Here is a 288,358-nt window from a genome sequence, read left to right as displayed (position 1 = left end):
CCCTCTTTGACTGATGGTTCTTGTTGCCTGTCCCCTCTGTTGTCATTTTACAGAACTTTTTGGACTGCTGAAAGGGGTTGTGTTCCGAACGCTGGTTGGTGGAGACATTTTGACTATATTCTTGACCTACGTTGTCGCGTAATGCGTTATATGACACGCCGCGTTAGCGCACCCGGAAGTGATCCGGGGCGCTCCGCGCAGCGCGTAACGTAAGCATAACAGGTCATGTGACTTGTTAATAAAACTTTTTATTCGTTCATTTTACTTTTGTTATTTTAATAATGAAAAGCTTGGTCATATGACCTAAAAAATACGCTTTTTATTGATTTCGAACTTTTTTTTATAACATATATGTTATAATATTCCAGGCTAATGTACTTTCCCAGAAAAATTTCAACTGTCCTGCAAGTAAAATATATTCCTTTTTCGAGAAAAAGGGCGTTTCTTCGTTCCATGACGGAGCCGTTGAGTAAAAGAGACTCGGCCAGCTGTCTTAGTCGCCGATACGCCTGATTATCAGATTCTTATCGATCACTTTATGTTGCAGGAGTGGAAAACACAACTGCCCTTGACCATTTATCTTTACTGCGTTCCTACATATTATACCTTTTATCCGTCATGTAATTGGACTGCTTTATTTCACTTGCCTTTTACTGATTCGAAAACAGTGACTAAAAGTAAAAACTTTACCAATGTAAATACTACTACCATGTTTTGTTTTAAAAACCTTTATTGTGAAAATGTCAGTATACAAATACGGGCCTATAACCACGTGGGCCGGCCACGGAGCAAACTGAAATCGTATATGATGAGGAGACATTTACATTATAGAGGAACGTAACGAACGAGCCATTAGGTTGCAAGAACTAAGGTGTCTAACAGTTGCGGAATCGGTGGACGTACATTTTGTAATTAAAATACGACAGGGCCACTTACAAAAAAGTTATCTAGATATACATTTGCGTGCAAGTACCATGGGTGACGTTAATTCGAACTTTCAATAGTACAGTAATCAATAACACATCAGAACTTAATATCAATAGGGATGTCGAAATATTCAATCAATTCTCGTCCCCGCCCGCCATGAGTATCAAAACTGCATTCATATCTCGTGATATCAAGGTTGTTCAACCAGTACACAACAAGGAGTTACGAGTCCCATTTATACCGGCGCCATTTTGGGCGAGGCCGGGCAGGTCCAAGATATAGTCAAAATGTGTCCACCAACCATCGGCCAGACCAGAACCCCTTTCGGCCCTTTATGCTACAAGATGGTGTCTTCCATTCAGAAAATATTGTTGGCAGCATTTTGAAAGGAAAGATAAACAGCCGTTCTCCTAGTGAGTCTCACATTGTTACATTTAGGAAGAATGTTGAAGAGTAATATGTGGAAAATCTGAAGCCATTTTTCTACAAACTCTCAATCAGCCTTGGATGGAAAAATAAATCCTGAAGAATGTACAAACTGAAAACCAATTTTTGTCTGTATAGCATCAACAGCAACGCTTGAGTCAGCTTTGTGTCAAGCCGCCATTTTCATTCAATCAATAGCGTCCCCCTGCACACATTCAGGGACCTGGTCGTGTCTTCAGGTGAAACGGATTGTGGGACAAGAAGCAGAAAGGAAAAGGAAAAAAGTTCCGCCGGACCTCGGGAGCTGGCCGCCTATGTCATGGGCGATCTTTGGCCACACCAGGGCAATAGTGAAGCTGCAGCAGGTGCAAATAAGCTTCAGACAGTCTTACAAGCACTGCTCAGAACTCTCAACGATGGCACTCAACATCCAGGACTTGCCATCCGGATCTTGGCGCCTTGTGCTGGTTCCGACCTATTCACACATCGGTCCACTACTGACATCACCTCATAAGCCAACGGGGCACCCCACACCGACTTTCGGCGCAGCATTGTAGGATGGCCACACCAGTGCGGCAACTTGCTGGAAACAACCTCGGTGCCATCCGGATCTCGGCGCGTTCGAGTCACTGTACTGCAAGAGTGACCGGAACTCAGCTGAACACGCCGTCTTTCGGCGCAGCATTGTAGGATGGCCACACCAGTGCGGCAATTTGCTGGACACCACCTCGGGCAATAGTGAAGCTGCAGCAGGTGCAAATAAGCTTCAGATAGTCTTACAAGCACTGCTCAGAACTCTCAACTATGGCACTCAACATCCAGGACTTGCCATTCGGATCTTGGCGCCTTGTGCTGGTTCCGACCTATTCACACATCGGTCCACTACTGACATCACCTCATAAGCCAACGGGGCACCCCACGCCGACTTTCGGCGCAGCATTGTAGGATGGCCACACCAGTGCGGCAACTTGCTGGACACAACCTCAGTGCCATCCGGATCTCGGCGCGTTCGAGTCACTGTACCGCAAGAGTGACCGAAACTCAGCTGGACACGCCGTCTTTCGGCGCAGCATTGTAGGATGGCCACACCAGTACGGCAATTTGCTGGACACCACCTCGGTGCCATCCAGATCTCGGCGCGTTGTGCTGCCTTCGGCCTATTCGCACATCGGTCCGCTACTGACGCCGCCTCACATGCCAACGGATTTTCTACGCTTTTTGTAGCCCTATGCCGCATAACAGGTCATGTGACTTGTTTATAAAACTTTTCATTGGTTCATTTTACTTTTGGTTTCCTAAAGATGGAAGGCTTGGTCATATGACCTAAAAATAACACTTTTCATTGGTTTAGAACATTTTTTTTTCCCAAACAATGAAAGCCCCACCTTGTTTCTGGATGATTCAGACTGAAGCTGGCGTCAGCATGAGAGCACCACCATCTCGTGGCTCCGTCGTGGTCATTCCGCGAGCAATCATGGCAGCCGCTCCCCACCGGAAGCCTGCAGGAGTCGAGGGCCCCCAAGACTTTTGTAGAATCTTCACGGCTGAGGGGACGCTTTCGAGAATGGAGCCCAAGCCCTAGCAGGCAAGCGTCCGAGTTCCAAGGTGTCCCAGGGCCATTTTAGTGGACCAGGCCCAAAACCGAAGAGCCGGCCGCCATTTTAAGAGTCCTGTGGCAGCCGCCTATCGCTGCACTGCAAGAGTGGGAGCAACTCAACTACATGGTGAGCGAGACGCTGTAGCCGCAGGAGCGGGCGCAACTCAGCTGGATGGCCGCCACCTGGGGAGGCCCATTCACGCCGCCTCCCCCCCCCCCCCCCGGGCCGCCCCACGCCAATTTTTGGAGCTGCATTGTAGGATACCAAAACCAGTGCGGCAGTTTACTGGACATCACCTGGGTGCCATCCACATCTCAGCGCGTTCTGCTGCCTTGGGACTATTCGCACAACAGACCGCTACTGACGAGGCCTCCCCCCGCACCACCCGGGACGCCCCACGCTATTTTTCTGAGCTGCATTGTAGGATCCCAAAAACCAGTGCGGCACCCAGGTGACATCACCTGGGTGCCGTCCAGAACTCAGCACGTTGTGCTGCCTTGGGACTATTCGCACAAAAGACAGCTTCTGACCATTGTTGCTTTTTTTTGTCAAAAATGTTTAAATGTTTGTTACAGTTTTTGTTCCGTTCGTTATATTTAAAAGTTAATAAAGTTTTATAATCCTACTTTGTTGGAGTGCTATATATTTTTAAAAAATCGGGTGAATGGGGCCTTGAATCGGGTTATTGTCATGTGTGGGCTTTGCAAGTGTACTGCTACAGGATCGGACATTTCAAACTCAAATGCACGTTCTTTTTCTTACCTTTCCGAAGCATGGAGCGCAATAGCAGGCAGAGAAAGGGTGATGCAAGTGTTGAACACTGCCTAGCCTGGCAAGTTGCTGGCAGTGCCCCCCCCCCGCCCGCTCCTGAAAGAGGACACACACACACCGCCGCCCGAGTACTTCACAGATCTTTAAAAGACCATGCGCTTGTTCATGAGGCTTAAATGGTTTATCACCCCTTCTAGAACCCCTGCATCGACCCTCTGACGTTTCCTGGAAGAATTACCACGTAACACAATACCAAGCCTTGTCAGCTGAAACCCCCGAGGAATCGTGGGGCATATTATCAAGGGGGTTTATCTCCGCTTTTTTGGCTTTAAAAGCCAAGAAAGCGGAGATAAAATTATCTCCCTATTACCAAGCTGTCGCTAACACCAGTTAGTGACAGCTAAAAGGAGATAGCGACCATCTTGGGCCCCGCTTTGCATGTCAGTGATATTTATCACTAATGACATGCAAAGTGGGCGTGCCAAGATGTTAGCGACTGGAAACAGTCCCTAACATCGCTATCTCCTATTACCAACTTTTGGAGATATTCGCGCTAAGCGCGAATATCTCAAAAAGCTAACACCTGCCCTGAGCAGTTCTTAGCCATGTTATCCAATGGGAGGTGGATAACATGGGTAAGAGCATTTGCTCGATAATGCATGAATATCGCTGACTTTTCAGCGATATTCATGCATTGCGGCCGTTTTTTATCGCATTTGCGATAAACCTTGCTAATAGCAAGGTTTATCTGCGATAAAAATCGCCGATGTGCGGCGATAATTTTTGTCTCTAAACAAGTTAGAGACAAAAATTATCGCTAGTTGTTGGTAATATGCCCCCGGGTTTTTGCTTGCAGAAATCGGGAGGCGGGAGACTAGCACTGAAATCAGTAGTCTCACGCCTGAATCGGGAGGGTTGGCATGTCTGGATTCTCTACAGCTGGGGCCATAAACTACATCCGCAGGGCTAGGTGATAGCCTGGGACCGGCCTGGCATCTAAAATGGCTGCCATGCACGACAAAATTGTGGCATTGGAAAAAAGGCAAGATGGCGCAGGCAATGTTTATCAATAAGGATTCATTTATAACAAAATTTTTTATCGCGCTGACAAATTGGCGGTCAACACTTCCTGATTTCCATCGAATCGAACGTTAACAGACGTCACGAAGCAAAAAAAAAAAAAGCTCACGCACAGCCGCTGGAAGACATGTATCAACATATATGAGCCTCCTCAGCCACCCTCAGAAAACATAAGGGATCAGGATACGCCTCCCGCACCCCCTTATACCTAGTAATTTAATTAAAACGAAGCACAAAATGGCGAATTCCCATTTCGCTACCAGTTTGCGGCCCAGTTTTTTTATTTTCCCCACGGGACCCTTTAATAACCCCAACAACATTCCTAGGGGGTCAAGAGGGGTATACCTTGCCCCCTTTCATTAAATTCCCCCTTCGTTTTTCACCTCTTCTTCTCTCTCGATCCTACCGAGAGATAAGATGGCGGCCGCTCAGGACTGTTTAGAATGTTGACAGACACCGGGGAGCCAATCAGCTTCGCATCGCAAAGTTCCGCTCGCGAAAAGTAAGCGGACCGGAGCGCAGCCCGGAGCGCTGTTACAGATATATATCTTGTTTTGAACGTTAATTTCTCAAAATACACTGGAGCACATATATTGAGACCTAGCAAAGGCACATCAGGCTAACAGTCCCTACAATTTTGCCAAGTTTCGTGCAAATCCATTCAGCCGTTCGAGCTAAAAGTGAGGCCAAAGGCCCTATGGAAATTAACATGGGAAAAACGCGTTTTGGGACCCCCTTTTTTCTCGGCCCCCCCTTGACGAAACCCCCCCAAATTTTCAGGGGCTGCTCAGCAACAAAATGTGCCATTTTCCTGAAAATTTCAGCCGATTCCGTCCAGAAACGCCAAAGTTATTAGACATAGAATTTACAAAAGTCCCATAGACAAAGAATCCTAACTATATATACCTACTGGCGAGACGCCAGTAGGTAATATATATATATATATATCTATATATATATATATATATATATATATATATATATATATATATATATATATATATATATCTATATATATATATATATATATATATATAGATATACATATAGATATACACATATATATATATATATATACACATATTATTAACAAAACATATACAATATTTTTTCCGTAGGATAACGAGAGGGTTAAATTTACTATTCACACTCCAGAGAGTGCAACAGTAGGGAAAGCGTTGGATAGCGTAGGGGTAAAAATTACTATTCCCCCTCCAGAGAGCGCAACAGTAGGGAAAGCGTTGGATAGCGTAGGGGTAAAAATTACTATTCCAACTCCAGAGAGTGCAACAGTAGGGCAAGCGTTGGATAGTGAGAGGGTTAAAATTACTATTACCACTCCAGAGAGAGCAACAGTAGGGAAAGCGTTGGATAGCGTAGGGGTAAAAATTACTATTCCAACTCCAGAGAGCGCAACAGTAGGAAAAGCATTGGATGGCGTAGGGGTAAAAATAACTATTCCCACTCCAGAGAGTGCAACAGTAGGGAAAGCGTTGGATAGCGTAGGGATAAAAATGACTATTCCTACTCCAGTGTGTGCAACAGTAGGGAAAGCGTTGGATAGCGTAGGGGTAAAAATTACTATTCCAAATCCAGAGAGTGCATCAGTAGGGAAAGTGTTGGATAGCGTAGGGGTAAAAATTACTATTCCCACTCCAGTGAGTGCAACAGTAGGTAAAGTGTTGGATAGCGTAGGAGTAAAAATTACTATTCCCACTCCAGTGAGTGCAACAGTAGGGAAAGCGTTGGATAGCGTAGGGATAAAAGTTACTATTCCTACTCCAGAGAGTGCAACAATAGGAAAAGCGTTGGATAGCGTAGGGATAAAAATTCCTATTCCCACTCCAGTGAGTGCAACAGTAGGGAACACGTTGGATAGCGTAGGGGTAAAAACTACTATTCCCACTCCAGTGAGTGCAACAGTAGGGAAAACATTGGATAGCATAGGGGTAAAAATTACTATTCCTACTCCAGAGAGTGCAACAGTAGGGAAAGTGTTGGATAGCGTAGGGGAAAAAATTACTATTCCAACTCCAGAGAGTGCAACAGTAGGGAAAGCGTTGGATAGCGTAAGGTTAAACATTACTATTCCCACTCCAGTGAGCGCAACAGTAGGGAAAGCGTTGGATAGCATAGGGGTAAAAATTACTATTCCCACGCCAGTGAGTGCAACAGTAGGGAAAGCGTTGGATAGCGTAGGGGTAAAAATTACTATTCCAACTCCAGAGAGTGCAACAGTAGGGCAAGCGTTGGATAGTGAGAGGGTTGAAATTACTATTACCACTCCAGAGAGAGCAACAGTAGGGAAAGCGTTGGATAGCGTAGGGATAAAAATGACTATTCCTACTCCAGTGTGTGCAACAGTAGGGAAAGCGTTGGATAGCGTAGGGGTAAAAATTACTATTCCAAATCCAGAGAGTGCATCAGTAGGGAAAGTTTTGGATAGCGTAGGGGTCAAAATTACTATTCCCACTCCAGTGAGTGCAACAGTAGGTAAAGTGTTGGATAGCGTAGGAGTAAAAATTACTATTCCCACTCCAGTGAGTGCAACAGTAGGGAAAGCGTTGGATAGCGTAGGGATAAAAGTTACTATTCCTACTCCAGAGAGTGCAACAATAGGAAAAGCGTTGGATAGCGTAGGGATAAAAATTCCTATTCCCACTCCAGTGAGTGCAACAGTAGGGAACACGTTGGATAGCGTAGGGGTAAAAACTACTATTCCCACTCCAGTGAGTGCAACAGTAGGGAAAGCATTGGATAGCATAGGGGTAAAAATTACTATTCCTACTCCAGAGAGTGCAACAGTAGGGAAAGTGTTGGATAGCGTAGGGGAAAAAATTACTATTCCAACTCCAGAGAGTGCAACAGTAGGGAAAGCGTTGGATAGCGTAAGGTTAAACATTACTATTCCCACTCCAGTGAGCGCAACAGTAGGGAAAGCGTTGGATAGCGTAGGGGTAAAAATTACTATTCCCACGCCAGTGAGTGCAACAGTAGGGAAAGCGTTGGATAGCGTAGGGGTAAAAATTACTATTCCAACTCCAGAGAGTGCAACAGTAGGGCAAGCGTTGGATAGTGAGAGTGTTAAAATTACTATTACCACTCCAGAGAGAGCAACAGTAGGGAAAGCGTTGGATAGCGTAGGGGTAAAAATTACTATTCCAACTCCAGAGAGCGCAACAGTAGGAAAAGCATTGGATGGCGTAGGGGTAAAAATAACTATTCCCACTCCAGAGAGTGCAACAGTAGGGAAAGCGTTGGATAGCGTAGGGATAAAAATTACTATTCCTACTCCAGTGTGTGCAACTGCAACAGTAGGGAAAGCGTTGGATAGCGTAGGGGTAAAAATTACTATTCCAAATCCAGAGAGTGCATCAGTAGGGAAAGTGTTGGATAGCGTAGGGGTAAAAATTACTATTCCCACTCCAGTGAGTGCAACAGTAGGTAAAGTGTTGGATAGCGTAGGAGTAAAAATTACTATTCCCACTCCAGTGAGTGCAACAGTAGGGAAAGCGTTGGATAGCGTAGGGATAAAAGTTACTATTCCTACTCCAGAGAGTGCAACAATAGGGAAAGCGTTGGATAGCGTAGGGATAAAAATTCCTATTCCCACTCCAGTGAGTGCAACAGTAGGGAAAGCGTTGGATAGCGTAGGGGTAAAAATTACTATTCCAAATCCAGAGAGTGCATCAGTAGGGAAAGTGTTGGATAGCGTAGGGGTAAAAATTACTATTCCCACTCCAGTGAGTGCAACAGTAGGTAAAGTGTTGGATAGCGTAGGAGTAAAAATTACTATTCCCACTCCAGTGAGTGCAACAGTAGGGAAAGCGTTGGATAGCGTAGGGATAAAAGTTACTATTCCTACTCCAGAGAGTGCAACAATAGGGAAAGCGTTGGATAGCGTAGGGATAAAAATTCCTATTCCCACTCCAGTGAGTGCAACAGTAGGGAACACGTTGGATAGCGTAGGGGTAAAAACTACTATTCCCACTCCAGTGAGTGCAACAGTAGGGAAAGCATTGGATAGCATAGGGGTAAAAATTACTATTCCTACTCCAGAGAGTGCAACAGTAGGGAAAGTGTTGGATAGCGTAGGGGAAAAAATTACTATTCCAACTCCAGAGAGTGCAACAGTAGGGAAAGCTTTGGATAGCGTAGGGATAAAATTTACTATTCCCACTCCAGTGAGTGCAACAGTAGGGAAAGTGTTGGATAGCGTAGGGGTAAACATTACTATTCCCACTCCAGTGAGTGCAATAGTAGGGAAAGTAAATACTTCATATATAAATATAAATAACATAAATATTAATACCAATTACAAATTAATTAAAATATTTTACAATTGTATAAAACATATTAATTAATCAATTAAAATTACAAATTAAAATTAACTAATAATAAAAATTACCTACTAATACTAATTATTTACCAATTACCAATACATTAATTTACAATATCAAAATAAATAAAAATTAGACACTAAAATATTTAAAAATGTAATTAGTTACAATTAAATTACTTCCCAAGCTATTCCCCTATAAACACACAACCCACTACAGAAAATAATATAATAAAAGTAACATATTTATCAATTAATCAATTACAATGAATTACAAATTATATTTTAATTAATTACCAATTAATAATTAACAATTAATTCTAAATAAATAACAATAAATAAAAAAACATATTTAATTAATTATAACTAAATTACTTCCCACCCTATTCCCCTATAAACCCAAAACCCGCTACAGAAAATAAATTACTAAAATTAACATATTAATCAATTAATCAATTAAAATTAATTACCAATTATATTTTAATTATTTACAAAGTAATAAATATTTCATAAATAATTCTAAATAAATACAAATGAATAAAATAACATATTTAATTATTTATAATTAAATTACTTCCCACCCTATTCCCCTATAAACCCACAACCGGCTACAGAAAATAAATTATTAAATTAACATATGTATCAATTAATCAGATAAAATTAATTACCAATTATATTTTAATTAATTACCAAATATTAATTAAATAACAATTATTCTAAATAAATACAAATAAATAAAATAACATATTTAATTATTTATAATCAAATTACTTCCCACCCTATTTCCCTATAAACCCACAACCCGCTACAGAAAATAAATTACTAAAATTAACATATTTATCAATTAATCAATTAAAATGAATTACCAATTATATTTTAATTATTTACCAATTAATAATTAATTTACAATTAATTCTAAATAAATACAAATAAATAAAATAACATATTTAATTATTTATAATTAAATTACTTCCCACCCTATTCCCCTATAAACCCACAACCTGCTACAGAAAATAAATTACTAAAATTAACATATTTATTAATTAATCAATTAAAATTAATTACCAATTATATTTTAAATAATTACCAATTAATAATTAATTAACAAATAATTCTCAATAAATACCAATAAATAAAATAACATATTTAATTAATTATAATTAAATTACTTCCCACCCTATTCCCCTATAAACCCACAACCCGCTACAGAATTATTTTAAACAAAAAATAAAAATTAATATTGACTGCTCTGCGCAGAAACGGCTGCTCCCCCCACCTCCCTCTCCTGTTGGTATTGTAAAACCTACTGCTACTGCTTATCAACTTGCCGCACTGTTCATTTCTTGTATCAGCTTTGTGCAGCGCTTTCATTACTGCTAATTAACTTGCCGCACTGTTTCATTTCTTTTATCAGCCTTGTGCAGCGCTCGTGACCCACGCGCTTGTTTAAAATCATTAGCATTGTGTTCATCTGTTCAGCCTTGTGCAGCGCTCGTGACCCACGCGCCTGTTTAAAATTATTAGCATTGTGTTCATCTGTTCAGCCTTGTGCAGCGCTCATGACCCACGCGCCTGTTTAAAATCATTAGCATTGTGTTCATCTATTCAGCCTTGTGCAGCGCTCGTGTTGTTGAACAACTTACTTTGGAAATAAGTAACTCTGGGTGCAGCGCTCGATAACGCTACTTGGCATACACTAATCACCACTAGCGCTTTCACTGCGGTGCACACTGAGGCTTGTAGCGCTCAGGATAATTTACCTTCGTACATTTGTTTACCCTGCAGCCATTTTGCTTTGACCCCTTGGCCCGTCCCAGACCCTTCCTGCACCTAGACCCCGCCTCCCAGCTGACCCTCCCACCCACAGAGGTAGAGCCTACGCTTGCCCTCGTGGAGAGCTGTAGCCATCCTGCTCTGCGCAGAAACGGCTGTTCCCCTCACCTCCCTCTCCTGTTGGTATTGTAAAACCTACTGCTACTGCTTATCAACTTGCCGCACTGTTCATTTCTTGTATCAGCTTTGTGCAGCGCTTTCATTACTGCTAATTAACTTGCTGCAGTGTTTCATTTCTTTTATCAGCCTTGTGCAGCGCTCGTGACCCACGCGCTTGTTTAAAATCATTAGCATTGTGTTCATCTGTTCAGCCTTGTGCAGCGCTCGTGACCCACGCGCCTGTTTAAAATCATTAGCATTGTGTTCATCTGTTCAGCCTTGTGCAGCGCTCGTGACCCACGCGCCTGTTTAAAATCATTAGCATTGTGTTCATCTATTCAGCCTTGTGCAGCGCTCGTGTTGTTGAACAACTTACTTTGGAAATAAGTAACTCTGGGTGCAGCGCTCGATAACGCTACTTGGCATACACTAATCACCACTAGCGCTTTCACTGCGGTGCACACTGAGGCTTGTAGCGCTCGGGATAATTTACCTTCGTACATTTGTTTACCCTGCAGCCATTTTGCTTTGACCCCTTGGCCCGTCCCAGACCCTCCCTGCACCTAGACCCCGCCTCCCAGCTGACCCTCCCACGCTCCGCCCCCTCCACCATCCATTTATGGCCAATGCCTCCACGCGCAGCGTCCACGCGCTACGGCCGCGCCGAAGGTGCGCCAAAGGTAAGCCCGTCTACGCCCGTCCGCGCCTGGACCGCGCCAACGCCAGAGCCCCTGGTCCTCGCACTGTCCACCCCTCCCGCATTACTTACGACGCCACCACCCTCCTTGCCCTTAACCCCGTCCGCTCCCCCAACTGCGTCCAAGCCGCTCCTGGACACACCCATGGACCCTTTTCCTGCAACTCCTGCAAGTTCGACGGCACCAAGAACAACTCCTCAACTACGAACACACAACAGATATCCAACCCCAACCACCTACAATGCATCCTGCTCAACACCCGCTTGGTCCACAGGCACGCCATTGACCTCTGGAATCTACTAGAAACCATCTCTTCGGACGTCGCCTTCCTAACAGAAACATGGATGAACGCCACATCAGCCCCAGACATCACCATTGCCATCCCGGAAGGCTATAAGATCATTCACAAGGACCGTACCGGCCACACAGGAGGAGGCATCGCTATCGTCCATAAGAAATCCATCCGCATCTCAACCAGCTCAGACGTCAATCTCGCCAACTCTGAACACCTTCACTTCCAGATCCACATCGACCCCAAGACCACACTCAGAGGCACCCTCCTTTACAGGCCACCAGGACCCCGCGCACAATTTAGTGAAGACATCACGGACTTCATCACTCCACACGCGCTCCCCTCCAAGGAATACATCCTTTTGGGAGACCTCAACTTTCACCTTGAAAAGAACAACGACCGCAACACCACCACCCTCTTGGACAACCTCGTAAACCTCGGACTTAAACAACTTGTCACCACCTCCACCCACATCGCAGGTCACACACTCGACCCTATCTTCACCTCCAGCAAACATGTCTCCTTCAGCCACACCACAGCTCTCCTTTGGACGGACCACAGCTGCGTTCACTTCACCTACAACAAGCCCACATCCAACAACCTCCCCCAACCCACTCTGCAAAGAAACTGGAACAAAATTACCATCGACCAGATCTCCTCGTCGCTTCTTCAAAACCCCCCCACCCACTCCTCAAACCCAGACCAAGCAGCCACCAACCTTACCCAATGGTTATCCAACAGCGCCGACATTCTAGCACCACTGAAAAAACGACAAATCAAACTAGGCAGCAATAAGGCCTCCTGGTTCAACGATGATCTTAAGAAATCCAAGAAACTTTGTCGCTCCCTCGAGAAAGCCTGGAAAAAAGACCCAACCACCAGCACCAAGGACGCCTTCAAAAACGCCACCCGCACACACCACCAACTAATCCGAAATGCCAAGAAAGCCGCTTTCAAGGACCGCCTAGATAACAACGCCCACAACAGTAAGGAACTATTCAACATTGTCAAGGAATTTACCAACCCCTCAGCCAACTCCAACGACATCACCCCCTCTCAAGCCCTCTGCGACTCCCTAGCCTCATTCTTCCACAACAAAATTGCAGACATCCACAACAGCTTCGACAACCAACCCGGAGACCAACCCACCCAATCCCCTGCAGGACCCCCACCCCCGTGAACATCCTCAAGGACTGGAAGCCAATCTCCACTGAGGACACCATCCGTCTGATGAACTCTATCCACTCAGGATCCCCCACAGACCCTTGCCCTCACCACATCTTTAACAAAGCAGACTTCATTATTGCACCGCACCTCCGAGACGTCATCAACTGCTCCCTCAACACCGCAACCTTCCCGGAAAGCTGGAAACATGCCGAACTCAGCGCCCTCCTGAAGAAACCCACAGCTGACCCCACCGAACTCAAAAACTATCGCCCTATCTCACTCCTTCCATTCCCGGCCAAAGTCATCGAGAAAGCGGTCAACAACCAGCTTGCCGCATTCCTCGAAACCAACAAATCCCTCGACTCCTCACAGTCCGGCTTCCGAGCCAAGCACAGCACTGAAACCGCCCTCATCGCAGCAACAGACGACATTCGAACTCTACTGGACAATGGAGACACAGTCGCCCTCATCCTCCTTGACCTCTCTGCAGCCTTCGACACGGTCTGTCATAGCACCCTTCTACAACGCCTCAGAAACGTCGGAATCCAAGGAAAAGCACTGGATTGGATCACCTCGTTCCTCTCCGGAACAACCCAGAGAGTCCGCCTTCCACCATTCAAGTCAGGGGCCACTGAAGTCATCTGCGGCGTACCACAAGGATCTTCACTCAGCCCCACCCTCTTCAACGTTTACATGAGCCCCCTCGCGGTCATCGCACGCCAACACAACCTCAACATCATCTCCTACGCCGACGATACTCAACTGATCCTATCACTCACCAGAGACCCTAACACTGCCAAAACAAACCTGCATGAAGGAATGAAAGAAGTTGCAGAATGGATGAAGCACAGCCGTCTGAAACTGAACTCAGACAAAACAGAAGTCCTCATCCTAGGCACCTCCCCCTCCGCCTGGGACGACTCTTGGTGGCCAGAGGCCCTTGGAAAAGCACCCATCCCGACGGACCATGCACGGAACCTGGGCGTCATCCTGGATTCCTCACTCTCGATGAACAGACAAGTCAACGCCGTTTCTTCATCTTGCTTTAACATTCTTCGCATGCTCAAAAAAACATTTCGCTGGATCCCTACCGAAACTAGAAAAACAGTCGCCCACGCTCTGGTCACGAGCCGACTAGACTACGGAAACACACTCTACGCCGGCACCACCGCAAAACTCCAGAAAAAACTACAACGCATCCAGAACGCCTCAGCCAGGCTCATATTAGACATCCCGCGTAAAGAACACATCTCTGGTCACCTGAAAAACCTCCACTGGCTCCCCGTCAATAAGAGGATTACTTTCCGACTCCTAACCCACGCACACAAAGCACTCTACGAAATCGGACCCGAATGCCTCAACACACGACTATCCTTCTACACCCCCTCCCGCCAGCTACGATCCTCCAACCAATCCCTCGCCACTGTACCTCGCATCAACAAAACCACCATGGGAGGTAGATCCTTCACCTACCTAGCAGCTAAAACTTGGAACTCACTTCCCACTCACCTTCGCCTTACTCAGAACCACCTAGCATTCAGAAAGCAACTCAAAACGTGGATATTTGACAAGTAATTCCCCACCCTTCTTCAAGCGCCTTGAGACCCTCTGGGTATGTAGCGCGCTATATAAATCTATTGACTTGACTGACTTGACTTGACTTACCTTAAATTCGATATTTTTGTTTTCTATATTATGTCTAGTCGATATTATGTCCATTCTATATTTTTGATTCGATATTATGTCCATTCTATCCGATATTAAAATTTTCTAGTCGATATTTTGGTAGTCTATATTATGTCTAGTCAATATTATGTTTATTCTATATTTTTTACTCGATATTATGTCTAGTCGATAATAAAAACTCGATATTTTGACCCAGACAGACTGGTGGGCTGAATTTTTTGCCAAAATGTTCTGAGTAGTTTTGGACAATGGGAGGTTCCCAGATAGCTGGAAAGGGGCAATATTAAGGCCCATACATAAGAAAGGTGATATGCACACCCCAAAAAATTACAGATTAATCAACCTGATAGACATTGGGGAGAAAATATTCACAAAAATAGTGCTAGGAAAACTAAAAAATTGGGTAGAAGCGAATTCAATTGTCCCAGTAGAACATGGGGGTTTTAAAGAAGGGCGCTCTACAGTGGACCACTGCTATGCTCTATGGGCACTTGCCTGGAAGTCTATAGACAAAAGGGGAAAATGTTCTGCTGCTTTGTCGACTTCCGGGCAGCCTTTGATTTGGTGGATCGTAGGAGGTTATGGGAGTGCTTGATTAAATATGAGATCCCAGCAGGCCTACTTGCAATTCTAAAAGAACTGCATAGAGGAAACTGGGCCCAAGTGATTAAAGATACTCAAGGGGCATTGACAAAGAAAATAACCATAGGGAACGGGCTAAGACAGGGCTGAGTCCTGGCCCCTCTCCTCTTTTCAATTTTCTTAGCTGACCTACCAGCGGCACTGGAAGTGGAAAGAAGTGTGAGCCCCAGAATGAGCGTTAGGAAGGTAGAAAAACCAAAGGAAATGTAGGAAGGTAGCCAGCCTGCTGTACTCAGATGATCTTGTGATCGTTGATCAGACGGGGCTAGGGCTACAGAGAAAACTAAATGCTGTTAGGGAATACCGTAAGGCTAAACTTTTAGTGGTAAATATGGACAAAACGAAGATTCTGACTTTTGGTAAAAATTCTAAAAGCTTTAGCTGGTTCGTAGGTCAAACGAAACTCAAATCTGTAAAGGAATATAAATACCTAGGTTCGAAAGCTCCTTAAAATGGGGGACACATTTGGATGCCCAAAAAGCGAAAGCATCTGTGGCCTGAAAAAATGCAATAAAGATTATGGAGCCATGTCACACAAACCTTTGCTAAAAGCTTACGAAGCTATAATCCCGCCCCAAGTACTGTATGGAGCAGAAGTTCTACTTCTCAGTGGTAAAGGAGAGTGGGATCGGGTGGAAGGCAAGGCACTAAAAATGCTACTGTCCCTACCAAAGGCAGCCATGATACATGCAATTAGAATAGAGACAGTAACAATAGCATGGAACATCCATGCCCAAATGTCTCTAGCAAGATTCTGGAAACGCCAATCCCAAGGGGGCGCACAGAAGGTTTCATATTGGTGCAGTGAGGAAATCAGGCATAGCAGCCTTAAATTGACAATAGAAACGAGAAGGAAAATTAAGGAGATTTAGGAGTCTAACTGTGAGAGCAAACCAGAATCCTTTAGACGTTGCCTTTTCCAAGAGTCTACTTAGAGCACAAGGCATGGAGCAATCAAGGACCCAGGACCTAGAATACCTAAGAAAGAAAAGGTTGGTCCAATGCTTGATAAAAGTGTGGGAAAAGATGCATGGTATCCATATCTAGAAACCTTGCCTAACTACGGACTAAGATATGAAATTTTGAAAATACGAATTGGCACCAACCCATGGCTAATGGAGGGGAGATTAAAAGCAGAAATGCTATACCCCGATGGGCTATGCAAATGTGGGCTGGGGACAAAGTGCGATATATTGCATATATTAGTAGATTGCCTTATGACGGTAGAAGCAAGAAAACTATTTTTACGGCCACTATTTATAAAATATGGAACAAGGTCTCGAGAACAAGCCATTGCATTATTGATAGAAATGGAAAATCTGGATGCTGCAATTGCATTAGGAAATTATATGAGAGGGGTAAATCGTTTTCTTAGGGAAAAACTTAAGCAATGTTAGTGATGAACTTAAATTATAAACACCCCCCACTCAGTAGTCGAAGGCGTATGACCAAAGAAATTTTATTCCAATTGTCTGATCTGTTGCTGCTAATGAAGAATGATAAATGTAAAGAACTTTTTTAACTTTAGGAGATTTGATACTTCTGTTTTATAAAGGTTTTATGAGGCTTTTATCTTCTTAATTGATTTTATAAAAAAAAAAAAATAATAATAATTAGAATTTTAGAGGTTGGAAGGGGTGACGGTATCCACTGTTCTATTATAGATGTACTAAGCAGAGCAGTCTGGAAAGTAACTGTGTGATTTTAAAACGTTATTTGCGTATTCGTTTGATACCAATAAGTATGTATAGGGGTCGATTCCGATTCGGGAAAAAAAACGTCCGTACGATTTGTATCCGGAGCTCTCTCCGTACGAATCGTTCCTGTCCGTCCGAGTCGCGAAGTACGATCCGTATTCCGTGAATCCGTCCGAATCGTCGCGATCCGTACGTATTGCAAGGCTGAAACCGTGAACCGTACGACTCATACACATACCGTACGACTCGTATACATGCCGTTCGACCCGACGAGTACGATCCGGACCGGGGTATGAGGACGCAATTCGTACGGTCCACGTCAGGTAAGGGCGAGTCGTACAGAAAAGCACACAAACACATACAAACCGTACGGTCCGTACACCCCATGATCGCAGGGGTACGCACCGTACCCCTGCGATCATGGAGAGTACGAGCCGTACCCGCATTGTACGATTGGTGTACGATCGGTGTACGAGCCGTACCCCATTGTATGATCGGTGTACGAGCCGTACCCCATGTACGATCGGTGTACGAGCCGCACCCCCATTGTACGATCGGTGTACGAGCCGTACCCCATGTACGATCGGTGTACGAGCCGTACCCCCATTGTATGATCGGTGTACAAGCCGTACCCCCATCGTACATGGGGTACGGCTCGTACACCGATCGTACAATGGGGGTACGGCTCATACACCAATCGTACAATGGGTGTACGCTCGTACACCGATCGTACATGGGGTACGGCTCGTACACCGATAGTACAATGGGGGTACGGCTCGTACACCGATCGTACAATGGGGGTACGCTCGTACACCAATCGTACATGGGGTACGGCTCGTACACCGATCGTACAATGGGGGTACGGCTCGTACACCGATCGTACAATGGGGGTACGCTCGTACACCGATCGTACGATGGGGGTACGGCTCGTACACCGATCGTACAATGGGGGTACGGCTCGTACACCCCATGATCGCAGGGGTACGGTGCGTACCCCTGCGATCATGGGGGGTACGCACCGTCCCCGTGGGGGGGCCGTTCCGTACCTGTTTGGCACGAACTCTGCTTTTACGGCTGTTTTCAGCTCCCGTAGAAAAAGGGTCGTACGGTGCGTACCCGTACAGACGTCGCGTACAGCAGGTTCCGAGGGAGAATCGTACGGAGATTAGAGTCGTATGGTGTCTTGTACAACTCGTACAGAGTACGGCTCCTGGTACGAATCGTACTTTGTCATACGTACGGGGGACGTTGCAGGGTACGATTCGTACGGGAAAAACGCTCCGAACGGCTATTCGGAGCGGTTTTCCCCGAATCGGAATCGACCCCATAGTGTTTTTTGTTTAAAGACTATGGTCTAAATAAACAGAGTTTTCTCTCTCTCTCTCTCACAGTTGAGTTCTGAAGTCACATTGCCTGCTGTCAGTCAGCAGCTAGAACCTTTATGCATGTTTCTGCACATTCCAAGCTACTGAAGCATTTTTTTTTGTTAAATAAACACTGACTTATATTGAACTGTGTGCAATAAATATCTAACTCGTTTTTGATGTGTTTAATTTTGCACCAGGAGATTTATTTTTATTCTTCATATATGCAAACATGTTCACTCTTTCATATGGAAGAGCTACACACCAAGGTTTTAAGTGGTTTGTGGGAAAGGTGATGTGTGCCTGCTAAGCTTAGTGTGCAGATAACTACACACTTTTTACGATGCGCACTACAAAATGGCCCCCAGGGGTTTGGTCATTTTAATGCAAAAGTTTGTAATTTAAACAACATTAAATAATTTGCACCAAATCAATATATATTTTGTATTCATTGTTTGTTCATATTCAAGCATATAAACAATTGTATGCATCAACATAGCTTCATGGTTTCGAAGTTACAAATCTGCAAAACTACACAATTTACAGAAAGCGGATAATAAAGCGTTACAATACATATTTTTCATTGTGGTGCCCCCAATGCATTTCGGGAAACCAAAACCCTTCTTCAGGGGAACAGTCCATAGAAGAAGTGAAACAAATAGCAGCCACCTGCAGGAACAAATACAAAGATTCAATCAGGTACACATTATGAGATGCTTCAATATGCAAAGCATTACAAAGTCGAGGTCCAATTGCCTGCCAACATCGGAGAGCACCAATGAGAGCTGATGTTATAAGAAAACAAGGAATCAAGCCAAGTTGCACAAATCCAAGTGGTGCTACTATTAGCCAAAACCGGAACTGTATGAGAAATTTAGTCGTTTTTGAATATTTTCCACGTTATGCTGAATTACATCAAGTGATTTTCAAGGGCACAAGGAAATACACTGGGAAATACACAGATATAGTATTCTTCAAGTTTACAAATAATTCTACGAGACATCTATTGCATCATATTTACTAGTTTTACCAATTTGTTCCCCAAGAATTTGAGTTACTTCTTTTATCCATTTTGATCTGCTTGAGCCAAGCTACCATGGATAAGCCAAATGGTGCTTTGGTACTTTCAGAAGTCAGGTTAACTTAATAGGTGAGACTCTTTGGCCCCTTTGATATCTCACTCACAGCTCCCATGAAGAATGGGACCTTTTTCCGCCACAGCTTGGCATTATGATTCAGGTTCTCTAAACAGGAATGTTTGCCTTTACAGATTCCTCTCTTTCTAAGGTTGTTATATTTTTTCATCAGACTAGTCTAATAAATATAGTGGGTGCATTTTGTTCGAATCCAGAAATGTATCCTTTGAATGATATGGAGGTATTACAGCGGATCAAATACATCTATTAGATGTATGGCTGAGATCGTTTGCTCGTTTTTCAGTTTGCTTTATTTACATTAACAATCAAGTCACAGCATAAAACTTAAATTTACAGAGCAACACATGTTCATTATTCGACTTAGGAAGTGACCGGAGCAAGGCTTTGATTGGCAAATGTTGGCACTAAAGACTGGGGATTTTCAGTAAAAGCAAACCTTAGAATTAATGTTGAACTGTGAGAAACATTAGACTTTAAAATAATGATACAATAAGTAGTTGGGTCCAACTAAAATAATTTCTTAACGAACCTGAAATGCATGCAGATGTAAATGTCTTTCAGACAGTTTAGCTTGAATGTCTTGGATGTTTTTCCCCTTTAAATGAGCACAAGGGTTTTCTTGCAAGCCTATTGTGTCTTTCACAAGGTGTCGATGTTTGTGTATAATCTGTCTGACATTGTTGCTTGCAGTAGTGAATGCACTAACAAATTTAGGCTCAGATGCATCAAGCTAAAATCCGCTCGCAAAGGGGCAGACTTTGCGACCGGTATTTTTGCATTTGGGATGCATCATCCCAAATGCAAAAATCGCAATCTAAGAAATCGGAAAATTGCGATTACTTAAATTGCTATTGCATTTAAGGAATCTCAAATTGAGATTACTTAAATGCAATGCATTAAAGTTAAAAAGTTAGCGATTTCGCTAATAGGCGGCGCAAATTACCATGAAGTTGAACTTCATGGTAATTTGCAAAAACTTTGAAAAATGCACTAAAGTGCTTTTTTCAAAGTTCCATTTTACACACAGACCTGCTCTTAGTGCATGTGTGTGTGCAAAATGTACCCATATGCAGATTTCAGGGGCGCAACAGGGTGTCCTTTTGACACCCTGGCACCCTTGAAATTTCAATATCAATTTGCGATTCTCTAATTGAGAAACGCAAAGTAATATTGTCTTCCCATTCATTCCTATGGGCCTCTAGGCCCATAGGAATGAATGGGGAGGTATTCCTTAATTGCAACTCGCAATTTGCGAGTCGCAATTAAGGAATTTTAAGAAATCGCTATTTTGTAAGCGAGTTCTTCATGCATGGCATTTTGCTATTCCTTATTAGCAAATCCTTATTTTTCGCTAATAATGGATGCTTGATGCATCTGGGCGATAATGCTTTTCTTAGAGGCCAAGTCGTACACAGTAGGGTTAACCCTACCTGCTGCCTGGCTTGTTTAAGTAGCCTCATTGGATAACCTCTTTCTGACAGTCGTTGGATCAGTAAATCTGACTCAGTGAATTAAATCCAAATGGAGGCTGTCTTGCAGACCCGTTGGGTGTTGACTGGAGTATATTAGTAAAGAATTCTGTCTGTTCTGTAGATTTTCTAAATAAGGTGGTACAAAGCATATTCTTACCAATCATTACCATTAGTTCCAGAAAAGAGATGCTATAGATGTCGAAGGCTCCCTCAGGTGCCCCTTCTTATGAAAATAAAACATTCAGAAACTGGAAATATCGGGAGAAGCAAGTTGCGGGAGGACTGCTGCTGGTGTTATGCTAGTTTGAGGTGTGAATTACAGCACCCAACATCCTTTGCTCTTTGGTGTGCATAAAAGGCAGCGCCGACCCACAGGAAGCGCCCGGGATGCGCCTGTGCCAAGAGCGGGCCCATCCACGCCCGGAGGAGCCCGGAGCAGGCTGGGCTGGGCCCCCCCTCTAAAGACCTTTCAACAGAAGGTAAAGTGCCTAGTTTTGTCATTACCACCTCATCACCATTCCGATTTCTTCTCTCTGCATGTAGTTCCTGTGTTTTTCACTCAGGATGAGTAAGCGTGAAGGTTTGAACGCCCAGCTGGGTGGAAGTATTGTGGGGATACTGGACTTCTTTTTAACCAGGGCAACTTCATTCCTATCACATGAGATTGAACTGACGGAACGCCGCCTATCTCTGGAGCCTATCCTCCAAAAAAGATCCTCTTTGGGGGGCCCAACATCTCACACTGCCCCAAACCAACCTCTTCAATTTGATAAGGAAGCAGAAACATTTCCGGGATCCATACCCCAACACACAATATCGACCAGCACTATTAAAAGAGCATCTACGTGGGCTGCAGTAGCGAAAAAGCACCTGGGAAGCGCCCCTGAGCCCGCAGTAAAGAGGAAAAGGGGCGGGTCCCACAGAGACAGAAACCAGCAAAAGCCCTGAGAGCAACTAAAATAGGACGGAGTGATGAAATAGAAAAAATACAATGTGGATTAAGCCTCCCGGAAACCCTAGCCTCAAGTCCCTGCTCCATGATGAATGAGGCCACGTGGCAGAGACTAGAAACTCTAGTCTCAACCATGCTGAATCCAATCTCATTAAAGCTAAACCAGATTGAAGAGAAAGTGGCTGGCTTAGAAGCCCAGGCCAAACATAATTTTCGTACAGTGGAGGCATTATTGGTAAGGACAGAATCAAGTAATAATTCTAACATCCATGCTGGCTCAATCCCTGGTACAAATGCTAGCACAATTGGCAAAACTGCTCGCAGTCATACGGGTCAGTCTAGTGTAGCGGGGGACTTAACAAACCAGCAAAGGGATCACCCCAACACAGCTTCTACACGCTTGGTTGAAGCCCTGCTTGAGGGAGGCAGCTAAGCGGAGTACCGGAGGGAAGAGTAATCGTTTTTTGGTCCATTGATAACTGGAATTCAGATCCTACATCTCCCCCCAGCAGCCGCTCGTCCGGTACTGGTGCTGGGTAACGCAACATCATTGAGGGAGGGCCAGATAGAATCAACAGCCCAACTGATGGCCAAGGCTCTCCAATGGATGACGCAAAATTTGAATGAGGTGGGGGCAGAGGAAGGCGCCTCCAAAATCAAATGATTATGGCTAGAAGAGTACCCTGGGTAGGCCCCGCTGTGAAAGAAATGCCGGGTGACTGTGTGGTTTTACATTTTAAAAATGAATTTGTTGTCAGATTCCTTTTGGAGCAATTAGGCAATGGCCTTCCCAGAAGTTCCCATTTAACTGTGTTACCATTGGGATATTTCTATAGACCGTCTTTCCCACTGACATCAGGGGGCAATTTACAGCATCAGGAGGGACAAATATGGGGGTTCTCAGGGAGAAACTTCAGGGCACCAGACTTGCGGCTTGTGAATAGATTTGCAACCCTAGCTGATCTCGAAGAATGTGACTGATTACGTTCAGCGAAGAGCCAGTCCATGCCGATCCCTGTTACGAGGGAGAGCCCCCAGCCACCCAAATTACTCCTGGGGGTAAATAAAACAGTTCTTAAAATAACCTTGTGGAATGTGGCGGGTATCACCCCAAATTGGGTGACAATGACTGGATAAAAATCTGGCAAGACCATGATATTGCATGCTTCCAGGAGACCTGGGCGAAGGAGCTAGTGTTTACAAATGGATACCGCTCCTTTCAGACTTTAGCTAAACCCTCCGTCTCGGAGAGGTCAAAGGGGGGAATCTTGACTTTAATCCAAAATAACATATCTGTTAAAATAACAAAGTGTGAACTTTCAAATCCAAACTTCCATATCCTCATGATGGAGGTACAACAGCAAGGGACATGGCTACTAATAAACTTTTATAACAATAGGTTTGGCCCAAACATGCTTTCTATTGGGGGAGAGGTTGACAAGGCAATAGATAACATCACACATAATATTATTAATGAGAATGGCAATGTCATCTGGTTGGGTGACTTTAATTTACATCCATGTAAGCACAATTCACTCCCTGTTTGTGGTTTAGAGGATACGGGGGGTGGGGGTAATCCAATATATCATTGTTCTCACAATGAGTATGGCTACTGTCTAATTAGATTACTAGCCTCCTTAAACCTGGAAGTAATTAGCGATACAGATCCACCAATAGGTGATGCAGTAGGAACTTTTCTTCATAAAGGGGTTAACTCAATGATTGATGATATACTACTTACAAACCCCCTTATTACAAGGGCAACCAAGGAAGAAAATTCCTTTTCAATTTTCAGTGACCACGCCATTTTATCTCTGGAGCTAAAGGTATTCATATGTGATTCACCCAACAATCAGTCCATTGGAACAACAATCTTGGCAAGAAAAAAAGGTGTCCAACTAAAATGGGCCCATATTGACAAAATAAGCACGATCCACGATATTATGTTAATTTCACAGGATAACATATTATGATGCCTCGAACCAGATGCTGATCTGGGGGAAATCGTGTCTACTTTTGGCGGCATCTCAGAGAAAGTAAAATTGGCCCTCACACGCATAAAAGCGCCAAACAAAGCAAAATGTAGGAGTTGGTTTGACTCCCCCTGCACAAAAGCAAGAAAGGTACTGATGCAAGCATTAAACAAACAGAAACCGAATTACAGATCAAATAAAAACATTGTGGGCATCATGTAAACTGGCACATATAAATAGAGAAGAAGGTATTAAGGAGAGCTATGGGCGGAACTCGATAAGGCAGCAAGAATGGGAAACAGTCCTGACTTCTGGCTGCTAGTTAACACACCACATTTAAAAAATCCTAGCGACCCTACAACAGACTCAAATGTAGATGAGGAGGCATGGGTATCTCATTTTGAGAACATCTTTGCCCCAAGTCCTAACTCCCCAAACCTCTCCTTGTCCTCAAAGGCAAACTCTGATGCTCCTCTTTCTTTTTCACTTATTGAAGTTAAAATATGGTTGGAATAATGTAGTTCGGGAAAGGCCCCAGGACCAGACGGCGTCCCTATTGACTTCTTTCAGGATAACCCAGACTTATGGGTACCTGTCTTAACAAATGTCCTCAACAGTATAGCTCTGGCTGCCCCCCCCTCTTCATGGTCAACGGGTATCATTGTCCCAATTTATAAAAAAGGAGACGGGGCTAACCAAAAGAATTATAGACCGAATTATGGACACAACATCAAAGCTCATGGGCCGCCTCCTCCTTTAGAGGGGTGGGCCAAGGAGAAAAATATCTTAATCCAGGTCCAATATGGATTCCAGCAGGGAAGGGGCACTGTGGATCAGTGCTTGAATTTAGAACTGACCATAGAAAAGTACACAAGAATGAAGGATGAAAAGATCTACTTGGCATTCATGGACCAGTCAGCTGCGTTCGACTGTGTGGTTCATGCTAAGCTATGGAACATCAAATGCCGCGGCATCGGTACGCTATACAAAAAATTGAGAATGCACTCGTCTATTCAAAATTGCCAGGGGAGTAAGGCAGGGCTGCGTTCTAGCCCCATTCCTCTTCTCCATACACACAAATGGAGTCGAGTAAGCACTCACAGTGACCACCCGAGACGTCCCTACTTTCGATTCCCAACTGCTACCAATACTGGCCTATGCGGATGACTCATTGTTAATTGCCAGAATAGGGCCTGGTTTGCATCGCCTGATAACCGTGTATGTTTCCTTTCTGGATTCAATACAGTTGAAGGTAAACCAAACTAAGTCCTTTGTAATCATAGCCGGAGCAAGAAAAAGAGACAAAACCCTGTATCTACATGCGGACACCGAAAGAATAGAGGTGGTGGACTCCTTCCCCTATGTAGGGGTTATTTTTGATAAGGGCCTATCATGGCCAAAGCTGGTGGAAGGAATGAAGCTGGTAAGGGAGAGAGGTACCTCGGCTGTTAAATCTTTCGCGGAAAAACTGGGCGCAAGACCTTTCCTATCAATAAAAAACATCTACCAGGCCAAAGCAAAGGCTGCAGTAACGTAAGGGGTTGGTTTTTGGGGTGTGGTAGTGCCAACCTTATTGCAAACCACAGAGAATAACTTCTTTAAATCCATAATGGGCCTCCCTCTCTCTTCTTCAAACAATATCTTACATTTGGAATTGAACTTGCTCTATATTGCAGATTCAATACAATTAGCCCCAATTCTCTTGTGGCATTCAGTCTGGCGGAGGGAGACAGTGCCATTTACACAAACAATAATAAAGAAGTGTTTAAGTATGTACAAATGGAGAAGGTCCAGGTGGCTTAGCTATGTGGAGTCAGTACTGAAGGAGATCGGTCTCCCGGAACTGTTTAAGGATCCACTGGCCTGTATAACGGTTTCTAAACAAAAATTCACCAATATGATCTTTCTGATAGCAGAATATAAGAGAAAGGAATACCACAGAGAAAAACAAGCAGTTTGTATTTATCTCCAAAACCCACCACTGACAGAGGGGGGTACTCCTATTTAGTATATGTCACCAGGTCGCAACATAGATTTATATTACTGAGGTTCCGTATGAATATTATCCCACTGATGTTAGGTTATCCAGAAAAAACCTATAATCACGTGGATTTAAGCGTGTGCCCATGTGATAACAATTCACCTCATACTCAATTACCCTTAGTTATCTTCTGCAGGCTCTATGAAAGAGAAACCACTACCTTAAACCAATTTTAAAGAAAGGGAATTTTAATCGGTGCCGAGTGGCACTTTATTATTTTTAATCGTTATCTGAGCCCCTGGTTTGTTAAACTGTAGCTACGTTCTTATGGGCCAGCATGAGAAAGACGAAGGGGCGGAAGCCAAGAGACCTGAGCCTGCTATGCGGTAACTCTCAACATATGAATTGATCTTGTAGTAACAGTGTCTTCTTTATTTTAAGATCAATGATGAATTATTTGCAGATTATAATGTTTTATTGTAATGCATTTTATCTGTGCGTTTATGATCATTTTATTTTGATCGAATAAAGATTGATTTGATATGATTTGAAATCATTCTGAAACTGGAAATAGTTGTTGTTCCATGCGATTTCAGTGAGTGCAACCAAAGTGGGGACAAGGACAGAATGTTCCCTGTCTCTAAGGTATGGGAGATTATTTGTCAAGCTTTATACTGTGGGATATTGGTATAAAGTGAGGTGGCATGTTGAGCAAAAGAACAATGGGTTGGATTGCTACCCAAACTATTTCCAGTGGTTATACTTATTGCAGGCAGCCTCCCATCACCTTTTGTGTGTTTCATGTACCGCTCTAAGTGGCATGGGCATGTCAGGATGTCGGTCCCCTGATCCCTGAGTCACTGGAACCAGGCTGTACTCGGCTGATGAGCACATAACTAGAGCAAGAGAGACACCATGGCCATCAGTGGTGGCTCCTCCGCCACTGCGGAGGAGCGCCACCCCACTGCTTTTAAGCAGTGCAAATAAAGGAAATATAATATCATAACTTTGAGATATTATAATTTTGTTTCAGTGCTGCTTTGCGTCTTGGCAGGACTGCTCTGCTCTCGGAGCAGGGCAGGACAGGGGAGGAGTAGTTTACCCACTCCTAAGTGCACATGACTGTATGACCGGCCCTTTGGGACTGGCCAAACAGGCATTCATACTTTACCAGTTCTCCACCCAGGGTACATTACAGCCTGCGTGGAGAACATGCCCAGGCCCCCATTCCCCATCAAACCACAACACTCAAACCAATCACAACGCAGCATTGCAGCATTGTGATTGGTCAGGGGAGCCTGGGTGCTCACCAATCATAATGCTGCATTGCAGCATTGCGATAGATCAGGGGGGGGGCCTGGTTGTGCTTCCTGTTCCTGAAGTCCAATGGTGGAGAGCAGGAGCAGAGACACAGGACCCGGTGGCAAGGTGTTTATTTTAATAACAAAAATTTACATCACACCCCGGCACCCCTTCCCAGTGCCTATCCCGCCACCCGCAAGCCATGCCAGCCACCATTGATGGTCACAGGGTCATACTCACCTAGGTACCCAAGGAGGAGGTTCCAGGCATTCCAGCAGTTGCAGCTCTTATCTTCGACCTGAAATAGTGAGACACTTCTGGACGGAGGTTTCCGCAAGGATGGAAGCTACTCAAGTGCACTGAAATGCTGTGAGGTTCTTGTCCTTTAAGACATCAAGATGACCTGATTGATGTTTAGGCGGTCAGAGCTGCATCAGATGAGATCAGATTGACTACCTGTATGCTTTTCCTGTTTGTTTTTCTTTGAAGTGATTTTGACACGTTTGCTTTGAACAATGCCGCAAGTACTTCAAGAGAAAAATGACTCTGCACCTCTGAAAGTTTTGGCCATAAGTGCCTTAACTCAGCCTCAGAAGAGATGGGTGTATGTCTCGTCTCCATTTTTAGTGAATATATTCAGAGCGCTGACATGATCACCTGGCTAAATCAGTTTTGCATTGTTTTACATGTTAATGTTATGTTAATGTTATGGGGGATTTATAAAGTGCACGGCTACTCCATGGAGTGTCCCGGCGCTGAAAGGGCCCCCTTGAAAGAGAGAAGGTATGCAATCTAGTCCTAAGGTCTACATTTACTGATTAAACAACCAGGTCTTAAGTTGGCGCCTGAAACTAAGAAGCTCCTTGTCTAAGGGCGAGGGGGAGAGAGTTCCATAGTCTTCCCACTACCACCTGGAAAGATCGGCCCCCCCTTCCTAGACCGAAACAATTTCAGTAGCAGGTGTTGTGTGGATGACCTCAGAGTCCTAGCAGGAATATAAGGTGTAATCCTCTTTCTAATGTACTGAGCCCCACTATTATGTAAGGCCTTAAAGGCCAACACCAGAGACTTAAAATGTATCTTATTCTTCACTGGAAGCCAGTGCAGAGCTTTTAGATGAATCGCCATATGGGCCCTTCGCCCTACCAGAGAAATAGCTCTGGCATGTTGAACAACCTGTAAGCGGCTCATTAGATAGTTAGGAATTCACAGGTCAAGAGTATTCACATAATCTAGCCTGGACATAATCAGGGCTTGGACCACAGTTTTCCTATGGGACAAAGGGAGCATAGGTAAAAAGTTTCTCATCATTCTTAGAAGTCCAAAGCAAGTGCCAGCCACAGATTGCACCTGCGACTTCATGGAAAGATCTGAATCAAGCAAGACTCCCAGATTTTTAATGGTGGTAACTGGACAAGCAGGGGGCGATTGATTCTGAGGCCACCAATTCCGCCATTCATCACCTGGGGTATGTCCAAAAATGATTATTTCAGTTTTTGCGGAATTACACGATAATTGATTTTGTCGAAACCAGTCAAATATCTTAGTCAAACATAAATGGATAGAATTTTCATTAAACGGCTCATCCTTCTCATACGTGAACAACAATTGAGAGTCGTCAGCAGAGGTTATAACTTTTGCCCTATATTGTTCTGCAAGGGGTGCCAATGGTGCCATATAGATATTAAATAAGGTTGGGCTCAAAACTGAGCCCTGAGGCACTCCCATATTCATCGGAGGAATATCTGCAGAAAAAGGAGGGACCACACAGTTTGTTGACGCTCTTCCAAGAAAGAGGAGAACCACCTGAAAACCGTGCCCCCGATACCACATTCCCTCAGTCTCTGTAAGAGTCGACCATGGGGCACGGTATCGCCGAGAGGTCCAGTAGTATCAAAACTGCCTTGCCTCCTCTGTCAAGGGTGGCTTTAATAGTTTCGTAACCTCCAGTAAGGTCGTTTCGGTACTGTAATTAGCTCTAAAACCCAATTGACTGGGATAAACAGCATTGGAGGTCTCGATAAAATCAGAGATGACCACTTTCACATACTTTTCCAATGCCTTGGCAAAAAAAGGAAGCAGTGTTATGGGCCTATAATTGCTTTGGGTTTTCCTATAATTGCTTACCACTGTAGAGTCCGCTGAGAGTTTCTTCAAAAGAGGGAGAATTTTGCCCTGTTTCCACCTCACTGGGACCCTACCTTCTGACAGGGACAGATTAAGAACTTGATTCATAGCAGGATTCAAAACCTCAGCTACAGATGCCACTATTTTCGCAGGACATGGGTCTGATGGCAACCCGGACTTAAGCGCCTTCATGATGGCAAGTGAAGTATCCAATGTCATAGAGGGGAAATCCAAAAGTATTTCTTCCCTAGAATGACCTTCCAAGTCTTACACCGCATACTGACTCATACAGGTAGGTGTGACAAAGGAATCATGTATGGAGTTAATTTTATCGAAGAATAATTTTGCAACCTGATTCGTCCATTCAAGAGTGGGCGTACAAGGGCTCTTGGTAACATTGGGGGAAGAAAAATCCATCACAATTTTAAAGAATTCTCAACTTCTATTTCTGGCTTGATCAATTTTATTGGCCAGAAAGCTTTTTCTCTCATCCCGGAATTTAGCATAATGCTTTTTGAGTGCCTGTTTATATGTGTGTTTACTTATAGGGTCGACATTTTTTCTCCATAAATGTTCAAGGGATTTACACACCCTTTTACTTTTTCTTAAAGCCTCCATAAACCAGGGAGCCGAAGTTTTCCCCTGTACGGAGAAACACATCTCAGGTGGGGCAAGATGGAGCACCCAGCTCTGGAGCCAGCTTTCCAAAGCGTGCGTCCCCTCATCTGGGGAGCCCTTCACAGGAATAGGATGGCGGTTCAGTATTTCCGTCAAAGAGTCAGGCGTTATCTGCTTAAAGGATCTATATTCTTTATCTTGTGGTATGCAATGAGACTGTACCCTATTCAGATCCTTTTTAAGCCTTAAAGTGAGCAAAAAGTGGTCTGACCACACAATTGGGAGGGGTTTACCTAGTACAATATTACAGGTTGAAAAGATCTGGTCTAAAATGTGACCCTTTTCATGAGTGGGAGACATCACATACAGAGTCAAGCTGAAGATATCCAAGGCCAGAGTGAGAGATGCTGATGGAGTAAAGACTGGCTATTTTAAAGCCTTAGTGACTTTAAAAAGAGACCAGCCACTGAGGAACCTAGGCATACACCAATTGCTATTAGACTGGGAGGAGCCATAGGCACTGTCTTCTATGGCGGTCAGCCATAGAGATGCAAAAAATAAAATTTGGAGGGCCACTCGACTAAAGATTGTAATGCATCTTTTTACACAGAGTATAGAAATGCTGACCATGAAGCAGAGGATGTTGTGGCTCAGAAAGTGTCTGAACTTTGTGATTCAACTGAACATGTTTTTAAAGCTGACCCTATTCCTTTGTCTTTAAAATTAAAGCTGAATTTATGGAGGAACCTGTCCCTCCAAACCAGAGCAGAGGGAGGTCAAGGGAAGACGTTGAAGTGGAAGAGGAAGAATTCATCAGACTTAGTTTGAAGAAGGAGAGATTTGATTTCCAAACTGGTTTATCTCTGTCTGATAAAAAGGTGAATATCACTCTGGAACAAGAAGCATCAGGATTATAAACATCCTTTGTGGAGGGAAAGAAAGCAGTTGTTGTTAATGAGGCTGGAAAGTGCATGGAATCCAATAAGGGTGTTTCACCAGGTACTCCTGAATAAAAAATCAAGACTCCCATGCCTGGTTTGAATTTGACTGTCTAATCAGAGCAAACACTTTCCAAGGCCACTAGGGGTAGTGTTGAAAAACACCAACTGTGTTTAGCTGAAAGGAATGAAGTAGGTAATGCTGGAGGCTCTTCCCCAGCCAATGAAACTTCCACAATATGAACTGGTGCTGAAAGACACTGGTAAGGATGACAATTTGTATACTACTACAAAGATATTTTTTACTTTAAGCCAACAAACAGTATAAACAGCTTCATCTGAAATTGTAAATGCTATTGATAACAAGGAGTAAGTGTCTACAGTTTCTTCAAAAGACTCTTGTACTGGGAAAGACTATGCCTATAAAGCCCTGGAACAGTCATCTTTCTCTGACAGTGCAATTTGTGGCATGGCCATTGTATGGGGCAAGAATGACAATACTATTGAGGAAGAGATTGAAGCAGCCATGGATATTTCAACCTAATTAAAAAGGAAGGAGAAAGAGGGTGATGATGCTGAAGAAACTGAATTAGAGAGCAATGGTCCAAGAGACTTGTGTGCACAGGACGAAAAAGGTAAATTTCAAGAGAGAAAAGCAAAGATGCTTTCACCCCTGATACAAAGAAAGACCAAGAAAAGAAATAAGAAATTGGACTAGAAGTAATCGTATCAACATTTCTGTATTATTTGAATGTTTATTGATGCTACTCTTGGAATTAATAATGTTAGATGTTTGAGCAATGAGGCGAAATGTTCGGCAGTATTTGATTTTATGAAACAGCAAAAATTGGATTTAAGTTTTTTTACAGGAAGGTGCAATTCCAGTACTTTCAAAGGACAAATAATTGCGGCGAATATGGGACTGTGGCCCTTCGAACTGGTCAGGCTGCAATTCTGACTGAAAAACAGGAATAGGCATTTTATTTTTCATTTCATATTCTTTTTAAAAGGATTTAACATGTGGTTAAAGGGAGACTACTATGTTTAGATGGCATATGTTTGGACACGAAATTAACCTCATTAATGTGTATTGCCCTACCTCATTAGCATGCAGGAAAAAATGTTTCGAGCTTACTACCACAGCTTCTTTTATGCAGCAGGACTGTTTTTTGGGGAGGTGACTTTAGCTGTTTATTGGATGTTAAAGACAGAGGGGCTTATTTACAAGCCCCTTGCACTGCTGGTGCGTCACTTTTTCCTATGTTATAAGTGGCGCACCGGCAGCGCAAGGGGCTTGTAAATAAGCCTCAGAGCGTCTTGTTCTACAGAGTATCTTGACAGTGACTCCAAATCACTGCTGAATATCATTTTGATTTTCATTTACAGAATGCTTACAAAGTGTTACACCCTACTGATCCAAGAAACACTTGGAGTACTACTAATACTTCCATTGAGACCCACATAGATTTTACACAAACACAACATCATTACAGTTGGTGTCCATAACTAAGATTCCTCTTTGAGGGAAAGGACTTTGCAAACTAAACACTACTCCACTCAAAAACAAGGCCAACTGTGAAGAGTTTAGGTATCATTACCAGAACTGGCAATCCCTGAAAATTATTTGTCCCTCAAAAAGTGAGAGGTGGGAGAATATTAAGATTTGTTTATGGTCCTTCTTCATTCATAAATGAACTAGATTGGTTCAGAATGGGAATTATCCCAAGATGACGCCACTGCTACGCCGGCCGCAGTGGCCATTTTTAAACATACTACGCAGTCTAGTGCCTTGATACAGCATGACAAGGCATAGTTCGGAACTGGCTTTTTATATGGAAGCGGGCCATGCAACCATTAGTATGCAGTCTACAGGGAGAGAAGAAGGTTACTCAACCAAAGGTGAAGTAAGTGGTGGGGGGTCCTTTTTCACTTCAGATGGAGAACGCTACCCACGTATTAAGCAACATCAGGAGCATCTCATAAACAGACATTTTTCTCCCATTTTTAGAGTGTGGCTTACAAGCCCTACTACCCCTGGTTTTGACCATGATGCAAAAACTATAGCCTTAACAGAAGTACGTCACATGGATTACTTCTTCTAAGTTTCATCTTGTACTGTCACGTGACTTCTTATCTCACAAGTGTTATTTTATTTTTTAAGTGTTGTCAACTATTTACAGTGTGTGGCATGTTCATGACTAACTATGCGAGCACCTAGGATAGATCATATGAGCACCCACAATATATGGGTGCGATATATTCATATATCCTATAGTTGCATTCATAATTAAGCTAATATGACCTGCCTGCCCGGCTGACAGGTTATTGTTTTTAATATATCTTTTTGCTTTCTAATTATAGAAGCAGATTAATCACTAGAACCGTATGTATACAGTGCATGCACATTAAGTGTGCATGTTTTGTGTCCCTTTTATAAGATTCACTAACAGAGGTACATACAGGGCTGGACCCCATGGAGTCCTGATGAAGAGCTATAGGGGAACAGCTCAAAACATGTTGACTAAAACACATTACTGAGATAACCAGACTCATTAAGGTCAGGTTTCTCCTCAGTAACGACCCCTGATTTTTAACCATACCAACGAGGGGCGGGAATAAAAGAGTTTAGGTATTTTTAGATTCTCTTTCCCTTTTCACTCCGCTCCACATCACTGCACTACACATAGTCTACAAAAAAGTGCTCCTTCATAATTTGCAAGTTGCAGCATGCCTCAATCCATAGAGGTTTGAGAGGAACCGCAATGATGAAGCATGCAACCTAGGGGCAACCCTGGTGGGTGAGGGGTCTCTAGAAAAAAGTTTTTTTTCTAGACAAGTGATTACAACGGACTCTCGTTGTATCTAGGACAGGTTTTCTTCGAATTACATTCTGACAAGTTAATTTTAGACCTACTCTGTTTTTAGTATGTGACTGCTTGCAGATTCTTTTATCTCTTTTAGTAGTAAGTATTAGGCACTTGCGGAAATGTTATTATCATCTCTGCCGCCTATCTAGGTGGACACAGTTTTATTGTTTTTGTTATTTATGCTATCATAACATCATGGACGCTTACTGTGGACGCTGATATTTATAGTTATAGATTTTTTCAAGTCATAGAGGCAGGGACTATATCAAATATGATGGAGTTTCTACCACAAGTCAGGAGAAAAATATTTGAGGCACAATTTAAAGAATGTCCACAAAGGAGACTTGTAAACTTTTGTTTTGGTGGCCAGATTCAATACTTCAGTAGTTTTTATTGGTTTGAAGGAGGTGAAGGAAGTCTGCAGTAGAGACTTGAAATATGGGTGAGGACAACTTCTGGGGATTTTGGGAACCATGGCCTCAAAACCCTCTGAGAGGGTATCAGAATGCTAATGGGAAGAACTGGAATCTCTTTTTAGAGTCTCTGGGATTCTCAGTTTCCTGAAAGATATTAAATAAACTCTTGGTCTGATTTGGTGCATTTAGCAAAGTATGCATTTTTGGATCTCTTGATTGAAGGGACATTTAGCCAAAGGAAATCTTAACCTTACAAGAAATGGAGCTGTTGATAGCCAGGCTCTTTAAACTTTGGGGCATATTTACAAGCCACTATCGCCTCAGGAATTACACTTTTTATAACGTTCCTTTGGCGATAAACTCTTCCTGCACATAAACGATCATTTAACAAAATGACGATTTGCAACTTCTATGTGTGCTGCACAATGCAGCACATATAGAACTTACAATTCGCCATTCTGAATTGTTTATGTGCAGGAAGGGACACCTGGTTGAAGACCTGTGCCGGTATGATGACAGGCAAATTGACAAAGTGATAATATAGACATTTGGCTAGAGATAGTCGGACTGCAACTGATGGGGAAATGTAGCCCAGAAGCCAATTTGCGTTTTTAGTGATGTAGTTGTTTTTAAGAGGTTACCATCCAGTAAGTATTTCACATCCCAATATATTATTTGTATGCCTAAATAATGGAAAGTATGGGGTTGACTAACTAAAGTTGCCTGTGAAGGAAAATGCGTAGGATTTATTGTAGCTGATCCGGAGGCCGGACAAATCTCCAAATGAGGAGAGTAGAGTGCATATTGACAACATATCTGCATGAAGATTGTGGGCACACAATATCATGTCATCTGCATACATTGATATTGTATGCATCTGTGGACTTGAGGAATTCCCCATTCCTATGCAGTCTGGCGAATATTTTGTGCCATAGGCTCTAATGCCAGCACAAATACGAGTGGCAAGAGCATGCATCCCTGTCTGGGGCCACAGGATATGGATACGGGGGGGGGGGTTAGTGTATAGTTATTTAACCCAACTTATGAAGGTAGGATGAATGTTGAAATGTGCGAGGGCCACAAACATGAAATTCCACCCCAACATATCAAAGGTCTGTTGTAGGAATAGTGAGAGACAGGTGGACAATGGAGACTGACTGCAAGCGACATTGAGGATCTGATAAAAATGGCATATATTGAGGGAATTGTTATGGTGCAGGACAAAGAAACATTGGCCTGTGTGTATTAAATGTGAAACTTGTGGGACTAAACGTCTAGCGAGCACCTTTCCTAAGATCTTGTATTCGGTATCTTGCAGGGACAAGGGCCTGTCAGAGGACATATCGTCCTGGGCCCTGCCCGGTTTCAATAATGAAATGACCAGCGTCTGGATTGTGGTAGAGGGTAGTGATCCCTCTGTCAGGGACCTGTTATACAGACACTCCTGCTGCGTGTTGCAAATGGGGTGTAAAATTCTATAGGAGGTCCATCCGATCCTGAAGTTTTGTTACAAGTTAGATCATTGATGGCCTGCCATATTTCCCCGTGACTGAATGAGACACCCAGCGCTTCCCTGTCAGTGGCTAGGTAACTGCAAACCGTCCAGGAATTAACTAATAGCAGCTGAGCCAGGGTGGTGAGGGACATGATAAAGACTAGCGTAGAAATCATGAAAAGCCTCATTGATTTCAAATTTGGTTGTTAAGCTAGTGTGCTGAGGAGTCGACAGTGATAAGATAGGTGTGGGTGACGGCCTCAGGGTAATCAACCGTGCCAGCAATGCACTACATTTGTTAGCATCTGTGTTTGTTTTCAGTGTATAAGCTGTATAATCAATAACTCACGGTCGCTCGAGGTTTTCAGCATAACTAATTTGCGATTCTGACAAACTGAGCTGCATGGGCGTCGTCTTGTGCTGCAGCCCGTTCTAGTTCGTCTTGGTTTTCTTGATGTGAGTGTGGTCTTGGAGGACAGTTTTACAAGGCCCTACAGTGGTACTGATGGGCACAACCCTCTCCACCACCTTAAATGACTCCCGTCCCACCAGTGTCAAAGAGGCTGTACCCATATTTTCAGCAATGTTTATATCAATCGTAGAACCCATGGTGTCTTTAAATGCTATGGGCCAGATGTAGGAAGGCCATTACCAGTCGGTAACGGCCGAAATCAGCCATTACTGACCGGTAATAGGCTTTTCCTATGTAGGTGGCAAATTTACCAATTCAGTAAATACCGAAGCGGTAAATGAAATGTAGGAAGCACTTTGAAGAGTGCTTCTTTGATTATAGGATTCGTTATGTTCGTAAATAACGAATACCTCTGTAAATGCAGATCTGTGCATTTACACCTGTGCCATGTGACAGACATACATGCCCTTAGGGCATGTATGTGTGCCACATGTGCACACAAGCACTATTCAGGGGTGCAACAGGGTGTCAAAGTGCCACCCTGCCACCCTTGACTCTTTCCCTATTTTACCGAATCGGTAATTACCGATTCGGTAATTGACATTCATTCCTATGGGCCTCCAGGCCCATAGTAATGATCAAATCTTAACGATTCGGTAATTTTTACCGAATTATTACCTACATAGCATTCTAAAATACAGAATCAGTAAAATTGGGTATTTTAGAATCGGTAAATCCTATTTACCAACATCTAGCCCTATGTCTTTAAAAATTTGGGGTTGCTTGCACCAAGTAGGTATGGGAGCAGGAACCTGACCCCAGGATATGGTGTGTTTGAGATGGTTGTCATCAGATAATGTCTTACCCAGATATGTTGCGTGGATGACATTTGTTTGAGGGAGATAGAACAAAAAATGCTTTCAATGCACATATGTAGTTCATGCGGGTGTGAATAAAGAGGTATTTGCTTATTCTGGTATTTCTACTGCGCCAAACGTCAGAGAGTGACCACCCTATGACCCACTGTTGTAAGGGTTTGGCCTTGTGAACTGAGCAAGTGCTGGGAAGGGGAGGAACAATCCAGATTGATATCTAGAAAGGCATTAAAGTCCCCGCACAGTACACAGAGCAATCAGACATGACAGTAGACAAGTGTGCTAAAAAGACATCCTGCTGCACATTAGGGGCAAAGACGCTGCCGAGCACCATGTGTTTCCCATCCAGTGTGCCCTAGACAAGGATATAATGGCTATTTATGTCAACCCGGGTGTCTAAGACTGCAAAGGGGACTCCTGCATGCAAACCAAATTGCTGCACCCCATGCAAAGGCTAAGTAGGATGCATAGAACAATTGTCCACTCCATCTCTTCCGCAATTTTACTACTTCCGTGTCAGAGAGATGCGTCTCTTGCAAGTAGACTATGTGTGCTTTACGGCTGCTGAGCTGCGCTAGAATCCTATATAATTTCTGGACTGATACCATGCCCCTGATGTTCCAAGTTATGATGTTATATTTATTTTTGAACCCAGGTACGAGAAGAAGCAAAAGTCAGCATATATCAATGTGCCACCCATTAACAACAAAAACGTAAACATACCCAGTAGTTAATGATGACAGCAAAATTTCAACAGTACCCCAATACAAGGTCCAGTTATGAATGTTTCGACCAAAACTGTGAGAAAGACATTGGAACAAATAGCTGTGTGTGCAATAGCTATAGGGGCATGTAGAATAGGACTTACCACTTATTCAGAAGGGGAAGGTCTGCTGAAGTAATAGACCCACAACTACAAACAGGGTATTTTATCAAAATTAACAGCTTCAATCAGTGAGGAAAATATGGACATTGGCGGCAACTATGGACATTATAAACTGCAAATGAGGTCATGTCCCTGTTAGGGGTACACACAGGTGAGCCCAAGGTCAACGTGGAGACAGCTTGGCTTCACAACTAATCAATGTCGTTGTGAGGTGCATGACTCGCAAGGGACAACAGTGCTATAAAAGGGTATCGGCTCTGTCAGTTCCAGAAGAAGAAGGATGTTCCCTGCTTTTAGCTATTGTCTATAGCATTTGTCAAAGGAAGTCATCAGCTGTTTGCTGCATGACTGATGGGAACAACACCATGCTGCCACTGGAGTTGAAATCAGAGGCATAAACCATCAAGGAGTAGCTAAAGCTAGAGCAAACATGCTGACGCTGGTCTCTGATAGAAGTTGCTGATGCCAGTGCATCCTTCCTACTCTCCAAGGCCTGTTGTGGGGAAGGATCTTCCCGGGTCAGGTTGCAGGGGACAGTTCTTTGGTGGCACCTCTGGGGAGGGACGTTGAGCTTTAGGTGCCAGTGGGTCCAACATCCCAGTTCTCAGGGAATCAGGGAAGTGTTGCTCTAGCCAATCCCAAGCAGACTCTGGTGTATCGAAGAAGATTGGTTGTGTATGAATTTTAATCTGGCATGGAATATGAGGGTATATATCAGGCCTTTCTCCTTTAATTGTTTTTTGACTGCCCGATTGGAGGAGCACTGGTCCTGGACCTCCAGTGTGTAGCCCGGGAACAACAACACATGTACATTTTCCACAGTGATGGGGCATTCTTCCTAGCACTTCGGAGAAGGACATCTTGATCCTTGAAGTTTAGTATGCGGGCCATGATCGGGCGCAGCGGTGCTCCCGGAGGCAGCCAACAAACTAGGACCCTGTGTGCTCTTTCAACCATGAACAATTCAAAGAGTCCATTTTGCACCATTGCATTATGCAGCCAGGGTACCACATACTGTGTGGCATTGAGGTACTCCACATTTTCAGGCATGCCAATGATGCAACAATTATTCCGGTGTGCACGACCCTCTGCATCTTCTGAGCGTTCATGCAGTGCCATGACTTGTTTACAGAGTTGATAAATGACTGAAGTCTGCTCTATTTACAAGGGTGTCTGAGCGGATGGGGACGTTTCAGTGGCTTTAATCCTCTCTGCCAGTTTGCGGTGATCATCCTTGAGGAGATTTAAGTCAGTAGTGATCGTTCCAAGCCTTTGTGAGCTGCCAATGACAAGTATTTCGATGCCAGACAAAAAGGGCCAATCAAGGCTCCAACGCTGTTGGAATTTCAACATGGCAGCCTCAGAATTGATTAGACAGTCATCTTCAAGCAATGCAGTTTTTTTGTGGCTACAGAGACAGTGCAGGAGGGATGAAAAAGAGGAGGGCATGGGTCCATGGTCAACTGGTGTGCAGGGAGACTTGTTGGAGGGACAAGTTGTGAACTTGCAAATGCTATTAGTGCATTGCAGGCACCCACCACTTGGACAGGCACTTAAAGTTCGAAAGACAGCATCCAATTAGTGAATCAAGAGTCAGTTGTCAGAAACAGTTACTATGCATGTGAAAGACCCATCCTGAAGCAGTAAGTAAGAGTTATGGGGATGTAGACCACCAGTTACTCGTCATGGTCATCCAGATTCACTCACTCCGCCGGTGGCAGCAGGGGGCCTGCATTTTCATAATTGTATCTGGCATACCACTCTACTGTGCTGTGTTCATACAGCACTCACCACTGCCCCGACCATGATGGGGCTTCTCACGAACTCACATGATTCATTCATCTAACACCATATCCACCTCTGCCTTGGGTGCACAGCCAGCACAAAGACAGGACCTACGCTCCCTGCAGGCCCTGAAGATGCTGTGGAGAAGAGGCTGGGACAGTGATGCAGGGCCACTTTCAAATGGTGCTGTCCACATCAGTCGCACAACTCTGATCGCGGCTCCTACATTAACAGTTCCAGGGGTCAACACTTTACATTGGTGCCCCATGCTGCAGGATTCCAAGATGCAGCGGGTGATTCCAGGCTCAGGCCAGGAGCTCTAAAAGAGTATTTCCTCCATCTTCTGCCATGCCCCCTATGTCAACTTCAACTTGCTCAGATTTATGTGGCATGAGTGCTTACAAAAACTGCCACATAATCACAAATGTCACTAGTACTATGGTCTGTACTCTGTGTTCCCATTCGATCTCAGCTAGTCTTTAATACCCCAACAATTTCCCATAAAGTCCTACTGCTCAGGTCACCATTCTTTCTAGCCAATACACTTTACCTTCTATCAACCTGCCACACCAATTCTTGCTTGACATCATTAGGACCAGAACAGTGGCTTGAGGAGGCCTTGCTTTCTGTTCAACAGTGGCCAAACTATGGAACTCTCTCTCCTTGTGTTTGGGGGCATAAACAAATGTACTCTGTTTTAGACTCAAGCTGAGAACCATTTGTGTATGAGTACTCGACAAATTAATACCAACCACATTATCGTCATATCACTTGCGGATATATTGTCAGGAGGGAGCTTTCAGTGTTGATCAGTTATGCGAAGAGTGGATAGGCAAAGCATGCTGAAGGAAAACAGTAATGTTATGTAAGTATGACTGGTAAGACACAGGAAATCCTTCCACTCTCCCTCCCACTCACACACACGTTTTGCAGCCAGTGCTTTTCTCTGCATGGATTTATAATGTCTGCCCACCTGTATCAGGGTTTAGAGATTGACCTGAAATAATGTTGTGTCCATAAGATCTGCTACAAACATATTGTGAAAGAAAGTCTTTGTGAAGTTATGAACAATAAATCTACACTTCCCTGTGCATACTTACCTTAAAAATATGTCCTTTCTTTTTATGTGTAGAGCCTCCACAGTCATAAATATACTACTAGTACCATACCTTTGTGAATAGCCAGCAATTGTAAACTTACATAAAAGTTTAAGTTTACATTTGTGAATCAGGCCCTCTGGTTTCACTTCCCTCACTCGCTGATGCTCCAATCTTTTCTCCCCTTCCTGCTCCTCGTGTTTAAATTGTTTTACATTATGATGTTATTTTTAGGTCTCACCTATGCAGCGCGCATGCGCTGATTAGGAAAAAGACCTCTTGTAACCGATTCCGCTTTGCAGTCAAAAACGTGCATGCCTTGCATTGCTTTGAATAGCAACGCGTACACGTTTGGCAATTCCCTTGCGGGAGCGAGCTTACAGATGGTTCCTGCTCGCTCCCACAAGGGAAACAGGTGCAGGACCCCTCCTCTCTTCCTTCCCCCGCTACCTCCTCCTCTCCTCGTTAGTGCGAGGCGCACACTTGTTTTTTAAGCAAAATCTCCCAAACTAGAAATAACACAAGCGTGCTAGCGCGCGCTCTGGAGTAAAAAAAGCACCAGGGCTCCTCTCCTGAGCTCCCGTATCTTTAGGTGCAGTCTGTGTGACCCCATGGGGAGGGCACGAGGAGGCGGCAAATGTCAGGCCCTCTTGTGCCGTACTGTGGGAATACGAGCCTGTACTGTAGTGCCGGTCCACAGCCAGCCCTCTGCTGCGTGCACAGGTTTGGTCTCTGGAGGAGTGCTGTGCTATGTATGCTCACATACCGCAGAGTGTGAAGGACTAGTTTCTGAGGAAGTTCCGTGCCCAGAGTCTGCAGGTCGGCCTCTGAATCAGAGCTGTGCAGAAGTACTCGATCAGTCTGAGATAATTCTGTCTCTGGAAAAGAGCTGCGCGTCACTCTCAAGCTGCGGGTTGGACAGTACTTTTCCTGACTGCATGATGGCGGAACTGCACTCACAGACTCCAGCTTGCACAGGGTGAGGACACTCAGGAAAGGGTTGTACGCAAAGTCTGTGAGCAAAGGACTGGTCTATGGAGAAAATTTCTACTTGTCTCAGGGGCAGCAGTGTGCGCAGAACTGTCTCTGGTGGAGAGCTGCATTGTATCCCAGACTGAAGCGTTCACCGGACCTCTCTCTCACCAGACCAGTGCAGCACACAGCAGTGTGAACGAGACCTGTCCGGGGGAAAAATAAGCAGCATGCAGCAGCGTGCACAGGAGCTGTACAGCAGGCAGTAGAGTGCACAGGATGTGTTTCAGGGGAGAGCTATGCAGAAGGCTGCAGCATGCACGAGAGCTATCCTTGGGAAGAGCTGAGCATTAGACAGCAGCATGCACTGGAGCTGTACAGCAGGCAGTAGAGTGCACGGGATCTGTTTCAGGGGAGAGATGTGCAGCAGGTGAGGCAGCGTGCACAGGAGCTATCCTGACGGAAAGCTGCGCATCAGGCAGCAGCGTGCTCTGAACCTGTCCGGGGAAGAGCTGTGAAGTAGAGAGCATGGAACCAGTCCCGGCGGAGAGCTGTACGGCAAAGCAGTGGCTGGTTCAACTTAGCCTACTGCTGGCCATGGACAAGGCTGCGCCGCCAAGCTTGGACTGACGGTAAGGGTACTGAGCCAGTGGCCGCTTTGAAAGTTGTCTCTGTGCCTGGCCCGCTTCTTGGTGTCGCTGTCCACTGGTCTTTTTGTTCCTGTTCCTCCTCCCAGCATTTCTTTGTTTGTTGTTTCCTGTTATTGAAAATGACACCTGCACGGACTGCAGCAAACTTGCTTGTTGGCTATTAGTAGGAGTTATGTTTTGGAACATGTGTTGTGTACAGTTTCTGTGAGGGGAAACAGTTGCGCTGTTCGAACCTGCAAAGTGGTATTGTTTAATGTTATCTAACTCAAGAAAATCATTTTATCGACCTCGGTAGGATGAGAGGCAGGTTTTCCCTCAGGGTTTCAAACATGTGCCTGTGCGAGTGAAACATCAATTCCTAAAGTGAATGCATTGATACAGAGAGCCTCCTGTCACTGGTTTTGTGTGTTTGTGATCTCTTTACACATCCAAAAATGTGGACAGTAAGATTACGCAATGTCTTTCTGGAAGCTAGGCCTCTAGAAAACTGGTGATAAAAATCCAAGTTCAAGTCCTTAAATGTGTGCACCATCCTGCCTACGGAAGCCTCATTATCTATCTAAGCGTGCTCGGGGGCGTGGCTACCGTTGGTGCAGCACGTGCAGTGGCACCAGGGCCCAAAGCCCCGAGGGGCCCTTTGAAGCCTGATAATTGCTGTATTTTGGAACGCGAACAGCAGTCAAAGAGGGCCATGTTCCTGGCTTGCACCGGGGGCGTGGCTTAGCAAGCCACAATTACGGCTGTGTCCTGCTGAGGCTCCGCGATCGGGCTAGCATCCTGCCCAGTTCCTGAGATCGCCGGGAGCCTCATTCCTCGACAAAATCACCTGTGATGCCCCCCCCGCTTTGAGGCATCCCCCAGGTGAGCCGCAAGGACTGTTGGCGAGCGGCACACGCCGAAACGTCTCTCACCGGAGCCGGGCGCTGAATCCCAAAATGGCGGGCACGGCTCCGGTCCACGGATTCCTGCACCGCCGGGGACCAGCTACATGAGCGGAGGTCCTAGGAGACGCGGCCAGTCGGCGACAACGAGAGATCCCCAGGGAACTGTGAGACCGGCACACGGGGGTGTGCCTCGCACCGGACTTTCACCCACGGCCGCACTCCGGCACGCAAGATGGTGGCCGTCACCCCGGAGCTCCACTGCACCAGTGCTCAGGACCAGACGGGAGCCTGATCCGACCTCAACACCAGCCTAGCCTGCCACCGCAGCTCGTGGGCATCCGAGAGTAACGCGGCGCCCTCCGGACATCTGTGACCTCTGCTTGGGGCAGTGAGTGCCTGCCTTCCCCCCCTCCCCCCTCCGGGGACCCCAACATCGGCACCCCGGCGCTCCTCTACCCCCTCTGGGACCCACAAGAGGACACCCACCACATCGTCCCCCGGCCAGAGGAGCTGTGACAATTCTGCAGACCCGAGTGCCTGACCCCAAAATGGCGCCCACGGAGACCCGGGCGCCGTAATCACTGCGGATCTCACTCGAGGAGCAGAAGTGCTCCCCCACATTTACGGCGGCCACGCGCCACACCAGTGACGACCTGCCACTACCCCAGACCCCCAGGTCCCTACTACCTGACCCCGACCCCAACTACCGGCATAGAGACTACATCGTATGCCGAAGGGGGTGGGGGCAGGACTCGGCCACCCTCGGGGTGCCCCCTTTTCTTGCAGAGCTCGGACAGTGGGGGAGGACCCCTCCGGTGGTGCACACCCATGGACACTCGTGCGGCCTTTAGCCGTGCCACTGAAATCACCGGCGGCTGCTGGCCACCTGCACGCTCCGGACCTGTGGGGCCCCTGGATGAACCCGTAATTGCCTCAGGAACGAGTACTGAGTGACCAGCCCACATTGGGCTACCACCTACCCCGGTGAACGGAGAAGCGGCGGTCCGCCGATCCCGAAATCTGCAAGAGAGCGGTGCCCTCTTACCAAGGCCCATGGGGAAACCGAGGGGCTCGCAGGTGACGGCTGTCCCTGAAACGACCATCGAGAAGATGCCACACACAAGGACCTGGACACAAGCCAACACGCCGCATACTGACCCCACACTATCGGCGAAACTGGACCAGGTGTTGGCAGCAATTGAACTGTCCCGACTCTCAATGGAGGAACAATTGGGCGTCCTGACGACGGACATCAGTCTGATTCGCGACGACCATCGTAAGCTGGCGGACAGAGTGAAGGAGGGGGAACGGATCGTGGCCACACTGCAACCCGCGGTGAAAACGCAGGAGGCAGACATGAAGGAGGTCCTGCGTCGCGTGGCGGCCCTCGAAGAACGCACGGTGGATTTGGAGGGACGCTCGAGACGGTGTAACATCCGCGTCCTGGGTCTACTGGAGGGGATTGAAAACTCGGACCCTCTGACCTACATGGAATCATGGAGCAGAACATTCACCCCCGAGTCGGAACGCTCAGCATTCTTCTCCATTGAAAGAGCCCACAGGGTCCCTGCCCGGAAACACAAGCCAGGCCTTCCTCCGCGTCCCATGCTGGCTAAATTCCTGCACTTCCGAGACCGCGATGCGGTACTCCGTGCGGCCCGGACGGCGGGCCCTCTACAAGTGGAAGACCAACACGTCATGGTCTTCCCGGATTATGCCCGAGAAGTCCAGCAGCAATGATCTACCTTTCTGGAAGTTAAAAGGCGCCTCCGCGCAAATGATCTTCAGTACTCCTTGTTGTTCCCGGCCCGCCTCAAAGTGCTCCACAAAGGGAAGGCCATATTCTTCAACACAGCGGAGGAGGCGCAGGATTGGACTGAGTTTCATTGCCCGCTAATCCCTAAACCCGGACCCCAGAGGACACGCAACAACGACTCAAGACGATCCAGAAGACGAGGCACGAACCGTACCCAGACAGGCCCCCCCAAAAGCCAAGCATCCTGCCCCACGGGATCACCCGACCTCACGCAAATCATGCAAGAGAGGCGTGACGCCCTACGAGCGGTGACTGAACTGCACACATCACCCCCTGCATCAGATCTGGAATGTCAACCGCACCTGTTCACCCCTGAGAAAGACCGGGACAGTGATGGCACAATGTCGGGGTTTGGCCCACTCTCTTCCCCCCTCGTTGCAGCACACACATTGGATGCTACCCTAGCCAGCCAACCTAACGCCTCTTCGTGATGGATGGACAGTCAACTGCTATATCCTTCTCATGGTTGCCTAATATACTGCGCGATGTCTAGATTACATAACCAGATAACCGTATGCGCTAGCGTGCAATATACATCTCTCCTACAAGAGCCCGACCCGCGCACAAGCCTGGCAGTGACACATGCTGCCCCCCCCGCAGAATCCTGTTGTATTTCTCCCCTAGTGGGACACTAGTTTGGATATGCCGCCCCCGGTGATATATCCTCAGTATTGGGACTGTTACCCATCCAAGGTTCTACCTGTTGTTAACCCCATCAGTTCCTCCCCCACACTTGTGGAAGCATGGCGCGCAGGAGCACACACGAAACACAAGACCCGGTGGCCCTCGGGAACTGCAGTGGGGCCCCTTCCCCAAACATGACATCTTAGTAATGGCGGTCCCACAGTCGGATGTTAACGTCCTTATACTGAATGTATGGGGCCTACACACACCCAGCAAACGCTACTCTGTTTACTCCTACATTAAGCGTATGTCAGCTAGTATTGCACTTCTGCAAGAGACGCACACTAACGCTACCGAACTAAGCCGATTACAGGCCAAGTGGCGAGGGACCTTTTGTGCCACGCAATACTCAGCATTTGCGCGCGGCGCCTTAATTTGGGTTAGACCGGGCACTCCCTTCCGAGTGCTCCGACGGGTGGTGGACAGAGAGCGCAGATATGCACTTCTGGAGGGAATATTAGAAGGAAAAGGGATTCTCCTGGGCAGCATTTACGCCCCTAATACAGAGCAGGACAAATTCTGGAACCACCTCACAGGAATCTTAGCCCAGTTCACTACAGTTACATGGGTGTTAGGAGGTGACTATAACTGCACGGTAGACCCCACTCTGGACCGATCACCCCCCCCCCGCACATTCCCCAGTCCCTCGACAAGCGGAACTCTTTAGGGCTTGGACCACACACTGGGCGCTCACAGACGCATGGCGGCACTTGCATCCACTTTCTTGCATTTACTCATTCCACTCGATTCCACACAACCTTCGGGTCTGCCTAGACAGATTCTTATGCTCTGTACCAATCCTCCCTAAGATAACGTCTTCGGATTACCTAGGTCGGATCCTCTCGGATCATGACGCCCACATCTTGCGCTTGACCTGGCGCCCCCCACACCCGCCAGTCCCCACTTGGCGTCTCCCTAGAGATTGCCTATCAGACCTGGTCTTTAGAGACACACACAAAACCAGCATACAAGATTACTTCTCACACAACACGAACACGGCATCGTCGACACTGGTGGAGTGGGATGTATTTAAAGTAGTGGCAAGGGGGGAATGCATCAAACAGATAGCAGGGGTTCGCCGCACATTTGAACAGACACTCCTAACCTCAGAACGGCGTTTGGCTGCACTCACTAAACAGCCCGATGACTCGGAGGAACACGCCGTGCTCACGGCCGAGGCTAAGACAATATATCAGACTGCCTGTGCTGATCTCCGAAAATACAATTTCAGGGCCTATACCTCTAGAGTTCATAAAGACAGAGACAAAACGGGTGCACTGCTAGCCTGGATGGCGAGGCAGGACACCGAAATCAAACCGATCATGGATATTACCAACCCGGATGGTGTGCTGGTGCGATCGCAAGTCGAGATCCTCCTGGCGTTCCAACGCTATTATGCACAGGTATACGGAGCCCCGACCCGGTACTCCCCATCTTCTGTGGATCGCTTCTTAGATCCACTGACGTTACCCACGATATCGGATGCTGATAAACGCACGCTTGACGCCAAGATAGCACCCTCAGATATCACCCAAGCGATACGTACCATGTCTCGGAATAAAGCACCGGGACTAGACGGCTTCCCACTAGAATACTACTTGACGTTTTCTCCCCTGGTGGTCCCCCGATTGACTCGGATGTTCGGGGCGTCCCTTCATCTGGGGAAGCTACCCCAGTCACTGCGAGAATCCGTGATTGTCACCTTTCCCAAACCCCACAGGGATCCACTCCACATGGGATCGTACCGCCCCATCACGCTCCTGTCGGCTGACTGTAAGATTCTTGGGAAAATCCTCGCTGACAGATATGCACAGGTCATACGCCCGCTAATCCACCCTGACCAATGTGGCTTCGTTCCGGGAAGGAACACCTCACAGAACCTCCGCCGAGTCTTCCATGTCCAAGATCAGGTACGGGACAGATTCCCCCGCGCCGCCTGCCTCATTATAGACCTGGAGAAGGCGTTCAACACCCTCACCTGGCCATTTCTCTTCTCAGTCCTGCGTCGCCTCAACATCGGCCCGACGCTCATGGCATACACAGCCTTCGGTACACCGATCTGACAACGCGTGTACGTATCGGGAAACACATCTCATCTGCGTTTGAAGTTCAGCGAGGCACGAGACAGCGGTACCCCCTGTCACCTCTCTTATTCGCCCTGGCCGTCGAACCGCTGGCGGTTCGACTACGCCAGGAGGGTATGCACTGGGGCATCCCGCTCGCGGACGGTACGCATTGCGTCTCTATGTACGCAGACGACCTCCTCATATACGTCCGAGACATCGAGACTGACCTGACCCCCATAGGGGTAACGCTGGCTGAATTTGCAGATGCCTTAGGACTCCAGGTGAACTGGGACAAGTCCACAGTCTACCCCTTCCACCAGAGCCTACCCCCCGGGACGTTGAGCTCGGACCCCATAAACTCTCATGGTCCGCGGAAGCCCCCCGGTACCTCGGTGTCCGCCTGTACCACTCTCCGGCAGACATCTTTGAGGGTAACCACCGTAAAACACTCGCTGGCCTACGCCCGACTGTTGCCTTCTGGAATAAGCTGCCACTAGCCCCAATAGGACGGATAGCCCTGGCTAAAATGGTGATGCTTCCCCGACTCCTCTACCACTTCACCAATTTACCGGTAGTGCCACCTAGGTCCTTCTTTCGGGACCTCGACTCCCTCCTAGGTACCCTTATTTGGGGCGCAGGCCGACACTGGGTTGCCCTGAAAACCCTCCAACTTCCCACAACACAAACTTAAGCTGAATCGCACTTGTGCTAATAATTTTTTGGTGTACTTTGATACGCTGGTTGGATTATAAAATTGTTGAAAGTATGTCAAAAAATGTTTACCACACAGACATTTTCTCTGTAGAGCAGACGGGTTAACAAATGAGCGTTCTCTTGATTGTCTTTCATTCATGGTAGACTTTGATGCCAGTCACCTTCTCCTTTTTTAATTGAGGCTTGAACTATTTAGATTTGTCTATCTTTTTTACTGTAAAGTCAGAAGAGTGTTGTGAGTCCTACTTTGGTTTCACATACTACTCTGATATGTGCTATGATTAACCCTGGGCGAAGTTCATGTAGTCGCGCTACACGTAGCTACGCGAAGTGCACTTCGCACTACACAAGCTACTCGAACTGCGTAGTGCTGTAGGGAAAATGCTGTTCGCACTGATTGCACAGTGCCGGATGCTGATCCGCACTGTGCATTCATTGCAAATGGCATCTTCCACAGTGCAAGAGGTTGTTTTCTGCTGCTCGAGTAGATTTGTACTCGAGTGGCAGTTTTCTCAACACGGACTGGTAGATTTTCATTGCGAGCGGCCGCGAGCATACTCGGCCACTCGCAAGGAGAAACCTGACCTCCCGCGTTGAGAATCTCGCCGGGAGGTTTATTTTCCATGCTCGCGATCGGCAACTTGATGTTGCTGATCGCGATCGAGGAAAAAGTCTCGCAGGGATGTCATTTTGCTCGCTCGCGGTCACCAACTTGTCGTTGAGGACCGCGAGCAAGCAAAAAATGCCCGCTATGCGTTTTTGCACTGTGCTACGTGCAATTGCGTAGCGTGTAGTTGTGCAAACTACGCAAGCGTAGCGTAGTCCTACGCCCCGTGTTAGCTATGATCATCCTCCTATCTCCGAGCATTTTTGGATGACTCCTGAAAGGGATGAGAGAAACATGTATCAGTATCCTAAAAAATATCAGGCGTTTAAATAGCCTTGTGGTCATGCAAATTATAGCATTTTTCAGTGGACTCCAATTTAGTCTTTTCTGTATTTTTCAAATTATCCCACTTCTTAGAATGCTCTGGTTCCTGCTTTGAGTCATCCTTTTCAGAATAACCCTTCATTTTTGGTTTGCTAGGTATGGCTCCCAAATGATCTCTACCTATTGAGGCATAGGTTACCTCAATAATTCTAGGCATTTCAAGTTCACATGTGTGAGTTGATAGTGTACAGTCAACGCTGCTGCTTCCCTTTTAATGTGGCAAAGTTAATCATCAGTTTCATCCAAAATCCAGAGCAGGAGCGGCCCGTACTCATTTTAGATCTGTTTAAGCGTTTCTGGAAAAGCAGCTAATGAGGTTGTACTGAGTGTTTTTGTTAAAAATTGGGTTTCTGGTTGACTAGGGTATGCACCTTAGCCAGGCAGAACCCACCACTCTAGTCAGGGTCAGGGAGTTACAACCCCAAGATAACCCCTGCTCACCCCTTTGGTAGCATGGCAGAGTAGTCAGGCTTATCCCAGAGGCAGTGTGTAATGCATTTGCATTATACATAAAACACATTAGACCCCAATTACATAAATCACTTTCCCAGCCAGGCAATTGTCATGACATCACATAAGTCATAAATCACTTTGCCAACAAGGCAATTGTCATATCATCACAGTTAGTGCATACATTAAATACTTCTAGGTTGCACACATCATAATAATAACACCATACACTATCACTGTACATAATATGCAGACTTTGCAATAATACTTGTTACCCTGTAACCACATGGCAGAAAACGACACATCCCACAACAACAGGGCATAGAATGCAGGTTGGATTAAGAGAAGCCCACATAAATAATAACACATGCAGCCCGCCGAACATAAAACACCTCATCACCAAGATTGATCAGAAAAACATAAGTCAATACCTAATCACCCAGCCACCTAGGATGCAGTGCATCTGTGTTCCCATCACCATCCCTACGGTAATCAGTACACCATGTAGGACGCAGAAGCCACTGGGCACCTCCTACATGAATAACGATAGTCTCCTCAGCTTCACAATCTGCAGCTGATTACCACCATCTTGAGGGCCTCCATCGAGGTTCCAGCCCACAATGTCCCCACACAAAATAAGTGCCCCCAGTTATGTGTCATGGGTGTTGAGGCCCAAACAATGCTGATTTTGGGTGGGGAGATCAATCTTTGTCCCCCGTGTACATGGGTGCACAAGGCAGCTGCCCAAGAAAGCATGGTGCAGCCACTGCCCCCAATGCAGCCTTCCGAGCTGCAAGCCGCTCTTCTGTGGCAGTGTGTCCAGGACCCTCTGAAACCTTTCACACCGCTGTTGCTAAAGCTTAAAAGCAGAGCTGTCCATGTCCCGTAGACCAAACTGGGCGGCATTGCATCATCTGCACTTCAGGCACCTATGACACACTGCTGCCATCGTGCTGACTCCCCTGTCTCCACTCAGCCCTACTGGTTGCTCCAGCAACTTGAGGGTGAGGTGGGAAGCCAAACAAGCAGGGGATGTTGTTGGAGGGCGTGTACCTCGTCCATGGCAATCAGCAGGGCACTGCGAGCCTGGGCCACAACAACCAGCACATCCTGCATGCTGTTACAGGTACCACAGAGAATTGTTGTGTTTCGATTCAGATGTCCATATATAGGTTTTCCTGAATCATGTCCTTATATAGGCACAATTCGCATTGCCCTTATATAGGCATAAGATCCCAGTCCTTATTTAGGCATTAGCCATGCTATCCAAATACAGGCATGGTCACCTACATCCATCCACCTCAACGTCTCAACGAGTTCTTAGAAACCAGACCCTTAAGCTGTCGGGAGTTTCCCTAGCCCATGATTATTGATTTCTCCAAGAACTCATTTATTATGCAAGAACCGCTATACCCTAAGGGTTCATTCCTGATGTCTTCCTCTTCCCGAGTTTACGCCAATGCAAACATTCCTAAGCCCCTTCCAGGTATAAATATACCTTCCCCAGCCATGGCAAACAGCGCATGGCTGCACGGCTCGATTTAGCTGCACTCGCCACGCAAGTAAGGTGGAGACCTTGACTTAGAGGAGCCTGTGTCGCGGCCTGACGCACTGACAAAACACTGTCATCCCTGCTGGCAGAGAATCCAGCTTCCAGTGTTCTGACTCCCTTCGCGGGGTGTTAGAGTTCGAGACCCGGAAAGAGATTTCAACCTGTCTCATTCTCAAGGTATGGAGGTGACTAGAACCTAGAGGGACTCTTGGCATACAAACTTAGCATACAAACTATAGCTTCCCATACTATAGAATACAGCACCTACTTATTACCTTGTACTACATTTAGGTTAGGTACACTGGGGTATAACTAGTTAGAGAACCCATCGTATGAGTACTCGCATTTTAGCCTGTGTTATTTATGTATATGTATATGAATGTGTCATGGCTAAAAGACAATGCTATTGCAGTATTATTTCTTTCCACTGCTTATGCTGTATATAATATATCTCACATACTGTCTTATGATTATAACAGCACATATCTCTTACACTAGAAATAAGACTGTTCAATGAATCCTTATTATTGAAACTCCTGTCTACTCATTCTGTGTAACTCTGCAGAAACTAAGCATGCACGATTAGCTGAGTCAAACATTCTGAAAGCGTTCCGATTCTAAAGGGAAACAAAGTTGTCATGTTTATGCAGTTGCCAAAAACTACTCCGTTCTTGTTTACAAGGAGTTTCTAGTGGCCTCTGAGATAGCTGGCACACAAAGTAATTAAGTTTAATATACTCGATAGGGGCATATTGACCTCAGTCCTATGCCAAAACTATAGTGTATATTATTCCAATACGCAGAGCCTATTAGTGAAAAAGGAACTACACTATATGGTGCGCAGTGGTTTGGTAAAGCAGCAATTTAAAGCTAGATACTGAAGTTACTTAGGCGTGCTTTTCTCAGAGACCCCTACTCACATACTCCATAAGACGTCTGGAGTGGGTAGGGTTAAGTATCCGCCATAGATGAGTAGGACAAAAATCCTATGTATTGGCTGTTTGGTTTATTCAAGGTTGAAAGATACAGTGTTCCAAAATATTGTGCACCTTATTTTTGTGTCCTTGAATCTTGTTCTACTTTTTTCATAAAACAATGTCCAATTTCGGGGATAATGCTGAGGCTGCTCCAGTTGACGAAGCATGACATGTCGCTGTAAATACTACCGGTTTTAATGAAACCGATTAGGATGCGATTCCTATCCGTCCAAACTTAAGGAAAGCCATTACTCTAAAACTTATAAAACACGGCCTAACACCTAGAGGTGGTAGAGCAGTTTTTGTGATAGAGGCGCACAAATCATTTCAGACAGAAGTATTCTATTCATGGATTGTATTCCCAGAATCAAATCCAATAAAAAACGTGTTTCACTTCTTTAAAGAACATGATCCACGTGAGGAATATATTCCTTTCGAGGATATTGAATTTCTACTCACATTCTAGGAGCATGATCTCTGGTTTAAAGGTGCCCTAAAACATCACAAAAACATTACCAGTCTCAGTCCACTAGGTAGACCAGGTGCAACATGGCCAATTTTAGCCGGCTACATACCTCATCCTGACATCGAAGAGATGTCAGTCGATGAATTACTTACTCAACTAAATGAGTTAATAAAATAACACAGTTAAGACACAACTGTCTGAAGGTCCTATAAAGGACTCTATTAAACAAAATCCTACATCTTCTAAAAAGAAGTGGGAAACTAATAAACAAAGTTCAAAACAGAAACGTTCTGAATCCTGAGGTAGGTCTCCTCAAAAGGAACCCTCTGAAAGGAGGTATAACCTCAGGAATAGGGATAATATAAGACAACCTGACAGGTGTCCGGATACTGACTCACGTTCCTCCTGTACCTTATATATATCATCACCGACATCCGAAACAAGAGGACGGTCAGATCACAAAGAAGAAAGTCCAAAGACGATCAACACGTTCAGAAAAACAAATCAAAACCTCAATTCACCAAGAAGAAGGTAGAAGGTCTGAAGATCAGACTTGCTGAAAATACTGAGAACACAACTCCAGAACGGAGAATGGGCTCAGACAATGCTAGACAGTGCAGCAGAAGTAACAATAGCTCACCAGAACCTGAAGGAACTTCTGGAGATAGTGGACTTGAATGAGTACATAAAAGTAGTGACTGTAGACACCAGGGTTGGTGCTCCACAAAAGTTATATGAAATAACACTCCGGAGGGAGGGAGACATACCAAGAAAAGTGAAAGCACTCTTTTGGGAGAACTTTCAAGGGTTTATGATATACTTCTAGCAGAACAGGTCTGGCGACCAGAATTTGTCAGGGAGTGCCCACATGGCGAGGACATCATTATGCCAGCCTTCTCCAACCACCTAAAATATACTATGCTAGGAAATGGGCAGTTGCCCAGGCCCCAGCATTATACAAAAATCATGTAGGATGGGATGAGGACTCACCACACCACAAAATACAGTTAAAAAATCAACCAACTGCACAATTAAGCAAGAAGCTAAAAAACAGGTCAGGGAGATCTTAGATCAACTTGAACACCAAGGGGTGAATGAAACATGCACCTCCTCCATAAACAATCCTTTGTTTCCTGCATTCAAACCAGACATACATATCGTCTAGTTTTGGATTATAGACATTTGAACACTTGTTCCAAAACATTCGCATTGCAAAATGCACATAGTACAGCATTACGGAATAACATTGTGTGTAAAAAATATAGAACCACATTAGACATTTCAAATGGTTTCTTTTGTCAAAACATAGCACCTGAAAGCAGGTACTTAACAGCTTTCTAAATAATGGGAACCCAGCGTCACTTCTGTCAACTCCCACAAGGGTTCAAGAACAGCCTGGGGTTATTCTCTTCAAGAGTAACAGAGTTACCACAAATGTATGATGATGAGGCATTGGCATATGTCGATGACATCTATCTGACAGACGATGACCTGGATAGGCACTTGAACAGGATGAGTACCATTATACTGGGCTTTGCCTCTGAGGGCTATAAATTCAACTTTAAAAAATCAAGAATTGCTCACCTCAATGTTCTTTTTCTAGGATATGAGCTTTCAAGTGAAGGCAAAAACCTGGCAGCTAACTTTTTAGAAAAGTTTGCGCTGCTCCAACCTCCAAAAACGCTGAAAAATTTACAGTTGATTCTAGGTTTCCTAAATTTTGGAAGAACTTACATTCTAAATTAAGCAGAAAGGATTAAACCTCTCTATGAATTATTCAAACCTGATTTTTCAATCAAAAATTGGACACAAGAACACACAGAAATATTATGTTCACTCCAAGCTAACATGTTAGAAACAAATCACTTACAAACACGCGTAAAGACACGCAATTTAGTGATCCAAATAATTTTGGGTCAATGCGGATTCACCTATTTAACATTTAATGAGGGTGAAAAAGTACCAATTGCATACAAATCACATTTGTATACTCAAGCAGAAATGTGCTTCACTTCAACAAAAAAAATTCCCGCAGCAGTTCAAACTGCTGTAGAAAAAGAAAGAGGTCTAGCTCCGGGGAAATGCATTATTGTCATGACTCCAGTACCAGCTTTAGAGGCAGTTACAAAAGCGACCATTCCACATGCAAAAGCTTTACATCCAAGATGGATACAATGGGTTAATTCTCTTGCTGCAACACATGTTGAATATGTTTTTGATCCTGATTTAAAAACACAAACATTTCTGCAATGTGAACATGAATGTCCTCTGCCTGCAAAAATTATGCCTCTTGATCAGTACAATTGTATAATTTATACTGACGGATCAGCACAACCCGCTATAGGGAGTAAGCAATCTTAGAGTGCAGCGTGCGCAATAATTAAAGGTCGCACGCGATGGTATCTTCCGAATTATGGTCACTAAAACTCAATCTTTAGGAGATTGTACAGCTTAGCGAGCTGAACTACAAGCATTCAAATTGGCACTTGAAAATACAAATCGCAAATTCCCCAAACTAATAGTGTGCAATTCCTTTTACTGTGTTCAGTCATATAATGAATATTTACAGAATTGGCTTCAAAACGGATTCACAGATGCAAAAGGTGGCTCAATAAAGTATAAAATGCATTGGGAACAAGTAGTTCAGATGCGAGGCGCACTACAAAAAACTCACGCGATACACATGATGAGTCATCAACGTGATGGTGTTCACGTTGCAGGGAATTCATTGGCCGATGGAGCTGCAAAGGGGGCTGTACAGACGCCTTCCGTAGCTGCAATCACTCGTTCAAAAACGAGAATAGACAGTGAGATATTGTTGGCTGTCAATGTTTCAAGCAAAGGCAGTGGTGCAGCGTTACCGAAAAAGTTTCCACTCAAGTACTCTTATGTAATTGATGCGAACAACGTTCCTTTTGCTCGAATCCCTGGAGTGGGAGAGAGGGTGATTCCAAACATGGAATGTAGAGCAGCTTTGATTTATGAAGCACATCTTGGGGAGGGTCTGTCACATCAGGTGAACTCTAAAACAATATTAACATTAAAAGAGATGTACTGGTGGCCTGGTATGAATACACTGATTCATATTTTCATAAATAACTGCAAGTACTGCAATATACAGAGTAGTGCAGAGGATGCCATCAGACACCAGACCACGAAGTAGCCTGCCCAGTACAGACACAATTGTTAGATAGTATTAGACTATCTACGCGCAGGAGTCATTTTGGACAAATGCGTTCCCCTATGCACTAAGTCAAGGTTCCTATGGATGTGGCCTCAGCGCTCGGCTGACGCTCAAACTGTTGTAAAACATTTGTGAGTGTTTATCGGCACATACGCAATTGGCACACTACATTCTGACCAGGGTCCTGCGTTTAGCTCTCAGGCTTACAAAGAGGCCATGGCCAGTTTGGGCGTAGCATTGCGGTACTCCTCTCCTTTCCATCCTGAGGGAAATTCCATTGTGGAAAGGAAAAACCAGGACATAAAGGAGTCTATAACAGCTAGAGTATTAGGTTTGGATGATGGGTGGGTCAAACATCTTTATGGGGACTAACGCTCATTAAATAATTAGCTAAGAAGTTCTCTGGGGGGAGTCACTCCATATGAGGTCCTATTTGGGACAAGAATGTGGGTTCCTGATCTCGAATGTAAAGGTACAGTGGTGGAAAATAAACCTCTTGATATCAGAGATCGTTTGGCTGTTTTACAGGATCTAAATTAACTGAAATCGAAACAAAGCAACGTGTTCCTGAAGCCAACCACCACTGGGGAAAAACCAGCCATCCCAGCAAGGCCTGTCTGGATCCCAAAAGTTGAGGATCTAGTCAGAGAGAAAATTGTGTACAAGAAGTAATTTGGGCCTTCTTACAGACAACCAGTACCTCTCCTAAGCCATCCACGGAACAAGAACAGTTCTTCTGCCGCCCCTTGCTGGAAGAAAGGAGAAAATATTTGTGTCATTCGACCACATCAAACCACACTTTGTGGACAATACTAAATAGTAGGCCTAGTGGACTCCGACCTAGTAGCAAAGTCCCTCCTCTCCCTACTATCCAAGAGGTTCAGACTGAAAGACTCATCACCATCGAGAATTCAGCAGAAACAGATGAAGGACTTAGCAACCATGCTATGGAACTCATCCCTCTTGAAACCCATATAACAGTTCGTCCAGATACACCTGTCACACCAATGTAACACGTGATCAACTGGTTCCAGTGATTTCAACGAATCCTGATGCAATTTCAACAATTGACCTAACTTTGATTTTCTGAGGATCCAAGGGAGCCTGAAATGACGCCCGCCCAAAAAACTTTCAAAGAACAAGTACAAGACTTTTTTCATTTTCTGAAAGAGACTTATCTGGTTTCACCATGGATTGAACTATGGATTATTTCCGGAATATTTTTCTTTCTGCTTTGGCTAGCTTTAGTAATGACTCTTACAGGGCTTGTGAAAGGCAGATATATTAATTTGAACACTGAAAGTAAAAATGTGAACCTACTTTTGAAACCATATAAATCATCCCATAGAGAAGCAAGAGACTTGTCAGCAGTGAACATCACAGCATTCCTATACAAGATGGTATAGTTCGGGACAAAACTGATTATGATATATGCGGTCCGTCTGAACTTTTGAAGATTCCACATTTATTTCAAATTTCATTAAGTGACTTTATTACCTCTAGTGCCTATTCTGATGATTGGGACATTGAGACTGTTAATAACATGATGACTGACCTAGAAAAGTCTGATGCGTTCTCTAACAATGAAAACTTAGAGGGTTCATCAGACTACGAACAGCTTTATTGTTGTAACCACTATGGTCATCATTTCTTGCATAAATCTGCAACACCAAGGAATGTATTTATGTTTAACCAATGCGAACATTGTCCTACACCACCAAAGGGTAGTTCAAAAATGTTTGCAAATAAGTTTCCATATTTTTCAGGATACAATACACCTGAACCAGAAAACTTTTACTATAAGAATGTAAACAAAACAGGACAGAAAAGTATGTTAACTAATACAAAACAGATTTATTCTGCAGCCTTTATTGCCCAACTTTCTAGACAAGGGTTTGACTTTTGGAAAACACAATCAACACAAAATCTGTCTGGGGTTCTATAGATTGGCAAGTACAGGGGATAGAAGCTTTGTTTAGAGCCTGTATCATCCCACAGCAAATAATGTTTTTGAATGACACTGTCCAACAAACATCTTTCCTTGGATTAGCCAAGATCAAAGACATGAACACACCTTCTGTACCAATACCTGCAGGTAATAGCAGTACACAGGGAGTGGTGACAGTAGACACAATACTACAAAACAACAGATCAGATCCTGATTGGGAAAAAAGGTTGCTCTGGCCCACAGACACAAGCATCTGTCAAGAAAGATTCCTGAATAGAATACAGGGCTTTACTATCAATAGGCCGGATCCGCGTTATGTTCAACAACAGCATCCAGGGGTAGTAACAACATACAGTGTAGGAAAATTATGCTTTGATTGGCTACAAACATCTACACTCGAGGATGTGAAACAACACTTATCTTTACCTAAAGAAGGCGCAGACCTTAGGGATTCCTTGCTAGGACCAAGAAAACTGCGTCAAAAACGTTTCATATATGTCGGCATCTATGCTGCTTATAGGAATATGGAAGGTAACACAAACAGATGCTGCAGAAAGAATACGAGAAAATGATCGTATTAATTGAGAGAAATCTCTTGCTGTGGTCGACAATGGGTTAACAACTCTGTCATCCAGAATATATTCACTAGGCAACATTGTATCCTTTGCTATCGACATACTGGAACAAGATTTAACTATGTTACAACGAAGCCAGTCTCAAATACATTCTATTATGTTATTAGGCTGGACGCTGCAATCATTACGTGCAGCCTATGTGCCTTGGCGTTTCATCAACACGTCGTCTCTGTTTACAGAATACAGCCTCACTGATAAACAGATCAAATTGACACAAAGGGGAGCAAAGTATACAGTAATGAGCATTGAAAAACTGGAACAATAGCAGAAAAACCAGCAACAGAATGGATCGTTCATGGCAAAATAACTCTGCCTGTTACAACTTTCCATTTTCAGTATTGCCTCAAACAAATGCAAGCAGGCAAATATGAAAGGTTGGGTAAAGAATACATTAAGACCTTCTGGGATTTACCTTACACACACAGATGTTGGAGTGGGGGTCGTGAAGTGTTTCTAAGAAGTACACACTGTGAAAATGCACTGAGCGGTTCACTCATATGTCGCGATATTAGTTTACAGGGGGCTTGTAGCGGTTCTGTAGCAAACCTATCCTGCCACCTGCAAGGTTCTCTAGCTGCTGTGATTAATCCAACATTTGTCCAACTTTCAAATGGAAGTTACCTCATGTTGAATGATCAGGGTTGCTGTGGCATGTTGCCAGGAATCCCAAATCTGGTAACGGTTACTTCCAGGGCCACTTGCTGTATGCAAGTATTGTTCCCCCAAATAGACACAGTCAAGGTGTCGCCTTTATGGCATTCGTTGAATGTCTCTTCTATACGATTTGATTCTTTAAGCAGAATGAAAGCCATGCTTTTAAGACAAACCAAGCCTTTGACCTCGGCCAAAGAAACCTATGATCTACAATTTGCAAGGACTTCAGCTGAGATATAGGCTTTAATAAGTACAACCTGCCCTATACATTTCGCATAAATGATGGGACGTATCTTAAACATGTCTGTTACGAGCAAAATTGTAAATGTACCTATGTTCAGGACTGTTAACACCTTTTCAGGCAGTCCTCGGAATGATTACAAACTTTGTGCATTCGTGTTTGGTGGTCTACCACTAATTCTAGCACTTGTTTCAGGAATCCTATTTTGATTCCAACTACTACTCTATGGCAAGCCAATCCACCAGCGTCACTCTGAGCAACTTGGAGAAAGCTCTCCTAGAATGGAAGTGTTGTGAGTGCCTAGTGCAACTTTTGGGCTTACCTCGTCTATGGGAATTAAATACCACATGGTTTCTGTCATTCAGACCAATCTGGCAAGATTGCATCTTACCTGTTCTACGTTGCCTGCTTTGCGGTGAAGAATGCATGCTAGATATCTGTCTAACACGTCCATCAGTCATGCCAACTGATATTGATACTCTGCTGGACCCGATAACGGCCCATGCTCTGTGTTGTCCCCAGAAGCTACTAATCCTGATGACGGCATTCGTTGAGATCTCACAGACGCAACATGCTACTTCTGAGGTACGAGATGGATCAACGGGCACACAGGTAACATCGGAAATAAACATTGCTACTGGCAATGATTCACATCTATATGCAGTTAGTCTTTTAAACAAGGTATTCCAACTGTCACCGACATTGGTAGACAAACTTTATTCTACAGGAATGGAGGATTTCATGTTTTCACCAGACCCATACACTGACTTTCATTTGGCTCACAGTGTACCGGGACAGCTATGAATTTGCCCTTCACTTCTTTCAAAACAAAGACAAACCTTGGAACTTTTCCTAAAAATTGTTTTTTTTTTTTACTCCAAATTTGAATTTTTCTTTTTATGGCAAAGTAATCTGCTTACAGTAGAACTAGTCATAGAGAACAGACTTCTTTGAACACTTCCAGGGACCCATTGTCACCCTATTTACAACAATTTAATTTAGTACCATGTTATGTAATAGCTTTGGGTTTTGAGAACTTGTCAATCATTTAGTCATATGTACATGTTTTTATTCATTCGTATTGCATTTATTTCCAATATAGGCTTAGAATGAAACAAACTGCTTTAAAATGTACAGTAGCTTTGCATTACATGTTTAGAAAAAGTTTGTTTTAACTTATTTCAGTATGCTTTTACGAATGTTTTTAGCAACATGTGGTACTCAATTTTATATGTTTAGCATTTAATGTTAGCATTTAGTACTATCGTTCATTCGTTAGTGGAGTGGGTGTTGTGTTTCGATTTAGATGTTTGTATATAGGTTTTCCTGAATCATATCCTTATATAGGCACCATTCGCATTGCCCTTGTATAGGCATAAGATCCCAGTCCTTATTTAGGCATTAGCCATGCTATCCAGATACAGGCATGGTCACCTACATCTGTCCACCCCAAAGTCACAACGAGTTCTCAGAAACCAGACATGTAACCCGTTGGGAGTTTCCTTAGCCCAGGATAATTGATTTCTCCAACAACTCATTTATTATGCATGAACCGCTATACCCTAAGGGTTCATTCCTGACGTCTTCGTCTGCCTGACTTTACGTCAATGCAAACATTCCTAAGCCCCTTCCTGGTATAAATATACCTTCCCTTGCCATGTCAAACGACCGCTCGGCTGCACGGCTCGATTTGCCTGCACCCCCTGCGGCAAGTAAGGAGGAGACCCCGTGTCCCAGCCTGATGCACTGACGAGACGCTGTCATCCCTGCTCGCAGAGAATCCACCTTCCAGTGTTCTGACTCCCTTCGCGGGGGGTGTTAGAGTTCGAGACCCGGAAAGAGATTCCAACCTCTCTCATTCTCAAGGTATGGAGCTGACTAAACCTAGAGGGACTCTTGGCATACAAACTATAGCTTACCATACTATAGAATACAGCACCTACTTCTTACCTTGTACTACCCTTAGGTTAGGTACACTGGGGTAGAACTAGTTAGAGAACGCATCGTATGAGTACTCGCATTTTAGCCTGTGTTATTTATGTATATGTATATGAATATGTGTTATAGCTAAAAGAAATTGCTATTGCAGTATTATTTATTTCTTCTGCTTACGCTGTACTTAATATATCTCGCACACTGTCTTGTGATTGTAACAGTACATATCTCTTACAAGTGAAATAAGACTGTTCAATAAATCCTTTTTATTAATACACCCGTCTACTCTTTCTTTGTAACTCTGCAGAAACTAAGCATGCACGATTAGCTGAGTAAAACTGTTATCTATTGTTTCCACAATTCTGAGAGTGTTCTGATTCTAAAGAGAAACAAAGTTGTCATGTTTATGCGGTTGCCAGAAACGACTCCCTTCTTGTTTACAAGGAGTTTCTAGTGGCCTCTGAGTTAGCTGGCACACAAAGTAATTAAGTTTAATATACTCAATAGGGGCATAATGACCTCGGTCATATGCTAAAACTATAGTGTATATTATTCCAATGCGTAGAGCTTATTAGGGAAATAGGAACTACACTACAGAATGACACATGCAGCTCAGCCCAGCAAAGACCCGGGTCTCCCCAAGCAAAGTAAAACGACAAGCGCTTCCACGCACGCTGTCAGTAACCAGGGGGTAGCGTGCACCAGTGCTGCTTGAGCAAGTGTAGTATAGCTGGATTCATAAATCCCACAGCAGGGGGCAATATTAGGGCTTCCTTCAGACAGAAACCTCCATGACAACAGTGGAGAGGGAGAGAAAATCCCATGAACCCCTGGTGACACTGTGGGCACCAAAACAGTAATGTAGTAAGCAGGCCTGCACACATGGTCCTTGTAGAGTGGCAGGCAGTCCCTTCTGCAGCCAGCAGGCCATAGGGCAGCACAGCAAACAAACAGGGTCCAATGGTGGCTCTTCCTGGCAGCACAACACTTCCTTCTGGCCAGGTGCAGTCTGTAGAGCCTGTGGCATCTGGCTACAAGATCCTTGCACTGTCTAAAAACATGGGGTCATAGCCCCTTACTTATACTACCAAAGTATTTGTTCTGGGGCACTTCAAACAACTTTAGAAGTGCACAACGCCCCCATTCAATCCCAAGCCCTGGCTCCGGAAACTCTACAGGAGGGTGGAGACAGCATTGTGAAAGGCAGGCGCAGTCCTATTCAGGTGCAGGTGACAACTCCTCCCATCACTCGAAATGCAGACCAGACATATTCAGCCCAACTATGAGTCACCCAGAAAAGGCAGGACACACCTCAACCGCCCTTGCGACTGTCTACTGTGCATGCACAGCCCCAGATTCTGTCAGTCTACTCTAAACCAGATGTTTATTACACAACCAGGCAGGGCACAAAGAGTCATAAGCACACAGAAATGCCCACTTCTAAAATTGGCATTTCTAAAATAGTAATAAAAAATCCGCTTTCACTAATAGGCAGGATTTATCACCACTATTCCAAACATAGCCACGCTACCTCTTTCATATCTAAAATTTCCACTAAAACAAATATCAGGGAATGTAACCCATGAATTAGCAAAATGTATTGCCAGTTTAAACTAATGCTTGTTCCTATTTTGTTGTTGTTAATCTTTATCTGCATACAATACATGCTTATATTTGCCATGCTTCTGTGACTTTTCTGTATATTACATTAATTGGAAATTAGATATTTATTACTCAGAAGGTGTGTCCATTGATGTGCTTTTTGCAAAAATTGTATTTTGCTTTTTTTTTGCATTCCTTATTTGTGAGTGTAGTGAAGTATTGTGCACAGCAGTGTTATGTTCAGTCTGCTCCTGTGATGGCCTATTTACCATTGTATTTGCCTGTTATTGTGTTTATTTTGTAATAGGCTCCTCGACATGCTTTCTCAGTATGATAAAAATATAGGTATTGTTTTAATTTCATTATTCTAATTTTTTAATCAATTTCATAGTGCACATTTTGCTGGTTATGCCATTGCTTCATTAAAACCTGGGTAGATGCATCATTGTTTCCATTTGCGATTTCTAAATTGCGAAAATTAAGGAATCGCAATTTAGAAATCGCAAATGGCAATGCATGAAAATTTCGCACTTTTTTTTGCGATTCAGTATTTTTCCTTAATTGCGATTCACAATTTGCGAATCGCAATTAAGGAAACCCTTCCCATTGATTCCTATGGGCCAAAAGGCCCATAGGAATGAATGGGAAGGCAATCACATTTTGCGACTTCCATTTTGCGAATCGCAAAATGTGAATGCAATTTCAAGGGTGCAGGGGGGGGTCCAAAGAACCCCTCCCTGCACCCCTGAAACTTAACTTTAAGATCCATTTACACACACACATGCCCTTGGGGCATGTGTGTGTGTAAATTTAAACTTTCAAAAATGCAATTTGTGCATATTTGAAAGTTTTCAGTAATTTAGCATGAAGTTCAACTTCATGCTATTTTACCCATTCCAAATTGCGAATTCGCAATTTTTAAATAATCATGCATAGCATTTAAGAAATCTCAAATTGCGATTTCTTAAATGCAATCGCAATTTTAGAAATCGCAACATGGTTGCGATTCCTAAAATTGCGAAATGCATGATGCATTCCAAATTAGTGAATTGCATTCGCAAACGGCCGAAAAATGCGATTCGCACCGTTTGCGAATGCAATTCAGTTTGATGCATCTAGGCAATAGAGCCTTTTGCTTTACAAGTCCACTTTGCTTAGATTTATCAGCTGTAACTCAGCCACACTAATGTCTTTATTAAGAGCAATTACACGTAAATTAATGCAATTTTCATTTTTCCATGTAGTACATATGAGATTTGTGCCATCTGCCCACAATGAGGTTTGAGTGTTGATCCTGAAGGCACCGTTTCGGATACATTTCCGGACTCCCGGTCATGTAAATTCAAGGGGTTATTCGTAGAGCAATTGAACATCACATATGATGGCTACTGCATTCTTTAGCAGGTTCTCTGTCACAGAAGCTATAGCACTGGAATGCAAGGTGATGTCATAGGTGATAGCCGTTTGTGTATCATTGAGGTGTGTTTGCCCCTACCTGCTCTCTGAATGGTTGATAAATAGTGTGAGTGCTGGATGTGATTGACATGTTTATGTATATGTGTGCTATGCGAGATATAGCTCACACAAAAGATAGCCTTCCTAAAGAGAAGAGTTGTGTTTGTGTCTTGCTTTCTGGCTTCTTTAATGAGTGGATGACAAAGTCTTGCACACTGGGTGAAAATGAATGAGACCTGTTGTAATATATATTTTAGTATTGGCTGGAAGAAAAGTTAGACTTAAAGGCACACCTAAAAAAAGACACGAGATTCAAACTGTTGATGCTGGCATCAGATTAGAGGATAGCTAGTCTTAGTAGAATACAGGGTGTACTTTCTGGTCCGGCGGACCTGTGATTGGCTGGAGGAAAAGTTAGACTTAAAGACACACATAAAAAGACAATGGAGATTCAAATTGTTGATACTGGCATCGGATTGGAGGATAATTCATCTTAGTAGAACACAGGGTGTCCTCTCTAGTCTGGCGGACATGCTATTGGCTGTAAGAAGAGTCAGAGATCATGTGACAGGATATCCTACGTAGGGCTCCTCCTTTACGTGACTTAAAGACACGCACAATAAAAGACACTTAAGGATCACATTGTTGATGTCGGCATCTGATTGGAGGATAGCTAGTCCTAGTATAATGCAGTATTTCCTCTCTGGTTCGGTGTGGAAGTGATGGGCCAGAATGAGGGTCTGAGCACAAATATGGGTGGTCGACACTCTTTAATATATGCAGGGATTTTGGCTTCAATTAAACAAGTGATGTGATTGGTACAGTCATATAATGGTCCAGAGAGGGAACAGGTTTCTCAGAAGGTCGAGATTGGTTGAGAAACTGGTATAAATAAGGTGGCTTAGATAACCTGTAAGCTAGGCATGAACTCATAGGACATTCGATCCAAGAAGCAGAAAGGATGAAGGTCAGTACTGGGAAGGATATTGCCCTGGGTAGATTGCCTAGACTATTGACTGGAGGATACTTTAGTGGTGTTCTTAAACCCATGGTTTGGTGGAAGTGAGGCCCAATAGTGCTTGGAGCTCAATTGTAATGTGGCTACTAGCTTACTCTTTTTGGAAATAAATTTATGTAATAGACTAATGGAAATTGATGTCCTTTTTGTTACATATTTTTTTCTGTAATTGAGGGTTGGTTAGAAAGCCCAAGGTCGCCTGTGGTCAAATGGGGCACTTATTCCAATGGGGCTACTACAAAACAATCCCAAAAGAGCTATGATATTATATAGGAATACTATAGAAAAAAAACCCTGGCATCACAAAGTTATGTAATTTTTCCAGAAAGCACTCTGCATTAGAGTTTGTGTCCATATGTATCGATGGTGCAGACTCATAATTCTGATCACAAACAATTGAAACGTTAGTGGTAGCTCATTTGCATAATGGAAGTTGTTCCCTGTGGACCTTTTCCTCTTTGTGAATTAAAAAAAACGTGTCTGGGAAAGTAGGCAATTTCCAAGGGGGCCAATGTCATTTATCAAAGAACCTTCTTGAAAAAGAAACTTTTCCATTTTAAAAGTAGCATCATTTCTTTAAGGAAAACGGGCAGCTTTAAAAACAAAATACCATTTCTTTATTAACTCCTTGCGTGCGTCGGCCGGCCGCTGGCCGTCCGACGTCACGATGGGCGTGTGTGGAGGACGGCCGGGGGCCATCCGAACCACGCCATAAATCACCCGCACCGCGGCGTCCGCCGCCGCGGTTAAAAGGTTAACGGACAAACACCAACACAGTTGTCTGCTAAGCCTTGGAGGTCACTGTCCCTGTCATTGCCACCAAATAGAGTCAAAAGTACTCAACCTCTTCGGGAATATTAATGTAGTAGATCGGATTGGAACCCACTCTGCATTGGAATTGTATGAAATGATGTATTAGTACATAGGTTAGTTTGTATAATTCTAAACTGAATGAACGCAAAAATATTGGTGACAATTCTGACCAGTTTTTGCTACTTGTTCAATGATCCATCTGGCGCCCTATATTATTTAATGAACATATCAATTTGGTATAGCAGGACAAGGAACGGAGGCGCCCATTTGTTAGTCTTGGGATAGTGCATTTAGCTGACAATGGGAACTAACATAAAAGAGGAAGTGATGGAACTCATGTCTTAATATAAGCCGCATGGAACATAGGTAACTGGGGTCAAATATCAAGTTATTAGTAGTAGTAATAATCTTTATTTGGTTTAAAAAATACAATAAAGATCCACATTCATACAGTTTATATATATTCCATGTTGGTCGAGTTGGCGTATATTCACCAAACTCACACGTATAACAAGTTTAAGCTGTGTTTCAATCAATAAAGTTTACCCTAAAATCTTTGTACAAAAATACAAAAAATTAAAAAATGCCCTCAAATATGACCAATGTTGTCATGGCCATACTCTAACATTAAAAAAATAGACATAAATGAAATAATGAAAATACTATACACATTAAAATACAGTTGTAGTGCAAAAAGTCAAAATATTCATGAATTTCCATGACTTGGTATAAGATTCACAAAAGGTGTGTACTATATAAAGAAAACTTTGTATGCGCGAAACTCGCTACCATTGTCATGTTTACTAAAAGTCCATTCTTTCCTTGAGTATGGTGCAATCAGGGGCCTATCCATCTATGAGGTCAGGTAACTGTATACAAAACAAGCTGATCAATTAAACGATAGCTGGTGGGATTACGAAAATAGCAAATAATTAACTTCCCATCAGCTTCCGTAAGCTAACAGGACATAAGATATGCGTATAAACAGTGTGGCAGGCAATATCTGTTTGTAATAGCTGTAAATATAATAGCGCAGGTCTGCATTGATTGATTTGCAACAACCTCAGAAGTGGGACTAACAACTTCTTCCTAATCCTTTTGTATAGCTCACAGAAAAGTAAAAAGTGGACCTGCGATTGAACAGAAACCAAATCACAGGGAGATCCTGGTCACATCTAGCTGTTGAGGGATAAGCAACCTTTGTGACAATCCAAGGTGGAATCTGACTAGGTAGTAACAGTGGAAAATAGGGATAGTAAGCAAATATGGCTCCATAAGTCTAGTTGTTATTAACATTCTGCATGCATTGACTGAGCGTTTGCTAAACGCCGACTCCTCTCTCGTTCTCGTCGTATATTCCATCCACTCTTTCTTAACCAGGGTTTTCGTGGCCCCAGTAATACTTGTCGCGTAGTTAAAAAGATCATACCTCCCTATCATTGTCAGTTGTGTTTTAACATATTTCAACCATTCAATACTGTCTGCCTTGTCTAACTTCAGACAGTCCTTGATTACGACCTTAGTTAGTGCCGCTTCAGGGCGAGACCAGACTGATATCCATAGCATTAAAGGAGCTAACAAAACAAGCAGCTAGATTCATCAAGCTAAATTGCGCTCGCAAAGGGCCAGATTCTAAGAATCTGGCCCTTTGCGAGTGCAATTTTTGCATTTGGGATTCATCATCCAAAATGCAAAAATCGCTATTTGCGAAATCGCATATTTGCGAGGAATTGGATTTAAGGAATCTCTATTAGAGATTCCTTAAATGCAATTCATTAACCAATTTGAAATTGCGAATTTGCAATATATGGTCGCTATTTACCACGAAGTCTGACTTCGTGGTAAATAGCGAAAAAATAGAAAAAGCACTTTAGTGCATTTTTCTCTGTTGCATGTTACACACATGCGCAACTCCTGTGTAAATTTGCTTTTCAGGGGTGCTACAGGGTGTCCTTTGGACACCCCTGGCACCCTTGAAATCGCTATCTTATTTGCGATTAGCTAATTGCTAATCGCAAATAAGGAATACTCCCCATTCATTCCTATGGGCCTTTAGGCCCATAGGAATGAATGGAGAGTTATTCCTTATTTGCGATTAGCAATTTGCTAATCGCAAATAAGGAATGTGTAGGAATCGCAATTTATTTTGAGATTCCTACATGAATCCCGTTTTGCGAGTCTGTAATAGCGATTCCTTATGAATCGCTATTAAAGACTCGCAAAACGGGTCTTTGATGAATCCAGCTGAAGGTCTCTTTCATTGTCAAGGCATAGGTCTTCGTGACAAGTGGTTGCTGGTACAGACCTAGGTAAGCGTAAGAGATTACGTGCAAATTTATTTTCTGCAACTTGCAGTAGGGAAGGCTTATGTATTTCCCATATCCCTGCTCCATAGGTGGCTGCTGAGACACATCTGGCCGTGTATATGTTGAGCAGCGCACCCATTGGGGAAGTTCCTAGTTTCTTAAAGAACTTGTTAATTGCTCCCACATTTTGTTCAAACTGAGAGCACCTTACCCGGGCCAAATGATTCCAATTGCATGCCTTATCAAATGGTATCCCTAAATACGTAAATGTATTCACTGTTTCCAATCTAGTGCTCTGGATAAAAAAATGTCTCATATTCTTATTGTAAGGGCCATAAATCATAGTAAAGGGCTCTTTTTGTTGGTTTGTAGCCCTAGGGATCCCATATATACCACAAATCCCTTCAGCAACCTTTGAAGGATAATAGCCGTTCTCGACATAAGGACACAGTCATCTGCGTACATTAATACGGGGATGGCTCTGATTCCTGCTCTTGGAGGATCTGCCACAATTTCTCCTAGATGTTTCTCCAGATCATTAATATATATTCTGAATAGGAAAGGGGGTAGGACATACCCTTGACGTACTCCCTTACTGATTGTAAAAAAGGAGGTGCACTTGACATTAATGCCATAACTAACACAGCTCTAAACATCCTCATGTAGCTTGCTTAGAAGGTGCACCAGCCATGCCTCCATGCCCAAGTCCAACAATTCGACCCAGAGTTTACCTCTGTCTACATTGTCAAATGCTGAGCTTAGGTCCATGAAGGTGAGGTCTAGCGGTTCTTTCTTAGCCCGTACATATTTGCCGTGAATGAGGGCAAGGTTAAGGAACTGGTCAATTGTTCCAAATCCTCTCCTGAACCCGAACTGGACTGGAGTCAGGATCTCGTTATCGTTTGCCCATGTCTCCAGATGCTCCAAGATTACCCGCCCAGCACTTTCGCTGAGCTGTCAATAAGCGAAATTTGGCGATAACATTTGGGGTCCCCCCGGCACCTTTTTTGAAAATTGGGATTATAATGGCACTAGACCAGGACTTGGGGGGCCCACACAGGATAGCACTATTTATAGTGTTAACTAAAATTGGGTGCTCATAGCTCAATATTTTTTTTGAACTCATCAACTGGCACCTCATCCAGCCTGTGCGCTTTATTAGTTGGGAATCTTGCAAGAGCTAGAGTAACTTCTTCTAACCCTAGAAGTAACTGATAATTCCTTAACCCCCTATCCTCATTATGAACGGTCGACAATTGCACATGATTTTGTTGACAAGAGTCATGGAAAGCCTGGCAAAAATGAGTCACCCAGGTTTGAGCTAAAATTGGTAAATCTGTATTGCAATTGCGATTGTGTGCAAAATACGGGTAATTGACCACTTTCCAGAAGGTCTTTGAATCTTTCTTGAGGCAGGCCCTCTACAACTGCTCCCATGCCTCCATCCTTAAGCTCGCTTTCCTAAAGGCAAGTGCAGCCTTACAGGTGCATCTTGATGAACGAATTGTCTCCATGTCCCTAGGTGAGGCTTTCAGTGCTTCTTTAAGTTGCATATGCTCCCTAGTGCAGTGTCCATCGAACCATTTCTTGGCCTTATACGTGCGTTTAGATGGTTTTATTGTTAGCAGCTCCGATATACGCCCACACATTTCTAAATATGCCTCAATAACTCTTGTTGGGGGGGTATCAAAACCTAGGTAAATATCAATTTCACTCTCACAGCTTCCCATCAACTATTTTAGGAGCTCCCCTGAGTCTAGCTCCACCCAGCCGCGGTCAGTAGTGGGATGACCTGCAGGGCGGTGACGTGGGGAGGGGGAGGGGCAGGGTGGGGGGTAGTAATGGATGGATTACGGATTTTACAGGTAAGTAAACATATAAATACATAAAACGAATTTCGTTGCGTGCACTGCATCACCAAATGCGATGCAGTGCGCGCAACGAAATTCATTTTATTTATTTATATGTTTACTTACCTGTAAAACTCCGTAATCCATACATTACTACCCCCCACCCTGCCCCTCCCCAAGTCACCGCACTGCAGGTCATTCCACTAGGGACCACGGCTGGCTCCACCCACCTACGCCTAAACCCCTGAGGGCAGATTTACAATAACTGGCGCATCCCCAGGGATGCACCAGTTCTTGTGCGCCGCAGCTCCGCCACCCATGGTGCACCACATTTACAATGCGGCGCACCATGGGGCAAAAACTGCACAGATGCGTGACGCATCTGTGCGGTAAAGGCGGCGCATTGCTGGAGTTACGTCGCAAGCGCGACGCAGCTCCAGCAATGCTCTGGGGAGCCCTATCTGTCCAATGCTGCGTCAAGCCTTACGTCTGCTTCAAGCAGGCGCAGGGTTTTGACGCAGCATTGGCCTAAAAGTGACTGAGTGAAATCTTGTAGATTTCACTCAGCCACTTTTAGGAGGCGTTCCTGCGCAGGAACACCCCGCCACCCCCTGCGCCGGCACGCCTCCTTATGGCGCATGGCTTTACAACGTGTCGCATCTCCCAGATGCGTCACGTTGTAAATACCCCGCACCATGGCGCATCTTTTGCGCCACCACTGCGTCACAAAAGTGACGCAACGGCGGTGTATAAGAGGCGCAAAGGGCTTGTAAATCTGCCCCTTGATTTTTAGAATAATCAGCACCAGGTACAAGCTGTGTAGTGACACAAGATGTTAGGCCCATTTTAAAATAAATTACTTGTGGGTTGTGATCGCTCATTTTGGTGGGTAGGATGACATAATCTATGATGCTGTCTCTTTTTTATGATGAGATAGAAATAAAATCTATTAAGCTCCCCTAGCCTCTCCCCGTAAAAGAAACCTGTCTGTCGCTCGAGCCACTCAGCAAATCAACAGTTAACAATAGATTGTGTGTTCACAAAACAGTATTTAAGGCAGAGCCACATGGACTATGAGTAAAATGTGTGAAGTCAGAAAAATCAGTGTCTCAAGACCACAAACAAGATTGCTAGTATGTTGTCACAACCTCAAATTAAAATCGCCTCCCACAACATATTAAAGTCACCTGAAATACTTCAATGACTAAATTAAGAGCAGCGCCCATCGAAACTATAAAATAGTGCAGTTGTTTGCCTCAAAGTTGTTGTGAAAAAAATTGATCAAAATGATCGTGGAAATTCAACCCTAGCTTAATACATATAGGGCCCGATGTAGGTAAACGCGATTTTCCGATTTCAAAATACCGAGGCGGGCCGAATCGGTATTCTGAAATCGGAAAACGAGATGTAGGGGAAAAAAACCGAATGAATACCGATTCGGTCGGCATCGGTAATGAGATTCGGTACGTTCCGATTCTGCTCGGTCCGAATCGGAAAGTACCGAATCGGCCAACAACGATTCGGAAATCACCGAATCGGCTACCACCGAATCGGATTTTCCCGATTCGGCGAATACCGATTCGGTAAAAGCCGAATCGGTAAAATCCGAATCGGCAATCATAGACCCATGGCGAAAAAGCCCATAGGAATGCATTGAAAGAACCGATTCGGCTTTTACCGAATCGGATAATACCGAATCGGATTTTACCGAATCGGATTTTACCGAATCGGATTTTACCGAATCGGTAAAAGCCGATTCGGCAATAGGCGATTCAGCCAATGAGGTGGCTCCCCCTCCCCCACCCAAACAGGGAGTGGCAACCCTGGCAGGTGCAGCTAATTAAGAAGTTTCTGGAAATATCTGGAAAGCCTGCCTGAGCCCAACACACACAGTTAGCAGCAGTGGGAGAAGGAGGTTGCAAACTGAACAGGAGAAAATGGCAGATCAGGCAGGCAGCCAGAAGTCCTCCCAAAAGAGGAAGCCCAAGTTCACCACCACCGAACTTCAGGTGCTGGTTGAGGAGGTGGTGAGGGTGCACCGCCAGCTGTTTGGCAAGCTGTCCCTCAACGTGCCAGACAGCACCAAGAGGAGAATGTGGGCCGACATCGCCCAGAAGGTCAATGCTGCTGGTGTCACCCCCAGGTCCATAGAGGAACTGAAGAAAAGGTTTTACGACCTCCGCAGCCTCACGAAGAGGAAGCTGGCTGACATTCAAAGGCAGGCTGGACTCACTGGAGGAGGCAACAACCCGGCGCCACCCCTCACCGAGCTGGAGGAGATTGTCTCCAGCACCATCGAGAGGGAGAGCATCGTAGGAATCGGGACCCTGGACAGCTCTGCCAGAGCCACAGCTACAGGTAAGAAGCATGCGCATCATGACACACCCTACCAGACACCTCCCCATTAGACACAATGCATAGGCAAACACCAGCACTGTACTGTCACCAACATACAAGAGACAAGCATCATGGTACATGTAGTCAGCAGAAGTTAGCCAAATATGTCAGTGCAGAATCACAAGACAGGAAACAGTGTGACACGGTGTAAGGAGATGCAAGGACATGTGGAATGCCATAATTGTACTGACTGTAATACATCGGCACTCAGTTTACAAATGCTTCTTTGTACCTAGGGGCACCATCAGGCGGCACAACTGTGACAGCAGAGGGAGCAGCAACGTCCAACACTGCAGTCGCAGGGCCGAGCACCAGCCAGGCTGGCCAGGAGGAGGAGGAGGATGAGGAAGGAGACACCCCAGGGCTAGGAATGGAGGGAGTCCTGGTCATTGACTTCCAAGCAGTGCACTCCCCAGTACTGCCCAGCACACCCCCCTTGCAATTCTCACCAGACAACTCCCCTACAAGGCAGACCATTCCGCCTACACCAGCTCCTGCCACAATCGTGGCCTTGCCACCTGTCCAACCAGTCCTGGGAGCAGGGGCTCAGGGACCGGCCAGCACCACACCCCCACCAGTGGCACCCCAGCCGACTCAGCAGGCCGGAAGCAGCAGTGCCCGACGCCGTGCCACCACCACCACCACTGCTGCACCAGCACGGGAGGGCAGTGTGTTCCTGGGCCTGGAGGGACAGATGGTTAAAATCCAGCGCCAACAGGCCAGATCCACCATGGCCTGCCAACGCCAGCTCCTGCAGCACAACATGCAGATGGGGGAGTTGGTGAAGGGTTTCCAGGCTGTTGTGGACAGCAACAAGGAGGTGGCAGCAGGGTTAGGCAGGCTGACCACTGCCATCACCCACTCATCTGCCAGACAGGAGGAGCATGAGGTTGCGCGCAGGAGGGATGCCCGGGTGCTCAACCGGGCCATGGCCCGCCTTGCAGCGGCGACCGCACAACTGTGCCATCGCAGCTCCAATCAAGAATCTGTGCTCAGTCAGCATACAGCTGAGCTGACTAGGGGGATGGCCAGGATCACCACGGCCATGGAGGCCATGATAATATCAAACACCGCCTCCAATCCTGCCCTGGACCTGGGTGATGCTGGAGACAGCAGCAGCCGCAGCAGCCCGGCCAGCGCTGCATCAGAGCCACGGAGGAGCACCAGGCGATCCGCTGATGCTGCTGGGCATTCGGAGGGGGCCGAGGGACACCCCAGTGGGTCTGGCAAGCGGGCCAAAAAATAGCCTGGCAAGGGGGGATGAGCAAACCAGAACCCTGGACTTTATTTGTGTTTACAATCTCCATTTTTTGATGCACATCAGTGCTGTAACTGTGGTGCATCACTATTAAAAATTTGTTTTTTCCAAGCAACATTTAGCTGTCTTTGCATCTGTACTCAGTCAGAAATAGTTCTCAGTGATCTCCTCACGTCTGTATCTGCCATCACTTGGCGTACACACCCCAGCTGGCTGTGTCAGTGGCACAGCTTCGTCGTCGTCATAGTCCTCGTAGTCAGACAACTCCACCTCAGTGCCCTTCTTGACCGCAAGGTTGTGTAACATTGCACATACAGCTATGATCTTGCAGCAGGTGATGGGGGTATACTGCCTTGCACCTCCACTCTTGTGCAGGCATCTGAATCTACTTTTCCAGATGCCAAAGGTCCGTTCAACAACATTCCTGGTGTGTATGTGGGCCCGGTTATACCTCCTTTGGCTGGGTGTGGAGGGGTTGAGGTAGGGGGTGAGTATGAATGAGCGGAGGGCATATGCACTGTCGCCTGGAAGAGAAAGGGGTCACATTAGACACATGCATACATGTATTACACCTACCTACTATGTGTTATGGGGGTCTGATGATGTGGCTCACCTAGGAGGTATCCTTCTCCAAAATCGCCAGCCATCAGCCGTGCATATATGCCGCTCTGTTGGAATATATAGGAGTCATGGGTACTTCCTGGAAATTTTGCTACCAGGTCTGTGATGGTGCACTTGGCATTGCAGATCACCTGCACGTTGATGGTGTGTGTAGATTTCCGATTGCGGTATATGTATTCGGTGTCCGCTGGTGGGCAAATCGGAATATGCGTGCCATCTATGCAACCGATGATTTGGGGAAATTGTGCCATCTGGTAGAAGTCAGCTTTGGTTTGTAGCAGTTCTGCGTGGGTTGCAGGGAATGAGATGTATTGGTCCATCCTGTCTATCATGGCGTCAAGGAATATGTGGAAGAACCTTGACAGGCTGCTCTGGCTCACCCCTCCTGCTGCTGCTACTCCACTTTGATAGCTGCCAGACGCTACCAGGTGTAGGCTGCATAGCACCTGGACGTGCGCAGGGATGGCGTGTGCCCTTGGGGTGTGGTGGTCCAAGTATGGCTTAAGGTCCCTGATGAGCTCAAGTATGGTGTCAGAGTCCAGCCTGTATCTCTGTAGGATCTCAGCCTCAGTGAGCATGAACAGGGTTATCCTCTGTCTGTAGACCTGTTCATTTCTTAGCCATTCCCTCTGTCCTTCCTGCTGTAGCCGTAGCCGCCTCGCAATGACATAGAAAGCTGCCATCCTGCAAGTTGCAATGCATTTTGGGACTGTTTATATGGGTTGGAGTTGGTTACCACCTGATTGCAATCCATGGTAAATACCGAGTGAATTCTACCGATTTTGAGCCGATTTCGGTGTTTCTGTGCCTCCCTACATCTCCCCAACTGTCGGAATCGGGGAATTTCCCGATCGGAGATTCATACGAATCGGCATGTTTTCCGATTCGGCTCATGTCCGATTCGGTATTTTTTCCGATTCGGTACATGGACCGAATCGGTGATTTTCCGAATCGGTGTCACTAACGATTCGGTACTTGGACCGAATCGGTGATTTTCCGATTCGGTGTCACTAACGATTCGGTACTTGGACCGATTCGGTGATTTTCCGATTCGGTGTCACTAACGATTCGGTACTTGGACCGAATCGGTGATTTTCCGATTCGGTGTCACTAACGATTCGGTACATGGACCGATTCGGTCTTTGTAACCGATTCGGTGTTTTTCCGATTCGTTACATATCCGATTTTCGGTATGTACGTATCGGATTCTTTCCCATTCGGTACTCATTCCGAATCGGTTTTCTATCCGATTCGTTCTGTTTTTGGTTCCCTACATCTCGATGGCTGTTTACCGATCGGTAAGGGCCAAAAATCGGTATTTTCGGCCGATACCGATCGGTAAAGCCCTACCTACATCGGGCCCATAATCTGGAAAAAGGGTGATTTGGTAACCGTATCCATTATTTTACATCGAAGAGTTGTACTCATTTAAGTCAGTAAACCTCCACTATAATGGCCATGTGAGACCGGGACTGCAGGAGTTGAAATTGTATGAAAACTGTTCAGAAATATATGCTCGCGAGCCCAAGTCTTTTGTAAACAGATAATGGCTAGCCATTCAGAGTCTTGCAGTTTATGTGTAATCCTTGCTGTATTCCAAAATAGGGCCTGTAGGTCCCAACCTTTATTTATTGTTTCCGTTGTTAAATTGGTTGTGTACTGGGATTTATGGGCACTATAAGTATACAAAGCAGGCACTGTAGACGAGGACTCCTAGGCCCTAGATGTAAGCAATGCATCAGTAAATCGAGGGGCATATTATCAAGGGGGTTTATCTCCGCTTTTTTGGCTTTAAAAGCCAAGAAAGCGGAGATAAAATTATCTCCCTATTACCTAGCTGCAGCTAACACCAGTTAGCGACAGCTAGTAGGAGAAAGCGACCATCTTGGGCCCCGCTTTGCATGTCAGTGATATTTATCACTAATGGCATGCAAAGTGGGCGTGCCAAGATGTTAGCGACTGGAAACAGTCGCTAACATCGCTATCTCCTATTACCAACTTTTGGAGATATTCGCTCTAAGCTTGAATATCTCCAAAAGCTAACACCTGCCCTGAGCAGTTCTTAGCCATGTTATCCAATGGGAGGTGGATAACATGGCTAAGAGCATTAGCTCGGTAATGCATGAATATCGCTGACTTTTCAGCGATATTCATGCATTGCGGCGATTTTTATCGCATTTGCGATAAACCTTGGTAATACCAAGGTTTATTTGCGGTAAAAATCGCCGCAGCTCAGCGGTCAATTTTTCACGCTAACCAAGCAATAGCGATAATTATCGCTATTGCTTGGTAATATGCCCCCGAGTTATTAATTTAGTCGTAACGTGACTAACTCTTACTCTTGGAAGTAGCGAGAGCTGATAAGTGGGCTTATCAGGCGTTGCTTTTACACGTCGTATCGAATTAAGGATCTTCGTCCGAAGAGAGGGGCATATTATCAAGGGGGTTTATCTCCGCTTTTTTGGCTTTAAAAGCCAAGAGAGCGGAGATAAAATTATCTCCCTATTACCAAGCTGTCGCTAACACCAGTTAGTGACAGCTAATAGGAGATAGCGACCATCTTGGGCCCCGCTTTGCATGTCAGTGATATTTATCACTAATGACATGCAAAGTGGGCGTGCCAAGATGTTAGCGACTGGAAACAGTCCCTAACATCGCTATCTCCTATTACCAACTTTTGGAGATATTCGCGCTAAGCGCGAATATCTCCAAAAGCTAACACCTGCCCTGAGCAGTTCTTAGCCATGTTATCCAATAGGAGGTGGATAACATGGCTAAGAGCATTTGCTCGATAATGCATGAATATCGCTGACTTTTCAGCGATATTCATGCATTGCGGCCGTTTTTTATCGCATTTGCGATAAACCTTGCTAATAGCAAGGTTTATCTGCGATAAAAATCGCCGATGTGCGGCGATAATTTTTGTCTCTAAATAAGTTAGAGACAAAAATTATCGCTAGTTGTTGGTAATATGCCCCTAAATGTTCAGAAATCGGCTGAAGAGTCTTAAAAAGATTGACTTGTATGTCTGGTATTTGTTTTTAAGACAAATCAATTTGTACAGTCCTTGTTTTTTTTAGTAACATTCTTTTGCATAAGACTGAAAACAATAAACTATTTCCATAAAAAATGTAAGGCTTCAGAAACAATACATTTCCAACGAAAATGTAATCTAGTTTTCTTCTCTTAATGTGGTCGCCCTTTACTCCTTCAATCGCCAAAACAAGATTAAGGGTATTAGGTAGCCAGTTATGCTTACTACAGACATTTTTATTATTATTAAAAGGGTATTAGCACCTAAATTAACCGAACAGATACTTATGTACGCACAGTGCTCTCAAGTTCTGAGGGTTGCATCCCATATGTTTGCGTAAAAACATTACAAGGTAATTATAAAAATGAACCTGAAAAAAGATAATCGCCGTGCACGAGAATAAAATATCTATATACCAATGGTAAACAGAAGTCCACTCTGCTTCGATTTATTTTGTGAAAAGACACAAGCTATGACTATTTAATCAAGTCTCCAGTCAAACAGAAGAAGCAATGTTTTGATGTTTGTTTGACAGATTTTCTACTTGTTTAAATGGTGATCCGCTTTTGCAGTCCCATAGGCTGACATACACAACTAAACAAACGATATTTCAAACCCAAATAAAGGTGTTTAAAAAGAGAAAAAAACAAATGGACCTTAGTTTGAAAGGAATGTGTCCGGGTAAAGTTCGTGGCATTAATAAACACTGTGACGTTTAGTTCACGCGTGTGTGGAATATACAAGTGTGAACTGAATATCCAGTTTCTCGAATAGAAATAGCTGCAGCCATAGAATGCCAGCAAACAACTGCCTCGAGCAAAAGCGAAATAGGAGCAACCACAGAAACCCGCGCTGTTTTATGCACCAGGATAATTCAATCCCGACTGTGTTGTAACAATTTTCGAATTGAGTGCAACAGAGATGATACCTTTGCTTTATCCGTGAACATATCCTGAAAAAAGCAGCACAAGTATGAGCATTTACAGGATGTTGAATATTATCCAGAAAATATTTGCTTGACAGAACCCAAAAAGAAGACATTGAATAAACTAGAATGCCGTGCTTATTATTATTATTATTATTAATAATAATAAAATCATCATTATTCTAATCAACTTCACTAGCAACAATTAGCAAGTTTTATAGGGTACTCATTCACCCCAGAAGGATTATTGGTGCACACCAGACTTGAAAGCTAGCAAATACCCTATTATAACCCAAACATAATTGTAACAGCCAGAAATAAGCTCTGGCAAAGCCATTGAGTTTAAAGTTTTTACTCGTGGGCTGAAAACAGCATTAAAATACTTACTACAGTGAAAAATAAATAATAGGTTTGGAGCAGCGTAATTTTATCTTCACTCTTACAGGTCACAGAATCCTATTTTACTTGTGTGCATTTGCCATACATTATGCTCTGTGTGCCCTAATGTTAATAATGAAAATGGAGTATTCAACTGTACTTCTGAAATGCTTCATTGTAGAGTGCTAGAGATTGATAAAAGTGGGCACATTAATGTTTAGGGTAACACAGAAAACTTTTTTCTCATATATGTTACACATATGTTTTGAGGTATGCAACATTTATTTGAAATTGCATTACATGTGTAGCCCTGCTAGTACCTAAGTGACCTTGACATATTTGCATTGATTTTGTGACTGTTTGTGCATATAAATCTAAATGTTGGGTACCCATTTTGTTTTACTAAAGTTAGCTGGACCAAAGGCCTAAAGCTTTTGAGCTTCAGTGTTTAACCTTCAATGAGAACATTTTGCTCGCTTTTCATGTTGTGGGAGAGGTGTGGAGCAGCGGACAGGGTGACTGACGCTGGACACTGGGGATCACGGTTCAATGCCCGGCTCCATCGGCAGGGGTCTACCCAGCACCATGTGACTCTGGGCAATAGCTTGCTTAATCTTCCAAATGGCCCCCAGCATCTTGGCACCTTCGTTCGTGCTTTTCAAATTCTGGACATTTACATGTTCTCTTCTCTGCAAGTGCAGTCTCAAGGCATCGTTACTTAGTGAAAGGTATGTTGTAGAGATAGGGAGGTATGGGAGAAAACGTTTGGAAAAAAGGAGGTGTGTTAACGAAGTAGGAGGTTAACTGCCACAGCTGAAAAGGACGCTCAAGGTTGCCCTGATGTTCTAACTGGAAGGTGGGGCCGAAATGGAGGATGTAGCCAATTTCTGCAGTGAGAAGATGGAATTGTACTGGAAACAATGACGTAGATTTGAATGTGTTAATTATCCTCATGTACAGACATGAGGATCGAAATCTGCAATTTAACCATCAGATTTTCGACCTCATCTTTTGCATCGCCGCTACTGAATTTCTTGTAAGCTTCTTATTAGTGAGGCTTAATTTTATCCAACGATTCGATTTCCAATGGTGATTCTGTGTTTCTTCAATATATTTCTGCAACTCAAGTCAAGTTTCAATACTTTATTCAACAGCATTGTCATAAAAGCATTTTTTCCCTATTCTAAACAGAAATAAATACTATGCTAAATTTAAGATCGACATAAAATACACATTAAATACAATCAAATACAGTAATGCTGGCGAATTCTTTCAGCTTAAAAAATTCATACATAAGAAATCAGAGTCACAGTACCTAGTTCATGATAAATGAGATTGATCTTAAAATTAGATATTGTCCATCATGTATAATCAATTGTAGTTAAAGTGCACGTGCGAATTATCCAGGCCCATCCCAAGTATTTGGCTAACGCGATTGCAAGACTGGGAGCACAGTTTGATCTTAATATTCTTAGTGCTTCTAGGTAGTTCCTTATTCCCAAATTCTTGCAAACCGGTTTTAGCCATCTGCTTCTTGGGGCAGCATATGTAAATGTAAATGTGCTTCGATTTATATAGCGCGCTTTAACCTAGGGGTCTCAAGGCGCTTGCTTAGGGAACCCGTCCTGGTATTCCCCTGTGAGATACCCCGGCCGGGTATCCACAAGGTGAAAGCCAGGCATCCCGCCGCAAGGGGCCGTAGTGGAGATTAAGCAAGCTACTGCCCAGAGTCACAGAGTGTGACCCCGTGAGTCAAGTAGGCACCGGATCGAGAATTGTCGACACCATGGAATTTTGAGCCCGAGACCCGCCAAGGCGGGGAATCGAACCCTGGTCCACGGCCGATCTCAGCTTCCGGGTCTTCCGCCTCTAACCACTGAGCCACGCTTCTCCACATAGTGGGCAAGCGAACAAAAAGTGTGGGATGTCCTCAACGTGTACCTTGCAGTAACAGCATGTATTTACATTGCCTGGAGACCATTTAAGAGTAAAAGCATTTAAAGGTAGGGAGCCAACTCTGAACTGGAAATACAACTTTCTATCCACGGGTTTTGTGATCAAATCCCAATACTGTTCACATTTGGCGATTATTTTAAACTCCAAGTACTGGGATGCCAACATAGACGGTTGATTGGAAATTAAGACAGAATGATGTACCATGTCCCAATACATTTTTTTCAGTGACGCCTTAGATGGAAAGGCGGAGGGGTCAATGGTAGTCCATAGGTGGTCTAGGTGCAATTTTTGAAGCAGGTTCCTAATTTCTTTAAGCCAGGTTATTTTATGGAACCGATCAGAGCTAATAATGTCCTTAAGAGCAGATGCATAATGACCCAGTTCAGGAGTGGTCTTTATGCGCCTCCAATATAAGAGTGGGCGCAATCGCGCCATGTCCTCGATCTTTTTCCTCCCAAGGTCATATTGGAGTGGAATCGATGGAGTACTCTGCGCGGGACGCCAACCAACCGGTGAATAAATATGTTTTCTGCAGTTGCCAAGACGCTCAGATTGGTGAAGCCCCATAGCTCTGATCCATAGAGACAGGCACCCAGCACCTTCATACTATAAATCTCCTTTATGGGCTGAATAGGTTTTGTTAATGAGGATTTATGTTATTGTGCTATGGCCCCGGCCAACTGATGGAACTTTAAGACCACAGAGTCCATATGAGATTTCCAGTTCATACTACCCTGCAAAGAAATACCAAGGTAGGTGAAAGCGTTCACTTCTTCCAAAAAAGACCCATTAAAATGTATTTTTCCCTTGAATTGCTTAACAGGATTCAAATTCATCAACTTGGTCTTTGTGGTATTTATCTCCAATCCCCAAATCCGGCAGAAATCTCCAAATGCATCAATTGTCTTTTGTAGTCCACTTGGGGTCCGTGAGACCAGTGAGTGTCATCAGCAAACATTAATACTGGAACCCGCTCCCCATCTAGCATTGGAGCATCTGTTGGGGATTTCTTTAGAAAATCTACTACGCCGTTAATGTAAAGGGAGAATAAGGCGGGGGCCAGGACGCATCCCTGTCTTACCCCACTCTCCACGGGGAAAGAATCTGTGACGTCCCCCTGTGCACCCCACCTAATCCTAGCATAGTTATCTTCGTGCATACGCACGAGCAAGGCCAATAACTCTGGGCTAATTCCAAGTTCACTTAAAACAATCCATAGTTTTTGTCGGGGTACTAAGTCAAATGCTGACTTCAAGTCAACAAAAACAGCATATAATGGGCCATTTGTCAAGGCCACGTTTTTCCAGTAAAGAGTTAAAAAATGGAATACCTGGTCGACTGAGCTGGTTAGGGGTCGGAAGCCAGCTTGGTACGGGGAAAGGATATCCTTATCATCTATCCAGGCTTGTATTTTATTTTGTATCATTCTACCCATCAGTTCTTGAGCTGAATCGATAAGGCTGATGGGCCTATAATTACTTGGTAAAGCCTTATCCCCTTTTTTAAAAACTGGGATGATCTCCGCACCCTTCCATGATGCTGGTATCGTTGCTCCTTGTGCGATAGAATTCGCAAGCCATACAAAATATTGACACCAGCTAACCCGGTCAGATAAAAATACATCTGCCGGTATTCCATCAATTCCTGGCGCCCTACCTCTAGTCACCCCGTCCAATGCTACATTTACATCTTTCAATGAGAATATTCCATGGCTAAAAAATACCATTTTGGGGAACGAATGGGATAGCGAGGTCGAATTGTCAGCATATTGTGGTTTAAAAAAATCCACCCATGCTTCCTTTGCTACATGATTTTTTGGACTCTCAGCAATTCCCGCCCTACCCCATTTTAAAATGGCCCAAAACTCTTTCTGCTGTTTAGCTGCACAGGCTTTTTTAAGATCTAACCATTGGTTTTCGTCCCATAACCTTTTTGCCCTAGCTTGAGCTTTTCTATAATCATCCCTGGCCTTCAACACTCCTTCTTTAGACCTTAACTCTAGGCTGGGGTTCTGCCGTGCCTTTCTACAAGAATGATCATACCACCCTCGCTTTATCTGGGGGCCAGCACCCTTCCCCTGCTGTGCTTTTTTTTTAAGAAAAACCCCTGTAAATTAACAAAAAACTTGGGCTGTGACTCTTCAATTAATTTGTTAAAATTTGATTCATTGCAATGAGCCTGCAATCTGCTGACCTCTTTACTGACAACTTCCAATAAGTCCTGCATATCCCCAGGCTTATCCATCAGTGATGCCCATTTAATACGGCGAAGGTTGTTAGTTGGAATGACATCTAACGTCATAACGCCCCTTTCCTGGTTAGGTATACTATCTCATTGGTCCTGCTTAAAGAGCAAACACAATGGGTTGTGGTCGCTCTCTAATCTAGATGTCACTTTCATGTCTGTTATCTTGTGCCAGTCTCTAACATCTACAAGAATGTAGTCTATCCGACTACTTGATCTGCAACTCAATTATAGCAGTCTGGCTTTGAGTTCATAATAAACCATTTTACTCCTATTCATCAGATTGGACCCTCATTGTGCGGTTAAATAATTAAATTGTGACTCAAAATTTGATTTGATGTTAACTCCCTTCTACCTCTCAAGCAACTACAGCGGTCTATTGACCGGAGAGTTATGGTAAGAACGGCCCAGTACCCTGTCAGGTATATAGTGCATGCTGGAGAAATTAATTAAATGTGCAATGACACAGTGTGCTTTCATGTGTAAAATATATCCTGATGCATTTTGAATTGAGATGGAAGGATACTCTCAAACAGCCAATAGCAAGAAGGCAAGACTACAATGTTTCTGTGGGCTGATGCAAGAAGTGATAGGTGGGGTGATGTCTTAAGGAATGGCTTAAGGTTCCTGAGCCAAAAAAGCCAATTCTTAGAAGGTGTTTGTTTGTTATGGTAAATATGTTAATTAAATGTATATGTACTCAAACTCATCCCCAACAGGAATATCCTTACGTGAACTAGCAAATGATGAGAAAATACAGTGCAAGTTGGTATCAGCAATATTAGACCCGGAAGAGCCATGTTTTAAGAGCCTTTCTGAAAATTAGTAGCTTAGAGAAGAGAAATAAATTAAATGAAAGGCTATTCCCGTGCTTTGATACGAGGTGGGTAAAGGAACCCCATACGGCTCTAACTCAATACATTTGGTGCGGCACAATGAGGCCCTGTTCACTGAACTCAGGGTCTTGGCAAGCAGATTGTAAGTGATCCTGTTTCTCAGGTAGCCTTGGCCAGAGAAATAAAAGCTTGCTGAATGTGGCAAAATAGGTTGAAGATTTCCATCTTAGCCAATGTAGTGATTTCAGTGGTGTGGATGTCAGTGTTCTGTAAGGTAGATTGCAATTCAGCCTAGCCACAAAGTTTTCAATGTTTTGTTGACTGGAAAGCATGAGAAAACCTTGAATCTGACGTGTTTCCAATTAAAACAATATTGGGCAAAATCAGTGTGGTTTGCCTTTAATATATGGGCCCTAGAATAGTGGCTTTGCCGATGCTTGTTTGCTGTGGTCTACTATGTAATGTCTACTGTATAGCCACAAGAAGTCAGAGATGGCCATATGTATGTACTTTTGCATGTGTACAGCTGCACAGGTGGTCATCTTTGGACTTTTGTAGTAAAAGTATATAAAATGTTGCAAAGGTTGAGCACACATGCACACACACTACTGGCCTCCTTAAAGATTTTTTTTTATAGTTTGACAATAACCATTTCAAGAGGGCCATCTGTGTGTCCAAATTCATGAGCATGCACAAACACACCCTTTCCATTTGTGTCCTGTCTACTTCCAGTTCCTACTTTCCCGCATAAGTTGTCAGTGATTACTTCTTGCTGTCCACTGACAGTGAAGTATTTTGCACTTCTTCAAGGCTTAGGGCCTGATTTAGATCTTGGTGGATGACATACTCCATAAGAATGGAGACAGAAATCACTTCCGCCGAAATATAAATCCCATAGGATATAATGGGATTTATATTTTGCGGTTGTGATGGAATTACCTGCCTGCCAAGATCTAAATCAGGCCCTTAATCACCGTCAAAAGGTAGGCCTGGCTGAACTACATTAATTAATGCTAGAACGTCCCCGAAGGATGAACTAGATTATGAATTATTAAACATCATAGAAGATGACTGCTGGTGTGTGTGCACATGCGCAGTGGGCATTTTGCAATTATTTTATGTTATACTTTATTTTTAATTTACAGTTCATAGACAACAAAGTATATTAAGAAATAAAGTAGGAGGTGCCAGAGTCCCTGTCTCCAAGATAGCTCCACTGGTGTACAGCTCCATGTGCAGGGACTGAACTGTGACCGAATGCCAAAAAACATCACCCTGCTCGGGATAACCTATGCAGCAGACTATGCAGCGGTGTGAACCAAAAAGTCTGGGCACTGAGATGTGGATAAAATCTTGGAGTGGCCCTACACTTGTGGGTGGCCCAAAATAAATAAAATTGTAAATTGATACTTGTATAGCGCACTACTCACCCGCAAGGGTCTCAAGGTGCTTGTACGAATACCGCTGTGGAACCGATCCTGGCTTTCCCCGTGAGGCGTCCACTCCTGGGCACCCCCAAGGTGGAGGCCAGGCATACTTAGCGTTGTGGGGGCCGTTGTGGAGATTAAGCAAGCTATTGCCCAGAGTTGCAGAGTGGGACTCCATGATTGGAATAGGCACAGAGGCAAGAATTATCAGGTCCGTGGAATTTTGAGCACAAGACCCGCCGAGGCAGGGAATTGAACCCTGGTCCCTGGCTAGACCTCTGCATCAGGGTCTGCCGCTCTAATCATTGAGCCACACTTCTCCACTTCTCCAAAATGGTAGCCTTGTTCAGCTGTAGAGGGAGATGAGGGACTGAGTGGATAGGGTTCCTCCATTGACTAACCTAAAAGATGGTAGCAGTATTTTTGCATGTTCTAATTAACCCTGGGCGTAGTTGGCGTAGCGGGACTACACAGAGGTCCACGGAGTTGTGAACAAACACTGTGAAACTCCGCCCCACTCTACCACCCGCCTCCACCCCCCACCATTAACGATGAATTAGACTTTAATGAAAAGTAAAATAAAACCACTTACCTGTGCTGCGGTGTCCCCGGGTTGCCCTCCTCTTCTTCGCCATCTCTGGGTAATCCTTGTAAAAACTGCACATGCACGCGCGCCCAATCATGCAAATTTCTTGTGAGAAATGCTCATGCGTGTGAGTGTGTGCATGCACTATTTTTGCACAGATTACCCAGAGACGGCGAGGAAGAGGGCATCCTGGGGACGCCGCAGTACAGGTAAGCGGTTTTTATTTAAAATTTCATTAAAGTCTAATTCATTGTTAATAGGGGGTGGAGGCGGGGGCTTGCCAACTCCGCTCCACTGCTGAGTGTACGGGGATTTGCCTACTCAGCGTTCTCCACGGAACGTGCAGTAGGCAAATCTCTGTGCACTCCGTGGGCGGGGAGGAGTTCTCCGCCTATGGTTAGTTCTAATAGTGAAATATTGTGTATTTCATTTTCACTGTTGAAAGGCAATCTCTGCCATTGGCTAACATGGGAGCTGCTTGGTAACACCTCACCAATGTAGCTTACCAGGAGAAATTGATAGAAAAATTGAGTTTAGTATGCCTGAACTCAGGATTCAAAAATGCATCTTTTAGTAAAAATGATTTTTATATTGTGTGTTTGAAAATAGCACTTTTAGAAAATGGGCACTTTATTGCTTAACCATCCTGTGTGCCTCTGCCTTTTGTGTATGCCCTGTCTGGGGTTACAGTGACAGGAGCAGGAGATGTACATTCACTCTAGACCACGGGTACTCATAGTATGGCCTGCGGGCCTCCAGCGGCCCAGCAAGCCTTTCGTGGCGGCCCGCAGACCCTCGAGACATCGCACCTGTGTTTTACATTTTTTTTAAGAGTGTCTGCAGCACAGCGAGAGAGAGTCTCTGTCGCACTGCTGCTCTGTGGGGGCCGGGTGATCCTAGCGATGGCCAGAGTAAAGCTACAGGGGCCTAAGAAGAGGTGAAAAACATCAGAGCCTCATTAACATGCAAATGGTCTTTTAAAGACCTGTGAAGTGCTCGGGTGCGGCTGTGATTGTGTGTGCGCCAGGCTTGCACAAAGGCAGGGTGAGATGACAGAGGGTAACAGAGGGAGTGGGAGGGAAAGGGAGGGGGACGGAGAGGGAGTGAGAGAGAGGGAAAGGGAGGGGGAGTGTGAGGTACTGGGTTTTCTCGGAACCGATACTATTGCAATAACCCAGCGGTGTCAGGGCAACACCCAAAGACCCCGGATTCCCCTGTCTTGGCAAACAGAGACATGGGATACTTCTCGATGACGTCAAAGACCAAATTTTATTGGTTGCAACCAGGGACAGAGGTCTACGAAGTACACACGGGTAGTTCGACAGAGACTGCACCACCTCAATGAACGAAACTCGGTCTTTTATGCCGAAAATTACGCTTCTGGCAACATCACAATTTGCATTCGGTGCATACAAAACGAACCAATGAACAAGTAGCATTTCAAAAAGTATCGAATCATGACAGTCAAAGTTAATCCCACTTTCCGTTGTCCAGCCCACAAAAACGATCGCACACATGTTAGTTTCCTGTTCGATCAGGCCGGACAAACCCATCATAAAACCTTCAACCCAGATCGATGAACATGTCGTAAAGGAAAGGCAGAAACAGATGGAAAGGAGATAGAGGAGTGGGAACGGTGGGCCATAAAATCGAACCACGTCCTGTTCTTTGATCTTTATCAGTGCAGCTGCTGGACAAGGAACTGGCTCAGCAGGATTCGCCCCAGGCGAGGAGTCAGTTCGGCCAGGTCAACCAGGAGTCAGCTAAGGCGTACGTGTCAAGGACTCGTTCGGCCACGATCATAGGGCCTATGTTAGGGCAACCATACAAGATGGCTGCCACATACAAAATGGAATCCGAAGGTTCAACCTAAATCCTCAAATGCAGAGTGTTCTCCTATATCGATTCATAGGAAAACACTCAGACACGTTACACTCGTCATTTGCGATCTGCTGTTACCAAAATCGTCCATTTCTGACGATCTTCATAAATCGGGTTTCAACACTATCGAACCCAATTCGGACTCACGGAACCACAGACCCTCCTTTTGCCCTATCATAGGCAATAAACTCAGACCCATTTTAATCTGAATCCGGATCTATATTCATCAGGTCATGGATATGCTGTTGTAGCATCGTCTTATTACTATGCATCTCTCTCCGGACAGGCTTCCGTACGCACAAAGTAGCACAAAGGCCACAAATAGCCAGAACGCACTGTACACAGAGACGAAACACAAACAGAATCGCCAAAACCCCACCAATGACCATCAGAATCTTCCAACCCCAAGTGGATATCAATCCCCATAACCATCCCATCAAGGACCAATCCCCTTTGTCCAGATGGACAGAATCAGAGATTTTGTGCAATTTAGAAATGGCTTGGAAGACTGATGGAGCGTTATCTGGAATAAAAACGCAGCAGCTCGATTGAATCAATCTACAAACTCCCCCTCGATCTGCCAGAATAACGTCTAGGGCAACTCTATTCTGAAGTGTCATAAGTCTATCCGACTGGAGCTCAGCAGTCAAGTTACCAAGGGCACCGGCAGTCTCAACTATGGTGGACTCAACCACTCTCGTAAGCTGACGAATATTCCTACTGCTAGCCATGGGTCCCCAGAACAGCAGAAAACTCTTCAAGAAATCACCCAATTCTTGTCCTGCAGTGTCTTCTTGGCTAAAGACACCTCTAGCAATTCTCATTTTATGATAATCTGCCGCAGCTGTAAAAGTGGGGGGTAACAGAAAGGAAACAAAACATGTGCCCGAAAAGTCATGGGGCAACCATGTGTATGCTTTGTCTTAGTAAACAAAGTAAGTACCCTTAGCAGCTAAGAACGCTGGGGAAGACTGAGACGGAAACACATAAGTCTCAGCGCAGACGCTCTTCCCTAACTGAGCTTTCCGATTCTTACCGTTGCCCTGCAAGCAATAGTAGCCCTTATGGGGCACTATCCAGATCGGTAGAGGACTTTTCGCACGCTGGTTAATACTCAGACTTACTCCATATCCAGTAACGTTCCAACCACTATATGGCTGCCTCTCATCTTTCGGAATAGTCTCTACTGCATTAGTCCCTTTAATCATGTCGACTATGCCTCTAGCTATAGGACTATTCTTCGGATAATCTCTCGGTGAACGTAAGGGGTCAACACTGTGGGCATATATGAACATGGTTCTATAAGCTCGGATCGAACCATTCAGACTAAAAGGCAAAACCAAATAAGGAATTCCTTTATCAGTTGTATGAGGCATCAAACCACAAATCCAGCAGTTCGTTGTATTGATCACTAACTGGTGCTGGTGCAAAAGCTGTATGAAAGAATTATTGGAGAATTCCTTACGTCTGACTACCTCATATTCGGGCAAAGGGTGGAAAGAATGAGAGGAAATAGTAGGTGAAGGTGTAGGTTGCACAGTAGAATTGGACGTCATTTTAAAAACAAATGCTACATAACCAACTATGAAAATTACAAAACTCAGTAATAAAAGTATGCATGGTATCAAAAAACATTTCTTCGACATTATTTTGCAAATGCGTTTTCTAAAAGTCAGTGTCTGCACAGGTCTCTCCAACTCAAAGAAATCCATCCTAAACTAAGGGTGCTGCCCGCGGTGGTTAGTTGATTCTGCTTGAGAGGGCCTCTGCTGAACCCAGGAAGACTGCCGTGGATCAACAGAACCCAAGACCTAGTGTCTCAGGCTTGCACTCCCAAGACTGGTAGCAACCGCGACCCTAGCAGCAAGAACCGGATGGCAGTTCAGAAAAACCAAAATACGTAGATCCTTGGTGGAGAGTTAACCTGCAAACAGTAAAAAAAATCAACTTTATTAAGCTTTTATTTGTCCTTAATTCTCGATCTCAAATTGTATCTGTCTCTTCCAGGTAATTCTTGATCGGTGAACAAAAGATGAGGCTCGGTAGTGTCCAACCGCTTTGCAGGAGGTATTGATGCTTGCAAAAGACGATCACTCTCCTGTTCTGAGTTAGTCCCAATCAAACGAGCATCACTAAACATTTCAAACTTCGGGATTATCTCAGTTTCAGAATCTGCAAGACCGTCTTGAACCCACTTATCATAAGGCAAAGGTAAGGGTGCTTTCTTCGTGTGGGAGCCGTGTATCCAGTGGCGTTTCCCACGTACTCGCACCGCAGATCTCGTCGATAGTAGGACCTGGAAGGGTCCAGTCCAACGGGGCTGATTGTTCTTCGTACGTTGGAAATTCCTAATGAAAACCCACGAGCCAGGTTCTAAGGCGTGGCCTGGATCCTCCGTAGCTTGTGGGAGAGAGTCGTGTACCTGTTGGCGTAAAACACTCATTTTAGTTGTCAATTCACGCAAGTAATCAAGCAAAACAGGGTATTCAAGGTCACTAAACCTCGTCGGTCTTGGTACGCCTCAAATATTCGCCGGGCGACCAAACACGACCTCATACGGATTCAAACCCATTCTCGAATGCACAGTCATTCGGGTGGACAAAAGTGCTAATGGCAAAGCATCTGGCCATTGTAAACCAGTGCTCTCTTGAATTTTGGCTAATTTGAGTTTCAGAGTGCCATTATAGCACTCGACTAAACCAGATGATTGGGGATGATTTGCAGCATGGAATTTTTGCCTAATTCCAAGACCGTCACACACTTTCTTCATCACTTGACCCACAAACTCACTTCCGTTATCACTCCAAATGATTCTCGGCAATCCAAACCTGGGGAAGAATTCTTTTATCAAAGCTTTAGCAGTAGACAAAGCAGTGTTGTCCTTAAGGTGGTAAGCTTCTACCCATCTAGAAAAAGAGCAAACAACCACGAACACATACGTTAAGTTGTTGCATCTTTCCATATGGATAAAATCTAGCTGCAAAGCCTCAAACGGATACGTAGGAGGAGCAAAATGACCAGCTGGTGTTGGGGTTCCCTTGCCAGGATTATGCATCAAACACACCATACAATTCTTGACCAAATTCTCTGCACATCTGGGTATTCCCACATTCTGCCAAACCGGAGCCAACAACTTGCAAATACCTTTTACACTAATGTGTGCCAATCCATGCGCCATTGTAACAACTGGAAGCACATACGCATTTGGCAAAAACCATCTTTGATGTTCAGATAAATCAGTCCAACAACCATTCGAATCCAACCTACCCTTACTCTCTCTCCATTCATCCAACTCTTTCTCCGAAGCCTCACTCTGCATAATCTTCACACTTTCAATAGTGTCTTCGCACATGCCCTTCTCTGGAACCAATCTCACTGGACCCACAACATACATTCGACTTGCTACATTCCTAGCAGTTTCTTTTGCAACCTCATCCGCAAACGCATTACCACGACCAACATCATCCGTGATCTTTCTATGGGCACTGCATTTTACGATCGCTATTTGCAAAGGTAACGTAAGAGATTCAAGAAGTGCATTCACCAGCTGCCCATGCTGGATCTTCGTCCCATGCGATGTCAAAAATCCACGTTCACGCCACAATCGTCCAAAGCTGTGAGCCACTCCAAATGCATACTGACTATCAGTATACACATTCACTCTTTTCCCTTTCGCCAACACACATGCTCTCGTAAGTGCGATCAATTCCACCGCTTGAGCAGAATTATGCGCGATACGTGCAGCTTCGACAACTGTATGTAAAGTCGTCACGGCATATGCTGCAGTGGTATCGCCATTCGGTAATTTAAAACACGAGCCGTCAACCCACAAGACATCATTACAATCAGGGAGAGGAGTATCTCTCAGATCTATCCTCCCTTTCGTCTCTTCTTCAGTTCTCAAGAAACAATTGTGTTGCTCTTCGCTATCATCGTCTGTCTCAAGCAAAATCGGCAACAACGTAGCCGGATTTAGGGTATTGCACCTCTTAATGTGCACATGGCTCGCTAACAACGTAAGCTCATACCCTGACAACCGAGCACTAGTCAAGTGCTGTGTCTTCAGAGCTTGACTGTAAATTGATGGACTCTCACAATAGCCTTGAGGAGCGCGCTTAAAGCGGAAACTGCGTCCTCCTAAAGAGAATCCAAAGATATCTCTACTCTCTATGGCAATCGGGATGCTGAAGAAAGCCTTCTTCAAGTCAATCAACGAAAACCAAGTGGCAGAAGCTGGAATCAATGTCAGTAACGCAGTAATGTCGGGTACAACAGGGAATTGCGGAACAACAGTTTTGTTCACTTCACGAAGATCGATAACAAACCTATATACAGGAGGCTGTGAAGAATCAGTTCTCTTTAGAACAGGCAAAACCGGACTATTGCACACATTACCTCGATCTCTTCAATAACATCCTTGTCAATCAGATCATAAATGATCGCTAAAAGCGCTCGTTCACCATAGCTCGAAATACGATATTGCGGAATGCGTGGTAACTGAGCATTCATTTTCAACGTCACAACGTATGGAGGAATGTCTAACAGGCCCACATCATTTGAACCCGTAGCCCATAATGAATCTGGTAATGAAGACAGTTCAGGTAGCAGACAATCTTTTGACACATATATCGGAGAAATCACATTCTCACCTAACGTAAGATGTACTCCTGACGGAGAACAGTACAAAGTCGCATACAATCTCTTCCACAAGTCAAGGCCTAGTAAGTTCTCATTACAACCTGTAGTCAAAAGAAGGGGTGCTTCAAACCTACGAGGACCAACTGAAAGAGGCAATGGAACGGAAATCGGATTCATAACGGGGGCGCCAGAAAAACCTATAGAAACATTATTAAAGCCAGACAAAGGTGCGCCAGGGAGTTTAGAATGCATAATAGAACTCTTCGTAGCACCAGTGTCTAGCAGAAAAGGTTCTGACACACCTGATGCAATCACTTCCACGTAAGGTCCACTCTGATCTACTGGAACTGAAACAACTCCCTCTCTTTGTCCATGGCTGTCCTAACAATCATTACCTTGCTCTCCATCGCCCTCAACATAATAATCATCTACATAGTACTGCGTAGACCTACCAGAAGAATTCTGCTGTTGATCAAAGCTATTCATTGAATTCTGCGGAGGCAAAGGGCGCACGTTCTGTCCGCGACCTCTACCTCTAGGCACTTGTTGAGCACCTCTACCTCTAACACCAGGAGCACTATTTGCACGTTGCAACAGAACCGGACAACTATTCTTATAATGACCCTCTTCTCTACAATATGCACACTGATTAGGCCCATACGGAATACGCTGTTGTTGAGGAGTCTCGTCTCTTTGCGAGTTCCTTGAATACTGTTGAGGCTGCTGATAGTCACGCTGATTATTAACACGAGGTGGATAAGCTTGTTGTAGAAGAACTTTAGTCTTCAATTCCTTAGTCTTCTTATCCGCTCTCTCTAACTCATCCTTACGCCTATTCTCGTAGTACTGAGCCGTAGCAAGAATTTGCGCCGAAGTAGAAACAGGCCAAGCACTCTCGGAATCTTTCAACTTAGAACACAACTCAGGAAGAAGATTGTGCACGAATTTATCAACGAACAATCTCTGGCCACCTTCAGTAGCCATATCCTGCCCACTATGATCAACAAAAGTTTCCTCGAAACGCGAGAAAAAGTCTGAAACGGACTCTTCTTTCTTCTGCTTACAAGCTTACAATTTGTCCCAATTAACACGGACTTCAGGCATTAAAGTCTTCATGAAAGTGATAATCCTACCAGGAAGTTCAGTAATAACATCTTCAGGCTTAGCACCTCCAACTTGTCTGTCATTCGCTGCAACAAGATTCACCCATGAATCGCCCAATTCATTATCATGATCTGTATGTCGAATGACATTCCAGATGGGCTGTGGAACAACATTCCCAAACAGCATATCTATATCCGCCAAATTCATGACACACAAACTCACAGTTTGCGCAAGTTCTTTATAATATCCTGCCGGATTCTTCCGCGGATCTGGTAAAGTCTGCTTAAGCGCTAGAACTTCTGCACGCTTCCATGGTACATGAACCCACACTCGCTGAAAGTGTGCTAAAACCGGTGGATTAACAGTAGCATCAGCAGGTCTCCATACTGGAGGAACCTCTTGCATCGGATATTGACGCGCTTGTCTCCTAACTGACGAATCTGGCTCAAACAGCTGTTCAGTAGGAACTTCGCTACGGAGCAACAGTAACGACGATACCGCTTTCTCAACATCGGGTAGACTCACAATCGTTCCTTTGTCAAACTCCGAACGCAATCGAGACAATTCTACAGGAACCCTACCCAATTCGTACATCCATTGTTCATGGAGGAACGCACACATAAGCTCGAAAACATAACGCTGCTTTGGTGCTTCCCATTGTCGGAAAACATCCATAATACCTTCTAGGTCATACTGGGACCTATACATCACCCATCTACGTGCCATATGGTCCAAAACCACTCGCTCATCTGTATCAGGCAATTGACTACGCGATTGTCTACGCTCACTCACAGGAGACATACCCATTTGTCCCAAAATAGGAGTTAGGAAATTAGAAAAGGCAGCGGTCATCCGCTGTCTAGGAGAAGGAACAGTCGGAAGAACAAGAGGAGACGAAACAGAAGTAGTAGTAAGATCCATAGTCGGAACAGACATTAGAAACAGTAGTAGCAGGAGGAGGCAAAGTTGGCAACCCTTGAGAAGGCTGCGCATCAGGAACAACAACCAACGAAGAAGCTGGCTGTGGAGGAATAACAGGAGGCAGAGCAATAGGAGCTTGCGCGGCCACAACAGGTTGTGGTGGCGCCGTAGCATTCTGCACATAAGGTGGTGGTGAATTTAGCAAATGTGACATCAAAGCGTCTTTCACAAGATCCTTTTTGTCTTTCCGCTCTTTAACCGGCAAGACTGGGTAGCATCTGTCTACCGCTAACTTCCTCACTCTAAGCATCTGCTCACTGTCTTTCTCTTCTTCATTATCTCTGTATGCAACGGCGGCTTGCACCATTGACATACCCTTTCTATTCTTTTTCACTAACTTAATTTCTTTCTGTTTGGCTTCCTTGCGCCATATGCGAAAAGAGTCAAACATTGCCGGCCGGGCTTTCTTCTTGAACAATTTCACTTCAAGGTTATCTAAAACTTCTGTCTCGAAACTACCCTAACGGGGCCACTGTAGGACACCGTCATTCTTTGTGTATTTTATCCAAATTTCATTATAGCTAATAGGACCTACTCCATGCTTCACATACAACTCGTATGTAGGAGTTCCGATCGGAGGAACCGGACACAAATCCTCTAACCGGGAATCCCTCGACGTACCACAACTGAACAAATTCCTAAGACTGCTAAAACCAGGCATCTTGCTCACTAGTCTAGCTTCAAACAACAAGTGTAATCTAAAATCGATAAGCTCGTGAATACACAAATCCCTTGGCTTTGGGGCCTGCAGGTACCAAATCAAAGCTATCCACTAAAGGATACAAACCAAACTAAGAACTAGGAGACGCTCCCTTTTATACTTAACTGAATTGTCGATGGCGTCACCAGAAGACCCGTCAATCGTCTCGCTCTACAAACGTCTAAGGCTCCAAAACAGGGCGACAGTCAGGGCAGCAGTCCTTCGTAGCCGTCGGGACGCGGGAAGCCTCGCAGCAAAGACCTTTGGAACCACGTCGACATACAGGGGTCGCTGAAGTGGCTGGCCAACCTCTGGAATTTTCACACGACGCTCCTCACGAACCTCTGGCTTGGACCGGTACCGCTGAAGGCCCAACGTTGGGCGCCAAATGAGGTACTGGGTTTTCTCGAAACCGATACTATTGCAATAACCCAGCGGTGTCAGGGCAACACCCAAAGACCCCAGATTCCCCTGTCTTGGCAAACAGAGACACGGGATACTTCTCGATGACGTCAAAGACCAAAGTTTATTGGTTGCAACCAGGGACAGAGGTCTACGAAGTACACACGGGTAGTTCGACAGAGACTGCACCACCTCAATAAACGAAACTCGGTCTTTTATGCCGAAAATTACGCTTCTGGAAACATCACAATTTGCATTCGGTGCATACAAAACGAACCAATGAACAAGTAGCATTTCAAAAAGTATCGAATCATGACAGTCAAAGTTAATCCCACTTTCCGTTGTCCAACCCACAAAAACGATCGCACACATGTTAGTTTCCTGTTCGATCAGGCCGGACAAACCCATCATAAAACCTTCAACCCAGATCGATGAACATGTCGTAAAGGAAAGGCAGAAACAGATGGAAAGGAGATAGAGGAGTGGGAACGGTGGGCCATAAAATGGGACCACGTCCTGTTCTTTGATCTTTATCAGTGCAGCTGCTGGACAAGGAACTGGCTCAGCAGGATTCGCCCCAGGCGAGGAGTCAGTTCGGCCAGGTCAACCAGGAGTCAGCTAAGACGTACGTGTCAAGGACTCGTTCGGCCAAGATCATAGGGCCTATGTTAGGGCAACCATACAAGATGGCTGCCACATACAATATGGAACCCGAAGGTCCAACCTAAATCCTCAAATGCAGAGTGTTCTCCTATATCGATTCATACGAAAACACTCAGACACGATACACTCGTCATTTGCGATCTGCTGACACCAAAATCGTCCATTTCCGACGATCTTCATAAATCGGGTTTCAGCACTATCGAACCCAATTCGGACTCACGGAACCACAAGTGAGAGGGAGGGAAAGGGAGGAAGACGGAGAGGTAGTGAGAGGGAGGGAGAGAGAGGGAGTGATAGGGAGTGAGAGAGAGTGAGGGAGAGTGAGAGAGAGTGAGACGGTCAGAGTGAGTGAGGCAGAGGGAGACAGGAGAGAGGGATGGAGAGAGAGAGCTAGAGAGAGGGAGGGAGACTGAGAGAGAAAGAGAGAGAGAGACGTGTGTATGCCGGGTCTGGTGGCTCAGTGGACAAAGGCCTCCGCTGCAGGGACCTGTGATCAACCTCATGGTCAGTTTTTTTTGTTGTTCTAGCCCCGCCCCCTCCCCCACTGACCCTGCCTCCACCGGTGTGGCCCTTGGACACAAACCAAACTGTAGATTTGGCCCCGAGAGAAATTTTGTGAGTACCCATGCTCTAGACAGACACAAGGTGGGGTTGAAGTGTTCCCTGCCTTTCCTGGGTGATTCGTAGCCAGGCTGAATAGACCTGGCTGCATTTAGAGTAGTGGGAGGATTTGACACTCGCATCTGAGTGGACTGTGGCTGCCTTCCACAAAGCTGTCTCTCCCTCATGGAGTGAACAAAGCCTGAGCCAGGCTGAACTGGTTTATGGATGCCAGTGGAACTTTGTTTGTGCCAACTTCAAAGGAAAATGTGGTATAAATATTGGGGCCATGACCCCAGAATTTTAGAACTCTTTTGGATCAAGGAACCTGCCAAGAAGAAGAGCTGGAGAAGCCATGAGGAGAGAGCAGTAGCCTCTTGTGTCTTGGGCAGAGAAAGGACTGGACTGATTTTTCTGCAACTTCTTTCTGAGTGTCTCCAAGGGCTTGAAGTAGAGCTTCACCCCTGTTCAAGAAGTCTCAGGAACAACAAAGACTTCCAAATCCTCTGGGTACCAGCATCTGAAGCTGGTGGTTTCAGTTTCCATGGAGGAAAAATTACCCTGACGTTGTCCCTGACGCAGCAGCCGGCGCCGTGACCTGAACACACCATAGAGAGCACCGCCGAACTTTGCACCGTAACCCTGGTCTCACCGATGACACTGCTCAACACCGCCACAGAGCCGCTGCTTGCTCTGTGACCTGTGGGCACTGCACTATGCACTGCTTCACTTCACACCGCTACCCTAGTATCCCCGATGATGACTCAACGCCAACACTGACAGCATTGCATGCACGTGACCTGTTGGCAAATCCCGTGGGGGACACGGAGCACTGTCCTGCTTTGCACTGCAGCCCTGTCTCACCAACGGCGCTACTCCAAGCTGACCTAGATGCCACTGCCTGCACCGTGGTTTAAGGACACCGGTTGTAAGGTACAAGAAGCACAGCCCTGTCCCACACCGCAGACTTAGCCCACAGACATTGACGCCATCGACTCCAGCTTGACAACCCGTGACAGTGCTTCAGCACCACTGACACCATTGCCTGCACCCTGACTTGATAGCATTGCAATGATCACCGCCCCAATTTGCACCACAGCCCTGGTCTCACTGACACAGCTGGATGCTGTCACCGAACAGCTGCCTGAACTGCATCCTGAGGGCACTGCACACTGCACCGCTGCAACGCTGCACTTCTCACTGGAGCCCCAATGCCCGCCGATCGTCCCTACTTCAACTGCACGGAGTTCGACCTGCAATGCGTGTGACTTCAAGGGCATGACGACACCTACACGGACCTCTGGAACCAAGGCCGGCTCAGACCTATCGACCTAAAGCAACTGTTTTTAAAGTCTATTTTTGCTTTAGGAGTATTTCCAATAATTGTATGGTGGATTCTTATAGTTTTGGTCTTGTTTTACACAAATAAATATTGGTTATTTTTCTAAAACTGGTGCAGCTTCCGTTTGTAATTTTTTCACTGTATTACTCTCTGTTATGTGCAAATGCTTTGCACACTGCCTCTGAGACAAACCTGACTGCTTGTGCCAAGCTACCAAGGGGGTGAGCAGGGGTTATTTCAGAAGTGTAACTCCCCTTACACTGACTAGGAAGATGGGACCCTACTTGGACAGCTAGAGAACCCCATTTCTAACAGTCACTGCTAGGCAAGCAACATATCAAACTGTGTCCACTAGTTGAGAAAATCAAGTCTTGCTTATGCCCTGCTTGAGAGCTCTATCTGCGGTCAGAACCTGATTGATGTTCTGTTCACCGTGGGACAAGTGCATGAAAGTCACAGCACTGCATATAACGGTGGGTAGAATTGTCTAAGAGTACCCCGTGGAGCAAAACCTAAAGCCCTTAATAGTTTTTGAAGTGCTTTTAGGGAACATAGTACAGTCTTCTCCAGCATGTTTACCCTAGTTTCAAAGCTAGCTATGAACCTATCACTTCTGGAAGTGCTAAAATCGACTGGTGTAAGTTTGTACTTCAGTAGTGCATGGAGTCTGTAGGAACAATATAATCCCTCACATTTTTGAGAATTGAGCACCCTGTTGTGTCTTGGATGGAGTAAATGTCACTGTTGTTCCAACAGATCAGGAAGGACCTCAAAACCTGGATTTTCAACCAATAGGAGCAAGCAGCGTGATCCCGCAGCAGGACCCCAGAGTGCCTCAAGACCCTCACAGGTGAAGGAGCCATGCTATTCAAATCCTGATTGATTGATCTACTTACTTTCGACAATGTCCAGCAAACTCAAACCTTCCCTACATGGTAAAGATCATGCATTTTCCTTATAATTATGAGGTAAAGTTGTTGACTCTCTGGTGATCCACAAGTTTCAAATCACCTAGCATACCCACATGTACCCAGATAAAAATAGCATGCCACTTGTGTGGGATGGCCTAGCACCCCAAAACACAACTTGGGAAATCTATTTTTCCCACTCAAAACCAATGTTTCTTTGTAGTTCAGATACTTTTGGGCATGGCATCAGCTCCCACCAGAGAAACCTACCAACCCCTCCCTTTTCTGAAAACTAGACACCCAGGGGAGTCCAGCGAGACATTACTTGTGCGGATCTCACAAGGATTTCTTACCCAGAGGTCCTTGCAAATCTCAAACTTCGGTTAAAATCACACATTTTCCTTACATTACTGGGAGGAAAAGTTAAGAAATCTGTGGAGAGCCACAACATTCCTACCACCCAGAATTCCCACCTGTTTCCCAATAACAACAGTTGGTCAACTGCCACCCAGAGAAACCTACCAAAAACAGGCCTTTTTAAAAACTGGCAGGGTATTCCAGGGTGGTGTGTCTTGTGTGGATCCAACAATGTTTTCTTACCCACAAGCCCTGCAAATCTAAAATTTTGCCTAAAGAACATATTTTTCTTACATTTCTGTGATGGAAGCGTTTGGAATCTTCAGGGATCCACGCAATTTCTATCAATCAGCGTTCGCCCACTAGTCCCGATAAAAACGCTGCCCCACTTGTGTGGCTGGGTATAGTGCCTGCAACAGGAACGGATCAGACCAGAGCTAAATTGACAGGAACAGATCATATAGGATCCCATTTAGGATGCAGTAAGCCTATTTTCTTAATGTGTAGTCTGAAGTCTATGCAAGTATCGATGACTCTGTCTTTGCAACCTCCGGCAATCTGACTTATGCCGCAGGAGGGTATTATTGTCAAATCCTGTACAAACTCTAAAATGTTACGAATGACTGAAAACACAAACACTGTCCACAGCAAATGTGTAATGTTTCTATTAATAGTATGTGCTTTGCCGTGCTTAATTCGAGCTGGTGGTTTATGATGCTCAGCACCAGCACTTAATTGTCAACACCTGCACTTATGACAGTCTATCACATAGTGGCGCTGTTTGTCTAATTTAGAGATGAGCTCAACAACAGTCCTTTATTATTCAATATACATTAAAAATAACTAATACTTCCTGCCCAAGCCATTCTTATCGCCGTGGATGCCGGGAATAGACTGAATCATCACACTTGTAGGAGTGTGTTGATTAGTACTTGCATTGGTGCTGTCATTGGCAGCGCTGGCATGGTCACTCAGTGGTGCAAGCTGTGGCTGCCTCCTGATGAGGGCCCTGCCAATTATTTTTTTAAACATTAAGCACTGTTTTGCTTCAAGTAGAAATTGTAGTTTGTGAAATAAATACTTGGCACAGGACAGATTAAATTCAGCATTCATTTCTTCTCTTCTTTATATTATTTCATGACTGAGCTAAAGTTTAATAACTCACTGGGAAATGAAGAATTTGCTGTTTTAGTGAAAGTAAGAGAATGGAGTCATGCCTATATAGTTTGTTTTAGAATAGAACCATACATTGTCCATTCTATTTCAGTTATTCACATTCCTACAAAATTGAAATTTGCATCCCCAAAACAGTCCAATAAATTAGAGCACTCATGTTGATAAAACAAGAAGGTTGATAATGTGAATGTTTGCGATGGCGCATTGCATAGTTGTGTGCCTGTTTTTAAGACATTGCGCTGTCTAACGTGTATATTGTAAACACAAGGAGATGATGGATGGAGCACTGAAACTTTCCAGACATTCACCCCCAGTCACAGATCTGGGTTGAAGCCATCATCGTTCTTTAGCTCACTTCGCCACCCCAGTTCAGATCCAGCCATATGCAAATCAGTCTTGACCCTGTTCCTCATGGGAGCAGTCCAGCCAAACTGTAAAGCCAGGTCTTCCCTGGACCGGAAACAAGCACCATGGGACCGGTTTCTCATCATCGTTCTTTAACTTGCTTTGCCACCCCAGTTCAGATCCAGCCATATGCAAATCAGTCTTGACCATGTTCCTCATGGGGAACAGGCCAGCCTGAACTGCCAAGCCCAGTCTTCCCTGGACAGGAAACAAGCATCCTGGGACCGGTTTCTCATCATCGTCCTTTAGCTCACTTCGCCACCCCAGATCAGACCCAGCCATATGCAAATCAGTTGGGACCGTGTTCCTCATGGGAAACAGTCCAGCCCGAACTGCAAAGCCAGATCTTCCCTGGACCGGAACGAAGTATCCAGGGACCGGTTTCGTGAATACTGTAACTCTGAGCTTCTCCAGGGACCAGTACCATGATCACATTATTTTCACTGCACCAATGCAGAAGGGGTCTTCTTTTTGTCTAAAATGCAGATATGAACTCAAAAAAATTCAAAGTTAGAGCATGTGTTTCTGACAGCAGAACTCGGAGGCATTTACTGCCTGATTTCCCGATCTGTTCTGTCTTTAGCCAATACGGCAACTCGAATACATTTCATGTATGCATTAAAGGTGGAGAAAAAGAAATGCACAGAGTCCTCCTGCATCAGCGCAGCACAGAGAATGGTATCATTCAGCCCTAGGATAGATAGATCATGAGCTGCATGCAGACAGTACAACTTGGTAACAAGGGCCAGTGCACCATCTTTCAGAGATACAAGGTCAACTATGCCTTCTTAGGCTGCGTTCTGAAATAAAATGACTATAGGCTATCGCCTTTTCAAATTAGCACATGGAAAAACTGACATACCAACGTAGTTAAAAGTGACTGTTGAATTATAATGCACTTCTTTAAGCTATACATCTGACACTTTCTGCACCTGTATCTACTCTGAGCAGAATCTCATCTTCCACACACAGTGGTACTTCTACGGTTTCTTTGACAGCTGCACAATCATTTACCACGCCACCTTCACATTTTAAGGTAACTGTGATCAGACTGACACTGGACGTAACACAACTCTTCCCCTAAGGGTCTTGTAAAGCAATAGGAAAAACGCCCCCATTGTCGGACTTCCTCTCTTAAATCACAATGTTATGGTTCAAAAGGGCTTCTGAGAGTGTGGATTTCACTGCCATTAAACAGAACTGCTGTCAGATAGGTGCTTTCAGTGATTTATGTGTTTCCCCTTTTCAGAAAAAATATATGATCATACCCTCGAGGATATGGTAGACATCAAAACTGCAGGAAAGTCAAGAGACTATAAACATAACCTCACTTGGCACATACACATGTGCAGAACCTGTTGCTAAAGAATGTCAGCGATGATGATGTCAGAAGGTCTAGATGTGTTTGTCTAAGTTTTGAGTAATTAGGCAGCGTTAATTACAGGACTTCAAGGAGACATTTTTCAGAAGGAGTTTTTTTTTAATTTAAAAACAAATATAAAACTAGAAATACATTGATTAACCCCATGTTTCCCCCCCCCCTGAGCTACAAACACCCCAAACATTACATTATTTGCAACATATGACTGTCAGTTCGTTCTTTTGCCAGCTGAGTCAAAGCATGCCATCACTCCCTGTGCTCACCCCAATCCTCAAATAAGGATGCTGCAAACGTCTGATTACCACATAATACATCTGGACATGGGATAATAAAATAGTAATGCATATATAGATGGTGAATCGTTTCCTAAATCTTCCATGCATCATGTAAATGCAAGACAATTTTGAGTGAGCTCTTATTTCCTGTGCACATAGAGAAAGCATGACTCATGAGTGCTGCCTCGTCTGCTTATGTGAACAGTTAACCAGAAGCGTTAATAATGTGTACTAATGAAATCATGCATGGAGTCCACGCGCCAAGGTCGGTGGTAGGTAGGTATCTAAACTGCACTCTAAGATGTTTAATAAGTCAGTAACTTCTCTAATGATGCATAGTTATTTCACAGTTGTAGGAACAGATTACCAACGCTTATTTGAATGTGTATATTGAGTTGCTATGGGCAATGGCCTTTTCTAAATGTTTAAAACCACTTTAGGCAATCACAAGAGTGGCTTTACACATGGGAAATGTTTTAGGACCGATTTTGAATTTGGTAGGTATGTTACTCCATCACAAGTATGAAGGATATTCTGTGCGCTTTATTATAAGTGCATTACACCCTATGGCTGTAGTTCTTAACCTACGGTCCGGGGACCCATGGGGGTTCATGAAACCTACTCAGGAGGTCCATGACCGCTTAAAAAAAGAAATAATGGGGGCGTGGCCAAGATGGCGGAGTAGGGAGACGCTTCTATCCGGAGCTCCCGACCCCGTCTTGTTCCTGGGCCTTTAAAATCGCCTGTTCTCCCCCCTTTTGGCGCTCGATAGCGTGGGGAAAGTGGCGGAAGCAACTGAGCCGCATCCAGGCTTGTGACCGACCCGGAATTTGGTCGGCCGGCAGTGGATCGGGTGCGGAGCAGTCAGGCTCCGGGACCGGGGGCGGCGGCGGCCTACAGCAGAGACGCGGCCTGGGGCGAGGCGGACCCGGGCCGCGGAGGGAGCCGGCGGAGGCACCGCACGGTGAAGCGGTAAGGCAGCTTGGGGACCGCGGTGGAGATCGGGAGCGGAGCACAAGTTACTGAACAGACAGCCGAGTGACCACGCCCCTGGAGCGGGCAGCACCCTAATCGAGGCCGAGGCTGAGGCCTACATCGCGGAGGCCCCGACGGAGCGGTCGGCGAAGAGACCCCGGGGACTACTGGCAGGATAGGGGAGTGCTACGAACGGACCTGAGGCCAGTGCTTCTCTGGGGGCTGAATCGGAGGCGTCTCCCCGGGTGCGGCGCTCGATGGGCCCGGTCTTCAGGAGCAGGGAAGGTCCGGAACCGTGTGGAGGCCAGAGGCGGCGAAGGGGCTTTGTTGCGGTGCTGAGCCCGGCCCTGACGCCCGGGAAGGTGAGGAGGACGCCGGCGGGACCCGGGATTGTTCTGGGGCCCTAGAGACTACTTGGCAGGCCTGCAGGGCACGCCGCCTAGAGGGTCGGGAGGCCACCTAAAGAGAGACCGTGGTTGCGGCCTACAGTGGACAGGACCAGCAGGGGGGGAAGGCTTGCCCGGGAGAGGTTGGATCAAGTGGCTCATGAATAGCGGCTGAATCTCCTTTGCCCAGATCTACGGTGCCGGAGTGAGGAGAGGGCCCGTACAGCAGAGGGCACTACTCGAGGCCGTGAAGCCTCGCAATTGAGACACCCAGTTGTGGGACATAGTGGAGGAAGCTGTGCTGGGGGCCGTTGGCGCCTAAACCCCCCCCGGGGATACAGACTGTGTGTTCGTGTGCGGTTCCCCCCCGGAGTGTGCATTGGGGGGGTCGAGCGGGCTGCCTGAGACGGAGAGGCCTGCAGGCAACGAGTAGGGGCGCAAGCCAGTGTGGACAACCCTGAGGTGAAGCTTCGGTGCACCCACGCGCTGGCCGGACCAGGTGATTGCGGGTGAGACGGTCCTCGTTAGGCCGTATCAGGAAGAGTGAAGGTCGCAGACAGCCCCCGCGCCACCGGACGGTTGCTGGTGTTATCGTCACTGACAGGGGCAGGACTGAGGTGGCAGATTGGCCGAGCGGAATTAAATCTGGTGGGCGCACACGGAAGGCGCCAACCTCTGCCGGGAAGCGGACGGCAGGGCAGGCACCCTGCGGACTGCCTTAGCAAAGGGGTACGAGAACGGAGTGAAGGGCCTTTGGGCAAGATGGCGGGACAAAACGGTGGTAAAAAGAATGACCGCACGCTCCCTGAGATGCTCGGCAGGACCCAAGCCAGGGGAGATAGGAGTCAGCCATCGCCGGGCTCTGCAGGAGGCTCGCACTCAGCGGGGGGCGGTGAACCTCCGGTCACCAGATCCTTTTTGGAATCCCTATTTGGCACATTGCGAGACGATTTCCAAATGCTGAAACAAGAAGTGGCGGGAGAGGTGCGCGAAGTACGGAGAGAAGTGGACGGCCTGGGGGAGAGAGTGGCCACGGTGGAGACGTCCACGCAGCGGCAAGACGAAGAAATTGCGCAACTACAGCAAGAAGTGCTCCGCCTTAGAGACCAACACTTGGACCTTCAGGCACACAATGAGGATTTGGAAAACAGGTCTCGACGGAACAACATAAGGGTTCGAGGAATACCATCAAAAGAAGAGGGCATGGATGTGGCAGGATATCTACAGGACCTCTTCAGGGAAGTACTAGGGGAATCCGCGGATTTCCCTGTCCGTATCGACAGGGCGCACAGAGTGGTGCCCCCGAGGCGCGCATCGGCCCCACCGCCAGACATACTAGCCTTTCTCCCGGACTTCCCTCTGAAGGAACGGATCATGGCGGAGGCACGAAAGAAGCAAGCGCTGACTTTTCGCGGTCATCCTGTGGCTCTGTATCAGGATCTATCCGCTACCACGTTACAAAAACGTAAGGCGTTTAAAATAGCGACGGACTTTCTGAAACAGCACGAAACGGCCTACTCGTGGGGACATCCTTTCCGCCTTATTTTCCAATGGAATGGGGAAATGCATCAACTGCGGTCCCTGCAGGACACGTGTGAAGTACTGGGAATCACCGCGGAGGAGGAGGAATCCGCCACGCCGAGATGGAGGCGCACCACCGGGGATGGATGGCGCAGGGTATCGAGGCGCAGACCGCCGGCTGCGGCTCAGAGGCCAGGATCACCCACTATCAGAGCGGACATGGCAAGCGCCATCCAAGCGGCATCCAGAGATTCGGCCGTTGCCGGTGGTGTCGCGCTGACAGTGTAAGATTGCTCCGGGGGGAGAACGGCATAGCATTGCTGTTGCTGCAGGCTCGGGATGCGAGGGGGGGAGGGAGCGGTGGAGGGTGAGGTGTGTTGCTGGACGTCCACCTAGATACCATACCACGGACCTGTCCGTCAGGGACATGACTAGGACAATTTGTTCAGAGGTTCTGGGGGGTTGGGAGAGGGGGGGGGAGGGTGGAGTTGGGGCTGGGAGTTGGTAGGGAGAAGGGGGGGTTGAGGGGTTGTGGGACAAGGGGGTTGGGTGTTGGTTTTGGGGAGGAGGGGGGGTCCATCCAGTCCGTTCGATGCCTTAGCACTGCCCCAAGGGGGCACCTGTGTCCGTTTTGCCCACAGCCTGACATCTTCTAGCTCTGTTCACTTGCTTCTATCACACTGGACTCATCACTCATGGCGACTCTAAAAGTAGTAACACTTAATGTCAAGGGGCTTAACAATCCAACTAAGCGGAGGGCAGTCCTGTCTTTACTGGAGGATATGCAAGCGGATGTTTGTCTCCTACAGGAGACTCACCTGCTGGCGCGTGATTGCCATAGACTGCGCTCACGTAAATTTCCCACGCAGTTCTTTTCCTCGAATACCACTAAAACAGCTGAAGTGGCTATCCTGGTGTCTAGGTACTTCAGGGGAGAGATTCTACACAAATTTGCAGAACAGAAAGGGCGGCTTTTGGCGTATAGGCTTAAACTGGGTGCCCTGACGTTTACTATTGGGACACTATACAGTCCAAACGAGCATCAAGAACGCTTCCTTCATTCTGCACTGGTGGACATAACAGCGTCCCCGGACAGACACATCATACTGGGAGGAGATTTGAATGTGGTCTTCGACTCTTCTATAGATAGGTCCGCTCAACGCCACTCACAAACGGGGGAATTGTCACAGGCGGGAAGGACCCAACTCGCAGATTTGGATCTTCACGATCTTTGGCGCCGACTACACCCCACTGATAGGGATTACTCCTACTACTCACATGCACACAAGACATACGCACGACTAGACCATCTTCTAGTTACCGGACCGGTTCGGGATTTAGCCACGGTATCCGAGATTGGGGTCCTTTCTCTGTCAGACCATGCGCCGGTCTCAGGGACGTTCGCTTGGCCGGCGGGTCGGACTCCACGTGAGGTGTGGCGACTCAGGGACACTCTCCTACACAAAAAGACAGTGATAAAACACATCGCAGAGGCGATTGATGAATACCAATCACACAATAACAACGCCGACACCTCGTTGGCGACCCAGTGGGCAGCACTCAAGGCAGTATTAAGGGGAGAATTCATTGCGATTTCTTCTGCAGAAAATAGAGACCGGCGCCAAAAACGTGATGAACTCACGCAGAAGGTCCGGGAGCTGGAGCAGGTACATCACCGTACGGGGGCCCCCAGGATATGGAGGCAGCTGAGGGCAGTGAGGAAACTCATGTCGGCCTTAGACATGGACAGGACGGAATATGCGGCGCTGCGCCTGAAACACGCGTACTATACAGGAGGAGATCGATGTGGCCGCCTTTTAACAAACAAACTCAGGTTGGCACATCAGTGTCACCGGGTGAAGGAGATCGTGGCTGGTGATGGCACAAAAGTCACCGAGGATGGCCAGATAGCTGAGGCCTTCCGTAGATTCTATGCTGAGCTTTACACGGGGGAACGAATGTCGTCACTGGAGATGGAAGACTATCTAGACACAGTTGCCCTATCATCGCTGGCGCCGATACAGGCAGAGTATTTAGAACAAGAGATTCGGGTCGAGGAGGTGTTGGCAGCCATCTCCAGACTTAAGCATGGGAAGGCCCCGGGTCCACAGGGCTACACCACACTCTTTTATAGGACATTCAGTACCACGTTGGCACCCATCCTCGCTAAGCTTTTTAACTCCTTCTCCATCCCGGGGGCTATCCCGTCTGATCTCTTATCAGCCACGGTGTCGGTCATACCCAAACCGGGGAAGGACCGGACCCAATGCAGTTCGTATCGACCGATATCACTCCTGAATGTCGACCTCAAACTGTACACCGGGATTCTTGCGGCGAGACTGGCACTCCATCTGCCGGGACTGGTGGAGCCGGACCAGGCGGGCTTTGTACCCGGGAGACAGACGGTGGATAACACCAAGAGAGTGGTGCATATTTTGGAAAAGGCTTCTCGAGTCCCTGGGGAGAGAATGCTGTTGTCGGTCGACGCTGAGAAAGCGTTCGACCGGGTGCACTGGCCTTATCTAGAACGGGTGATGGAGAAAATGGGATTTGGCGAGAAATTCCACTCCTTGGTGTTCAATTGCTACAAATTCCCGTCAGCGACGGTGAGGGTGAACGGTTGTAGTTCCCAGGGGTTCGCCATTAAGCGTGGCACCAGGCAGGGGTGCCCGCTGTCCCCCCTCCTCTTTGCTCTGTACATGGAGCCATTAGCCCAGAGAATACGCCAGAACCCAGATGCGATTGGAGTAAAGATGGGAGGATATACCCATACCATCAGCCTCTACGCTGACAATGTGATTTTGACTTTGGAGGACCCGAGGCGTGCCCTCCCAGCATGCGTCGGCGAGTTGGAGGCCTTCTCGAGGGTGGCGGGATTCAGAATGACCATGGGGAAATCGGTAGCGCTGGACATCTCCCTGGCGGCTACCACAAGGTCGGCGCTACAGGAGCGCTTCCCCATGCACTGGTCATCGCACCAAGTACAGTACTTGGGTATCCAGCTGGCTCCCACGTTGCCAGCAATGGTGACCGCTAACTACGCGGCTCTGAGTAAGAAGATTAAGGAGGAATTGGGGAGATGGGGTAAGGGCATGATATCCTGGCTTGGCAGGGTGGCGGCGGTCAAAATGACAGTCCTGCCCCAGATCCTGTACCTGTTCCGGGCGCTGCCTCTCCAGCCGCCCAAGGGATGGCTCCAGCAGACACAGGCGGACTTATCCCGCTTCGTCTGGCAGGGCCGCAAACCCCGGATGAAGAGGGCACTCTCCACACTGGCACCTGAGTCGGGGGGACTGGGTATTCCAGACCTACGCAAGTATTTTCAAGCAGCGCAACTAAGTTACCTGATGGAATGGAGCAGGTGGGAGTCAGACAAACACTGGTTATTCCCAGACCAGGCGGTCGCGGGCCGCCCATTACAGGAAATACCCTTCCTGCGTAGGGCACATCGCCCTCCTAACCTCTACGCGTCCTTCGTCACACGGGTCCCGTTGAGGGTATGGGACGCTACCAATATGATCCACGACCTCACCACGTTCCCCTCTCTGTTCACCCCACTGGTGGATAACCCGGACTTCACCCCAGGAATGGAACCGGGGGCCTTAGCGCACTGGCGAACAGCTGGATGCAGGGCACTCTTCCAATTGTATGACGCGGGCGGGATTCTTCCATTTCAGAGTCTCAAAGAGGACTTTCAACTGTCCAAAACGGACAGGATGCGCTACTGGCAGGTGAGGCACTGGGCTCTGCAGCCACAGGTGAGAGAGACGGCAGACAGGAAACTGCTGCCGTACGAGAAATGGTTGGTGACACGCACCTCGGATGCGAAACTCATTTCGGATCTTTACAAGATGCTACAACCTCCTCCCTTCCACCTTCATAACCCCGGTAGGGAACGATGGAACAAGGAGCCGGGTAGGACACTGAGTCATAAAGAATAGGAACAAATCTCGTACCGCGCACGGCACTCGGCTTATCACATAGGACTCACTGAAACATTTACTAAGGTGTCCACATATTGGTATCACACCCCGGAACGGCTGCACGAGATGAATAGACATGTAGAGAACACCTGTTGGCGGGAGTGTGGACGAATCGGTACACTCACACATGTCCTGTGGGACTGCCCTCTGTTACATTCTTATTGGAAAGAAGTGATTGACGAGATCGATGCTCACTTCGAAATAGAGTTGCCCCGCCTCCCAGCGTACGTCCTGTTGGGTCTCCCTAACGGTTTAATGTACCCACTGAAATCTCGCAGGGGGAGGCAAATTGCCATTGCACTGGGCTCGGCAGTTCAAAACATCCTCATACACTGGCGCACAACCACAGTCCCATCCACCACCGGTTGGCTACACAGATTGTGGCATGTATTGGGTATGGAAAAATGATAGCCGGGGAAGTGGAACAATTTGAGGAGCTATGGCAACCATTTCATACACTACTGGCCGCGGAGTTCAGGGAACTCACCTGACCAAAGTACCTGAGACTACTGAGAATCACACCACCGATTGATCACTCTGCTGAAAGTCTAGCTGACCAGACTGAGTTGATTAGGGGGGGCTGGAACAATGACACAAGCACTAAGTCGGGCTAGGCACTGGATGGGGGGGAGGGGATGAGGGAGAGGTGGGGTGGGTGTGGGAGTTGGGGGGTAGTTCTAGTAAAATAGAAGGGGTACAAAGGGTTTGCTTCCATTGTTGTATTTTGCTTTCAGATTGGGCGTCTGGGTGCGGAATGGAAGGGGCCCTAGCCATAAGGCTTGAGGAGACTATGCATCGCTTTAAGATAGGCCCCTTGGCACATAGCATTGAAACTATTGCTTGAATGTCTTTCTCTCTTTGTACTCTTTCAATAAAATACTTTAAACATAAAAAAAGAAATAATAACAACTAGATTAATGAAGTGTATGTAATTAAAGAAGCAAAATAGAAAATTGAAAATTTTAAGATGTTATGTAAATATGAAGGAAATTGAAATAGGAGGCTACAAATTATGTTACTATCCTCGCATTGATTTGTGGGAGCAGGGTAAGTGCATAATCCAGAATATATTATAGGCGGTAAGAGGCCTCAGTTTAATTTAGAAAAGCTCCAACCTTTCCCTTAAAATAAACATTTTTATTTTTTTCAATTTTTTCTGAATTCTGTAAAATATTTCATCACTTGCGTACTTGTTAGAAGAATGCTTGTTTCTATTTTTTTATGTTCCGTGGTTCAGATAATCAAAAAATCTTAGGATGGAGTCCTGGCTTCCATTGTGGGTCCTTGGATTCCAATGTTGATTCACTGGGGGTCCCTGGGCTCCAGCAATGATTTAGTGGCGATCCACAGAAGTCAAATGGTTAGGAATCACTGCTCTATGGCACTTGTAATAAGAAGTACAGGATATCTGTGACATTTTTGTTGGAGTAAGCTGTACATCAAACTCTAAATCAGGCCCTAACTCACCTAAAGCTGTTTGTGTGAGTAAATATCTACTCTCAAAAACAGAAACTCGGCTTTCTAGATACAAATATCCACAAATTAAAATCTTTGTGGGTATTAACAAAATGTTTCGCAACCCATTTCCTCTATAAAATTGGCAGAGATTTACTTCTGTTAAGGGCAAGATAAAATCCATTTCAGTAAGGTGGCTATGTTTAATGCTCAGTAAGTTGCTGCTGTGAAGGACATGAATAAATCCAGAAATATGCAGGGAACATTCCCAAAATTGGCAGGAGTGCATTAACAGGAGTTTCTCCATCGGGACAAGGGGAAAATATATTCCCTTCATAGAATGAGATTTACTAATTGGTGAGAAGGGTTCCAATGCCAACTGAATAAATATTATGGTTTGGACAAAACCCAGTTCTCAGACAATCTCTTCTCAACTCCTGGTAGTTATGGCACAAGCAGCAGACAATCCCCAAATAAATCTGTGTTATGCTCAAGCAAAAGGAAAAATAAAAAAATGTAAACAAAAGAAAGCATTACAATAGAATTCCCAAACCAACATAGAAAACTAGAGAAAATGAATGAGTATAAAGACATCAAGACCATGAAATAAAGCATGATTCAGACTGACCGCAATTAAGCAGAGGTTGGATTCGCCAAGCTGGTCTTAACTATCAAACATTTTACTTCAGAGTTAGTGTTTTGTTTGCAACTCGTAATGTTCTGGGGGCAAGGCCAAAGTTTGTGGCCATTGAGGGTCCCTAGAAGTCAAAGACATCATAGTCAAGCTCAATTTTAAGGCCTTGGTTACGGTGCTAAAAGCTCCATGAGGGACACATTTGTATTTCATAGCCGCAAAGTCATTTTGCTGAATGGTCAGATTAAGAGTTTGTGAAATTCGCATAATTTGCTTTCCAGTAATTATACACAATTTTGAAAAAATTGCACAAAATAACTCATTATGCAAAATTAAAATCTATCATTTAGGTCCGTATCTAAGTGCAAAATGTATCATCATGGCCATTTTGGATGAGAGGATTAAACCCTAAATAAATAGCATGAAAAACAGAAGTACCGCACACCACAACTGCTTGAATTCTGATAGATTGCATTCCTGTGCTTCCAAGCTATGATTTTTCTGCAAATGTGGAGTAATTACCCAACATGGCATTATTTCAGAAATGTCACGTTCTAAGTGTCATATGAAATTATGTGAATTATGCCAACATAATAACATTTTTGCCAGGGCTTAAGTTAGATTTGCGCACTCACCCACCCCTCTTTGGACTTTGCCACTTTTTTGGAAATCCTCCAGTTGGGCAAGATAGTAAGCTGTAGCCTTAAATATGGTCTTCCACCACACACTCATCACAAGGCTGCACAACATAGGCATCCAAGATGGATCACCTCTTTCCTCACCAGAAGAACACAAAAAATCGGCCTTTCCCCCTTGGCCTCCGACCCCAAGGAATTCATTGGTGTAGTTCCCCAAGGATCCTCGTTCAACCCCACCTCTTCACCACTTATATGACACCTCTGGTCAGCATCACCAAAACCCATGGAGTCCACATCATATCCTACACTGACAACACAAAACTCATCCTCTCCCTCTCCAAAGACATCAGCAACACCAAGACCAGCTTCCACAACTGCATGACAGATGTTGCCAACCATATGAAGGGCAATTGCCTGAAGTTCTACACAGACAAGGCAAATTTACTGATTTTCAGAAACAAAAGGTCCCCATGGGATGCATCATGGTGGCCTTCAGAACTTGGACCTACTCCTACCATTAATGACCAAGCTAAGAACCTAAGCATCATTCTGGACAACAAGCTAACCATGATGACTCAGGTCAACTACATCTCCTCCTCCTGCTTCTTCATCCTTCATATGCTTCATAAAATATTCAAATGGCTACACCAAAGCTCAAGACACACCTTCCGCCAGGCCCTCATCTCCAGCCGAATAGACTACAGTAATGCTCTCTATGCAGGGACCGCAGATCACCTCCTCCTCATCCATCTATAGGCCATACAGAACGCTGCAGTCAGACATATTCTGGATCTCCCAAGGCAAACCCATATCACCCCTACCACAAGGAACTCCACAGGCTTCCTGTACAGAAAATATAACAGTTCAAGTTTCTGAACAATGCATGCTTTGCCCTACACAACTTTGGACTAGCCTACTTAAACCACCCAAAATTACAAATCTAGAAAATGGGAAAGCAAGCAGAGTCTCAAAGTATCTTTTAATTTGCAAGAACAAATGACAAAGATCCAAAACTTCATGGTCAGGAGTCATTCAATAGAATAGTTTGTTGTACAAAATATAATGTCCAGGCACAGGAACCTTTTAACTAATTTATTCATATCTTCCAATTTCTCCAAACTGTGTACTGAAACAATGGCCCAGCCAACGTGTTTCGTCCCACCATTGAGACTTCATCAGGGCAGTGCTTAAAGTCGAATCTGAATAGTAGCACAAAACTCCAAGCAATTCTGTGGGGTCAGTTCATAGTAAAACACATTTGCAAAGAGAGAGTGTGTACCTTTTTTGTGGCAAGGTGGATAGAAGCTTCTGTATGTTTCGCGTTCAATTGCTTTAGTAACACAGCCGTTCTGTGGCTTCAGAGTAACTTCTGGGTGGTAAAAGAATCACAGACTTAAGTGACCAACTGAACTTCCATTAGATCACCAGACACCTCAGCCTCTTGTCCCTTTCTCTAACCCTCACCCCTAGCATCCGATATAGCAGATGCGGAGGTCGCTCCTTCTTCTACCTGGCAGAGAAGATGTGGAACTCTTTCATCTACGAGCAATTTCAGACCCTGGGTGCCAGCAGGAGTTGGGAGGCCTTAAGTCCTTGTATGTGTTCTTTTTTCCAATAGATGGAGTTTTCTTCTAGCATAGCCTACTTCTTCAGATGGGGTCTCCTTAAGTCCATCAATGATCTGAGGATGTGGTGGTGCAGGAGCCAAAAAAATCCTATGCACTGGCTTTTTTTGCAGCACTTCCTCTTCGCCTTACTGTAAAAGTACCTAGGATCCCCTGTTTCAAGATGGAAAAAACTAGTTGCCACCAGGCAGGCCTGTTTTCAGCTCATATGCCACTCCCCTATTCAGATGAGGTCTCATATTACAAAACAAAACTGTTCTTTCCTCCTACTGTGACTGGGACTTGGCTGTCCGGGAGAGTCTCGGGAATGAATAGGACAAATCCTCCTTGACATCTCAAAGTAAAAGAGGTTGTATTAAAGATGCCATTTGTTGTGCTAACTGCTCCTGTTCAACGCCAGAGAGCTTATCCCTGCTACATGGTCAGCAGTTAACACACATTGGCCCTTACTAGGCTCAAAGACAGGCAACTTCTCCCAGTCAGGGATATGTATTGCATCTTTGGAGGTTTTAAGAAAGTTGTGGCTCAGAAAGCCTAAAGTACATATGTATGAAGTTATTCTTCCGCATATGTTATCAAAAGCTCGATTTCAACATTAACTCAGATTTTAAAAACCTGATAGCTGTGAAGCATTTTCTAGCCTTTTTATAAGCAGTAATAGGGAATTAATCTTTCAATCCTATTTAAATGTACTTACGGAAAATCCGAGCAAAACATTCATAGTGAAATAGCTTTTGCCTCGAACTTCACTATGAGGGTACATTAACCCCAATATGAATGGTGTTCTCCTTGTACATATTTGCACCCAGCTCTGTGTGGTTTACAGGGGACACTTTAGTGGTGACATGAAAATATAAAAATAGGCATTTCCTAAATGGCAAATGCATTTTCCCTACTGTGCATCACTGCACTGCATTTATACTACAGCCCTGCCAGAGAACAATGGGGGCCTGGTACATATATATTTGTGTCATATATGTAGGTGGTGTAAAACACATTGGAGCACATATATGACTTTTATAACTTTCCATGTCATTGGTGTGGTTTAGGCACGATTTACAAAGGACTTGCAGGAGATGTTAAATAGGCCATCTACAGAGTTTCAATCTACAGCATATATTTAAGAGGGTAAATACATACCCTTTACTACTGTTTAGCAATAAAAAAAATATTTACAGCATCCTAAAGCCAGCAAAAGAGGGTCCAAAAAATGGCAAATAAATCTGGGGTTACCATTGAGAAAATGCAGATTTGCAGCAGTTCCTTTTGACTTGTTGGGTAAGTGTTGCATAAGCAAAAATGCACATTTATATTGGCTTATGTCAATATTTAGTTCACAAACAGATTTTTTCATGAGCAATCCTGGAGGAAAACTATTTCAACTGCAGCTTTCCTAGAGGTATTCCAGTGAATTGCAAAAAATTGGAAGTGACAGGAAACTGGCACAATTAGATTTACCATTTTGATTGTAAATCTGGATTGTCTTGCACAAGTCAACTTTCGCTTAGTAAATTCAAGTCACCCGGTAGCAACTAACAAGTGACTGAATTACTATGCATGCATGACCTAAACACACTTTAACATTATCCTATATTTTTCTCAGTTGGCCTTTTGGATAGGTTGCCCATTAATAAAGAGTTAAGTAAGGGTGTGCTCAGATTTCAGCGCCGTACAGTAGTTACCTTCTCCATAAGTAAAGATTTTTGTTTCTCCAAACGAAAGCTCAGGTCACCTAGATTTTTCCAAAAATCGAGCTTACCATTATCATATAAAAAGTGAATATAGATGCCCTTAAAGGATTGCCACACACAAAAGAAAATTCTAAACAGAGAGCATTAGTGAACAGAAGCAGCAGAAACAGATAATGGAAAAAACGCAATAATTAAGTCATGGCAGGCACAATTCTTTTGGCTTTGTATTCATAAATATCTTGCCACTGGATAGTTATAGTTATGAACGTGTTTCCATATGAAAATCATTTTTGTTTTTCTTATAACTTTGATGCCATTTGATGGATAGTCACCAAACATTCCCAAAAATGTTTTCTTCCACCTCAACTCTTTCCTAAAAAGTTTCAGGGTGCCAAGAAAAAGAGGATCCAAAAACATCTTTCACCCCATTTATTTCTCTGTAGAAAATGTTGACACAGCTAAAGCCCAAACAGAGGAATACACTTACAACACAATTAGTAGAAAGCTAGATCTTAGTGCAGAACGCTTGCTTTTGTGAGGTGGTGTAAATTCATTCAGTAGTTCTTGAGAAATTAAGGTTAAGAAACTTTGTATATTTCAATGGATCCTTAATCTCAACTATACGTTGTGATTGGCTGACCGCTACGTGAAGGAGAAGTTGCAGCCTCCTTCTTAGGTCACGCGGACTAGGACCCTTAGTCCTAAAAAAGTAACAGAAAACTAGTTAAATGGATAGCAGGGTAGCAGCACCCTAACCCCCTGGGTCTCGTGGGAGGTTGCATAGGGACCGGCAGTGGGGTCACATTTAAAAAAAAATTGTCGGGGGTTCTGTAGATCTGTGAATCCACTGAGAGAGCCTACGTTATACCTCTAGTGTTATAGATAGGAAATAGAATTAAAAAATCTTAGAAATTCACTGAAAAAAACAAAGATTACAAGGACGTTATAGTTAGGCTCATTTTCACTCGTACAAAACCAGTGAAATTCATCAGTTATAGTTCCTTGAGATAAGTATAACCTACGCCCCCCACAATGCACTGCTTATGACCTTATATACTACATCACTCATGACATGGTCAGTGACACTGATGTTACGTCAAATGATATCACTGATGACATCAATGATTAAATTATCCACAGAACCACCCACACACCTATTCACAACCCAAACAACCTCTTGTATGGACACTCACACACCTGCACAACCACTCACGTACCCATTCACTCACCCAAACAACCACTCATCCAACCACTCACCCCTAAAGCCAGTCACATAACTACAAACTCACCCATACAGCTACTCACACACCCACTTATTTACCTAAAAAGTCATTAACACACCCTCTCACTCATTCAATCAGACTCTCAACACAGTCACTCACTCATCCATACAAGCCCTCACACACTCACATAACCACTTGCATACCCATTCACAATCCATACAAGCACTCACACATCCCCTTTCTCACCCATACAGGCATTCACACTCTACAATACAGCTATTCACTCACCAATTCAATTAAGCAAACACACCCTCAAACAGCCACTCACCCACATAGCTACTCACACACCCTCTTAAACACTTACACAGCCACTCACATACCCATATGCACAAGGATACATGAGCCACTCAGCCACTCACATGATATATATTAGAAGTAGTTTCACACCAGGAGACACATTTGCAGAGTGGTAGATTAAGATGGCAGGGCCTACAACCAGCCCTCAGCAAGCCTGCTGTGTGGGACTTACTGGAGGTAACAGGAGTGCATGTTGGCCCCCAGGACCCTCTAGAGCCAAGGGGACTTCATCCCCAACCAGCAGTGTGCCAGGAGGCGTGTTTGCAGAGTGGTGGAGAAAGGGGGCATGGCCTCTGTAGTCCTCTCAGCAATCACACTGTGTGGTACTTATTGGAGGTAACAGAAGGTCTTGTTGGCTCCCAAGGACCCTCAGCAGCCAAGGGGAATTCATCCCCAAACCGGCAGTGCACCAGGAGTCACGTTTTCAAAGTGGTGGAGAAATGGGGGGTGGCCTCCACAGTCCTCTCAGCAATCCGACTGTGTGGGAATTACTGGAGGTAACAGGAGGGCTTGTTGTCCCCCATGGACCCTCTACAGCCAAGGGGACTTCATCCCCTCAACCAGTTATGCACCACGAGGCATGTTTGCAGAGTGGTAGTGAAAGTGGACGGGCCTCCAGCAAGTTTCAGGTCTTTTCTCTTTATTTTAAAATGTATTTATGGAGGGGGTCTGCATGGCCCCCATTCCCTAGGTCATGTTTGTCCCCAGAGACCCCATCCCCTGGAGCCCAGCCTTTTTGTTGTTATTTTGTTTTATACAATAAAGGTATAGGGGCCAAGCGATCCCCTTCCCTGACCTTTTTTGGCTTTGAGGACCCATCCCCTGGGGCCCGGCCTTTTTTCAATGGGGCCCCATGACCCCTCCCTCTAGGCTGATCTTTTTTTGTAATTGTAGTGTGTGACCCCACCCCCATTTGTAACTTTAAAGCTCCCTTGAGCAGCGGGCTGACGAGCCTGGGATCCTGCACCTATGCGCCTTAGTGGTACTATACCTGGCAGATATTGGCAGCCATCGGCAACCCCAGTACACGGCCTATCCCTGCTGATGAGGGGTAATACCCCGAAACACGTGTCCAGGGATGGCGAAGATAGCGAAGATAGCAGAAGATCGAAAGATGATGCATCGCGAACACTTTACTACATTGACCAGAGTCCTTAGGGGCGACACCGCCGGTGTGTGAGTAGTGTGCGACCCCACCCCCATTTGAAACTTTAAAGCTCCCTTGAGCAGCGGGCTAACGAGCCTGGGATCCCGCACCTACGCGCCTGAGTGGTACTATACCTGGAAGATATTGGCAGCCATCGGCAACCCCAGTACACGGCCTATCCCTGCTGATGAGGGGTAATACCCCGAAACACGTGTCCAGGGATGGCGAAGACAGCGAAGATAGCAGAAGATTGAAAGATGATGCATCGCGAACACTTTACTACATTGACCAGAGTCCTTAGGGGCGACACCACCGGTGTGTGAGTAGTGTGCAACCCCACCCCCATTTGTGACTTGTTGGCCCCCAAGGACCCTCAGCAGCCAAGGGGAATTCATCCCCAAACCCGCAGTGCACCCGGAGCCACGTTTTTAAAGTGGTGGAGAAATGGGGGGTGGCCTCCACAGTCCTCTCAGCAATCCGACTGTGTGGGAATTACTGGAGGTAACAGGAGGGCTTGTTGTCCCCCATGGACCCTCTACAGCCAAGGGGACTTCATCCCCTCAACCAGTTATGCACCACGAGGCATGTTTGCAGAGTGGTAGTGAAAGTGGACGGGCCTCCAGCAAGTTTCAGGCCTTTTCTCTTTATTTTAAAATGTATTTATGGAGGGGGTCTGCATGCCCCCCCTTCCCTGGGTCATGTTTGTCCCCAGGGACCCCATCCCCTGGAGCCCAGCCTTTTTGTTGTTATTTTGTTTTATACAATAAAGGGATAGGGGCCAAGCGATCCCCTTCCCTGACCATTTTTGGCTTTGAGGACCCCATCCCCTGGGGCCCGGCCTTTTTTCAATGGGGCCCCATGACTCCTCCCTCTAGGCTGATCTTTTTTTGTAATTTTTGTATACATTAAAGAAGGGTGTCGGAGCAACCCCCTCCCGGGGCAATTTCGGACACGAGCACCCTATCCCCCAGGACAATGCCTTTTTTCAATGAGAGAGGGGGACCACGTGAATGAACGGCCCCACTCAAGGTAAATTTCAGCCGTGGGGACCCCATCGCCGGGCCTGGCCTTTAATAAAATAATAATAATAATAATGGAAGGGGGCTGCATGGGCCGCCTCCAGGGTTGATTTCAGCACCGGGGACCCCATCCCCCTGGGCCTGGTCTGTAGTGTGGGTGCCCTGGTCCCACCCAGGATGCCCACGTTGTACAGTTTGGGACCGTGTGGGGAGGCTGAAGACCCCCAAGTCCCTGCCAGCTCCCTTCATCGTGTGGGACCCGGCATTGCTTTTAGACAGAGGTAGCTGCTGCACATGCAGCTCCCTCTGTCCAAAAAAAGTTCTGCTCAACTTCTAGCAAGCCAGAGCATTTTCAATGCTCTGCCTTGCTAGAAGTGGAGAAGAGTTTTCCTTGGCTTGGCGGAGTGGCAATGCTTTCACCAAGCCATAGCAAACTGCAAAGTACCTGGGGTGTAACCTTAAGGCCACTGCTGGAGCCAGCCATGAAGAGGGGTCCCCAGGGCCGTCCATTGCTCCAGGAGGGGGCCACATAATTTTCTCCAGGGAGGTGGTGGTCCCAGGGGCTGCAGGGGGGCCACACGCCCCATATTCAAATTTGCAAAAGCCCTGGGTAGGTGGTGGACCCCGGGGAAGAGGGTCCACACGGGATGCCCATTCATTAAATTTACAGCCTTGGGGAGGTGGCAGACCCTGGATTTGTGGGGGTCTGCATACCCAGTAATTTATTCAGATTAAGCCCCAGGGAGGTGGCCCTCGCAGGCAGCTACCCACAGGCTGTGGCCATGCACAGCAGGGGTTGGCTACAGCACCTGGCCTGTGGCTGGGCCCCCACGGCCAGCCTCCACAGGCAGCCAAACCTCCCCTTCATCCCTCCACACCCAACAACCAGCATATATATATCAAGACACATAGTGTGTCGAAACGCGTAGCGTGTAAACATTAAATAAACCTTCCATGCTGAAATTGGATTCCTGAGTGCGCAACTTATTGCTTTGAAGCAAATTCTGGCTTTATATATATATATATATATATATATATATATATATATATATATATATATATATATATATATATATATATATATATATATATATATATATATATATATATATGTATATATATCACCAAAGTTGCGCCGGTAACTGAGCCACATGCACTTCAGGGGGGGCCAGTGTAACGGGACCGGTGCCCCCCGTTAATGCTCCAACAACACCCCACTTGCCTTACAAGTAGGAACATCGACACCAGGCTGAAGGTTAAAGGAAAATGCTTTTATTCGTGATGAAAGGCTGGCAAGTAGGTGAAAATAAGGGAGGACTGTGCAACGTGAGAAAGATACTAGGTGAATAAGTAGATTGAAAAACGAACTTGGCATTTTTAAACACACCCCACTTAAAGAACTAAAGGCAGCATGTTTGCTTTAATAAGGAACAATAAAGTTGCAACATGCTGTTTCTCTTCGTGGATAAAAAAATGGACACACCTGTTTAAAAGTGCACTCTGGGAGAACACTGAACCTTCCGGAAAAGCGTGAGGCGAGGTGAAAGCAGAGACTGTGCCCGTGATCAAGCCTCTTTGGGAGGAGAAACGCGTTGGGTTTATTTTCACCTACTTGCCAGCCTTTCATCACGGAATAAAAGCATTTTCCTTTAACCTTCAGCCTGGTGTCGGTGTTCCTACTTGTAAGGCAAGTGGGGTGTTGTTGGAATATATATATATATATATATATATATATTCACTGAAAAAACCATAGGTTTCACACCAGTTATAGTTAGCTGGAAATTTTACTGATATAAAACCATTGAAATTCCCACGTTATAGTTAGTTGGACTCACTATAACTTGCGCGTGCAATGCACTGCTGATGACATCACATATTACATCACTCATGACATGGTCAGTGACATCACTCATGACATCACTGATGACACCATCCTTGTAACACAGTGACAGACCTCCTTTCACTGTAAAGTAACCTTTGAAACACATATTCAAAAATAGAAACTAACATTAACAAAAAAGTGGATATACCCATACCAGTTACAACAACCAATTCAGTAATTTCACCATCTATATACAAATTCACACATTCACCAACAGTTTTATGTATTCACTCATACATATACTCACTCATCATATGTAGTGATACCCCTATTCATTCTGTTACACACTGACAGTCATCAAAAACTTACTCATACATATACTCACACATGCAAATAAACTAATAAACATCCATTTATTTGCATATACAACTATACACACATTAGCACATTACTTCTAAGGAAACTTACACATACTTACTCTCTTAAACAATCACTTATAGAAACACATACTTATTTAAACAGGAACTCTTTCAATCTCTCACTCTCACATATACTTACTTATATACATCAATTCTCATATATACAAGATTTAAACATATGTAGTTACTCATAAAGACACTAGTGAGAGAGGCATTCACTCTCTAACACACACATATACACACTCATCCACCCATACAATCCTACACAAATGCTGTCTTCAAAACACATACAAACAGTGAGTCAGTCATTGATGCATCTATGTGCTAAGTAACAGCCCCACCAAACCATACAGACACTCATACTGATACTAAAAAAACATGTCATGAGTGATGTAATATGTGATGTCATCAGCAGTGCTTTGCACGCGCAAGTTATAGTGAGTCCAACTAACTATAACGTGGGAATTTCAATGGTTTTATATCAGTAAAATTTCCAGCTAACTATAACTGGTGTGAAACCTATGGTTTTTTCAGTGAATTTAATAGGTTTTTTAAATGCTAATTCCTAACTATAACCGGTCTGAAACCTATGGTTTTTTCAGTGAATTTCATAGGTTTTTTAAATGCTAATTCCTAACTATAACTGGTGTGAAACCTATGGTTTTTTCAGTGAATTTCATAGTTTTTTTTATTGCTAATTCCTAACTATAAGTCTCACTTTATAAATAAGACTGTTAGCACTCTAGTTGTTCTTTAGAACACTCTGGTACATTCTGTCATTGGGCTACAGTTGGGCTACATCTAGTTGAAATTTGGGCTACATTTACATTTTTTGTTCTCTGGTGGCCATCTTTGGGCTACATTGGGCTACATTGGACTACTTTTGGGTTACATTTTGGCATTTTGGCATATATATATAGCCCAATGTAGCACAATATATATTTTATCAAAGTTAATTTTCGTAAAAACCACTTAAGAATAGGGCTACCAGTCCCTACAATTTTTCCCATTTTTATTTTTTGCTTTGGAGCGCTCCTGGTGCGCTTCCCGGGGAGCGCCCCGAAAAGCGTACTTTTATAAAGCGCCCCCGGGCGTGCTCCGAGGAGCGTCCCGTAAGCTCCAATATCGCGAACGAAAACATGATCATGACGTATCGCGTAGCCGCGTCCGCGTGATACGCACGGCGTAAGCGCACCCGGAAGTACTCGAGCGAATACGATCGCGCAACGTAAACATCCGACGCGCTTACGCTACGCGACCCGAAGCGCCCCCGGGCGCGCCCGGGGGCGCGTAGCGTAAGCGCGTCGGGTCATGTGACCTGAAAATAACACTTTTCATTGGTTCATAACAGTTTTAGTTTCATAATGATGAAGCCCCTGGTCTTGTGACCTGAAAATAACACTTCTCATTGGTTCAGGACAGTTTTTTTTCTAAATGATGAAAGACCCCACCTTTTTTCCTTATTCTGACTTTGTCCTTTGACTGAGGAAGACCTGTTTGTACATCTCTGTACCTTTTTGATATTAATAATGGCTTCAGTAGCAGCAGCAGCTGGTGCATCTGCCCCACCACCACCACCACAACCACCAAGAGGACCACCTCAAGATTATATTGGTGGTCAAGAACAGGAGGAGGAGGAAGAGGAAGAGGAGGAGGGGAGGAGAAGATGGCTGCCTGAAGAAAATACCCCATACAAACCCAAGCCACACATTGTATGGGAGTTTTTTTCAATCCCAGAGGGCAAGAAAAAAGTGAATGCGCCCAAGGTAACTTGCCTAATCTGCAATGAGGAACTTTCACGGGGCAACCCAAACAAAAAATATTCATTTGGTAACTATACCATGATTCGTCATATGACCAGAAAGCACCCAAACAACTACTCTCGTGCTGAGTTCAGGGAACTGGCCAGTAACCTCCCCCAGTCGTCAAGGACCACCTCCCAAACAAACCAACCCACTTCATCGGGACCAGAAACATCCAAGATGATGCCTTGCATTCAGCCAAGATTTGCTGATTTTAAAATCACTTGTTCTGCATGTGGCAAGCTTATCGCCTATGGTGAAAAAAGCGTTAAGCTCATCGTCCTTGCAGGTGATAATCACAAGTGCCCCAAAAAGAAGTAATTTTTGGGTTTTTTTATTTTTTTGCTCCAGTTGAGCCAATTTCAATTCCCTTTTTTTGTTCCTCCCCCTAAAAAAATACAAAAAAAATATAAAACTGTTTTGAAAAGCCAAAAAAAGTTCAAAAAGTTCAAAAAACACAAAAAAAATATAAAACAACAAAAAGAAGAAAAAAAAAGTTCTTTTTAGAACTACCTCCAATTTCTAAATAAAAACTTCATTTTTTAAAAACTCTGTCATCTTTTTCCCTCATTTTACGCTCCCCGGTGCGCTACCTGGTGCGCGTACCGGGCGCTTCCCCCGCGCAAAACGAAAAAAAAAAATATTTTAAATGCCCCGCGGGGCCCTTTTATAGCCCCCTCATCAAACCTAGGGGGTCAAGGGGGGGTCTACCCTGCCCCCTTATGGTCATTTCCCTCTTTGTTTTGCCCACCTCTCGTGTCTCGATCCTACAGAGACACAAGATGGCGGCCGCTCCGGACTGTTTAGAATGTTTACAGACAACTGAGAGCCAATCAGCTTTCTGCGCGCAAGTCGCGTGGCGCGCCTGGAGCGCACTCCGGTGCGCGCACCGGAGAGCGCCTATAGATATATATATTTTTTTGAACCTAAATTACTCAAAATCCACTGCAGCACATATCTTGAGACATAGCAAAGGCACATCGGGCTACCAGACCCTACAATTTTGCCAAGTTTGGTGGAAATCCATTCAGCCGTTCGGGCTAAAAGTGAAATCGACCGCCCTATGGAAATTAACATGGGAAAAACGCGTTTTGGGACCCCCCTTTTATCTCGGCCCCCGCTTGACGTATCCCCCCCAAACTTTCAAGGAAGGACCGGAGCTCGACGAGGCCATTTTCAGGAAATTTTCAGGCAGATTCGTCAACCGGTGCCAAAGTTATTCCAAATAGAATTTTGAGATTTAACATTGAAAAAAATCCTAACTATAACTACCTACTGGCGACCGCCAGTAGGTAATATATATATATATATAAATATATATATATATATAACCTACTGGCGGTCGCCAGTAGGTAGTTATAGTTAGGATCTACTTTCCATAGGAAATCCGTAACATTCTATTGGGAATAACTTTGGCGCCGGTGGACGAATCTTCGCGAATTTCTCAAAATAGGTGGCCCGCTCCGCTCCTTCCCTGAAAATGTGGGGGGGGATTCGTCAAGCGGGGGCCGAGATAAAAAGGGGGTCCCAAAACGTGTTTTCTCCATGTTAATTTCCATAGGGCGGTCGAACTCACTTTTAGCCTGAACGGCTAAATGGATTTCCACGAAACTTGGCAAAATTGTAGGGACTGGTAGCCCGATGTGCCTTTGCTATGTCTCAAGATATGTGCTCCAGTGGATTTTGAGTAATTTAGGTTAAAAAAAAAATATATCTATGGCCGCGCCCCGGTATGCGCTCCGGGGAGCGCAGCCGGCACGACACGCGAGGTGCGCACGGAAAGCTGATTGGCTCTCGGGTGTCTGTAAATATTCGAAACAGTCCGGACCGGCCACCATCTTGTGTCTCAGTAGGATAGAGACACAAGAGGTGGAAAAAAAAGGGGGAAATGACCATAAGGGGGCAGGGTAGACCCCCCCCCTGACCCCCTAGGTTTGATGTGGGGGCTATAAAAGGGCCCCGCGGTGCAAAATAATTTTTTTTTTGTTTTTTGATTTGCGCGGGGGGAGCGCCCGGTACGCGCACCGGGGAGCGGACCGGGGAGCGTACCATGGGGAAAAAAGAATGACAGAGTTTTTAAAAAATGTAGCCTTTTTTTATAAATTGGAGCTAGTTCTAAAAAGAACTGTTTTTTTTTCTTCTTTTTGTTGTTTTATATTTTTTTAATGTTTTTTGAACATTTTGTACTTTTTTGGGCTTTTATGAACTATTTTATATTTTTTTGTTATTTTTATGGGGAGAATCGAAAAAACAGGGAATTGAAAATGGCTCAACTGGAGCAAAAAAAAAGGAAAAAATTAGGGGTTTTTGGGGCAATTGTGGTTGTCACCAGCAAGGAGGATGAGATTGATGCTCTGTTCACCATAGGAGATGGTCTTACCACAAAATATACATGTAATTCTGTATTCCCCAAACCGTGGTTGTGTGCAAGGGATCGTCTCCCTTGTCTCTGGTCCCGATGGAGTGGGTTGCTTTCTTTTGGAGGTGGTGGTTGAAGATTGGGGAGGGTTACTGGCCAGTTCTCTCATCTCTGCAGCAGAATAGTTGTTCGGATGCTTGCGCTGCATGTGTCTAATCATGGTATTATTACCAAAAGAATATTTTTTGTTCTGGTTCCCCCTTGAAAGTTCCATGCCACAGATTAGGCAAGTCACCTTGGGCGCATTGACTTTCTTTTTACCCTCTAGGATACAAAAAATTCCCATACAATGTGCGGCCTTGGCTTGTATGGGGTATTGTCTTCTGGCAGCCACCTTCTCCCCTCCTCCTACTCCTCTTCCTCCTCCTCCTCTTCTTGACCACCAATGTAATGTTGTGGTGGTCCTCTTGGTGGTGGTGGTGGTGGTGCAGATGCTCCAGCTGCTGCTGCTACTGTAGCCATTTTAAAGTACAAAATATTTCTCAAAGATGTTGAAACAGGTCTTCCTCAGTCAAAGGACAAAGTCAGAATAAGGAAAAAAGGTGGGGTCTTTCATCATTTAGAAAAAAAACTGTCCTGAACCAATGAAAAGTGTTATTTTAGGTCACATGACCCGGGCTGATGTCACTGGCCATGTCATGAGTGATGTAATATGTGACGTCATCAGCAGTGCATTGCACGTGCAAGTTATAGTGAGTCCAACTAACTATAACGTGGGAATTTCAATGGATTTATGCGAGTAAAACTTCCTGCTAACTATAACTCTATAACTGGTGTGAAACCTATGGTTTTTTCAGTGAATTTAATGGGTTTTTTAAATGCTAATTCCTAACTATAACTGGTGTGAAACCTATGGTTTTTTCAGTGAATATATATATATATATATATATATATATATATATATATATATATATATATATATATATATATATATATATATATATATATATATATATATATATTACCTACTGGCGGTCGCCAGTAGGTATATATAGTTAGGATTTTTTCCCTATGGGATTTCTGAAAATTCTATGTCTAATAACTTTGGCGTTTGTGGACGGAATTGGCTGAAATTTTCTGGAAAATGGCACATTTTGTTTCTGAGCAGCTCCTGGAAATTTGGGGGGGTTTCGGCAAGGGGGGGCTGAGATAAAAGGGGGGGCCCAAAACGCGTTTTTCCCATGTAATTTCCATAGGGCGGTTGGCCTCACTTTTAGCCCGAACGGCTGAATGGATTTCCACGAAACTTGGGAAAATTGTAGGGACTGTTAGCCCGATGTGCCTTTGCTAGGTCTCAATATATGTGCTTCAGTGGATTTTGAGAAATTAACGTTTAAAACAAGATATATATCTGTAACAGCGCTCCGGGCAGCGCTCCGGTTCGCGAACTTTTCGCGTATCGGAACTTTGCGAAGCAAAGCTGATTGGCTCTCCGGTGTCTGTCAACATTCTAAACAGTCCGGAGCGGCCGCCATCTTGTCTCTCGGTAGGATCGAGAGACAAGAGGAGGCCAAAACAAAGGGGGAAATTACCATAAGGGGGCATAGTAGATCCTCGTTGACCCCCTAGGTTTTATGTGGAGGTTTTAAAAGGGCCCAGGAGGGTAAAAAAAAAACAATTTTTTTTTTTTTTGCGTGGTGAGCGCCAGGTTCGCGAACCGGAAAGCGTTCTGGGCAGCGTACTATAAGGATAAAAGAATGATAGACTTTTCTAATACTGTATGTTAATTGTTTGTTGTTTTTGTTGGTTTTTTTTTGTTTTCTTTATTTTAAAAGTATTTTTTTTTTTTTTGATTGTGTGTCATAATTCATTAAACTTTTAACATTCAATAAACATATAAAAATAAATCATGTGTCAAACAATTTTTGAATTAAGAAATTAAAATTTATTTTTCATTTTGTTTTTCAAAATTTAAAAGAAAATCTAAAAAATCGTGATCATTTTTTTCTTCATTTTTTAGTAGAAAATCTACTGCATCTACGCATTGCACAAGTTCATTATTTATTGTGTCGTCGTAGAAATCCATGTCATCTTGTGTCTCAATTTTTTCTTCTGTTTCAGTTTTCATGTTGTTTTGTTGTTCTTCCATTTTCAATTCTGAAAAATGAATTTTTAAAAAATATATCAGTACAGAAAGGGCATTGTTGGGTTTCAGTACAGATTGGCAGTTTGGTTATTTATATAGTGTTTTTTTCACAAAGAAAGGTGTCGCCTGCAATTAAGGTCTATTGCAGGGGGCCCCCTCCTTGGGCCTCCCATGGATGGTGTCAGGAGGTATAGGGGAGGGAGAAGGATACGCTCCCTCAATTGCAAGGAGACCATTCACAGGCACTGAGGGGGCCCATTGTCCAGCATTTTTGCGCCCCCACTGTTTTAACTTTTAGACCACAATCAATTCTCACACCTATGAAGGTGTGAGATATGCGTGTGGATTTAAAGTTAAAACTGTGGGGGCGTCAAAATGCTGGACAATGGGGCCCCCTCAGTGCCTGTGAATGGTCTCCTTGCAAGGGGCCACTTATGTAAATTGGAGGGGGCTTCGCGCACGTTCCTTTTTAGCCTATGGTCTTGCAAATTCTTGGAATGGCTCTGCCATAACTAAAACAGAGTAGTCTATTTTTTTCTATAAGTATTACAGAGTGATAGAATATAATTCTCAGAAAATGTTTTTCTAATTAGGTTTCAGTACAGAACATACTTAAGTTTTATAAATAATATCTTACCTTTTAAATATAAGTTGAAGTTATCAGTTGATTTTTTGTTGTGCACTTCACGAAGTAGCAGTCAAAATGGCTGTGTTTCCTTCTCTTCCTTTATATATATTCAGGTATATAACCAATCAAATGTCAGGTAATAAAAGTTGAAAATGAAAGTAACATTTTCATTGGTTGTCAATTCCAACACTTTAGATGTGTTTTGTGAAGTAATTTACCTCACGGTACTTAGAGAGGTCTACAGGCTAAATGGCTAAATGAAATTTCAATCAAATTTGTGAAAATGAAAGGGATTGTTATGTAGTATGAGCTAATCTATATTTGGTGAGAGTGTCTCTAGTCGTTTTTCTGTAAATTACTTTCCCACCTTTTTTTAGGACCGCTTCCCGGAAAGCGGCTCGGTTCGCGAACCTTAAGCGTCACGGGAGTCCACCATTTTGTGTTTCTGTCGCATTAAGATACAAGATGGAGGGCAAATAATGTTTAGAATGGGTAGAAGGGGTCATGGTAGACTTATCTTGACCCCCTAGGTTTTCTGAGGGTGGCTGAGGAGGCTTATATGTGCGGAAAAAAAACATTTTTAAAAAAAATTCCGCGAGGTTAGCTTTCGGTTCGCGAACCGGGTAGCGCCCCGGGGAGCGTATTTTGTAGAAAATTAGTGAAAAAAGTTAGAAAGAAATAATAATTGTGAGTGATCAGATGAAGGGTAGCTCTGAGAAGAGCTTTTGGGTTTATGGTACATTTAGGTACTTATAAGTAGGTACCAATGCACAGTCTTAAATTCAGAATGAAAATTCTGTTGCCCTCATCTGAGAAGTGAACTCCATCTCCTCTGTAGATATCTTGCATGTAGTAACGCAAGTTATTGTTGTACAAGGAGCCCATTCCATGGTCTCTCATGAAAGCTGAACCAGATTTGTTTACATGCTTCCTCGCTTTCTCAATTTGTGGACAAAATTGGTTGGACCACCTTCATTTCTGTCTTTGGCATATATTGGAATATACCAAGGCAGTTTGAGGAAAAAGTGCCATTAATTGCTCAAAGGTGTCCTTTAAAAGCATTTCCAGACCTACCCCAGTCAAAGTGCCCAAATCATTACCTCCACAGTGCACAATTAACAGGTCAGGTTTTGGCAAATGCATAAAGGTTTTCACCAATGGTATCAATTGGTGACATTTTAATCCTCTTTGGCCCAACCACTTAATTTCCACATCTTGTAAATTGAGGTTAGGTAAATTTCTGTTCTCAGCATACCTTTGAGCCCAGTGGATGTAACTATGTCCAACAATCCAGACATTAAACATGGTGGGAGAAGTTTGTGCTGCAGTCAGATGAAGTGTGGTAATGAAAGGGCAGTTGAAACAGTAGGAGTTTGTAAAGACAAAAAACTGTGGATTTCCAATGCTAATGATTCATGAGCAGTGATTGGTGCATTTCCATTTCTGAAAACAGAAAGTTAGGGTGCATGGATGTGTTCTTTGAAAGATGTAATTTGAATGGTCAAGGAAGAAACATTTAATGAAAGATTGCACTGGATACGCAGGTGCACTGAGAGTTCAGAGTTCAATTGAAACATTGTTGTGTGAATTTGCAAACATGAGAGGTCTTCCAGGAGGTGGTTGCTATGGAAAAAAAGGCAGAGAGGGCAGAGGGGGGAAGGGTTTTGATTTGAAAAAAGTGGGGGAAGAGTTATGATTGGCTAATATGAGAGATATGTGAAATGAATATCTGTATTTCTGTGCTTTCAATAGCTGCAGCCTCTGGAGTGCATCCTTTTTCTTCTGCTGAAGACAATTTGGTGTATTTCTGAGACTGTTTTCAAAACTCAAAAAGTATTTGCTAAGGTGAGAAAAGATGTATTTAATTTAGATAGAGAATAGTATGATTTAAGGAGAAAATGATGAAGAAAGCTGTGTTTTTAAAATGTGGCTTTGTCTCTAGTGATATACAAATAGATTTTGTTTCTTTGAGAAATTGTAATTGCATATTCGGTGTAGCATTCTGGCATGCAGTAACACAAGTTATTGTTGTACATGGAGCCCATTCCATGGTCTCTTATGTAAGCTGAAACAGATATGTTGTTTTTAAAAACGATTTTTGAAATCAATTACATTTCTGGATATGTACTGCTAGAGCTTCATAGGTTGTTTTGGGTCATATTTATAAGGCATTTGAGTGTCTTTGATGTTATTTTTTCCTTTTTAAATGGAAAGCATTCCTCATGGGGCAAGTGTCTTGTAAATACGCTCCCACCTGTGCTTGGCAAATTTAGATTTTGATTATGGGAGTTACATAGCCATGTTAATAATGTCCAAAAAATGGTGCTAGGGCATTCCAGAAAACGCTTTCATGTGTCTCAAGGACATTTTCAGTCATTTCCTCTTGAATGCAGGTATACAATTGATTTATATGCTGTGTTTAAAAACGATTTTTTGAAATCAATTACATTTCTGGATATGTACTGCTAGAGCTTCATAGGTTGTTTTGGGTCATATTTATAAGGCATATGAGTGTCTATGATGTTATTTTTCCTTTTTAAATGGAAAGCGTTCTTCATGGTGCAAGTTTCTTGTAAATACGCTCCCACTTGCAGTTGGCAAATTTAGATTTTGATTATGGGAGTTACATAGCCATGTTAATAATGTCCAAAAAATGGTGTTAGGGCATTCCAAAAAACGCTTTCATGTGTCTCAAGGACATTTTCAGTCATTTCCTCTTGAATGCAGGTATACAATTGATTTATATGCTGTGTTTAAAAACGATTTTTTGAAATCAATTACATTTCTGGATATGTCCTGCTAGAGCTTCATAGGTTGTTTTGGGTCATATTTATAAGGCATTTGAGTGTCTATTATGTTATTTTACCCTTTTTAAATGGAAAGCGTACCTCATGGGGCAAGTTTCTTGTAAATACGCTCCCACTTGCGGTTGGCAAATTTAGATTTTGATTATGGGAGTTACATAGGCATGTTAATAATGTCCCAAAAATGGTGTAAGGGCATAATCAAAATCTAAATTTGCCAACCGCAGGTGGGAGCGTATTTACAAGAAACTTGCCCCATGAGGTACGCTTTCCATTTAAAAAGGGTAAAATAACATAATAGACACTCAAATGCCTTATAAATATGACCCAAAACAACCTATGAAGCTCTAGCAGTACATATCCAGAAATGTAATTGATTTCAAATAATCGTTTTTAAACACAGCATATAAATCAATTGTATACCTGCATTCAAGAGGAAATGACTGAAAATGTCCTTGAGACACATGAAAGCGTTTTTTGGAATGCCCTAACACCATTGTTTGGACATTATTAACATGGCTATGTAACTCCCATAATCAAAATCTAAATTTGCCAAACGCAAGTGGGAGCGTATTTACAAGAAACTTGCACCATGAAGAACGCTTTCCATTTAAAAAGGAAAAATAACATCATAGACACTCATATGCCTTATAAATATGACCCAAAACAACCTATGAAGCTCTAGCAGTACATATCCAGAAATGTAATTGATTTCAAAAAATCGTTTTTAAACACAGCATATAAATCAATTGTATACCTGCATTCAAGAGGAAATGACTGAAAATGTCCTTGAGACACATGAAAGCGTTTTTTGGAATGCCCTAGCACCATTGTTTGGACATTATTAACATGGCTATGTAACTCCCATAATCAAAATCTAAATTTGCCAAGCGCAAGTGGGAGCGTATTTACAAGAAACTTGCACCATGAAGAACGCTTTCCATTTGAAAAGGAAAAATAACATCATAGACACTCATATGCCTTATAAATATGACCCAAAACAACCTATGAAGCTCTAGCAGTACATATCCAGAAATGTAATTGATTTCAAATAATGACTTACTTCATTGGTAGGCCTTCACATGTATTATCTCCTTTGTTTTCTTCAGTGAAAATCTTATCTGCAACCATGTGTTGGCCTCACCTCAAACAAACAAAACAGGTGATGGACCGAATGTGGATCAATGACACACATTCACCCCAGTCCAAAGATCTGGGCCTAAACAAACCTTTAGATAGGCCACACCTTATCGTCATCCTGAATTAATCATTTAAAATATTAGGGAGAGATTTATGATTGTTGTATGCCTGTTTTGTACCACTGTGTGTCATTTTTGTGATGCAGTGCTGGTGCAAAAGATTTGCTATGTTAAATAATAAGTAGGGCATTAAGTTTTTGATGACTGTTATTCATTTACTGTTTGGTAATAGTGGTTAATAACATTTTTTATTATATTTTTCCACAGATTCAACTGCAGATCTTTTCTTAATTTGAAAAATGCCAACGAAAAATCGAATTAGAAAGGCTAGAAAACGTCAAAGACAGCAGGATGATCTTTTATTGCAGCAGTCCTCTTCCCCAAATACTTTTCAAAACACCAAGAAAGCTCCGGGTAAGAGCACAAAATCATTCTTAAGAAATATTTTTAGTAAAAAAAGTATTTATCCAAAAAATGTTTCAGTTCAGAAAAAGAAAAGCAATTTAAATGGAAAGGAAAGACCCATCAAAAATGTTACTGGTAGAGGAAGAGATAACTCTGTGCATGATAGTAGAAGGAAACAACAGTTTAGGGGCATTCGAAAACGAATGTTCCGTAACAGGATAATAGTAAATTTATTAAAAAATATTAAGAAAGGCCAACAGAAAGTGGCATTTTATAAGAAGAAGAAAAATGTAGAGAAAATTATTGATCATGCTTTTGAAATTAAGCGAAAGTTGTTTATTTTGGTAATCAATAGAATTAGGAAACTAAGCAAGGTAATTTCTGATTTCAAAACAAAAAGTAGATGGAAGAGAGTAGTAAATCGTAGTAACTTTTGTGAAGTTTTTTCCGGAGAATGGATGCATAGTTCAAGTTGTGAGGCATTTTTTAATGAGGAGAGTTATTTTCAGGATAATGATTTGGTGTTTGCAGTTGACACCAGTGGTCGAGCTTATGAAGTGAAGGATGGTTGTCCAGTTGAAAAAGAAAAACTTGTGACAACAGAGACAGAAGAGGCGCTAAGTGATGAGGTTTTAGGAAGACGTCCTAAGGGTCCTGTGTACATTTGGAAGTGTAGTTCTATTTGCAGTGTGCGACAGGTTTCCATCAATTTGCTTTGTGATTTTATACGGACATTTAATAAGAAAAGTTTGAAGCAGAAAATGAAGTTGTTGCAAGATTTAGATCCTTGCAGAGTGAGACAAATGACAGGTTTGCGTGGTCATTCACTGGCTTGTCTTTCCAGGAGAGTATGCCAGAGTGTTTTTCATCATTTCAGGATGCTAGCAGTGCATCATAATAAAGTGAGAAAATTAGTGAGAATGTTGTATTATGCTAAGAGTCCAGCAATTATGCTTAAACATTTATGTGCTGATCTTTTGCATGGTTCTGAAATAGATGTGAAGAATATTTGTGAAGAAATTGAGTTTTGTTACTTTGGTAGTAAAGATGAGAATGTTCAAATTGACCCAGAAGTAGAGGGTAATGTTGAAGATAATGTACAGGTTTCCAGTACAGATAATTTTCAGAAGGAAATTGCCACGTTTCAGATGAAATCAAGTGAGAGGCCTAATTTCACTTGTGTATGTTGTCGACGCACTTATTATAAGAATCAGACTAAGTTAGTGGATTTATATGCAAAAAGTGAAAGGGAAAATAATAGTGAATGGAAGGATTTTGCCACATACTTGATGGTAGAAAATTATTTTGATTTGGGATCGGATCAACGTGTGTGTACTTATTGTTGTAATAAATTAAACCAAAACCAGATGCCTGCTAGGGCAGTTCATAATAATCTGGAATTGGTTGAGATTCCTTCTGAATTGAAGGATTTAAATACTTATGAATCTATTTTGATTCAAAGTATCCATCCCTTTCAGGCTATTGTAAGAATGGAGCCAAAGACAGGGAAGTTGCCTCCAGCAGATTTACAGAGAGGATTAAAGGGAAGAGTTGTTTATTTGCCCCTAGATTTGAACAAAAACATTAACACAATTGGAGTAGAAAAAGTGGAAGAGGAACCTCTGGTTATCTTGGTTAATGGGGTTCCGACAAAGAATAAGAAAATATGGCAAGATTTAGTGGATGTTAGGAAAGTCAAAAAGGCAACATTGTATTTGAAGAAAAATAATAAGTACTATAAGAATGTATATGTTGCAGAAGAGGAAGTAAGTGATGAAGAGGATAGCGATTTGTGTGCTGGCCAAATTGAGAAAGTAGAGGCCTCTAAAAGTGAAGAAATATATGAACATTATAGTGTTCATCCTTTGCATTCCAAGGAAGTCATGGGGAATGCTATTGAGTTGTTTCAAATGAAACAAGCCAAAGGGAGTCCCATTAGTGTTTGGGAGGAAAGTTTGGAAGCTCGGTGTTTCCCACAGCTATTTCCCACAGGTCGAGGAGGAAGATATGATGAGCGACCTCATCAAATTCCTGCGTCTGAATACCGGACTTTACGATTGTATGCAGAAGATCCTCGGTTTCGTCAATGCATTCCCTATTTGTTTCATCTCCTGTTTGAAAGCGATCTGTCTGGACTGTCATATGCAGTGAACCACATCTTAAAAAGTGGTATACAGATGCGAAACATCTCGGCAAGTGATTTTATGCATAAAGTCAATGTCCAAGACAGTATTTTGGATTCTCACTTAATTAATCTCATGGCGTGTCAGCGTGGTACTAATGAGTACTGGTACCGTCGTCATGGTGATTTAAAATGTATGCTGAGGAACTTAGGAACTCCGACATGGTTCCTCACTCTGAGCTGTGCCGAGTATGGCTGGGAAGACTTACTTGAATTTCTACGAGAGGCAAATGGAAATATTGAAAACATTGAATTCAAGACACCTGGAGAACTGTGTTCTTTGGATCCAGTGAATGTATGCTGGTACTTCAATCATAGATTTGAAGCTATGATGTCTTTCATCACAAATAAGAAGAATCCACCTCTTGGAGAGGTGTTGGATTTCTTCTGGAGAAAGGAGTACCAAGCAAGAGGTGCTCCTCATATACATATGTTGTTGTGGATCAAGGATGCACCTAAATTTGGAACAGATCCGGATGACTTAGTGATGAATTTCATAGAACAGTATTCTACGTGTGCTGTTCCAAACGCAACGGAGAAGAAAAGCCTAAGAGAACAAGTTCTACGTTTCCAAAGCCATCGTTGTGGAAAGTACTGTCGTCGTAAATTCAGAAACAAGGACAAGTTCTACACCAAATGTCGTTTCAACTTTCCACGACCGGTGACTTCTAAAGGAAGAGTGAACAGTTTGATGTCTTCACTGCGACATAATGTGACGAGGAAATCACCCAAAAATACATACAATTTGAAAAGGAACGAAGAGTCCAAGTACATCAACGACTACAACCCAGTGATTTTGTCCATGTGGAATGCTAACATGGATATACAGTTTGTGGCTGACAACTGTATGGCTGTGGCTCGGTATGTGACATCTTACATCACCAAAAAAGAAAAGACAGAACTGAAGGATATGTGGGAGGACATTTCCCATGAAAAGAGCCTCAGCAAGAAGTTGTACAGTTTCAGTCTGAAGATGTTGTCGCATCGAGAAATCGGAGCTTACGAATGTTCTGATCGATTGTCTTCAGCAAGTCTCTATGCCAAATCCAGGAGTATCGTTTGGGCGAGTCTTGGTCTTGCTGCAACGCGAAATCGAGTTCTAAAACCTGTCCGGGAAATTGAGTATTTGGCAGAAAAGGAACCAAACAGTACCGACATTTTGAAGACCAACATGTTGGATACATATTATCCAAATCGAAGCAGTCACCTTGAGAATGTTTGTCTATATGAGGTTCTACAAAATTATATATTCAAGAGGAACATCAAAGAAGATATTGAGAAAGGAGTGTATGCTGTAATTGGAAGTGAGGGATGCCTGGTCAAGCAAAGAAAATGCCAATTAGTAAACCATCGAAAATTGAGTGGCGAATCTCCAGAAAAAAAGGAGTTTTTCTATTTAGCACTTTTGCAACTTTTCAAGCCTTGGCGTGCAGAAGAGGAACTGCTTGGAGATTTCCTCTGTTACGAAGACTCTTTCACTGCTGCTAAGGAGACCATAGAATTTCCTGCTTTTCCCAAATATCAAGAAATGCTAACTTTGGAAATTGAGCAGGAAGCAACGATTGCAGCCGAGATTGCCAGAGACAGTTCTCAGGACAGTCAGAGTTCTGTTTCATTGAGTCAAGATCCACTTGGAGGACCTATTATCGAAAATGAAGCTGCCACTGCTATGAATGAAGTGGAAAGAGCCATGGCACATGCTCAGGAGGATTCAGTTAACTTAGAAGACTTGGAAAAACAACTCAACGTTGAGCAGAGGAAAATATATGATGAAGTTACCAAGCAAATTGAGCATGGATTAAGTCATGAGAAGAAAGAGTGCTCATGTACATCGTTGAAGCCTGTCCGACTGTACGTGAGTGGAGAAGCGGGAACTGGAAAAAGTTTCCTCATTAAAGCAATTTCTTGTTATTTGCAGGAAAGGACTGAGTCATCGCTGTCTTGTGTTGTCACCGCTCCTACTGGACTGGCAGCACATAACATTAAAGGTATTACTTTGCATCGTCTACTGATGCTGCCAGTGGAGCATGACAACAAATTACAATACCACAAGTTATCTGGGGATGCTTGCTGTGAAGTTTCAAGAGTCTTGAGGAAAATGAAACTACTTATCATTGACGAAGTAAGCATGGTTTCCAATGTCATGCTTGCCTTTGTGCATTTGAGAATGCAAGAAGTACTTAAAACTGAATATGATGTGTTATTTGGTGGCAAACACATCATTGTTTTCGGAGATCTTCTGCAGCTGACACCAGTAAAAGGTCAACCTGTGTTCAAAATACTCACGCATGAAGATACCAGGAAGTGCCTAGGGAGCATTGGCAACGTCAATATATGGTTAAACTTCAATTATGCTGAACTGCATGAAAATATGCGTCAGGCGAAGGATGAAGATTACAAGAATATTCTACAAGATATTAGAATTGGAAAAGTGACCGAGCATGGAAAAGAAGCTTTAAATGCACGATTACTTTCAAATTTATATCCCGAACAAGAGATTGTGCCTGAGAATATTTTTCAAAAAATTACTGAGAAGAAATCCGGAATATGTTTGAAGCCAACTCTTGCAGAATGTGCCATCTTCAACAACAAAATGTTGAATTTAGAAAAGCAAGAGATTGTGAAACTTGAAGCTATTGACAAAATAGAGCATATGGGATCAACAATTATTTTGTCAGAGAATTTTAAATCAAAATTGGATTCATTAGAGAAGACTATATCTAAAACAGCGGGTTTTGAAAAGACTTTGAATGTGTGTTTAAATTGCCGAATCATTTTGAGAAGGAATTTACATGTTGAAAGAGGTCTGGTAAATGGATCAATGGGTAATGTTGTTGATTTTGAGAAATACAGAAATAGAGATGGAATAGAATTTTTTAAATTAAATTTGATGGCATTGAGGAAGTACAGCTAATTGGTCGTTGTTCTGCTAGGTTTTTGCTTGTTAAAGACTTATATGTTCGCCGTAAACAGTTTCCTGTTTGCTTGGCATATGCGGTGACAATCCATAAATCGCAAGGTTTAAGTGTAGATAGTGCATTGGTGAATATTGGCAGTTCTGTGTTCAAGGAGGGTATGGCATATGTGGCATTGTCACGAGTTAGAACTTTATCGGGATTGTACTTGATTGACTGTGATGTCACAAACATTTGTGCGGATCTAGATTGTGTTAAGGAATACAATAGGTTAAGAAGAGAGTATGCGCCACATTTGCCTCAATATCCTTTGTTTGAGAAACGTGTGGTAGGCCGGAAACGTAGAAATATCAGTAATAGTAGGGAGGTTGTAGCAAAAAGACCAAAAGTAAATGAACCGAAAATTGTTAGCAGAAAGAAAGTGGATTCTGTTGAAGATGTTGTCGGTTTTCAATTTGAAAACAGTTCTGGTGTGAACTGCTATGCAAATATAGTGGTTAATGTTCTCTTTTCACTAGAGAGTTTAAAAGAACAGATTCTGTTGAATTCAGAACAAATTTTATGCTGTTTGTTGAATTCTGTTTTCGAGAAATGTAGCACTGATCGAACAAAAGTAGAAAGTGTGTCTGAAGTTCGTTATCTGTTAGATGAATGTTCAGGTCAAACAGACTTCTCTGAAAATAATCAGCAAGATTGTCAGGAGTTTTTAATGTATATGCTTGATGTATTGCAAGATGAGGGTGTAGATGTAGATCACCTGTTTGGGCTTTCTTATCAATGGCAGCATGACTGCGAGAACTGTATGGTATCAAGTACTACTAGTGTAGACTCAGAAAGATTTATACATTTAACTTTGCCAGACAGTAAATCAGTCTCCTTTAATAAGCTAGTAAATGCAGCGGATCACAACATGGAGTGTAGCCAATGTAAATCTGAAATGATGTCAACATTATTTATACGTAGATATGGCCAGTATGTCATTTTAATGATCCAACGATGTAGGCCTGATGGATCAAAATTGTCAACTTTAATAAAAAAAAATTGTGGCTTCTCAGCTGTCAATATCAGGAAGGACTTTTGTAACTGTAGCAATTATCTATCACGATGGTCCTTCAACAACATCAGGACATTATACAGCTTATTTAAAGTCTCGAAACGGCTGGTCATTCTGCAATGATTCCGTTGTAACTTTAAAAAAAAAAATGCCGTTTGACCTTAAAAATTTTTACCTGGTGTTTTTAAAACCAAAATTTTAAAGAAAAAATCTCGGGATTTCCTGTGAGGAATTGCAAAAGGTTCATCAAGTAGAGGGAATGTAAGTCTGCAATGCTGTCTAGATTATTGGTCCAAAACTTTTAATTATAATGTCAATTTAAAAATCCAACTATATAAACCTGATGCAAGTAAGTCTGCTTCATAGTAAGCAGTATCAGTGTCATAGGAAAAGGAGAACATGAGTGACAAAGAAGGGTAAGATATTAGTAGTCCAGGATTGTGAAAATAATCTTAAATGTTTTCTTTTTGAAAGTTGCGAAAATAGAAAATGACGGGATTTGATTGGAAGAATTACAAGAGTTGTGAATCGCTGCAACATGATTTGGCCTAGTGGAAACATGTGGTAGAATGTGAGAAGTCTTTTCTGGTATGTAACATATTTTTCAAAACGATGGAGGTTTTCTTTCAGAAAGTGGCGGGCTGAAAATATTTATAGCACAACAGAGTGGACGCTGTTCATAGGACATCCTTCGACGTCATTGAAAGTAAGTTAATTTTAAGGAGTTTTGAATTCAGATTTCTTAGGTTGTATGGGTTTTTTAAACACAATCATTTTGATTGTGTTTTTTTTTCCCCGCTGTTACATGATGAATACCTTCAAGTCACTGATTTAAGTGAAATTTGATACATTCTGAGAACAGCAAAAATAAACCATTTAACATGTATAATTAATGTTCTGCTTTTTATACTTATGATATACATTTAGAAATGTGAGGTAGATATGGAGAAACTGAGTCTTCTGTAAGTGTCAATTTTAATGCTTACAGTGCTGTACTTCTGGGTACTGTTTTTTTTAAAAAAAAGGAATAGGCCTCACCTCAAAGAAAGCTCTTGAAAGCACACATCTTATTTGGATCCTGAAACAATCATTTAAAATGTTAGACACAATTTTATGATGGCGTTACATCTTTTTTGCGCTGCTATTGCATCACTATTGTGAGACATCAGCAGTGCAAAAGAAGCACCATGTTCCAAAATAGGCCTCAGTTCATCAGCATGAAGATACTGTTTGTTTAAAATATATATCTTTAGAATTGTGTAGGGGACGTAGAGAAGCAGAGGCTTCTGTAAATGTCAAAGTTGTTGAAAAACTGTTTCTTCTTGAACCTTTTCCCTTTTCTTTTCTAATTTTTAAATACATGTTTTAATATTTTTGGAAATGTTTGTTCTCTCTTTTACAGATTGAAAGTATGAAAAAATATTTTAAAAAGTTAACAAGAATTATAAGGTAAATGTTTTCTACTCTTTTTACCCGCAATGCACTGCTGATGATGTCACTGACCATGTCATGAATGATGTAATAAGAGGACATGACTTACTTCATTGGTAGGCCTTCACATGCATTATCTGCTCTGTATTCTTCAACAAGTGTAAAATTGATCTGTAACCCTGAGTAGGTCTCACCTTAAACAAACCTCAGGAGAGATCACACCTTATTGTCATCCTGAATTAATAAATAGATCTATTAAACAGTATCTCTGGTTTACTCCCTATAGCTGTCTTTCTTTTAACATTACTCTCTGTTTACTTCCCTTATACTAACTCTTCTTTTTTTAAAAAAAATATTTTTTTGGTTCGCTTCAAGTTCGCGAACCGGGCAGCGAACCGGAAAGCGAACCAAAAGAAATAGAGCTTGCCAGAGTGCTAAACATTCTAGCAATTTTATTTGAAAGGGGAGGTAGTTCTGAAAAGAACTTTTTTTTAATGTTTTTGTTGTTTTATTTTATTTATTTTTTTTCTGAACATTTTTTGTTTTTTTTGTATTTTTAGAACAGTTTTATGTTTTTTTTGTGTTTTTCATGGAGGGGAAACAACAAAAAACAGGCATTGAAAAGGGCTCAACAGGAGCAAAAAAAAAATTACTGTTTGGGTGGGTTAGGGCAATTGTGGTTTTCGTACGCAATGTTGATTAATTTCACGCTCATGTTCCCACATGAGAGCAGAGCACCACAATATAAGCAGGTTAGCTTCATGTGTTTGAAGTTTTGCTGTATGTTTGGCACGGTTTCCTGTGCCTCTCCTCCTGTCAAAGAGATATTTGACGTTGACCTGGCCACAGGAGTTGTTGGGGGATTATCTTGGAGGTCACGCAACTCTGCCCGGCTGTAGTTTAGTGGATGCCACCTGGCCATATGGCGATGCATAGTATAGTTTCCCATACTATACTTTTTTTCAGTGCCTCTAGATAATCTGTATTTGCAAATGAGGCAGGTGGCATACTTCGCATTGACCTTCTTCTCCCCTCGAGGGATTGAAAAAAACTGCCATATGAAACTTGTTTTCCGTCGGGAAACACGGGGCAACTCCTGTATAAACTGTGGTTTATCTGTCTCCTCTTCCTCTAGGTCATCCTCTTCCTCCTCTCTGTTGGAGATGAATTGAGATGGTGGTCCTCTCTTCTCATGAGGAGGTGGAGGTGGTGGTGGGGGTCCACCAGCTGAAGCAAGGATAGAAGCCATTGCTGAACTACTGGAAAATGGTCTTTCTCTCACCAAGATGAAAGTCAGAGTGAGGAAAGAAGGAGGGGTTTTCATGATTTGGGAAAAGCAAAAGTTCTGAACCAATGAAAAGTGTTATTTTTAGGTCACATGACCTAGTCATACATCATTTGGAAACCAAAAGTGAAATGAACCAATGAAAAGTTTGATAAACAAGTCACATGACCTGTTCCGCTTACGTTACGCGGTGCGCGCCGCGTCCCGGATCGTTTCCGGTTCGCGGTCCGGAACACTTCCGGGAGCGCTAACGCGGCGCGTCATAAGACGCATTACGCGACAATGATACGTCGCGCTTCCGCGACGCGTCACAGTTGCGCTAACGAAACGTTTACCGGTTCGCGGACTAGGTCACGGCATCAAGATGAGCTAACGGAAAGCTTCCCGGTTCGCTTACCGGAAGCGAAGAAAAAAAATATTTAAAAAAAAATTATCAATAAACATCTAAAATATATTTTGGGATTTAAAGAAGAATACATTTTACAGCTACAGATGTTAGCTTTTAAAAAACCAATGAAATTCACAGAAAAAACCATAGGTTATAGACCATATATAGTTAGGGATTAGCATTTACAAAACCTTATTTTACTCGCATAAAACCATTGAAATTTCATATATAGTTAGTTGCGCTAACTATATATCGCGCACCCGCAATCCACTGCTGATGATGTCACATATTACATCATTCATGACATGGTCAGTGACATCACTGATGACATCACTGATGACATCTCAAATGACATCACTGATGACATCACTGATGACAACATCCAGTGACTGTATGTTTCTGCAAAGTTAAAATATGTCTTACATATTGAAGAATGAGTGGATGTATAAGTGTCTGGATGAAGGATTTAGTAGGTGCATGACTGCTTGTATGAGTGAGTGATTACATGTGTCTCACTGAGTGCATGGGTTAGTGACTAAACTGTCTTAATTTGTGCATCATTATGTCTGTTGTTCTGTAAACTGTTGCATGTGTTGATAAGTAGCTATATGAGTAACTATATGGGTTATTGATTGGTTGCCCAAGTATTTGTATGGGAGACTGAGTGTGTGTTTGGGTGGCTGGGAGGTGTATGACTCTGTGCATAGATGTGTGAGCAGTTGATTCACTAGATGTATGGTTTCAAAAGTGCATGTGGAAACAGCTGTATGGGCGGTTGACTGTGTGCATGAGTGTATTGGTGAGTGAATGGATATCTCAGTGCTACATGCCAAAGTAAGTACATATGTAAAACACAGTACATGTGAGAGTTGACATATATAAATAACTGTGCATAAGAGCCAGTGAATGTGTGAGTGGCTGTATGGATCATTGTGAACTTGTATCAGGGATTGTATAAGAGAGTAAATATGTGTTAGTATATGTTTGAATAAGTAAAGTGTGTATAACTGTATAGTTGAGGAAATGGAGGTGTGATTGATTCTTTGCATGACTGACTAGGTGTGTGAGTAACTCCATGGATGAGTGACAGTCTGTGAGTGTCTGTTTACACTGATTGTATCTAAGGTTATATTAGAGTCTGAAGAGGTTCATCGTATTATCACATGAATGATATCATCAGTGATGTGATCAGTAATGTCAAATGAGATGTCATCAGTGATGTCATCAGTGATGTCATTTGAGATGTCATCAGTGATGTCATTTGAGATGTCATCAGTGATGTCATCAGTGATGTCACTGACCATGTCATGAATGATGTAATATGTGACATCATCAGCAGTGGATTGCGGATGCGCGATATATAGTTAGCGCAACTAACTATATATGAAATTTCAATGGTTTTGTGCGAGTAAAATAAGGTTTTGTAAATGCTAATCCCTAACTATATATGGTCTATAACCTATGGTTTTTTTTGTGAATATATATATATATATATATATATATATATATATATATATATATATATATATATATATATATATATATATATATACATATATATATATATATATATATATATATATATATACATATATATATTACCTACTGGCGGTCGCCAGTAGGTATATATAGTTAGGATTTTTTCTCTATGGGATTTTTGAAAATTCTATGTCTAATAACTTTGGCGTTTGTGGACGGAATTGGCTGAAATGTTCAGGAAAATGGAACATTTTGTTTCTGAGCAGCCCCTGACAATTTGGGGGGGTTTCATCAAGGGGGGGCCGAGAAAAAAGGGGGGTCCCAAAACGCGTTTTTCCCATGTTAATTTCCATAGGGCGGTTGGCCTCACTTTTAGCTCGAACGGCTGAATGGATTTGCACGAAACTTGGCAAAATTGTAGGGACTGTTAGCCCGATGTGCCTTTGCTAGGTCTCAATATATGTGCTCCAGTGGATTTTGAGTAATTTAGGTTCAAAAAAAGATATATATCTGGGCGGAGCCTAACCACACATCTGATCTGATTGGCTGTCAGCACTTCATCCAAGAAGTGTTGGCAGCCATCTTGGGACCAATATACATGATAGCACCTCATTAAAAAGCATTGTAGTTAATAGAGGGTTTTAGGACTTTAGTTACATTATAAATCATTTGTTGATGGTACCATACTCGTTTTAGGAATTGTGGTGGGTTCTAAGGTGATTTTACCATGTGAAAAAACCTTCTGCTGTGATATCATGAATATTGTTTGAAAGAAAACTAATATCTCATGATTTTCCCACAGTGGTTTGGAAGGGGATCTATAAGCTAAACTGAAAGCATATTTTCTGTAAATTCACATTATCTTTCTCAGTCATGTGAAAATGAAGTCTGACATTCTCAGTAAAACATGTACATCCAACAAGGACAGAGACTGTCAGTTGATTCCTTTGTGTTCTACTGCAGCCTCCTAGAGTGTTCTAAAGAACAACTAGAGCGCTAACAGTCCTACTTATTACAAAGGTATGGCACACCTGAAGCCATCTTGATTGGAATAAAGAGGTAACTCTTAAAACATTTAATTTAAAAAGAAACACCATGAGGGGGTATATTTTGCCATAGAAAGTATGATTAGTGCTGCAGAATGAAAAATTAGGGCACATTTTGAGTGACTTCTCAAATCCTTTTCTATTTCATTAAAACATTCTGACATGCAGTCTCCCAAAATGGCCACCAGAGACAAAAGAGCCCAAATGTAGCCCAAATATCACCCAGATGTAGCCCAAGTATAGCCCAATGACAGAATGTCCCAGAGTGTTCTAAAGAACAACTAGAGCGCTAACAGTCCTACTTATTACAAAGGTATGGCACACCTGAAGCCATCTTGATTGGAATAAAGTGGTAACTCTTAAAACATTTAATTTAAAAAGGAACAAAATGAGGGGGTATATTTTGCCATATGAATTATGATTAGTGCTGCAGAAAGAAAAATTAGGGCACATTTTGAGTGACTTCTCAAACCCTCTTCAATTTCATTAAAAAATTCTGACATACAGTCTCCCAAGATGGCCACCAGAGACAAAAGAGCCTAAATGTAGCCCAAATATCACCCAGATATACCCCAAGTATAGCCCAATGACAGAATGTCCCTAAGTGTTCTAAAGAACAACTAGAGCGCTAACAGTCTTACTTATGACAAAAGTATGGCACACCAGAAGCCATCTTGATTGGAATGAAGTGGTAAGTCTGAAAACACTCAATTTAAAAAGGAACAACATGAGGGGGTTAATTTTGCCATAGAAAGTATGATTAGTGCTTCAGAAAGAAAAATTAGGGATCATTTTGAGTGACTTCTCAAATCCTCTTCTATTTCATTAAAAAAATTCTGACATGCAGACTGAAACATGCACTTTGAATACCAGCAGCAGATGTCCCTGGTGAGCAGTAGCTTTACTACAGTGATCTAATGTGCAACTAGAGTGCTAACATTCAGAATTTATGGCAAATGTGTGACACATCTGAATGCCTTCTTGATGGAACCAAAGTAAACAAGCATTGAAAATGCAATAGATCTCGCCCTTGTTTAAGTTAAAGCCATTCTGTATGTAATGAGGTGGCTTTTTAGCTTTGCTTTTATTAGTGTTTTTTCAACTTTCATGTAAATAACATGCATCTGTATGCATATAAGTATATGTATGCATGCATTTATGTTTGTATTTATATAGATATACAGATGATATATGTTTATATATGTATGTATATATATATATTCACTGAAAAAACCATAGGCTATAGACCATATATAGTTAGGAATTAGCATTTACAAAACCTTGAAAATTCACTGAAAAAAACATAGGTTATAGACCATATATAGTTAGGAATTCGCATTTACAAAACCTTATTTTACTCACACAAAACCATTGAAATTCCATATATAGTTAGTTGCACTAACTATATATCGCGCACCCGCAATCCACTGCTGATGATGTCACATATTACATCATTCATGACATGGTCAGTGACATCACTGATGACATCACTGATGACATCTCAAATGACATCACTGATGACATCTCAAATGACATCACTGATGACATCACTGATGACATCTCATTTGACATTACTGATCACATCACTGATGATATCATTCATGTGATAATACGATGAACCTCTTCAGACTCTAATATAACCTTAGATACTATCAGTGTAAACAGACACTCACAGACTGTCACTCATCCATGGAGTTACTCACACACCTAGTCAGTCATGCAAATAATCAATCACACCTCCATTTCTTCAACTATACAGTTATACAAACTTTACTTATTCAAACATATACTAACACATATTTACTCTCTTATACAATCCCTGATACAAGTTCACAATGATCCATACAGCCACTCACACATTCACTGGCTCTTATGCACAGTTATTTATATATGTCAACTCTCACATGTACTGTGTTTTACATATGTACTTACTTTGACATGTAGCACTGAGATATCCATTTACTCACCAATACACTCATGCACACAGTCAACCGCCCATACAGCTGTTTCCACATGCACTTTTGAAACCATACATCTAGTGAATCAACTGCTCACACATCTATGCACAGAGTCATACACCTCCCAGCCACCCACACACACACTCAGTCTCCCATACAAATACTTGGGCAACCAATCAATAACCCATATAGTTACTCATATAGCTACTTATCAACACATGCAACAGTTTACAGAACAACAGACATAATGATGCACAAATTAAGACAGTTTAGTCACTAACCCATGCACTCAGTGAGACACATTTAATCACTCACTCATACAGTCAGTCATGCACCTACTAAATCCTTCATCCAGACACTTATACATCCACTCATTCTTCAATATGTAAGACATATTTTAACTTTACAGAAACATACAGTCACTGGATGTTGTCATCAGTGATGTCATCAGTGATGTCATTTGAGATGTCATCAGTGATGTCATCAGTGATGTCACTGACCATGTCATGAATGATGTAATATGTGACATCATCAGCAGTGGATTGCGGGTGCGCGATATATAGTTAGTGCAACTAACTATATATGGAATTTCAATGGTTTTGTGTGAGTAAAATAAGGTTTTGTAAATGCGAATTCCTAACTATATATGGTCTATAACCTATGGTTTTTTCAGTGAATATATATATATATATATATATATATATATATATATATATATATACATACATATATATATATATATATATATATATATATATATATATATATATATATATATATATATATATATATATATATATATATATATATATATATATATATATATATATGAATCCTCCACTAGTGCTAGTAGCGTGATCAAGCCTTAGTGGCGAAAAGCGTCGTGGAGACTTTTTCGTCTGTCAGAATAAATTCCTGAACAGAAGCTCTGGGTGTCCTGTGTTCTTCTTGATAGAGAAGATTTTTGGAGTGAATATATACATATATATATATATATATATATATATATATATATATATATATATATATATATATATATATATATATATATATATATATATATATATATATTAAGGGATTCCAACATCTTTCTCCAAAACAATTAATGTAATCACATTTATATTTCAATAATGACGTAATCACATTTATATTTCAATAATGACGTAAACATTTTTTAATGTAGTTTTATTGAATTACATGTCTGTGATTCTTTCTTTTTACATAGTTTTCATTATTACATATTGGGGTAGAAAATGTGAAAATAAATCGTCAGAGCTATATTATGTTTCCTTTAAGAAAGAAATTAAAACTTAAAACAAATGGGTCTCTGTTTTACTTTTTTCACACTTTACACCCCAGAAAATGCAATGGTAGTAATAATCAAATAAAAGGTTTGTATTTTGTGTGATATAACTTTAACACATAAAATTTAACTGGCCCCTAGGTGGCACGACAACTCCAGCTGTAGAGCAAGAGCTCAAGCTTGGGCAATGCCTTAGGAAAATATAATACATTCTCCTGGGATAACATTTTGATGACCCAGGAGACCTATGCTTTTTTCTAGTATTGCTGGGGGGGCTGCAGATCTCCCTTCAGTCCCCCTCCCAACAACAAAAAAAGAATTGGTGAGGTCCCTTATGAGGACATCACCAAAAACAAAATATATGTAGGTAGCCCTCCCAGGGCATTATGGGGTACTCATTTATTATTCAATTTTGGATTTAAAAAAATGTTTCTGGGTGTCCCGGTCCCACCTTGGACACCCACTATTTTATTGCTTATAAAGGGCCACAGGGGGAGCCCCAGGGCCCCCTCGGTTCTACCGGATCCGATCAGCATCAGAATCCTGCTTTTGCAGCATCAAATTTGATTCAATCGATTTTGGTCCCATCCTGACACCACCCGTAGGACATCAAAGGGGTTTTCTTATACTATTTCTTATGACATACGTGTGGCGAGTTTAGGTATTTGGACTGCTGTCATTATATTAGTTAAGATTTTGAGAGGCCATTTTTTGTTCATCTCTGTGCATCATTAACAGATTGCGTTCATCCATTTATCTAGGGTCTTCAGACCATATAAGAACATTTCGTCCTGAAGATAGTCTTATAGATGGTAGCACAAGAAAAGACCGAAACGTCGACAATTCCACCCATTTTTTTTTAGAAACGACCTTTCTGGAAATGTTCATTGTTTATTCAATGATGTTCAGCAAAACACACAAGATGATGGACGTAATGTTGCACAATGGCAAAACATTCACCCCCATTCACAGATCTGGGTTTAATCCATTGTTATTTTGCTCACCAAGCCACCCCAGTTCAGATATGGCCATATGCAAATCAGTCTTGACCTTGTGCCTCATGGGAACAGTCCAGACCGAACTGCCAAACCATGTCTTCCCTGGACCGGAATCAAGCATCCTAGGACCGGTTTTCGGCTATCAGCCGTCTTCAGCCAGGATAGCTTGACTCCAGTGGCTTAGTGAGCACGGGACCCACGTCTGGGCATATCCTTCCCACATAGGGTGAACAGCAAAACACACAAGGTGATGGACGGAATGTTGCACAATGGCAAAACATTCACCCCCAGTCACAGATCTGGGTTTAATCCATCGTTGTTTTTGCAAATTAATGGATGTCAGAATAGTGACATTTCCTATTTTAATTCCCAGAGAATCTGTGCTATCCTCTATAAGAATCAGCTGAACAGAACTGCATCAAACTTGAATGTGGAATTGTCCTCAAGAAAGAGCCTTTGCTTGGTTTGGTGACCATCCATTCAGTATTTTTCAATAAATAGGCATTACAAAAATATATAGGGTGAGTTTTACATCAGTACAGTTAATCTGCTGATACAAGGCAGATTTACGAACCCTCTTAGGATCCACCAATCCAAATTAAAAAATAAGGGGGCCCCATTAGGATGGCAAGCGGATCGCCCCCGCCGGGCTGGCAGTAGCCACCTCTTGCCCGGCGGAGGCGATTCGTCGCCATCCATACCTAAAAGACCCCCCGCCATATTAGGATGGCTGGGGGGTCCACGGCATACAGAAAGACTGTCTGCCGCTTTTCCACTGGTCGACTCGTCGACCAAGCGGAAAACATGTATAATATGGTGGCGCCGCCATCCATAGTATGATGATGGCGGCAATTGGCCTTTCCATGGCGGCAATGCCGCCATGGAAAGGCATACGGTCTTCTGTGTTGGGGGCCTGTTGTGGGCCCAAATGTGTTGAGGGGTGCACTTGGGGGGTACCCATGGTACCCCTGACATTTGCATGCACAAGGTGGCAGGCACCGCGCGGTGCCTGTAACGTTGTGCATGCAAATGCACAACATGCAGTTTTTACATTGCGGCAGGTGCTGCTTGCAGCACCGCCCACCGCAATGTAAAATATGCGGGATGCGCCTGCCAGTGTGGCAGGCGCATCATAATAGGCACAGTGGAACCGCTGAACCCCCCGGTGGGAGCCCCGCATACCGTTACGGTGGCGGGCAGTCTTTGACCGCCTGCCATCGTAATGGTGCCCAAATTTATGGGTTTTTTTTCTCCCATCGAGCTTTGTGGATTCAAAAGTCTGGCTGTGGATTTGTGAGTCTGCAACACTATGATTGGCTGACTTTCCAGAAAATGTTCAGTTGCAGCAACACACACACACGTATATACATAAACCATTTTAATCTAAATTGTCGACTTGGTGTTTAATCCTGACAGATGGAGCACAGGTGTTCTGACAAGTATTGGGAAATAATTGAAATAAATTCTTCATGCAAAGAAGACAAGTGCTTTCTTTCTGCATTAAAGCAGATCCACTGCATTTCAGCCTATGTGTTGTCCTTGTTCTTAGGTTGGTAGCCACCGCTTGCCCGGCGGGGGCGATCCACCAGCCATCCATACCTAAAAGACCCCCCTGCCATATTAGGATGGCTTGGGGTCTGCGGGGGACGGAAAGACCGTCTGCCGCTTTTCCGACGGTCGACTCATCGACCGGGCGGAAAACATGTATAATATGGTGGCGGTGTCTGCAAGACACCGTCATCCATATTATGATGATGGCGACAATTAGCCTTTCCATGGTGGCGATGCCGCCATGGAAAGGCATGCGGTCTTCTGTGTTGGGGGCCTGTTGTGGGGGGGGGTAGGGGGTGCACTTGGGGGGTTCCCATGGTACCCCTGACATTTGGATGCATAAGTTGGCAGGCACCGCACAGTGCCTGTCACGTTGTGCATGCAAACGCACAACATGCAGTTTTTACATTGCAGCGGGTGCTGCTTACAGCACCGCTCGCCGCAATGTAAAATATGCGGGATGCGCTTGCCAGTGTGGTGGGAGCATTATAATAGGCACAGTAGAACCGCCGCACCACTGACCGGTGGACCCACATACCGTTACATTGGCAGGCAGACCGTAACGGTATGCGCAAAGTTATGGCAGCGGATGAGGGAGGTTTTTTTTCTCCCATCGAGCATTGTGGATTCGCTAGTCTGGCTGTGGATTTGTGAGTGCAACACTGTGATTGACTGACTTTCCAGAAAATGTTTAGTTGCAGCAACACACACACACGTATATACATAAACCATTTTAATCTGGATTGTGCTTAATCCTGACAGATGTTGAACTGTATTTTAAAACTACCCACCAACTCCATTTTGTGTTGCCATGCTCTCGGCAACTTGGTGAAGAACTGTTTCCCACGTCCCCTTTGAAACTTGCACAACCCTCCTAGCTCCTTGTGGTTGAGCCGATTCCGAGAAGCTGCCTGTGTGCCTCACCCCCCCAGTCGTGTCAAAGACTCAGATACATCCTGTCCACCTTTGGTAACTCAGCCTGTCACAACTCCTGTGCCCCGTGACCACACCATCTGGTCAAGGAAGCACAAGGCTGTGCCCCGTGACCACACCATCCAATCAAGGAAGCACAAGGCTGCACCCTGTGACCACACCATTGAGCAAGGGAGCACGAGGCTGTGGACATTGTGCAATAAGAAACAGATGTCCCCTGGCCATGATTGCACCACAAGACTGACGAAGAACTTGTCAAATGAGGAACAAACCAAAATTTGGAACTGTGTATTGTTTAAATGGCCGTGGCTAGCACTATAAGTATGTGTGTGCTGCGGATTGAAGCAGTAGTCTCCGTAGAATTGTCTTTGTGCCATTCTGGGACCCTGTCCTTAGCTCGAGCTAATAACTTACTTCCCTCCACGGCTGTTTGTCCTGGTCTCTTTGGTAATGTATAATTTGAACTTGGAGAACCCGTAGATTCTAAGGTGTCCCCTGCACCATTGGCTTTGACTCTCCTAGTGGGGGAGAGGTCTCCAAAAAGCCGGTTCCACACAGATGGAGCACAAGTGTGCTGACAAGTGTTGGGAAATATTTGAAAGAAACTCTTCAAGCAAAGAAGACAAGTGCTTTATTTATACATTACAGCAGATCCACTACATTTCAGCCTTTGAGTTGTCCTTGTTCTTAGGTTGTTAGGAGGCGCAGGAGGTATGGACCCTGGAAATGAAGGAATGTAGAAAGCACATACATTTGTGATTGCAGTATATTGATTAACGTTTTTATTTGGGGTGAAAATGAGGAAAAGTCAGCCCTTTGTGGGTTTTGGTAAATGTTAATAACTATAATTTGCACTTCGACATAACTATGAGTACCATCGGTATTGGCACCAGATTTACAACTACAGGTCAAATATGGTCAGAGCAAATTTACATTGTTTCGAAAATCTATAGCAGGCAACTCCATACTGCAGGTACTAGCAGTCATCTGACTAACCTAACTATTTCATTCCATATGAGGATCTTTTCCCTTCCTGTAGGAACTATGGCTCAGATGTGACATTTAGAATTTGTATGAAGGATAGAAGCTAGATGTTTGTCCTCAAGAGTATTTAGAGAAAGTACATACAGGGGGAAATGAAGCTCTCCGGACACGTTACTGTACCAGGAAAGCAATCCAAGGGAAGCACAGATGTAGGTATAATAATTATCTTCAGTTGCCAGTCCAACAAGATGAGCGACTTTTGAGAGAGCTTTGCTGGGTGCTGAAGTCAGACAAAGTGATAATTCAAGAGAACAGAGACTCCTATGATTACATACGCAAAGAGTGGCTCAATAAAAGATAATTTAGTTAGAATCCAGCTACCCAGAGGAGTACCACCTAGGAATTGAGCAGACATGGATTTCATACATGCAAACAAGGGAAAGCACGTAGACACAGTCAGGATGAGTCTTAGTTCCATACTCCAATAAGAAGACAGATAAACAAACTAATATTGTAGCCTAGTAGTGAGTACTTACAACGCAGATTTGGAACACCTGAGGTAGATAATTGCGAAAGATGAGAGCTACATGGTAGCTAAACATTTCGACGACTTTCACAATTGTAAACGACCGATTGCTAAAGTCTTTGAAATTGATGATGACAAGCTGAGGAGAAAAGATGATGAGCGGTGGAGACAGGCTAGCAGCATTGATCCACCTAGGCCCTCTTTATGAGTGACCTCTTCATTCAACTGCTCCCACTGTAGTAGTTAGAACAGGCATCAGAATTATGCCTTTTCACTTATAAATGTTGTTTCACCTGCTGAAAACAGATGCAATATTGAGGTTGTACGATTTCAGATTTCGTCTCGTATTTAGCTGCCATTTTGTGTCCTGCCGCCATTTTGTGTTGCCCTCACTCAGGCAGCACGGCGAACGTTGTACTTTTGCTTTTCCAGCTGCTACGTGTCCTTTCAGTTAAAAAGTAACTCCATTGTCCTTGTTCATGAAACCCGATGTCAGGGTCTGGCTGAGTTTGTTAATCCATGTCTGGCTCGATTGATCCCTGTCTCGGCCGACTATTTGCCCTCTCCTATTCTTTCTTTATACTATCTTATCTGACTGGCCTTCGCTATTCTCTCCTTGTATGCTCCTATTACACAACCATCCTTTGAGGCACACAAATACGTCCTGACACCTGCAAGAGGGGATTGTGGACACCATCACTGATTAATTTGTCGGGAGGAGTAGCACATGGGGTCTGAGAAAGGGGCGTGTTTGAGACACTTGATAGCTTGTTTTTCAACTTTTCTTATTGGTTCGTTTTGTATGTGCAAAGGGTGGGATATTGTAAATGTGTTTCCTATAAAAGACTGTGCGCCACGGATTGAAGTGGCAGTCTCCTTAGAATCCACCCTGAGTGTAACTTCTGGGACAACTGTGCTTAGCTGCAGCTAATAAACCTGGCTTCCACGCTCAATGGAGTGTCTCGTGTCTCTGTTAAGTTACAAGGCAGGTGAACTTGGGGATTTAGGCGTGCCCTGCGCCGCCCGGCCCATAAGGCCCGGTTCTCCAATCTCAGTGTGAAAGCGTGGGGTAGCATGAGGAATGACAGGGAGAACCAGACCCGAATTACCGAATCCACTGGTAATTCTGCATTTCTCAGTGGACCCCCAGGTTCTAACTCATAATGAATGGGACAGATTTTTCCCACTCACAGAGATGCAAGTACATCCGGGTTCGGTAACTCTGCTGTTTGGGGAAATCCATCCTATTTTCCATGTCACTGGTAATGAGGGCGTAAAACTCAAAGCACACAGTTGACTTAGAAAGCCACCCTTCTGGAGGCTTAGATTAAAATGAATAAGTTGTCTGTCCACTTGTAATTTGTACTTTTCCCTTTCTCCTTCTCAGGTACAGCTGAATTCTATTTATGTAATATGTTTCACTACTTTTGAACATGTTTCATGTACGTAAATTGTTTTATCCAGTGATAGTTTTTAATTGATTTTTATTGATTTTTTCAGTCCGGTCTCATCAAACTTTAAATGAAATTTGGGATTACGCAAATAATGATAGAATCACATGAATAGACATCTAGGATATCATGGTCAATAAGAAATCTTCATTACATCATTAACCATTTATCGATTATTTGTGTATCCAAAAGTCTGAGATCATAGCATTTGCCCACTTGGGCTTTACTTCAAGAATTTAAGTAATCACTAAATGTAATCTCAAGCATGCATTAATAGGTTGTCCAAAACACACTTTGACTTTTTGGTCTTTACCCATTATGTTGAATGACTGAATTTTGAATTTATTGAAGAACACTATGTTCAAAATTATTTTTCTTGGATTGATTTAGATGATTAGTACTAGTTTCATTTCTAAGTCTGGACCCTGGTCCCTAAATAATCTGATTTTAATGATTGGGATGCTATTGGCTGTTCTCATCGTGCAAACAAATACAATAGGTTATCTCTATTTAGAAGTGTTTATGTCTATGAGGCTACAATCGGAAAAGTCTGTCCTTTGTTGTTTGTGCCATTAAGCACTTGAGAGTTCAATGTCTCTGGTAATGCCTTATGCAAGGCCCCTTTGTGGGTTTAAACTTGATGGGCCCTATTCCACTGTGATTATTCAATACTACTAGCGGCCAATCTCCATTGTGCATTGCCTGGAAGCCTTGAATAACAGGGGTTAGCAGGTAGCCAACCTCGATGTGCACTTGTAATATGCTACATTATTTTTTTCTAATTTTGTTTTGAGAATTCCTGAATCCCTTAACTTATTCACGACTCCTGAGATCTTAGGGTCCAGTATTTGCAAAACTGGGACAGGATTCATAAATTCCATTAAAGAAATATTTTGTGTAAATGAATTTTAATTCTGGTGGGAGTGGGGGAGGGCTACATCGGCTTGGGAGGTTCAGGTTAGGCTCACCCTGCCATCTTGAACCATTTATATATTTATTTTTCTCAAAGCAGTGCTCAGTAGCATGTGTTCGTTAATGGCGGCTGCAAAAGGAATGTTTCTGTGATGGGCAGTCAATAAGAGCACAGCAGATTTGTGAATCCGGAGCGAGACTGGCAAATCCCCAAGGCACAACAGAAGAATAAGCTCCCACACCCAATAGTGTGCCTTTCAGTTTTGTCACTATATTCAGAAATCCCATGAGGTTTCATGAATCTATGAAAGACCCAGGAAGTAATAGTCTATATACATCTAATCTTTAACCCTTTCAAACCCCTCCACCCAAATAAAATTCATAAGCTCTATTACTACTACAAGGATCTACTCCAAACTAAGCCAAGGCCCTTCCTTGAGTGCTTCTTTCAAGCCATTTTTGCTATTTCAGACACTAAACAATCCTGTAGGAGTTCCTTATTGGGCCCTAGTTGATGGATCTGCGCTAAACTTACCATGCCAAACCAAACTAGAAGGAACATTTTTATTAAAGGTTTGCGCAGTTTTTTCAAACAGCACCATAATAATGAAGACAACAAAATAATGCCTTTTCTTAAAGGAAAAGGAGGTGCACCAATCACAGAACATGTAGTCCATTGTTGTTTCTTTAATCTCTTCTTTTATTTCATAAAAACAGCCAACGTGTTTCGTTCCCCAAAGATAAAATTTTTTGGAACTTCATTAGGGCTGTAACAAATAAAGTAAAACATATATAAGCAACAAAAAATGACATAACTTTAAGAATAATAACATTACATATTTTTCAGAGAAAACTATAAATTTGACATACACATGAAAACCGACTGCGACTTACAAACATTATTTAAAGCGAAATGAAATCACATGTATTTAAAATTGAACTTTGATTTAAACACACACGTCACACTAAATTCACAATTTTTCTCTCTCTGTTTTCTAAATTTAAATATATGAAAGACATAGATACATTTTTATAAGATACAAACAATCAACGAAACAGAATACTGACACCTTACTAAAAATAGTTTTCGTTCACACCTGTTGTTTTTTTGCTATTCATTTTCCTTTGCCTTGATCTGGTATGACACACGTCAAAAATATTTACATCTGGTGGTAGATTTCTGTTTCTTGGACTATATGTCTTAGGTCTATATCTAATTCTCTGTGAATTTTAAATCATTTAAATTTATTTTTAGTAAGGTGTTAGTCAAACTCGGACTTAAACAGCTCATCCCGATCCCTACCCACACTGCCAGACACATGCTTGACCCCCATCCTCTCCACCAGCAACCACGCCACCTTCAGCCACACCACTGAATTCCACTGGACCGAACACTGCTGCGTCCACTTCACCTTCAAGAAAACCACCACCACCAGCAATGGATCCCCTACTGTAGCTGGAACAAGGGCACCAAAGACCAGCTCATCACTGCCCTCACCCGAGACCCACCAACAGACACCACCGACACAGCCGCCAGCAACCTCAGGCAATGGATCAATGACTGTACTAACACTCTCGGTTAGAAAATCCTCAAACAGACTAACAGACAGGAAGGCCAGCTAGTTCACCACCGACCTCCAGGAATCAAAGCAGACTTGCCAAAGACTCGAGAAAAAGTGGGGCCACGAACAGACACCAGACAACCACGCAGCCCTAAAGAACACCAGCCACAAGCACCACCAACTCATCCGAGCCACAAAAAGGACCTCCTTCAAGGAACGCATCGACAACAACGCACACAACTGCAAAGAGCTCTTCAATATCATGAAGGAACTCCCCAACCGCAGCTCTCGCTCCTACGACATCCCGCCATTGCAAAGCCTTTGCGACTCCCTAGCCAACTTCTTTCACTGCAAGATCGCAGACATCCACAACAGCTTCAACACCCAGACCCTCCCTACAGCCACTGACACTGCAAACCCACTGGCCCCCATCCTCACCAACTGCCTGCTCTCCTGGACCCACGTCAACAATCAAGACCGTGAACACCATCCACTCCGGATCTCCATCCAACCCCTGCCCTCACCAACGAAGCAAACCGCATCATTGCACCCCAACTCCGGAAGGTCATCAACAGCTCCTTTAAGACCTCCACTTTCCCGGAAAGCTGGAAGCAAGCTGAGATCAACGCTCTATTCAAGAAACCCATAGCGGACCCAAAGGACCACAAGAACTTAAGGCCCCTCTCCCTGCTCCCTTTCCAGGCAAAAGTAATCGAAAAGATTGTCAACAGGCAACTGACCCACTTCCTTGAGGAGAACAATATCCTGGACCCATCCCAATCCGGATTCCGCAGCAACCACCGCACCAAAACCACCCTCATCTCTGCCACAGACAGCATCAGGACCCTACTGGACAACGGCGAAACCGCAGCTCTCATCCTCCTTGACTTCTCTGCCGCCGTTGACGCTGGTGTGGCAAGGAAGCTGGAGGAACAGGCGGTTGTCTGGTGAAACGGGGCTCCAGAAGCAGGGGCTTATGCCAGGCCCTCCTCATCCACCAGCCACTAAGAGAGGTCCCTGGTGGCCTCCAGTCTTCACCACGAGGCAGTGACCTCCTGCCAGGTCGGTGGTGGTGGTAGACCAGCAGGAGCAGCTATATCAAGAAAGAAAAAAAAGTAAAACAGACAAATTGTAAAGAATCCTCTGTGCAAACAGTATAAGTACATTTGCTGGGTTCCTAGGGCCATTGGAATTTTTAGAGTGATTAGGAAAGTCAGTCACAGGGACATGATTTTAACAGCACCTGCCTTACATAAAAGCACGGACTGGCTGAAAGGAGGCAGTATAAGATTAAAATAACAGAGGGATTTTTTTTCTTGTAAAGGATTTCATTAAAAAAGTAAAGCAGATAGACACTTTGGGGCCTATTTCGATGTCGATCAGAAAGACACTGAACACAGGTCGGAGGCTTTCCAACCCATATCGACAGTTTCAGTTCCGATGGCCTAATTTCAATGTAGGAGGATTGCATTGAAACCGACAGGTCTTTCGGCTGAATTCCGATGGGCTCAGGGAGCCCGTCGGCCAGTCCGAGGCTGCCCTGCAATTCCAATCGATGGCGTTTCCGCAGTTCAGATTACAATGCTCAGTTTCCATGCTGGGCTTTCCCACATGGAAAGGGCCCCTTCTCCTTGTGGCCTCCGGTTGGGAGCCGAGAGGCATCCCTGTTGATCTCTGCACCATGTGGCAGGCACCCTGAGGTGCCTGCCACGTAGTGCAGAGATGAACACAATCTCCCATTTTCCTATCGGAGCTTGTGCTGCGGCCAGTTTACAGCTGCAGCACAAGCTCCCATTGGGAAATCGGAGTGTGTGACCGCACCATGTGCGGTCGCATCATGATTATGCGGTCAGTCCCAATTCCGCGATGATGTGTAGGAGGCAAATCTGACCAACATCATAATCAACCCCATAGTGTTGAAAGAAAAAAAATTACTCTGTTTAATGAGTACGGAATCATCCACTATGGAGTACAAGTATTCTATTCTTGTTGTGCTAAATGACTGAAAGCATGCTAGCTAGCACATCAAGTACAAACTTGTCTCTCTCTGCAGTCTGCAGCCTGGACAAAAAATTACAGTTTTTCCAATGGCCCGGTTCTTCACTTCAATGTATTTCAATTCTACCCTGACTACAAAGAGGCAGATGATTAATAATTTGTCACACGTCATGTGTAACCTGTGGATAATAGATATCCTGTCTGCTGTAAGCAGATGGTGGGAAACACAGGCACAAGGAAAGGAACGTGATATGTATATTTTATTGGGCACATTTATGGCAGAGTATCTCATCCGCAAAATACGAAATCACAAACACTTAGTCCCACTTTTCTTTCTGGCCTCACCTTCAAACCCAAATTATTTAAATCAAATACATTCGCTTGGCAGTAAGGGAAGGAAACTGGACTTAAGGACTTATTTAGACTAGAGTTTGGCAGAGGGGTTACTCCATCGCAAACGTGACAGATATCCATTATGCTGTATTACGATTCGTAATACGGCAGACAGGATATACCTTACGTTTGTGGCGAAGTAACTTCCTCTGCCAATCTCTAAAAATCAGGCTCTTAGTCTGCTGTAGCCAGGCAAGGTACATGGAAAAGGCCGGGTAGGTACGGTAGAGGTTTTGCTATAGAATAGTGGGGTATTTGCTGATGATGTAGCTTAGGCTTAGTCAGTAACTGTAGTTGAAACTGAATGCTGATTAATGTCACATTTGAACAGGTGTAAATCCATTATGAAAGGCATATGGACTACTTGTCGTGTAACATGTGGTGCATGCCATAAATGTTTTTTTCAATGTTTCTGGTAGGCTGGGACAAGACGTAGGAATGTATAAAGGTACTAAAAGGTGAGTGACAGAGTATGTACTGGCAGGGAAGAAAAAGACACCTTGTTTTCATTTTGGTTTGAAATCCATTGAAAGCTTTGTAATGCTACAGAAGCAGATGCATATTGCACTATCCACACTGCAGTGTCCGATTGAACCACGCTGCATTTGGGTGGGGTCATGGCCAATGGATCACGACTCGCAAAGTGATATGGGCAAGGAGATCATGGTTGAATGATGATGGGTGGGATCTTCCTCACTTAACAAATACAGTGGGTATACGAGTTATTGTCAATAACCATGCAATGTGACTTAACTTTGCCCATCCCTGCCGCCGCAGAGACTTCCCCTTCAGTAGCTGCTGGTGCACTGGTGCTGCTGGCCCCATCCCTGGAGGTCAATGCAGCTGTTAAAAACATTTCACATTTTAGATGCCAGCTACAACGCCCCCTTTTTATTTTTTAAATAAAATACAATAGCTACACATGACTACAGTTCAGTTCGCAGTATCTCCTCCCTTATCTAAAATATCTCTTTGGGCATTTTTCTGGTTGATAATGCTAGGAAAGCAGTAGTCAAGTCAACCGCAATGGAGGAGCAGAGTAATGATGACTGAGAGTCACTCAAAGTGCAATGAAGGGGTAGATTAAATTGGTCAATAAAAGACATATGGTTTTGGTTGGCAAATGCAATGGGACTGTTGTCAAACTATGCTCCTGCCATGCTGCACTGTTATCGAAACTGCTCCGATACTGAACAATAATACATACAACTCAGCATTGGCGTGGTCACCATAACCATGCCCACTCTCTTGCCATTTGAACATGAACAAGAAATAGAAAGCCTTTTCAGCAAACAAGCATAGAAGAGCTTGCTTGAGTCTGCAAACCCTGCAATCTTCACAGAGAACAACATACTCTATTGTCTTAGTCTTACAGTACCAGTCAACAGGTTATAACGTTAGGGGAGAGGGACAGCATAAACAAGCAGAAGAAAGCATAAACTACAGATTTGTACAGATACAGGAGTAGGTCAGCTACAGAAACAAAACAAATATACAAAAAAGGATAATGCAGGCAGGGATAACAAGAACAACAATAAATAGAATGAAGAGCATTTTTAAAAAGTCACAGTAAAATAGAAAGAAGGGAATGTAGCTAATGGTGAGAGGTAAAAGTTATAGAAATAAATAATATTAACAAGAATTTACTGGGGCCAGAAGAGCCTTCCACTGCAGCGTTACTGATGGAATTTTCACCCACCTCAGCCCTAGTGGTGGCACCCTCCTCTGCTCGACCCTCTGGTGCCCTCTTCTTTCCCTTTGGTGCTGATGTAAGAAATAAAGAAGATAACAAAAATAGATTAATAATACAGTTAATCACCTAGAAAATGTTTTCACAGGCAAAGGCAAATGCAGTCACATATTGACATTTTACTTTTCTGAGACAGATTGCCTATAGTATGGAGTTGACCTCTTCCTAATTTCCGAATCCTTAGCTAAACTCTATTCCTAATTTCATAAACTATATTTGGAAATAATTGAACTTTGCTTCACAAATCGCACCCCCTTGGATGGGTCAACTCAGTCAGTTTCCCTTTTCAAGGCATAGATGCATATTTTGCATACTGCACCGTGGAAGATTGCTTGGGACTGTACAAGCTACACAAAAAAAAGTCACAGAGAATGCTAACTCACTGATAATATATACCACTATCTTAGTGACAGGAGGACAGAGGAGACTGCAGATCATCTTACATCAGCAGCCCAAGCGAGCTCCTACAGTAACGAGTGGAACTAGTAGCATGAGCACCTGCCTTGCTCAAATTGAATATCAAAATATTCGTAATGTTACATGAAATTAACTTACCTCTGAGTGTGAGCAACGTACTAGTTGGAAAAAAATATAGCATTATAGAATAGGGCACAACAAATTAATAATAATTAATTAATAGTCCTCACCAAGCCCTGCAACCTGGATGCCCAACAGCGGCGGTAGAGAGGACGGTGGCAGAGTCTCCCCGACTCGCTGTTCATCTGTAAACTGTTTTTAAAGTACTTGACTATCAGGCATTGATGCGTGGGGCCATTAGGAGCCAGAAAACGCGCTTTTAAGAATTTCGCCGCCGCATTTGCTGACAGTTGCGGACAATTTTAATTTGAATCTTGGTTGCCTAATTTGTTACCCACATAGTCAGTATTCTCCCTGCATTGCCTGGGCTCGATATTGCAGCCTGCCCGCCCCGGTCCGACTCAGCAATTAGAGCCGTAGAGCGAAGGGCGGACAGGTAAGAGCCAGGCACTTCCGCTAAGAGCAGAGGTTAGCGCTCTAGTGGTGAATCTCATAGGGCTATTTAGCCACGCCCTCGCTCAAAACGACAATGGCATAAAATAACCTTTGAAGGACTTCAGAAGGTTTGGAAAGAACCCTCTATCTCTGAGAATGACAATGTTGAAACAAGTCTTTTTAAGTTTAATAAAGTGCTTTTAGAAGCAGTGGATTCGCTTGCACCTCTGAAACTGCATAAACAGTATCCCAAAGGTAAGCAGGAAGTATGGTACTCAGAAGAATTGAGGGTAGAGAACCAGGGGTGTAGAAAGCTGGAGAAAGCCTGTACACCCAGTAGTAGAAAGTCGTATTTGGAGGCCCTAGCCAACTATCATAAAAATATAAAATTGGCTAGGAAAAACAGTCTTGCTCTACAACTAGCGGATGCAGGGAACTCCTCCAGAGAACTCTATAAAATTCTCCAATCATTTGTAAAACCTGTGGCCTGTGAAAGCCCTGATGATTTCACTCAAACCTTATGCGATGATATCGCTGCATTTTTTCATAATAAAATAGAGTCTATGTATGAGAAAATAACACAACCCTCAAACTCTAAGAGCAATGCTGACTCTTCTTCCTCTCGGAAACTAATGAATGAAAGCAGACGACTCACTACAATCCCGGAGGTTAGCTTGTCTGAGGTCACGGCTTTGTATAGTCAAATTAAATCAGGATCCCCAACCGATCTCGTGCCTGCTAAAATGATAACCCCTCTGGGAAGCCTGTTCTCCCCAGGTTTTCGAACACTAATCAATCTCTCTCTTAAGGAAGGGCTAGTGCCCAGTGTCTGGAAAAAGGCGATTGTGAACCCTATTCGTAAAAACGCGACGTTGCCATGGTCAGAGTTGAACAACCTCCGCCCGATCTCCCTCTTGCTCCATCTGAGTAAGATTACTGAGAAACATGTCAATACACATGTGTCCAAATACATTGAGGCAGCGGATGGTCTGGACCCTTCTCAATCTGGGTTCAGACCTAATCACAGCACTGAATGAGCTCTCCTCTCCGTCACTGATACCATCCGGATGGCACAGGATAGAGAAGGCTCCATGATTCTAGTGCTGTTGGATTTGTCCGCTGCCTTCGACACGGTGTCACATGACATTCTTATCAGTCGTCTGAAGAGGGTAGGGATAGGCGGAACTGCTCTGGCATGGCTAGAAAATTTTATCACTGGCCACTCACAAAGTGTTCGTTTGGGCTCCCACTTTTCCACCTCTAGAAAGCTCACCAAGGGAGTTCCACAGGGCTCATGCCTAAGCCCCACATTGTTCAATGTGTATGTGGCCCCTTTGGCTGAAATTGTGAGAGAATATGGGTTCACAACGATATCTTACGCAGATGATACCCAGCTTCTCTTCCCTTTTCAGACATTGACGCCAGCAGTTAAAAACTCCTTCGCTGCTGGAATGAGAGCTGTATCCAACTGGATGATCTCCAATTGCCTGCAATGCAATGTGGGCAAGACGGAGGTCATGCTCTTCGGAGAGGCCCCGCTCTTATGGTCACCTGAATGGTGGCCTCCCGAACTAGGCTCTGCCCCTTGTCCCAAAGAAATAGTAAAAAACTTGGGGGTCCGACTTGATCAATCTTTGATATCTTTGAGGTATGTGTGATTGTTGACAGAACGCGGCGAATGTAGGAAACTTTAAGTGAGTACAGTTGGAGGATTAGGTAGGTAGAAATGAGAGGTAAAAATGAGGGGAGCAATGAGCTGTATAAACGGGAGGGTTAACAACAGGAGGTTAGCTGATGATGTGGCATATTAAGGGGGAACTGTAGATAGTGAGAAGTATGATTGGCGTGGAATACATGCAACTGGTATGCCAGCTGGAAAGGCTCATGAATGTTAAAGAGCCTTAGGTAATGTGTGGTGACGAGATGTGAGGGAATGTTAGGTATGTAATCGAAGGCTGAAATACGGGACATGCCGCTTAAAGGAATACTTGGGTTAGGCTTAATTTAAATAATAAAGGTTGAAAGTGGGTTAGGTAATGAGTTCTTCAGCTCCACGTGGTAGAAAGGGTAGCAATGCGGTTGCAGTAGACTTGCAAGGGGTTCTTTTACTTAAATGCACAAATGTATTAAGATTATAAGATAGTTTGTTCCAGCAGTTTTGTAAACATGATAACATGTATCTTGGGATATGTATAAGTAAATAGTATTGATGTAATGTTTCACTTGTAGTTACCCCTGAGGAAGGACTCGTGCAGTCCCAAATGCATTAGGTTTAAATAAAGAACATGCCTTGGATGAATTATGCGTTGGTCGTGTTTGTGATAGCAGTCCGGATGGTCACATCATGAACACTAGAAGCTTGGAAAACAGCATAATATCCCACGTGTGGTTTGAGCATGGCTGAGTCAAAAACTGAACCAAAAGTGGATCAAAGCACTGTATATATGAGGAATTATGGATTAATTTAAAGTGCTGCTCATTTAGCTGTGCAACTGGTTTGGGGTGAAAAAGTCACCCCTCTTATTTTGATCAAAAGGCCTATTTTGCCAGGTCTATTTTGCAGCTTGAAAACTGCCCAGCTAGGCTGAAGTGTTAGGCCTAGAGTTATGTTTTCACTTGTCACTTTATTGTTGGCACAATATGTGCTGCTGTCCACTAGTTACATCAACCTAAAGGCCCTCGGTACACAGAGTACCATATACTAGACGTATTGGAGGGGTCAGAGCACATATATTGGATTCTGGAAGGTAACGGTGTTCAGAGTCCATACACCAGCAATAAAATCGGAAGACATGGGCAACTAACTGTACATTCTCCACTCAGTTTATTTTGTCATTTAATAAAACCCTCTATTACTTCATTGAAGATAGCACTTTTGACCCCGAAACTCCTCCAAGTCAATTTCCTGAACCACTCTGTAATGCTGCAAAAACGTAGAGGTCGTATTCCATGTTGCATCCCTACAAATTTCAACTAAAGAGATGCTCCCTGAGCTTCTGCAAGGGAAGTAAACATGACTCTAGGGAATCTACGTTCCACCCCTGCTGGATGCGGAGTTCATGCCTACCTATATGCCAATGCTATCAGAGATCTGATCCACGTGCTAGGAAGGTTTTGATCCCTTTTTAGCAGACCCAACATTAACAAACATTGAAGAAGTGATCCTAAAACCAGAAACCCTATCCAAATAAATCAGGATACCACATTTAACATCCAAAGAGTGTAACTCCACCTCTTCTGGGGAAGAAGGATGAGGATGAAACACCAGTAAAATAAGCCCCTGTGAAATACTGAATTCACCCAGGACATAAAATGACCCTGTAATCAAATACCCTTGAGAAAGGATGTCATACTGATAAGGAACCAAATTCTTTCTTCCAGGAAGAAGGATTTCAGGGTAAGTAATCTCAAACCAACCTTCAATAGAACTTCAAAAGGAGACCTCTCCAAAACATTCAGGACTAAAGAACGATCCCATGATGGGAACACTGTTCTAGCCGGTGGCCTGAGATTCAGAAACCCCTTAAAAAACCTTTGGATGAGTCCATATGTGTCTTGAAAATTACCTAAGCCCCAATGGCTGCCCACTGGATCTTAAGAGTGAAACCCTATAATCCCAAAGCAAAACCATACAGCCAGAAATCCAGCACCTTCAGCAGGACTAAATGCTTAGCTGTACACCATTTCTGAAAAGTGGCCCAATGTCTGGTATAGGAAGAAAGTGGGGAAGCTCTCCTGGATGCCTGGATGGAGGAAATCACCTTCTCAGAGACCCCGTTACCATTAAATGTGCCATTTCAGCCTCCAAGCCGTCAGCTTGAGAGTCCTCAATGCTTTCGCCTGAAGGCAGGGAAACACTAGGAGAGATGGAACTACTGGAGCAAGAAACCTCCAGCGTATCCTCATGGTGATTATAAGATAGTACCAAGCAGGGCGGAGGCATGCCGGAGCTACTAGTGTCAACACAGAATCCACTAATTTCAACCTGATCAAGAACCTCGGAAGATGAAGGATAGGTAGAGAGGCATACAAAATCCCCTTTGGCCAAAGACAAGACACTGCATGCACTGCCCAAGCATATGACTGGGTCTGAACTAGGGTGAAATGGTGTGCAAAAGACCAATGGTTTTTAACCCAGATCTCTTGACTGATGGTGAAAGTGTGATTTATTCAGCATTCTGTCCATCATTTGCTTGCAAAGCACAAAGACAAGACAAGGCATCCATTGCCCAAGCCCTCGCCCTGCACCTGCATCCAGGCTGTCTCTGTTGGATTTTCCTGCAGCATCAATTCCAGCAAATGTGAAATAATCTCATTGTTCCTCTTCTCTGTCAGAGAAATCAATCCTACGCTGGTTTGAAACCTTGGCCAATAAAAGTCTGGTCCTGAACAGGCATCAGATGATACTTCTTCTGATTCACCAGAAACCATGATGTTCTACTGAAAGCACTCTTGTGACATGAGCCACTGAGGCTTCCAGGGAGGATGTGAACACCATGCCTATGGAAGGAGTGTGATGATCTCCTGATGCAGTAACCCCACCAGTGGAGCCAGGACTTTGTAGCAACACTTGGAGCTCATTTTAGACCTAAGGGCAGCACCTGAAATTGGAAGTGCAACCCTACTTCAAATTGCAGAACACTTTGGTGACACCTGAAAATGGGGATGTGAAGATAGGCAACCTGAAGATCAATAGTGGCCAGGAAGTCTCCTTTTCACACTAAATTAGATCATATTAAATTGGATGGTCTTTACCCATTGATTCCTCTTAGGGCTAGAACTGGCCTATACACTCCATTTGTCTTCTGCACCAAGAACATTATAGAGTAAACTGGCCCATTTTAGGTGCCAGAACTTCCACAATTGCAGTTTTCTTTAAGAGGGCTAGAGTGCCGGACCACAAAACCTCTCTCTTTACTGGATCCCTGGGAATCAAGGTAGGCAAGGTTCCTGAATCCAGAGGTTTTTGAACAAACCTGATCATACAGCCTGTCCGGAGCAGATTGAGCACCCATAGTCTGAGGAACTCCTGCCAAATGTTGCCAAATTCCAACAACCTCCCTCAAACTGGACATTCCACCTCCAGAAGGGAAGACAGATCTGGAACTATTTTTGCTTGCTCCTGCCTGTTTACAAGGATCCTGAGATTTGGAGGATTTCCGAGGCTGAATCCACCTTCTTCCAGCAGAATAACCCTTCACATCCTCCCTAGAAAAATTCAGATAGTCCCTGTCCTGTTCCAAGAGCTATATGACTTGGAGGTTGCCCCCTTATGGGGAAAAGTGTGCTTTCTGTCTTTGGTAGACATTATAATGGTAGCATCCAACTCGTCTCCAAACAGCTTCATCCCTTCTAAGGGAATTTTCAGAGGGGAAGCTTTCTACTTATAATCAGTCATCCAGTCCTGCATCCATAAAGGGCAACGTTCCAGGATGGAAGCACCAGAAGCCACTGCTGAGGATATAATAATATCTGAAGAAACACTGGCTAACAGTTTTGCCTCCTGTTCCATTTGCAGCATCAAATCAGAACTGTCAATATTCTCGTGGATGGAAAATTTGGGAGAAGAATTGCGGCTGCCAGCTAAACGGCCGCGGTCGCATCTCACCTCAGTGTGGAAGAATGGTGTTCTGAGGTCCGGCAATGTAGATTTTTCCCCCTGAAATAGCTGTTTTTCCCCTTTCTTTTCTTCTTCGCCTCGCTTCTTTTTTAGCGCGGAGTGCGATGCGGGAGACTTTTGACGATTTTGGCCCCAGCAGGGCGTTGGCCTCATTCGGCGAGTGCAGTGACTGGAGGTGGGAGGAGGCAGCGTGGCTCCTGAGACGCCGGGCTGCCGCCTGCTTCTGGTTCTGGGTTGCGGTGGGAAGAGGCAGCACTGGCGCCGTGCAGGCTGAATTTGCATTGGGGACAAGTCTGCTGAGGGTGAATAAGGAGGTACTGGGAAATTTCCGGAGGAGGCATGCAACATTTGAGGTCGGTGAATCCATACCAGAACTAGCGTAATCACCGGTGGGGGTCTCAGCTGGCATTTTGTCCCTCAGTGAGGGCCCCAGAAGAGTGAACCTCTCTGTATATGGGTGCAGGGGAGCTAGTAATTCTTTTTGCTGTATGGAGGTGGGGGTAGGGTGATTTTGAAGAGCCAAAAGGGGTAGAGGAGGTAAAAGGGTGTTCTCCCCCCCTAAATTAGGGCTTTACACACTCGGGCTAGGGTAGCCCATTCACTATGGAATTCTGATATTATTCAGTCTATAGTGACCCCTAAGAAATCCCCACCCCATTTTGGAGAGCAATATTAAGATTAAACAGAAGAAGCGGGGAGCCACAACTGGGGAATCTGAGTTTAAAGTAAGAGAGTCCTTAAAGAGTAGAGGGAGAGGTAGGGGGAAGAAAAGAATTGTTTCAAAAGTAAAAATAACCCCCTCCCTCAAAACCTACCATAGAGTTATGTCTTCAACAGCAGGCATGAGCGAGGAAGCTGAAATATGTACACAAGAAGAGCTTGAGGGGGGCCCTAAATCTAAGACTAAACTTAAATCTAAGATACTAGATGGCAATGGAGCCCCTCATTTGACTCCGTTTCAGCAATGTAAGCAGAGGGGACCTAAGTAACTTACCGTAACCCCGTCTTTGACTTCATTTGAACCTCAACCCCACTCAGTGCTGACGCTGTTTAACAGATTTACTGCTCTTGAAGTTCAGCATTTACAAACCCCCCATGACCCCGTTCATGACTCTCATGATTCACAAGACTGGGTAAAGGATGAACCAATCCCGGGGGGAATTTCTGGGTGGAAAGCTATGGCCTCCGAGAATGGGGAAGCCGAGCCTGAGAATCTAGGGGATATTAGATCAGTGTTTTGCTCCTTGTCTGACATCTTAATTCCTATGAAGGAGGAAATGGTAAGCGGATTTAAGGTGTCGGAGATGAATCAGGCAGAGCTGGCCAGTAGGTTCTCCGTCTCTGAAGCAAACCAGGCGGCGATTAAATCATCATGCGAGGTGTTGGCTCAAAAACTGGAGGAGGTGGCAGCAAGAACCGACCCAATAGAGGCAGAGATCCCAGTAATTAAGAAAGCAATAAGCACTGCCGCACTGGATGTGGCAAAATTGACAACACAGAACAAGGCGTTAAGAGACTACCTAGAAAGGCTGGAGAACCATTCCCGGAAAAATAATTTGAGATTTCTAAATATTCCGGAGAATCTTGAAGGGACGGATCCTAAAGGATTCATTATTTTGTTGTTACAGGAGACAGTTCTTAAAAATTCTCCGGACATAAATCTGGTGCAGGAGATTCAAAAGGTCCATCGAGATCCATTTAGGAAGAAGCCCAGCCAGCAGAAACCTAGGAAGATCTTGGTTAATTTTCTTTCATATTCTGTTAAAGAGCAAATTTTGTCTGCAGGCCTAAAGGAGGGCTCAGTCTCCTTTTCACTCACAGGGCAAGAGCCAATCACCTTCCAGATAAGATCTGATAAATCTCACACAACAGCAACCAGGCAATGGGAGTTGGGGAGTAGACTAGAGGAGTTAAAAAGTCTAGGAGTCAAGGCACAGTTAAAGTTTCCAGCTCAGTTACGAGCTAAGTTTAACAACCAAATGCATCAATTTTGCACAACTGAAGAGGTAGATGAATTCATGACAAAAATCAGAGGAGGGAAATTAGGGAAGTGAAATATGTGAAGGATTTAACATGGGGGCATAATAGTACAAATAACTTTGGACCATGGATACTCAGATTGTCCATTCACTTTTTTTGAAAATCTGTTAGTATACCATTTGAGGTGGGTGCGACCTAATAGGCTTAGCCTATTGTAAGGGAGGGTTCCTCGTGGGAGCATGGGGGCACAGGAGGGGGGAGGATGGGAAGGGGTGCACGGGGTGGGGAGCAATGGGATAAAAATAAAAAAACCTCATCTCACTTGAAGAATTTATCATATTGGCTGATTGGTCTGGGTCAGGGAGTCGTAGTTGGATGGCAGGAGTAGAAGTACAACATAGAAAGACGAGATTTCTTTTCTGGAATGTGAATGTGTTGAGATGCCGAAGGAGGCAAAGACTTATAATGAAATATCTAGAGCTCTCTGAGGCACAGGTATGCCTCCTACAAGAAACACATTTAACTGCTGGGGAATCTAAAAACGTGTTCTCCGATGCACCCTGGGTTAGGAGTTATTACTCCTCTGAACAAACAATAAATAGCCGTGGAGTCGCAATTTTGATAAAACAGGGGTCAATGTGTTCTATAAAATCAACACAGACAGATCAAACTGGGAGGTGGATCATCGCGCACTTGGACCTTGGGGGCACTGTTTTATTATGCACTTTTTTTATGGTCCAAATGTGGACGACCCTTCAAATATTTCTAAACTTTACTCAAAGCTAATCTTGGAGAATCCTCCAATGATCGTGGAGGGGGGACTTTAATGTCCTCCTAGATCCCCTTAAGGATAGGTAAAATCAAGGGCATTATATAGGGGCACCCAGTATTCGGTGTGCAATGAAGAACTTGATACACGATCTGGAGTTGGTAGATTCTTCGAGGGGTAAGATGGCAGACTTAGCTGGGTTTACGTTTTATAGTAAAAAATACCATCACTCATCCAGGATTGATTATGTGTTAGTGAGCAGAGACCTCTTAGCTAAAACGTCTGCGGATTCCATTCTTCCAAGCGATCTTCCGGATCATGCCCCTATTTTGTTTTCATACAAAAAAAATAACAAATATGATTCAAACTAGATGGACACTCAACAGGGGAATGTTGACCGACTCAGACATTATTCAGGATATTAAAGCATTCTCCACAGAGTTTTTTTATATTAACATTGGTTCAACGTCCATGGAGGTTGTCTGGGACGCCTTTAAGGCTAACCTTAGGGGTCGGCTTCATGGCCTTATATGCTCAATAAACCAACCTAAAGGTCGAGATTTAAAATTGGGAGAGGATAAAATTAAGCAGTTAGAAGCAGAATGCCTCTCGTCAACAGGAGGGTCACCTGAAAGGATGGGTAAACTACAGGAGGATCTAGAGCAAGCCAGACTAGACTTTAGAGAGAAGTTAGATGAGAAATGTAAGGCTCAATGGCTAAATAAGAATATGGAGAACTACGAGTATGGTGAGAAGGCTGGTGCCCTGCTGGCATGGAAGGCTAGAACTGACCGCTCAAAAAACATAACCGAGTTTGTAATAAACAACAGTGGGGATTAATCTACCAGTATAGAGGACATACAGGACTGCCTAGTCACCTTATTCACAGATCTTTATAAGGAGAACTTGAACCCCTCAAAATAACAAATACGGGCATGGCTGAGCACTAAATCATTATCTTCCCTAACGCAGGCCGGTAAAGATCTTCTGGACTCACCGATTTTTTTTTCCTGTTTTTATTCAAACCTTGAGACAATGGTACCAGGAAGCCTCAGCAAAAATGTTGATCAATGGATCGCTGACTTCCTGCTTTGAAATACACAGGGGAACTAGGCAGGGGTACCCTATTTCTCCTTTGCTGTTTGACTTATACATAGCGCCGTTGCCCCAGGCTATAAGGTTAGATGAACTAATCCCTCCCTTTAAATCTCAGCAGTATTCTTCAAAAATAGCCTTATATGCGGATGATATAATCCTCCATACCAACAATCCAGACGTAACAATGTCACAGGTTGAGACCCTCCTGGGGGAGTTTGGTTTGATTTCTGGTTATCTAGCCAACTCCTCCAAGACGGAGGTAATGTGCTGGAATATCGAGCAGTGGAGGGGGCAGAGCTGTACAGAATTGAAATACCTGGGCATTAGTATAGTCAAAGAGCTTGAGAAGATTCCCCTTATTAATTTGAGGAAAGTCATCAGAGAAATAGATCTCCTTTTCATGAGGTGGAGGAATCTCCCTTTAGCTATATATGGGAAGGTAAATCTAGTAAAAATGATTATCCTCCCCAAGTTGACTTACCTGTTCAATGCTGTCCCCCTGAAGTTTCCCCAATAGGTTATTTCCAAAGTTCAAAGTAAGATCAGGAGCTTTGTTTGGGGGGATAAGGGAGTGAGACTGTCATGGAAGAACCTGAGGCGTAGGTTGGTCAAAGGTGGGTTAGCCCTCCCAGACATCAGTTGGTATCTGGTTGCATTTCAATTCAAAGCCACTCGTATGCTTTTGACAAAACCTGCAGTATCAGCTTGGGTGTTACTGCTTAGTGACTTGGCAAGGAATGAAGGTGGGAGTAGTGCAGATGGGTTTCTTTATACATTTGGGTCACCTAAATTCTTTAAAAGAGTGCGCTTGAAGGTCCTTAAAAATTCATTAGGAATCTGGTTTAAAGTAAGGAATAGGTGTGGGATAGGTTACTATTCTGATCATGCACCTATATGGGACTCGCCGAGGACCCCTCTTTGCCTTAAAGATGGATTGGCCGGCCTTATAAAGAAAGCTGGAGTCTCAATTTGGTTGGATCTGGGGGACGGTAATGGCATCCACCCATGGGAAGTATTGAGAGCCAGGATAGGCCCCGGCATATCAAAATTTAAGTTTTTACAACTTAAATCCTGGTTCGAGGCTGACACTGGGGGTTTCAGGGGGGATTGGGATGCAGAGATTTTGTTTACGTCTGCTCAGCAGCTGAAGAAAGAAGTTTCGATCTGGTACAGGAAGTTTATTGAAGCAGATGATCAGAACATCCCAACACAGGCATTGGCTTGGAACCAATCCCCATTTGAATCTGCAATAGGGGATCTTTTAGACCAATCCCTAAAACTTCTTATAAATACACCAAATCAGCCAGTTTAAAGAAAAAACACTTTTTTGTGACCAACCACATTTATTATACCCCATCTAAAATAGCAAAATTTGCTCTAACCCCGAGCCGAAATGCCACAGATGTATGGCTCCTAAAGCTAATGATATCCATGTTTTTTATGAGTGTTCAGAGCTGAGATTGTTTTGGAACGGGATTGGGGACTATCTGTGCAGGATTTTTGATGTCAACATTGTGGTTAATGGATCCTTAGTCTTCTTTGCCAATGATGGACTTTCCACATTGGATCTGGCAACGACTAATAGAGAATTACTGTTATGTCTGATTCTGCTGGCGCACAGAGAGACATGCATGAAATGTGGAAGGATCTTAGTCCCCCAAGAACAGAGGAGTGGCTTAAGTCTGCATTCGCAATGGTCCGCCTTGACCTCGTTGGTTCCATTAACAGCGTAATTAGTCTCTGGCAACCCCTTATCAGTATGGGCCGAGATTTGAGACTGCTCTGATAAAGACGCTGGAAGGCACTTGGTCCTATGATTACACCTCAACTCCAACAAAGGGGTTGGTCGGGAGACCTAACCAACTGCAGGTAGCCGTAGGGCGCCCAGGCTTATAACAATAGCTGTAAAAGTTCTGCAAGATGCTTATAGGTGAGATGAGGACATTAAAAATGTATATATATTCTCGTGGATGGCAACAGAAGGAGATTTAAAATCCTTTATTAAAGACTGTGCCTTATATGCCAAATAAGTAGACTCCTTTATGGACATAGAACTGCCAGGAAAATATTTGTTGCTAGCAGTATCAATCTTACAATCCACAGCATCTGTCTGCAAGTGAGCAATCCTCTGGGTTAATCGCCGCCTTGCCAATCAAATGTGCCAGGATTGAATCTTAGGCAAAAATACCTCTTACCCCTCCATGAGGGAGTACATCGCTTGGAGGAATATCGGAATAATGGATTGATCCTCCTACTTCGATTGCCTGAAGATGCATTCCTTAATTCTCTTATGAAGAGCAAGAGACAAAAGCGAAGGCTTGGTATACTGAGGGAAGAGAACCTCTACTTCTGGCTGAGCCGATGGCTCCTTGAAGCCGAAGTTACTTTTAACATGATCCAAAATCTGGACCAGATCCTCCCTGGAAACATACTTTTCATAAGTCAAAGAACTATGACCCTTCAACGCTGAATCTGAAGAAGTATCCTGCATATGTTTCTTAATACAGCTAGCAATGCTAGCTATTCTTCTCAGTAATTGGTAAGAGACTTTAAAATGAGCAGTTGCTATCCAAGAGGGTCCTCACTGTTCTGATTTGCTGATGACGATGGAGCACAATTCTTGATAGATATTTCCACAGACATTGTTAAATCTACAGCTATTTCTTCTAGGACAGTGAGTTTGGCAAGAGGAGACCTATGGATGAGGGGCTGAGAGAATGACTTTTCTGAGAAGTCTGCCCTGCTAAAAATACACTTTGATGGCACAAATTGTTTGTTGAAAACCTAGATGCCATGATTATGAAGTTGTTCAAAACAGGAAACACACATTGCTCTTTAAAGAAGGAGAATCAGGAAGATCCTGGCGTGAGGATTACCAAGAGATTTCCAAAAGGTCTATAAGTCATACATCTACCGGTGTAAGAAGTTCCAACCAAAGAAATCTTCTAGAGCTCCATCATCTGTCAACCAGGCAGGGGGTTCAAAGCATGCAAGCAATAAAGCGCTATTATGGCTATGGCTATTATGGCTCTCCAGCCATCCCAAAGGTACTTGGTAGAAGGATTAAGAATTAAGGATTTTTACACAGTTTGTTAAAGAACTATCACCATCCATGGGTCTTGAATATCATCAAGACGGGTTATCGCATAACCTTCTATTCCTTGCCTCAAGACTCTAGAATCATCCCTACTCCTGTTCCCAAAAACTCCATCAAGAAACAAGCGCTTTTGGGGGAACATTTCTTGGAAAAAGAGTTCTTGTCACCATTCCACAACAGTACTTAGAAAAGGGTATCTATTTGATACTTTCCACAAATAAGAAGTCTTCAGGTTCTTCAGGAGATTACAGACCAGTGTTACATCTAATGAGGATCCACTCCTAGATGGAGACAGTCCATTTCACAATGATCAAATTACAAAAGACTGTTCCTATGATATTGGATGGAGACTTTCTTTTTACAATAGACTTCCGGGATATTTATATATATATCCATACATCCCAAATCACATGAATCATCAAAGATTACTGTGTTTTGCTGTAGGGGGTCACCTTTATCGGTTCAGAGTCTTGCCTTTCTGATTAAGATTAGGTTTCTCAAGATTTTACCAAGGCAATGGCTCCTCTGGTGGCCGAGCTATATCAGGAGGGAATCTTCGTAAATTCATATACTGGTGCCCGGCTGATCCACACTTAATCAAAATCCTTGAAGACCATGCACACAAATAGTGTTTTTTCAGTAGTAAGAGAACACTTTTATAATAAGTCTTCAACAATCTCAGCTAAAGCCTTCACAGGATCAAGTGTTCCTTGAAGCAAGATTTCGGAACAATCTAGGAGCATTGATTCTTCCAAACAAGAGTATTCAGAAAATCCAACATCATGTTTCAAGATCACTTTCTCTGACTTCATCAAAAGCAGTGTAAGGGTTGCAAGTGCAAGGGGATCATGCTGTGAAGATATTCTTCATGCTGTGAGACGGATTTCATCTCAACAAGGCCATCAAGTGCATTCTATACCATTGGAATCCAGTATCTCAGAACTTTTCATTCCAGCTCCTGAGCTCTAAGGGTTATAGTCCAGGAGGTTTGCTGGTTCACCTCAGAATCTCAACAAGGGTTTTACTGTTATTCCACCTCCTAGTGTATTACAACAGCCATCAGAACTGTGTGCTGGGCTGCCTGGATGGGGTGTTATCAAGTCAAGAGCCATTGTTTACCATCACAGAGACGCAGGTCTTCCAATTGGAGACAATTGAAGGCCATGCAACTAACTCTGTCTGTATTTTTATCATCAACTGAAGGGCAAGGTGGTCCTGGTCAGAACAGACAACATGACATAAAATCCTACCTCAAGAGATAGTCTCTGTAGCTAAATTCTGTGGTGAACTGACTCAGCAGGGTCATTCCTTCCTCAAAGGACATTGTGCCTAAACCTTACAGTTTATTTTTCAGGCTTTGGGGGATCTCATGATAGAATTTTTTAAGCCCCTCAGAACCTTCTTCTGAAGCTTTTTTAAATAAGGAAAATGGAAAATGGGTCTTTGGAGTGAATACCCTTTCTGTTCATTGCCTCTGTTATTCCATCCCACGTTTTCCCTCGAATCTCAAGTTTTTAGTCAAGCTCAGGGAGTGGAAGGCGGCAGTGATTCTGATTCTTCCACTTTGCCCGCTCATGTGATATCCTCTTCTGATGTCAATAAAAGTTTGTCAGGGGAGTCTACTGCTGATATTACCATCTCTTTTACACTTTCCTCCTCAACCTCACATGTCTTTGAAAAGTCTCAAGTTGAAAGCTTGGAGATTGAAAGAGAAAGGCAGAGGAGGTGTGGTCTCTCAGAGGTACTTGCCTCAACAGGACAATAGTCCAGGAGGGCTTCTACCCTGAAATCCTATTGGAGATTTTGTGCACCTATAGAAGATGGTGCGAATCAATGCTTTTGGATCCTCCAAAAGCAGCACAGGTGCACATTCTTTCTTTCCTTCAGGATGAATTTTCTTTAAACCTTTAAGTCATGAGATTTCATCTTGGTTTTGGAGGCTCTCAAGGACCAACCCTTTGAGCATTTGGAGTCAATAGACATTAACATTTTAATATTAAAAACCTTTTTTCTTATGACAAGTATTTCTGCCAAACGTCTAGGGGAGTTGGGCTTCTTACCTTTTAGGCAACGATTCCTCAATGTTTTTGAAGACAACAGGAGATAGCGCTCCCAGTATTTTTTCCTTCACCTAGTGATTCTGACGAGGGACGTCTACATTCCCTAGATGCAAGAACGGTTCTTATGTTTTATTCAGAGAGGGTTTCAGATGACAGAATTTCTTCTTCCCATTTTGACAATTGAGGTATTGCCAAGAAGATGGCAAAACCTACAATTCAAACTATTAATAAGTGGATCTAATCATTGATTGCTTTAGCCTATAAGGAAACAGTAATTATTTTCCCTCCATGTGTCCAGGGTAGGTCAACTAGGTGACTGTCAACTACTTTGGCAGAGGTGAAGGCAGCTACAATAGCAGAAGCATACAGAGCTGCAGCTTGGGCAGGAAGTAGGTACGAACCATTTCCATCTTGAGGATGGACCGGCTCAGGCCTTAGCCTCGTGGTCGTGTGCTGAGGACAGAATGGCCCATCCTCTGCACATGACTAGGAAATTGCTCTGCTGTTTACAGCAGAGGGATTTCTTTTTTTATTTTTCAGCCTTGGGAGCTGGGGAAGAGCTTCCACATCTGCAGAGGCATTTTATTTTCAGTGTAATAACGATCGTCGCGCATGGCAAATGGTACCCACACACAAGTGAGGTATCAGTTTCATCAGGAGACTGCGGGAAATGCTGTGTGGTAGGAAATTTGTGCCGGCACGCTGATCCCACACAGAAATGTGAGAAATAATTTGATTTTTTTGCTACATCTGTGATTTGCAGGGGATTCTGGGTAAGAAAATGTAGGGGGATCCACGTAAGCCACATCTCCCTGGAGTGCCGCGGGTGTATAGCTTTGAGAGATGTCTTGGTCTGGTAGGTTTCCCTAGATGGATTCCAAGCCTGGGAACAAAAACCCATGTGCCCCCTATCTATCACAAAACAACTTGTTTTTGCAAAGGGGGCTCCTGCATTTTGGTCCCAGGCTTGGAAGCCATCTAAGAAAACCTAACAAACCCAGACATTTCAGAAAACTAGACACCGGGGGGAGTCCAGGGAGTAGTAGCTTGTGTGCATCCCCCAATTATTTTGCCAAGAAACCCCTACAAACCTCAAATCTAGCTAAAAACATTAAATTTTCATAACGTTTGTATGGGAAAGATGTGGGATCACCAGTCCAGTACAGATTTCCTTTAATCCAGCATTCCTCAGGTCTCCTGATAAAAATGCTACCTTACTTGTGTGGGTGGGCCAAGTGCATGCTACTGAGAGGGCCCAAAACATATTGTGGAGGCATCAACATTATCTTTCACAAAGCGACCTTTTTTTTGCAAGGGGTTCATCTGCATTTTTGGTACCGGACTCGGCAGCCATCTACCAAACGCATACCTAGCCATGGAGCAAAAGCCCAGGTAACCCCCTTGCAAAACCAGGTCGTTTTGTGATAGCTAATTTTGATGTCTCCACAATATGTTTTGAGCCATATCCAGGGGTGGATTCTCCATTAGGGCTCTGAGGCTGCACTTCCCTGATATTCCTTCACATTCCTGTACAATATTAATTAGGTCGCTTTATTTAGAGATACGATTTTATCTGCAAACAAATTGATTTTTTTATAAATTTTGGCTGTCTGTCCCAGGCTGCTTGCCCTGCCTTGCTCCGAAGCAGGAGATGGAAGTCAAGCAGTAATCAACTTTCTGAACTGTGACACAGGATGCAGGGTTACTGTTCTAATGCCCTTCATAATGATCATTACCATTGTAGTCTATGGCAGTATTCTCTGTAGGTCTCTGACAATTTCAGAGTCATGGTTTGGGGTGTTGGAGTCTCCTTCCCTATGTGACAGCAGCCGTTGGTCATTCACAGGCATAGATCCTACACTTTCCCATTCATCACACGTAGGAGTGGATGCAAGATTGCGTGTTTTCTTGCCTTGTTATCAGTAAAGGTAAGTGTTAAAATAATGCTAATCATCTGTTATGAATATTGTGCTGAGACCCCTCACCAATCACCACACTAACCTCCCCCACTGTGACACCCCAGGCCCTAGCTGCAGAGCGCTGGCCCCATTAGAAGTGGAACTGCAGTATTTGTTCCTCTGTGAAATGGATCTAAAAGATGAGCAGGCCATCGTTCTTGTTTCCTTGTGATATATGAATATCTGAGTCAAGGACAAAGCGAGGGATATATGAGTACAGACCATGGAGATCAGAAGAGGCGTGCACACCATTCGAAATAAAAGCTCTCCCAGTTCTAACCCGGCTGCACCTGTCATGTAAATAAGTCATAAGAGCCAAAAGGTTTGAAATCAGGAGAGCCCCAGGTAAGCCTATCAATAATATGACACACGAGCAGAAAATATGAAATGCATTTCAATTTTAGTAGAAGCTTTCCAGACAAGAGCAGCTCATTAGCTGAGGCTCAGGTCAGTGGAGAAAATAAGCGATAAAGTAGAGGGGTTCAGGGGTGCACATCCAGCAAGCGCTCAGTTAAGAAGCAAGGACAGCACCTTTAGATCTTGATATAGAGTTGTGTGCATCTTAACACAAAAATTGTGATTTGTTTCTACTTATAGCCGGCAACTATTCATGTGTTTATGGTTTGAAATGCACTGATTCTTTTTGTAATTACAGCAGCTGATTCTGCTGTTTAACATCATGGGTTATCAATTCCCTACAAGGTTTGACACAATTACTTTATAGTAGTGTACATAACTATTTCATTTGCCAGAGCCTGCCTCCACCATTTCTGAGTTATGCTGTTATGTTTGTGCTAATATAAACCATTTGAACATGCATTTGCCTGCCTGGTGACTGTGCAGAGAATGTCATTCAGCGAGAAGCCAGACACCCTATTGGGTCATTTGGTGTCAATTGCTTTGCAGTCTTGGTGGAAGTTACAAATTACTTTACGCCTCACCACTTTCAGAAGTCACAGGCCACTACTGGCCATTTTCTGTAATGGGCACTATGCCTACCTGCACAAGTTAGGTACTATTTTTATCGGGAGACTTGAGGGAATGCTGGGTGGAGGGAAGATTGTGACTCCCTTCAAATTCCAGAGCTTTCAATCACAGAAATGTTAGGAAAACGAGTTTTTTAGACAAATGTTTAGGTATGCAGGGGATTCTGGGTAAGAGAACCTGGTAAGAGCAACAAACATAGCACCATCCTGGATTCCCCTGGATGTTTAGTTTTCAAAAATGTACAGGTTTGCTAGGTTTCCCTCAGTGCCGGCGTAGCTAGGGCCCAGAATCTACAGCTAGGCACATTACAAAAATGGTCTGTTTTGAGTGGAAAAATGTGATGTGTCCACGTTGTGTTTTAGGCCATTTCCTGTTGCGAGCAGTAGTCCTACACACATAAGTGAGGTACCATTTTTATTATTGGGAGACTTGGGGGAATGCTGGGTGGGTGGACGTTCATGGCTCTCTGCAGAATCCCAAACTTTCCATCACAGGAATGTGAGGAAAATTTGTTTTTTTACAAAGTTTGAGGTTTGCAAGGGATTCTGAGTAACAGACCCTGGCAAGAGTCACACGAGTCACCCCATCATGGATTCCCCTGGGTGTCTATTTCTTTTTCAATGTACAATTTGCTAGGTTTACTTAGGTATCGGCTGAACTAGGGACCAAAATCCCCAGATAGGCACATTGCAAAAAAAGGGTCCTTTTTCGGTGGAAAAAATTGATGTATCCACGTTGTGTTTTGGGATGTTTCCTGTCATGGACACTAGGCCTACCCACACAAGTGAGGTACAATTTGTATCAGGTGTCTTGGGGGAATGCATGGTGGGAGCAGGTTTGTAGCTCACTTTGTAGATCTCTTTAGATTCCAGAGGTTTCCATCACTAAAATCTGAGGAAAATGTGTTTTTTAGGCAAATTTTTAGGTTTGCAAGTGATTCTGGGTAATAGAACGTGGTGAGAGCCACACAAGTCACCCTTCCTGAAAAAACCCATGGGTGTCCAATTTTCAAAAAGTATATGTTTGCTAGGTTCTCTGGGTGTCAGATGAGCTAGGGCCCAAAATTCACAGCTAGGCACATTGCAAAAAAAGGGTCAGTTTTCAGTTGAAAAAAAGTGATGTGTCCATGTTGCGTTTTGGGAAGTTTCCTCTTGCAGGGATTAGCCCTACACAAAAAAAGTGAGGTACCATTCATATCGGAAGACTTAGGGAAATGCTGTCTGGGAGGAAATTTGTGGCTCCCCTCCCAATTCTGAGCTTTTCATACCAGAAATGTGAGGCAAATGTGTTTTTTTATACAATGTTTCAAGTTGGAATGGGATTCAGGGTAACAGAACCTGACAAGAGCCACACATGCCACCCTATCCTGGAGTCCCCTGGGTGTCTAGTTTTTAGAAATGCACAGATTTGCAATGTTTACTAAGGTGCTGGCTGAGCAAGGTCCGAAATGCCCAGCTAGGCACATTGCAAAAAAAGGGTCAGTTTCCAGTGGAAAAATGTGATGTGCCTACATTGTGTTTTGGGCAGTTTCCTGTCGCAGACACTAGGCCCACCCACACAAGTGAGGTACCGTGTTTATCAGGAGTCTTGGGGATTATAAGGTGGAAGGACGTTTTAGCTCCTCTCAGATTGCAGGGCTTTCCATCACTGAAATGTGAGGATAATGTGTTCTTTTAGACAAATGTTGAGGTTTGCAAGTAATTCTGGGTAATAGATCTTGGTGTGAGCCACACAAGTCTTTGCATCCTGAAAAATCCCATGAGTGTATAGTTTAACAAATGTACAGTTTGGCTAGGGCTTAAAAGGTGTCAGCTGAGCTAGGGCCCAAAACCTACAGCTAGGCACATTGCCAAAAAAGGAGCAGTCTTCAGTGGAAAAATGTGATGTATACATGTTGCATTTTGGGCCATTTCCTGTCACGGGCACTAGGCCTACCCACACAAGTGAGATACTATTTTTATCGGGAGACGTAGGGGAATACAGAATGGTAGAACAAGTGTTATTAACAATTGTCTTTTCATGCATTTCTGCCTTCCAAATGTAAAACTGTGTAAAAAAAGAAGTCAATTAGAAAAATGCTGTCTAATTCACATGCTTTTATGGGTACCCACAGGTTCAGAGATGTGCAAATAACCACTGCTTCTAAACTTCATATCTTATTCCCATTTCTGATATATATAGGTTTCCTTGATACCTATTTTTCACTCTTTATTTTTTACCAAATGAATTTTTGTATACTCGGTACACAATGAAAACCATTTGAAGGTGCAGCTCAGTTACTGGCTCTGGGTACCTCGGTTTCTTGATGAACCTATAAACCCTAGATATACCAGGACTAGAAGGGTCCAGCAGATGTAATGGGGTATATTGCTTTAAAAAATCTACCATAGTTAGAAGAAGTTACAGGTGAATACATAGACACAAATAGCTATTTGTTTCAACTCAATTTCAATATTTTTTGAGATGAGGACAAAAAAAAAATATATATATGTATATTTATTATTTCAACTGTTTATTTTATTTATTTATTTTGAAAGTTTCATATAGCGCGAACATGACCACCGAGGGTATCAGAGCGCTTTACAGATTATGCATTTACTTTCTATAGGAAAACATTGAAGGATCTACGCAAATGACCACTTGCTGAATTCAGAATTTTGGCTACTTTTCAGAAATGTATAGCATTCCGGGATCTATTATTGGTTTTAGACCCATTGCTACCACTAACGGGAAGGAGGTTAAAAGCAAAAAAAATAGGAAAAATAGGCTACGTCCCAGTAACATGCCAAACCTGTGTAGAAAATATTGATTTTTTGACAAATCGTTGCCTGTTCCTGAAAGCTAGGAAGATGGTGATTTTAGCACAACAAACCCTTTGTTGATACCATTTGCAGAGAAAAAACTAGTTGCTTTCTTCTGCAACACTTTGATCCCATTTTTCCCAAAATGTAGTTGTATTTTAGCTAATTTCTCAGTCCCTTCCAGGGGAATCCACAAACCCCAGGTACTTTAGAATCCACAGGAATTTGGATGAAAAGATTGCAAATTTGGCATTGATACCAGATGTGGACGAAAACATATGGGGGGCCTAAGCATGAACTACCCCGAATAAGGAAAAAAAAAAGCCATGCCATGGAAGGGGGGGGGGGAGTGAATGGGAGGTAAGGCCTAGCAGTGAAGGTGTTAATGATGTTTATGGATCAAAACTTCTTTCTTCTATGAAGTGCAAGGGGAGAAAAAATCTGTTCTACTAAATTCTGGGCCTACAGATTTATTTATTTTTATTTAGCCTCGATAGATCTCACAAAGTAACGTGTCAAAGAGAGAAGATGATTAGGTAATGCTACAATAACTCACTGACAATTGCATTTCTGATTCCTTTCTCGCTTTGATACAGTACCCCCACCCTCTTTCGTACAAGGGTAACTGCTGTGTCATGTGGGCTACAGGAGGAGGTGAGGGGAAGGGAAGGTTTTTTTTTCAATTAACAAGGTATTTAATGGTGTCTGGGAGGTACAGCAGCCTCGCAAAGTAAAGAAACAAAGTGATAAAGGACTCATTTTGAAATCTGTTTGTTTACATATGTTAATATTGACTCAATACTGTTCACAATTGTGTTCGACTAAACTTAGAAGCCATATATCTACCGATTGGAATTATCTTCCTCGTCTCGAATACTTGGTATGCTTTAAACGAACAAGGGCAAAATAACTGGTTAAACGAACACTTGGAGTGTCAAATATATATCATTTCTACGAATCCACTGAATGTTTTCGAGCGACTGACTTCATTGCAGCTGATGAGTAAATTTTTTGAAAAAGTGACTTGAAAAAAGATGCCACGAAAGAAAAAAAGAAGCTATTCTAAGGCATATAATTGTTTTCATGGTTCTGCCTCAGTTCCTCGTTACATACACGAGTGGATGGCCAGATGATTCTATGTCAGTCCTGTGCGTTCTTTCTCCAAACCATTGCAATTTGATTCATAGTAAAATATGTGGGCCAGTTGAGGAGAACCAAACTACAATTCCCAGAATGCTTTAGGTTGATAAATAAAAACGCAGACTGGGTCATTGTGTCCCAAGTGGCATAGGGCCAGCTGGTAGCAATCTTCATGTGACGTTTGGGGCTGGCATTTTCAAAAGCTTAACGAGCTGAACATAATCCTCTACCTGCTAAGCACTTGAGCGATGGAATTCATTTCTAAAATTGGAGAAAGGTAATATAATATAAGGTGTGCGTTATTTACGTCAACCTTTTGGAACTGCTTTCGGTGTGAGTGTTAAGAGCAGCGAAGGAGGGGTTAAGAAATGGCGCTGTGTGACGCACATCATTGTTTATAACCACAACATTAAGCAAAGACCCCTGACTCTGAGACACGAATTCCTTACCAGATTGGTAATGCTTCACTTGCTCAAAGCAGATTGCCCGGCAGTTAATCCTTCCCCGGGCTGATAAAGGTAAACTTCCTTCTGTATAAATTAAAGTTCAGAGGTATTTTGTTGCCACTCCTTCTTGCTTCTGTGTCCACAAATTAACCCATTAAGTGAGATTTACCTGCTGCTTAATTGACTTTAAATTAGTGCTGCAGTCAGCCCACCTTTGGTGGTCCCTTGATGGCTTGTAAAAAGCGACGCAGGGCCGCCTGACATTGTGCATTCTGCAGACGTGACAAGCAGCCTCGCTCTGATGCCTGGACACGCAGTGCAGGAGTGCCCTGGAACTAGTGGGACCGAGAGAAATTTGAAGAACACCAGACCCCCTCGGGGGTGGGGGTGGCAGAGCCTCTTTTAGCTCAGTGGACTGTTATGTTGCTATGGCTATTAAAGGAAAATCCCCATAGATTTGTCCTGGAATGTCCCAAACCCCAGGGTTGCTTTCTTTCTAATTTAAACTCCATTTTTCATGCTTACAAACTAAGAACCAAAAATATGTATCCCAAAACTGATTCGAAAGGATGGGATTAATTATGTCCCATCATGTGCCTGCTGATTTTTCGATGTTCTCTTCTAAAAATCTGTGACAAAGAAATATGTTTTTATGTTTGTTTGCTATTTTGTAAGTGGTATGCACGCAACGAGTCTTCCAGATCTTAAGAATGAGATATCATTTTTAAGTATGTTGTGTTTAGCAATGGCCTTTGTACTCCGATATGGTCTGATGATCCATGTTTATATTCGACTTCACATTCTCAGTGGTCTGTTTCATATGTCTTTGTTAACATGTAAAACACCACCTTGGAAATCAGGTGATGTTTTCAATCATATAATGAAATTATAAATGTGTATTTTCCCATTAAATACTTATATAAGGGAGAAGATGTGGCGGTATTGCCAGAGCTGACGACTTGAGAACTATGGAATCAGGTTCGAGTTTCAGCACAACATCCTTTGATTCTGTGTAAGTCACTTAATCTCCTGTGCCTACTAAAAATGAATGCCTCCTTGTGTAATATAACTGGTGCTCATGTAAAGAGCTCCAATACCGTCTGGTCGAGTTTGTGCTATATAAAGCTGCAAACAAAAATTATATATTCTCATTGGCAAACCCAAAGGTTACAGGGACTTTATAGTTAGGCTCAGGTTTCCCTCGTACAAAACCACAGAAATTCAGAAGTCATAGTTGTCTGAGCGAACTATAACTTACGCCCCCGCAATGCACAGCTTATGGCCTCACATATTACATCACTCATGAGATGGTCAGTGACATCAAATTTGTTTGTTGATAATAACTTTGGGAAAGATGGTCAGTCCCCACACTGAACCAGCTGGAGAGCACACCAATTTTCTGCACGACCGCATTGTTGAGATATATATAATGGCACAGATGCGTTTCGACCTTGCCGGTCTTTCTCATGATAGGTGAGTCTTTTCTTAATTTTTACTTATATGCAAACTGCCCGTCCTGCCCATTATGAGGCATTAATTTTAAATAAGCACCATAGAAAGTGTTGTTTTACATATCTCTGCTGCTATGGAAAATAAGACAAGGAACAAAACCATAATATGGAGATTCATGCATACAGTTTCTGTTCAAAGAATTAGCCCATAAGCATCTGCTAGAGGTATCATTAGAGGCCCTGTTCTGGTTTTGACTGGTTAAATCTCCCTTCCACTTTTTGAGGTTATGCTTATTTCAAAATCTCACAGCCCAATGAACCCTCTCGGTTTTCCATGTCAAAATCTGATTTTTGTTGTCTGCATGACATACTTATTGATTATTCATTAATTCACCTTATCACCCATTGTTAATGCGAGTTTCAAGCAGCTGCTTCCAGATAGTGGCTACAGGGAGTCATAGAGACTGACCCCTTTCTACCTCTATTTTTTTCTGACCGCATCTAAAGCATGAATTTTCTCCAACACAAGGGGCTTTCTACTTTTCAGATCCCAAATATCCTTAATGTTTTACTCTGGAAACTGTGCTTGTAAAACCTTGGTTTAATCGGGCTGGAAAGTAGAGTGCAGCTAATGACATTTGCAGCTGAGATCATGTATCCTCCTAGCTTGCACACCAATAGCTTTTCAGAAATAATTGACATAATTTGCATTGCACCTAACACCTTCCTTTAAGGTTGTGTGTTTCCCCTTTATTCCAAGGAACAGAACCCCAATGTAACGTAGTATTATAACCACATTTCCTTTTCTCTTTAGATCAGCGAAATTCAAGTGGACTATTAACCCTCGGATGCTATTCATATTGCCCCTTGTTTCTACTATACAATGGTACTGTACAACTCCTGCAATCCGCAAATCCTGCACTGAGAGCCATAGGGTTTAAATTAAGCCACCGAAAAAAGACCCCAACAAACTTGCTATGCTGAAGCGTTGGACCTATTCACGTCTCACGGATCTGGATTACTAAAGTAAGGCAATGTCCATAACTAAAATAGCTTAAAACCATAGTCATATTATTTCCAAGAATGGAGTGCCCTGCATTTCCATACTAAAAAGTAATAGCACACAAAAGAACGTCATAAAAACGTTCTACCTTATTTTTTTGTAGACATCACTTTGAAATGTAGATTTCATTTTTTTGCTTTCTGCAACTTGCATGTAGAAAACAGGATAGTAACCAATGAACCATCTATACCAGAAACCTCATTTCCTGGTGTCAACCTGTGTAGTTTCTTAAGCATTGTCTTTATAAATATGAATCTTACATAAGAAAATGACTTTGATCACAAAATGTCCATCTGAATGGCTGTGGAGGTTTCACTATAGCTTCATCTGTCTTACGTTTTTCTGATCTTTGTCTGCAATCAGAGTATTTTCTCTGCAGCACTGCATTTATTTTCAACGTTCACCTCATTGTATATAACAAGATTTATTTTTTATATTGAATCATTTACTACTTACATCGTCCAAGCATGGGGAATCTCCAACATAGGTGTCATGAATATGGGACTCTGAAACATCATTTCTGGCACATTGACGCAATCCAAAGAAGACTCCTTGGCAAAACTCTGAAATTAGCAAATGAATAATCGAAAGCAGTGGATTTGGACACGAAAAGGAGAAAGATGTAGACATAGATTTAGCTATCATTTTAAGACCTCTTAAAAATTCGTGATATCATTCCAGCATTGTTATATCTGTTCACATGGCGGATATAATAATGTTGGAGGGTAGATGGTTGTGGGATAGACCTGAGTAAGCGGAAAAGCAGACTTTACTAAGCTTAGAAGGTTAAGGTGGCGCTGGGAGACCATATTGACTATTTTGGTACAATGTGCTGAGGCTAGATAGCAACTGACCTGCATTCAAAACAAACGATTGCAAGAATTTCACAGCAAGACAGTAATTTGAAATAGTAGGACAGGTATAATGTTTTCTGTCTGATGTCTCCACTATGTCTTTCACTGTGGCAGGTGAGGGCATATTGCCTTGGTTCTATGCAGAGTTAGAGTGAGGATTTGACTGGTTATGGGTTTTGGAGAGAAACACGAAAAAGCAAAGGAAAGTTGATGGGGAGAAGCTGCTGGGAGAGGTGGTTGCCCTAGGGAGGGTCTGGAGGAAAAAGAAACACCAGCCTCAATAGTCCATAGGAGGAACACGATTGTTGTTGGAAGCTTAAGGAACACTGGTGGGGAAACGTCAAGAGCACCACTCTTTGAGCAGAAGAGGGGGAGATAATGGCTCTCACGACCAGCACCGACAACACCCTGACCAGCGCCGAACACCTGCATTTCCAGATCCACACCAACCCGAACACCACCCTCAGAGGCACCCTGATCTACCGACCCCCGGGACCACGCACCCCATTCAGCGAGGACATCGCCGACTTCGTCAGCCCGCATGCCCTCCCCTCCGCTGACTACATCCTCCTGGGAGACCTCAACTTCCATCTGGAGAACAACAACGACCGCAACACCAGCACCCTGCTCGACAACCTCGCCAATCTTGGACTCAAGCAGCTGGTGTCCACCCCCACCCACCTCGCCGGACACACACTCGACGCAGTCTTCTCCTCCAGCACAGACATCAACTTCAGCCACGCCACAGAGCTTCAATGGACGGACCACAGCTGCGTCCACTTCACCTTCAAGAGAACGACGACCCACCACCACCAGCAACAGGCCGCCCGCAGAAGCTGGAACAAGATCACAGCAGACCAGCTCGCCACCTCCCTGAGCCAGCACCCTCCTGCCAGCTCAGCGAACCCCAGCCAGGCCGCCGACAACCTCACGAAGTGGATCAGCAACTGCGCGGACGAGCTCGCCCCGCTGAGGACCCCGCCCAGCAGACCCGGCAGCAAGAAAGCCCCGTGGTTCACCGACGAACTCAAGAGCTCCAAGAAGAACTGCAGAGCCCTCGAGAAAGTCTGGAGAAGGGAACCTACACCGGACAACAGGACCACCCTCAAGCGGGCCACTCGGAAGCACCACCAGCTGATCCGCGCCGCCAAGAAAACTGCATTCAAGGACCGGCTGGACAACAACGCACACAACAGCAAGGAACTCTTCAACATCGTGAAAGAGCTATCCAACCCCAGCGCAGGAAACAACGACATCACCCCATCGCAAGACCTCCGCAACTCCCTCGCTTCATACTTCCACAACAAGATCGCGGACATACACAACAGCTTCAACAACCAACCAACGCACACCATGACCGAACAACCACCCCCCACCACCACCCTCCACGCCTGGACCCCGATCAGCACCGAAGACACCATCCGCACGATGAACTCCATCCACTCCGGATCACCAACCGACCCCTGCCCTCACCACGTCTTCAACAAGGCCGACGCTGTCATCGCACCCCACCTGCGAGACATCATCAACACATCCTTCGACACCGCCACCTTCCCTGAGAGCTGGAAGCACGCCGAACTCAGCGCTCTTCTCAAAAAACCAACAGCGGACCCCACCGAACTCAAGAACTACCGCCCCATCTCGCTCCTCCCGTTTCCAGCCAAAGTCATCGAGAAGACCGTCAACAAGCAGATGGCCGCCTTCCTCGAGACGAATGGATCCCTCGACCCCTCACAGTCCGGCTTCCGAGCCAATCACAGCACCGAGACCGCCCTCATCGCCGCCACCGATGACATCCGAGCCCTGATGGACAACGGAGAAACAGCGGCCCTCATTGTTAGACGGACCGGGAGGGTCGGCCGAGGTTACGGGGAGAGGTCTCCAGGGAGAGCCGTCTCCAACGACTGTACAGATAAGTAACTTCCCCCCCACAGACGGACACCACACAAGGTTGAAGGTTAACGAGACTTTATATGCAATTCTTAGGTTACGATGATGGATACAAGGAGGTCTGGACTCAGGGGGTCCCCTCGGTTCTAGTCTCTGGTTTAGGAAAGGGGTAGCGGGACAGTCTTAGTTACCAATGAGTACAAAATAGCTCTCAATCCTCGAGCTCGGCGTTCTAGATGATCGGGCCGTGGAGGAGCCAAGCAGGTCCCGAGATGGATGAAGGAAGGACGACGGTCCGCGGCGGAGCCTGCAGGTCCCGGTGGAAGATGACGGTTACAACGGTCCGCGGCCACGCCAGCAGATCCCGACGACGATGAAGGATGAAGGTTACGACGGCTGTGGCAGCGCCAACAGGCAGGACGATGGTGCACAGGACAGAGCTATGGCAGCGCCAGTAGTCCGTCCAGGATGAGTTCCTCTTTACGTCTCTCGACTCCAAGATACAACTGCCTTCCTGCTCTGGAGCTGCCCCAGTTATAGGGCTGGCGCGCTTTGATGTCCGGACCCTCGCACTTGGAGGTCGGGAGGTCCGGGATGGGGGAGTCCAGACACCCAGCAGGGGGGTGGAGCCAGCGCCCGGGGAGGCGATGGGCGAGCGGCACTTGGTGGGGGAGAGCCATCGGCACCTCTTTCTCCCATTGACTTGCCAAGTAGCCCGCTCACCTCCTGGGTGGAGGGTGGTGCCGGAATGTCTGAGGCCGGGCCAGGCCCAGGGTTGAGGTCGATCGGGGGCCAGGCGGCCTCGTGGTGGAGTGTCCAAGATGGCGCCCCAGGCTGGGCGCGTGGGCCGGCAGTGGATCGGACCCACGAGGTCGGCAGGCTCGAGGGCAGGGGTCCCTGAGGGGACGGAGGACGTGCAATGGTGGTGTGTGGTACTCGCGGGACTGGGCTCAGGCCTGGTTGGGCCGGGGGAGAGCGGCCCTTCATGTGGCCTGTCCAACATGCGTCCCCCCCAGCTGAAGGCGGGGAGAGTTACCCATCCTCTTGGGGACTCTCCTCGTCGAGGCGGAAAAACCGGGACAGGCCATCCGCGTTGGCGTGATCTGGCCCAGGCCGGTGTTCGACTGTGAAGTCCATACCTTGCAAGGAGATGGACCAGCGTAGCAACTTTGGGTTCTCCCCCCGCATATGCATCAGCCATTGCAGGGGTCGGTGGTCGGTCTGCACCCGAAAGTGGGTGCCGAAAAGGTAGGGCCGGAGTTTCTTGAGGGCCCATACCACAGCGAAGGCTTCCCTTTCTATGGTGCTCCAGCGTTGCTCCCGTGGTAGGAGTCTCTGGCTGATGAAGGCCACCGGTTGATCAAGGCCTTCGGTGTTCACTTGAGACAGGACTGCCCCAATGCCCTGGTCGGAGGCGTCCGTCTGGACGACGAACTCCCGGCTGTAGTCTGGGGCCTGGAGCACAGGGGCGGAACACATGGCGGCCTTTAATTGTTCAAATGCAGTTTGACACTCTGGGGTCCAGGTGACTTTCTTGGGTTGGTTCTTTGACGTGAGTTCTGTGAGGGGCCCCACTATGGTACCATAGTCTTTTACGAACCTTCGGTAGTAGCCCGTGAGGCCCAGGAAGGCTCGTACCTCGGTTTGGGTGATGGGGGGCTGCCAGGCCTGGATGGCGGCAAGTTTCAGCTGTAGCGGGGCCACTAGGCCGCTTCCCACCTGGTGTCCGAGGTAGGTTACAGACCCTTGCCCAATTTGACACTTGCTGGCCTTGATCGTGAGGCCAGCTCGCTGAAGGGCTTGCAGCACTGCTCGGAGGTGGTGGAGGTGCTCGGTCCAATGGTGGCTGTATACAGCGATGTCGTCTAGGTAGGCGGCGCTGAATCCTTCGAGCCCCGCTAGGACCTGATTGACGAGCCGCTGGAATGTTGCTGGGGCATTCTTCATGCCGAAGGGCATGACCGTGAAATGGTAATGGCCATCGGGGGTGGAGAAGGCAGAACGTTCTTGCGCCCGGGGTGTGAGGCCGATCTGCCAATAGCCTGCTGTCAGGTCGAAGATGCTGAGGTAGCGGGCAGCTCCCATTCGGTCGACTAGTTCATCTGCCCGGGGGATGGGGTGCGCGTCTGTTCTGGTGACCGCATTCAAGCCCCGGTAGTCGACGCAGAACCGGAGTTCTGGCGTGGTGCCGGGGGCAGCTGCTTTGGGGACCAGTATGACAGGGCTGGCCCAGGGACTGTCTGAGGGCTCGATGACCCCGATCGTGAGCATCTTGGCTATTTCTTCCTGGATGCAGGCCCGTACCCGGTCTGGCACGCGGTAGGCCCGGTGGCGGATAGGGGGGCTGTCCCCGGTATCCACATCGTGCACACACCAGGAAGTGACACCCGGGGTGAGGGAGAACAGGCTGGCGAACTGTGATAGGAGGGCTTGACACTCCTGGCGTTGTTCTCTGGTGAGGGCCTCTGAGAGCCGGACCCCATCCACGGAGCCGTCTTGCTCTTGAGTCCGTAGGAGGTCAGGGAGAGGCTCGGAGTCTTCTTCAACCCCAGTGTCTGTGGCCATCAGGAGGCTGAGCTCTGTTCGCACAAAGTGGGGCTTTAGTCTGTTAGCGTGGAGGACCCGGAGAGGGTTCCGGGAGGATTCCATGTCGATGAGATAAGTGGCAGGACCCTTGCGCTCTATCACTTTGAAGGGCCCCGTCCATTTGTCTTGCAGGGCGCATGGCTCAGTGGGGGACATCACCCATACCTGTTGGCCAGGTTCGAATTCAATGGATGAGGCGTTCTGGTCATACCATTTTTTCATGTCCTCTTGACTGGCCTCTAGGTTGGCCTTCGCTAGTTCTCTGAACCGCCGGGTCTGGTTGCGGAGGGTGAGGAGGTACCGGAAGACATCTGGAGGGTTCTTTAGCGGAGGCATCTCCCAGCCTTCTTTGACGAGACTGAGCGGCCCTCGCACTGGGTGTCCATATAGCAGCTCAAATGGGCTGAAGCCCAGGGATTTCTGGGGGACTTCTCGATACGCGAAGAGGAGGCACGGCAGCAGCACATCCCACTGGCGACGGAGGGGCTCTTCCAACCCCCCGATCATTCCCTTTAGCGTGCGGTTGAACCGCTCAACGAGTCCGTTCCCTTGAGGGTGATAGGGGGTTGTGAATCTGTAGGTGACCCCGCACTGTTGCCAGAGGGACTTCATGTATTTGGAAATAAAGTTCGTGCCTCTGTCGCTGACGACTTCTCGGGGGAAGCCCACACGGGAGAAGATCCCCATCAGGGCCCGGCCGACCACCGGGGCTGTCACAGTTCGCAGAGGAACAGCCTCAGGGTAGCGGGTGGCGTGGTCCACTAGCACCAGGATGAATCGATGGCCTTGTTTTGTGCGTGGGTCCAAGGGCCCCACAATGTCTATTCCGACTCTCTCAAACGGGGTAGTGACCACGGGAAAAGGTTGCAGGGGAGCCTTTAGTTTGCGGCCGCTCTTCCCACTGGCTTGGCACGTGGGGCAAGATCGGCAATGCTGGTGCACATCGTTTCTCATTTTGGGCCAGAAGAAGTGGGTCACTAGGCGACTGTAGGTTTTATCTTGTCCCAGATGTCCTGCCAGGGGGACATCGTGGGCCAGGTTTAACAGGAAGTCTCTGAAACGGAGGGGTACCACTAGTACTCGGTTGCTCCCCAGCTCGGCGATTCTTTGCTCGCTGTACAGCAGATCATTGTCCCAGTAGACCCAATGAGTTCCGGGGGTATCCCCTGCGCTTTGGGCGAGCGCTTGCTGGCGGAGTCCCTCGAGGGAGGGACAGGTCTTCTGTTCTTTGCGAAATTGTTCTTGCGTGGGCCCCCCTTCTTGAGGCCACTGGTCGAGGTTAGCGAGGTCGGTAGGTTGAGCTGGTTCGGCGGGAATGTTACGGTCGGTGTTTTCGGCCGGGGTGACCGGAGGCGGTGGCGCCGGCCATTCGGGTTCTTCTGGCTGGTGGTTGGCACGGGCGGCCATGGAACGGGTGGTGACGCACGCCCAGTCTGGGACGCCCAACATCCCCAGGTGTTCCTTTCGCTCCACGGCGGCCCATGGAGAGCTTTCCAGGTCATTGCCCAGGAGGCAGTCTACGGGGGCATCGTCTCGGACCGTCACTTTCAACATGCCGGAGACCCCCCCCCATTCGAAGGGGACGCAGGCCATCCGACACAGGCTCTCCGAGTTATCGGCTGATCGTACAGGGCAGAGAATGTTCGGTAGATACTGTTCTGGGGCCACCAGGTGACAGCGGACGGCTGTTACACTGGCCCCGGTGTCACGAAGGGCTTCGGCCTGGTGTCCATTGATGCTCACCCATTGGCTGTACTTCTGGGTGTTAGCGGGTAGGGGGACCCGCGGGACCATGTCTTTCCCCCCTAAGCAGGCTAGAGTCATGGCGGCTGACTCCCACTCTTGGTGCTCTTGTTCGTACTCTTCCTGTTCCTCGGAGATCTGTTCTTCCCCTAGGGCTGCAGCGGCCACTTGGCGGGGTCTTGGGCTCTGGTACTGCGGGCAGTTTGGGTCGTTCGCATAGTGGCCGACTCGTTGACATCGGTGACACGTGACATTGGCTCTGTACCCCGGTCGCGCTGGGGTGCTGCCCCGGTTGGCCGGGGGGGTGGTGTTGGTAGCGGGGGCGACCGGGGCGTTGTCTCTTCCTCGCCCTTGGCCCCCTCCTCCTCCTCTGGGTCGGTGCTGACCATTGTTGTTCCGGTTCTGTTCGTAGGACCCATTCCGGCCCACTCTGGTGATCTCCCACCGGTCAGCTTCGGCTGCGAGCTGCCGGGGATCCGTTAACTTGCTGTCGAGAAGGTGTTGGCGGAGTTCAATGAAGCAATTGTTCGACAGATGCTCCCATACCATCAGGTTAAATAGTTGCTCGTAGGTCGTGACGTTGCTTCCTCGGATCCAGCCCTCGAAGGCTCGGCTAAAGTATGTTACATAGTCCACCCAAGTTGTACCCGGGATGCGGGTGCAGTCTCGGAACCTCTGACGGTACATCTCGGGTGTGAGACCATAGCGGGTGAGGAGGGCCGCTTTCATATGGTCGTAGGAGGTCATCTGGTGGTCCGGGAGCTGTAGTAGGGTGTCGCGGCCCTCATTGAGGAATCTTCCCCAGAGACCGGCTCCCCAGTCGCTTCTATCGATCCGGTGTGCAGTCATAGCGATTTCATAGGCTTTAAACCATTGCTGGATGTCGTCCTCTCTGAAGTATTCTCGGACAACATCCTTGGGGATGTGTACCTTTTTGTCTGTGGCCCCTGGGGTGGGGGGTCGCTCGGGCACCCCTGCTTCTTTATTCTGCTTGCGTAGGTTGATCTCGGCTAGGTTTCGTTCGTGTTCGTACGCTAGTTTTTTTTCCTCGAGCTCCCTTTGTCTCTGTTTCTCCTCTCTTTCTTCTCAGAGACGCAGGTGCTCTAAGTTGATTTTTTGTTCGGCCAACTTAAGTTCAACGTCCATTTTAAGTCGGGCCATTTCTAGTTCGTGTAGTCGGGTCCTTTCTCTTTCCTGGATCTCGCCTTGCGAGAGACCCGTTCTTTGCCCTTCCGGGGCCGTGGTCGTTTTTTCTACGGTGCTTTGATCAGGGGTTCCGGCAGCCCCGGTTTCTGCCCAAGATTCCAGGGCATGCTTAAAATCGTCCTTGGTACTCAGTCCGGTGGTAGCGATACCCAGTTCGATGCAGAATTGTTTAAGTTCACGATGGTTGTACTCCTCCAATTTTTCCATTTGGAATTTCTCGGTTGATCCGCTCTCTTTCGTGGTCATTGTGACTTCGTCGTGGGGTGAGCTACTCTCTGTACGTTTATGCGGTGATTCGGATCGCGCCGCTGGCCACCAATGTTAGACGGACCGGGAGGGTCGGCCGAGGTTACGGGGAGAGGTCTCCAGGGAGAGCCGTCTCCAACGACTGTACAGATAAGTAACTTCCCCCCCACAGACGGACACCACACAAGGTTGAAGGTTAACGAGACTTTATATGCAATTCTTAGGTTACGATGATGGATACAAGGAGGTCTGGACTCAGGGGGTCCCCTCGGTTCTAGTCTCTGGTTTAGGAAAGGGGTAGCGGGACAGTCTTAGTTACCAATGAGTACAAAATAGCTCTCAATCCTCGAGCTCGGCGTTCTAGATGATCGGGCCGTGGAGGAGCCAAGCAGGTCCCGAGATGGATGAAGGAAGGACGACGGTCCGCGGCGGAGCCTGCAGGTCCCGGTGGAAGATGACGGTTACAACGGTCCGCGGCCACGCCAGCAGATCCCGACGACGATGAAGGATGAAGGTTACGACGGCTGTGGCAGCGCCAACAGGCAGGACGATGGTGCACAGGACAGAGCTATGGCAGCGCCAGTAGTCCGTCCAGGATGAGTTCCTCTTTACGTCTCTCGACTCCAAGATACAACTGCCTTCCTGCTCTGGAGCTGCCCCAGTTATAGGGCTGGCGCGCTTTGATGTCCGGACCCTCGCACTTGGAGGTCGGGAGGTCCGGGATGGGGGAGTCCAGACACCCAGCAGGGGGGTGGAGCCAGCGCCCGGGGAGGCGATGGGCGAGCGGCACTTGGTGGGGGAGAGCCATCGGCACCTCTTTCTCCCATTGACTTGCCAAGTAGCCCGCTCACCTCCTGGGTGGAGGGTGGTGCCGGAATGTCTGAGGCCGGGCCAGGCCCAGGGTTGAGGTCGATCGGGGGCCAGGCGGCCTCGTGGTGGAGTGTCCAAGATGGCGCCCCAGGCTGGGCGCGTGGGCCGGCAGTGGATCGGACCCACGAGGTCGGCAGGCTCGAGGGCAGGGGTCCCTGAGGGGACGGAGGACGTGCAATGGTGGTGTGTGGTACTCGCGGGACTGGGCTCAGGCCTGGTTGGGCCGGGGGAGAGCGGCCCTTCATGTGGCCTGTCCAACACTCATCCTCCTAGACCTCTCCGCGGCATTCGACACTGTCTGCCACCGCACCCTAGTACAGCGCCTCAGCAACGTCGGAATCCAGGACAAGGCGCTGGAATGGATCATCTCCTTCCTCGACGGAAGAACTCAGAGAGTCCGCCTACCACCGTACAAGTCAGAGGCCTCCGAAGTCATCTGCGGCGTCCCTCAAGGATCCTCTCTGAGCCCCACCCTCTTCAACGTCTACATGAGCCCCCTCGCGGCCATTGCACGCCAGCACAACCTCAGCATAATCTCCTACGCCGACGACACCCAGCTGATCCTCTCCCTGACCAACGACCCCGCCACCGCCAGAGCCAACCTACACGAAGGGATGAAAGAGGTAGCCGAGTGGATGACGACCAGCCGCCTGAAACTGAACTCTGACAAGACGGAGGTCCTCATCCTGGGCTCTTCACCCTCCGCCATGGAACGGCTCCTGGTGGCCTCCCGCCCTGGGCACCGCACCCAAACCGACAGACCATGCACGCAACCTAGGCTTCATCCTGGACTCCTCCCTCTCCATGACCAGGCAAGTCAACAACGTCTCCTCGGCGTGCTTCAACATCCTACGCATGCTACGGAAGATCTTCTGGTGGATCCCCACCGAGACCAGGAAGACCGTCACCCAGGCCCTCGTCACCAGCCGACTGGACTACGGCAACGCCCTCTACGCCGGTACCACCGCCAAGCTCCAGAAGAGACTCCAGCGGATCCAGAACGCCTCAGCCAGACTCATCCTCGACATCCCACGAACCAGCCACATCTCCGGACATCTGAGAGACCTTCACTGGCTCCCCGTCAACAAAAGAATCACCTTCCGCCTCCTCACCCACGCACACAAAGCCCTACACGACCAAGGCCCGAGCTACCTCAACAGCCGGATCAACTTCTACGCTCCCAAACGCCACCTCCGATCAGCCAACCACGCCCTCGCCGCCGTCCCCCGCATCCGAAGAGCGACTACAGGAGGAAGGTCCTTCTCCTACCTGGCCGCCAAGACCTGGAACTCCCTCCCGGCCGACCTGCGCCTGACCCAAGACCACCTCTCCTTCAGGAAGAAGCTGAAGACCTGGCTGTTCGAGCAGTAGCGGCACCCCCTCTCCCCCAGCGCCTTGAGACCCTACGGGTATGTAGCGCGCTCTATAAGTGTCACTGATTGATTGATTGATTGATTGGCTCTACAAGAGCATTCATCCTGTGTACAGAAGAGCTTAATACTACTACGAAATGTTGTCATATTAGCATCTTAGCAAAATGTTTGAGGGGCGAATAAGGAAGCAGAATTAGTTTAAGGCAAATGGAAAACCATTGGGAAATGAGTAGGCCTAGTTTTGGCTTGTGATGTTAAGAGAGAATGATGTGCATTACTTTTATCATCAATGTTTGTAATATGATTTTCAGGTCGATCAAATAGACAAAAAACTGAATTATAAATGGAGAAGGTCCTTTGTTTGGTGCGAGTGAGAAGAGAAGACACATTTCATGTACATACCCAGATAAAGTAGCTTTAATAATCAGGAACGGATAGGTAACCAGCAGCCCAGTTATAATGAATTTGGAAAATGTCAGAAATATGTGGGACAATGTGTCAGTTTCCTGGCAAGAAGTTGTCTGAGGTCAAGTTAGCTATCTATGTTCACCAGCCCAGTGTTTTCTGAAGCATATTTCTTGTGTTATGTTCATCTATTTAGTTCTTAATCAATATTTGACAATCTAACCTCTAAAAGTGATCATGTTATGTAGCTCCTCAGTGTTCATAAATTGTTATTGTATTTAAGTATACTGGTATTAGCTAGTGTCTCACTTCATTTTATTTTCATATATCTAACATCCTGTACAACTTAACAATCCCTTCCAAAGTTACACTCCTCACAAAAGAAATGGCTATACAACATCTAGACTGTATAGCGTACTGCACTGTTTGTGCATTAACTGTGCACATCCATGCTAATCTGACGATCTTCCTTAATCCGCTGTAAACTGTGCAGTGCCCCATATTTCTCCTTTATAACTTTGTACACTATATGGATAACTCCTACTAATCGTCTGTATTGGTTTCAAACTTAGGTGACGTACCTTTGAGCTAGAGCGTCATTTAGAGACTGACATGTGGCTCCTGGGTCACATGACTCCCTTACCTTGGCCTGCCCAGTGATATACCACCCTAGTATTAAGACATAGGAGCCTTTTTGGTTAAGATTGGTTTTATTAAAGTGTTTCTGTTGGCAGAAACCAACGGCCACATGCATCAAAGTTAGCATTTGTAATTTCTTAATTGCGAAAATGAAGGAATCGCAATTAAGAAATCGCAAATTGCTATGCATCCAAAAATCGCATTTTTATTTGCGATTTCAAAAAATTCCTTAATTGCGATTCACAATTTGCGAATCGCAATTAAGAAATCCCTTCCCATTGATTCCTATGGGCCAAGAGGCCCATATGAATGAATGGGAAGGCATTCACAAATTGCGATTAGCATTTTGCGAATCGCAATTTGTGAATGCATTTTCAAGGGTACAGAGGGGGGTCCAAAGGACCCCCCCCTGCACCCCTGAAATGTAACTTTAAGTGCAAGTTTCACACACACATGTCCCAAGGACATGTGTGTGTGTAACATGAAACTTTCAAGAATGCATTTTTGTGCAATTTTGAAAGTTTTCGCAAATTAGCATGAAGGTCAACTTCATGCTAATTTACCCCTTCCCATTTGCAAATTCGCAAATTAAAAATGTTCATGCATTGCTTTTAAGAAATCTCAAATTGCGATTTCTTAAATGCAATCGCAATTTTAGAAATCGCAACATGGTTGCGATTCCTAAAATTTCGAAAAGCATGATGCATCCCAAATTTGAGAATTGCATTCACAAACAGCCGAAAATTGCGATTCGCACCGTTTGAAATGCAATTCTCAATGATGCATGTGGGCACAAAAGTCTGCATCAGGAGGACTAAAATATGTTGATGCAGTTAAGTCATGAACAGTGTGGTGGGTGGACTTCCACAAATACCTGTGCGCATGTGGGGCCAGCAGCGGCGCTACTGGAGCACGATCAGCAGTTGCCGCGTCTCTTAAAGGGACAGTTTGGTGGGGCAGAAGCTCCGCCAATTTATGTTGAAGTTCCTACTCCCAAACTCTAAATGGGCCCTATAATTGCCAACAGTTCCCATGATGCATTTGACTCCTTCATACTGTACTTCCAGGTTTCCTGTTACAAACATGAGTCTGAACGCCCCATCAAAAAAGTCCATTCAGGGAAAAAACAAGAAGTTGTTAAAGGTAACATATTTGTTAGTGGGTCCATCTGGCAGCTTTGCTTTAAAAAATATCAAACCAACTGCAATCAAGTATAAAGAGCATCCTACTGAAGATTTTAAGAAAGCAGAGATTACTTATTTACATCATTGTTGAGATACTTAAACAAAATAACAACACCTTACACACCTGAATGAGATTTTTAAAATGAGCATTGATTGCTGAAGTGCAATCAAATACACAGATTAATCCATAGCATGGTTGTGTTCAAAATGGAAAGCCACATATTTCTCTGCAATAATTAGTAGGACCCTAATAGACTACTTGGTAAATATTGGGTGTTGATGCACGACTAGGGTAGCAGAAAAAAAAAAACTGAAATTGAGATGCTCCACAGATCTCCCACCGTATGGTGCAGGGCACTAAGAAGTGAGTAATGGCCACAGCTGCCGGACCACCTACTTTGAACGCTCATCAAAATTTCCACTTCCTTTAAGTGTGTTTTAATTTTAGCAATTTGAGATGAAAGCGACTGTGAAACGTAGAAATACCCCGTGTTTGCCTATCCTGTCATGTGGTCTGCTTCACTCGAGCTGAGAATGAAGGTAACATGCCCTAATGCGCCGTGACAGCCCCTGGTCTAATTGAATGGTGTGCGGCAGAGCCTCCTGTGCGGGTTAATCCCTCTCAGTGGCTCTGTGCGGCAGGTTATCAGCCCTTCTTATCAGAGGCCCCTCTTTCAGGTTCAGAGGTAAAAGCCATTTGAGCGTCTTCTCAGTGTGACACATGAAAGCTTTGCCCGGTGCACATCCGCACAGTGTTACGTGGACTCTGACATTTGACTGCGAACTAAGCTCTCCCACATTGTTATTGTGAAGAGCCCTTTCCTTTCTGAGACCCCGCGCCCACAATGGCTGTTATGTTTCAACGCATGTCTTCATAGACACAGAACGGGTAAAACCCTTTGATACCTCGGGCCCTATTTCTCTTTTGCAGAACTTTGTTGTTAAGAGTTATCACACACAGAGGCTGGAAAATCTCAACAGATACAAAAGAAGTGTCCTTTAAACAGACCATGTTCAAATCATGTTGAAAATGCAACTACATATATTGTTTCAGGTAGTATATTCGGATATACAATTAATGTAATAAAGCATTAATTAAGAACCTATCAAAAAGTCTACACGAATGGAAAATACGCTCGTCGCGTTGAAATTAGCCATTATCACTATCAAAGAGCTTATGGGAAGGTTGATGGATGTGGGCCAATAATGTTCAAAACAAATTCACTTCATAATTTGTTTTACAAACTATGAGTACCATGTAATTACATTCCAGTCATGGAACGTACATAACTGTGCACGGGGGAAAGTATTAGAAGTACTAAAGTACAGTTGTGCAGTTTTCTCTGGTCCTCTTATCTCCCTCTTGTTCTTGCATATTTGCCAGTACCTGTTTGATACACATTCCTGCTATATGGCCTACACCTCTGGGTCCCTGCAGCAGTGACCCTGCTCAGGGCCTTCTTCAGCTCCTTCATGCAAAGGACAGGCAGGCTGCGCGCCTGCAGGGAGGAACTTGACCACTTTTAAATGCATGCCCAAGCACCCATGTAAATGTGCACTGAGAACCCTCTTACAAGCAGGGTCTAGCAGAGGGAAGGAATGGCAGCCATGTGCAAACGTGGATTTTCGACAGGGCCCGTTATGAGAGTCTATTTACAATGATCCAATTAAACAACAGGTAATGTAGGGACCCAAGCCATTGACATCCTATCTACAGACTCTCCTCAGATCAAAATAAGAAGATTATGCTATCAACATTTTAAGGATAGAGGAATAGAGAGCATCATACTATAAGATCCAACACTAAATAATGAGGCGTGAATGGGAATGTATGGGATCACTCCAAATGTAGGGGGAAAAAAGTAGAAGTATATTGCATGTCTGTGTTACTTCCAAAATGGAACAAGTTGATTAGGGCACTCTGAATGTATGTGTATGGATCCTAGGGTTAAAAGTTAATTCGCAGTTCTTTGAAATATTAGCACTTATGTTTTACATCACTGTGTTCATTTAGAGCACCTCTCAGTCATTTAAGCATCTCTCAGTTCTCTTTAAAGCACATCTTCAAAGCACTATCCACCCTTTCATTGTAGCTCTCCAAATCAAAGCACTGGCCCCCATTATAAAAAAGCCTTTTGCTTAAAGATTCCATCTTTTTAAACATGTGTTCTTTCATAGCATTGTCTACTTCATTGTACATCACCTCTCTCTCTCTCTTTTTCTCTCTCCCTCTCTCTCTTCACTCTCTCTATCTCGCAAAGCACCTGTGTTATCTGAAGCACCTTTCTGTTGTAAAGAACCTCACTCTTCTAAAGTATCTCTATCATGTAACCACCTCTTTCCTGCAAAGCACACCTCTTCTATAAAGTACCCCTCTTGTGTAAAGCACATCACTCACCTGAAGCACTCCTCTTCAGGGTCAGAATAGGACAGAAAATAGGCTTGGGAACCAAAATAAAAGTGGCCCTTATTAGCAAATAAGATAGCTGAAAAACTGGGAGTATTTTGAAGTAAACACACACTGTGTGGATATTTTGCAAGGTATGGAAGAATGCATGCATTTGAGCTTGCTGCAGGTAATATTAGTGGTAATATCAGGGAAATCAACAGTAGAAACAGGCCCACAAAGAGCCGAAAAAAACACCCACTAAGTGACCTATTAAACCAGCACTCCTGGCACTGCTGGAAAAGCACCTTTCTCAAAAGCAGCTTCCTCCTCTTATAGATCACTTCTAGTATATCAGCAGTGGTCCTGTAAACAGTGCCTGTAAAGTAGATCTCTCCTCTAAAACGCATACTTCCCTTTGGTAAAGCACCTCTATCTTATAACACACTTGTCTGCTGTAAATGCCACTCCTTTGTAATGCATTCCACTCCTATAAAGTACATCTACTGTAAAGCACACACCATGTGAACCACCTTTTATGTAAATTATATCTTGATTAAAGCAACCCTATCTGTGAAAACACCTCTGGTTGGTAAAGAACCTCTGTTATGAAGAGCGAATCACTGACAAAATATCGACCTAGAAAATATCGACCTACAGAAACATCGATGCTGAAATATCGAAGTCAAGAATATCGACATCCCATCTACAAAAATATCGAAATAAAAATATAGATGTTAAAAATATTGATGTTAAAAATATCTTTTTTTTTCTGTAAAAATATCAATGTAAAATAAAGTGAATTTGAATTTTTGAGTTATTTGTAAAGCGCGCATACACTGAGCAGTTTCTTGGCGCTATAGAGTTTCAAACTGAGGGAAGAAAGGACTAAGGATTGAAGGCTTGCTCAAACAGGAAGGTCTTTAGAGCTTTACAAAACTCCATATAAGAGGGAGAGGATCTGATAGGGAGGGGAAGGGAGTTCCAGAAGGTGGTGCCAATACCGAGAATTTCTGTCCACCAGATCGTTTTTTCCTGAACCGGGGGATGACTAACAGGGACTTAGAAGAGGATTGTAGGTCTCTGGCGGGAGAGTAATTAGTGATGGTAGAATTGATAAATGCAGGGGCCGAGCCTGCTCGAGCTTGGAAGGTAAGGCAACCGAGTTTGAAGAGGGCTCTCTGTTTGATTGGAAGCCAATGAAGAGCCATCAAGAGCGGGGAGGAGTGATGGAATTTAGGAAGGCCATACACCAGTCGGGCTGCCTGGTTCTGCACCAACTGGAGACGTTGGAGTGCGTAGGCGGGAGCGCCGTTGTAAATGATGTTCCCGTAATCGATCTTAGATAAGATCATGGCCATGACAACCAGTTTAAGTGCTGAAAGGGAAAAAAAACGGGATACTTTTCTAATAATACGTAAAGAAAGGAAACAAGAAGAAACAACTGAACTTATATGGGTGTGCAGTGTGAGGTGGTGATTGAGTGTAATGCCAAGGGTCTTGACGGCATTGGAAGGGGATGGGGAAGGTCCAAGGGAGTTGGGCCAGAAGGTAGGTGACCAAGGATTGGTGCGGCCTCCAGTCCAGATCAGCTCTGTCTTATCCAGGTTGAGCTTAAGATGGTTTGCATTCATCCAAGCCCGGATAAACAGTAGAACCGACTGGAGACTGGAGGCACCAAGTGAGGAGGGGGAAAAGTTAAAAATAAGCTGGAGGTCATCAGCATAATTGTAGACTGTGACCTCCATCTGCTGAAGTGCAAAAATGAGGGGAAAAATATAAGGGTTAAATAAAAGGGGGGAGAGAGAGGAGCCCTGAGGAACCCCACATGTCACCCTGCTGGGGGAAGCACAAAACTCCGCCAGATGGACTGCCTGTGTACACCCCTCCAGGAAGGATCCTATCCAGGCAAGGGCCTGTCCCCCTATACCCGCCGCCTTGAAACGGGACAGAAGAATGGAATGGTCAACCATGTCAAAGGCGGCGGATAGATCGAGGAGGACCAATGCCTGGGGGGTGTTGGTGTCGAGTCCTTCCCTAAGTTGGTCCATGACTGAGATAACCACCTTCTCAGTGGAGTGGCGGGGACAAAAGCCCGCCTGGCAGGGAGCAAGATAGTTGGTGCTGAGTACCTGGGTAACGTGGGACTCTGCTACTTTTCCCAGGAAAGGGAGAAGGGATATGGGGCGGTAGCTTGTGGGGGAGGAGGGGTCGGCTCCTGGCTTTTTTAATATGGGAAAAATGATGGCAGTTTTCAGGGAGGATGGAACAGAGCCTGAAGTGAAATAGTTATTCAGCTGAGCTAGGGCGGGAGCTGGACACGCCGAGAAAAACTGGCTGAGAATGCGTGCCGGGGCAATGTCGACTGGAGAGCCCGATTTAATGCGGCTAAGCAAAGGGGACAGATATTCGCTAGTGAGGATAGGGATGGTGGTGAGGAGACAATTGTTTACAGAAGGTTGGGGTGGAGTGAAGGTGGAAGGGGGGGAGGGATATTGGCTTTGATGAGGGCAATCTTGTCAATAAAGGGGGGGAATCTTAGGTAGTGTTCTGTCCAATGAGGCCAGCTAATGAACGGTGGAAAATATTGCACGAGGTTGGCATTCTGCTGCCAGGATACGTCCGGAGAAGTATTCGGATTTAGCCGTCAGGATGGCTACTTTGTATTCTTTAAACACGGTGACAAAGTGTAGTCTACTGGTGGTGCAGTATGTTCGCCTCCAGGCTCGTTCAGCCTGTCTTACCTCTACTTTTTTTTACTTTGATAGCAGGGCTGAACCACTTGTTGGCATTGTGGGAGCGGTTGATGGTCGACCGCTTCAAAGGGGCCACCGTGTCACAGGCACTGGTGAGCCATTGATCAAGAGTGACAGTCTGGGAATGAGGGTCTAGGCCCAGAAGATCAGGACAGGTTGTGGTTAACGTATTGCAGAGGGATGGAATATCAACTTTGTTCCAGTTCCTAGCCCAGGAGTTCTTGGGGAGAGCAAGAGAAGTTTTTTGGTTCAGGTCCAGGGAAAAGGCAAGCAGGAAATAAATAACACTAATAGATCAAATAAACATGGTTAAAAATATCTAATAATGTTTAAAATTAATAAATAATAATGCATATATGATAATAATACATTAATAAACATATACAGAAAAAATATAATATATACGTACTTAACAATAAGTTGTAATAATTATTTTAATAATTTATAAGTTAATAACAAATATTATAAATTACAAATACATTCACAAACATAAAACAAAAACATAAATAAAAATTGAAGATTTAAGTATAATAAATAAAAATATATATATATACCTTTAATATTTTTAAAATTAATTACTATTCCAACTCCAAAGAGTGCAACAGTAGGGAAAACATTAGATAGCGTAGGGGTAAAAATTACTATTCCAACTACAAAAAGTGCAACAGTAGGGAAAGCGTTGGATTGCGTAGAGGTAAAAATTACCATTCCAAATCCAAAAAAGTGCAACAGTAGGGAAAACGTTGGATAGTGTAGGGGTAAAAATTACTATTCCAACTCCAGAGAGAGCAACAGTAGGGAAAGCGTTAGACAGCGTAGGGGTAAAAATCACTTTTCCAACTCCAGAGAGTAAAACAGTAGAGAAAACGTTGGATAGCGTAGGGGTAAAAATTCCTATTCCAACTCCAGAGAGTGCAACAGTAGGGAAAGCGTTGGATAGCGTAAGGGTAAAAATTACTATTCCAACTCTAGAGATTGCAACAGTAGGGAAAGCGTTGGATAGCGTAGGGGTAAAAATTACTATTCCAACACCATAGAGTGCAACAGTAAGAAAAGCATTGGATAGGGTAGAAGTTAAATATAACATACTTATGAATAATTGTTGTAAATAAAACAATTACAAATTTAATTTTTAAATAACTCTACTTCATTTGCAAATACCCATTAATATTTACTAAACACATACTTAGAATTGAATAATTAATTAACAATAAATTAACAATAAATACCAATAAATAGTAATTAAGAAATAAAAATTACCAAATAATCAATATTGAACACTAAAATATTTTTGTAAACAAAAAACATATTGATAATTTAAAATTGATTAACAATTAAAAAATGGTAAACAATAAAAAAAATGTTTTTATGTAAAATTATTTACCAATTTATAAAATACATTTCCAAATAATAAAAATGTATTAACAATTAAAAATATCAATTACCAATTGTAAAAAATCAATTACCAATTAAATTAATTGCCAATTAAAAAATGTAATAACCAATTATAAACCTTAATTACCAATAAAAAAAATTAATTGCCAATTAAAAAAATTAAGTACCAATTACAAACCTTAATTACCAATTAAAAAAGTAATTATCAATTAAAATAATTAATTTCCAATTAATAATTAATTAGAAATAAAATATATATCAATACCAATAAAAAATAAATAATTACTTAATTACAATTACATTACTTCCCACCCAATTCCCCTATGAATCCACAACCCGCTACAGAACTTAAACGCAAAAATTAATTAAAATGAATTTAAAATTACAAAAAATTAATAATTAATTTACTATAATCAAATTACTGCCCACCCTATTCCCCTATAAACCCACAACCCGCTCCAGTACTAAAACATAACATTAAAATAAAAATAAATTTTTTAATATACAAAAAATAGTACACATATAATTTAAAACAAATAAAATACTTAATATAACACATACATATAAAATACATAACAAAAAACAAATATCGATATTAGTAACATCGAAATTAGTCAAATCAATATAATTGATATCGATATTACTAACATCGTTATTACTTACATCGATATAAAAAAAAATCAATATTGCTTACCTTAGGGTCGATATTCTGCCCAACGATATTCTTGACCTCGATATTCTTCACCTTCGATATTTTCAACTCGATATTAATGTAGGTCGATAATAAGGAATCAATATTTTGACTGTTCACCAGGAAAAGCAATCGACACTTATAAAGTATCCCTCTCTTGTAATGAGGTCATACAGGATAAAACCACAGAGGTTCCAAGCCACACATGGTTAATAGATGGAGTTTTTTATAGACTTGTGTTTGTCCCTTCCCGACATTCCTCTTTACTTACTGGTGTTCCAGTCCAAGACAGTGGTCATTCTATTACTGAGTAGCATCTGTGGCCACACTTGGAAGGCACTAGGCATGCTGGAAGACATATTATTCAATGTTATCTGTAACTCATTTGTGGGCCTGTCTCTGACTCGGCTGCACACAGACAGCGTAGAGATGAGCCTTCCATAATTAAGGTGGGTTATATGACCATTGGAAGACAGCGGCACACACCCACTGGGAGAATCTGTATTGATTGTTATAATATTAAAACGGATGCCCTTGCCCCTGATGAAGAACCAGCAGCAGCAGATTTGTAAATGCACCTGGCAACGATGCCCTTATGTTTTCTGTGTACATGGCTTTGCAAGTTAGGTGGGACAAGAATTGCTGATTTCTTTCTTATTTTGATTTCATCTCCAATCTTAAATACAGATACAAGTTAAAAGTGTATTTATTGTATTTTCCTACCTGGTGTTTTCCTACTGGAGTTTATGTTGCCTTTTATCGTCCATCATGCTCAGACAGTTCCCAGAGAAACATTTTAAGCACAAGACAACCTGTTTGCATAAAATCCATTTCAGAGCAGGTTTTCCCACCCTATGTTCCCATCAGCTTCCCCGTCCCCTATGTGGGGAAAGAAATAAAGGGTAAAGGGCCATGTGACCTGAGCAGAAATATTGTGCTGTTTCAGGCAATTAGTGGCAGTTTTATCATTGCCCTGGTGCTAAATCTAAACAGAGCTGCATACTCCGTTTTCTTTCCTATTTGATGCACTGCCCCAGTTTCCTCTGAAGAGACTAAAGACTACATTGATCGCAATCAGTTGCCATACCCTTGGTTTTCAATTTGGGATATTTTATTATCAAAAATGTTTTACTTCTCGAGGTTACATTCATGATGACCATCATAAATGTTTAGCCCATTACGCAGGTCTAATGAAAGAATATTAAAAATACCAAGGCCCTGAGGGGGCACTAGAGAGCCCGACTGGAAGTTGGCTGCCACAGAGCAAAGCTCTGCCAGCCTGAATTGCTTATCTGGGAAGAATCCACTTTAGAAGGTTTCATCAGGGTCTGCTAGCAGTCTGCCCATTTTAGTGAGACCCTACAAAAAGTGCAACAGTAGGGAAAGCGTTGGATTGCGTAGAGGTAAAAATTACCATTCCAAATCCAAAAAAGTGTAACCCCTGCTAAATTCTGCCATACCTAAATTGCCACTGACAAGTGCCTGATGGAACGGCCAGCTGCAATTGCAAACCAGAGGACCTAGGCTGCATGCAAGCCCGGGCCTCAATTTTTGTAACCCCCAAGTTGCAAAGTCTGTGATGGGCTGGGGCATGGGGCAATGGAGCCGCTCCTGTTATAGGGTCTGTGACTGGACTAGGACCCCTGAGGTGCCAGACCATACCTCAATTGTGAGTGGGTCTCTTGGCGTTGTGGACTCTCTCTGCGGGTATGTTGACACTTCAGCGTATATAACTTCGATCTTTCCCCAAAAAGGGGAGGAGTGCTTAGTCAAAGGGCACAAAAGCACAGGGGTCTAGGTGGTGAAATCCGGCAAGGGAGATATTCCAGGGAGTGGGGGGTGGGAGCAGGGGAAGTAGCCAGAGAGTGGAAGAGGGAAAGAGGAGTGGAGGATTAGAGACACAGAGAGGCAAGAGGAGGGGGATGGTGATGGGGACACAAACCGGTAGGCGAGTCAAAGCTGCGCCCAAAGTCCATTAAGCTGTGAACCCAGGGGGAGTGGTATCATTTCCCCATCTCTTTTCGGAGAGGCTCCCTAAGTGCAGTGGACTCTCTCAGAGGGTCTCTGAGACTCCAAGGCCTACTTTACTGGATCCTTCCCCAAAAAGGAGAGAGGGAGTGCTTTGGCAGGGGGTGCCATACAATACCTCAATTGTGAGTGGCTCCCTTGGCGCTGTGGACTCTCTCAGCATGTATGAAAGATTCAGGTGAGAGGGGATAGGAGCAAGGAAGTAGACAAAGAACAAAAGAATGCTGAATAGGAACAGATAGATAGGAGACAAGGAAAAAATAGAGTCACAGTAATACTATGGGGGGTGGCGGGCAAGACCGGGAGATGGGGAGAAAAACTGTGCCCCAAGTCCGGCTGGGTAGGTGACTGCCAGGGGGTGAACCAAGGCCGATATCCTCAAAAGCTGAACAGAGCAGCTCGACCGGGCGTCAGACATAGTGTTCGTACTCCACTGTCAGAATGGGGATCAGGAGTATGCTCAGAGATTGTAATTGTTTGTAGATTGGGTAGTGGTCAAGACCACCCCTCGTTCACTTTAGCTCCATTGTTGCCTCTTTGGTCAATTTACTCTTGTATTCAAAGGCCAAGCCGAAGGGGAACGACCAGCGATAGCAGATGTGAGATAGGTGATATGAGAGATGGGGTTCTGGGGTTCTGGGGGGAGAAAGATCAGGCAGTCCAGCCGAGGAGCAATGTCTGAGAGTCGGCAGGATGAAAGCCAACGGACTGAGGGAGAAGACAAGAAACAACAAACTGGTAGTTCCATGTCGTGGGTATCAAATGACTGTCATGATAGGAAAACCGAACAAGCATCAAAGCTCTTCGCATGTAGAGCAATCCCATAAGCACAAGGTCTGGTCACGCTTGAGATTCAGAACTCGACTCTTCCAACAGAAATAGCTGATTTTCGATGTCCTTGCATGGCCGCTATACCAAGGTCATGAACTGAACAACTGTGGGACATCAGAAAGTTGTGAATACCCCCGTTTTAGAATGCTCCACATAATTGCTAATATTGCAGCCACACCGCATACATCGCCAGTTATCAGCAATACAGCTTTATTTTTATTTATTTATTTATTGTTATTAAGTTTCACAGCTGCTAGGAAAGTCATACAAAGATAAGTAAACTGGATTTATTTGAAGCGTTCTTTTTGAAGAATGCTAATTCTTCTCTCTTTACACTAGAGAAAGCATGATCATGTTACAAGAGTCAGACAAAAGCTATTCTGGATGTTGGGTTAAAGTAAGAAGTCATTGAGTGGCTAGGAAACAAATCTTGTTTTTTTTTTTTTTTACATATTTTTGTTACCGGTGTTGCTAGGCTGCAGACATTTCTTGATCGGCCACTTAACTGGGGAACCTCTGTTAGCAGCGCTCCCGTCAGCTATACATCCGCGCAGAGGAGTTGATGAGGGGATGAACAATGTGCTAGAATATGGCATCCATGAAACAGCCTTTGTGCGTGCTTCGATGTTTACACGTTTGAAGGACTGGGTTCTTTAAGACCCAGCGGTGCCAGGGCACAACACCTGAAACCTTCGTGGGTAACCTGCTCCGGCGTACGAGTGACAGAGACACGGGACACTTCCTTCGGCGTCAAAGATTCAAGGTTTATTTACTGCAGGGAACACAGAAGTCACGACAAGTACAACACGTGCAACTTGGGGAGACTGCTTCAAATTGGTTCTGTGGATCGCTCCTTTTATACAGAATTTACCCATAGGACAACATGATACACAAAGGTTTACAACCCGGTTCCCACAATTATCCCCCAGAGGGGTTGCTTTGGTCACTTTGATACACACAAGGTCCGGAACATAAGTGCGGAAACATTTGGCGGTTCCCAACTGTAAAAACCCATCTTCCCAACATTAGTGCATTCCAATCGGCAGTAAAACAGATCGAAAATAGGAACAAAAACAGGTGCAGAGGAAGATGGAGACAGTGGGGAGATCGGAAAGGGTGTAAAAGGGGAGGTATCGGGAAACACGAGATACGGGCATCAAAGGGACGTGCCTAATGAGATGCACGGCTGAGACAATAAACCGGCACGGCAAGATGAGCCTCGAGCGGGGCCATCTGCCTTACAGTATCATCCCCCTCATCATAAAGACACTTACAAAGAACATGTGTCTTCCGCAAATATCGTGGGAGTCCCAGGGTCGCGAAGCGGACAGTGTCCGTTCGCTGGCTACTTGAGGGCAAGAGACAAAATGGATGCCGTATCTAGGATGGAACCCGTGGGTACAGATGAAAAACCCACATAACAAACGAACGGTTTAAGTTAGCACAGCGAAACTGCGCACACTTACTAAACTCGTCATTTGCGGTTCATAGATACCAGACTCGACCATATTCGTGCGAGTCAAAAACACCACTTACAATTGTCACGGAACCTCAGACGCTCCTTTTGCCCTCATGTAGGCAAGCACTAGTCGGAATCATACTCGATATTCATTAGACCATCGAGATGTTGTTGTAGCATAGCTCTGTCCAACCGAGTCCCCTTGGTAACAGGTGGCTGTCTCATACACGTTGTAGCACAGAGGCCACATAAGGCAGGACCGCACTGCACACAAAGGCAACACGTGAACAGGAACGCTACAACGACTCCGATGATCATCAGAATCTTCCAACCCCAAGTCGACATCAGGCCCCAAAACCATCCAAGTAGCGTCCAATCCCCTACATCCACGTGTATGGATTCGGAGATTTCATGCAACTTCGAGATGGCTTGATAGACAGTCGGAGCGTTATCAGGAATGAAAATACAGCAGCTCGAATGGATCACCTTACATACCCCACCTCGATCTGCTAAGATCACGTCTAAAACCATACGGTTTTGTAACGTCATAAGTCTATCCGCCTGAAGTTCTGTGGTGATATTACCAAGGGCACTGGCAGTAATATTAGCTATCGATTCTACCACTCGAGTCAACTGTCTCAGGTTCCTACTATTAACCATAGGTCCCCAAAACGGGAGGAAACCCTTGAAAAAGTCTCCTATCCTCTTCGCTAATTACGCCTCTCACAACTCTAGTCTTGTGATAATCTGCATCTACAGTAAACGTCGGAGGCAACAAATTTGCGATAAAACATGAGCCCATGAAGTCAGAGGGCAACCATGCATACGCACGATCATGACAGATGAAGTATGTACCCTTGGCAGCCAGGAACACAGGGGACGAGACCATCGGCAGAATGTAATTTTCAGTGCAAGCACTCTCTCCAAGTCGGGCTTTTGATCTACGGCCACGACCTATTAGACAAAAATTACCAATGTGGGGTACGACCCATATCGGAGGCGAGCTTTTAAGCTGTTTTTCACTGGTGAACACACTATATTCGCCTCTACTTAGGACCCTATAGGCTTGTACCTCTTCTTCAGAAATAAGCGAGGGATCATAGATATCGCTATCTAAGTCTTCAATTGCTATAGACAAAGGTTTTTGGTACGAGGTAGGACCAGAGTAGGGGGAACGTGGTTCTCGAATGGGGTGGAAACCCAGTGCGCTTCGAAACATTGTTTGAAATGCTCGAGCAGACCCTTGGGAACTATATGGTAACACCAGATATGGAATTCCCTTATCCGTAGTGTGTGGCATCAACCCACACACCCAACAATTAGTAGTGTTAACCACTAACTGATGCTGATGAAGGAGCTGAATAAAGGAATTGTTGCGGAATTCTGCACGTCTAGCCTGCTCGTGTTCAGGTAAGATGTGAAAAGAATGAGGAGAAGCAGTGGAGGTGAGTTTAGGGTCAGGGGTAGGAGTAGGTATAGCAGAAGGTAAGAAGTAAAACATCGTGTAATACACCCCACCCGCCAATAATGCAGAAACAGTCACAAACAATACGAATATTTGGAACATAAAACATTTGGTACGACTGAGTCGCTGCAGCTTGAATCTTTGTGCTTGAGCTCCTTCCAAGTCCGTCAGCTTCGAAAATGCCATTCCCTACGACCGTCCGCAACGTTTCTTGACGCACTTCGTTCTGTGTAGCAGTAGTCAATCCCTAGGAGTTCCCAGGAACCGACAGTCTTTAACCTAGTGTCAAGACCTACTAACCAGAAGGAAGTACGCGCGCGGCCCTACGGTCTTTATCTCACAAATATATATATGCGAAAACAACGTTTCTCAGCTGTGGAAACAAAAAGTATAAGGAACGAAACTCAATGAATATATACAAAAATAATCACAATGATATGAGTGTTCAAACTGATCGTGGAAAACGGGATAATGCACTTGTCAAGGGACAGAACAGGATCTTTTATTAGTCTTTAGTGCTGGATCGCAAAAAGTATCGGGTTTTCCCAGGACGTGTCTGTTCGTCAAACAAAGGATCCGTCGAAGGGACAGCGCCCTGTTGATCAGCTGAATGTTCTGGTCTTGAATCTTTTGATGACAAATGTTCAACAGTGTCCTTTCGCTGCACTGAGGATTCTCCGACAGGTTGTGCGTCACTGAAAGGTACAAACGCCGGCAATCCTTCAGTTTCAGTTGATGCAATGCCTCTCCTCACCCACGAGTCTGCCGGTAACGGAATAGGGACCTTCTTGGTGTGGGTGGCGTGCACCCAATTCTTCCGTCCCTCGAGACGAACTGCAGTTCTCGTGGCAAGGAGGACCTGGTAGGGTCCAGTGAACCTGGGATCCAAATTGTTCTTGCGCGAAAAGTTTTGCGTTACCACCCAATCTCCGGGCTGGAGCTGGTGGCCTGGACCCTCCGTCTGCGTCGGCAATGCTTCGTGAACCTGTTGGTGAATTAACCTCAGTTTCGCAGTCAAGTCATGAAGATAATCGATCAACATTGGATACTCAAGATCACAAAAAGCACCCGGTCTAGGGACCCCCCAAACATTAGCAGGACGACCGAACACTATTTCATAGGGACTGAGCCCTACTCGGGAGTGTACAGTTGCCCTTGTTGACAGTAATGCTAAGGGTAAAGCGTCAGGCCACGAGAGACCAGTCGTAGCCTGAATCTTTGCTAGTTTTAGTTTAAGGGTGCCATTGTACCCTTCAACCAAACCAGCTGACTGGGGATGATTGGCGCTATGGAATTTCTGATTAATTCCAAGGCCCTTACACACACTCTTCATCACACTCCCCACAAACTCACTTCCGTTATCTGACCACACAATTCTAGGCATTCCATACCGAGGAAAGTATTCCTTCAGTAGGATTTTCGCAGTGGACAAAGCAGTATTGTCTTTGAGAGGGTAGGCCTCGATCCATCGGGAGAATGCGCAAACCACAACTAAAACGTATTTCAGGTTATTGCATCGCTCCATATGGATGAAGTCCAATTGGATCACCTCAAAGGGACACGAAGGGGGAGCAAAACTACCAGGAGGAGTTGGGGTTCCCTTGCCAGGATTGTACAACATACATACCATACAGTTCTTAACCAAGCGTTCAGCACATTTCGTAATACCATCATTCTTCCACACAGGGGACAGCAATTTACAAATACCTTTCGCACTAATATGTGCTAACCCATGCGCCATAGTCACAACGGCTAGCACATACGCATCAGGCAACATCCATCTTTTCTGATCCGATAAGTCAATCCAACAACCATTCGCATCCAACTTTCCCGTACTTTCTTTCCACTTCATCTTTTCAGTCTCGGTGGCCTCATTCTGAATTGCTTTCACACTCTCGATAGTGTCCTCACACATACTCGATTCTGTAGGCCACCTAACCGAACTCGTCACATACATTCGAGTGCTAAGGTTTCGCGCAGTCTCCTTAGCAGTCTCATCCGCAAAAGCATTACCACGACCAACATCATCCGTCACCTTACGATGCGCACTACATTTAACAATCGCCACTTGCTTAGGCAACGTAAGTGCATCCAAAAGATCATTCACAAGCTGGCCATGCTGAATCTTCGTACCATGCGATGTTAGAAAACCTCTCTCTCTCCACAACCGTCCAAAACTATGTGCGACGCCAAAGGCATATTGGCTGTCGGTAAACACATTCACACGTTTCCCTTTCGCTAACACACACGCTCTAGTGAGAGCGATCAGCTCTGCAGCTTGGGCAGAATTCTGATTAATTCTCGCAGTCTCAACAACAGTATTCAATGTTACAACAGCATAAGCAGTAGTCGCATCGCCATTCGGCAACTTGAAACATGACCCATCCACATACAGTGTTCCATCTGGGTCTTCCAATGGGGTGTTTTTAAGGTCCACTCGACCTTTTGTTTCCTCCTCTGTCCTCAAATAACAGTCGTGTTCTGTTATTTCATCTGACTCTGAGCTAATTGGTAACAAAGTTGCCGGGTTCAGAACATTACAACGTTTTATTTGAATGTGGCTTGCCAACAGCGTCAACTCGTACCCAGACAACCTCGCACTCGTCAAGTGCTGAGTTTTCGTACGATTCAAAAGAGTGTCGACTGCATGCGGAACCATCACCGTAAGCATATTATCCATGACCAATCCTGCTGATTGTCGGATGGAGACCGCAGCTGCCGCCGTTGCTCGTAAACAACTCGGCAATGCTCTAGCTACCGGGTCCAAGGTCGAGGAAAAATATGCACATGGACGTTGCTTACCACCAAAAGGTTGCGTTAAGACACTCAACGCACAACCTTCCCTCTCGTGAACATATAATGTAAACGGCTTGCTATAGTCAGGAGTACCTAACACAGGAGCCGAACACAATGAGTCACGCAATTCAGAAAAACTTTTCTGACATTCTTCCGTCCATGGTAAAGGAGTTGAAACATCCTTGCACGTGAGAGCCACTAATGGTTTCGCTAGCAATGAAAAATTTGGAATCCATTGCCTGCAGTATGACGTGATACCTAGAAAGGCACGCACATCTCTTTGGGTTGTTGGCACAGCCATTCGCGCAATTGCTGCAATTCTCTCTGGGGTCAACCGTCTTCCCTCTTTTGACAATAAGTGACCTAGATAGGTTACTTCTTGACAACAATATTGGAGTTTAGAAGGTGACACCTTGTGATTTAATTCGCAGAGATGTTGCAGCAGCGACACCGTAGCAATTTTGCAAATGTCCTGAGTATCTGCAGCCACCAATAGGTCATCGACGTATTGGATTAAGGCCGCACCAGCCGGCAACTTAAATGCATCCAGTTGACCCTTCAAGGCTTGACTGTAAATCGATGGACTTTCACAGTAGCCCTGAGGAGCGCGTTTAAACCGGAAGCTGCGTCCACCAAGAGAGAAACCGAAAAGGTCTCTGCTCTCCTCTGCAATCGGGATGCTGAAGAACGCATTCTTCAAATCAATCACCGAAAACCATGATGCAGAAGCTGGAATCAGAGTCAGTAGTGCCGTGATGTCAGGCACAACGGGGAACTGAGGAATCACAATTTTATTTACCTCCCGTAAATCGATAACAAAACGATAAACAGGTGGTTTCGAAGGATCAGTACGTTTTAGAATGGGCAGTACAGGGCTGTTGCACACGTTTCCCCGTGTTTCCTCAATAACGTCTTTCTCGATCAAATCATAGATGATCGCTAACAATGCTCGTTCACCATCAAGAGAGATACGATACTGGGGAATACGTGGCAATCGCACATTGGATTTCAACTGGACAACATAAGGGGAGATGTCAAGCAGGCCCACATCATTGGGACCTGTCGCCCACAAAGATGCAGGAAGAGAACTCAATTCCGGTGGAAGCTTATCGAGAGACAAGTACATAGGAGAGACAACCCTCTCTCCCAACGTAAGCTTTACACCCGCAGGAGAACAATACAGAGTTGCATACAAACGTTTAAGCAAATCCAGGCCCAAAAGATTTTCACCACAACCAGTGGTCAAAATCAACGGAGCTTCTAGTTCACGAGGCCCAATTGTAAGGGGCAAAGGGCGCGAAACTGGATTGCTAACGGGGGCGCCAGAGAATCCAACGGAAACATTTGTTAAGCCAGACAAAGGTGCGCCAGGGAGTTTCGAATGCTTTATGGAACTTTTCGCTGCACCAGTGTCCAACAGAAAAGGCTCAACGACGCCCGATGTAGCAACTGCGACGTAAGGCCCTCTCTGATCAACCGGAACTGATACTACTCCCTCTCCTTGTCTTCGGCTGTCCTAGTAATTACTGTCGTCAGTTCCCTGATCGACGTAATAATCGTCTACATTGTATTGCGCAGATCGTCCTTGCGATGATCCACGTTGATCAAAACAATTATCGGAATTTGGTGAGTTATCTGAACGATCATTCTGAGCACCACGACCTCTACCACGTGGTGCCTGTTGTGAACCACCACGACCTCCTCTAGATGAATTACCACTATTACGTTCGTTTAGAACAGGACAATTGAATTTGATATGTCCCTCCTGTCTACAATAAGCACATTGATTGTACCCTAACGAGGATCTTTGGGAAGAAGAGTCATTACGAGATTGTGATCTGTTTGATTGCGGCTGTGATCTATTTTGTTGCAAATTATTCTGATTCGAACGTGGAGGATACGCTTGCTGAAGCAACACCTTAGTTTTAAGCTCTTTCGTCTTTTTATCAGCACGGTCGTTCTCTTCTTTCTCTCTGTTCTCATAATATTGTGCCGTGGCCAATATCTGAGCTGAAGTAGAAACGGCCCACGCACTTTCTGAATTCTTCAATTTATTGCTCAAATCGGGCAATAAGTTCGAAACGAATTTATCCACGAACAACCTTTGACCACCCTCAGTGCTCATATCCTGACCACTATGATCAATGAATGCCTCCTCAAACCTCGTAAAGAAGTCGGAGACACTCTCGTCCTTTTTCTGTTTACAAGCTGACAATTTGTCCCAATTGACCCTCATAGCTGGCATAAGAGTTTTCATTAACGTTATTATTCTTTGAGGAAGATCAGCAATCAGCTGCTCGGGTTTAGCACCACCAGTTTGTCGGGCATCCGCCGCTACTATGGCAGCCCAAGCACCACCTAATTCATTGGGATGATTCTCCTGACGAATCTTAGCCCATACCGGTTGCGGTACAACATTGCCAAACAGCATGTCAATATCAGCTAGATTCATTACCGTAGCATCTACGAGCTGCGACAATTCTTTATAATACCCTGCAGGATTTTTGCGAGGGTCAGGCAAAGATTGCTTTACCTGTAATACTTCTGATCGTTTCCATGGGAGATGTATCCACACTCTCTGGAAATGTGCCAATATCGGAGGTTGAGCATTGGGATCGGCTGGCATCCATACTGGTGGAACTTCCCGCATGGGAAACTGACCAGACTCATCTGTCTGTCTTTCAACATCTTCAACAAACAAGGCTTGAGGTATAGGAGTGGGACGAAAAGATAGCAACCGTTCAACAGCTCGGCGAACGTTGGTATCCACTATCAGTCCAGTCGAGAACTGAAGCTGTAGATCCGACAAAGCGGTCAACACCTCGTCAGGTGCGTCGGCGGATATCTGATCGCGAAGGACCTTACACATTTCCTCGAACACAAATCTTTGTGTAGGTACATTGAATTGACAAAATGTATCGAGTACAATACGCGGTGGATTTCTAAGGGGATACGTCATCCAACCCATCGCCATATTGTATAGTGAAGCGCGTTCCCTGTTACCAGGAAGCTGACTACGTCTCTGAGGACCATCAGAACCAGCGGACCCAAGAACAGGTCCGAGCGAATGAAAGAAACTAGCCGCAAGAGGAGAATTACGACTACGAGTAGAGGGAGAAGTATACGACACAGGACTAACAAGTGAAGGAGTAGAAACAGAAGCAACAGCAGGAATTAACAGAGCAGGAGCAGTAGCGGGAGCACGAGTATGTGGAAGCGGAGGAGCAGTAGGGACAGCAACAGGCAAAGGAGCAGGAACAGTCGGAAGAACGGGTGCAGGTTGAGGAACAGGCAAAGGAAGAATAGGTGCAGGAACAGGTACAGGGGGAATCACAGGGGCTGTGGTACCCTGTACATACGGAGGTGGCGACTTCATAAGATAGGACATTAAAGGATCCTCAACTGCTTCTTCCTTCCTTTCCGACTCCGTAGGCAAAGTAGGATAGCACTTATCTATGGTCATACGCTGTAATCTATCAAACACTTCCTTTTCTTTGACCTCCTTATCATGCTGAAACTGCTCTGCTTTCTTTACGATAGTAGCAACACCATCTCTCTGATTTCGTTTAGTCTGTCTGATTTCTTTCTGTCGGGCTTCTTTACGCCACAACCGAAAGGCATCAAACATGGCCGGCCTTGACTTTTTCTCGAACAATTTAGCCTCTAGGTTATCTAATATCGGGGTCTCAAAGCTACCATGAGGTGGCCAACTAAGGACACCATCCTTCTTTGTGTAGCGAATCCAATAATCATTAAAGGTAATCGGGCCTAGCCCATGTTTACTGTACAGTTCATAGGTCGGAGTTCAAACCGGAGGTATCGGACACGAGTCCTCCAGTCGGGAATCCGCACCACAAGGTCTGAAACAACTAAACAAAGTACTACGACCAGGCATCTTGCACACTAGCCGAGTTTCACAAACTTCAAGGGTTACGGGATTTACCAAGTCCCAGCAAAGAGCAAAAACCCTCGGTTTTTGGCGGCTGCAGTCGTCAAATAACACAACAAAGTACGCTAGCAAAGTGTCACCGACAAAAACACTCACACAGCGTCAACAACAAAAACACTCGCTAAAGTGTCAACAACCAAGGACTCTGGGAGCGACCCACAAATACTTAACTCAAAGAACGATGGCGTCACCAGGAAGGCCCGTCAATCGTCTCGCTATACCAAGGTCTACGCCAAGCGCCAAAACAGGTCTACAGTCAGGGCAGCAGTCCGTCGCAGCCGTCAGGAGGCGGGAATCTTCGCGGGAAAAGTCTTCGGGCCACTTATTTCGACAACAGGATCGATGAAGCGGAGTGCACCTTCCCTCTGAGATTTCACACGAAGTTCCTCACGATCGTCGGGCTTGGACCGGTACCACTGATGCAGCCCCACGTGGGCGCCAACTGAAGGACTGGGTTCTTTAAGACCCAGCGGTGCCAGGGCACAACACCTGAAACCTTCGTGGGTAACCTGCTCCGGCGTACGAGTGACAGAGACACGGGACACTTCCTTCGGCGTCAAAGATTCAAGGTTTATTTACTGCAGGGAACACAGAAGTCACGACAAGTACAACTCGTGCAACTTGGGGAGACTGCTTCAAATTGGTTCTGTGGATCGCTCCTTTTATACAGAATTTACCCATAGGACAACATGATACACAAAGGTTTACAACCCGGTTCCCACAATTATCCCCCAGAGGGGTTGCTTTGGTCACTTTGATACACACAAGGTCCGGAACATAAGTGCGGAAACATTTGGCGGTTCCCAACTGTAAAAACCCATCTTCCCAACATTAGTGCATTCCAATCGGCAGTAAAACAGATCGAAAATAGGAACAAAAACAGGTGCAGAGGAAGATGGAGACAGTGGGGATATCGGAAAGGGTGTAAAAGGGGAGGTATCGGGAAACACGAGATACGGGCATCAAAGGGACGTGCCTAATGAGATGCACGGCTGAGACAATAAACCGGCACGGCAAGATGAGCCTCGAGCGGGGCCATCTGCCTTACAGTATCATCCCCCTCATCATAAAGACACTTACAAAGAACATGTGTCTTCCGCAAATATCGTGGGAGTCCCAGGGTCACGAAGCGGACAGCGTCCGTTCGCTGGCTACTTGAGGGCAAGAGACAAAATGGATGCCGTATCTAGGATGGAACCCGTGGGTACAGATGAAAAACCCACATAACAAACGAACGGTTTAAGTTAGCACAGCGAAACTGCGCACACTTACTAAACTCGTCATTTGCGGTTCATAGATACCAGACTCGACCATATTCGTGCGAGTCAAAAACACCACTTACAATTGTCACGGAACCTCACGTTGGTGCCACAATCAACAGCAGTTTATGCTCTCCAATGCGCTTTGGCAGCCGCCATTTTGCGCTACGTTGTTTTAGGGGGCTGTCCGCTGGGGATTCTAATCCTCAGTTAAAGCGTTTGATGTCAGAGTGAGGATTGTGCTCTTACTGGCATGCTAGTTCTGCTTCGATTGTACCGCATACACGGAGTATGTACATTGAACGTGGCTCCAGTAAGTCGCCACTAGCCTCCATTACAAAGTCAGACAAGCTGACGCAGGCATCGCCGAACTCAAAAGGTTTAAATACCTTATTGCAATAAAAATGCGGTACGAATCTGTTCGTGCGGGAAGTTCATGCCGCATTTTGGTGTTATAAATCAGCTGATCGACACCTTCGTATGTCGAGTATTAGGCAGCCGCCATTTTAAGCCGACAGTCTTAGGGTTCTTTGTGAGATTACGATCTCCAATTTGGATCAAATTAAACCTCCGCAGATCTTATTGAAGGCATCACCTTGTGCAGCGGTTTCGTTGTGATCCCCACTTAGCAGCAAAAGGTGCTCAGACCGGGGCAGATATTTGGTGCAGCAGGCGGCGACATCTTAGGGCCCTGATCATCATTCCTTCTCACAGCATTTTTCCCCATAGCCCCGTCACATTTACTGGGTAAGTCGCCGACGCCGTCCACACATACAGCATGCCGGGTCGCACTCATGAGCAGCTGGGTCCGCTTTAGTCGCCATCAGCTCATGCAGAGTTTCCTCGCCGCGCAGCTCCAGGTCACACGCCATTTTCGTGATCTGATATGTTGCCAGTCAAGCCGTCCGGCGTTCTCACGAATGGCAGCGCCTTGGGCAGTCAGACCTGCATCATTATGCTCCCCATGAGTTCCGGTTTTCAATTCTCCGACCTTAAGTCACTTTCCGTGATTTATATTTATAAAATACATCCAGGATATCTGGGTCCATTTTAGACACCTCAAGCCATCAGTTGGTCCCACCGTCCCACTCTGCTCAGCCCCCTTTATATACGACATTAAGTTCCCCTGAAAATGAGCGCACAGGCGATTATGGTCCCTGTATGCGCTAGCTTGTATAACAAATCCTGTCAATAGATCTACTAGAGGGGATGTTACCAGGATAAAATCTATAAAGGAACCAACACCCCTACCTTTAAATGCTGGAATAACAGTCTTACTACAGGGATCAGATAAACACAAGCGGGATGACAGATCATATTCCGAAAGGAGGCCATTCATTGTCTCCCCTTGTGGTGAATGTTCAAAGTGAATTCCCAGTGCCTGAGGACAACCATGATCGGCCACACGAGGTACCCTTGGATCACCACAAATATGAATGTTAAAACCCCTGCTATCACAAGATTTCGTAATGTGGTATTAAGATGCTGCTTTACAAAGGAACCTAAAATGGTGATATTACATACATCATTAATGCAGGAAGCTGAATTATAAAAGTTAATAAGGCCCAATTTGTGGGCCCCCTTTCAGAGTACCAAAACCTGTAAGCAAAGGCTCTCTGTGGGCAAAACCGACAAACTGCAATCGACATCCATGGAAATGTAGATTGTAAGGCCTCCTCTATGTCTTACCATATGAGAGGGGATGGCTGGAACAAAAAAAACTTGAAGCCCTCCAACAGTAAACTGCTACCTGTCCAACACGTCTCCTGCGAACAAATCACACTAAATTGTTTGATGTACAAAATATCCAGGAGGGGTCGGACAACTTGTTAGATAGTCCAGCAATATTCCAAGATATAAAGTTTCTGTTGAATGCCCCTATAGTCCCAGACCCGGTACTTCCCCCTAAAAGTTCCGGCAAAGGAGAGGAAAACACTGGAATGGTTAGGACAGTCCCACTCAGTCAATCAGAAGCATCTTAAGTATCGAGGGGTGCAAAGCGATTTGCTAGTTCCAGTGTAGGGGCAAGCGGTGACTCCTGTTGTCCAGATACAGCACAGTTCCATCGGTTTAAAGTTGGGGCTCAGTTAAAATTCAAATTCCCGGACGGTGGGTATAATGGCGTGTGACTATTAGATGAAGCCCTAACAGTGTTTGACATTTGAATCTGCCCCGTGGTTCAGGTTTAAAAAAAAAAAAAACAAGTGGTAAGGCTATAATGAATGTCTTAAAGCCAAAATGGGTGTTATGTGCAGTTGAAAACAAAATCCTTTCTGCAATAGGAGGTTGGTTAAAGGTAATAATAACGCAGTCACCATTATACGACTTGCTGAAGTTTCCGACGCAGTTGACCCATTGCACCATGTTAATGGTGTTCTCTATTCTCATACCCAAAGCTGTGTTACAGGATAACCAATATAGTACCAGAGGGAGAACTGGTACGTTCCCCAAAATCACAACATATGGGGTCGATTCAGCTGGCAGATGGATAACGGACAGAATATTTGGCGAATTTTTCCCTCACCCTTGATGATGCTCCCCATGAGCACAACTCTCCAGCATCAGGTGACCTTGTGCAAATGGTCTTCTAATTGAATCATAGGCTGCACCTAAGTTTGGTGCAGTAGGGGACGCAGTGGGGGGAAAGACCGAACGCTGATGTGCGTTGTCCCTCAAGGGCCTAGGAGGGGATAGAGGGGGTTCCCTGGTATTTATGTGTGGGCCACACTCAACAGAGCAATCAGTTGTTGACGGAATCGTTGATGGATTGATAGCTACACCCAGTGGCAGTGCACAGCGTTTAAGATCAGAGATACCCTTTTAAATCAAAATTAAACGCTGGATGATGGGACCCAGAATACTATTCAGTAATGCCCTGAACGAGTCCTGTACAGGACTCGAAAGTGCACATTAAGTCTGCTTTGGTCAAACCTTGATCAGCCACGGTCTTCCTAAGGGTCGGATCTGCTCTTGGTCTTTTAGCTTTCCCCCCTGGTGGCTGGCCCTTCCTTTTCATGCCCATCTCTTGGCTAACCAGCTCAATACCTCCTGACCTTCCTCGAGTTGAGGGTCTGGCCGCTGATAGGTTACCAAGATGCCCAACAATGGTTGGTGTAAGGGGCACTGATTGTCGAAACTGGTTGGTCCGTCTTGTTCTTGAGTCCCGGGGTTGTTACAATCCTCATGAATATGTTCCACAGATCCTTGTGCACAGGTGGAGTGGGGTGAAGGGAGTGGGGTGAAGGGAGGTTACAGGGGATCTATAAAGGCACCTGTTCACCAGTTCAATCTCCTTATCAAGCACCAATACGGCCCGCTGCAAAATCGAACCCATAGTCATCACAGCCTTAAGGTGCCCCGGCTTTTGCTATAGGCCCCTTAAATTGCCCCATATGGGGCCCAATTCGATCTACTGCTGGTACCACAAGTTGGTCCTGATGAGCTGAGAATAAAATTAGTTTGGAATGTATTGATTCCCAACCTGAACTTCTGCTACTGCCGCTGAATCTAAGACTGGTGCTGGAGCTGGCATAGAGGCAGGGAGATGGTCAATCCTAGATCCTAATGGTTCTCTGATGTCCGGAGGAGATAAGTCAAGAGGCCAAGTGAGTAGGCCAAGCCCAGCTTCCACCAGGCTCTGATGGGCCCTTGGCCCGGACTTCGCACGGGTGAGGCATGCACCGCAGAATTACAACAGTGCTTTTGAGCACATTGGCGGCCCCTCACCCTGTGGGACTGTTGACTTCTAGGGAATGGAGTCCCCTCATGCTGGCAAACACAGGCAGCACAACCGGCAAACAGGCACAGAGAAAACGCCCTGCGCCGCGGGATTACACAGCGCTTTTCAGCGCGTTGGGGGCCTCTCCCCTTCCTGGTAGACTGTTGACTTCTGGGGAATAGAGTCCCCTCTTGCTGGCAAACACAGGCAGCACACCCGGCAAGCAGGCATAGAGAAAGTGTCCTGCGGCGTTGGATTACAACATCGCTTATTAGCGCGTTGGCGACTCCTCCCCCTCCTGGGGACTGTTGAGTTCTAGGGAATGGAGTCCCCTCTTGCTGGCAAACACGGGCGGCACAACCGGCAAACAGGCACAGAGAAAGCGTCCCTGGAGTGGGTGTTATGTAGCCACATTTAGGCCTTAGTAGGTACACTACCATTTTACATGCTCACGTTTTAAGGTTGCCATCTTTTCTTAAAAGCTGACATTTGATATACATTTGCTTGCGTGCCTGTGCAGGATAATATTCTCTGAAATGGCTTTGTTTACATTGACACTTGTTTGTAGGCATATTATCAAGCACCTTGAACTTTCTGTACAAGGGCTAAGTACACCACCCAAAATGCTGTTTGTTATTGTCCACTCAGTGACTGCTATCATGAAAGAATCAACAATCGCGGCGTGACTGGGTCTCTGCCATGATTGCATGAGTGCAGTATATTCTATATACAACATCACTTCTTTGTTAAAGCAGAGAAGCATTTCACTAATACTGCTGAGGTGGCCCCATGCGGGAATTCTAACCCAGCTGATTCCTGCCTACCTCCTGCGAGGGAGAAGGCCATGCTCTCCTCCAAGACAGGCTTTTTGAAGACACTTGCCCACAGGTAATGAGGGTGTTAGATTATCCTACAGGGATTCTGTCAGATTCAAACACCCTAGCCACACTAGAAGAGGTAGCTCAAGGTAGGAAAACAAAATATAACAGTACTTGTATGCAAGCATATAATCTCTGTAACAGCATAATGGTTGAATTGTTTATCTTCACCATTCTCATAATGCTGATCACACTATTCTGTTTCCTTTAATTTATTATTGCAGTGCACTTATTTTACACTAGATTCATAATGCTTCAATACATATTGAAACACCATGATGTGTATTTCTGTTGAATCTCTTTGGGTTTGCATGCGTCATCAAACAAAACGATTCTAGATCTGTTTCCACGATTTCCTTGGGGAGTCATTGTTGTCACGTTCTGAGGTTGTACTCTTCACATGTTACCTTTGCAGACTAGGGGTATAGATGGTGCACTGTTAGCTAACAGGACTAAGGCCAACATATTCCGATGGTGTACGTAGAATCAGTTTTGCACAGTTTTGACATTTATGTTGTCCAACAAATGCAGTTTCTCTGAGAAAATATGAAGCGTACGACACTCCCATGCATACATTTCTATTGAGCAGGTGAATTATCTGTATTATTTACATTAATGTCCCACCTTGATTTCATTTCCAGGTTTCAAATTGAATAGGAATTAACTATTGCCTCTTTCTTTCGGGGCTAACTAATAACCCTTGACATTGCGTTCTCCCAACTGGGATTACCCCCTATATAGAACTATTACCTCAATCGCCCACCAGGTAAATGTATATTGTAATGAAATATATTATAGAGATATGCAGCCCCCCATTTCAATTATATCTGACATCAATGTCTTTTCATTTTCTAGATACTGTGTGCCTAAACACCTTGTTTTGATGATGACCTCACATCTATAGAGGTCAAAAGTCCATTGGCTGTAGACATATATCCACTCCTATTTTACTATATAAAAATAACTGAAGGAGTCAACCATCTTGTCGTTTTTTGATGATCCACGTTTCACTCATTTATCACTGCATGCTCTTTGACTTAACTGTCAGCACTGGATCTTGTCTTACACTACCAAAAGAATTGAAATGCTTCAATTAATGTGCAATGAATAAATTAATTGAATTATAGCATCATTTATTTGGCTGCTTCATGTTTGTCATGGTGGACTAATAGTTTTCTGGTCTTATGAATAGCTTAGACCTTGTTGTCTCTCGCTTATTTGACCAATTGCCTAAGTGAACCACTGTTTTTTTTAACAATATGGTTTATTACCCCAGTTCTCTAAAAACTGTGGGGTCTCCCTTGTTTTAAATTACAGGTCCACTAGTAGCATTTCATTTACAGTCCCTTGGTACCTGTAGTATTACTTTAAATGTGTTATAAGTAAATTTAAGGACAGAGCACATGAACTTTAGCGCTGGTTAACAGTGGTAAAGTGGACAGAGTCATAAGGCAAGCAAGAACGAGATGACCAAAAATGGAGGAGGAAGGCAAAACATTTGGGGGAAGACCAACCTAAGGCTGACTTTATTTACAAAATATACACCATCCCACCCTCTAAGATTGGCATTTTAAAACACTGTCTGTCATGCACTGTTGAAAAAGAAGAGATTTGGGTAAAAACATCCTAAGTACGAAGACCTAAAAATTTAGAACATGCTTACCCCATGTGACATTTGAGAGTATCCTCTTCCAACCTGTCTTCACAGACCACAAATAGCGATTGCTTGGCCACTCCACTTGAAGAGGATATGGTCCCAAGCATACATAGTTGCCTCCTCCTCATTGACAGAAGTAAGTCACTCGTACTCTACCTATCTTCCTTTCTGGAAGCTACAGCGCATTTCATATAAAATGGTTTGCTTTCTTGTCAATCCTTTCAAAATGTCCTTGCATCTTATTCAATGGCTCATCTTCTTGTGCTTGTCCCTGCATTGGACAATAGCTTCTTTAACATCCTTTTGATTCTCACCCATCGCCCCTTTCTTGCTCCATGCTCACTGTTGTAATTGACTCTGTCCAAGCTGGATGGTTTTATAATACACCAGTGTGGCAAAGCCATTCGCAGTGACTGGCATGCTAAAATTATAGACATCAGTACTTTCTATACTCATTAAGGCTGCCAAGTCAGGTGGCGCAATGTGATAACAGGATGTATGTCACTACCACGCGCGCGGTACAACGAAGTACCATTACAACGCGGTTGTAACAACGCAAGTCGTTACAACGACTTGCGTTGGGGGGGCGCAAATTTAAAGAATATAATTTACTATTCCAACACCAGTCCCCGTGGATAGTAGGGAAGGTGTTGGGATAGTAAATTAAAGGATTTTTATCCTTGAGCGCCACCCAGCGCAATTCGTTGTAACAACTTTCTTTGTTATAACTGCGTGGTAATGGTACTTCGTTGTACCGCGCGCGTTGTAAACGTTGTATACCGTGATAACACAATGTGGCTACTACCTGGAAGGCACAACCATTGATTCCTATACTTTTGCATTCAGAGTGACTATCATGTTGAGACTGATGACATGTATCACATTGCGTGATACAATGTGGTGGCCATCTTGAGAAGATAAAAAGTGTCAAAATGAATGTTAATGTTTTCATTACTTTCCAGGCAGCCACCTTGTTGCGCCATCGTACTGCATACTCATTTTTTCAATACTTTAAATGGAACTGGCCACCACTATTGGCTTTGCCAATGCTGCTGCTTTATAAAGGCAACCGTTACACGAAAAGCTAGAATTTCGTTAACAGAAATTATATTTATAGTGTAACAATTTTGGCTAACGTGTGCACACACATTATGTTAGAAATCCTATCTCATTGTCTCAGTTGAAGGAATACTTTTGTCACCTCTGAACTTAGCATCTTTGTCTTACCAAGTTTTTTCTATGATTATTAAAGCCTCTCTTCATGCATGCTTCATAATGCCGTATGTAACAGGACTTACATGAACTTAAACCGTGGCTTGCAAGTAACAAAGTAGAACTGTTGGCATCATTTTCATAGCTCAGTCTCGAAAAATATCTCAATTTATTATGCTTCTATGACTATTGCACTCAATTTAGTAATTTATCCTTAACCATTATTACAATGTTGCTTACTGATACTGAATGTTTTAATGGATTCATTTTCCAACTACTGATTCAACATAGATAAAAACCTGCTTCCTATTCCAAAGGACTGCCAGCTCCTAGGGTCCAAATTCGCACAGGTAAATGTACACTGTTGTGTAAATTCATGATTGGTTGTTAATCACAAAGGTATTTTACAAGTAGCATCCTTACAACTGCGCAGTCTTCACACAAAAGATAGGACAGTTCTATCTTTTTATGTGCGCAGTCTACACAGTCACAAATTTCACACCAGGGATTATCAGCGGTGCAGACAGATTTCAAGATGGGATCTGATTGGCTGCTACCACATCAACAACGATGTGGTAGCTGACGTTTTAGGACTCCCATAAGGGGGCAGGGTACGGATACTATCCCCCCCCCTAGAACCCCGATCGCCCTCATCACCATTCCCACCGAACCCAGAAAAATAGAATCCCCCCAGACCAACTGCATGCTCATTAATTGCAGATCCGCAACCAAACACTCGACTGAGCTAGCAGAGACCATCCTCAACCATAACATAGACCTAGCATTCATCACCGAGACCTGGCTAGACGACTCCTCCTCACCCATCCTAGATATGCTTGTCCCTACAGGCTATTCCATCATCCAGAAAGTTAGGAAGGACCATAAAAAAGGCAGAGGTGTGGCAGTTATCCACAACAACAGCCATGCAGTGGTCGAATGCGACGCTTTCAACTACAACTCCTTTGAATGCCTCACAACCAACATCAAAACCACGGACAACAACCTGCTACAATGCCACCTAATATACCACCACCCCCCGGCAACAACACCATATTTACAGAGCATCTTTCAAACCTAATCGCCAATTGCTCCCTCAAAGAGTCCAACTCCATCATTTTAGGGGATCTTAATCTCCATTGGAACAACGAGAACAATGCCACAATAAAATCCCTAAACGAACTTCTTCAAGTGAACAACCTATCCGAACACTGCACAAAAGAGACCCACAAAAAAGGGGCAACCCTGGACGCCATCATCGCCAGGAACGATGCAATCTCCATTGAACACATCCTCCGGGTAGACTGATCCGACCACCAACTAATCCTATTCCACCTCACACACCAGATCCAGTCACACCCCAAAATCGCAGCCCCCAGCACGTGGTCTAGGAATCTATCACAAATAAACCCTATAGAACTAGAAGAAAGAATTGCCTCCTCCCTGACGATCCCCACGGAAGGCCTCTCAACTAGCGAACTCATCACTCATTACAACACCACCACGTCCGCCATCCTAGACCAACTGGCACTCCTAAATCAAAAAAAATCCAGGAACATCCCTTCAAGAACCTGGTTTAACAAGGACATCAACGAGGAAAGGAGACTCCTCAGAGCCACAGAATGTCAGTGGAGAAAGAACCCCTCCTCTGGCCGTCGGGAGGAACTCAGAGAAATGAGAAGAAGGTACAAAAATCACATCAACAATGAAAAAACAAACTTCTTCTGCAATGCGCTAGCAAAGGCAAAAACAGACCAAGAGAACTCTTTGACATCATCAAAAAACAAACCTCCAAGCCATCCACTGTCTATGCCCAACCCTCCAAAACCCTATGTGACAACTTCGTCTCCTTCTTCAACGAAAAAATAGCCAAGATCGAACTATCCCTAGACATCAGCCCAATTCCGATCATCAACATCAATACAACTACAACATTAACCACTTCTTTCGACCTCATCCACGAAGCCGAGATCCTCAATCTAATCTCAGCCTCCAAACCCTGCTCCCATAACCTTGATCCCATCCCCGCCCAAATGGCAAAAGACCTCAAATTCTCCCTTGCTCCACTCTGGTGTAAAATCATCAACAGCTCCCTAAAAACTGGCATTGTTCCGGACTGCCTTAAAGTTGGCCAGGTCACTCCCCTCCTGAAGAAACCAGGTCTAGACTCCAACGACCTAAACAATTTCAGACCAGACTCAAGTCTTCCCTTCCTAGCCAAAATCTTGGAAAAATGCGTACTTCGCCAACTCACAACCAGCTCGACAACATCAACCTCCTAGACCAAAACCAATCAGGCTTCAGAAAAGGCTACAGAACTGAAACCGCAATCCTGAACATAGTAGATGACATCCGCAACTCCCTTGACTCGGATCAGTGCTGCCTACTCATCCTCCTAGACCGGTCAGCAGCGTTTGACACGGTTGACCACAGGCTCCTCATCAAGGCCCTCAGAGAACGAGTAGGTGCGGATGACATGGTCCTGAAATGGTTTGACTCCTTCTTTCAGAACCGCTTCCAAAGAGTAAAAATAAAATCCTTCACATCCGCTCCTCTCCTCGTGACCAGAGGGGTCCCCCAAGGATCTGTTCTTTCCCCTCTTCTGTTCAACATATATATGGTTCCCCTCACCATCATACTGAAGAAAGCCAACATCCCTATCCATCTATACGCGGACGACACACAGATCTACATAGAAACTACTTCCTACAAAGACATTCTAAGACTCAATAACACTCTAAAAGAAATCCATGACTGGCTAGGGACGAATCACCTCAAACTCAATCAAGGAAAAACTGAGATCCTCCTCATCTCCAATAAAAATGACAACACCCAAATAACTGAATGGGTGAAAGCCATTGACGCCCTCGAAGGAAATCTCACCCTGTCCAACTCAGTAAAATCTCTTGGAATCACCCTGGATCAAAAACTAACTATGTTTAACCACATCAAGAACTCTGCGAAAAGCGCCTTCCTAAACCTGAAGCTCCTCAACAAAATCAAACCACACATCCCACAAAAGGATCTCCAACAAGCCACCCAAGCACTGGTCTTGTCCAGACTGGACTACGGGATCGCAACCCTAACCGGCACAGCCATATCCCACCTAGCGCCACTGAAAACCACCCTCAATGCAGCAGCCAGAACGGTCTCAGGTGCTAGGAAATTTGACCACATATCCCCCGCACTCAAAGATCTTAAATGGCTACCAGTGGAAATGCGCGCAAAATTTAGAACGGCCTGCCTTACACACAAAGCCCTACACACAGGGAAACCGGAATATCTAGCTTCCAAGCTCAAAAAGCGGGTCAATCCAGAAACCTCAGAAGTTCAAACTCCCTACTACTGATCCCCCTGAAAACGAGGAAACAAAAAACTGCCTGCCGCTCTTTTGCTGGCAACTTCCCTGAAATCTGGAACTGCATCCCAGTGGACATCAGAACTACCCCGTCCTTTCCCGAATTCAAGAACCGTCTAAAAACGCTCTACCTCAACCTTGCGTTCCCGTACTCTACCTCAATTGCACATCCTGGAACCATGACTACCTCAAAGACACTACCTCATAACTGCCCCTCAGGCGGAAGAACACTTTGTTAAACACTGAACTTGTATGAATCCAGCGAAATTTTTTTACTGTACCATTTCACACTTGTTACTCCCAATGTAAAGCACTCCGATACCCTCGGGTCTGGCCAGCGCTATAGAAAACTCCAAAAATAAATAAATAAATAAATAAATCTCAGAGGGCCCCCCCAGGACCAGAAACTATTTCAGAATAAGAAAGTACTGTGACTTTGCTGTGGATCCACGAATCTGCTGTAAAGTTGTTTTACAAAGCTCAGGCTCCTGTGCTTCAACTAAATATACCCACGACCGGGAAGGAGGAACAAACACTTTAATATTGTAGTGGGAGAGCGGCTCCCCTTCCTGAGCCTCCAAAGCTCCAAGGACTCGAACCTCTAGATCCGAAACTCCATAAAAGAGGAGGGAGATGTGCACCCCCATCCCGAGCTTTCCGAGGGCCTAGGCACCTCTTGTCTTTTGTCCTCTCAAAACTGGATTATGGAAACACCATTCTCAAAGGAATTCCGAAAACCTACCTTGCCCCCTAACAACAGTTTTAAACATGGATGCAGGGCTACTAATAGGTGTTAAACGTCTTGAGCACATTTCTCCGGCCCTCAAGAACCTCAATTGGCTTCCCTTTGAAGGAAGATATATATTCAAGACGGCTTGCATCACCCACAAAACCCTTCACACCCAGAACGTAAACTACCTAGGCTCCAAACTTTCCAAAGCAGGAAGAGCCAGAGCTCTTAGAAGCTCCAACTCACTTCTTCTCATCCCTCCCAAACTGAAAAAGACATCCTCTCACACTCGCTCATGCTCTAGAAATGCTGCTAGGATCTGGAATGCACTCCTTAGAGATCTCCGATGTAACCCATCCTTGACCTGCTTCAAACGGGACCTTAAATACCTTCTGATCAACAAATACTTTAATACGCAAACAAACTAAACCATGCTCACGAGTAACACAACCTATTTAGACCCTTAGGCATTTGATTTGATTGTCTAAGCTTCCTCCTTGTCACGCACGCCTTAATCTTGTTCTGTTACAATGTCCTGTTCCTACCTTGACTGCTTATTGATCTCCTAGATATGTTTATCTAGATGAACCTCTATGTTTGATCTGTATACTTATATGTACTTCTATGGAACGACCCTGCATTACATGTAAAGCGCTCTGATACCTTCAGGTAAAGCTAGCGCTATATAAAACCTATGTAAATAAAAATATGTATATATTTAATTGAAGGGGACAGAGGCGACCCCCCTAACATATTAAAAAAAAGAAATTGCTGGCTCCGACTAGCTCCCAACAAAGTTAAAGATCTGGGTGTCCAATGTGGGCATTGGGACACCCAAAATATACATTTTAAAACAAATAATGAATAAATGATTGCCAGGAGCCACTCATTTATTATTATTCACTGCTCCTTGTTAGGGGTGTTTCTTAATGCCCTGAAAGGGCTTTTAAAACATATTTTTCGGCCTGCTGGTGTCCCTAAAAGGGGCTGGGCAACAGCAGGAATTATCTTTTAATGTTGTGGGGGCTGCAGGGAGTTCAACATAAAAAATTAAAATAAAATAAAAGACAGTAGTTCTCCTGGGTTATTAAATCCATGGCCTCAGAAGAACTTACTATATTGTTTTAAAAAAACTCCTGGCTGGAGCTCTATGCTCTTCACCTGCAGTGCAAATCCCCTTGTGGCTGGTTCTATGGCTGCACTTTGTAGTTAGAAAAATGTTGAAAAATAAAAAAAAAGATTCACAAGACGTGTTGATGTTTATTAATAAAGACTTATTAGATTTTTTATGAGAATCCCTGTGTGATTTAAGGAACTATACATTTCAATATAGTTATTGGTATTTTTTGACAAAGAAAATACACGTGCTTTATCTATGTTGCTATTCTGACACTTTCATAAAGCGAATAAACCCACGTCTTATAGTTTGGTGTTCTGAACCTTTTTTTATTTTTGGAATTTTATATAGCGCAAACTCAACCTGAAGGTATCAGAGCACTTTCAATGAGCCCCAGTTGTGTTACAAGCAGCCACATTAATTTTGTTAGGCACGGGGCAATGAAGTGATTTGCCCTGATTCACAGGATGTTGAGCATCAATGCTAAATCTCAAACATGGTTCCCTAACTTCGAGTCGAACCGTTCTACACGTTTGCCCACTTCCTCAAAAGACAGTGACTCTGCCTTACTTCAAATGACACCTAAAAGCCAAGTAGGTGTGCTTGGCTGTTATTAAGCCAAGCACACCTGCAGGAGTTTGGGCACCAGGCCTGTTCCCAACTCCCGCCTCTGTTCATAGCTTGTTGAAAGTGGGGGAATGGGTTGGGGCAAAGGCTGTGTGCAGCATGGGGTTGACTGCCTGTGAAGGGTTGGATGCACGGTGTGCGTGCAGGCTAGGCCCGGCGCCGAACTCCTCATCACACATGGACAAAGGCAGTGCGTGGCATGGGAATAGTGTTACGTTAATAAAAAAATTAAACCTTCACTGAATAAATAAAAAGGTTAAAGTGACGTTCTAGTTATATATGGTAATAACATCTTACTTTGCATTAAAAAGGGGAATCATTAGACCAGACTAGGTGGCAGGCAGGGCTACTCTCATGAGAAAAGTATGACACAAGGTGTAACCTCCCAGTGACTTCCTATGGGGCCACTAACATCCCTCTACTTATACCCAAACAAAATTGCAAGTTCTAAATTAGGCAGGTTGTACCAAGAATTGCGGGATTGAAATAAGTTTTAAATACCCAAAGAAATTTGCAAACCATAAATTGGGTGGTTTGTACCAAGAGTTCCAATACCTAAAGAAAACTGCAAGACCTAAAATTAGACCGGTTATACAAAGAGCAGCGGTATTAGTATATAGTATAAATGAGTGCATGTTAAGAGTGTTTCACACCATTCTTCAACCACATGAATCTAGGCAGTGTATTCCATTAATATATGTGGGAATCTGATGGTCTTGATAAAGGCTGGATGACCTTATTTGCTAAAACATAATCAGCTGAACCATGTTGTTGAGAGAGCGCAAACTGAACAAAATGTATGAGTGCACCCGAATTGCAAGTAGTACGCACAAATCATAAAGAGAAATGCTATGAGTGCTGAAAATATATTCACCTATACCTTGAAATGTGTAGCTAATCTAGAGATTTTATATAGAAGTAGAACTAATGCAGAAATGTGTGAAAATGTATAACCTTATTAGACGTGATTAATCAGGATCCATGTTATGTAGCTGCGAATGGAAAAAGGTCATGCTGTAAGGCATAGAAGGGAATGGGCCTTATGGCTAGGTCAGAGGGGTTTAGAAACATAAATTGTTTTGCATAGACATGGACGGCACTAATGTTACACTGATTTGTTTATTCATTGGATTTATATTCCATAGATGTGTTTTCTTATTATGCCAGAGAAAGACGCTAACATGTTATTTTAGTTAACTTGCGAAAGGGTTGTAGGCCTGAAATGATGAAAGGATTTTTGATTTGCACGTACTGGTACAGGCCGAACTGTGTCAGGGGAAAATGTTGCAAGCTTCTGTTAGAAGTCTATGAGAATGAAGATTCAGCTACGGATGTCTGTCTGCAAATGTGAGGGGGATCCAATTAATAATTGGATGAATAGAACTGTGTTCAAGAGACTGGTGCAGACATGGAGGAGGGTTCAGGAATGTTTTAGGGGGTATCGGCGGGCCGGAGAAGAGTCTGAGAAGCAAGGTCAACGCTAACGCACGAGGCCCAGAGGAAAAGCAACCTGGAAAAAGCCAGAATCGTCACCACGTGAGGGGCGTCTCACAAGGGGCGTCTCAAATGTTATTATGATTTGTATTAGGGTCAGCACCCCGGGGTGGAGTTAGAGCAGATGCCTGAGGACCCTTTAGAGAGCGGATGGGTAGGCAGAGAGGGGTCATGACTGACGATCATAGGTTTTCACCTAGAGACTAAGTGTGGGTGATCTTCTTAGGAAGTCATTCACAGCTGACACCTTTTGGTAGGTTGGGATTCTGTTAAGTAGGGATACCATCTAGAGCAGGGTAGGGACAGCCTAACCTGAACCTTTCACTCCTGCTGTAAATGACGGAGAGATCACAATACGTGTCTATGCTTGCAGCCCTTTTGATTTTAGAACTGGTACTCGTAGTGTTCTTTGCTCGCTTAAGGGCTTTCCGAGAGCACATGTATGCAGTGGTGCCTATATACCTTTTGAATCTCATTTTGAGATGCCTGTACTTGCAGTTAACCTTGACTCTATAATAAATCTTTAAAAGCTAGAAGTAGTTTGTGGTTTTTCTGAGTCGAGTCATCATTAGCAGAGTTAACCTGGTATTGGATGCACTTTCTTTCCTCAACGACAGGCAATAAAGGTTCAGACGACCAGAACGGGGTTTAGATCTAGAGTGATAAGATAGAGATCTACAATCTCGCCCCCGCAGTTGGTAGCTATAGAGGATGGTTGCCTTCTTGAGGAAGGTGATCTAGGCCAGGTTAGATTACCCCAAGGCCCCTAGAGATCGATGATCGGAAGAACCGCCCGCCGAAGAAGGTCCGGATGACGTGAGACAAGAAAAGCAGCAGTATCGGTCGAGAGTGAGTATAAAGGGTCATGCGTGTTAGATTGCGGTGTTTTAGTGTTGTATCTATGTTGTAATGTCTGGCGGAGTTGAATGCCTGTAGAGTGACTGCGGAACAGGTTGTGAGCGCGCGCAACCGGTGCAAATCTTAAGTTCAAGGAGAGCTTAAGTGGTTCGGGTGTATCGGACATCCAGAGTAATTGTCAACCAGTGCGAAGGGGGTCATGAGGTACCATTGATCGCCCGCAGGACCGAGATAGGGGGAACGTAAGAGTGAGTGCATGAGTAACGGACGCTGGTCGGAAGTTACTGTGTGTAAGCAACCTATCAGAGAGACGGAGGACGTTTCGTCAGTTGTGGTGACAATTACAGATAGACTGTGGGCGTACAGTCAAGAGAAGTGATGGCTTGGTCGGAAGTAGTCATTTTTCGGTGTATGAATGGGACGCATGCATGACCGGGAGACAAGCTGAGAAAGGAGGGGTGCTGCTGCGAAGCGGAGACGAGTGACGTCAGAAAGCGCCGCGCGGGGATTGGCCGGCCGGAGCAAGACCGCGCTGTGATAGGCCAGCTAGCAAAGCCGCGCTAGGATTGGTGGATTGTCATCAGGAAGTAAACAGAATAGTGAGGCTGGAAATTGTACGTTTAATCATGAAATGTTTTAAATGGCTAAGAGCGGCGTTTAAAAGAGAGAGACGAAGATCTTATGATGGGGAAGAAGCCCCGCCGGAGGGTACACCGGCTTATTATATGGCGGCAAATGTTAATAATAATGTGGATTTCAGAGTGGAGTAAGATTACAGAAGGAAATGAGGAACTGAAGTTCCCAAAGTACGGGACGTTCAGATTAGAGGTGCTACACCGATTAAAAGCAGTCATGACCTCAATGAGACCTATGCCTAGACCGACCCAGTTTGAAGCTCTCAATGCGTGGATTAGGGCAGCGCACGAGAGGAACCTGAATAGACGACAAGAAAGGGTGAAACGATCGGTAAGAGCAGTGCAGGATGCCAAATGGGATGCGGATGCTAAAAGATGGAGAGTGCATAACATTGAAGTAAATAAACTGTACCCAGTATTAGAGGTGACCGGAAACAAGAGCCCATTCGAGGAAGATGAGGAGAGCGAGACAGAAGACAGCCTGATAAATAGGTTACTAACAGATAGGCCACCCCCGTACAATAAAGAGACAAGAAATGTCGAGCCATGCAGGGAAAGGGGGCCTAGCAAAGGGGAGTATGGACCGCTTCCCACTACAGATTGGGATCCCACGGCAAGTAAAGAGTCGTCTCAACCTAGTCCGGTGCAGAAAGTGGTCGGAAGATTTGTGGTACAAAGGGTGCCAGAAACGGAGTGTGCCACTTCCTACGCACTGCCAGATGCCCTGCAAGTACCTGTTACTATAGGCCCTATAGTATCGATTTACGACCCAGAGAGAGCTAGAGGGGAGGAACAGGTACGAGGGGACAGGGAGAGAGCGGAGATGGCAAGGAGGAACGATACAATCAATTCCCCAAGTCAGTTGCCAAGACCGAAGGAGTGGAGCACTCCAGTACATACAGCAGCAGATTCAACAGGAGATCCGGGGGGCCCTAGATGGCCGACGGATCTGAGGGGATCAGGACGGAAATCCTTCCAGGAGCTAAGCGAGTACATGAAGAAATGGGATGAGGCAGTAGAGGCTCACAAGAGCATCATAGCAGCGGAAGCTGGGAGGGAAAGTCAGGATAGCAGGAACCGGACTCACTGCGGGGCTGAGGAAAGCAGTCCGGAGTGGGACGGGAAGGGTCAGGACGGAAGCGGAGACACTTGTCATACCAGGAGTGGAGGTAGACCAGACCTGGAAAACAGGAGCCCTGAGTGTGGGGAGGTGTCTCGTAGAATACACAGCGAAGGGGACAGGAGAACGCAGGAGTACAGGAACAGTTTTAAGTGCACCCACTATGCGTCTGGCAATAGTGGGCAGAACGGGAGTTGTGAGAGGCCTCGCCATAACCCCTGTGACTACGGACCGGAACGCAGTCCTGGGGAGATGGGGAGCCGAGAGGGAACCTACCGAATCTTGAGCGACACTAGGCAACGAGAGAATAGCGACAGAAGGGAGAACAGCAGGGAATCCTATCAGGGAGCAAGAGAGGACAGAGGGAGTGGACAAAATGAAACTGGGGGAAACAGGCCCGTGTTTCATCACCTTCCAAGACAGGATGGCCGAGCATAGGACCTAGAGAGATGGGAACAAGGGAGAACTCTCCTTAACTCTCCTGAGCCCAAGCGTAGGACTCGGAGTTGGGATGGTAGAGAGACCAGTGAACCCCCTTCGAAAGATATACTGCGAGCTGAGATAAAAGCCAAGAGACTCGATGTCGCCAGCTTAAAGTCAGATCTGGATGACATGGTGGATGGTACCTTGCCTCTAGAAAGAATGGAGATGTACGAGCAGGATGAAATACTGTTCATGGCAAAGGACATCACCAGAAAGGCGAGAGCAGCACATGAGAAATTAGTTGAACTAGCAGGCAAATATATGGTAGACCTGTCAAGGACCAAAGCATTGCAGGGTAACCACAGGCTACATTATTCAGACCAGGATCTAGATGAAAGAAGAACAATAGGATTGAAAACACACATAAGGGAACTGATAACGGGAATAAGGACATGGAGAGCTCTGGATAAATGGGAAGAAAGGTGGTCCAAGAAAGGGACCGTTAGGAGAAGCATGCTTGGGATGACCCCAGAGGGAGGATTACAGAGAATAGAGGCATACCCTTTGCGTGAGGTTGCAAATGGGAACTATGTGCATGTGCCATGGAGCAGGGGGGACTTGGCAGCCTTTACCAACTCCTTCCCTAAATTAAGGGAGAATCCAGTCGAGTGGTACAAGCAGGTGGAGAGGTTCGTAAAAATCTCCAAAGTATTATGGATAGATCTGAACACACTGTTTGATATTGTAGTACCAGGAGACTTGTGGACAGCATGTAAGGTTAGTGCTGAGTGGCCCACATCAGAGCCAGAGAGAGATGCACGGACTAATGGACCGTCCGAGACAGTAATGGTAAAATACGAGAGAGTGATGACCTGGCTGAAAGACAAGGTGCCAATGCAGGACATAGATTGGGTCAAAATAGATCGAACTAGACAGGAACCCAAAGAGACAGTTCATGAATATTATGAGAGATTGCTGAAGGCGTTTAAACAATATAGCGGGTTGGATGTAATGGACCCGAAAGACATAGGACAGTTCGTGTCTAAGTTTGTCTTGGGTTTGAGACCGGATATTAGTTTAATGATTCAGCAACACTTGATTTGTTGGCAAAATAAACCTTTGGATGAAATTCTGAGATATGCTAGGTACTGCTGTGATGAGATAGACTCAAAGGCAAAGAAGCTAAAAGAAAAACTGATGGTGGTGCAGATGCAGTCAGCTAGTAAGGGTGGTCAACAGCAACAGCAACAGGGAACAGGGACTGGGGGTAAGAAACAGTATAGTCAGAACAAGGGCAATGAGGAGAACACCACCTTTAGACCGAGGGTAGATATAGGTGCACTGAAAAAGACGACCCGATGCCACCAGTGTAACGAGGTGGGGCATTGGAAACGCGAGTGTCCCTACAACGTTGAAATTGGAGAACAAGAAGTAGAGGAGGAAGAGGTTCAAAGCCCTCCAGGAAGAGGGGTAACACCGTACCAAGGAAAGGTGGTCAAAGGGGGGACCCCAGCTCCGCGAGCCCAGTTCCCTCAACCACCCAGAATAGGGACAACTGGAAAGACCTATAGACAAATGCCTCTTTTCGTAGTAGGAGAGGAGTGCTATTACGTTGATCCCTTAACAGGACAGAGAGTAGGGAGAGAAGACTGCACCCTCGGGGCAGCCTTAGATGTGGATCAAAGGGGACCCTATGTTGAGGCCGAAGTGGCAGGGTGCCCCACGACATTCTTAGTAGACACAGGAGCCACCCGATCCACGATAAGATCAGCCGCAGTTCCAGGCCTGCCCATGTCTGGAGAGACAATCCAAGTAGTGGGGGTTGCAAACAGGAGAATAACAAGCCCATTGACAGAACCAGTACAGGTGAAAATAGGGAAATACAGCGATGAGCATCAGTTTGTGGTTTGCGATTCTAGTCCTGTATGTCTGTTAGGAAGAGACCTTTTGTGTAAATTAAATTGTACCATATACTGTGCACCGCAAGGAGTGGAGGTATTGACCAACGATGATGATGCTGACTTCAAAGTCGCAAACTCGAGAATATGTGTGGAGCTGTATCCCACTTTGACAGTGGATGAGCTCCCATGGGATCTAAGGGAGACCGTGGCACCAGAAGTGTGGGATTTCACTGGGGAAGAGATTGGATTGGTCAAGGGAGTAGACCCAGTGAAAATTGTAGTGAAACCACATGCTGAGTTTCCGAGAAAACCCCAATATAAATTAACTCCAGAAACGATTGCAGGTATAAAACCCGTGATAGAGTCCATGATTAAGCAGGGAATACTGAAAGAAATCGTGGGTAGTCCATGTAACTCCCCGATAATGGGTTTGCAGAAACCAAATGGGAAATTCAGGATAGTGCAAGACCTTTGAAAGATTAACAACATAGTCGTCTCATGTTGTCCAGTGGTACCGAATCCATCAGTGATATTGTTCCAGATACCGTTCCAAGCCGAATGGTTCACTGTGATAGATCTTTGCCAGGCTTTCTTTTCGATCCCATTGGACGAGGATAGCCATTTCCTTTTCGCTTTTAAGCTGGAAGACCACGTATTAACATGGTGTCGTATCCCCCAGGGGTATACAGAGAGCCCATCGATCTTTAATCAGCTGTTGAAGAAAAATCTTGAAAGTCGAGTGCTGCCCCAGAAGTCAGTTCTGGTCCAGTACATAGACGACCTACTTGTGGCGTCAGAAACTGAAGAGGCTTGCAGGGAGGACTCCATTGCTTTGCTAAATCATTTGGCCGCAAATGGGCACAAGGTGTCCCCGGGAAAATTGCAGTACTGCCTGACGGAAGTGCAGTACTTGGGGCACAGAATAGAGAAGGGGAAACGGAAGGTGTCCCCTGACAGGATAGAGGCGATCATGAAGATGAATGCGCCCAAAACACAGAGAGAGGTCAGGATGTTCCTAGGGATGGTGGGGTATTGCCGACAGTGGATAGCAAACTTTTCACTGAAAGCAAAACCCTTGCAAAAACTGACGCACAAGGAAGTGAGTGATCCGGTACCATGGGACAAGGACTGTTTGATGGCGTTCCTGCAGCTGAGAGAGGACCTGTGTCGTGCTCCTGCTCTGGGAATGCCTGATTACGATAAAATATTCTTGCTTTACTGCTGTGAAAGAGAGGGTTGTGCTTTGTCTGTGTTGGTCCAAATCCATGGGAATGCCCATAGACCAGTTGCCTACTTCTCGGCTACTTTAGACCCAGTAGCCGCAGCGTTGCCCGGATGTCTCAAATCCGTTGCTGCAACAGGTGTCAGTATCGAGCGCTGTGAAAATATTGTGATGGGGCACCCGTTAGAGGTGTATGTGCCCCATTCAGTTGAACTGTTAATGACCAGGACCAAAACACAGCATCTGACCAATAGCAGGCTCACGCGCTATGAGCAAGTTATTCTTGCAGCAGAGAACGTGACCCTCAAGAGATGCTCTGTTTTGAACCCTGCTACCTTGATGCCACTCCCAAGTGACATTGATGATGATGTATGTACAGACCATGATTGCCTTGAAGTGACTGAACTATGCACCAAACCGAGACCCGACATCGTGGATGAGCCACTGACTGACCCCGATGAAGTATTCTTTGTCGATGGCTCATGTGTAAGAGACGAAGTTGGGCAGTTGAGAGCAGCTTATGCTGTTTGTACAATTACTGGAGTTGTGGAAGCCGGATGCCTGGAAGGAGTACACTCCGCTCAGGTAGCTGAAATTATTGCGTTGACGCGTGCCTGCCTGGCAAGCAACCAAATTCGAGTCACCATATACACCGACAGCCAATATGGTTACGGGGTAGTTCATAATTACGGGCAATTATGGTCTCAACGAGGTTTCATGACTTCTTCAGGTTCACCCATTCGTAATGGAGAGTTTGTGCGTTTGCTGTTAGAAGCTTTGCAATGTCCAGCAGGTATCGCAGTTGTAAAATGTACCGCCCACACCAGGAATATGGACTTCGTGTCACAAGGCAATAGATATGCAGACGAAGTCGCTAGGTATTGTGCAGAACAAGGGTACTCTTTCACAGAGGTGGAAGTGGGCGGAATAAATGTAAGAACCGAATTAGCCATGATATTGGAAACTGTAGACACTTGGGATGAGCTGAAATGTATGCAAGAAAATGCACCCGATTTTGAAAAACAAACGTGGGAAACTGCAGGATGTGTGATAGGTGAGGCACATTTCTGGGTTTCGGCTGACGGAAGAGCAGTGTTACCCAATGAGATGGTGAGCCCAATGGCCAGACAGATACACGGTCCAGTACATCTAGGGAGAGATGCTATGCTGAGGGTGTTCAGGCAAACCTGGTACAACCCTAAGTTTAGAGTAGCAGCAGAAGCAGTGTGCCAGCGTTGTGTGACCTGTCAGCAGTTAAACGTAGGAAAGAGAACACCAGTTGCGTTGAGCCACATAGGGAGGTCTGGAGGTCCGTTCAATAGGATGCAATTGGACTTTATCGAAATGCCAAGGTGCAACCGCCTTCGTTATGTCCTGGTGGTTGTCTGCATATTTTCCAGATGGGTCGAGGCATACCCTACACGCAGGTGTGACACCCTCACGGTAGCCAAGTTATTGCTTAGGGAACTCATTCCACGCTTCGGGGTACCGGCCTCTTTGGAATCAGATAGGGGAACCCATTTCAACAGTGAGCTTGTGAAGATGATTTGTGCGGCCCTGAACATAGATCAGAAATTGCATTGCAGTTACCGACCAGAAGCTTCGGGAATTGTGGAGCAGATAAACAGCACCATTAAAAATCGAATTGCCAAAATGTGTTCATCGACGTCCCTGAGTTGGCTTGATGCTCTGCCATTGGTCCTTATGAGTATCCGTAGCACCCCAGACAGAAGAACAGGACTGTCACCGCATGAGGTGTTGATGGGGAGGGCAATGAGACTGCCATCAGTACCAACTGCTGCACTGTTAAACATTACTGATGATATGATCCTGGACTATTGTAAGGGGCTGTTTGACGCCATTCATTCTGTGTCCCTTCAGGTGCAGGCTGCCGAGGTTCCGTCGTGCCAGGACCCGTGCCATGACCTGTGCCCTGGGGACTGGGTGCTTGTGAAAAAGCACGTGAGAAGAAGCTGCCTGGATGTTCGTTGGCGTGGGCCCTACCAGATCATCTTGATCACGAACACTGCAGTGAAGGTGGGAGGCCTGCCCAACTGGATCCACGCGTCTCATACGCGGAGGGTTCCAGCACCTCTGGAAGAAACAGCTCCTCTCTCGGATGGAAGTCCAGCTGCGGACCGAGAAGCCATAGAGGGGGCCAGCCAAGCTGTAGAGGTGCCAGAAGAAGTTGGGATTGAGTCTGACCAGCCTGAGGACGGTCAGTACAACAGCGAAACAGACGACGCTACAGAAGGAGAAAGTAGCTGGGAGCACGAATCAGACACCGACCAGTCTGAAAGAGAGCGCGAGCAAACCAGAAGGTCAAGGAGCAGAAGGGTAAGGCGCGGAGAAGCCAGTTGGCCGCAAAGGAGGAGTTCAAGTCTGAGGTCAACTCCGGAGAGAACCCTTGCTCCAGTATCTGAAGACTCGGACCCGGAGGAAGGTGCTCAGGGCTCTGAAGCACCAGATCTAAGAAGGTCAAGAAGAGCACGTGTGCCCAGCAGAAGATACGCCACCCCTGAGTGGACATATCTGGCGACAAATGTCTGGGGAACGAGAGACAGGGAGGATACGAGCGGTGCTGGTGACCAGCTCTGAACCCATCATCACAGTAGAAGTACAGCTGTTAGTGCCCGGAGTCGAAGCAGAAGGGTCACTAACGTTCACACTCCCCAACCCTCCCCGCTTAAGCAAGTTAAAGCAAATGTTTTTCACCGAATTGCAATTCCCCGACTTCGGAACAAAGATAACAAGCCATGAAGAGCACATTCTTCGTCTGGAGATATTGAACTATGCTATTCAAGCTGCAGGCCCAAGCCTGATCGTAGATGCTTAAAGACTTTGTAAATAAGCAAGAAAAAGAAGATTACCTAGCGCCTAGGAAGCAGAGAATCTTAGGGACCTTCCTATTAGTTGACGGAGAAGGGCTAGGGTTGTCTGTGTTAAAGCTTCAAAAGGACTTTTGCAAAAAGAGACTGCCGGCTTCCAATTGTGTGATTCTAAAGACTGGTTGATCAAAAGAGACTGTAAAGGAATAAAGAAGAAAAGAACTTTTGGGTTGAAATAAGAGAGAGAGAATCATACTGTCTGAAGAAATGGAGGCCGGTAGTCCGAATCGTAGAGCCAAATGTATAATAGGCACACTAATAGTAGGAGTGATACTTCTAATTGCTTTGGTAGTTACAGTATCATATGTAGTGGGACGTGAGAGAGAGGCAAGGGTATCAGACGAGAAGTCTGTAGTGACACCAAGACCCACTGTTGCTGGTAAGACAGGAGAAAGCATACATGAGAAAGCGTTATTAGCAGCAGAAGCCCGTAGGTTACACATGGATGAGTCCCAAGGCGACTTTAGGTCAAATGCTTATGCTAAACTTTTGTATGAATACGTGGATGCCATGGAGGTCAAGGATTGCTACGTCTGCATGCAACTGCCTGCATCTGTAGACGAAGGCATTAGATATCATCACCTCCCGTTGACTTATGGCATTACATGTAGCTTATTGCTTAGCATATTTTATGGGAGAGATAGTTTTGAATACTATTTCTCTAATTATGACCCAGTGTTACCAGAAGTCCCAAACTACAAGCAAATGAACAAGTGGGACTACTGGAAGAGTGAAGACAGATTGGTCAAGTTCTTCATTCCTTGGGATACCTTAGATACTTCACATGCCCGCAGAAATAACCTGACATGCAAAGTGTCAGAAGTCGAGAAGAAGTTTATAGGGCAGGTGGATGATCGATACAGAAGGCAAAAGATTTTGAAAAAATCAGGACAATGGAAAACAGATTGGACCGAGGAAGAGAAGGCACACAAGAGAAAGGGTAGTAGTGGTCCAATAGCTTTGGATAAAACGCAGAGAGGGAAGTTATGTCTTCACAGAAGCAAAACGTACTACGAAAATGTGTTCGTGGGGGAAGTCAGTTGTAAACATGCTTTCAGATTAGAATATTACACAAAGGATTTCTTGAAAGGAATGCAAGTGATTCCAAATGTATATTTTGTGTGTGGAAGAAATGCCTACGTGAGACTGCCTGACAACTGGTATGGATCATGTTACTTGGCAATTGTCTTTCCCAAAATATGCCATGCCCAGGACTTAGAGATCATCGAGGGCAAAGCCTCGACAAGAGGGAGAAGAGATCTAGGAGATGCAGAATTAGTTGGAGATATATTTGGAGCTGCATTTCCTAATTTAGGACTGATCCTAAATGATGTCAAAATTAGGCGACTGGCAACAGTCGTAGACAGGTTGTCTGCCAGCACTGCTAGATCCTTAATGCTGGTAGAAGGAGAGATGCAATCGATAAGGACCATGGTGCTTCAGAACCGTCTTGCTTTAGACGTCCTGCTAGCAAAAGAAGGCGGAGTCTGTAAGGCTTTGAAGGTCCAGGAATGTTGCACTTACATTCCAGACAATTCAAAACCTCTTGAGAAGGTCATTATGAATATAACTAATATTCACAAGGAGATCGAAGACCTAACTAAAGTAAATGTTTGGGAAAAAGTGGGTCATGGAATGGGCGAAGTTGGAGGTTGGTTCGCCAATCTAGGGAAGAGCTTTGTATGGTATGTGCTGAAACCTATCATCATAATAGTGATCTGTATGATCCTGTTGTGGGGATTGGTAAGGTCATACCAATGGTATAGATCGAGGAGATTGGAGAGATCCAGGAGAGAGCAGTTACAGAGATTGGCTGCAATACAAGATAATCAGTATCGGAGTCTGAGGGCTCTAGAAACGCAGAAACGAGGGGCATTAGCCATTAGTTCAGTTTAAATATTGGTGATGACCCCTAGAGGTCATCAAAGGGGGGAACTGAGAGAGCGCAAACTGAACAAAATGTATGAGTGCACCCGAATTGCAAGTAGTACGCACAAATCATAAAGAGAAATGCTATGAGTGCTGAAAATATATTCACCTATACCTTGAAATGTGTAGCTAATCTAGAGATTTTATATAGAAGTAGAACTAATGCAGAAATGTGTGAAAATGTATAACCTTATTAGACATGATTAATCAGGATCCATGTTATGTAGCTGCGAATGGAAAAAGGTCATGCTGTAAGGCATAGAAGGGAATGGGCCTTATGGCTAGGTCAGAGGGGTTTAGAAACATAAATTGTTTTGCATAGACATGGACGGCACTAATGTTACACTGATTTGTTTATTCATTGGATTTATATTCCATAGATGTGTTTTCTTATTATGCCAGAGAAAGACGCTAACATGTTATTTTAATTAACTTGCGAAAGGGTTGTAGGCCTGAAATGATGAAAGGATTTTTGATTTGCACGTACTGGTACAGGCCGAACTGTGTCAGGGGAAAATGTTGCAAGCTTCAGTTAGAAGTCTATGAGAATGAAGATTCAGCTACGGATGTCTGTCTGCAAATGTGAGGGGGATCCAATTAATAATTGGATGAAAAGAACTGTGTTCAAGAGACTGGTGCAGACATGGAGGAGGGTTCAGGAATGTTTTAGGGGGTATCGGCGGGCCGGAGAAGAGTCTGAGAAGCAAGGTCAACGCTAACGCACGAGGCCCAGAGGAAAAGCAACCTGGAAAAAGCCAGAATCGTCACCACGTGAGGGGCGTCTCACAAGGGGCGTCTCAAATGTTATTATGATTTGTATTAGGGTCAGCACCCCGGGGTGGAGTTAGAGCAGATGCCTGAGGACCCTTTAGAGAGCGGATGGGTAGGCAGAGAGGGGTCATGACTGGCGATCATAGGTTTTCACCTAGAGACTAAGTGTGGGTGATCTTCTTAGGAAGTCATTCACAGCTGACACCTTTTGGTAGGTTGGGATTCTGTTAAGTAGGGATACCATCTAGAGCAGGGTAGGGACAGCCTTACCTGAACCTTTCACTCCTGCTGTAAATGACGGAGAGATCACAATACGTGTCTATGCTTGCAGCCCTTTTGATTTTAGAACTGGTACTCGTAGTGTTCTTTGCTCGCTTAAGGGCTTTCCGAGAGCACATGTATGTAGTGGTGCCTATATACCTTTTGAATCTCATTTTGAGATGCCTGTACTTGCAGTTAACCTTGACTCTATAATAAATCTTTAAAAGCTAGAAGTAGTTTGTGGTTTTTCTGAGTCGAGTCATCATTAGCAGAGTTAACCTGGTATTGGATGCACTTTCTTTCCTCAACGACAGGCAATAAAGGTTCAGACGACCAGAACGGGGTTTAGATCTAGAGTGATAAGATAGAGATCTACAATCTCGCCCCCGCATTGTTCTGGGATGGGGAATAACCTTGGGTGCAGTTCACGTAGTAGTGCTACGCGTAGCTACGCGAAGTGCACTTCGCACTACGCGAGCTACGCGAACTGCGTAATGCACTGTGCAAAATGATGTTCGCACTGATCGCACAGTACCGTGTGCTTGTCAGCACTGTGCAATCAGTGCAAACTGCATCTTGCACAGTGAAAGCGGTAGTTTCCTGCCGCTCAAGTAGATTTCTACTGGTAGTTTCTCATTGCGAGCGGTCGAGAGCATATGCGACCACTCGCAATGAGAAACCTGACCTCCCTGCATTGATAATCTCGCTGGGAGGTTTATTTTTCGCGCTCGCAATCGGCAACTTGATGTTGCTGATCGCGAACGATGAAAAAGTCTCCCCGGGATGTCATTTTTCTCGCTCGCGGTCGCCAACTTGATGTTGAGGACCGTGAGCAAGCAAAAAATGACTGCTACGCTACGCTTGTTTGAACTGTGCTACATGCAATTTGCGTAGTGCGGAGTAGCGCAAACTACGCGAGCATAGCATAGTACTTCACCCAGGGTTAGTGGGGAAGCTGTTATGCTCTCCATATACATGAAAATCCTCATATTAATTGGTGTGAAGGGTACTTGTTAATATAAAGTTTACATTTCTAAAACAAGCAAACTTAGTCATTTTTTAAATTCCCCTTTTTTCAGTACCTTTGACTGAATCTATTGGTAACAAGAAAGAGCTCGCTCCACAAGAAGGGTTTAGCTCACCGGGTTCTGTAAAAATAAATTTACTGGGTGAGGACTTGATTATGAATCATACCACATAGGAATATGTAGCTGAGTCTGCTAACAAACAAGGATCCTGCCCTCCAGATAGTGAGTCATGTTTTGTGTGTAGATTGCCTCTCTTTCATATTGAAGTGACCCTGTGGGGGAATTGAGGTAACTCGCCATTTTTTCCCTCTCTCCCTCTGGTGATTTGTTGGTAGAAAGACATCTGGACTGTACCAAAAGCCATTTGGGTCAGTAAACAGCGACACAACATGGCCTACCCATTTAACCTTAAGGGCTAACAATGGATACATAGGGTCCAATTACAATGCAGCCAGAAAAGGCTCTGACCGTCAGTCAGCATCTTCCCGACCGCATCGTAATATGCCGGTCAAATTCCTTTCTGACCGCCTCATTATGATTGAAGAGGTCAGTAAGGAATCCAAACAGTCATCCCGACTGGCTTCCGATGAGCTCGGAGAGCCCGTCCACCAGTTGGAATGCAGCCAGTAATCCCAAGGGTGGCTCTTTCCGTCCTAGGGATTACAATGTCGGGCCTGAAGATCCCTGCACCCCATGGCAGGCACCTTGAGGTGCCTGCAACAGGGTGCAGAGATGAACTGCACCTTTTATTTTACAATCAGACCATGCATTCCGACTGGTTTATGGATGGAATACATGCTCCCATTGTAAAGTATAGGATGTGACCGAACAGTGTTCGGTCGCATCCTAATTAGTTCGGCAGGACCACCGACCAGGTGTCAATGGGTCCCATGACCGAGACACTGTCGGGCGGAGGAAACTCCACCTCACATTGTAATCAGCCCCATAATCTCCATATTCTGCCCCAGGTCTAGATACAAACACCGAATGGCACTTTTTAGCTGTTCATTAAGGCCTTGGCAAAAGATTGAATACGCAGGTATTTGCAGCCCTGTCACAGCATACCATAATGTTTTCATTTTTGGGGGGAAGTAAACCTTAAAGGAAAATGTTTCCTGTGAGAATAATATTTACACTGTAATCACTCATAACACCATTGCAGAGAAGGGCCTTTTATGACTTCCATATGATGTGTTTTATGTGGTGTCATTAAAGCAATAAATAGTTTTTCACCATGAATCTCATTCTAAGTCCAGCGCTTGTTAGCAGTATTTTCATTTGGAAGAAAGTTGTATGAAACCCACACAGAAATAAATATTTAAAGTCCATAATGAGCAATGGATACACTGATTAGTTAATAAGGTAAACATCATCAGTGAATAGAGCATCACTCTTAACACTTCAGCCTTTTTCACAGGGACCACAAAGCTATCTACAGCAATGTCCTTCTTCCTCCACCTCTCACTGAAATAATTGCTACCAGTCTCTTGAGGGTTGATGTATAAATGAGTTTTGTCCATTCTGTGACTATAGAACAATTTGTTAGTACCTATGGAACTTAGTAGACCCATGTTACTGCTAATTTGTAAATTTTACCTATACCCTTTAGGATTGGCATTTCTATTATGAATGTTCCATAAATATGTGCCACCATTGTGGAGGAGGAGGGCTTTATCCAGCAGGTTTTTAGCTAAACAGACTGTAAATAACCAGGACCAGACTAGCCGTAGCGGGCACCTGGGTTTCCCCGGTTATCCATGAAGGTGCGGGCTGGTTTTGGAGCCCTAGGGGGCAGCAGTGAGACGGGTGCAGTGATTCCAACCAACACCCACCCCATGGGGGCCGGTCGAACAATTTGACAGGGCCGGTTTAGGTTCCCAGTACAGCCATGTAAATAACCACAGCAGTGAAAACTATCCTGGGCCATCTCTGGTCCTGCTTCAAAGATGAGCACGCCCCTTGATGAAATATCTGATGTCCTGTTAGGCCTCTTAACTCTATAACAACCCCTTTGAGAACCCTGCAAAATCCTGACATTGTGAAAACACATGGAAATGTCCGCATTAAGGCTGTGACTCCTGGAACATGTCAAAACATTCCTATATGCCCACTTGTGTAGGTTACCTGTCTTATAATGTATATAGCAAAAAAATGCACACATCTCTTTAATCCTCAATTCTGTCCAACTCCTAGTCATTCTCTTCAATTAAGTAACAGAGCCCAGGTTCATATATCTATGAGCCTGATGTGCAAAAAATGATATTGAGAAATATTTAAACAAAATCAGTTGTCTGGATCTCTACTACTAAACTCATTAAGGGGCGCTTGTATATTATAACTGTCCTGTATAGTTTGGAGTTGATTTGTGCCAGAGTTTACTTCCAGGATCCTGAAAACTGTAATGTTTGGAGGGTTTGTACCATCGAGTCATAACAATAATGTATTTAGGGATATTAAATGTCCTTCAAAGCCATAGAGAGAAAAACAGTATCTTAAAATGCACCTGTATTTTCAAGCTTGGTGGTATGGTGTTTGCTATAATCACAGATTGGATAGAGCATATGTTTCTCCCATTCACCTTGCTATCAAACGTAATTTATTGTGGTTACCAATTACTAATTTTTTAGATATATCTGCTCAATCTCGCCCATTACATACCTCCTCCCGTGAAGAAGTCCCTAAACCCCCATGATATGTTTATTATAACTTTATTCCTTGTTAAATAACAGACTATTTTCTTCTGAGTATATGATGATTTGTACAGAAGCTTTACTTGTTTTATGCTTATAATGCTTTTCATATATAAATTGCTCTTTTTCCTTTCCCCTCCCCATCTTTCCCTTTTTTCCTTTCTTCGTCTATCTTTTTCCTCTCTTCTATCTTTTTTCCTTTCGTTTTTCTCTTCCTATATTGTATTATTCCCCCTCTTTGAATTTATTGCTTTCTCTCTATATTGATGATTTCGTAAGTTTCATTATGGCAAACTTTCTTTTCAATAAAGTTATTTTTAAAACTTAAAATGCACCTGTATGAAATAGTTTTGTTCAGTATAACATAATACATATCTAGCCGCCCTCCTTTCCAACATGAGGTTAAAAAATATACTGACCCTGTGCTTCTGCCAACAGAAATCCTCATTCTTGCCCCTGTGCTGGGCCCTAGTAGAATTGAAAATCTGTGAGCACCCATTCTCCATTTGCAAGAAATAATTTAAAAGACCGATTTTTTTCAAACCCAAGTGCTGATTATTAGCTGAAGACATCTAGACATTTGAAAAATGTTGGACAAACCTTTAAGATAATTGCCTTAAGGATCATCTTAACCACATTGAATCTTCAGATAATGGGGAGTTTATCCTGCTTCATAGTTTAATTCAATCATGCTACCAGTCCTACTGGCCATCCTAACTCTCAGTTATTCGACAAGAGCTGACATTTTTATGAACATTCAGTGTTGCTGTAGATCTGTTCAAATGCAGAAGATACCTAGATATTAAACCGAACAGGTCAGCCCCCATTTTAATTGCTATAACCACCAACTCGATGTCCATGGAGAATAAGGCCACTTTAGCTGCATAGGTAAAAATCTTGGGGCCCGATTCATGAAGGTAACTTACATATAGTAAAATTACGAGTGCGGAGTCTGTGCACTCAGGGGATAATTTTCGTACTCCGGGTGGAATCCACACTGCGCACTGCAGAGACTCTGCCCGAGTGCACCGATTCTGCCTGAAGAGACTCTGCACTCATAGCTTTACTACACATAAGTGCCTCTTGGAATTGGGCCCTTTATATCCTGTCCATTGAGAATAACCGGTGCAATGCTCTCCAGCATCATAATGTGCCTCTGATATGACTCTAGACATAATGTTTTAAAGGACGTGGATAGAGGACAACTCTGTCTTGTACATCTTGGGATCTTTAGTTTCGTAAATTCAAACACCATACTCATCACACAAACAGTGGGATTTTTATGTAGTGCCTGTACAGAAATAGGTCTAAATCTCATCTTACTCATTGTGAGCCATAGAAAAGCCAAGGATGAAAGCCTTTCAAAAGCTGTTTGAACATGTATTAGGATCACCATACCTTGATATCTACAGCTGTTTCTTTTTTAAAGATGACAGTACCATGTTACTATGAAATATTATTTCCCTATTTGCTATAATGCAACACTAAATGGAAGAAGACATATTGATGATGACTTTGCAACTGTGTATGTCACAATGTTTCCATGGACCTTTGCATCCAAAGTTATTAATGAGATGATTCTATATAACCAACTAAGGGTGTGGTTCCTTGTATTTCTTCTAGATAATCATTATGTTAATATCATGTACTGAGAACACCAGCACTGTAAATGAGCCACTGGAGGGGCTCATATTCTGAGCAGCCCAGATTGTACCACCCTGTGTTATGGAATCTTTCTATTGCGAAAATCAAAGTTACACTGAAATCCTGGCTAGTTGACAAGACCCTCTATCTAGTTGGATGATAGCCTGTCTGACTTCATTGTGTTATCACATGCCACTTATGAGTTTTACCGAATATTAATCTTTTTGTTAGAGAGATAATCACACAAAACCCAGGAATAGATATGATTTCAGAGTTGAGTGGCCCTAGTTTTTCTTTTAAAGTCTCGCACTTTGGAGCCTCATTTGTGACCTTTATATTCTAAAAGTACCAACATGTGGCCATAATGTGATCTATAATTTTTACAGTTTACAAGTGCCAAGGTAAGGATACCACTCTTCATTGCTACATACATGAATAACAGTTTTCTTCTTTTCTGACCCCATCCACATCTCACTCACACTTATCCTCCCAAATTCCAGTCTTAAAAAGCCTCCTACACCAGGGAAAAATCACCCATATCCTGTACGTTCAACTAACAGACTCAAGCAGGATTATCCTCTCCCATCCTTCCACACCCCATCACAAAATACTATGAAAATTATAAACCAGTTTCTTAAGAATCCATTAATACTCCAACCAAGAAACTCACACAAAAAAGAGAGACAAAATACTTCAGAAAATGGCCAAAACAAAAGAACTCAAATTACAGGCATCCTTACTCCAATTCTTAACATTCCACATCTGAAGCTTTTCTCCCAACCATTTATCTCCAAACACTTGAGCTTTTACTTCAGGTTGCAGAAATATGTGCATGCTTTGTAAATAATTTTCAGTTACTTGTGCTCCTCTAAAAATACATGTCAGCCTCTAACGGATCAATTATTTGTTCCAAATAATAAAAGGAACTGGAGATATGTGTTTTTAAAGCTTTTACTGAAAATAGCATAAAAATGCACTAAATGGCAATGACTGAATATGGTAGATGTTGACTGGGACGTAGGTGTTTTTTTAGGCTGACTGTGATGGATTCTGAGGCTGAATTGACAGAATATTGTTACAGTAGACCAGGACTAAGGTATACTTTGAAGCCAATCACAACAGATCACGAGGTCGAACAAACCAAGCAAGACGGCCTGCTCAAGGATTTTACATTTTGGATTTAGTCTGCAAAATGGAAGTCAGAATGTTTTAGCAGAGCAAGTCTGTATCCAGCTGTATCTAGGATGTCTTCCTAAAGTTGGATAGGAATTGAGCAGGGTCTCACTGAAGGAGCTGATTTTGGCAGAAAAAGTTGAAAGATTAAAATGGTATGTCCTGGGGCCATCAGTATGTCAGTCGGACATATTTGTAATCATCACCGGGCCAAGATTTGTACCCCGAGACTTGGTGCCTGATGTAGATCTTGGTGGATGGGTTACTCCATCACAACTCTGACGAATATATTGTCGATCATAATAAAAAAACAGTTATTTCCTATTGGATTTATATTTCGGTAGAGGGGGTATCTGTCACCGTTGTGACGGAGTAACCCGTCTGCCAAGATCTAAATCAGGCCATTTGTCATTAAAATTGAGCTTGGATTTCTCCAATGACACAGCAGGCTCTGTCTGAAGCGGACTTCAGGGGGCCAGCTACCTTCTTGCTGAGGGCTCGCTGAAATGGATTTGCTACTGCAGGGAAATTTCAAGTGGAATGAGCCTATTGCCTTGGCCCAGCAAAGTCACACCTTCACCGGATCAGCTCTTGTCCAGTCCTGGTCTTTATATCACAAAATGAGAGGTACCCCTTAAAAATATCAAGGGCAATAAGGTATTACCGCCTAAACAAAAATGATCCCCTGCAACGTTGTGGCACATATATTATAAGATAACAACTGAATATAAAAAAACTTCTATTTTATTAAATGTACAATAAAAATCGAATATCAGAATAAAAATACAATAAAATTAACAATATCATACAGTAATTCACTTCAATGTTGCAAAAATTGTTTTTACAATTTAAATACATACATAGTAGATTATGACTCGCATAATCACATAAAAGGACAGAAACACGTAAGACATTGGAATTGTGCAATACAGTTTGCACACTCTGTATCCTAATTTCAACTCTAATATAACACAATGATGAATCTGTGCTTATACTAAGGTGATGGAGTCTTGAGTTGTATACGAAAAGTGCGTCGACGCGTTTCGATGGAAAATAATGGTCACTCCATCTTTGTCAAGACTAAATCTTTATCTCTGTCCTATAAGCAGGGTCATGTGCAAATATTCGCCCCTAGTAATGGTAAAGCAACGTAGATAATTAGGTGCTGGCAGTTCAATGTTCTTAAATTGTTGAACAGATGGTGCGAAATCGTCCACCACATGAAGAGCCCAAATCTCAGTCTAAATCGAGCCGCACAGAGACAGAGATAAAGATTTTTCCTAAGGTTCCCCGGTTTCATGGCACTCTTACGACTTCAGGGCTTGGTTTAAAAATGGCTCTGTCTAGGCTCCAGTGCAGGTCCAATTGTGACCGGTCAACTAGACACTGAGGAAAAAGTGTCTCTTCAGCTGTGGTGTCCCTGTAGCCACAAGGGCCAGCTCACAGACCTTTGGAGTCTGTTTCTTTCTTCTATCGGGGAGTGTATTTGAGGATATAGTGGCTTCTTTGAAATGTATGCCACATATTCTTCTATGCCTTGGGGAAGTGCATAACAACTCTCGGATCGCACTCTTGGGCTTTACCTGACATTAATTAATTTTTAAATAATGAATTCTTATTACCCAAAGATCTCAGCTATTCCTAGGGTTTTGTAAGTATCATTTAGAGCTTGCCACCATTTGGACACCTGGGAAATCAATGTTTTAGGACACTACTTGGTAGATCATTTATGACATCACTCTTGACATCACTAATGACATCATCCAATGAGTGCGTTAGTTCAATTTATAGTTTACATAATGGTGTGTAAGTTCCATAGTAATTTGTCATTGATTTTGTACAGCCTATGTCCAGCTAATGGGTGTAAGGGTTTACAAAACGCATGTACTTGTAATACCTCATAGCTGTGTACATGTATTGAACATGTTATAAATGTTTGCACTGTGTGCAGGTGACAATTGACAACTTGTGTTCAGCATTATCCACACAACCTTTTCGGCTCTGTAAACATAGTTTGCAACAGGGAAAAGGTTCTACATAGAACATACTAAGCATAGTAAGCAGCCTACAGCTATTAGGTAGAATCTCTCAGCATGACACTTCCTATGTAACATAGAAGACTGTGTGCACCAGGTATTAAGCTATGTACGTGTGCTTGTTTTGCTTCAGAAGATGGTTTATCTATTAAGATTATCCCCATAGTATGAAGGCCTTAGGTGGTGTATTCTGTAGCACCTTCACACATTGCTAATTTTAAGCGCATAGTTGGTTTTTTGTCCAGGCTTGCAAAAAGCATGCACACTGTACACTGAAAGGTGGGTGCCCTGCTACATTCATTGGGGGCTGCAAGAGCAATGCAGGCAGCGAAACAGATCAAAAGTCTGTGCCAAGACGGCGAGAGCATTATTACTACCATCTGCGTGCAGTCTTTGGCCCCCTTCCTTTATTATTTATATCATCCCCAGGAGATGGGGTCCTCAGGCCTCTGGAGGTTCAGGGAGGGGGGGGGGTGTGTGGCTCTTGTCCCTTTTTTCCAGATATGGGCCATGGGGTTGGCTCCTCTGCCCTATAATAAACTAATTTGGCCCTGGCAGCAATTTTTTGGGGATCCAGCTGGACTGCTGCAGGATCGCTGCAATTCTTGCCAATTTTGTCTTTTTTTAGGCCCCGTGGGGGAGTCTCTTTGCATCCGTCCCCTTTGGCCTGAGGGGCAGGGTATCCATTCCCTGTCCGCTTATTTCTTTTTTTTTTTTTTAATGTTCAGGACAAGGGACTAATTCCCTGAGTCCTGTAATGGCTACCAGCAACATTTTAGTCATGTTACTGGCAGCAAATCAGAGTGCATGCTCCCAAGGAAGCAAATTGGCCCAAATGATAAGAAGCTCTCTGGGCCCATCAGAACACTCCGGGGCATATGTACAAGCCCCTATTGCCACGGGAACGTGACTTTTTGTGACCTTGCTGTGGTGATAGGGGCCTTGACTTGTGCGAACCACAGTTAGCACTTAACTACCAAGTCCTTGGTGCATTTGCTACCATCAGGGACTTGTAGGAAAGTTAAATACTTCAAACAGAGGTAAGCCAATTTACCCATGTTTAACGAAGGAGCACAGGCACTTTACTCCTGTTTAGAGCTCCAGCAAAAGCTAGGTCCGGAAAAAGGTAAATAAATTGGGGACAGATTTACCACACTTATCAACATAGCATGAGCACTCTGATTCTACAAGTATTATCCCAGTCATTAAGATCAGAAATGTCCTGTTGAAAAAAGTGGACCATATATTGTTGAGGGCCTTAGCTCTCAGCTCTCTTCATGTATTCCCATTGCACTTATTGTTCGATCATTGATGACTTTCCATATCCTCCGTCTCCACAAGATGCCTACATTTTGTACCCTGATCTGATCTCCCTTTTCTTACTGGCTGTTGTTCTCTCTTTCATCTCTCATGTCTGGGCAGAGATACCCCCAAACATTTGTACATATACTCGTACATCTTCTGCACAGCAGCTTCAGTGTACATTACCTGTTAGTACTGCCAAGCAGTCACTACAAGTTACACAGTGATCTGACTGTAGAGCGGGTTCTTGTGGCTCCTGAATTGGTTTCAAATCATCCATAGGTATCATATTTCATTATGTAGTTCCATAATACGTGTATGCACATTCCAATGCATTTCGGTGCTCTCTGCACCTTCATCAGGGAACAATCTGCAATTAATAAACAATCATAAAACACCCTTAGTAGTCTGTTCCAACTTAACTATTTAATTTATAATACTTTTACTTCTAACTGCGGTTCCTATTAACCCCTTTGCACGCTCACTTTGACATACTTTAGTACACATTTTGATTGCTGATTTTATTTACCAATGCCCGTAGTGGCTATGGATGTATCCCTTAAATGTTGGTGTTTACATTTACTATTGCCACCATTATTACACTATATTCAAGGATAAGTGCTGTCTTCATATCGCTAAATCACTGTCAGCTCATTGTTTAGTAACTTTCTAGTCCACATTTATGCCATATTTCATAGGAAGCACCAAGTGTTTATACTATTTTCTAACTGGCTCTTGAGCTGACTCCCTTCATTCAAAAATGCCGCTTACTGCTTGCACTCAACTCTTTGTGGTTAAGTAAACGCCCAACCTTTTTAACCGCGTGTGACCTCGTATTTTCGGCGTTTTATCATAAGACTTACATTTCTTGCTTGTGCTTCCTTGCTGTTCCGCTACGTTATACTTAGCTTGAGTTTTCGTATGCATTTAACTAACGCTCTGCTATTGTGCCGCACTCCAGTAAAGGAGAAGCGGCTACTTTTTCAATCAGCTCACCTTGTTAGTTCAAAATGTGTCCTCTCTCCTCCGCCGCTTCCAGCGATACTCTCGGGATGTGCTATGACGTGTACTTCACGTGATGTTAGCCCTGAATATACTAACGCGCATGCGCGCTGTGTGATTATCGGGCGTAGCTGTTTTTTTCGAAAGAACTTTATTGGGACATACAATTGTCCTGTGTGCTTGGTATACTTTCTAAATGTACTATCAAGGAGCGTACTACGTTGCCAGTAACGATGACGCCTTGGCGTCTTAAATGTTCAACACATGTCCATTAAAGACCATTCTAATCACACTTAAGTGTATGATGAATTCCAAATTCATAAGTAACATGAAAATCCAGTCCTGTCATTAAGCCTGTGTGGCTTTAAACTATTCAGGTAATATATCCAAAGTTTTTCTTGTTAAGCGGACCTTTTTTCTTGGGTATGATTTCCAATACACAAGCTCTTAATTGGCTGATGTGGTGTTTTTTTTCTTTAAAATCAACCGCTACCGATGATTTAGGTGATTTGGTGCGAATATTACTTTTATGCTAGTTGAGCCGGGTTTTCAATTTTCTTTCCGTGTGTCCGACGTACACTGAGCCACATGGACATTTGAGCATATATACTATGTTCATGGAGTCGCACGTCGCATTAACTTTCAAAGGAATCTTGTATCCCTTCATGGAATGGGAAATGGAACTCCCCTTCATTACGTTATGACCATTGAAGCAGTTCAAACAGGGGATGGTTCCCCGAAATGCGCTCATAGTTAATTGTTCCCTTGGATGTTTCAACAATTCACCTAGATTTTTCGCTCTAGTGTACGCGAATCGAGGTTCATTTGAGAAAATTCCTTTAAAGTCTGGTTCCAGCGTAAGTATACGCCAGTGTCTTTTTATGATGACTTTGTATTCAAAGCTCACATTAGAAAATTTACTAACACATGTACTCCGTTGTTCAGAGGTCCGTGTCTTACTGGTCAAAAGTTCACTTCTGGATTTGGTTCTTGTTCTGGTTAGTGCTTCCTGTATTATTTCATCTGGGTACCCCCTTTCTTTGAATCTTTTCGCCATATTGTCTAATTGCAATTCACATTGTGTATCCTCAGAGACCACTCTCTTAACCCTAAGAAACTGAGAATAGGGTAAGTGTTTTTTGAGTGCATGGGGGTGATGACTCTCATATTGTAAGAGGTTATTTCTGTCAGTTTTCTTTCGATATAGATTGGTGTTGAATTTGTTTTCCTCCCTCGTTATCTCTACATCTACATCTGGATGCATCTGTCATTTATCTGCAATGTAAATCCAATGCGGTCATCTTTGGTGTCCAAAATCTTCAATTGTTTCTGCAACTACTCCATGGTACCTCTCCAAATTATGAATATATCGTCTATAAATCTGACTGATCGTACATAGCTTACTCTTCCTTCTTACACTCTTTTGTTCCTTGCTATATCCTCCTCTCGGTCAAGTTTGGATAATGAAAAATATGTTGTTAAGATGAGTGAGGGGTTCCCACCACCTGCCTGCACAAATAAAGTAGTGCTTATCACCAATAAACTCATGAGTGGTTTAGTCTGATCGATTTGTTTACATTGTTGACGGGAATTCCCACTGAACAATTGATTTAGCTATTGTCCCTGGACCATGCTGCCAATGTTAGACAATTGACCAATTTCCAAGTAAATTCCCTGCATCCATACTACAGCAGTCTTGAAAATAATTCCAAAAGCGATTTCCTGTCCCTCAGGCTCATTTGGGACGTTCCTTTTAAATCCCCTTATTTTGTTTGGATTATAATTAGAGAGAGGGATAAAGAGTCTATTTGTTCCCAATGCAGAAATGATCTGTCAAGCAATCAGAGGCGTTCATGAATCTCCAGAGGAGAGGGGCTACATTGGTGAACTGGTTTAATTAAATGCAAGTGTAATTTGTACCAATGCATGGTCACACCCTCGCTTAGTAAAGAATTATAATCATTCAGTGTATTGAAGATTGCTTATGTGATTAGTACATTCACGTGCACAGGCCATGTGAAATATTTTTTGTAAGAGCCAATTGAACTGAATGTAAAGTCTGCTTATTCTAAAAAGGGAAACACATGGAAGACGGGTCCGCCGTAATGAAGAGATTTAAATAATTATGTTGTGCGAACTTTTGATAAAATTGTTACCTGTTCCAATTTCAAGCATTCAGATTTACGATTCTTACACAAATTAGACCATTATGCCAGGTTGCATAATTAAGACTTTTCAGGTACACATCCTATTGCTCCTATTGCAGGAGCAGGGTACTATTCGAGGGTGCACACAGGTAGACTTCATCTACCCACTGTTTTCACAGAGTGGATGTCTTCCACCATGCCAAGTTGGGACCCGTAGAAATATGCTGAACTCATACTGGTATCATTTTCAGAAACCAGGATATGTTCGGCAGCACCTACATGGTGTTTGCTTTCATTCCTAGCAGCAACATGCAGGCTAGGGGATGTCCTTATTTTAAATTCAAGCTGAGCCCAAAACAAAGGCTCAAATGAAGGGGCCATCAGGCCACCTCTTCAATGAGTGTCCAGCTGGGAGCTATCTGGAACCTCATGCCTAGCAGCAAAAACAATGGAGGGAAAACAAAGCCCCACAGCTTGTTATTACTTCAAAAGAGTCATGCTTTTGACTTTGTTCTGATCCCAGGACACCCCCACGCCGCACGGCCCACCAGCTGTAGGCGTGTCTCTGCACCAGCACCACAGGTCCGTCCCTGACCTCGGTGCCCCCTCGCTGCTGCTCGTTTTTTCCTCCCGCTGTTGCCCTCTTGTCTGCCATCTCGCAATTGTATTGTTTTTAGTGTTTTCTTCTGTCAGTAGTTTTTCGCGCTTTTGTCATTACTGTAACCCTGGTGTGACCCCCCCCGCTACCAGCTTCCCGCCGCTGCTCCCTCGGGCCCAGCCCCCTTTGTTTTCTGTATCCCCATTGGCCGCCCCGCTCCCGCCTCCCAGCTGCTCCTCCCTCCCACTTCGCCTCAAATGGAGCCCACGCGTACGCGCAGTGGTCACGCGCAGCGGGCGCACTGCCTGTCTACGCCCGTCCACACCTGGACCGCGCCCAGTGCCAGGACCCCTTGTCCTCGACGATGCCAACGCACCCGACGAACCTACGACGCCGCCACCCTCCACGCACTCAACGCCGGCCGAAACAGCGCCTGCTACCAAGCCACCCCAAGGTGCACACACGGACCCTTCACTTGCCAAGCCTGCCAATTCACCTGCTTCAAGCCGAGCACCAGCAACAACCACCTCAAGTGCATCCTGCTCAACACCCGCTCCGTCCACAGGCACGCCGTGGAACTCTGGAACCTCCTCGACACAACATCACCAGATGTCGCCTTCCTCACGGAAACCTGGATGAACGCCTCCTCGGCTCCCAACATCGCCATAGCCATCCCGGAGGGCTAAAGATCACCCGAAGGGACCGCGTCAACCAAACTGGAGGAGGCATCGCCATCGTCCACAGAAACACCATCCGCATCTCGACCAACTCTGACGACACCCACACCACCACTGAGCACCTCCACTTCCAGATCCACACAGACCCCAAGACCACCCTCAGAGGCAGCCTCATCTACAGACCCCCGGGACCACGCACACAATTCGGCGAAGCCATCGCAGACTTCATCAGCCCAAACGCCCTCACCTCCTCAGAATACATGCTCCTAGGGGACCTCAACTTCCAACTGGAGAACAACAAGGACTGCAACACCGCCGCCCTGCTGGACAACCTCGCTAACTTCGGACTCAAGCAACTGGTGAACACCCCCACCCACTATGCCGGCCACACGCTTGACCCCGTCTTCTCCTCCAGCAAGCACATCTCCTTCAGCCACTCCACCAGACTACACTGGACAGACCACAGTGGCATCCACTTCAATTTCAGGAGAACCATGACCCACCACCACCGGCAACAGGTCCACCGCAGAAGCTGGAGCAAGATCACCGCTGACCAGCTCACCACCTCCCTCAGCCAGAACCCGTCCACCAACACGACGGACCCCGACGAAGCAGCCCGCAATCTCACACAGTGGCAGACCGACTGCGCCGACGAACTCGCACCACTGAAGAACCCTCCCAGCAGACCCGGCAAACCTGCCGCACTCTCAAGAAAGCCTGGCGCCACGACCAGACTACAGTAAACATGACAGCCCTCAAGAACACCACCCGCAAACACCACCAGCTGATCCGCACCACCAAAAGGACAACATTCAAAGAACGACTGGACAACAACTCCCACAACAGCAAGGGACTTTACAGCATCGTCAAAGAGCTCTCCAACCCCAGCGCCTGCAACATCGACATCACCCCCTCGCAAGACCTCTGCGACTCTCTCGCCTCGTTCTTCCACCGCAAGATCGCCGGCATACACAACAGCTTCGGCGCACTGACCACCCAACCACCGAACCAGCGCCTCCCACCACCACCCTCTGCACCTGGACCCCTGTCAGCACTGAAGACACCACACGTATGATGAACACCATCCACTCCGGCTCCCCTACCGACCCTGAGCCACACCACATCTTTAACAAAGCCGACTCCATCATTGCACCCCAGCTCCGGAACATCATCAACAGCTCCTTCGCATCCGCCACCTTCCCGGAGAGCTGGAAACATGCCGAGCAGAGCGCCCTCCTGAAGAAACCCACCACGGACCCAGCGGACCTCAAGAACTTCTGCCCCATCTCGCTCCTCCCCTTTCCAGCCAAAGTCATTGAGAAGACCGTCAACAGACAACTCTCCGCCTTCCTCGAGACCAATGGATCCCTCAACCCATCACAGTCGGGCTTCCGAGCAAACCACAGCACCGAGACCGCCCTCATCGCAGCCACCGACGACATCAGGTCCCTGCTCGACAACGGGGAAATGGCTGCCCTCGTCCTCCTGGACCTCTCAGCAGCCTTCGACACCGTATGCCACCGCACCCTGATACAACGCCTCAGCAACACCGGAATCCAAGGAGCGGCACTGAAGTGGATCATCTCGTTCCTCGCCAGAAGAACCCAGAGAGTCCGCCTCCCCCGTTCCGATCCGCGGCCACCGAAGTCATCTGCGGCGTCCTGCAGGGATCCTCACTCAGCCCCACCATCTTCAACATCTACATGAGCCCTCTCGCAGCCATCGCCCGCCAACACAACCTCAACATCATCTCCTACGCCGACAACACCCAGCTGATCCTCTCCCTCACCAACGACCCCGCCATCGCCAAAGCCAACCTCCAGGAAGGAATGAGAGACATCGCAGAACGGATGAAGATCAGCCGTCTGAAACTGAACTCAAACAAGACGGAAGTCCTCACCCTTGGACCATCTCCCTCCGCCTGGGACGACTCCTGGTGGCCACCTGCCCTGGGCTGCGCACCCAAACAAACGGACCACGCACGCAACCTAGGATTCATCCTGGACTCCTCCCTCGCGATGACCAAGCAAGCAAACGCCGTCTCATCATCCTGTTTCAACACCCTGCGCATGCTCCGAAAGACCTTCTGATGGATCCCCACTGAAACCAGGAAGATGGTCACCCAGGCCCTCGTTACCAGCTGTCTGGACTACGGGAACACCCTCTATGCTGGTACCACAGCCAAACTCCAGAAAAGACTCCAGCGCAACCAGAACACCTCAGCACGACTCATCCTGGACAGCCCTCGCCGCAGCCACATCTCTGCCCACCTGAAAGACCTTCACTGGCTCCCCATCAACAAGAGGATCACGTTCAGACTCCTCACCCATGCACACAAGGCTCTCCACGACATGGGCCGTAAGTACCTCAACAGTCGTCTCACATTCTACACACCCACCCGCCAGCTCCGATCCACCAGCCTCGCCCTTGCCTCCGTCCCACGATTTCGGAAATCCACCGTCGGAGGAAGATCCTTCTCCTACCTGGCAGCCAAGACATGGAACTCCCTCCCCACTCACCTTCGGTTGACCCAGTACCATCTCTCCTTCAGGAAACAACTCAAGACCTGGCTGTTCGAGCAGTACCGACCCCCCCCCCCCTCCTCAGCTCCTTGAGACCCTTCTGGGTTTCTGGGTGAATAGCGCGCTCTACAAATTCTGATGATTGATTGATTGTATGTAGGACATATGCATGCACTGCAACAGTGCCAAAAGTGTTGGTCTGTCCCAGTATTTACATGAAAAACTATTTAAAGAACACTATTTTGTTTTCTTTTTTTTTATAGCCCTACTTATCCCAATCCAGGGTGTTGGATCACTTTCCATCACATGTAGACATTATGCAGTGTCAATAAATCATAGTGTGTAAATTAAAGTACATGATGTGCTACTTAAGACAGGGAGGGCTAGAAGGTGTAGGAGTCACATGTTCTTCATAGCTCACTGTGTTATATTAGAAGGATTACAATTTATGAACTGCAAGTAACAAGAGGATCTCTGTATTAAAAGCATTAACCCACTTACCCATCTAGATAAAATAAAAGTTGTCATCTGCGTGTCACATGATGTGCTTTTGCAAGAGACATATTAAACCGTTATTCTACTTTGAACCAAAACCGGGACTAGACAAAACACAGATCTGTCCAGCAAGTGCATTAACCTCCAGAGTTATCTTACAATTATTATTATTCCCTAAGATTTATTGGGCACACAAAGATCTATGTAGCAGGTGCCTTAACCCCATAAAATATTTTAAAATGCAGACTTTGGAACCAATTAAGCAGATCAGATTTACTGCAACATTTCTCCTTGTTGACAATTTCTTTGTGACAGAGTGTAAAAAAAAAAACGTATAAGTTGAAGCCCAGATTTTGTGTCAGGGTAGCATCACCTTTTTGCCCCAACTCTAAAACAAACTCTTGTTTATTAAATATTGTGATGCACTCAAATGTATTCATGATAGATACCTGAATCATTGAGAGGTATATTAATATCGCCTATATACAAAAGGGGCTACTGGGCACAGCCAGGCAATTATTGACTAATCACATTACAAGACACAGATGCCAAACTCTTTGCAGGAGTCCTATTGTAAGAGCTGTCTAAATGGGCAACTAAGAAGCAGATAATCCTGCCTAATCAATCAGGTTTTATGCAAGGGTTGGGAACAGCGACAAACATACTAGTCCTCTCAATACTAATAGACAAACACACAGCAAAGAAGCAACCACTATATTTTTGTTTCGTGGACTTTAAATCCGCCTTCAACTGTGTGCACTGGCAAATTCTCTGGGAAAAGTTTAAGAAGCAAGGAATACCCTCCTTCCTTCTAAAACCAATTCAATTGTTATATTATTTTACGTTCAAAAAGAAAGTTTTATTATTAGAAGTAGGGGTGTCAATACAAAGTTCACAACATTAATACATGTCATACAAAAGAAAGCACTTAAGAAATTACTTCAATAACATTATCCGAATTGGGCTCACAAGTAAATCAAGTGAAATGATATACATCAATCATGAGAAATAATAGAATACTAAAGAATTTAAGAACGTTTAGGGGACTTCAAGGTGGCTTTGTGACTTCTTGTTGATTGGGCTGCAACCGGAAGGATCTACTGGCACTTACATCAAGATACATCGTAACAGGTAACCATAGATCTATGCAGTTTGTTGCCATGTGTATGGGGTATACAAAGGAGGTATCTAACCTGTGATTATGGCAAACATTGTACCACCATGCTCTAAAAGACATTTTTGAAAAGTCTTTCTAATTATCTGTAATTTGCTGGAACACAACTGCTATTAACAAATCAACAACTTTAACATTAAGCGTAACATTTTCCCAGCACGATGAAAACCTTCTTGAAAATAAATGAGTAAAAGAGAGAGGAATTTTAGTCCTAAAAATCGAGTTGATTTGGGACCATACTTGTTTCCAAAAATTATGTACAGTAAGGCAAGCAAATAACATGTGAAATAGATCTGCACTTTGGGGAAGAGCATCTGGTGTTGTAGCAAATTTTTTGCTTAAATCATATGGTGTGAAAACAAGTCTGTTATATATAAAAAAACAATGCCTGTGTTATATTAGCTGCTCTGGATGATTTACGAATTTTGATCCATATGTTATTCCATAAAGACACTGGCCAAGACAGAGCAAAATCACGTTCCCATGTCTCTTCTACTTTGGATTTCGGTCCATCAGTGCCAGTACTTTGGAGATATCTATAAATGATGGAAGCCTTGGAAGTAGTTTTTAATAAATTATGAAGTTGTGAGACAGGATTGGGAGTATTGAAAGAGGTATGAGTATTAGACAACTGTGCGTATGTATCTAACACAGCTTCCTTAAGCGAAAGGTATTTGTGAGTAAATGAGGAAGGTAGACTAAATAATTGACTAAGTAATGAAAAAGGCATGAAATTCGACTGTGAGAATAACTGATGTATCCAAATTAATCCTTTCTGACGCCAAGTCTTCCAATAGAATGGTTTATTCTTAATGAGTACGTTTTTGTTGTGCCAAATAGTGGAATTAAGAAAGGAATCTACAGTACTATGAGGGGAGAAGGAAGAAGATAAAAGTAATTTAGATGTTAATTTAATGATGGGAGTGGATAGTGCTTGTGGTTTACGTGAAAAGGAAAAATATTCATCAAAGGAAAAAGGGGACAAAAAGAGATGCTCAATTGTAGTCCATAAAGGACAATCATCTTTAGGATCCTGTAGCCAAAGGGAGGCTTGACGTAAAAGAAATGCCTTCTGGTATGCCGGAAAATCAGGAAAATTAACTCCACCTTCTGACTTGGGACGTATTAATTTAAGAAGAGACATTCGAGATTTTTTTTTATTCCATAAAGAGGAAGAAAGAGTGGAGTTAATCCTCTTAAAAATGTTTGTGGGAATAGGGACCGGGATATTAGAGATAGTGTATAAAATTATTGGGGACAACATCATCTTTATGGTTTCAAGGCGGCCCCACCATGATAAATAAAGAGGGTGCCATTTGGCGGTCAGATCCGAAATCTTTAAAATACATTTATTCATACAAAGTGATACTGTGTCTGAAATTGAAGAGGTAACATGTAATCCCAAATACTTATGTGATTAGGACTCCATGTGAAACTAGAGGCACTAAAGTCTGATTTAAAAGTGTATTTTGTTAAAGGTAGAATCTCACATTTGTCGTTATTCAATTTGTATCCAGATATATTAGAGTACTCACGTACCTCTGCTAGAAAGGCAGGGATTTGAGTCACTTGGTTTAGACAAGAAGAGTAAAATATCATCGGCGTATGCTGCAAGTTGGACGTGGGAGTGTGATGATTGAAAGCCGTGTATATTGAGGTTCTGACGTAATTTAGAAAGAAAAGGTTCCAAGGCCAAGTTAAAAAGGAAGGGGGACAGAGGGCATCTTTGGCGTACACCTCTTCTTAAATCAAATTAAGAAGATACTAGACCATTGGCACAAACCGCCGCATGAGGGTTAGAGTAAAGAAGGGAGATTAAAGAAGTGAATTTAGGGCCGAAACCAAACCATTTGAAGGCATAGAACAAATAATTCCATTCGACTCTATCAAACGCCTTTTCAGCATCCAATGCAATCGCTGCAATGGATTGTTTTCGATGTGAGGATTTAGATAAAACGTTAAAAAGGAGTCTTGTATTGTCAGTTATAAATCGCCCTTTAACAAACCCAGATTGGTCTTTGCCCAACAAGTCTGGTAAATAGGAATCCAATCGTATCACTAATGCTTTGGCAAAAATCTTATAATCAATATTAACCAAGGATATGGGCCTTTAGTTTTTGCAATGCTTAGAGTTCTTACCTTCTTTGGGAATAAGGCATATGTGTGCTTCAGAGAAGGAGCCCGAAGAACTACCTAATGTGATGAAAAAGTCTATAATGGAGTACAATTTGGGCAGAATAAGTTTAGAAAAATGGAGATAAAATTCAACCGTGAAACCATCTGTTCCCGGTACTTTGTCCTGCTTAAGGTGTTGGAGGGCTTTGAATAATTCTTCTTGTGTTAAGTCTAATTCCAGGGAAGAGAGGTCTGGAGGAAAATGTTGGGGTTTATGAATGCTAGAGAAGAAATGCGATAGGGATTGAACAGTGGGTTGGTTTTCAGATGAGTATAACCTTATATAAAAAAGAGAACATTCAGTCAAAATATCAGCATCCTTATATTTTAAATCAGAATTTGCATCATAAATAGATTCAATATTTAGTTTGTTATGTCTAACTTTTAAATAATTAGCCAAAATCTTTCCAGCTTTATTTTTGCCCCCATAAAATGTTGCACTATATTTTAACAAATATAAAGAAGCATCTTCTGTAGATTTTTGTTGAATAGAATGTTGGCATTAATGAAGACAGTTACGCAATCTTTGGAATGTGAGGTATAATAAGAGTGCTCCAATCTCTTAATCTTCTGAAGGAGGTCCCAGGTGAATTTGCAGGCATTATTTCGTTTTTTTGCCACAAAGCCAATTATGAAGTCTCTAGCTGCGGCTTTGAATGTGTCCCATAATGTGGAGATGGGCATAGATTGAGTTTGATTTATCTCAAAGAAATCATCAAAGAAACTAGTAAAAGAAGTATTGAACTTTGAATCCAAAAGGAGAGCATTGTTAAAACGCCATCTTTTAGGACCTGTAGCTTTAGGTAAGATGTCAATGTTCATTGAGACAGGTGCGTGATCTGACAATAGAATAGGGCCAATCTCTGCATTAGTAAAAGTTTGCGCAATATTATGAGAGACAAAAATGAAATCAATCCTTGATTGAGAGTATTGAGATGGGGAGTAAAATGTAAATTCTCTAGTGGTTGGATTACATAGGCACCAGACATCAAGGAGTTTGTGTTGCGTGACAGCTTCAACGAAAGACTTGTGGGGTTTATTAGGAACAAATGAAACCTTAGAGATCCTGTCGATGAATGGATCGAAAGGTTGATTGCAGTCTCCCGCTAGGATAAAATTATCATCCATACAATGAGTGATATGCTTGGCCAACGTGGGCCAAAACGAAGGTTCACCACCAGTAGTGGTGACGGTGTCCGTCTTGGATGAGCTCAGAATTAGGGCCGATAACAAACACCCGAGTGCTCTGATTTTATCAGATCTGTCAGCAGCATTCGACACGATCAGCTATAACCTTCTGTTGAACCGTCTGTCGAACCTGGACATAAACGGGCAAGCACTTCAATGACTAAGATCCTTCCTTACTGATCGCACTTAGAGAGTTCAAATGGGGGAGCAGTTGTCGACCTTGGGCTTCCTGACCTGTGGAGTCCCCCAGGGTTCTGCATTGTCCCCACTTCACTTTAATTTCTATTTGCAGCCCTTGGTGGAGGCTCTCACACGCAGAGACTGCCAGGTCTTTAACTATGCTGATGAGACCAAACTTCTGGTCCGACTTGACAACACCAGTCAGGTTCAAGAATCAGTGACAAATCTACTCAGGTTTACTGTTAACTGGATGGCAGCCAATTCTTTGAAGGCCAACCTGGATAAAACGAGGTGCTTGTTATTCCAGCTCAAAATAGCCCTTGGTGGGATCTCTTTTGGCCTTCGGAATTAGGAGTTGGTCCAATTCCAGTGGCATTAGTAAAAAGCCTGGGCCTGAAAATTGACTCGGATCTGTCTATGACCTGCCAGGTTTCTTCGTTTGTAGGCATCTGCACGGGCTTACTTAGGCAACTACGGAGAATTGTCCCTCTCCTCTCTACTTCTGTATTACAATCAATTGTTTCCACCACTGTCATCTCTCGGCTGGACTACGGGAATGCCCTCTATCTGGGCATTCCACAGAAGCTCCTGAGGAGACTGCAAGTGGTACAAAATGATGTGGCCAGATTCATTTTTACTCTCCCTAGGAGAACGCGAGCCACTCCTCTACTACACAAATTGCACTGGCTGCCCATTGAACAGTGTGTGCAATTTAAGAACCTTTGTATAGCCCACAAGGCCATTTATGGGGATGCACCGAAATACATAAAAGATAGAGTGCAAAAGTACGTTCCCGGCTGGGCTCTACGTTCATCTCAGGCCTGCAGGCTAGCCTCTTCCAGGTACAAAATTAAGACTAAAGGGGGTCCTCCTTCCACAGATCTGGAATGATCTACCGGAGAACCTGCCTAAGGAATCGGCTCTGCTCCCCTTTAGAAAGCTTCTAAAGACCCACCTGTTTAGAGAGACATTGACATCTGTCTAAGCTCCGCCTTCGCAGCTATTCTAGTGACTTGCTCTTTCTCTGAAGCGCTTAGAAACCAGTTGGAATTTGGGCTATATAAAAATAAAATAACATAACATAACATAACGTAGGGGCATATACATTTAGAAAAGAGACTGGAACACCCTTTAGGTATAGTCTAACGTTTAACCATCTACCATTAGTATCTGACTCTTGAGATATCAAAGAGTACGTGAGGGACTTACGACGCAGTATCATCACTCCATTGCGTTTGTCATCTCCTGGAGAATAGAAAACCTCACCTACCCAACATCTTTTCAGTTTTAATGATTCAATATCTGAAAGGTGAGTTTCTTGTAGGAATGCAAAATCACCATTTAGTTTGGCTAAGTGAGACAAAATTCTTTGCCTTTTAATAGGGGAATTCAGACCCCTAGCATTCCAAGTAATACCTTTTAATGACATAGATTATTAGAAATATTTTTGATCCAGAAAAATGAGAGAAAAAGAAAAAAGAAAGTCCATATCATTAAAGCAATAGTAAAAGAGGCATGGTGAGGGAAGAAGAGAAGTAATAGTTAAATGAATATGACAGCAAAGAAGAGTATTAGAAATATTTTGGATCCAGAAAAATGAGAGAAAAAGAAAAAAGAAAGCTCAAATCATTAAAGCAATAGTAAAAGAGGCATGGTGAGGGAAGAAGAGAAGTAATAGTTAAATGAATATGACAGCAAAGAAGAGTATAACAACCAGATAAAATATTGAAGCAAAAAATACTATACAAAGGTACGAAGAAAACAACACCCAGAGATGGAGTAAGAAGAGAATGGAGGAAGGGAAGTAGGATAACATTTAGGAGCATAAATATGATAAACATATAGAGGGAAAACATACCTACAGAAAGGGAAACCAAGGATACACACTCAGGAAAAACACAAGGAGGGAGGTGGAACCACATGGAATAGGCGATACATCCAGGGTCAGCCAAAAGGGGAACCAGGAAGACACCACGAAAACAGGGGTATACAATCCGTGGAGACAAAAAGCAATGAGGTCAAGAGGAAGTGCCAGAAAGAACACTGACAAAATTAAACAGCAATGCCAATAAACATGCTTACAATAAAATCTTTAACTTAGTAATATCAATAAATGTGGCAACTATTTGAGAAACTAGGAGCTTGAAAACGTGAATAACAACCATTAGGAGAAAGAACAAAGCCTATAAAGAGTCATTTAAAGGATAATACAATCTCAAGTATTGAATAAAGAGGAAGGCCCTGAAGAATCCAAATTAGTTGTATTACAATAGTTTATGAAGCTTTGGAGACGTAAGGGATCCTCGTACGTCGTTGTTCTATTGTTGTAAGTAACTTTGAAGAGGCACGGATGGAAAAGGCCACATCGGGCCCCTATTGACCGTAGATCAGCTCTCATACTTAGAAAAGCCTTACGTCGATTTGCAGTGGCTTTCGCATAATCCTGTGCAAAGAACAAAGAAGAGGCTGACCATGTGATTCATGGGGAGGCCTTGACCTCTGAGAACACCTTCAATACATCTGTGTACTATAAATCTTGGTTGTTGTAAGATTGAGGACTGAGAAGGTACTCGACCTAATCGATGCACGCGTTGGATGTTGAGCATCGTACCTTCCGGCATGTGTAGTAATTTGGCAAGGAATGACTTGAAAAAAGCGAGAGGGTCAGCTCCTTCAATACTCTCCCCGAGGCTGTTAATGCGAAATTATTCCATCTATTGCGATTCTCAAGATCCTCTACTTGTCTTTGAAGCAAAGAGACTTGTGAATGTAGATGAGAAACATTGACGTAGGTTTCTTTTAAGGAAGAGACACTTTGTTCCACTGAGGAGACCCTTGTTTCGAGATGAGACCAGTTATCCGTCAAAATTTGCAATTTGCCATTGGTTTCCTCCATGAAGGGTCGCAGAGCCCTAATTTCCTCCAGCAAAAGCTCCATAGAAACTGGTGAGGAAACCATTGTTGTCTCCAAATTCTGAAAAAAAGACGTCTCAGAGTCTTCTTGTTAGAAACGGGACCCTGGCCGGCCAAGACTCGCGTCGAGGTCAGTCAGGGATCGCCATTTCTAAGTGTCAGGGCAAGGGAGTCACACACCAAGATAACCCCTCTCTCGCCCTCTAGGTAACGTGGCGCGAGCAGTCAAGGCTAAACTTGGAGGCTATGTAGGTTAAGTGTTTGCGCGCGCACTCAGTAACAACACCCAAGGCCCACCACACAGAAAACTCCACACAAGGTTATACAAAAATAGCCTTTGTATTATATCAAAAACACATTAGATAAAACATACACTTGGTTACACTGTGCCAACAGGCACAGGCAGAATTTACAAGGGGGATATTTACAAGACAGGGCCACCTGGACCACTGTCAGGAATCATCACTTTTTAGGAATAGTAATTAGCACATAGAATACTTTTAGAACCAAAATAAACGTGTATCACAAATTAACACACAACCAGTAATCACTGGTAGAGCATCAGAACCTCCTACGCAACCCTAACCACCTTAGGCAACTATTGCGCAGGGAACAAAAGACCTCAACTAGCAACACCTGTACTAGGAGAAAAGCAACCACCTAGGAATCACCAACATCTAGGGGTATAAGCATAGGAACATTACACGTGATGCATTAACATTCAGCGGTGTAGGGAAGGAAGACACATGATGGATCCAAACACATTCAGAGGTGCGAGCACAAGACAACACATGATGCAGTACCTACATTCAGCGGTGTATGCAAGGAAAGACACATGATGCTTCAGAACACATTCAGCGGTGCGAGCACAAGCAATTGCGCAAAACTTCACATGAGCCACAACCTGTGGCAGTCCCTGTGTCCCAAAGTCAGGGCAGGCTGTAATAAGCCAAAAGTACACCCAGCCTAAACGTAGCAACTGTCCACTAAGTGCTGGACAGTTGTGAGTAACACGAATGCCAACGTTGGAGCCTCGGGGGCTCAGGGCAACTGACTGGGCCCTCAAGAACCTCTCTGGGCTCTAAACTACCCACTGCGGGCGTTCGTTGGAGTCTCTCCTCGGGAGACTCAAAAACGGAAATGCCCCCAGAGCCCTCTCAGGGCTCTCAGGATAATACGGGCAATGAGCCTCGCTGGGCTCGCTGAACAAATGGCCCCCAGGAGCCTCGGGGCTCCACTCTCTCCACTGTGGCCACGTTGGAGTCCCCCACGGGGGACTCGAAGATAGGTAATGCGCCCTGAAGCCCTCGGGCTTCACACAACAGCGCGCGCTAGATCGCGCTACGGGGGAGGGGCGGACACCGGCAACGTGTCCCGACGCCCCTCTCCCCTTGCAGGCACTCACCGGGTCTGTAGGCGGCAGGACGGCTCTTCAGCGGCTCGGCTGAGACCGCGGGCGGGCTCCCCTCCACTCGGGAGCCTCGAGGACGGAGCCGGCTGCTCCTCTCTCCTCCCGCCTGGCCTTGTCTCGCTCTCCCCTCCGCCTGACTTCCGCCGGGGCCGGCAATGGCAGCGCGGCCCTGGGGGTCAGGAGGCGGGACTTCCGGGTCGCTCTAGGCAGCGGCCCGGCGGCAACAGCTTTCACTCCTCCTCGGCTGCGGCGGCGGCGGTGATCACGGGCAATGCCGGGTGGGCACCGGCTTCAATCAATGAAAAACTCCACGGGGCAATGCCGGGTGGCACCGGCCTTCGAATTAAAAATAAAGCGAGGTGGCACTCGCTGTGCGCCGCGAATCGGCAGAATCAGGCGGCCAGATGCCGGGTGGGCACCGGCTGTGTACAGAAGTGCTCCCCAGCGCTAGGACCAACAAGAAAGCGCTCTCAAGCGCCAAAGGCAAGGCGAAACGCTCCCAGGCGCTAGGGAAAGTCCAAAGCGCTCCCAGGCGCTGAGAACACAAGCACAGCGCTCCCAGCTGCCCTCAGCAGGGCAGAGTCCCAGCAAAGTCCTTCGGTAGGCAGGGGGCAAGGCTGGGCCAGGGGCCAGCTCACTGGCCCTCCAGGCAGGGAGGCAGTCCAAGTGGCGGTTCCTCCTGGCCCCAGCAGCAGCAGCAGCCCCCTCAAGATCCTAGAAGAGAACAATTTCAGTGGGGACACAGCCCCATTTTTATACACTGAAATCCTTTGTCACAATGTGCAGGGTGGGGGGAAAACCAGTCGCAACTGGTTCGGGAGCACTCTTGATGGCCCAACCACCCATTTCATTCACTGGGGAGGCTAGGGTCGTTAGACACACCACAGGGGGGTGGAGCCAGCATTGTGTGGGGAAAACCCAGCCCATCCAGGTCACAGGTACACTCCTCCCACACATCACTCATGCTAATCTCCCACTCACCACCGGGCAGACCCATCCAGACTTCCTGGAGCCTGGCATGCCAGCCAGCTCCAGCCAATCACGCTCCAGTACCCTCACTGCACACATATCTCAATGTCCAGAAGTAGCACTTCCCAACTAGACACACACATGCCGCAGACACCATCTCGCAGCATTCACTCTCACGAGTTTACACATACCAAACTCGAGCCTGCACTCCCCACGCATCAGGAACTACCGGGGACACACGCCTTCCCCATGCATTCCTATGGGAGGGCAGGCCAGCCATACTACACGCACGCACTTTCACTCTGGGACCCAGGGAAAAAGTGCGCCAAGCCAGAAATCATGAACACCAGGTCGCCATCAAAAGCAAAAAGTTCAGGAGTGAACCAGCCATAAAGGCCCGGGTCCAACACAACCCCCTTCCAGCCAAAACGCAGGGTAGACCGATCACCACCGTGATGGGCTTCCCTGCTTTGGGCGAAAGAACACGGACACGGGCCCGCCACTGCCGGGACACCGTCCTGTTCCACGCCACTGTGAACCCCTGGGATTCCTTCTAAAACCACCATCTGGAACAACTGGGCTACCCCACTGGTACTCCTCAGCTGTCCGCGGCCAGGACCAGGCCCTAGGCCACCCAGGTACCACTGGTTCCTGCCTACTCACCGAGTGGGGGGTAGTAACCCCTGGCATATAGTAGCCACTCTCCACTCTTCCTGTCTGCAAGACAGGGCTAGACTGCCACTGGTTCTCCAGCCTAGGGTCTACAACCTTAGGTGGACCAGGAGTCTCAGGGAATGCTCTCCTCCCCTTACCTCTTCTTCTAGGGTTCCTCCACCTCCTGCGAGGTGTACACCTAGAACGCCATTCCAACCCAGGGTTTAACCCCTCAGGTTGCGCCCGGGTCAGAGGCGGGCTCTCCCACCCTCTGCACCCCCTTCCAGAGTTCTGCACCCTCCCAACTGGAGAGGTACCCCTGGAAGAAGCACTGGCTAGGACTCTGTTTACAGAAGTCCCACCCTTCAGGTCAGGCCGATCCTGAACCTGCCCTCCCAACCTTCGGTCTAAACCTCTAGGCGGGATAATTGCCTGGCACTCCAGGACTTCTGGGGACTCACTCACCATCCCCCTGAGGCTAACACATGACTCATGTGCTGCGTGACTGTCTGTCTGGCGCAGATCTCCCGCCTCCTGTCCACCTGACAGTGCGGGAAGATCCCCCAGAACAGAAGTGGTGTCACCATGGTCACTTACCGGGAACTTCGCCCAACTGGGTAGTCCCTGAACCACTGGTTCTCCCACTGGGGAACTCCCCCAATCACTCCTCACTTCGGACTTCCGTGCCCCCCCAACTGGAGTGGCACTGCCGGGCACTAGAACCACTGGAACACTATTTAAAGATACTCCAGGTTCTCTAGACACTAGGGGATCACCCTCAAGGGGTCTAACAGGACAGCCTAGATCCCTAACCTGGTGTTCCCTCAAGAAACCATCCAGGTTCTGAGACTGGGTTTCGGGCACCTGGGAACACTCAGTCCCCCACTCACTCTTACTCCACGGAGACAAGACGTGAGCCCCTTCACCCCTCTCGCTACACTGGGACCTAGCTGGGCTACTCTGAGCCTCTTCCACCACACTGGTCTGGAAGATACCTAACCCACTACTCTCGGGTTCACTCACCCATGACGTGTCAGAACCACTGGCACCTTCCCAGCGGTCTGCTTCCTTTGCAATGCCCCAAGGACACACGTAGTCACCTCTTGACAGGTGTTTGCGCAACTCTGGCACAAAACAATTGAGCAACTGCTCTCTGATAACAAGGTTGAGTAGTCCATCAAAATCAGGTTCCCCATGAACCTCTAACCAATCAATCAGTGCATCATGGCAATCATCCACATAATCTCCCCAATCCTGGTGAGGCAGTCTCCTACTGCCTCTGAACTTCAACCTGTATGTGTCCTCTCGGGAACATGGTACCACTCTTTGGAAACGGGGCATGGCACTTCCCGCACCAAACTCTCTCTTGCTGCCACCACTGGATCCAACCCTCCCTGGGGAATCCAGAAAACTATGACTGCGGTCAGGGGATAACCTACCCTCTAGGGCTATCTTCTCCCTGGCCAAGGCCCTCTCAGCCTCTGCAGTCCGCTCATTCACACCCAGCTGCGCCATCTCTCTGGCATGCTCTAACCTGAGCTTCTCCATGGCCAACTGGTGCACCCTCTCTTCTCTCCTATCCACCCACTCCTCTGGGGACAGGGAAAGGGATGGGGTGCTACATCTGACACTGGACCCAGCAAGGGACTCCCTATCTAGGGGGTACTCGCTCTCTGCTGGCGCCCATCCACTGTCATCCTCACTCTCCACATCAGACTCTTCAGGGCTCCCCTCAGACCCACCACCCTCATGGTGTGCGGTCCAGGCCCTCTCCCTCTTACTGTGCTCACGCTCCCAGTCACTCTTCTGCCACAGGATCATGTTATCCCTAAGCTTGGACTGGGTGTCTGACTCACTCACTGGGATGTCTCTCTCCTTACATAACCGTACCAACTCATGCATACTGTACTTAAACAGACCACAGAGGTTAAAAGGAGATTCCATCTTGACAGGATGCTCACAGACACGTGCAACACAGGGGACTTAACTGTCAGAGCTGAAGCGAGAGCACACGGTTCAAAAGTATTTCAGCAAGCTCCCTACTAAAGAGAACTCATACTAATCTGTCCAGGCAACACACCATTCATCCACGCACACCCTCCCCTCGGACCGGTAAGGCAGTTTTTACCACCCCTGATTTCTCAACCTGACCACACGTGACACAGGTACCAAACTCTGGGAGCAGGGCAGGGGACAAATGTACTGGACACTCTTTGGAAAAAGAAATACTAGAACTTCAAAGGACAATAATCCCCACATGTAATTATCTAAAATGCAGAGCTTTGAAGTGTGGCCTGTTGCCACTGCAGTACAACGCAAACACAAATCCGGATCCACACCGCCTGCCGCCAATGTTAGAAACGGGACCCTGGCCGGCCAAGACTCGCGTCGAGGTCAGTCAGGGATCGCCATTTCTAAGTGTCAGGGCAAGGGAGTCACACACCAAGATAACCCCTCTCTCGCCCTCTAGGTAACGTGGCGCGAGCAGTCAAGGCTAAACTTGGAGGCTATGTAGGTTAAGTGTTTGCGCGCGCACTCAGTAACAACACCCAAGGCCCACCACACAGAAAACTCCACACAAGGTTATACAAAAATAGCCTTTGTATTATATCAAAAACACATTAGATAAAACATACACTTGGTTACACTGTGCCAACAGGCACGGGCAGAATTTACAAGGGGGATATTTACAAGACAGGGCCACCTGGACCACTGTCAGGAATCATCACTTTTTAGGAATAGTAATTAGCACATAGAATACTTTTAGAACCAAAATAAACGTGTATCACAAATTAACACACAACCAGTAATCACTGGTAGAGCATCAGAACCTCCTACGCAACCCTAACCACCTTAGGCAACTATTGCGCAGGGAACAAAAGACCTCAACTAGCAACACCTGTACTAGGAGAAAAGCAACCACCTAGGAATCACCAACATCTAGGGGTATAAGCATAGGAACATTACACATGATGCATTAACATTCAGCGGTGTAGGGAAGGAAGACACATGATGGATCCAAACACATTCAGAGGTGCGAGCACAAGACAACACATGATGCAGTACCTACATTCAGCGGTGTATGCAAGGAAAGACACATGATGCTTCAGAACACATTCAGCGGTGCGAGCACAAGCAATTGCGCAAAACTTCACATGAGCCACAACCTGTGGCAGTCCCTGTGTCCCAAAGTCAGGGCAGGCTGTAATAAGCCAAAAGTACACCCAGCCTAAACGTAGCAACTGTCCACTAAGTGCTGGACAGTTGTGAGTAACACGGATGCCAACGTTGGAGCCTCGGGGGCTCAGGGCAACTGACTGGGCCCTCAAGAACCTCTCTGGGCTCTAAACTACCCACTGCGGGCGTTCGTTGGAGTCTCTCCTCGGGAGACTCAAAAACGGAAATGCCCCCAGAGCCCTCTCAGGGCTCTTAGGATAATACGGGCAATGAGCCTCGCTGGGCTCGCTGAACAAATGGCCCCCAGGAGCCTCAGGGCTCCACTCTCTCCACTGTGGCCACGTTGGAGTCCCCCACGGGGGACTCGAAGATAGGTAATGCGCCCTGAAGCCCTCGGGCTTCACACAACAGCGCGCGCTAGATCGCGCTACGGGGGAGGGGCGGACACCGGCAACGTGTCCCGACGCCCCTCTCCCCTTGCAGGCACTCACCGGGTCTGTAGGCGGCAGGACGGCTCTTCAGCGGCTCGGCTGAGACCGCAGGCGGGCTCCCCTCCACTCGGGAGCCTCGAGGACGGAGCCGGCTGCTCCTCTCTCCTCCCGCCTGGCCTTGTCTCGCTCTCCCCTCCGCCTGACTTCCGCCGGGGCCGCCAATGGCAGCGCGGCCCTGGGGGTCAGGAGGCGGGACTTCCGGGTCGCTCTAGGCAGCGGCCCGGCGGCAACAGCTTTCACTCCTCCTCGGCTGCGGCGGCGGCGGTGATCACGGGCAATGCCGGGTGGGCACCGGCTTCAATCAATGAAAAACTCCACGGGGCAATGCCGGGTGGCACCGGCCTTCGAATTAAAAATAAAGCGAGGTGGCACTCGCTGTGCGCCGCGAATCGGCAGAATCAGGCGGCCAGATGCCGGGTGGGCACCGGCTGTGTACAGAAGTGCTCCCCAGCGCTAGGACCAACAAGAAAGCGCTCTCAAGCGCCAAAGGCAAGGCGAAACGCTCCCAGGCACTAGGGAAAGTCCAAAGCGCTCCCAGGCGCTGAGAACACAAGCACAGCGCTCCCAGCTGCCCTCAGCAGGGCAGAGTCCCAGCAAAGTCCTTCGGTAGGCAGGGGGCAAGGCTGGGCCAGGGGCCAGCTCACTGGCCCTCCAGGCAGGGAGGCAGTCCAAGTGGTGGTTCCTCCTGGCCCCAGCAGCAGCAGCAGCCCCCTCAAGATCCTAGAAGAGAACAATTTCAGTGGGGACACAGCCCCATTTTTATACACTGAAATCCTTTGTCACAATGTGCAGGGTGGGGGGAAAACCAGTCGCAACTGGTTCGGGAGCACTCTTGATGGCCCAACCACCCATTTCATTCACTGGGGAGGCTAGGGTCGTTAGACACACCACAGGGGGGTGGAGCCAGCATTGTGTGGGGAAAACCCAGCCCATCCAGGTCACAGGTACACTCCTCCCACACATCACTCATGCTAATCTCCCACTCACCACCGGGCAGACCCATCCAGACTTCCTGGAGCCTGGCATGCCAGCCAGCTCCAGCCAATCACGCTCCAGTACCCTCACTGCACACATATCTCAATGTCCAGAAGTAGCACTTCCCAACTAGACACACACATGCCGCAGACACCATCACGCAGCATTCACTCTCACGAGTTTACACATACCAAACTCGAGCCTGCACTCCCCACGCATCAGGAACTACCGGGGACACACGTCTTCCCCATGCATTCCTATGGGAGGGCAGGCCAGCCATACTACACGCACGCACTTTCACTCTGGGACCCAGGGAAAAAGTGCGCCAAGCCAGAAATCATGAACACCAGGTCGCCATCAAAAGCAAAAAGTTCAGGGGTGAACCAGCCATAAAGGCCCGGGTCCAACACTTCTAATCTGGAGAACTCAGAAAATATCTTTGAATTTTTAAGAAAATTTATGCTTTGGTTGAGAAGATGAAGAGTGCACCGTTTTATTCTGCCCCATCAATCGCATTCATAGCACTTTTCCTCCAACGGATGTACAAAAAGTACAACTCTGTGAGGTAAAATTTTTGTAAAAGATTGAACAAGTGTGCAAGGAAGAGTCAAACCAGCAACAGACAAGTGAGGTCTCTGTATGCGAGCACGGACGAACAAGTATTCATTTGGGCAGGGCAAATATTGAAGCGCGTTGAGGCCTCTTTCAAAGTAAAAATGTGAGTTAAATTAAAGTTACAAGCTGTGAAAATTAAACAATAAAAGCATAATGATTGTGCTGCCTATTGAGAAAACTATGTGGAAGTAGGAGTTAACAAGTAATAAGCAGCGTTGCTCAATGAAGCTCCATCGTAGAAGACAATAATTTCATCATACTGGAAGTACTGAGGGATAAATAGGCAAAAATTATATTGTTGAGGCTAATAAAGCAGTAGCGTGAGATACCATTGCCAGAACAGTTGTTAAGCACAAAATGGCTGCCCCTCACAAACAATGTGTATGCCTCAGTAAATATCAGTTAAAGCAAGACTTCTTCAAAAATTGACATATCCGGCGTGAAAAACATGAAAGGTTTATTCCTGGGCACTTCCAAGAGATAGACGGGTAAAATATATTGGAAAAAGCATCTCTGGAGCTGTTTTAAGAGGAGAGGCACATCGCGCCAAAAACAAAATGGCGGTCGCAGCAAAAACAGAGCTGCAACTGGACTTACTTCAATGAATACCTCTCCCAAAACAGCGTTTATGGGGTCACTGAAGGTATCAAAGCAAGCCCATGACCTTCATATAATGAAATTCGTCTCCTTCATGATGAATAGCTGCCAGAAGTCACAGAGTCCGCCGAGCACACCGGAGAGCCCTACCCGTGTGCTGCCATACTCTCCGGGCACCAAGCCACTCAATTATTATATTCTAACACCTGGGTTAGAGTCCGAAAAGGCGATGGCTCATGCTTATCAAGAAAAATTGCAACCTCCCTTGGCCTAGAACAAGCGGGCTTTCTTGCCCCAAGCATTTTTATTAATTGTTTTTATCAGACCTAACACAAGCCATGAACGAGGTGAATGCTTACCCTCTTAAATTAGCTGGAAGACACATAATAAATGTATTATATGCAGATGTTGTTATCCTCTTAAGCCAAACAAAGATAAGGTTACAACATTTGAAAAATAGTACATCAAATTATCCCTTGGCAAACGGCATGGTAATAAATGACACCAAGACCAAAGTGATGAAAGTTAAGAATAAGATATTGAAGAAAGTACAAGCATAAATGGTATCTCCAAACTTGTAAACTAGAGCATGTAAAAACACACAAGTGTCTGGGTGTTCTTTTCAATGATAAGGGATCGTTTCGACCTCAGAAGATAGATCTGCAGAGGAGAAATAATATCTTATTGACTGCATTTCGATCCTTGCAGAAGTTTCTTGTAAGACCTAGCTATCTCCCACTTTTAAAAGTGATAAAAGCAAAATTATTGCCAAGCATAACATACAGTAGTGAAGCACTGTGCGGAAAGGACCCTACAACCATAAACAATGCTCTCACTAAAACCTTCAAGTTACTCTTCCAGCTTCCAAATAATGCTTTGCCCGTCAAAATTAGGCTAGAATTCAGGTTACCAGACCAGCTCATTGCTAGGAAAGGCCAATTCATAAAGGTGTGGAAAAGAATAAAAACAAGCACCACAAACCAAATGTGTCAATTGTTATGGTAAGAAATACAAATAAATCAGAAATCCCAAGTTTGGAAGTATTTATAAGCTGCTTTAGATGAGTACTCAGCACATACTATTTGGGATACATCTATAACGACAGAATCTTTTAAAAAGACTATCAATAACATAACAAAACAACTGTTGATGCAGAAAGACAGATAATCTCTTGCAAAAAGATTGTATGCATAGATAATCAATTCAATTCAATAATAACTTTATTCGGTAGTTTTGAAAAAAACACCATAAAAGTTCACAGTGAGCAAATTACATGATTTACAAAAGTTAAAAACCATTAAAAATACATTTGTTAAAAAGCATTTAAAAAGAACAACAGCATAGATAATCATGAACAAGTATAGCATTTCTAAGCCACAAACCTATTTAGAAACTCCTTGGTCCACAACATTAATAAAATATTTTTTTAAAGCACAATTTGGCCTTCTCCCAAGATCATCTCATGCAATGTCATGGATGTGCACATAGAACCAGTCCCTTGTCGATTATGCAAAATAGGAGCAGTAAATATTATCCATTTACTTTGTATATGCCCAGAGTTGATGGAAGAAAGAAGAGCTTCACAAGAGGCATTTTAACATTCGCGGAATTCTGTCTTGTAGATAAGCCCTTATAAAATGTCTTAAATCAACTGATATAGTTTTAAACTCTGCTTTTGCAAAAAGTATAATAATGGCACAAAAAAAGTGGACTCCGGTGATTAGACGTTAACAATACTGCAGTGAAACTCGCAGAACTAGTATTAAGAGTACAAATGGGACATGTATAATAATGAGATTGCATAATAAGATTTGCACTTTCCAGGTATTGGTAAAAAGAGAATTACAGTTTATAAGTGCAATTCTATCAGAGATATGACGATTTGTTAATTTTTTTAAGTGTGGAATCTCCAACCTAAATAATGATTAACACGTTTTTATGCCTAAATGCACTTTTTTTTATATGGTCTTATGTCGCTTTCATAAGTATGTATTTTCTGATTTTAAATACTCAAGCAATAAAAAATAAATTGTCGTTTGTACTCATGATAGATCTGCTAAACATGTGTGAGATGTTCAGTTCAGATGTCCCTTCTTGTGATGTCACTTCCTGTGAGGTCATGGGTTGTAATACAAATTCCTCTGAGCCACATGCAATGTCACACTCCATGATGTCATGCATCATGATGCTACTTGCGTGCTGCCTAACTTTGGTTATTCCCCCACTTCTGTTTTTTAGGACTTTTGCCTCCTGCAAGAACATGGGAAGAACACACATGAGTCTAAAGTGAGCAGCTGTTCATGTCACAGGTGATTTTACGCACTTTTTAAGCGCGAAATATGTTGTCACAACAAAACTGGTCGCAAGGACAAATTTCACGCTTAAAAATAATGCAAAATGCCTAAACTGGTATTTTGCATCATTCTTCAAAACGTTATGCATTTTTTGGGGCATTTCATGTGATTTACTTTGCGGAAATTATCTGAATTTAGCCTAGGCCTTATTAATTATCCAGAATATCCAGGTAGATTTAATCAGGTACGTGCGTGATATAATATATTGTATATAGGTCGAGATCTCAGCATTACACATGACAACTATGAATGCTTTGCTTGATATCAGTAGAAAGCAATAGAAGCTAAACTTGAAGAGGCACAATACCCGCTTATTTCTTGATACTTAATGCACATGATCATGTGAAATGTATCTTTCACATAAGACAAATGAAAAAAGCATCCAACATTTAATCTTGCTACATATTTATTTAACTTGCATTTTCTTTCAGTCCACACAACTGGCTTCCTCTGCACTTGGAGAGGAGGGAAAGCTCCTAATTAGCAAATACTTAAGGAAGAGCAGTGCCTTAATGGGTTTCATGGTTGGGCTGATTCACATCCTGATTCAGATGCCTTTTGAGATAAGATGAAATTAGGTCTGATGAGGTTCATGTACTCCTTGGCGAAAAGAGGCAGCATGGACAGTGCAGTGGAAGGAGCTGTCCAAAGGGCTTGAAGCTGGAAAACAGAAGACAGATGTGCTAAGGAACTACTGCCAGATGTCAAAGTGCACAATGACAGAGCCAATGCGGAAATGCCTCGTACGGTACCTTTCATTAGGAGAGCACCAACATATTTTTTATGTTTGGTCAGGAAGAGTGCATTCAGAACGCTTATCATGCCCTGAACCAGAAAATGCGGAGAGGCAGTGCATAGAAGAAACCATACAATCCCGTGATTACAACAAACAGCTTGAAATTAAATATACATTTATATTTAGCAATAAAACATGTTGCGCACTCTACTGTAGATTGAATGGAGTCAGTTGATGGATAGGAAATAAGATGCCCGGATGGAAAATAACACTACGACCCAGGCTACATTGGGACACATTAGATTAATACTAGCTTCAGTAAAAATGTAGAATGCATCCTTAAAGAGCACTTAATGCAGAGTAAAAATGTACCTCTGTGGTCCACAGCTTGCTGAAAACCCAAAGGATTGATACATGCAAACACTGGAGGAAATGTGAGCCAACATGTTTCATGCCGAACGACTGGATGTGAAATTGAAGTTATTGAAACTAATAAAGTACATGCACACACCTAGCCTAATGTGATGTCTACAATAGCCCTACGCAAGTAATGTGTGTCGACAGAGCAACTGCAAAAAGACAAATTAGACATCCTAACTGTACCTGTCATTCTGTTTGTTTTCCGTATCCCTTTCGCTTGCTTATATGGTTTAGTCGAGTGACCAGACTGGAAGCTGCCCAGAGCTTTGCCAGAGCATTGGTAGTTGTACTACTGCCTCTGTGAAAGAGGTGACCTACAATAGAACTCTGGAACCCTGAAGGAGCTCTGAAATATATACATTTATTGCAGAGTTCCTTGGTTTGGTTAAGGGATAGTCTGGCTCATTTCACAGAGACAGAAATATATATCGGAATGTGTGTGTTTGTGTGTACATACGGATGCTCCATAGGCAAGACTTTTTTTTCCTAATAACGTTGGCACCGTTTGATGAATCTGAAAGAAACTATCCAAAACAAAAGTTCATCCACTGTGACTCCTTCTTGTTAAGTTTTAGGCTAATCCTTGTAGAAGAGGCCAAGAAAAGGGGATATCCAAGAGTGTGAATTGCAGTTTTAAATCTCTGAAAAATGTTTGCTCAATAATACTGAAAAATGGGTTAACTAAAGTTCACCAAGTTGGGCACAAAATGTGAACTTTACTCAAAGTGTGCTTTTTTATCCGGTGTAAATCTATCAATTAATTAGTTTTTGAGAAATTAGGGGCAGATTTATGTTAACTGGCGCATCCCCAGGGATGCACCAGTTAACGTGCGCCACAGTGCGCCACAGCTCCACCACCCATGGTGCGCCGCATTTATAATGCGGCGCACCATGGTGCAAAAAAGGCACAGATGCGTGACGCATCTGTGCCGGAAATGTGGCGCATTGCTGGAGTTGCATCGCAAGCGCGACGCAGCTCCAGCAAGGCTCGGGGGTGCCCCATCTACACAATGCTGCATCAAGACCTACGCCTGCTTCAAGCAGGCGCAGGGTTTTGACGCAGCATTGGCCTGAAAGTGACTAAGTGAAATCTCATAGATTTTTCGATATGAGACCAGCAGGAACGCCCCCCTGCGCAGGAACGCCTCCTTATGGCGCAGGGCTTTACAACGTGATGCATCTCCTAGATGCGTCACGTTGTAAATAGTGCACATTGTTTGCGACGCAGTTGCGTCAAATTAAGTGACGCAATTGCGGCGCAAGGGCATCATAAATCTGCCCCTTAGTGTTTAAAATGATGCCCAAGTTGGTCAGAAAGAGGTTAAAAGTTTGAGACATTTATACTGCAGGATCTCTGCAAACTCATAATTAAAATAAATCCTCAAATATGATTGGCCGTGGGAGCTTTTGCTCTCATTGACCATTTCGGTACTGTGAATCTAGAGATGGATCCACAATATAGAAATTATGTGAATTGCTGGACATGCCATTGATTGAACATGCTGCACCCACCATTACCGGACTCCGTTACATAGTGCAAAAAAAATAATTTGAAAGGACACAAAAGATGACACAGTGAGCAAACAACATGGCATTTAACATGTCATGAGCTATATATGTGAGAATATAACCAGTGCATGACTAGGGCGACAGTTATCTTAAGTTCAGTGAACTATAACAGGTGAATTTCAGTGGGTAGTTGGTTTCAAACTATCACATCACTTTAACCTTTGTTTCTTTTAAGTGATTTTCTTGTTTTTATTTGCCACTGGGTAGTTATAGTTAGAATTGTGTTTCTGTAGGAAATGCATTTTTTGTGTTTGTAATAACTTTGGTGCTGTTTACTAATCTTCATGAAACGTTCCAAAAATGTACTACTTTTTGACTCCATTGTGCATTAAAAGTTTAGGGGTGATCTGTCAACCAGGGGCCAAGAAAAACTGGGGGCCCAAAACACATTTCCCCCCATTAATATTTCAATAAGAACTTTAGACACAGCTACAGCCTAAACCTCTGAACGAATTTACAATAAATGTGGCAGAAAGCTAAATCCTGGTCCAGAAAGACCACTTTTTTTGTGTTTTGATGTAAATCCATTCAGTACTTTTTGAGCAATTAATGCTCAAAATGTTCTATATTTAGGGACTCAGAGCCTCTGCTGATCCGACAGATCTAATGACTGCCACCACATCAACAAGAAAGTGTTGGCAGCCATCTTAGGACTGAGGACACAGTCCCAATACCTACATTTCTTTTTTTTAAAACCATAATGGGGCAGGGTAGGAATACCCTGACCCCCTAGTCCTGTTGGTGGGGTCCCAGAGAGTAAAAATTATTGGAGGATCTGCAAATCCGCTGCAAAATATTAAATAAAATGCTTGGTTTATAAAAAAAAACTGTAGTGGGCCAGGGCCTGAGGGGGGCAAGCTGTTTAATTTTTAGAGGAGGGGGACTTGTGTGGACCCCGCCCAGGCTGATTTTGGAGATAGTTGTTTTCCTGCCCAAACTGGCGTGGGCAGGGAAACCTGTGTTTGCTCTCACTTGGGAGGGAGTATTTTTGAGTCACCAGCCAAGGGGGAGCAAACACTATGAGCAGAATAGTAATCCCTTCTATGATGACGGAGCCAGGCTCTGCTCTGCTGTCGGCATTGCAATGTCGGTTTCCGACATCCTTTCTCTGTCAGCCTTTCCGAAATGGAAAGGCTATCAGAAAGTAACATTGGGGGCCCCTAGCAGGTTTCTTTTATCACTTGGCCCTCCTCTTAGCAGCTTGGGGGGCACCTATAGTGCCCCTGTGAGAATCCCTGTACCATGTGGCAGGCAAAGTGAGCTTGTGCTGTGGGCAGTTTCCGCCCGCCACACTAGCTCTCATAGAGAAATGGGGGTTTGCGACTACACCATCTGTTGTCACATCGTAATGAGGAATGGGGTAAAACTGACCTGCGGTCATGTAGCTCACACACCAAAACAGTGTCGGTCAGAGGCAACTCCAACCGATATCGAAATTAGGTCCAAAGTCTGCTTCCAGCAGGCAGGAGTTTTATAAATGCTCCTGCTTGCTGGAAGCAGACTTTTGAAATGTAGCATTAGTACCTGGCTCCTGCTGCAGGCTTCAAGTC

This window comes from Lissotriton vulgaris, chromosome 6 (genome assembly GCF_964263255.1).
Source record: "Lissotriton vulgaris chromosome 6, aLisVul1.2, whole genome shotgun sequence".
Classification (NCBI taxonomy): domain Eukaryota; kingdom Metazoa; phylum Chordata; class Amphibia; order Caudata; family Salamandridae; genus Lissotriton; species Lissotriton vulgaris.
This window is presented reverse-complemented; position numbering follows the sequence as displayed.